This window comes from Epinephelus lanceolatus, chromosome 5 (genome assembly GCF_041903045.1).
Source record: "Epinephelus lanceolatus isolate andai-2023 chromosome 5, ASM4190304v1, whole genome shotgun sequence".
NCBI classification, from domain to species: domain Eukaryota; kingdom Metazoa; phylum Chordata; class Actinopteri; order Perciformes; family Serranidae; genus Epinephelus; species Epinephelus lanceolatus.
In genome coordinates, this window is record NC_135738.1 from 7724945 (window position 1) to 7968737 (window position 243793).

Here is a 243793-nt window from a genome sequence, read left to right on the forward strand (position 1 = left end):
GTATGTTTCTGAAAACAGGTATTTATCTTTGCGTTTGCACCTATCATTTACACGTAACTGGCATTTTTCTCGACGAAAACGGAGATTTTCTAAAACGGCTTCCAAAGTGAAAGTTTTTAAAAATATCTGTGTCTATGGAGACATGTAAACAGGATAGGAGATTTTGGAAAACGATGATGTTGCAACCCAGGTCACGCATGCCCATTAGGCGCCCAGGAATCACAACAACAATGGCTGATATATGCCAGGTTGTTTTCGTTTTGTTAGCACTTTTGGGACTACTTACGAGCTTACAAATGAACTTAGCACTGCTGCATCAACATCACCATTACATCGGCAGACCAAGACATCTGCTGTGCCCAGTATTAATAAGTGCATAGCAGCTAACTATGCTATATAAGGTTAAAATGTAGTTTATCATTGTTTTATCCCTAGTGCCAAGAGGAAAACAAATCACTGTGCATGTGCAGAACGTTCTTCTATGTTGTTTGATATATGGGGTATCACCACCTACTGGCCTGGCATGCTAATTGACCTAGGGCTAAGTACTGCCCTCAAACGTGATGAGCCAATCAGAGTGTGTATAACCATTCGCATGGGAACTGCCCATTGGTCCGACATCCCATTGTTCCAACCATATTAGACCCATTGTTCCGAAGTCCGTTCCAAAATCATCATGATGACCTGTGGTTAAGGTCTGGTTAGGTTCAGGCACAAAAACCACTTGGTTAGGGTCAGGAAAAGATCATGGTGTGGGTTAAAATGAGCCTGCTTCGCCTCAAGCCTTTCCCAGCTGACCCAGAGCCAGTCACAGCGCACCATCAAGGTAGAAATACGCCCGCTGGGAGCCGTTCAGCACCACGGACCGTCGGACTAATGGGATGTCAGACCAATGACATGGACCCATCCCCATACACTTGGACATTCTCTGCCTGGACATTCATTGAAATGCATTACAAAAAGTCAGTTTTGTTCGGTTTTATGAGCTTTTTCGGAGATTTGAAGTTTAAAAATGGTCAAACAGTGTGCATGGGGTACATGCAACTCTGACACAAGGTATCCTGAGAGGCTGGGCGACGAGGTGTATTTTTTACACTTTAAACCACATCTCAACCGAGAAAAGTGTCTCCTTTGGATAAAGTTGTGTGGTAACGTTAGACCACAACATCAACTCAACGTGAATAAGATTAACAATGATGTCTACATCTGTTCTAAGGTAAGTCAACATTGTGTTTGAGGCAACATATTGTCACTTTGCTGGAAAGAAATATAAAGTTATCTTTAACATCTCAAGCTCACGTTAGCTAAAGTTAGCCTAACGTTAGCTCCTAGCTGCGTTGATCATCATGTTACCTTGTTTGCTGGGAGTTCATTAGCCTATTTTGTTCTAGTTTTGTACTTTGGTGATCGTACATCATTGTTAGCTGTTGTCCAAAGGGCTCTAGTTAAGCTAACGTTAACTTCTGGAGCTTAGCTTCATTAACTTATCTGTAATGGCAGAGATAACAAAGATTGGCAAATGTTATGCTGAATGATTCAGTGTAAATACTGTAGCACCAAACTAACGGAGAGACACTCTTGGTAAAGATGGTAAAAAGGCCGTTATCCTTTTCTCATATTCTGAGCCAAAAACCTTAACTTCAGTGGCACTTTAACTTGTTGTCTTTGATGGTGACGGCGTACACTGTGACCTGTAAATTTTGGCTTGTAATTTAAGCTTTTCATCGACCTTCTCAACAATAAAATGATGAATATATCCCTCCAATGCGTAGTTTAGGCCCTTTTGGTTACTTCTCAATGACATCTGATCGTTATGTCCCCAAAAATCATCAGTTGCCTCCCGTGAAATGCCGTGTACTGTGACACCTGCCATAGCGCCGGTCACTGAATGTTGATAGTTTATCCGAGTGAGTGGAGGGGGGCGTGGCTTAGCCATAGGTCAATTGCAGCAAAACGCCACCATTTTTGCGTTTTCGTGTAAACAGGGATATTGATTTCACAACTGATCATGTAAACCCGGATTTTTTTTTTAATATGAGATGAATAAAAATCCATTTTTATTTGTATCGGTAAGGCCTTAGATTCACCAATTAACCTGCATGTCTTTGGACTGTGGGAGGAAGCCAGAGATCCTGGAGAAAACCCACGCTGACACAGGGAGAACATGCAACCCACAGGGAAGGGCTCCTGCACCTTGGGATTTGAACCGGGAGCCGTCTTGCTGTGAAGCGACAATGCTAACCACTGTACCACTGTGCCGCCGAAAGATATCTGCACATGCATGCAACGATTTCAGAGGAGTTCTGGTTTCCGTTTGTAGTCTATTTGTAGTCCAAGTAATATCACCAATCATGTTTGAACAGCATGTAAACAGTCCATGTGGAGAGGCAGAACATGTTGGCCAAAATGCAATCTCAGGTCCCATCAGCTGTCGTCTGACGTCAAGTTGGCTTCATAACTTTTTCTAATTTATATGCATTCATATGCAAATGTATGTTTGTAGAGTTTAGCTGAAATGTCCAGCACATGGAAGAGAAAGCCTTGGCTTGAATATCTGCAGCTATATCACTTTGCTGCCACTTTGATTTAATTAACAAATAATTAAATACTTGCAGCAGATGCACAGTGATAACACAAACTACTTAAGAAATAAACAATTTTAATTAATCATTCTCCAACAGGCAGATGTGTTAATTCTGCATGAACAATTAAGATTTAATTCTACAGCTGGGTTGCAGGTAAATCAGCTGCACCGATCTACAAATTAATATGAGTGTGTTTCTTACAGTGTGTCTGTTGTCCACAGCTGCTTTTTATTATATGAAATACTTCTCCTTCAGTTCATTAATTGCCTGCAGACCTCTGAAGGCAGCAGGTCACACGTGTTGATAAATTAGGTGCCACACCACAGTGCAGTGACATGTCCCTCATTAGATCACTTGCCACAGACAGCAGGTTGCTACAGAACAACGTTGACACACATCGTACTGTTACGTTATGCAGGATATGCCGGTTTACAGCAGCTCATGAGACATGTGTGTCATGACTTCCACCTCTCCAAAGTGCAAGCCCTACTTTGTCATCTTATGTTGTGCTGTTGATGGACTTCTTCAGGTTTCCTGTTTGAAATGACAACATTGCATCATTCTCACCTGGACAAACTGCTGAGGTGAAAAATACTTCAGAGTTAAGTGAAAGCACCTCACATCCTACAGTCACAGTTTCAGCTGAAGCTCACTCAGAGTTGGGGATGAGGCATGTTTTTGCATCTCTCCAACAGGAAGTGAACATTTGAGAAGCTGCAGCCGACTGTAAACACTCCTCCCTTTGTTGTGTCACTGCTGTCGCCTCCTCTCTTTCTCTTCTGTTGTTTTCTCCAAAGCAGCTGAACTCCCGACAGTTTTATGTCCTCTTAACTCGTATCTCACTGCTCCAGAGTTTTCTCTTTCTGTTGGCACAAGTCATTCTCACACATTATCTTCTCTTACCATCGTCTCCTCGGTGAACCCAGTCTGATGAAATAAACAGCCAATCCTGCTGGTTTAAAGTTAGCCTGTGTTCGACTGACTCTGGTGCAAACCCAAAACATATGATCATACACAACAGAGAAGAACTGGGAGTCATATTTCAGAAGCAGGAACTTTCACTTATTTATTAGCTTTAATTTTGATTGAAACAATTAATCGCTTCAGCTTTTTTTGGAGCCAAATTTCACAATTTTATTCAAGCATTTTGGAGACTGGAGGTTAAGCTTTTATGTGGACCAATAGTCATCATTTAGGGCCATTAGTCGACTAGTCGCCTGCAAGTTTACGATATTAATTCAGTTATTAAATGATATATTTTGGGTGGGGCAACACAATGGTTTGAGTTGAAGGTGTGAGAAAGAATAGTATCAGTAACATTGTTAACACTGTGCTACATTACAGAGAAATACAAAACCGTACTAATGAACCTTCATTAATATAGGTCTATATTTTATCTACGAGTGCACGTCACACACTGAGCGAGCCGCCTGTTAATGACGCTGTGGGCTAATGGGCATGTAGCTACTTCCATGTTTCAGATGATACGTCATGTTTGTAGTCGACCAATGAAGATGAGTTTACATATCACCTTGGGTTCGTCCTTCACCTTCTCAAAATGATCCCACACTTTGGATTTCCTGCCCGACATGTTATTAACTAGCCTGTGGAATAACTGCAGGTACCAGCCCTGGAAATTAACCTGACTCCTGTCTGACTGCTGAGCGTGGACACTTCCTGTTTCTGTCCTTTCAAATTAAAGTCACACATGGTCCAGTCATATAGGTTTTCATTTATTTTGACAAGGCACAGCTCCTACCATAACCAAGGTATTATGGAAGGATGCGATCATGTGACCAATGCGCTGACAGGAGTAAAGAAGCAAGCTGTCCTGAGCAATTTACTTAGCATGCAGGTTGAGGTGGTGGATGGGTCGCAAAACCAGGGACCATCTTAAGAAGACCTGTGTTCAGAACCATGTGAACTTTGATTGAACTATGAGTCAATTTAAGGTACATCCACTACTCACCATGTTTTTTTCCCTAAACCTAACCGCAGTAAGTTTACGTTAATTACACAACCTTACATTAAGGATGTTAAAGTCATTTGTTTGGGTGCTCATTCATAAGATATCGACGATACATTGAATCTTTGTATCCGATATTTAAATCCAATGTTTATATCGACTGCAGTGCGTTTACATAACCTACTTCCAGTGAAGAAGAAGAAGGAGGGCAGGGCAGATATACTGGATTAAAATGTTGTTTTTTCTCCTTATAGATGTTTAATCAGTCTCAGCAGACACTAAAATACCTTTGAAGATAAAACCTGCTGCTGGATAACAATTAAAAACACACCCAGAGATTATTATCTGATTAAAATGAGTAATTTGCAGAGTGGTGAGATCCCAAATGAAGCTAAGTAAGCTCTTGAACTAGAATGCTTTGCTTTAATTATCCCTCAATTATTTGACTTAATACTGTGTGACCCATACTGAACTCCATCTTCTGTGAAACTGTATCAGATTTTACTGTGAAAAACTTCTTTTTTTCTGGCTGCAGCGCTTCTAGCGAAATTGTCATTGAAGTGTTTTGTTTTTTTTTTTTTTTCCAGTTTCAAAGATTTTTCACACCTTAATTAAACCTTGAGTTTTTGGAGCTGCCACTTTTTAAAATCTGGATTGTGTGAAAAAAAAATGTTTGAACTCTGCTTTCTAGTATTGACTCACCTCGTGTGGAACTTCCGACTGAGATGGTACCATATATATGAATATGCAAAATGGCAAAGTCATCCACAGGCAAGCATGTAATTCAATATGAAGTACTGTATATATGAGATGTTAAGGAGCAGGTCTTGAGAACTTAAGTGCAGACACAGAGGCAGAGGCTTTGGTTAGCAGGCAGAGAATTAGTGAGACACAGGCAGAAATCAGACCGGGTGAATGTGCAAAGCATAATCTACAATCTGGCGGCGTGCTGGAGTTTAAGCCTGGTATCTGAAGCGGAGAGGATTGAAGATGATTGTAGCTCTCCAACACCTGCACGCCTGATCCTACTCCAGTAGTCAAAGAAATTAAAATACATTCAATCATTTTCTATGACTGCTTATCCTGTTAGGAGTCATGGGAGACTGGAGCCTATCCCAGTTGACACTGGGCGAAAGACAGGGTACACCACTGACAGGTCGCCAGACTATCACAGGGCTAATACAAAAGTCCCATTTCCACCAAACACTTTCGGTATAGTACCTCTGGAACTCACTCACATTCACACCTACGGCTTCATTAGAGTCACCAATTAACCTGCATGTGTTTGGACTGTGGGAGGAAGCCGGAGTACCCAGAACCCACAGAAGAACATGCAAACTCCACACATAGGGGCTCCTCTACCCTGGAGTTCGAACCAGAAACCCTCTTGCTGTGACACGACAATGCTTACCACTGCATGACCATGCCGCCAATGAAATATACTATATATATACTTTGGGTTTAAATGGAGCAGTTATTTTGCCAACTGAACACAACAGGATGTCTTGGGAAAAAAATAAAATAAAGTGGAAAGAATCTACTCTCCCTGATATCACTGGTTTTGTGTTTCGACACAGCCACTCAAAGAACATAATCTGTATCCACTCATGCGTCTTTCTGTTTGATTTACCAAGAGGGTTTGAACAATACTTGGCTGAACAACATGAGAGCTGGACCCAAAGAGTTTCAAATTGCCGAAGCTCTGCTGTTATTTCAGTTCTTTCAACACTTGAACAAAGACTGAGGTCTTGAAATAAATTACAAAAGCTCTCACCTCATCTGAAGTGCTGAATCGTGATGTAATTACTGAATTCAGTCCCTCTGCTCTAAACAGTTGAGGCCTTACACAATTCTCATGAAAGAACAGACTTTATCTTTCATTTCTTATATCTGTACTTTGCAGACAGGATGAAAGAGGTTTCACTGAGAACCAAAGGACTGAAGAATCGAAATGTAAAACATTATTTCATGTTCATGTGCTCAAAGCTTTCAAAGCTGCTGTGCATGAATAAAAGATGTTTCCTCCACGACTGCACTTTGATCACATATTTGGTGACATTCCCATCAGATTCCTACAATGACACTTCACTTGTGATATGTTATCGGCAACACTGAATTGAGTGGCACTGCCCCTTACGACAAAAACACCATTTCAGAGCTTTCACAGACTGCTGAAGACGCAATAACTCAGACATTATGATACGAAACGTCCTGCTTTCCACTTTAGAAAAGTTCTTTCTTACTACTATAAAGTACTTTGTGTCCCCTGAAGCAGCATCAAATCCAAAGACTATTTCCTGCATCTGTGGAGATGATCCAAAGATCCAAATGTGGTTTAAACTTTTCTGTTCCATCAAAAATTACATTGTGGAAGAAACAACAAAAACACTTTTTGCTCTTAAAGTAAAAAGAGAAAGTAGATCCATCATGGCTGCTCAATCCTCTAAATGTGCGCTGTGGCAATATAAAGTTTTTCACAGGTCTAAGTCTGAAGGAAAAAACATTAATGTTAAAAAAGAGTGCAGTGATTAATGAGAAAATAGTGGAGAAACCAAGCAGCGATATTAAAAAATTAGGCTGGTAGTAATTCATCCATCCGTTTCATCTGCTTATACGAAGCCGGGTTGTGGGGGCAGCAGGCTGAGCAAAGCATTCCAGACGTCCCTCTCTCCAGCAGCACTTTCCAGCTCCTCCTGGGGGACCCCAAGGCGTTCCCAGGCCAGATGAGTTATGTAATCCCTCCACCGTGTTCTGGGTCTACCTCTAACAGGAGGCGCCCAGGAGGATCCTGATCAGATGCTCGAACCACCTCAACTGACCCCTTTTGACGCAAAGGAGCAGCAGTTCCACTCTGAGCTCCCTCCGGATGTCAGAGCACCTCATCCTTTCTCTAACCCCCAAATTCCACCAGATGCGTGTTGGTTGCGTCTGCGCTTCGGAACAGATGCGCAGCAATTCAGCATGGAGCAGATCGTGCGGGGCAGGAAGTCGTGCACAGAAACAAAATAAAACATCTGGTTAATTTTCAAAATAAAATACACAGTGTTCACGGCGGATCGTATTTCCCTGCACTACACCTTGAAAACGTCATAATGGGCGGAGGCAGGCCTGAAGTCAACAGGTCAGAGGTTTTCAGACGTCATTTCACCCCGTTGACACCATGGATGAGGGGATGTTAATCATGGAGGTGCACCAAGATGTCTTTCTACTACTCCTCTGGTTTTGTGGTTCTGTTTATAGAAACTACATCTTGTTATATCGCGCGATTATGCGTGAATTCGCGAGATCTCGTGGGTCCTCCTGACTCCCGCTGTCCGGCGGAGCTGCACCGCTCCGCACAGCAAACGCAGCCGGTGGGTGTTGACAGACGGCGGAGCACGCAGTGCATAACCAGCACTGCCGTTCCGCAACGGACACGCGTCCAGTGGAATTCCAGCATAAGGCTGAGCCCAGCCATCACACGAGGGAAACTCATTTTGATAGCTTGTGTCCGTGCATTTTTATTGTTTTCAGACTCAAACCATCAACATGTTCTCTACTTTCTGCGGAGCCTGTCTGACTCCCAGGGTGTCAAAGCACTCTGCTTTGGCAGTGTCCCAGGTATGTAATGCATTGGGCTTTTAACAAACTCCTACATAAACCCATTCACGCCATCATTAGACATTCAGAACAACAGGGAATGAGAGAATCCGCTTATGGTGGGTTGGGGGGGAGATGGATGGGCCTAACAAACAGGAATTTGACCCAGAGGACCAGTGTTGGTGTCTGGTATGAAACTATTTTGTCATGGGAGACAACCATGATGTTTAGTAACCCCGACCAAGTCAACCAAACTTAACTGCCAACCCCGTCTTAGTCATGTGGGTCTACTAATGTGATGTAGCTACCACTGACCTGTACTCATCAAGATACAGAGCATAACGGCCAGTTCAGACAAAGATTTGGGATAAGACAAAACTATTTTAGGACGTTGCAGAGAAAAGTTGCAGCAGTATGAACTAGCCGTCTGAGCTCAACTCAAGCCGGCTGCAACTCAGCTGGTCAAATCGCCGGCGACTGGTTTTAGAACGTAAAGCTTGTCACCTGTCTCTACAGTCAATCTGCTTGTAGTGAAGTCCGCTGGTCAAGTCAAAATAACCGCAGACAGTGTGTTCACCTGCTGTGGCGCCGAACCCTCTGTTTCCATCCTCACAGTGTGCAGTGTCCGACAGTGGGTTGCTGCTGCTGCTCGCTGTACGTGCTAATGCCCCGCCCACACACATTCTCATTGACTGATTAATTGGCACTGCTTACTTATATTATTGTGGCGTATTGATTATGAATACAGTCCATCTGATGCTGGTTTTGTTTCATCACTGTAGCCAGTATCTCACTATCACTATCCTCATTCGTAGTTTAAGAAGCTACAAATTATATTCAGCCACAAAATAAACCCGAAAATCTGCAAATCAGAACAGAAGTACAGAGAGTTGTTGCATAGAGATGATACACCGTCTCATCTAGTTGCATTGGTGTGAACCTGCAGGTTTTTAGAACGTTGCAGAACGGCACATTGCAATTTGATGTATGTTTCAACACATCTTGTTGCGAATCTTTGGTCTGACCTGGACTTAAGGCTGCCTGACGCCAGTGGCTTCTGCTCAAGGGTTAAAACATGACCAACTGGGATGAGGTCACATTGGTATGTGGCTTTTGGTTCCAAGCCAGCTTGTTTCTACTGAAGACGTAAAGACGAGCACATTTCAACACAAATCGACTGAGTGCTGGCGAGGCGAGGCTCTTTGATCAAACTGGTTCAACAAAAATTTAATATGATTTGATGCTTTTCTTTCTTGGTATGACAGTAAATTAGACTGCAACGTTTATTAATCTGCAGCCAATTTTCCCAAATACTAGTTAAATGTTTTGTCTATAAAATGTCTGTAAATTGTGGTAAAAATAAGTTACAATTCTAAACATTTTTCACTACTTTCTGGCAATTTCTAACAAAATGATTGATGAATTGATTGAGAAAATACTGTGCTTCATGTAGCAGAAGTTTCAGTCTGTCTGTGTAAAAATGAGCACCTGGAGAGGTTTATATTTCCTGCACATTCCGTCAGAAAGTAGCTTCGCTTCTGCACATTCAGTTTGAGCCGAATCATCACAACAGCAGATTCAGAGGAGGAAAAATGTCTCCGTGCTGTTTTCACAGCAGATTAGTTGGAGGCAGCATTTGTTTTTATTGAATATTGTTTATTTTGTTCTGGCCTGTGTTTTTCCCTCGGAGCATCTTGGATTTATTCAGCTGACATCACCTGGTGTTATTTGAGTTTATGTGGTCTTTTTATAGGTGCAGTGTAACAATCTTTGTCTTCTCCAGAGGTTTTACACACAAAAGACAAAAGCTCCTTTTTTATATGATATTGTTATTTTATTGTTTAAGACATTTTGTCTGCTCAGGTTTTTGTCCATGATGCACCATCACATTTCTATGAACGGACAACCTGAAACTGCATTTTCAGTGTTTTTACCGGATTAACTCATCTGGTCTGTTTGTTTTGAAAAGAAAGGAGACCTTTGTGGATACTTCAGCTCCAGATAAAAAACTGCTGAACGTCTGGATCTTAACATATCAGAGAATTTATTTAAATCACTTTTGGTTTCCTTTATAGATACTACTATGTTTTCTAACAGACAACTATTGTATTTGCGTCTTTAATACAAAAATAAGCTCATTTTGTTCTAGTGTCTTTTTTGGAGAATATTATCTGTGAGTTGGTGAAGATAGATCTCTGACTCATCCTCACAAGCTGGACACTAATCGGAGATATTTTGCTCTGTATTTTCGTGTGGAGCTGTAACATGGTTTGGGTTCACGCAGGTTGTCCCCTGTGCTTAAAACCCTGTAAACATCCATTCCACACCATTATCCACCACCCTAATGCACCATAATGACACACAGGTTAGTGCTGTGTCCTCAGAGTGGAGGCGGGTTAGCTGACAATTTCTGACAGAGGGTTTGAAGAGATTTTCTAGGTATGGGAACAAAAGGACTGCACCAAACAGCTGATGTGACCATTTTACACACACACACACACACACACACACACAGAGTTGTAAGCTTAAGTGAAGATCATTAGCTGAACCGTTCAGGCTACAGAGTGCTGCAGGAGATCAACCTTGAGATTTGACCTCCAATTTAACTGTTCTGTTTCTGGGGGTGAGAAAGTTCTTCTGCCTACATGGTGTTTAACTTAGCACAGTGGGAGGATGTGTAGCTCAGCTGTACACAGATCTGATGGTTATACAGAGAATATGAATTAGAGAGGAGGTGAACACAAGAGGAATATCTGATGCAATGAGTCAGAGGTCCTGAGCAATAAAAACGCCATGCAGGTCGTTTTGTCTCATCCTCACCTGTGGAGATGGGAATTTAAGTGTCCATGTTACTCTGGACAGCCTGGTCTCACTCTCAGGGGGTCAAAATACATCGCCTGGGCACTGTCCGCTGTGTTGGACTGGGCAAAGGCAAGGCAACTTAATTGGCAGTGTTTGCTTCTGCCTCCCCAGCAGTGGGAGAGATGTGTGTAACATGCAGCAGAGAGCCATGATCATCATCTGCACAGCACATCATCATGAACCGCCGTGCCCAAGGGGCGCAGCCCGCCAAACCTGTTGTGCATGAGATGACAGGTTATTGAAAGAACAGAAGAAAGAGAAGAAGGAGAAGCGGTGAAACACGTCAGCCCTGAGCTTGTAATAAATGTTTGCTTTGCCCAAATCTGCAGCCGTGGGTCAGGCTCGTGTCCAGCTTGGACAGAAACTGTGCTTGTTCATCTAGGGTCAGATGGGATTTTTTGGAGCCAATCAGAGCTCTAATTAGGCTTGGGCACAAAAATGACCTGTTTATGGATGGGGAAAAATCATGTTTTGGCTTAAAATACCTGGTTTTGGAGGCACAATCCCCACTGGAAAAGCAGCGATGTCTTCCCAGCTGGGAACACAGTGATGAGTCATAAAAGCCTCATTTTCACCTTTTGGTAACACTATTCACATGTTTGCTTTTCTATAATTGTGAGGACCCTCACTGACATAATGCATTCACTATAACCACTAAACCTAATGCCTAACCTTAACTTAAACCTTATTCTAAACCTGAACCGAAAAAATCATATCCTTCAAACTGTCCTTTGAAGTAGAAGTGACAGCACAAAAGCCCTTTTTCCACCAAACAATTTTGATATTGTAACATTGGAACCAAAACTAAACCTTCAGACATGGTACGTAGACCCTAGCATTTCTATCGCAAACAGTCCTCTTAGATGTGGGTGGGGTTGTTTTCACTCACTGCTCTGTCCAGCACTCACTGTATTTCCTCATCACCAGTGACACAAATGGAAGTCTGCACCTTGTTAATCGTCCACAGAAAGAGGCAGAACGAGGCAGCATGTCTTAGAAGATGTTTCACCTCTTATCCAAGAGGCGTTATCAGTTCATGCTTGTCTGACTTCATCCTTGCCCAGGAGATTTAACAGCTTAACCTCTAAAAACAATGGTCGTTCACAAATGGCCTCATGTGACTCTCACGACTCCAACGACTACCGTTGCAGCAGTTTCAACAACCGTTGTTGACACACCTTTGGAGCACTAACGAACCAGTGACATCATTGGCCTTGTGAAGACCTCCTCAGAGGTTAAATACCTGGGTTTTTCCACACCAGTTTGTCAGACTAGTTCCAGCCTAGTCAGACAAGCATGAACTGATGAAGCCTCTTGGATAAGAGGTGAAACGTCTTCTAAGACAAAACCAAGTCCAGTTGCGTTAGATTCAATTGCCTTGAGATAACTATGACCTGGATGAATGAGAATATCCACAGGCATGCAGTTCATATAATCCAGTTGAAATGAATATATATATTTTCAAACCCTTGAAGATCCACCCATCACTAAAAGTGTCTGTCATATAAAAACTAAAGTAATGGTCAAAGTTGTCACAGTGAAACTTTAGGTTTGCTGATGGATTCATGTCATCAGCTCATGCATTGAGTAACATTACAAGTTAATGTTCTACCTTAAAAGTCACTGGCAGTCGGCCCAGTGAATGAAGTTATTTTTCTCAGACTCCAGCTGCTGTGACAGGCAGCAAAACATCCTTTCATTTTATACAGTTTACTAATAAAACTCTCCACAGTATGAACAGTGGTTACATGAGCCTAAAACCAGACACAACTCAGCCCTGAGCAGAGTGACCGTCCTCTACTGACCAATCAGACTGCAGTGTTCACAGCTCCACCTTTTAGTACCAGATCTGTGTGCTAGGTACCCCAACAGAGGGGGGACCAAACATGGGGATGGTACAGAACGGTTCTGTTGGTACCATCCACAACTTTTCAAAATAGAAATGGAAAAAAAGTGTACTGAACTGAACTGAACTGGTCAGACCATTGGGTGAAAACGAGGCGTAAAAAACACCCACGTTTGGTGGCTAAAAAGCTGCTGGAAGTGCTCTGATTACTCACTCAAAAATCAACTGTTTTGTGGTTTTAAACAATGGTCTGAAGTTTGGCTGCCTAACTAGGGAGCCTCCAGCTCCTGATAACAAAGTCAGCTTACGATAATACCTAAGAACCATTGAAATGATACATATGCCAACATTTTCCTCTTGTGATTGGGCTGCAGCCACAAAGTGTCCATCAGCACATATCTGTTCCTCTGGGAGAGACTAATTTTGTATTTAAACAGAGAATATTACTGTGTTAATTCACATGCTGCTGTATTTGATATGTAGTCACAAAGAGATCATTTACTTACTATGGACCTACCTGAGGAATCCAATCAACGGGTACCAAACAACACTGTGGTGCTTTGCTGCTGCTGCAGTTCGATAAACACCTTCAGCTGTAAGCCAACAGGAAGTGAAATGAACTAAAACATTCCATGTATAAATGATTTATTGGCTTCACCTGATTGCTTTGTTCTGAGAAATCTCAACAGAGCGGCAAAGTCTTGAAGTCTTGAATCCTCCATCACAGCTAAATGAAATTGATTCTGTAAACACAGATGGAGTCTCCAAATACAGACTCTTTAAAACTTTGGCAGATTATTGTAAGTAATTAACTTGCAGCAGCTCTGAGAGACGGAGCAGAGCATTACTTTTTGTTTCTCATGCTCGTGAGTTATTTGTATTTGATAAATGAATGTTGACATTCAGCTTGGGTTTAATTGAGTACAATTTTTAGCCATGTTAGCAGCGTAGCTTTCTCATTTCATGATGACTCACCTGTCCATGGCACTGAGCCTCTTCAGACAGGTTTCAACTGGAACGTTCTGTTATCTGAAATAACTACACCTGTCATCCAGTCAATCCACCACCTGTGCTCACGGCTGGATGAGAGGTGGTGAGGCCATTTAAACCCGAACACATCATTTTAACCTGACTTAATGAAGTGCTGTATGCAGAGCAGGGACCAGGTGTGCCAGGGACAAAAGCTGACAGTCACAGCTAAATGAATACAACGGATGAAGAGCTCCTGGTGTGTGAAATGGGATTGAAACAATGGAGAGTGACAGATCAGAGAGTTTCTAAATTTTAGAGGCAGCGCTTTGTTTGTGTTGTGTTAAAGGAGCAGTTCAGGAAGAGTCTAACACACTCTAATGGTTTCCAGCCTATTTGAGCTCAAGAAAGAAACTATCCATATTTTTAAATTACATCCATTTTTAGACGGCTTATTTTTTGTAGACTTGCAACTTTTTTTTTACAGATGCATCTGAGTTGTAGGCAAAGCAGGCAGCCATTACTACAGTTGCACCTTACTTGTAAATAAAATTATCAAATGCCATTAAGACAAAGTTTTAAATCAGAGAAAACACAACTAACGCCAAAGAAGTCTGTAAGCGCTGCTCAAGGCTGCTGTGTTCATCACATTCAGCACCAAATCAAACAAAGTCATCCCCATCAGCATGAATGTGTTCAGGAGATTTCACAGTAATCTTCCCATGTGATGATGAGATGACTTGGGGCAGCAGTAGCTCAGCGCATAGGGACTTGGGTTGGGAACCGGAGGGTCGCCGTTCAAGTCTCCATCTGGACCAAATATGGAGTGCAGACTGGTAGCTGTAGAGGTGGATGTTAGGATTGCACCTGTTTTTTTCCTTTCCCCCTTCTGTCAGTGTGAGTGTGAGCAGGTGAGGCAAGGTGCTGCAATCATCTCCACACCTGCAATCATTCAGCAATCAACCCGGAGTATATGAGACCGGCTCTTCTCTTCAGTCGTCGCCAATATATTGCATACCCTAGTGTGGTAAAGTTCTTGGCTCCTGTCTTGCACCAGTTTTGTGCGTGTTTGGGCTTTGCCGTTTTTACCTTGCTCCTGACTCCAGTTTCCTCTGTTTCCAGCCGACATCTCTCAGGGACTTCTGCTGCTGACCTGCCTTGCCTGCCACTGCTTTTTGCTCGCTGCTGTTAAGCCTCAAGCTGCATCCTCCTCTGCCTGCTCCGTTCCTCAGTTCGGCAGTGTCTTCGTCTTCCATGCAAAGGACCCGAGTTCAAATCCTACTCTGGCCTATAAGGATAACTCACTTGATTGTGAACTGAGCTCAGCTGTTGTCTGCATTTTTGAGTCCACCTGTCGTTCTTAATTTAACAGAGGATGCTGGATGGCATCAGGTTGAAACTCTGCAGGTAATTATGTGATATAAGAAGGTGGAAAGTCCCTATAGGATGGGTAGAAGAGGTAGTGGATGGGTCCAGCAAATTCTGGACTTTCACCCGGGAGCCAGGTGTTTGCTTCCTGTACAAATGTTGAGCCAAACCATAATGATTTTTCCAAACCTAACCATGTGCTTTTGTTGCCTAAACCTAGTCAACAAAAGCAGCTTCCCGGATCATCAACAGCAGAATCAGGAGGATACCTAGCGCATAATATGTGGACGTGAAAGGCCGCAGACAGTGTGGTGATATGTGACAACTTGGGATGAGAATGTGTTGAAATTCTTGACCCACAAAATTTGTAATTCAGCTAGAGAAAGCAGTGTCTGAAGAAAGTGCAGTGCGAATGCTGAATGTTAAAAAGCTGATGCCACACTGCCCTGCTGGCTTTAATCTGTGTGAGGAAGCAGAGGAGTGGTTTTGACAAGTAAGAAAGGGTCTTACCAGTATGGATGTTGTCTGACTCACCGGGTATCGACTATGGCTATAAAGCCTGCTTTTTGGCCGCTGATTTTGGCCGTTATTCTCCCTTCCTTTGTTTCCATTTCCAAATCCCCTTCGCTACGCAAACAACAATCCCTGAGCAGACAACCTTCACTCTGAAGCCTAGACTCTGACTCGGAGGACTCTCATGCCCGATGTTGATCCGTTTCCTGATACAGCCAGTCAGAGTTAATTTGCCACATCTTATAATGGTGGCAGCAGCATGAGTCAGTAACAGTGACGCCACCAAATGTACCGATCCGTTCCACTGCACATGAGCTTCTGTAATAATTGTCTGTGGTCTTAACAGGTCCAGTGATCTCCTCATGACCTAAAGTACAGTCAGGCTTCACCTTTAGGGTGTCGATTATCAAATTAGGTTGAATCACACAGTGACATACGACTGTTGATGTCCTTTATGGTGTTTTCTAGTGCTAAACCATTTTAATGACAGTGCTGGCCTTCCCCCATGCTGCTCCCGGGCTTAGTGCCACCCAAGACAACTATGATTGGTTAAAGAAACAAAAACAAGCTGGAGCATCTTTATGACCTGTAGCAGAAAGATAATCAGTGATTCCACACCTTTTTCTAGTGCTGACACAACGTGGAGACAGGTTGGATTACACAAGATTAGCATGAATTTAAGATACACAGGGTAATTGATATATAAAAGGTCATTTTATGGGTGAAGCACTGCTTTCACGCCACACTGAATTCCACAATCGAAGCGTTTTGTACCCAAATGACTGAACCAAGGCTCCGAAATCCATTATTCAAATCGTCTCCTCTGCTCACCTCACAATGACAATGATCGACCTGCAGCAGCCTGGTGGAAGAATGTTTCCGGCATGTGAGCGAACAAAGCTGTTCTGGTCTGAACAGATCAGCAGCCTGTCATGTCTCCGTCGCTTCAGGCTGAACAAAAGTGCCAATATCTCAACAAAACCTCTAATTCTTTTCAACATGAATCAGACAATGCAACATAGAGAAAGGCCATTTCAGACTCTGAGTTAAGCGAGGATGCGATGACTCATAACAATCTACTGGTCAATATACAGAACATTGTTCCAAAATACCTCTTCCAAACTAAATCCGCTGGAAGCTCCACTGAGAAAGAGAGCATTTCTCTTGTCAAGACTTTTAAAATGAACATTCAATAAAATCCACAACATATCCTCATGAGGGCAGCCCTCCGTGCCCCCTCGCTTTGGCCTTATGCCCCTCAAAATACGATATGCCCCGCAGATCACACTGCCTTAATTCATTGTTTTCTCCTCTGCCTCTCTCCCGTCAATACAGCGTTTACACACCAGTATTTTTGTTGAGATTCTGAATAATTATTAAGCAACTTCAAGTGAAACACTGCGCACGTAACCAGTGGTAGGGTTGGTTTTGAGCCTGGTGTGAGCTGCTGGAAAACAGAACTATTTATAACGATACACAAGACATAATTTCCCTCTTCATAAAATGTTGCTTGTGAGACAAAACCATTTCATTTACATTAGACTGTTTAAAAAAATCATGTTGATTGTACATATAATTTGTCAGTTACTGTAATACCAACTTATTGTGTAATGTTAAGTCATTTAATCACGTCTAGGGTACCTGACTGTTCGCTGTAACTTCAACTTGATTTCTTAAAGGATAACTTTGGTATTTTTCAACCTGGGCCCTATTTCCCCATGTGTATGTGTGCGTATGATTCATAGGTACAACTCGTTTTAAAATTGGTTCAGTATTGAGGGAGGCAGATGCAGCCGGCAGCCGCGAGGTAGATATGGGGGCAAATGCGTCCCATATAAGTTTGCACATTAAAAGTGCTTTTTTTCGCCACTGACCAGTTCAGATCGCCAGCGCTATCTCTGTAAATAGCATACTAAGTGTTTCCCTTACCCTTCACTTCCTGTTGGCTGTGTGACGTCATCTCGCGAGAGCTTTGCTCCACTGTGTCTGTAGCTCTCTCTACTTGTGGGACAGCTGTTTTCTTGAGGAAAGTGGTGTTTCGGGATTGGATGTCTTCTCTTCTTCGGCTGGCGGTAGTCATCTTGGGAGAAGTGAGCACTGCAGACCCGATGGTCTGAAAGGCGCAGTGTCTGCACAGGAGTGTTAGCATCCATTTGTAGCACAACTAGCCACAACTTCAGCAACTTCGCCATCCGACAAAGGCAGCCTATGGAAGCTGTACGGGGTGTTGCGCAACATCCTGTTCTTGCAATTCGGATAAGCACAAACACGAACCATTGTTTACAGTCGATGCAGTAAAACTCTCAACTGTACTCCGGGACAACCAGCGCCACTCTGAGCGGCGCTCTGCATGGCTCCTCTGTTTTCTTCCGGCAACAAGCAAAGCTCTCGCGAGAAGACGTCACACAGCCAGCAGGAAGTGAAGGGTAAGGGAAACGCTTAGTATGCTATTTACAGAGATAACACTGGCGATCTGAACCGGTCAGTGGCGGAAAAAAAACACTTTTAATGCTCAAACTTATACGGGACGCATTTGCCCCCGTTATCATTTTAGCTCATTTCGCGGCTCCCGGCTGCATCCGCCTCCCTCAATACTGACCCAATTTTAAAATGAGTTGTACCTATGAATCATACGCACACATACACATGGGGAAATAAAAAAAATACCGAAGTTATCCTTTAATCGAATATTTTTAAAAGGTATAGTGCAACTTTCATTGTGTTATAAGCACAAAAACACATTCCTTTCACAAACATAACTTTTATTTGGTGAAAGAATACAACATTGACATTCACTCAGAGCCTAAATTCAATACATTCCAATTACAGAGCAGTTTAAACAAGTTTTTGGAGTTTTGGTGAAATAAACAAAGGATGGAGGACAGATTAAGTTTGACACAAATCGAGCACCGAGTCAAACTATCAAGGACCAAAACATGGAGATGAAAGAGGAAGAGGAAAGGCAGGACGAAACTATGATGGTAGCACTCGTACTTTGTAAATACCAATAAACTATTTTCTTAAATAAACAGCTTTATTTATTTGTCATTTGGATATTATATGGATAAAATAAAGAAGAGTGTGAACGATTAAAGCCTAGTTCACATTACACGATTTTCACCGCGATTTTTACGTCGCAGAGGATCTTGAGAGCCACCTTGGGTCGGAGGTGAGTCGGCAGATAGTCTGCCATGACGAGTCCTCGTGTGGGAACAAGCCTACGAGCAAGTCACCCCCTCATCTGTGACTGGGACTGGATATCTGGCGTGCCAGAAAACTGGAGAAGTCTGACATGACTGACAAAGAGCATCAGCCAATGAGAGGCGGGGTATGTCCCACGTCAGCACGCAGGAGGACGGAAGAAATGTAGGAGGACAAGCCGCAGGGTTGCCAGGTCCACTTACTAGCCGCAAATTTGGGCTTGTTTCTAAAGTGGAGTTGCTTATTTGGGCTTGCTCTACAAATGTCACCTTTCTCTATATATATCTGTCTAATAGGTTATTTAAACGCATGATAATATGTCGGACTACAGTCGCTTCTTTTGGGCTTGTTTCCATAGCCCTGGTTGTTTGTTTCTCTCCCAAGATCTGGCAACGCTGACAAGCCAGCCGGCAAGCAACAACAACAATGGCGGCGCCCACAGGATCACAGGGTGCTCATTGTGTTTGGACCCAGGATAATAAAGAATATCCATGCCTTTACAATGTGTCGTTTCCAAGTACGGTGACGTCACCGCGTTATCTGGGGCTCTGTCAGCGAGGGCTCGGGGGAGAAATCCTGTGGTGTGCACACACAGATCGTAACGCAGATTACAATAGTCTCAGCAACACAAAATCAGGGGGAAAATCGTGTAATGTGAACTAGGCTTTAGGGGGTTATGCAGATTACAACCAGCTGAAACTTCTCCTGGTTAGAATTCCTTCAGTGTTCATTGTTCAGGAGGTTTTTATCGGGAGTTCCATTAGATCTTCACCCACCTTCACTACTTTTCCAATAAAGACGTCAGAGTTCAAAATGACATAAGTTACCGTGAGTGCTCAAAGGTAACCACCAGGCTCAACTGTTTCAAAATTACAATCACTTTACGCTTTTTACCTGCCAACCTGATATGGCAGAGCTAATTCGTATCTTCAGGTTATTATACTCTAAAAAACATACTTATTATATTCTATTCCATTTCTGCCAACATATCCCCCTAAATCCTACACACTGGACCTTTAAGATAAATTCATTATTTTGTTGGATTTAAAATCGTTGTTTATGTGATGGCATTGCTGCCCTGACTTTTGGCCAAGTGGCCTTCCCCTAAAATGATAAAATCTCAAATATATACACTGTAATCTAATATATTATCAAACAGAATCCTGCACAGGTCCATTGCTTTTAAAACCTGCACCCAACCGTATCCATGAAGCTCTGTACCAGAACTGACCTGTTGCCTGTCATCTTGTCAAAGTCAAATCAGCACGTTAATAAAAGTGCCACAACCCGACGTGTACTCGTTAATAAACACACACAGGCTGCAGTCACTCACATTAAGATGGGTTCTTTGGTCTTGAATTACAAATCCAGCAGAGGAGACATCTCTTTCACTGGCTGCGCTCAATGTCGGGATGGTGAAAACATTCAATCACTGCCAGGTTAGGAAACATTTTAGCATGCTCCTTCCACCACCATAAAACCTCAAAAGAATCCTCCTTGGGTGTCTTGAACTCTGTGCAGGCTGCCACCTCATCCTCGGGCTGCAAAGTTTTTTATCGCTGGAGTCTTCCACGTCGGTGAAGAATGTAACCACAGGATCAAGATTTGACTTGTGCCACTGACTTTCAAAATAAAAGGAACTGCAGCTTGATAATAGTGATTTAAATGTCAAAATATTACACACATACTGCAGATCTATTTAATTTGTTTTACTCTGAATATAAAAAATATATTTTTGTTCTCACTGGCTGTCCACCCGTGTGAAGTTCACATATACATACAGTACATTTATATATATATACATATTTTTACCCATTACACAGCTTTTCGCAGGTACCAACCCAGTGCAGGACACTGTTGTCATACAGTTGTTTTTTGGTGTTTGTTTTAATTTGTCCAACACTTGGGTTTATCCAACAGTTACATCCCAACATTACAGCCTCACAGAGCTTCTAACTCGGCTGCAGATGTTCAGTGTTTGTGTGCATACAGCAGAGAGGAAGAGGAGGGAGAAAAGAGAGAAATTAAATAAGAGAAAATTGAGGTAAAACTTTGGCTTTGTGTTTGGAAGGGACTCAGCTGTCGGGACTTTTGTTTGAGTGAAGGACTGAATTTTCTGCTGTACTGCCAACTTAAAATGGCACCTACCTCTAGCACATTCACCGTGGCCTTGCCAGATCACAGTTTTGTGTCTCTGACTCAGGGCTGGCTGAGCCATAATGACCAAAACATGAAAATAAAGCCAAAGCCAAAAGTGCCCCTCTCCCCCACTCCCCTCACTCCCCTCGCTCCCCTTCCTTTTGTGACATTCAAAAAGAAAAATTGAGCATGAGGGAAAAATGATCCAGCGATGTCCTGCTAATGGTCAGTCTGTAGAAGGGTAACTACCTCTGGTCCTGGATATGCAGTTCACCTTGATGTGTTTATCAGTGAGCAATTATCACAGCCAGGGCACTGGTGGGAATGATGGAGTGGAGTGTGTGTGGAGAGCATTAGAGACAAAAAAAAAAAAAAAAAAATTAAAATGTAAAAGCCATCTGCGGCACAGAACAAAATTTGAAAATTTGCTCACACCATATTCTTTCATTTTTTTTAAATTTATTTATTATTATTTTTTGTTAGCTAGGTTGTTTATTTATGCTGATTTCCTCCGAGCTCTTGTTCAGGTGTGTAATAAGTATATGTGCCAGGGGAAGCTTGCTTAGGGTGCCAGATGTGCTCGGTACAGCAAGTGAATGTTAACTAGTTCAAAGTGAAAATAAATTTGAGAACAGGCTGTGTTCAAGGCATCAGGAACTACTAAGATCTAACTTCAGGCTCAGGGTGACACCTGCTTCTGAACGCCGCATTTCCTTCACAAGAGACAAGATCACTGTCAGCAGCAGATGCGGCCTGTCAGGCCTCATTAACACACAGTGAGTTCAGATCAATCTTCAAGCTTTGACAGCTTTGACCTCACTGAAGGACTTTGACCAATCAGAGGACATTTCCGCAGACACAGGGAAGATCTTTAACTGGCAAGCTGTCACCCCCACTCTGTCAGCAACGCCACCCGAGCAGCTGAAGTCAAAGAAGCCTTCGACCCTGTCTACATGTATGCACAAGTAGGACATGCCCCTGGATCTACACCCCACATTGTGTTCCCGGACCAACATTGCAATCAACCAATCAAAAGCCCTCTGCACATTCCTGTGCTCCTTTCAAAATTCCTTTGTGCTTCTTCAGAGCTGAGCTAATTTTCCAAAGTGAAGTTGTTACAATTGAACAAAATCCTCAATAACACTGAACAAAAACCTTGTAAACTACTGCAGGGTTAGCACGTTAGCTTGTTATGCTAACATGTAAGCTTGTCAATAGGCTAAAATATTGTTCACTAATGTTAAGAGTACAGATGACGTCATTTTGCAGTTGCAAAGACCTGTAAAAGACACATTTTCCCTCCTTTTTCATAGCCTATTCAAAACTTTTTATTTGCAGTGCTCATGTTGATCCAGGATAATCTGTCTGTTGATCCGGGACAATCATCCTCATCTTCATCCTGCATAATCTGTTTAGGTTGATCAAGGAACATCATTTTCATGTTGATCCTTAATAATTTGTTTATGCTAATAGTGTTGTTATTTTACACTCTGATTCCATTGGAATTAGCATGCTAAACTGCTAATATTCTATCCTATTGGCAAATTTACTGTTAGCATCACCTACGTAGTTAGCAACATAACTTACTAACCTTAGCTTATAAGGTTTGTGTTCAATGTTACTGCGGATTTTGCTCTTTTGTACTAACTTCAATTTGGAAAACTAGCTTAGCTCTGAGGAAGCACAAAGGAGCAGCGCACTGATGATGTCAGAGGGCTTTGATTGGTTGATTGCAATGCTGATCCAGGAACGCTGAGAGTAGGTGTTTCTGTGATGATCCGGAGAATGCAAGGATGAGGCCAATCACGGAGTTCTTTCTTAATGCACGTTTATTACGAGCTCGGATCAACAATGGCTACATGCAGAAGCTATGTGTGATGTGTGATGAAGTGAACAGAGGTAGGATGGTGTCAGGTACAAACTGTTACCTAAATGGTGCTTTACCAAATTTAACTTGGCCTTGGGCCAACTAAAATTAGTCTAACTTGTCCATCTAGCACTTCTGAACATGATCCTCAGGGGTTCTTGACCTAGTATCCACTGGTCAGTGAAGATGTAAAAATACATACTAACAAACGCAATGTGGGATGTCGATCCAGGAGCATGTCCTACTTAGCAAAATCACATTGTGCCTACACGTATACAGATTTGAAAATGGATATTTGCCTCCACGTTTTGGCCTCTGATCCCCGCACAAACACTTTTAGGTCATTAAAATCAACTTCATCAATCATCACTTTGTGCATTCCCTTTGTTGCTTTTATGAACCAGAAACAACAACATCAATGGCAGGACTACTGGTTTATTTACGTTTAGTTTGCACTGCTTGTTGTCATGACTTCTTAAAATTTTAACTTTGTGCTGCTGCACCGCTTCACAGAACAACAGAGGTGTCTGTCATGCCCAATGTTCCTTGGTCCATGTCAACAGTGTAATGTCCAACATCGATGCTTTGGGATCATCCCTCGCTGATATTTGACAAATCATTGATGTAGCCTCTATCACCACCTACAGGCTTGGTGAGTGTTTGGACTATTTTCTGCATTCTAGTGTGGATGGAGGTATTTTGTAAATAAAGGCAATTTTGTAACCTGAGGGAGAAAATATCTGTGTTGCTGTCAGGACGGTGTGTTTTCCTGTTTGGCTGCTGAGAGTCAGAGGCCCTCAGTTGACAGAAATGAGGATAAATAACTGGATGTCATTAGTGTCACCAGAGGACCTCAGCAAGATATTTCCCTGCTGCACACTGGTTATTTCAGTCAGCCATCCAGATGAAGAAATAATTTCCTGAGGGACTGGGATACAAGAAAAACCTCAGTCGCCTGCACTGCAGCAGAACGGATCAGGACCCCAAACACAAGAGGATCTGATTCACTTGAAAGCCTCAGCGTTCATCTCTCTATTTCCTTGGGCATATCTCATTCTATCTGTCTCTGTCTGTCTGTTATTTTTAGGCCATCATACTTGTTGTTTTCATCAACATGATTCTATCTGATAATATTAATTTTATATTATGAGGACGTCCCAGGCAGCACCCTCCGAGGCTGAGAAATGACACCAATGCCAATGCTCAACTTTACAGCAGAAATAAACATGTGCACAGACTGGTTGTGTGTCACAGTATCTACGTCTGTTATTATATTCAGTCTACGTGCAGCCTATTTTTGTGACCTCGCAGACTCGCAAACACGCCGACTGCACATGCTCCAATCTCTTGGTCCAAACTGCACTCCAGTTCAAAATACTGCAGTTCAGCCAACCACAACCACTGCACCACAGTGAAGTTATTTTCAGTTGAATATCTGACGGACATTTACGCCAGGCCCAGCAGCATCTTCTTACGCCCCGTTCAGACCAAAGATTAGCGATGAGACAAAATCATTTTAGAACACTGCAGAGAAAAGTTGCAGCGGTGTGAACTGGCCGGTCTGAGCTCGACTCAATCTGGCTGATGGTGTCACCTGCAACTCAACTGGTTTTAGATCATAAAGCTCGTCACCTGTTTCTACAGCCGATCAGCTTAAAGTGAAGTCCGCTGGTAAAGTCAAAATGACCACAGCCAGCGTGTAAAAATTCAGCCATGACTACTCCAAACAGAGTAACTCCTCGCAGTTGTAAGGTCACTCCAGCGGTAACTTCCTGCAACAACTCAAGTCTTGCGAGACGTGAGATTTCAGAGCCAGACTTTCACTCTCTGAGTGAGTGTTTTGACATGATGACCGCGGAATACACAGACGTACATGAACGCAGAGTTCATTGAAACTGAAGAGCGGACGAGGAGAGAGAGGGAGCAGCAACAGGCAGAGGAACATGTCTGAATCCAGCTAAAGGTAAACACAGACGTTCATTTCTCCTTTCCGTTATGTTGTCGGATAATTATACTAACAATCTGAGCCTATCTGTGTGAAAAAAAAGCACTTTTAGTGGACGTATGTTGACGTTGTTTGACGCGGTCTGAGTGCCCTATTATTTAATATAGCGCACGCTCACGGGCTGCAGGCAGGTCAGCTCTAGCTTCGTACTGGAGAAATGTCAAATATTGAACATCCTATCACTCATTTAGACAAAAGTAGATCAGAAAACAGGGCCCAGGTTGAAAAAAACATTAGTTCCCCTTTAATGCAGAAAATATGTCGGAGCCTTAACATGTCATAAGCATTATATTATTCATGACTGTTGATCGTTGGTCCTAAAACTACCTTATAAAGTTATTACCACCATCAACTGGTCCGGTGGGGAGCAGTAGACTGATGTGAACTGTGGGATAGATTCACCACTTTGAAGAGGTGTTAGAATAAAAGTGCAGTGTGAGTTAAGTGTACTGCAGTTGTCACACCTGCATGTTAACGTGCATGGATAAATGTAACTAAGTACATTTACTCAAGTACTGTATTTAAGTACAAATTAAGGGACTTGTACTTTTCTTGAGCATTTCTATTTTATGCTCTTCATAGTTCTGCTCCACTACATCTCAAAGGGTACATTTCAGTTGGATCTCCTTCAAATGTGCATCTCAGAAAATCTGTTATTCTTCCAAATTTTATCAGACATTAAGAAACAGTAGAAAGTACATAAATCATTACTGGTCCCTCCTGTTCTTGTGGACAAAGTAATTGTTGTACAGCAGCACTCAGAATCATCGAAACTTTGTAAAACGATTGCAGTGTCAAAATTTACTTCCAAACCATTTCATCAGAGACTCAAACTGTAAACTGTAATTAACCTGTTTTCATGCCAAGTTTCACTCTTTCATTAAAGTTTTTGAACAAAACTTTTTGTGCTGATTCACAAACCTCCAACACTCAAAACCTGACCTTAATTAACACTCAATTTGTCGGGTGCGACCACACACCTGTCAGACTCTCAGGTTGAATAACACAGGGCCACATCAGGGTGCATTCAACATCCTGCACCCACTGGAAGTGTTTGTTTTTCTGGTTAAATGATGTGTTTCCTCCCAGCGGTGCGTCAGCCACAAGAGTGTTCACTCTCACTGATGGAGGTGATGGAGGTGAAAACCAGCAGAGTGGCACCATGGAGACATGCTGTACTTAACAGTCCACCATGGAGCTTTTTGGAAAACCCAATCACCATTTTATCAGAACACAGGTATGTTGTATGTTATTATGTAGCGGATATTAGATTTCTTGTGTTTCAACAGTGCTGTGGTGTTCAGGCACCAAAAAATCCTTGCTTGTAGTCCAGGAAAAGTTCATGTTTTGGCTTAAAACACCAGCTTTTAGTGGCACCATCACGGCTGGAAGTGTCACCCATGGCTCGCTAACACACAACCAGGTTTGTTTGTTGCTCTTGAAATGTGGTCTGCAGATTGGCAGCTATCTCGCCAACTTACCATGCTGTCAATCATCCCCTCCACTTCCTAATGACAAGTCAGCTCCTATCAAAACAAGTCACTTTAGAAAAACGTTGCTATGATATGTATGAAATGTACAAATGTAACGTGTTTGGTAAGGAACTCTGAAAGATGCAATCCTGCATAATGAGTACTTTTACTTGTTTAAATATAATTGATTTACTTTAGAATACATAATGTTTTGAATGCAGGACTTCAAGTATTGAGTTCACCTGAAAAAAAAGACGATAAACAATTTTAAAATCTTAAACAAGATGAAACTGTTCCAGCAGGAACATTCAGTCTGTACTGCAGCAAACAACTATGTATTTCACAAAGAGAGTTGACTGGGTTGATTTTGAAGTATTCACATTTACAGATTAATGTTTACAGGATTTCAGCACAGTAACACAGTCCATCCACTGAATACACTGATTTGCTACTGTTTGTCATTAATAATGATCATTTCATTTTAGGATGAATAAAATTAGTGGCAGACATGTTTAGCGTATTGCTCTCTGAACGTGATACATGATGCATTACTGTTTTTATTTTGCATGCCATGTGGAATTTTGAGGCCAAAATGAGAAGCATAAAGTTTTGTTTGAAGGCAGGCTTTTATTTACACCAACCTCAGCAGTTGCTTTACGTAAAAATTGTATCCTGCTCACATCACACTTCATCTTAGGGTAATTTGTTATAGAAACTATTGCTGTGAATAAAATAAGTGCCCATTTTTCGCACTTTTGACTCCTGAAATGAACTAATGACCCATGATGTGACAAAATGCATAATATATTCTTTTTGATGTATTAAAAGTACATCTCATTTAATGAAAATGAACTTTTCCATGTCTGAAGCAAAGATATGTGCGAACCAACTCTACATCAAAGTGCTCAATGAAAAAAAATAGTTTCATACATATTTGTCCAACAAGTGTTTGATTTGCACAAAGTATTTCCTGCCTAAAGCCTCCTACAGACTGTGAGATGTTAGTGCAGCTACACTGTCCGACATGGATCTAATAAACTTGGGTACAACATCAAGTCTGATGTATGCAGACTGTACAATAATAGCGCCTACTGAATCACAGACTAGAACGTACGATGCAACAGCTTCCCATTCTGAGCGCACAAGGATGCTGCTCTGGTTATTACTTCCCCAACACTGAAGCACAACATATTAAATAACCTGAAGTTTTTTGGGCACTACAGTATGTACTGCAGTGTGTCCGTGTGTTGGTGTGTGTGTTTGCTAGCTGCTACGTTGCTCACCTGGCAGCTTTACCCGATCATGGTCAGAGCTGGAGGACACATCATACAGACAAGGCTTCTGCTGCCACAACTCTGCAAGGTTTTCCTCTTTGCTGGAATCCCACACATTTCTTTTAGCGTGTTTTGCCTCCATGGTGAGCTGCTGTCTGTCTGTCTGTCTGTCTGTTTGTTTGGGTTTAGCGCTGATCAGTACGTCATTTCATGCTGCATTTCTATTCGTTGGTTAGTAAATGTAGGTTGCAACTTGTAACTGCAACAAGTGTGATTTGACCCCAAATGCAGCACTCCAGAAGTCAGTGACAGTTGGTAATGACCTCTATTCATACAGAGAGTAAATAGGAACTTGAGCTGTCAGAGATATTCAGGTAACAGTTTGTTCTTCAGGCTCAGAGCCCACACACAGTCTCTGGGTTCAGGGGCCAGGGAACAGACTGGGCCGAACCCAGTAGGATGGTATGTATGGCAGGTGAAAAGTGTCCACTGTGACGAGTAACAGCAGTCACACTGTGAGATGGTCATAGGACATACGACACAGGACCACTGTTTTAGTGCCACAACCAAAGATATCACCATGTTTCTTTGACGCTGGTCATCTATCGCCTGGGACAGCCCAAAATCGTGTTAAAAAATCCTCACAGTGATGTTTCACAGGTGATTTTTCCTAGAAATAAAGTTCTCTATGGTGCCTATTCTATTTTACTTCTGTTTCTAACAGTATCACGACTCTTGCAGTTTCAGAGTTGTACCAATGTGCTGTGTGTGCAGGAGTCTGCAGAAGCAGTATGATAAGAAAATCCACACTAAGCAAATTTACAGCTGCGCTGAAAACTGTATATTAATGCCCTGCACATACAGATACTTGCTAAACGCTGCTGTAAGCTCGTGCAGTGAATAAAGAAAAGGACATTTTTACATGTCACAGCAGGAAAAGCACAAGTGGAACAAATAACATTAATGATGGCTCAGTCCCATGTCTGTGTGCCAGGGAGTCATAACAACAGAGCTGCGTTCAGAGCGTCACATCTCTGCACCAGACACAGTTAACCCTATGGGCCCTAGGCGTTTTGGAGTATTTTTACTGCCTTTACTTCTAAGCTCATATCACAGTCATTATAAAGGCTACATACACATGCTATATCTTGTTTTTTTCAGGACAATCTGGGCTAACCAGATTTCATGGCCTTCTATGTGCCTGTATTTTATATTAATTTTTATATCAATGAAAAAAACAAATCTGTGTGCCTAAATTCTTACATTTTGACATGTATCTCACCATAGCAAGTTGGAAAATGACATATTCTGCCATATCTGAAGAGGGGAGACTCTCTGGAATCTGGCAATATAAGAACCATGATGGTGGGACATTCTGTCACTTCACAGCTGTCCAAAACATGTGGTTTGTGCCAGGCGGACATGTTTGCCAGTATTTTTTCATTATTGCAGGAAATTCCATTGACTCATTCACAAGTCAAAAATGTGTTTTATCTGAAAGAAACATGCAGTATTTACATCTAAGATAAAATGGTCAACCAAGTGCAATGATGTCCTCCAAGATAATATTTGCCACTTTGTTTGCAGTAAACAAAGTTTGTTGTTGCTTTTCAGTTTCAGTTATATATTGGGAGGGCATTTTGGGCATTGGGGGGAACACATGTCCCCCTCAATGTATATGGTGACTACGGCCCTGTCAGCATGCATAATTAGGCTGCAGTTGTCTGGGTGGCAAAGGTGAAGTGTGCTGGTCTTGTCATACAAAGTTTGATGGAGTGTCAACTGGACAATATGGAGATATTTGCATCTTGAAAGCCGGACTACAAATGTGGATAGACAGGGAGAAACACATGCAAGCCTAAGACGTGTTAAGATACGATATCCCTCACTATATGAAGTGACTGATAACAAGATCTGTATAATGGATTGTAAAGAAATTCATCAGGTTTTTGTTTTGTAGACAATTGATCTGGATTTATAGCGTGATGGGACGACAGCACAATGATGTGTGTGGTATCACTGGAAAGCTCTGCTCCTGCGCTTTCATGTGATATGCGTGGCATTTCTGTGCGAGCCTGCATTCGCGAGAAATTCATCCAAGAGTATGTGTGTGCAGAGCTGTATGAAAGCTCTGATACATAATTTTAGTGTAACTTTATCATTTTTTTTTCACTGTGAAAACACTGGACTACAATTCCGCTGTTTCACGTGATATGCGTGGCTTCTCGCTATGACGCACGGTCGCGGAGAAAATCCAGAGAGAAGAACGGGTGTGAATTTGGACGCACTATGCGTCGTTCGGGCCCAAAGGGTTAAACAGCATGCAGCCAGTGTTAATGCTGTTAGTTCCACCTGTGTTGTTCCTGCTGTGACATGTAAAACATCTGAAGCTGCGTTTTAATTTCTCAACACACCAACGGGACCTGGTATGTTACTGCATATATTAAAACACTGCAAGAAATCCATGTGGCTTCTTTACCTTTTTGTACTGACTGGGAATTTCAGATTTCATATTGATTTATTTTTGTTTTTTGAGATGTTCTTTGGCTGTTCCTCCATTATTAACACTTAGTGAAATGTTCTTCTTCATTGCCTTTCTTGCCCTCTGGTTCTCTGGGTGGTGATGTGCCCATTGATGGATATTTCCACTTGTAATTTACCAATCAGAGCTTTGGAGGCAGGTAGATGTATTAAAAGAACTAGATAAATTTCATTCCAGTGGAGTTGCCTGCTACCCTGGAAATCCAGAGTTCTCATGAGAACACAATTTGAATTTGCTCAGCGAGTCACTCTGGCAATCAGTAATGATGCTCATTACCAGAGATGGGGACTCGAGTCATTGTGACTTGGACTCGAGTCAATTCGAGTCGCTGTTTTGATGACTTGTGACTTGACTTGACAAAAAAATAAAAGACTTGAGACTTGACTCGGACTTGGAAGTTAAAGACTCAGGACTTGACTTGACTTGAGACATGATGACTTGAATGACTTGAGTGTTATTCACATCATGTTTTCGGTTAGAATATAAAATTAATAAATTAATTTAAAAATTAATGTCGATTACCCGGCAGGAGCGCAGGCTGAGAATGGCGTTGTCATGACTGGATCACTACCCTGTCAATCAGTCATGCCCTCGCTACTTACCTTACGTGTTTATTGGAGAAACATGCCCTCTTACATCAGATAGGCATCAACATGTCAGCGGGAGGGGTACCGAGAGTCATCGTGTTCGGCTTTCGGAATTACCATTATGACGGCAAAAGACGAACAGCACAGTGCAAGACATGCGGCATAAACATCTCGGACAGCCAGGCGACAACTTCAAACTTTGTTCGTCATTTGAAGAGCCATTCTGTCCAGTAAGTGCTTGTCAATTAGCTAATATTATCTGGTTAGTCGGTAGTTAGCTAACGTTAGCTTGATACGATACGGGGGTGGGCGGGTGGGTCGGTTTGGTGGAACTTGTTTTTTAATTTATTTGCTAACATTAACCCCAGAAAACGTGAGCGAACATTCCGACCGGTTCATCACAAGACCGGCTGTACGTTTTATGAACGAGCAACACAGGGTTAAATGAGCTAAATGGGTGATTGTGGCCGCTGCCTTGGTTAGTGTGTGTGTGTGTGTGTGTGTGTGTGTATGTGTGTGTGTGCGCGCAAAGTAAACATTGCAGCGTTGAAGTCTGAAACACAGACAGATGTTTCTGATGCTCTATAATAGGTTTATTCTTTAAAATTTTTTTATGTTTTCCTTTTTTTTCTTGGCAACTAAAATATTTCAAACACTGTTGGCAGAAGTGATCTTGTTTAGATTGAAAGCCATCAATAAATAATTTTATGAAGTTATTTCTGTTTTGTTTGATTCCATGATATATTTTACTGAATATCAGTAATTACAATGCAAATCCAAATTATTGTCATATTTTTTAAACAGGTTGGACACACTGGCCAATGATGTTTACTGACAGTTACTTATATCTTGTCTTTTCACTTTATTAAGATCAGATTCTGCAGGTAAAATCACAATAATAAGGTGACTTGACTTGGACTTGACCTTTTACAGGACTTGACTTGACATAACCTGTGACTTGACTTTACTTGACTTGCCCAAGAAAAAATGACTTGGGACTTACTTGAGACTTGAAGGTTAAGACTTGAGACTTACTTGAGACTTGCACGTGTGACTTGGTCCCATCTCTGCTCATTACCCATGCCTTTGGAGCCGAGCTGCACCAGTCACATCGGTGTATCTGATATAGGTGGGCCAGAGGCGAGCTAAACAGATGACGACAGCGCTGTGACGACGAAGTCCGGAATCAGTCAGTAAACACTGCAAGATGGCTACAGATGAACACCAGTTGTTTGAAACGTCTTTGGCCGCTACAATGAACGCGTTAGACTTGGCTTTTTCTCTAAAAGAGGAACAGAAGACGGTGCTCGAATCTTTCCTTTGCAAGAAGGACGTTTTTGCTGTTTTGCCGACCGGATACGGCAAGAGTCTAATCTACCAGTTAGCTCCGCTGGTGGCGCTCTGGATACGTCACCCCGTGTATTGTTCTGATTGGTCGTAGTGTTATCCAATTGCGTGCAGTGATATTTTCAAATGCATGCTTGGTGCCGCCCCTACAGTTGGGCCGTTTGCATTACTCATAGCCAGACCCTAAATCTTTCTAGATTTGGGTCTGGATTTCCAGGCTAGTTGCCTGCATGATGCATATGCAAAAAAGTTTCTAGCTTCTGGGTTTACTTCCGCGGTATGCAGCCCACTGAACATGCACACTGTTTCTCCTGCTGTGCCCACCCATCAGTTCCCGATCTGCCCGTGGCCTATAGATTGTGATGACCTCACAGATTCTTATGCCAATTAAGACCAAAGATTTGCGTCAATATGAAACCATTTTCGAAGTTGCAGCAGTGTGAACTGGCCGTCTGAGCTCAACTCAAGCCCGCTGATGGTGACAACTCAGCTGGTCAAAACGCCGCCTTCTGGTTTTCGAACATAAGGCTTGTCACATGTTTCTACAGCCAATCAGCTTGCAGTGAAGTCTGTCGGTCAAGTCAAAATGACTGCAGACTGCAAATTAATAATATTCTTTTTCTAATCATTTGCCCTCTCTCTCTACAGGCCCCTCGACCCATTGCACCTGCACTGCTTACACTGTCGACATTTACGCCCTTGAATGGAACTTAATCAATTAGAATCTGCATTTTACATCAACAGGGTTTCGACAAAGCTGTCTGTCTCTACTTTTGTGAAGCTGCATGATGTTTCAGGAGCTCAGCAGACAAAGCTGTGTCGCTGTTTGTCACAGTGTGAGTTTCCTCCAGGCTGCTCTGATCTTCAGCTGCCTCGGCACAACACCACCACCCAGAAGACAGCTCTGCCGGGGCAAGAGAAGAACTCATTAACCTTTTATATATATTTATTTATTTATTGAATTAATCACTTATCAATAATGTATTACTGCCCAACACTCAACACAGAGCAGCTGAGGATCAGAGCAGCCTGGAGGAAACTCACACTGTGTCAAACAGTGACTGCTCAGCAGCTGACACACCGCGCAGCATCACAAAAGTAGAGACACACAGTCATGTTGAAACACTGGAGTTGATCAAAAATGCAGGTTGTAATCGATTAGGTTCCTTCTCTGCTGTCTCTGCAGATAAGAGCTGAACTCATTAATAAATCAGAACAAGCACCACACCACCACCAAGAAGACAGCTTTCACATTTATTTATTAATCCAGTCACTCAGGGACATATTCTGCAGAATAGAAGGAGTCATGGCTCAAGCTTAAATTTTATCACACACCAGCCGCCACTGCCCGTCAACAAAAACAAAGACAGCTATGGTTAAATGTGATAAGCCCAAAGGACTGGACAGAGGCCATCATCATAAATGCTCAGTGTGCAGCACACACTTCATATTAGGTCAGGGAAAAAGTATTTCCTCTTGTAGGGATGAATAATGTTATGTGTATTAAGGGTTATCATGTCCACCTCATCAGAAACTGGGGAGGTATTAAAGGGATAGTGCACCCAAAAATGCAAATTCAGCCATTATCTACTCACCCATATGCCGAGGGAGGCTCAGGTGAAGTTTCAGAGTCCTCACAACACTTGCGGAGATCCAAGGGGAGAGGAGGTAGCAACACAACTCCACCTAATGGAGGCTGACGGCACCCCAGATTCAAACATCCAAAAACACATAATTGAAAACATAAAATATCTCCATACTGCTCGTCCGTAGTGATCCAAGTGTCCTGAAGCCCCGACATAAATAGTTGTTTGGAAAAACGTCATTTGAACTCTATCTTTAGCCTCATTGTAGCCTGTAGCTCTAACTGCCTATGTGTTTTTGGACGTTTGAATCTGGGGCGCCGTCAGCCTCCATTAGGTGGAGTTGTGTTGCTACCCCCTCTCCCCTGGGATCTCCACAAGTGATGTGAGGACTCTAAAAAACTTCACCTGAGCCTCCATCGTCATATGGGTGAGTAGATAATGGCTGAATTTTCATTTTTGGGTGCACTATCCCTTTAAGAGGAATATTGGATTTCTCTGTAACGCAAACTTTTTAGCACATTAGCTAACGTTTCGCTTAGATAGCAAAAACAAACTGGAGGAAACTGTTCAAGTGTCGTCCTCCTTCGTCGTCACCTGAGTGAGAGCATACAGGTCGGCCAGTCTGGTCCCGTTGGTCAGTGTTTACTTATTCAAGTAACACTGGTGGTCCTGGAGAGTGAGTGACCTGAAATGGTGCGTTTCTAAATTCAGTCTGATGCTCTACATTAAAATGAGAGCCCTGTTCAAAGAAACTAGTATCATCTTCCTCCATTGTCAAAGAAAAGCCAATAGAACTTGCTAGGTCGGGCTAACTAATGTCTGTGGAGAATTATTTTGCCTCCAGCTAAGCCCCGCAACTTTTCATGGTGTCAGAAAAACGGCCTATTTTCAGCTTTGTGATGATGCATTTTCCAGCTGATCCAAGAGGGTTTTTAAAGAGTCTATTCAGTAGAAGATTTTTCTCATGTCAACACATCATACTTGGTTTTCACTGGACAGGAAGGGGATGAAACACTGTTTTCTGAAAAGTGTCTAAAGCTGTCAGATAAATGCAGTGCAGTAAAAACATACAGAAAAAAGGGAGTTTATACAGCCGGAAAGCTCAAAAAGAAAACAACCGAGGTTCCAACAGCAGCAGGTTTCATGTGAACATGTCTCTGTGAGTATGTCTGTCAGTTTGCAGCCCGAGGCTCAGATCTGGTGATAAAATACAAGAGCGGTGGAAGACGGCCAGTTAAGACTGTGATATGATCAGCTTTGTTAAAGAAATCTGATGCAGTGTCTCTCCAGTGGTGTCTGAGAAAACAGAAATTTGTTTTTCAAGTACACTGAAACTGTTGAACAGTGCCTGAAACTGTTCCTATGGCAGAATAGTGGAGTGGAGACTAACTATTGTTTGGTGCACAGGTTACAGCAGAGCTCATGTTAACACAAGGTCATTTCGCTTTCTTACAGCACCATCTGGAAGGTTGCAGATCCCCATAAACAATCTTCTCACATTTTTCCTTTTGTCTAGAAGCCTCTGTCGGTCTCAGGGTCTCTTCATTGTTCCTGAACAATCAAAACAAAGCAATGGTAAGCCGTGCTTCCTATAGCCTACTTCCACCTATTCATTGGAAAACATCTTGGCCTTGAACGTTTCTGCAAACCACAGGTATGTAACATTTCTACATTATCTTCCTATTTAATGACGAAAACTGTCTGTGGGTGTGTGGGTGTGTGTCTGTGTGTCTGTGTGTCTGTTCCATGTTTTTCTCCTCACTGACTTGGTCAATCCATGTGAAATTTGGCACAGTGGTAGAGGGTCATGGGAGGATGCCAATGAAGCAATATTACATCAATTGGCCAAAGGGGGGCGCTATAGCAACCGATTGAAATTGCAAACTTTGAATGGGCATATCTCATGCCCCGTATGTCGTAGAGACATGAAACTTGCACAGAGATGCCTCTCCTCATGAGGAACAAATTTGCCACAAGAACCCATAACTTCCGCTTATTTAGATTTTCCGCCATTTTGAATTTTTTAAAAACACTTCAAATGGATCTCTTCCTAGGAAGTTTGAGTGATCTGCATGAAACTGGGTGAACATAATCTAGGGACCAATATCTAAAGTTCCCTCTTGGCAAAAGTTGGAAAACTTACTAAAACTGAGCTTCTATAAGGCAATGAATATTGCGGAGGGCGTGGCTCATCACATAAAGGTGTATAAGATCTCAAGGGTTTCACCCATCACCACGCAACTTTGTAGGCATATGACCACACATCATCTGAGGGGACCCCTCCATTATTGACCCCATCAAACAAAATGGGGGCGCTAGAGAGCTAATTTCTTATCTAGGCCTAACCGCCATATTGATTTTTACTAAACTTGGTAGATATGTAGAACAGGACGCCTCAAGGTGACTGGAGAAATTTAACTCTAATTGGCAACTGGGTGGTGCTATAACAACAGAAAAATGCTTCAAAATGGCTAAAATGCGACCGATCGCTGTGGCTCCCCCTGTGGACCAATGTTTTGGGGTTTGTTTGTTTTTTCTAATTTTTGGTATGACTAAGTCATGGTATGGTATTCTGTAATATAATCACGGAAACTGTCAGTGTGTCATTCTGTCAGTCAGTCATTCTGTCTGTCCCACGTTTTTCTACTCACTGATGTGGTCAATCTATGTGAAACTGCACATAGGCATTGAGGACTGGCATAGGTAGAAGGTGACAAAGCTACCAATGGGTATGGACTAGTTATAGCAGATACAATAAAACTTTAAGTTCCTTTACATTTCAAAAACACTGGTTAGTGTATGCTTAGATTTAGGCACAAAAACTGGTCATAGTTAGGAAAAGATGTTTTGGCTAAAAATACCTGGCTTTGATGGCACTATCCTGGCAGAAAAACGCAGCACCGTCTTACTAAAAAACAGTTTTTCTTGCTTGTTGTCTTGAACAGTGGTCTGCAACTTGGCAGGTGTCTCACCATCCACCATTCCCTCCACCTACCGAAAACAAAGTCAGCTCATATACTACGTCACTTTAGAAACATTGATATGAAATCTACAAACGTAACATATCCTTTGTTTGCATAAATGTACAGTATCAACATTCTCCTCTGGTGACTGGGCTGCCTACTGAGCTCTGTAACTGTTTGCAGTACACACAGGTCACACAGCCAGTTCTTAAAATGAAGACAGCAGGTGTTGAGGTAGCGTTGGTTCCCAGGTACCTGCCAGTCACAAAACCTGATGAGTCATGATTTCAGCCCACCTCACTGCTGCCAGAGAGAAGTCAAACCTTTAAAAAACATTCAGTGCTGTGTTTTAGACACAGCAACATAGCTCGGTTAAACAAACTGAACATAGAGGATATGAGTCATAAATACCAAACATGTCATGGACAAAATACTTAAAATAAGAATCATTGTGTTCTTGTTACCTTAGAATGAGCTGTTTATATACATAGGGAGCAGGTCCTCGTTTATGGAGATCACTATGTTGCAACGTCATGGTTCTACAGAAGCCCAGAACGGGCAAACCAAACGCTGGTTCTAGATGGGAACATTTGCATTTTCATGTCTGTCACTGAAGTTCAGCAGGAGAGAACAGGTGAATTAAATAAAGATTAATACAGGTTGGAGGTATACAGATTAAGAGACGAGGTGATGAATATGAACTGACAGAAAGTCTTTGCCGCTTGGAGTCCCGGGGGAGATTTGCAATTGAGCAGCTTCTGAGCAGCAGCAAAATAAATCCCCCAGACCAAACTGGTCTTACTCTGAAGTTGTCAAAATCCAGCACTTGGTCAGGGACTTCTGGCATCAGACACCAATGACAGAAGCTGTCCTTTCATGTCAGCATGATACTGGGCCGGTCGCTGTTATAGTTTATAGGCGCCCAGCGGCATTACCCTAGCTGCACAACCTAACGCATTGACGGATTGACGCTGCCCAGAAATCATTCATTCTAATGGAGGTGAAAATGACAGATAGTGACGGACTAGCCTGCAGCATGGCAGCGGTTCCGTTGACCATCGGACCGCAGAGGCGTTGGATTTTTCCTGCTCAGGCGTTGACAACATGGGAGAAATGGAGCGTTATGGTGCCGGAAGTAGGAAATAAATTGCAATTGCAATTGCAAACAAACAATATCTCATTTATTTATGCAAAAGAAAAATAAGCATAAGCTTTTTTTTCCACTATTAAAAGTGATTCATTAGGGGGAAACACGGCGGGACAACAACAACAGTTAAGGCAGCGGAAGTCTGAGTAGAGTGGGTGGAAGGGTTGGTGGATTGGTTCAACAACCACAGACCTTCCCTCGGGAGGCTGTTGTTCACTTCACGTAAGATCGTAAAGCCAAATTCTGTTATTTCTTTCTAAACCTAACCACATGCTTTTCTTGCCTAAACCCAACCACATATGTTTGTTGTTGAAGGAAAAAAAACGTCAATTTGCAGTGTTGTATCGACGTACAATGCGTTTATTTTGAAAGAGACTGTATGCAAACAGTACATTTCCTGTGAAATGAGAAGTTTATTTTAAAAACAGACAATGCATGTGACACAGCATTCAACGACGTCAACAACCAATGCACTCAGGGTACCTTGCACGTTGTATCTCGATGTGGAAAGTCCATGACCAAACATAAATATGTGACGAGGTTGGAGTGAGAATGTGTGTACGACACTGGTGGTCATGGAGGATAATGACTCCAAGACTGAAGGCTGATGACACTGATGAGGCTGATGAATCTGCAAAGACTCTGTGGCGATGGGGTGGTGGAGGGTGCACCCAAGAACTACAAGCAGAAAGAGATCCATGTCTAACACAAGAAGCAGTAAGATGATAGGCTAACAAATAAGGTGCGTCGCTGTGCTCGTGGTTACCTGTGATCAGCTGACAGAACAGCTGATGTCTCAGTTGATAGCCCTTGATAATGACCAAAAGAAATGAGTGAGCATGTACGCAAGGAGCGAATGGTAGATGTTACGAGAAATAATTTAAGGACCTGAGCATGCAAAAGTACAGTCACCCTGACTGAACTTTTGCTAGAGCTTCATTTAGCAGCCCCTCTGTGACTAGCAGCATTCATAAAACACTAATTTTTAAACATTAACCTTCTTTATTCAGTGTTTTTACCAGTTTAAATCACCTAGTCCATAGAGACACATGCATCAGAGATTGTATTTCCCTTGTTTATCCGACAGTATGTGATGGCAGAAACCAGAGCTTTATTAACACTGTAATGAGTCTGATTGAGGAAAGGCTTTGCTCAAGCATAACACAAGACATGTACAAAAAAATATGTTACCATTTTGTAGCCTAAACCTAATAAAAGGGACGAATGACTTCCTGTCAGACAGTTTCGCCTCCGTCACTGACGGATGCACTGTGACAAAAAAGAATCCCAACAACACAGAGTGTGTGGTTATTGAAGGGTGTGAATCACAGTCTGATGCTGCTTTGTGCTTTTCACACACTCCTCAAAGCAGCTCTCTGTAATTTGGTCTCCATCAGATGTCTGTTATCAAAAATAAAAAAATACATTTCTGACAGTTCAGGGAAGGATAATAATAGGAGAGGAGGTTTGAATAATAGAGCATTCAGACCATTGCTGATGTTGTTAACTGAGCATTGCAGAGGCTTTAATGCAGCTCAAATAAAATACACTGAAAAGCTTCAGCATGGATCAGATGCAATGACGCTGCAGTCTAATGGAAAAGTTTCAGAGCAAAATAGAAATGTAATCATGTTTTTCCTGAGTTCTTTTATCTTTTCTGAGTTTGTGGACCAGCTGAGGTGTCCTTATTTCTGCTGTCCTGACCCCTTAACTCAACACTTTATCCTAGCTTCATCACCCACAGCGGCTCCAAGGGGCCACAACGACGAGCAGCAGCTTTTAAACGCCACCTTGGACTATGCGTGGATACTGATATGTCTGTAAAGCAGGAAGTTTGCACGAAACATCTCAGTCTATGAATCTGAATTCAAATTACTTTTACAACTCATTTGGGAAGTCTTTCCAATAAACATTAATTAATTGTGCCCAGAGCTCTCAGTGTACATAATACACATATATAATCAAGAACATGAGCTGCATGTACATGAACTGTTTTATAAAGACACAAGACTCTAGCAACATGTTGTTGGTGGACTCAAGACTGAGCGCTTCTTCATTTTTTGGAGTTGACTGATGTTGTAGCTTTATGAGCACCACCTGTTTGTCTTCTTAGTCCCTAAAAATTGAACACAGTGTTAGTTCAGGCAGGACATGATGTCAAGCTCAGCTCACATCCCAGCTACATCAGCTGATCTCAAACAGCCCAATCAACTGATGGAGCATCTGATAACACTGTACCTACTCAGGAAGTGAAATCTTTTGTGGGTTAACAAGGACCTTCTCACCACATTCTGTTATGCTTTCACTGAAAAAGTAATAACTTTTTCTTTCACCCTGCAGAACAGAAACCGCCTGCTGAACATTGTCAGAGTCTGCTCAAAAATCATTGCCCTCTCACTGCCCTATGTGATCAACAGACTGTAAAATCAGCCCGCAGGATTTTACAGGACCCGGACCATATTCTGTGTCCTGAGATTGAATGGCTCCCCTCGGGACGCAGACTACGCTTTACCAGGCTGCAGGACACAGAGGAACACAACCTTTGTCCCCAGGGCTGTCCAGCTCCTCAACACTGAACATTGAAGCACTACTTACACTTTAACACTTTTCAATCTATGCACTTTATAAATTATTATACTCTGATTGATAGAAAGGAGTCAGCTGATAGATCACATGATTCCTTTCTATGCAACCAACTGGCGAATCTCATTCAGGGTGCCCCCTATTTAAACTGCTCTGGCCTGCCTACTGTTGCTACTCCCTCTGCAAGCTGCTTTGCAACCTGCCTCCACCCAAGCTCCTCCTTTTCATGCTGTGTCTGACTTATCAATGTCATTTCTGTTTGTCATTGATGCTGCTTTGTTCTGTTCCCAGGGGGTCTTTGCTGCTGCTCTCCCTGCCTCAGGGTTTCCATGTAGGCACATGGAAGGGCAGGAAGGTTTGCTCTCTCTGCCTCAGGCTTTCCTCATTTGTACGTGGAGGACAGAGAGGTGTGCTCTTTGCGTAGGCCTGGGAAAAGCAAAGAGGCCCCAGGACAGAGCCATACCACCAAATATAATACTACAAATGGAAATAAAGTTTCCTTTGAATAAAGTGGTCCTGACTGAACTGAATTGCATACTGCATACTGCAAAGGTATAATACACACCACACTGCAGCAGGGAACTACCAGAGTATAAACAGCGAGAAGGTCTGTATAGAGCAGGTGAGGGTTGGGGTGGATGGATCAAACAAATTCGACTCATACCTGGAAGCCAGCTGTTCATTTTCCATGTGAAGCCAACAGTAAATGGGGTTATTTAATGAGAATCTAGTGTGTAAGAATGTGTAGCATGCTACGCTAGTAACATATGTCACATTATGGGTGTCACATAATGTGACATTACATGACATTGGACAAACTGTACTTATTTAAAGCCAAACTACATGTTTCTTATAATAAATCTAACCACAGACTTTTCTTGCCTAAACCTAAGGAAGTAAACTTAAAAACAAAATGTTTTACATTCTAAGTTAATTTTGAAAAGACTGTATGCATTTAATGGGCAAAAACTGTACATTTCCTGTGAAAACAGAAGTTTACTTTGAAAAGTCACAATGCATTTAACAAGCGTTGACGGACACACCCTCCCTGAACATCCAAAACTGATGCAGGAGGGTACCTAGTGCATCATATTTTGGTGTGTAGGTCCACTGACAAAGCGGCAGTATATCATGAGTTGGAATGTCAATCTACATCCCAACCCTCACCTATGGTCATGAACTCTGGGTGGTGACTGAAAGAATGAGTTTGTGGTTGCTAGTGGCCGAAAAGAGTTTCTTCTGTGGGGTGGCTGGGCTCAACCTTAGAGATAGGGTAAGGAGATCAGACATCTGGAGGGAGCCGCTGCTTCTTTACGTCGAAAGGGGTCAGTTGAGGTGGTTTGGGCAACTGATCAGGATGCCTCCAGTTAGAGGTGTTCAGGGCACATCCCAACGGTAGGAGGCCCCGGGGCAGACCCAGAACCAGGGGCGTCATTTCAGCAATAGCTAAGGTATGGCAATATGACATGACGTCACAGAGCTACTGATGATGGAGTTTCAAAAATATGAACTTATATAAAACTTCACTTTGGTCAGAAGCACATACTAAGTTACTGAAAACTGTTTCAAAGGACATGAAGCTGTTTCTCACATTCATAATACCTCATGTCTGCATGTAATGCACGACTTGGTGAGAGTAGTGAAAACATCAGATCTATTTCGGCGCATATTTCAGCACCATGGACAGCAAGCGGACGTTTAATTATCATTAGTCATGTGTTTAACGTCACAGAAAATAAAGAAAATAAATTAATTACAAGCTCATTTCTAGAAGATAACCAAGGGGTCCGGTGTATGAAACACAGTAAAACAAAGGCCAATTTGTACAATACTGTATAGGCGAATTTATTGGAGTGTCTCCAGAGACCGAAAATACAAGCTTAACATGCCGACATGAAGAAAAAAACCCCACATACAATCAGACAGGCTTCAAGACATAATTTAGACAGGCTGTCTACAGCAGCAGAGCAAAATGCTTTTACAACACAGATAACTCACATAACTCATAACTCGCGGAGGAGCGAAGTGGCGAACAATTTGATTCAGTAACACTCGTATTCACTGATGAGCATATTATTGACCTATTTAAGTGCAATACAGTGAAAACCAGCCAGTGCACCTCGGACTATCTAACATATCACATCTGATCACTTGCAACAAATATGAAGGACACTCGCAAGTAAGATGACTACAGAACCTCTCTCTTTTTTGTTCCTCCCAATTCCAAGGTATGGCAGCTGCCATACCTCGCCATACCTAAATGACGCCTATGCCCAGAACACACTGGAGGGATTACATATCTCATCTGGCCTGGTGACACCTTCGGGTCCCCCAGGAAGAGCTGGAAAGCATTGCTGGGGAGAGGGACGTCTGGGGTGCTTTGCTTGGCTTGCTGCCCCCACAACCTGGCTCCAGATAATGGGATGAAAATGGATGGATGGATGGATGGATGGATGGAGACCGCTGAAGACCGCAAACCACCGCAGACAGGAAAAAAAAAATGTACTCACCTTGCTGAGGTCACATTGGTGCACTCTTGTAATTATTGTTCCCAGATGAATCAGATTTAAAGAATTTTTCCACAAAAGACATTTTCACTTGTCACAGATAAGGAACGAATACCATTGACAGTTCAGTTCCAGCAATTACTGTGAAGCAATGCAGATATTAATAATGTTATTAGTTACAGCTGTGCAATTTTCCCTCAGTGAAAAAAGGCTGACTCCACATGACTGTGACCATACATACGAGCTGCATGCTGATGTCAGGTTTGTATTCTAATTATAAATTCAAGTAAGGACAACTGAGGGTCACTGAGTTTGTTCTGTTATTCATCAAAGTGAAGATCAAAAGTACAAGTTTACATGTCGACCTTGTTGGCTCGACAAAATATTCTGAAATCAAAGCACGCTTCACCCCCTAAAGTTGAGAGAGTGGATCAGGGAGACAATAAAATACGTCCGGCTGGAGAAAATAAGATTATTCAATAAGACTCCTCTCAGGGCTCCCTTTCATATAGCCTGGAAGCTCTTTGTGGATCCAATACAGTCCTTTACACTGGTGCCTGATGCTGAGGAGGCAGACAGCTCTGCAACTGCTGCTCCCAAAGATTGAGAAAAAACACAACATAAAAACACAACGAATAAAAATCTGGACATTTTGACTTTCAGTGTAGTCGAGTAATTCTTGTTACTAACTTTAACAAACTTCCTCTTTTGGGAGCAGAACTCTGTTGGTTATTATCCAGAGTAAAGCAGAGACTATGGGGCAAAGGGGCGACTTAATGAGCTGACTGAAGTCACTTTTAAAGATTCTGACTGCAGCAGGATTACGTGATCAGATCCCACTGGGGCCAACTATACCAAAAGTACACTGTCAGTGCAGTTTAAAGTTTGCTCTGAGCTGCACGCACAGTGGTGATGACCGCCAGTGTGTGACTGAGTGCTTGTACAAGTTCAGATTTTTGCTTCCATGTGAGCGGATTTGATGCTCTATGACGAGTGTGAGCAGAAAGACACAGCATGGAGTCATGTTATCAGGTGTGAACCACACAGACAGGTCTGCGCCTGAGGCTGAGGGTGTAAACGTTCACATAACTCTTGGTTTGATGGGCTACATTATAGTGATGCCATGATTTAATAGATGTTCTAATCAGCTGAGATTCTACCTTAGAAAATATCAATCTTATGTCACTTTAAATGAAGGGATATTTTATTATGTCTAAGAACCATTAGTTTTGTTTTTATCTTCAGTCCTCCTGAACAGTAATTCAGAATTAATAAAAATCTTGTTTCACTTTCAGTAGAATCATATTTTTACGCTACTAGTCCATACCCATTGGTATCTTTGTCACCTTCTACTTATGCCAGTCCTCAATGCCTATGTGCAGTTTCACATAGATTGACCACGTCAGTGAGTAGAAAAACGTGGGACAGACAGAATGACACACTGACAGTTTCCGTGATTATGTACAGCATACCATACCATGACTTAGTCATACCAAAAATTAGAAAACAACAACAACATTGGTCCACAGGGGGAGCCACAGCGATCAGTCGCATTTTAGCCATTTTGAAGCATTTTTCTGTTGTTATAGCGCCACCCAGTTGCCAATTAGAGTTAAATTTCTCCAGTCACCTTGAGGCGTCCTGTTCTACATATCTACCAAGTTTAGTAAAAATCCATATGGCGGTTAGGCCTAGATAAGAAATGAGCTCTCTAGCGCCCCCATTTTGTTTGATGGGGTCAATAATGGAGGGGTCCCCTCAGATTATGTGTGGTCATATGCCTACAAAGTTGCGTGGTGATGGGTGAAACCCTTGAGATGTTATACACCTTTATGTGATGAGCCACGCCCTCCGCAATATTCATTTCCTTATAGAAGCTCAGTTTTAGTAAGTTTTCCAACTTTTGCCAAGAGGGAACTTTAGATATTGGTCCCTAGATTATGTTCACCCAGTTTCATGCAGATCGCTCAAACTTCCTAGGAAGAGATCCATTTGAAGTGTTTTTCAAAAAATTCAAAATGGCGGAAAATCTATATAACCAGAAGTTATGGGTTCTGAGGCAAATTTGTTCCTCATGAGGAGAGGCATCTCTGTGCAAAGTTTCATGTCTCTACGACATACGGGGCATGAGATATGCCCATTCAAAGTTTGCAATTTCAATTGGTTGCTATAGCGCCCCCCTTTGGCCAATTGATGTAATATTGCTTCATTCACATCCTCCCATGACCCTCTACCACTGTGCCAAATTTCACATGGATTGACCAAGTCAGTGAGGAGAAAAACGTGGAACAGACACACACAGAGTTTTCGTCATTATATAGTAAGATAAGATACATCTTGTTTTACACAATCCTGTTCTCTGAATTAATGATGCATTGTTGTTAAAAACTCACAAGAGAATGAAGGGGTTTTTTTACACTAGTGTGTGATATAATACCTAACAGCTGAACACACTAATACACATAAACATGCACTGAATTAAAGGTGCTGGTACTTTAAAGCAACAATTCAATCCAATATCACAAATCACAGTTTGTATCAGAGGGCTTAACAGCACACGACATCTCTCTGTCCTTGGACTCTCACAGCAGATACGGAACAACTCCCCCCAAAAAAACCTTTAACGAGGGGAAGAAACAGTAGAAACCTCAGAAGGGGATATATATAAAGACAGAGACAGAGAGAGATGCACAGTACCAACAATATTAACATAACAACTACAACAACATGCCAGAGGAGCCACCTCCAGATCAATGCAAGAAAAACTAAAGAGCTGGTGGTGGACACCCATAGGTGCAAACATTCTCCCCCTGTCCCTTGAGATGGTGAAATCTTACAAGTACCTGGGTGCTCACCTGAATATTAAACTGGACTGGACAGACAACACTAATGCACTGTGTAAAGCCCCATTTGGATGGGATTAGTTTAACATGGAGACGTGAGGTAAAGTAATTATTACCAGGGATTTTCGTCTTGTCCAAACACACCATGTCTGTAATCATTACGGATAATGTAAGTAAAAATTAGCCGACTTTTACCTGCTGTAAAACGGTCCAAAGAAAATACCTCGGGTAATATTAATCCTGTGCGAACACGATCCTCTGTAAAAATGTATGTAAATATTTCGTCACGTCCTGTTTACAACTAGTTTTCCACGTGTTTTCGATGATGGAGGTGCTTGAAGAAGCTTTCGGTGTTGGCGGCAGTCGTGATAGTGGACATTCTTCTAATGATCACATAGCCCTACTTGGGAGATCAATCAAAAAGGTCGAGAAGAAAGCACTTTTCAGAGCCACGAGACTTCTGGTTGTGTTAGGTAGGCCTAATATGAATCCATATTGCTAATTGTTGTGTACACACAATCCTGATCATGGGCAATATTTCATATAAACATAACACATACAGGAAGCAGCGTAGCACGCACATGCCGACAGGGACAAGATTTCTTGTCCCATGCGAAACGGACATTTATATTACAGACATCCTGTGGTAAACTGACATTAGTCCACATCCCTGTGTAAAACTAATCCCATCCAAATAGTACTTATACGAATAGAGAGGACAGAGCAGACTCTATCCCCTGAGGAGACTCAGGTCCTTTGGAGAACAGGGGGCACTCCTGAGGACCTTCGATGACTCTGATGGCATCGGCCATCTTCTATGGAGTGGTTTGCTGGGGCAGCAGCATCTCGACAGCCAGAAAGAGACTCAAGAGACTGATTAAGAGGCCCAGCTCTGTCCTGGCATGCTCCCTTGACCCGGTGGAGGTGGTGGGAGAAAGGAGAATAATAGCCAAGCTATCGTCCCTTATGGACAACATGTGCTGCCTCATGCAGGACACTTTGACAGCACAGGGCAGCTCCTTCAGTGACAGGCTGCTTCACCTGCAGTGTCTGAAGGAGAGATACCACAGCTCCTTCTTTCCTGCTGCTGTCAGACTATACAACCAATGCTTCCCCCAGTAGACCACACATACGGACACTATGGATCAATCATCACTCATGTGCAATATCTGTTCATACCAGCTTATCTACACACAAAATATGCAATAATGTTATTCAGCCTGTCTGTTAATTCTATCTAGCTTTTATTTTTCACTCACATACATGTGTGTGTATATGATATCAAGTTCAGTCAGGAAGACTCTCTTTACACTCTTATTTCATTCATTCACAATTTTCTCTGCTCCTCTCCAGCTTCTACTCTATCACATGACTTTGGGCGTCACCCTGAATTAATTCAACCACATTTTGCCAGCTCCTGAAGCCAATCATGCTGTCGCTGTCAGGTTTTTAAAAACTGTCCTCCTCTTTGCTGCTGTCAGTTGTTCGTGTAGGTTGAACAGATGCGACCCTCCTCCTCCTCCTCCTCCTCCACCCCATCCACTTGCAGTCTTCAGCTCATCAATGCTCAGTCCTACTCCTCATCCCATTATCCTCATCCTTCAGTCATCCCTCTCTTCACCTTTACGACCAGTGTCTAGACTCTTGGGGGAATTTTCCTAAGTCTATCATGGCTTCTTTACAATGGGGTCTAATCACCCAAGAACTCTTCATATTCACCTTATAGTGCATTTTGTATTAAAGTATTGTTTACTCTAAACTTAATCTCTTCTTATTTAAATAATAATAGTAGGAGGCATCAGGTAGGTCCATGGCTACGGCACACCATGACCCACAGTCCAGGCACAACCACGATCCTAGGTAACTTGCGAGACAAGGGAGCACAAAGGCTCAGGGGGAGAAGCCGAGTTAGTGACAGGCATTAATGGTACATGAAGGAGAGTGAAGCTCCCTGGCAGACTAGGCCTAAGTCAGCCTAACTAGGGGCTGGTACAAGGCAAGCCTGAGCCAGCCCTAACTATAAGCTTTATCAAAGAGGAAAGTCTTAAGTCTAGTCTTAAATGTGGAGACGGTGTCTGCCTCCCGGACCAAAACTGGAGGATGGCTCCACAGAACAGGAGCCTGATAGCTGAAGGCTCTGGCTCGTGTTCAACTTTTGGTAACTTTAGGAACCAGAAGTAATCCTGCATTCACAGAGCGCAGTGTTCTGGTGGGATAATATGGCACTATGAGCTCTCTAAGATATGACGGAGCCCAACCATTTACAGCTTTGTGAGTCAGGAGAAAGATTTTAAATTCAATCCTGGGTTTTACAGGGAGCCAGTGCAGAGGAGTTAAAACAGGAGAAATATGATTATTTTTCTTAATCCTCCCACAGACTGTGAGATTTTAGCAATCTTATAAGTTTAGTGCAGCTACACTGCGACATGGATCTGATAAACTCGGGAAAGACATCAGATTTGTGTTTTGCAGACTGTACGATGACAGTGGCAACTGAATCACAGGCCGTGACGTATGATGCAATAAATTCCCATAGTGAGTGCACAAGAATGCTGCTCTGCTTATTACTTCTCCAACTGTGAAGCACAACATAGAGGGTTACATTATTAAATAACCTAAAGTTTTGTGGGACTTTATACTGCAGTGTGTCTGTGTGACTTGTTGGAGCAACCTACTAATAAGGCATTGAAATAATCCAACAAATGTGTGAGCTAGTTTTTCTGCATCTTTTTTGAGGCAGGACATGCCAAGTCCAAGTACTTAAACAAGTTAAAGAAGGCAGTCTTTGAAGTTTGTTTGATGTGGGAGAAAAAGGGCATATTTGATCAAAGATTACTCTGAGATTCCTTAAAGCAGGTCTTACCTTTCTTGCATTTCACAGAGCACTTAGAAAAAATTTGAACACCCACAGCTCCGGCCTCCCTCCACAGGCCTACTCCCCCTCCTCCATTACATCCTCATTATGTCTATGATAGACGTAGTCGTTGGCATGGTAACGTTAGATACACGGAAGAGGAGGGTGAGTGTAACGTTACAAATGCAACCCCGGAGTTTTAAAACTCAACCGGAGTCAGTGATGACTGATGAGTTTTAGAATAAGGTTACAGTGCTAACGTTAGATGGTAGCGTTGATGTTACTAGTAAGTGGAAACACACAAGGAAGATAATGTAAATGTTTCAGAGGCTACAGTAGGCTAACCTTAGCCATTAGCAACTAGATGCTGTGTTGTCATATATAACATTATGAACTGAACTGAACTTTTTTTTTTTAACTTATTTGCGCAACACAAAAACGAAATGACATTTGGCATACCCCAAGCAAAAAGAAACACAAACAAACAAACAAAACAAAACATTTAAAAACAATTTGTGCAACATATAAGAAAGAACATGTAGTGCAATAGTAAGATGAAAAGGGTCGACATGTCACAGTCAAAAACTCCACATCCTGAGAGCAGAACTGGGAGATCCTCTTCACATCACAGCACCATGAATTGTTTGTGTATGTTGCCGGACCACCACCATGGAGCTTACCAGATGATGCAGCCTCCCTGTCTGCTCTATGTAGTGTTAGCCTCCTTAGCTCAACACCCGAGTCTGATATGTTACCATTCATCCATGTCTCAGTAAACACAAGGACGCAGCAGTCCCTCACTCCTTGGTGAGTGGATCTCCACAGTTGGATGTAATCCATTTTTGTGTCCAACGAGCAGCCAGAAGGCTGCTGGGAACAGCTGGTTTGATGGGGTTAGCTCTTAGCCTAAAGCTAGAGTTACGAAGCTAGAGTTTGAAGTGTTCTTAGAATATGAGAATGGTATAATTATGAGTTTTTATCTCTGATTGATAGCATTTTAACTTAAACAAAGAAAAGTGTAAAATTTCCAGAAAGGTAAGTGTTGCTTTAAGGTACCTTATGGTTCAACACATTCTCACTCCGACCTCGACACATATTGACGTTTGGCCACGTCCACATACAACGTGCAAGGTACCCTGGGTGCATTTGTTGTTGACGTTCTGGGACACCGTGTCAAGTTCTGCCTGTTACATACATTGTCTTCTTAAAGATACACTTATGTTTTCACAGGAAATTCAACATTTACATACAGTCTCTTTCAAAATAAACACATTATGTTGGTACAACACTGTGAATTGACATTTTGGTGGGTTTTTTTTCTTCTTCAACAACAAACACACGTGGTTACGTTTAGGAAAAAGAACAGGGTTTGGCTTTAGAATCTTACAGGACGCGAACACCGCTCTCTCGGGTGAAAGTCAGTCTTTGTTGGACTCATCCACCAAATGTTGTCCTTGTCCTGCCACATTTCCCCCTGATGTCGCTGGGTGCTGTTAAACTATAACGGCAACCGGCCATGTATCACGCCAACATTAAAGGACGCCTTTTTTGGTTGGTTTATGACGCCGCAAGTCACTGCCTGAGCGTCGGATTTCAATGACTTCAGAGTGAGACCGGACTCTACAGTGCAGCAGCCTGCACAGAATGAACATGCTTCCACTGAGGATACAAATGATGTCCAATGATTATTAATATTAGAACATATATGAGTCATTTGTAATATGAAACAGTAACTCATGTCAAAGATTATTAAAACATGTACCTCTGCAGAATAAAGTAGGTTTACAAATTAGTGTGAATTAACCTTTGGTATATTTATGGTGCGACTATGATCATTTATTGTAGTTGAAATGCGTCTCTTGCAGTCTGAGTGTCTTTCCTCTGTGTAAATGGGGCATGGAGGGGCTTTTATGTGTTTCAAAATCCCACTGTCTCATAATCTGTCCCTAATAACAAGAGACAGTTTAACTGCTTCCTACATTTTGATGAAGACAGGCACCAGAGGAAAGAACATAATCTCACCTAAAATCATAATGAAACCGCCTTCACTCTTCAACCAATCAGTGGCACTCTGACCACGAACTCTCCAGCACATCATTTAGATTTAATTGTGAAGCAGCTTCCTATCAGTAATGAGCGCTGATTGCTGCGTGTTAATTGTGTTAAAAATGTCTTGCAGCGTGATTGGTTGAGTGGCCTGTGGCGGCCATATTCCGTCTCCACAGCCTCCGGGAACCCACAGCAACGTGATAGTGACTTTATATAGACTCAGTGTAATCACAGAAAGTATTCCTCCTGTGACCTCTCGCTGATCAGCTGTTTAGACAAAGGATGGATTTCAGCACATTATGATAGAGCAGTCTTTAATAATGAATTCATGCTTCAGTTCAGTCACATAGACCTTCATCAAACCTCATTTACTTCTGCTTTTCAATTCTCTTATTACCATAATATACGCAATTTAATAAATGCTGTCCTTTTCACTGTTACTGATTACACTTCCAACAGTCTGTATTCTCCATATTCATTTATTATAATAGCTTCTTTTATTATTTCTTCATTCATAAGAACAAAACCATCTAATGGCTATTTAACATGGTCAAACACAACTGGATAGAACCATACAGTTCATAGCTTTCAGTGTTTGATTCATGTTTTATTTATACTACCTCAGATTTATATTCCTCTTGTGTCACAAAGGGTGCATTCGGAAATACTCTTTCCAAATGACAGAGCGCACTCTGGCACAAACTGGACCGCTCGTGAATTTGGAATAAACTGTTTGTTTATTCAGAGCCCCGCACTCTCAGAGTAGCGGAGTGTACTCTGTGCTCTGTCTCAGGAGATGGAGCAGCAGAGTGCCAAGTGAAGTGAGTATGTGATTAACATAAGTCATGTAGAAATGATACGCTCTGTTTCTTCAAACAACAGGCTCTCATGTAAATGTAGAGGGTCAAATCACCCTAAATTCTCTATCTCTGTGTGAATTACATATTTTTTTGCCGCAGCGACGACTTCATATTCGTGCTGGAAAAGTTTAATCTTGTTTTAGCTTTTTAAAGTTGTTTTTTTTTTTCAGGTGAAAAAGTAGGGAATAGGAAAACTATTTATTTTAAAGTACAGCAAATATACTTAAGGATCAAAAGTGAAAATACTCATTACGTAGAATTACAACTTTCAGAGTACCTTGTCAGTCCAGTCGCCAAAAGAAAATATTGGCAAAGTTCGTTTCTGCAAACTACAGATACGTTACATTTGTACGTTTTATACGCGTTATATCAAAGTTAGTAAAGTGATGTTGTGTATGAGGTGACTTTGCCTTCAGGAGGTAAAGAGGAGGAAGATGGTTTAACACCCACAGTGGGTGAGACGCCTGGCAAGCTGCAGCTCACTGTTTGAAACCAACAAACAACACAGCTGTTTTCTGGCAGCCCTTTGTGGCGTTTCCTAAAACTTCCATTTCTCTAATGGCCACCTGAGGCTGGCTCCAAAACAGTCAGTCCCCACAGACACTCATGTTCAAATGCCCAACTTCACAGCAGAAACAAACATGCTTACAGCCTGGTACAAAAAAAAAGATTGATTTAATGTTCATGACAGCTGTACAGTGGGTGAATTTTTGAGGAAGGGTGTTGAAGAAATAAATGAGGAAGGCTGAGTTCACACAGGCCAACGAGTCCAGCACCAGTAGGAAACTGAAAAAATCTGTTTTGATGCGAAGAAGCAAGCCGTTCCAACCGCTTCACTTTTCCATATTTTAATGTAATAAATGTCCGATGAGGGCAAATTTATCAGAGAATGCACGGCTGCATGCAAACAGGAATATTCAATATAATCAGAATTTTGTGCATGTATACAGTCAGTGATCGTGACAATGCCAGGGACCTGAAATCAAAGCAGCTCTGGAATTCAGCCATTAAACATTTTATTATTTACATCTGTGCATTTCCTGTTCTAACAAGTGAAAGGCGACAAGTCATATGGAAAAAACAAAGTGCTATTTCAGCTGCAGCCTCTCCCTCCTGCCCTGCATTAACCCTCTTTTTCCATTAATCCATATCACCTGACCTCTCGGCCCACCTGCACACCTGTTCCCACTTTCCCTCATCAGCCCTGCAGCATATACACACCAGCCCATTCACTCTTTACCAGACTGTCTGTTCTTCTGCTTTAACTCTCCAGCTTTGATGATCTCCTGCCTGCCTCTCAGTTCTCTGCTCCTCAGTCTGACCCTTTTGGATCAGTTTGCCTGTTGTCAGCCTGTTTTGACTTCTGTCTGTTTTTACAGTAAACACAAACTCCCCTCCTGTTTGTCTTTGAGGCTGTTTCTAAACCGGTTTCCCTGCTGAGCCATTACAATATGTCTATGCACTGGGGGAAAAAAGAAATGTTTTTAAAAATGTTTTTAGAAAATTTGCAAAACTTTTCATCTTCAGTCTACAACATGTGGATCTGCTGTGTGAAAAATGACACACCACCTCTCCTGACTGAGGAAACATAAAGAACAGACAGCTGAAAGAAAATCCCTTCGTAGCGTCCTCTGTAACCAAAATTTAGGGAAACAACCATCAGTGTGCAACAATAAACAAATGATGTCCCTCGCTGTTATCAAAACCTTCTTCTGTGTTTCCTTGTTGTCCTCCTGAGGGTCTCTGTATCTCAGGAGTCTTATTAAATGCATTAATCAGACAGTTCTGCTGCTCTGCCATGTCATCCCTCTGGCTGTAGGAACACAGCTCTCATCCAACTACACAAAAATAGTTTGCTAATTATGTTTTCCTTCAGCCTCATCAACGTCCGGAGTCCAAACACTCTGCGGCTGGATGGATGGACGGCTCTGCCATTGCTATAAATAATTTGAAATCTGGGTAACAAGAACGTTCAAGTCAATATCTGCTCATGCTCCACAGGAGAGGATAACAGAATTAACTATATATGATTCATTCTGTAATTTCTGATGCAGAAAATCTTCTCGTCTCTCCCAGCCCAACTTTCTCATCACTTATCTGTACAAATGCCATCTGGGTTAGTGTGTGACAATTAGAGTAACGAGAGGAAGTTACAATCAACAATCAGCATATAGTTACCAACATAAAAATAAAAAAATAAACACATTACAACACATAGTCACCCAGTTAGCCTCGGTGCATCAAATTAAATACATAATATATGCATCAGACACACTCCTCATTAATCAACTTGACTGAAACTGGAATAAACGAGTTCTTGTACCTGTTATACCTGCAGCGTGGTACTCTGTACCTTCTTCCCAAATGCAATAACTCATATTCAGGATTCAGTACATGGTCATGATCAGATACGATTTTACGAGCTTGTCTTATCACTGATTGTTCAAAAATAGCTTGAGGAGTGATCAGAGGTGTGGACTCACAAGTTAGTCTTTAGACGCTTTGCTTAACTAAAGACTGATGACTTTCTCCCTGATTTTGTGTTTAGATGGGCAGATACAATTTCATAGTTTAAAAAAACTCCCTAGGTTGCAGAACCAATAGTAAATCCGCAGGGCGGTCCTTCGGTGGCTCGCTGAACTCTTGTGCTCGTAAACATAGTCCGACTAGAAACACGTGTAGCAGTACAAAATGGCTCAAGTTGCTGTAAGTCCTTCATGTCCACAATCTTGTGGATTAAACGGAGTTAAATCTCTCGGCATCCATTTTCAAGCTCTCTGTGTGTTTGTTTCCTTGCGGACGAGAAAAGGAGGAGCGCACATTTCCGGGAGGGCGTGTCCTTTTCAAAAATGCAAGAGGCGTTGCTTTGTTGCCGGCCGTTTTCGCCGGTGTGTTAAACACACTTTAGAAAGGAGTGTCCCCAGACTATCAGAAGGCGGAGATCTCTGATTGTCTGGTGGCGAGACTATCAGGGGTGTGGACACACCCATTATCTTCCCTGCCATATTAATCAACCTAGCAATTTGGGATTTAAATTTCAGTCAGGTTTCCAAACCAGCTGGACATACCATATCTTAACACAGACAGAATACTAGCATTGTAAAAAATCATCATTATGTTTCTATTGACCCCAAACAGTCTTAATCTCCATAGGAAGTGCAGGCGCTGATGTATCTTTGCACAGACATTTTGCACATGTGAGTGTCAGCTCATATCCCTATCGATCTGTGCTCCTAGATATTTATAGGAGACGACTTGCTGAATTGTTTGGTTATGTATGGAGATTGCAGTGTGGTCTCCTATGGACTTGGGATCCACTACAATCTCTTCAGTTTTCCCAACATTAATTTGCAGGTGGTGTTCGTCACACCACTCGACAAACCTAACCACCCCCAGTGTGTGGATGCTAACATCAGAGATATTTGTGAGCAAGCTAAGGATGACAGTGTCATCTGAAAACTCAATAACAAATTGATTGGGTTGTGAGCTGACACAGTTGTTAGTATAAATCATGAACAGAAGGGAAGAGCTGACTGTTCCTTGAGGCACGCCCGTGCTACATACTATTTCCTTGGAGAATACTGAGTTGAATTTTACCCTTTGTGACCTTTTTACTAAGAAGGAGAAGTACCACTTAATAATACAGGAATTTACATTTAACTGAGATAGCTTACGAAGCAGAATATCGGGATGAATCGAATTAAAGGCTGAACTAAAATCAATGAAAAGCAGCCTGACGTATGCTATAGGACTTTCTAAATGCTTCAAAATAAGATGTGTTACTGTGGAAATTGCATCACTCGTATCACGGTTCTCTGAGTAGGCAAATTGATATTGATCTAAGTGTTGCTTTGTTTCTCTCCTAAGTTCCTCTCTCTCCATTGACTTGACCACGTTTGAAGTCAAGGCTACTGGCCTGTAATCGTTAGTTTCTTGCGGGCATGTCTTTTTAGGAACTGCCAGCTCTCTGGCACTGTATGTAAGTCTAAGGACAGTTGGAATAGACGATACCAGGCTGGTGATAGTTCCTCGGCACATGTTTTTAATAAAAAAGCAGACATGCCGTCTGGTCCAGTCGCTCTATTTATACGTATGGTTTTAAATACTCTGATGACAGAACCCAGATCTAGCACCATCCTATCATCATCATCATTACAGGACAGGGAATTAATAATACCACAGCATTCATTAAAGGTGTCAGTTTCGAAACATGCAAAAAAAAGCATTCAGTTCATTAGCTTTTGCCCCTTCGCCCTGGGCCACTATCGGCTTCCTTTCAGATTTCATATTAGTCATTTTTCTAATTGAGTCCCCTAGTCTCTTTGTGTTTGAGTTTTGTAAGTCCTGCTCCGCACGCTCTTTGTGCTGCCTTCTGGATTCACTCAGTTGTTGATTCAGTTCCTTCACTGCAGCCTTTAATGCTAATGTGTCACCTGATTTAAAGTTTAAAGTTCCTCTAATGACCACTTGAGGGTGGCTCCAAGAGCGAGTCAGTCCCCACAGACCTCCATGTTGAATGCCCAGCTTTACTGCAGAAACAAACATGTTTTCAGCCTGGTGCAAAAAACGGTGTTGGTCTGTATGGCTGACTGTCCCAGTCATAACAACTGTACGGGGGGTGAATTCAGTGCCGGTTCTAGCCTAAATGGCGCCCTGGACGACACCCTCCTATGGCAGCAGCACTTTCTAAACAAGTAGGCTACAGACAGGGGCATCTGCATAACACAGGGGGCGCCAATTCCCCGTCACAGTCACACAAGAAAAGCGGCGCTTCCTTTCTGTTTTCTTTTTTTTTTTCAGGGGGCTCCTGTGCTCCTGCCGCCCCCCCAAACGTCATGACAACGTGCCACCCTGGGCAAACGCCCAATCGGCCCATATCAGGATCCACCACTGGGTGAATTTTTTGAATAACTCATCTGTTTAAATATTATGAAGGCTTAAAGCTTTGCATGATTAATAATGTGGCCTCTTCAAGTGACAGATGGGTGCCGTTTATTGATAAGTCACTACAACCATGACAATGTTACCTACATATCATAGGTTTTGAGCAGCATGTAGGTTTACAATACCAAAGGCTTATGACAAAATCACTTAACGACACGACTCCCGTGTGCGCACGGCGAGAGAGGAGAGGGAGAGACGCTGTGCTGCTGCCAGAGGAGCCGCTGAATGAGTTCCCTCTGAGCGGTAAGTCACTAAAAGAGTCTGAGAAGTAAAACATTCAGGACGCCACAGTTTATTCCACACTACTGAAGCTGCTCCTCTTTTTGGAACCACCGAAGAGTCTGTAAGAATTTCGCTTTCAGCCATGTTTGTTGTTGCCGTGGGTAACAGTGTGTCGTCAATATGTCAACAAGTTAAAATATCACAAGTATCACTGTATGAATTTTCCAGACGATATTAAAATTCTACCAGTATTATTGTGAACAAGATGATATGGCACACCCTACTCGTGGCGTCACTCGAGATCGAGCCTTTTGACTTGATTAAAAAGTATTATTTAATAGTGTGCCACAAATCTATTAAATTCATTTCATTCATTTGAATCGACTTAAATGAATGCTGGTCATTCCAGCAAGTCTTACTTGTGACTTGCAAAATAATGACACGGTCCCACCTCTGCTAACTAAGCTAGCAGCTAGCAGCTAGCAGCTAGCACTAGCATAAGCTCCATCCTCTCGTCCAAATGTGGTCACTTCTGGCTCCAACAGACCGAGAGAGCTGATCCAAACCCGAGGCTTCAAAACGGCAGTCTAATGAGAAGTCTGACAACATTTTTCTTCTTTATTGAATGTTATTATGTACAAATATATATATTTATGTAGAAAAAAAGCTGTAGTTTGATCTCATGAATAATCAGTGTCCTGTGTGGGGTTTTGGATTGAAGTACTCAAAATATATTAGCAAGGTGGGAATTACACACATGGTTGTTTTGTGTCTATATGTAGTTGTATGGATCTCTTTGATGTAATTGTGCATCTTACTAAAGTCATTTTGTGTCTGTCTGAGGTAATTTTATGTCTCTTTGTGGTTGTTACGTGTTGTGTCGTAGTCGTTTTGTGTCTCTTTGTGGTTGTTTTGTGTCTCTGTGCGGTCATTTGGATTCTCTTCCTGGTCGATACATGTTAATTCAAGTGACATTTTGAAGGTGAAGGCCAGGGATCTGTGCCTGGTCGGCCCGTTCAGTAATCCATTTATGATCATGCAGTAATACAACATGACATAAAAACATGTCTTAGTGGACAAGGTTTGGTTTCTGTTTCTCTTTGCTCTTTTCTTGCACTGAAAAGTTTCAAGTAAGAAAAATAATATATTTAATGGAGCCTGAGCTGTCGCTTTAAGTGTCCTTGACATGTTGAGCTTCTGAGAGCTCAGCTTGTGTCCAGCATGTCCTCTGTGCGACTGGATGAGGTCTGCAGGTTAAATGTCCCTCTGAGGTACAAAACACCCATCATCAGTACTTGCTGCATTTGGACTCGACAGAGGGAAGCACTTAATGCCGCAGCCACTTGAGTCTGACAGCTGGAGTCACAGCAGTGGGCACTAATGTGTTTTCTCCACACGATGCTGCACCTTAAAGTCACACTGGCTGCTTATTACTGACTGTCAGAGCGTTTTATCGCCCCCCGAGGAAACTGAGGCAGCGTCTCCTCTGCACAGCGCGGCGCACTAACACGTCTCCTGAGAGATTTATCTGTGATTTAAAATAAAGAGGGTTCAAGTAGGTGAGCTGAGTGCAGGTCAGATAAACAAAATAAACACAAGAAACATTCCTATGTCTAAGTTTAAAAGATAAGTTCTTAAGTTTGTTAAACCTGCAAAGAATTATCATTTGTGTATCAATTACTCACTGCATGTAACCTTGAACTGAAAACTTGATGTGTGAGAGTTTGTAAAGACAAGTCGTCTTTTTGAATTCAAGGTAAGATGTGATGAGTAATTGATATTTGAATGTGAAATTTTGCAGGTCAAGTATTCCTTTAACTGACAAACCAGCAGACTTGTAATGTCTCCATAAATATCACTAAAAACCTCTGAAAGACATGTTCAATAAATTAATCTACAAAAAAGTCAAACTGAAGATAAATTGTGTTTATTCATGTGTTTGCACAATAAACGATAAAAACAAATAAGTCCAGGTAAAAACTCAAGATGTGCAGATAAACAACAATTAATTTAAACTAGTCCATACCCATTGGTATCTTTGTCACCTTCTACCTATGCCAGTCCTCAATGCCTATGTGCAGTTTCACATAGATTGACCACGTCAGTGAGTAGAAAAATGTGGGACAGACAGAATGACTGACTGACAGAATGACACACTGACAGTTTCCGTGATTATGTACAGAATACCATACCATGACTTAGTCATACCAAAAATTAGAAGAAAAAACAACCCAAACATTGGTCCACAGGGGGAGCCACAGCGATCGGTCGCATTTTAGCCATTTTGAAGCATTTTTCTGTTGTTATAGCGCCACCCAGTTGCCAATTAGAGTTAAATTTCTCCAGTCACCTTGAGGCGTCCTGTTCTACATATCTACCAAGTTTAGTAAAAATCCATGTGGCGGTTAGGCCTAGATAAGAAATTAGCTCTCTAGCGCCCCCATTTTGTTTGATGGGGTCAATAATGGAGGGGTCCCCTCAGATTATGTGTGGTCATATGCCTACAAAGTTGCGTGGTGATGGGTGAAACCCTTGAGATGTTATACACCTTTTATGTGATGAGCCATGCCCTCCGCAATATTCATTGCCTTATAGAAACTCAGTTTTAGTAAGTTTTCCAACTTTTGCCAAGAGGGAACTTTAGATATTGGTCCCTAGATTATGTTCACCCAGTTTCATGCAGATTGCTCAAACTTCCTAGGAAGAGATCCATTTGAAGTGTTTTTCAAAAAATTCTAAATGGTGGAAAATCTATATAAGCGGAAGTTATGGGTTATTGTAGACTCACAAGTCAGTCTTTAGACGCTTTGCTTAACTAAAGACTGATGACTTTCTCTCTGATTTTGTGTTTAGATGGGCAGATACAATTTCAGAGTTTAAAAAAACTCCCTACGTTGCAGAACCAGTAGTAAATCTGCAGGGCGGTCCTTCGGTGGCTTGCTGAACTCTTGTGCTTGTAAACATAGTCCCACTAGAAACACGTGTAGCGGTACAAAATGGCTCAGCCGTGCTCGCAGAAAACGCCGTCAAAGTTCAGTGGATGTTTGTCGCGTTTGCGGCGACACATTCTCGCCAACTAAAAGAAACAAACATAATCTTTTACAAGGCCATGACTCATCCGTCTGACCAGACTATAACGTTAGAGGGAATCACCTTGTTGTTTACAAATACTTCCGGGTAGAAAACCAGCAGAGCTTTTAGCTATATATATAGCCTATATATCACATTTTTCACATCACTGTATCACCGTTTGGACTAATCCGATGTTTGTAAAGTCTATAAACACAATGATTGAACAAACATTACTATTTCTGTGTGCATGTTTAGCTGGGCTTACCGTTAGCTGTTAGCCCTGTTAGCCATTAGCGGTGTCTGTAATAGGTAATAACTCATTAAACGGTCCGTGAAAAAAAAATCTTTTCCAGCGGATATCTTAGTTACAACGTGATTGAGCTAGCAAAGCAGTTTTGTGTTGCTATGTGTGGTATTTATTCAGTTTTAGGAAATCACGATGTCTAGAAAGCATCAGTGGCTGCAGCTGACAGGGACAGCTAACAGCAGCAGCAAAGCTAACATCAGGACGTCATCTGTTAAAAGCCTCTCGTTGTCGGATACGACATGAAACTACTCCAGTTAGCTCAATAATGTTGTAACTAAGACATCCGTTGGAAAAAATATTTTCTTCACGGATGAGCACACGTTTGATAAAACGGAGTTAAATCTCTCGGCATCCATTTTCAAGCTCTCTGTGTGTTTGTTTCCTTGCGGACGAGAAAAGGAGGAGCACACATTTCCGAGAAGGCGTGTCCTTTTCAAAAATGCAAGAGGCGTTGCTTTGTTGCCGGCCGTTTTCGCCAGTGTGTTAAACACACTTTAGAAAGGAGTGTCCCCAGACTATCAGAAGGCGGAGATCTCTGATTGTCTGGTGGTGAGACTAGGGTTATTGAGGCAAATTTGTTCCTCATGAGGAGAAGCATCTCTGTGCAAAGTTTCATGTCTCTACGACATACGGGGCATGAGATATGCCCATTCAAAGTTTGCAATTTCAATCGGTTGCTATAGCGCCCCCCTTTGGCCAATTGATGTAATATTGTTTCATTGGCATCCTCCCATGACCCTCTACCACTGTGCCAAATTTCACATGGATTGACCAAGTCAGTGAGGAGAAAAATGTGGAACAGACACACACACACAGAAAGAGTTTTCGTCATTATATAGTAAGATAATATTGTTCAGTCTTCAGGGTTAAACTGATGAGTTAGTTGATTTAAATGTCGTGTGAGGCATCTGCACATGTTGCATCATGATAAATATAAAATATATATAAATATTTTTTAATGTGGTTTTCTTGCTAAACTCATTGATGCCTGCCATGCATTTGTGAATTCAGGCTGTTGTCATGCACTGTTCGTAAGTTTTCCTACAAAACAAATGCACCAAAATTTGTACATAATCACGAGCCAGTAATTGGGTGTATAAGACATGTATTTTGGAGGGCTGCCATCACGTGACTAATGAAGCTCTAGTAAAATAAATACTTTTTATGTTCAGGCTATAGGTCTCACCCTGCCATTCACTCCTTGCACACATGCTCACTCACTATCTCTAGGTGTCATTGTCTGGGTTTGCCAATTGAGTCATCAGCTGTTTTCAGTTGATTTACATTCAACCAATAGCACAGCAATACTCCTTCTCCGTCAGTGTATCATCTCTCATTGCTCCTTATTTTAAATATGGTTCTTTCTCTGCCATAGAACTTTCTTGCTGCTGTCGTGCAGGCCTCCACCTCCCCATCACCACCCAGTCCTGACGGATTCATCATCCTCATACGCCTCAGCAGTCAGCAGCCTCCACCTTCACCAGTGTCTGGGCTCCATGGGGGGATTTCTCCTGCTGCCGCTCAAATGTATCATATTAGAGAAAGAAAAGGCTGTGGCAGCAAAACCAGTGGATTGAATCATGCAACACTGAGTTTTATTACTTGCAAGTGATTGTGTTTGTTGAAAGGAACATTGTGTTATTCTGTCATATTAATCTGTCACCTGACTTAATGCAAAAACTAACTGTTCAGAGTTTGTTACAACTCTGGTTCTCATATCAGACTGGTTTCTACTCTTCAGTATCAACTGTCAATGGCTATTTTGAGCCATCTGCTAAATCTGAAAGACATAATTTCACAGATTTCTCCTTTAGGCCAAAGGTATACTTTTTATATCTTTTCACCACACATTAGCATAGACAGCTTGCTGCCTTGTACTTGCCTATGTACCAGGGGCGGAAATCCCGGGGGGGACAGGGGGGACATGACTCCCCCTTCAGTAAAGCTGTCCCCCCCTAGAATCATTTGAGACACAATTAATAATTTCTGAACAATGCAGTAGTATTTATTAAAAACACAATGTAAGCGGTGCTCATTATAATCTCGCAATAATGTGCTATTTAAATTTTAAAAGATTTAGTCCCGCGCGACTATTACGCACGGTTGTGAGGTGCGCAGCGGCAGATCTCACAGCACACTGTTTATAAACCAGTTTACCAGTTTAATTGCAGGAAATGTTTTGTTTTAGTTTAGTTAGTATAGACATTCACTCTGCCTGTTGGAGAGATAGAGAGAAGATTAAAGCGTCAAATTGCAGTAAAAGATGCTGTATAAAAGACAGGCTACAACTTTTTTTCCTTGTCCCCCCCTGGAATTATTCTCTAAAATTTTACTGTTTATTGTCCCCCCCCAACTATGAAATGGGATTTTCGCCCCTGCTATGTACTACACGTCTTACTGGAGGATTCTGCTGGAGGGCATGCAAGAAAACTCAGCCCATATAGAGCTAGCAGACTGGCCAATCATAACGTAGCATTGGGCCAGCTCAGACCAGGGTCCGACAACAACACAGCTGTGCTCCATTGACTCTAACTGTATGTTCAAACCAGGAGCTTCTAAAGAGGCAAAGTCTCTCGCGGACGCCCAAGAAGCACGACTGTCAAAAATATTTGTGGCAGCTTTGGTCGCGCTAGTCACTCATCACATGAATCATTCAAAGGTTCGATCGTGCTTGTCAATTTAAAGGAGTCGCAAAGTGGACTACTGGCTTGAAAGCAGCGTAGTTGTTGCTTGCTGTTGTCCAGTCAAAAAGCTCATAGTTAGCCAACAGAAAGTTCTGTTTGGTCAGTGAAAACAGAAAACGTTTGTCATCCCATCCAAACCAAGCAAGGAAGACTTGCATGCGACGTCACAACATTAGCCTGCAATTCTCTCCTCTATTAGTAACATTACATACTTTAAAACTCACCAGACCAACCAACTACCTCCACGACACGGTCCCAAGCCTCATTCTTTTTATTTTGGTCTCTGTAACTGAACAGCGACACATTATAACACAAGTAATAAACTTCTTGATATCCATTGTCGGAACAAGTGAGCTGTAGGAACCAAAGTTACATGGCTTGTTTTCTGGGACCCATTTCATCGAAGCACATCAGCATTCTGACTGGTTGTTGCTGAACTGCGTCAGAGCTCATTACCATAAAGTAAACCGACTTTTAACTCCCCTCCGGACCTGCTCTGGGCGCTTTGGTCGCCCAAGACGCGCAGCTGACGACCAGGTCGCCCAAGTTGCCTAATTCGCTGGGCTCTCATTGGAAATGTATGACTTCCGCCATTTTGGAAGCTCTGGTCGCTGTTGGTTTGAAAGTACAGTAAGGCAGTACCTGGAGAGGTTGGAAAAAGATATACGTTTCTTCTGCCACTGAGCATCTTTCATAGGAATGAACGAGTACCTGCCTCCAACGCTGTACCCAGTTCTCTTTATACATCCATGATGTCACCACATCATCACCATACTGTTCCTACACTGCCCCGATTGTTTATGCATGTATTGCATCTTACAGCCACTTCTTGTTAGTTTATGAGAACATGCATAACCAATGCTCCAAACAAATGCAGAAGATGTGAGGCAGCCATCATGCAAAGCAAAGTTTAAAGCAAGTGTTGCTTGCTACAACTTGTAGCTCTACTGTTTCCTCAGAGTTTAAATGTGTTGGTTGTTTCCAGCAGACTCTGTGTATCTGTGTGTTTAGTCTTCAGGTCACGCACAAAGAAACAAGCTAATGATAAGCCCATGTTGTTGTCTGCTGACATTTAGTGACCTTTGATCCAATCACGTCTCTGCAGTCATGTGACACAGGCTGCCGCTTTATTGTTTTATCACTTCATCTGTTTATAACTTTTGTCTGAGTGGTCCTACGAAGACTATAAAGAAAGTTTTGCTCTCAGTAAACATCATGTTTGACTAGGAAAGAAAACAAACTAGATTAATGAATGAACACTATTAAGGTTTCATTAAAGGACAATTCGGACATTAATCATGTTGACGGGCAGCAGTGAAGTAAACACACTTTAACAAGGGTGGAAAACAAAAACTCTGATCCAGACACGTCAGGTTATTGGGGCCCAGCCAACCAGCAGGATGTAGCAACAAGGACATGATCCCTCTTCAGCTTCCCACTTTGGCATTTTGTTTTTAAAGGGAGGTTCTGATACTTAAAAAAAAAAACAAAAAAAAAAAACTAAACACTAAACCTTTTTTTTTTTTACTCTAATCCAGAGGTTTGATGTCATTAATATCACATTATGATCATCAATAATTCAGCAGACATATTTTAAACCATTTTAATCCATCTCTTTATCTGTGCACACCTCTTTATATAAATCCAGGTCCTTTAAATTGTTGAATTTTTAATGTCTCCCTACTTTGTAATCAGTGTTGGGCACGAACACATTACTAGTAACGTGTTACAGAAACAATATTACTTTCCCCAGTAACTATTCATTACAATGTTACTTTTGTTATCACGTCACTGCTGACTTCAAATACAACAATCACATCAGCTGATTCAATTTCGTAATCGTCGCACTGCGCAGGTACAACACAAAGCAGCAAGCTAACTATGAAGATGGAAACGCTCCTACTGCTAATGCTGTTACTTTGGTTTTGTCAAGAGGAAAGATGAGTAGAACACTGCAGCAGGTGGTCATGGTAAAATTCTTTCTACCGTGAAAACACATCCTCACTTCTGGGCCCGTATTCACAAAGATTCTCAGAGTCCTCTCAGAGAGCTCCTAACTTAGCCTAAAAATTCCTAGCAAGGAATCTTAGCTTAAGAGTGATTTAGGAAGTTTCTGAGAACAATTCTGAGCAAGGAGGGCACAGAAACTTTTATCTTGGTGAGGAAGTGTGGTTGACCCTGTTGCTAGGTGTGACGCAGTCTTCTAAAAGGTGATTGGTTGTTACAAAAAGGAAAAAAGAAAAGAAAAGAAAACCAAATGCACTCCTAGTAATGAATGGACAGTGAAATCAACCATCATAGAACTTAGACTGTATTAAGAAATGTGTAATCATGAAAATAATTTTATGTCATGATGATGAAACTCAGCAAAATTAAATTAATTGTTACACAGCTTCAAAATGTTTGAACGTACCTCATTCACATACCCATTATTATATTGATTTGCTTATTGTTATGTTTACTCGCCATGCTGGTAATTTTACTACTTAATCTATTTGATATTAATGGTGGACGCAGACTCAGCTGTCAGCAATTACTGTGATTGCTGGCCTCCTCGTAAAAAGCGGTCTGATTTGGCAGAATGACCAAAACAACGAACAAAATGGAGAAAAAAAGAACGAGAAAGCCGAACTGGACAGAAGAGCAGTGCCTGCTGTTGGCACAGCTCGTGGAGGAGAACAAGGGAGTTTTAAGAGGGAAATTCGGTCCCGGGATGGGTCCATGTCATTGGTCCGACAGCCCATTAGTCCGACTGTCCGCGGTGCTGAACGGCTCCCAGTGGGCGTATTTCTGCCTTGATGGTGGGTCAGCTGGGAAAGGCTTGAGGCAGAGCAGGCTCACGGCTTATATGTTTGTCACTTTCTTTTTCATTTTAACCCACACCATGATCTTTTCCTAACCCTAACCCTAACCAAGTGGTTTTTGTGCCTAAATCTAACCAGACCTTAACCACAGGGCATCATGATGATTTCGGAACGGACTTCGGAACAATGGGTTTAATATGGTCGGAACAATGGGATGTCAAACCAATGGGCTGTCGGACCAATGGGCAGTTCCCCCCGGGATCACGGCACAAGGGAAGAGGCAGACTTGGGAGCGCATTGCCCGACAAATCAATCCATCGTTCCCTTTCCTGTTACGCACAGGCGATGAGTGTGAGAAGCGCTGGTACGTGCTGCAATCCAAAGCGGGTGTTATTGCGTTACTACGCTGGGTGGGAAAAGTAAGCTCATCCCTGATGAGGTCAACCACAAACATTATCCCTGCACGATCAAGCCGGTAGCGTCTTATTAAATCACTGTCGTTCAATATACGTAGAATATCTCTCCTTCCTCTCTGTCTTTCCGCCATCTTCTCTGTTTAAGACACTCTTAGGCTTCTTAAAAGTCCTCCTCCCTCCTCTTAACAGTTTTTCACCTTAGGAGCTCTCTTAAGGCTTAAGATGCTTTGTGAATAACTTTTACCTTACCAAGGGAAAATCTTAGAATTCCTCGAATTCTAAGATTTTTCTTAGAATGACGTCACTAAGATCTACTTTTACTCTTAGGATGTACTTTTACTCTTGTGGATGAAATGTCACACCAAGAGTGACCAAGGAGAATAAAGCAACACTTCAGACTTGTCTTTCACATGTTCAGGATAACATTCGGTTATTTTATTCCTCATATAATGTTATAATGTCGGATGTTCATATTAAACGAAGCAAGGTTTCAACTAATGAGGTAAAGGTATGTAAAATGAATCCCTATGAGTAAAAGCTCTCTGAATTAGAGCTTAGATTCTCTGCCCGAGTCCGAGCCCGGCCTGACCTGGCCCATGGGCCTCCCTCTGACGGGCCCAGGCCGGGCCCTGTCAGATATGACTTTTTTTTTTTTTTTTTTTTTTTTAAAGCTATGATTTGATAATGTTATAGGCTATGTATTGTAGCGACCCTGCATTAAATGTTCTGTTATAATGTCAATGTTCTGTGAGTTAATGGCATGTTTGGGATTGAATGAGGTGCGGGGTGCGAGTGTGACGGGGATGAGGAGGGCTGTGTGAGTGCACGTGCTGGTGTGTGTATGAACGAGCTGGAGGAGAGAGCAGGAGTGCACAGATGGAGTTACACCTAAGTTGTTGTTTGTTGGTTGTTTTGGCGTGGTTACAGCCAACAGTAACCTGTACTGTTCAGTAATAAATGGTGGTTTAATTTGTGAATAACTGTGTCATCCTTTCCACACGTCCAATGTTGCAACATTGTGCACGCACAGCCCTTCATCACCTGGATCCTAAAATAAACAGCTGTTTTATTACATAATCATGCTTCCGTGTTGCGCCATTCATTAAGATCCTATATTTCTGTCATTCAAATAACAAGAATTGTGGTTTAATACTGCCAACTTATTGAAAAATGTCGGGTTTAAATCGGGCTCGGGCCCATAATTACAGTTAATTGGACTGGCCGGGCCGATCCGGACATAACGTGCACGGGCTCGGGCCGGGTCGGGTTGGATTTTTTGGGCCTGATCTAAGCTCTACTCTGAACACTCTGTTTCCAATGAGACAAGCTGACGTTAGCTCGTGACAGATTTCTTTACATGCTCATCTCCAGGAACACTACTGCAAGTGTTTACATTACATACACTGCTACATGTAGCAACATGCTAACGTCAGGGAAACGTGATCTGTTGATTTCAGTTCATATTCCTCCAACAGCTGAGTTTAAAGGCTTTTACTGGTGATTCTTCAGGGTATAGTGTCGCTATCCTTCACTACAGTCATTCCCCAGCTGCAAAGACAGTGCAGCAAGTACGCCAGGATACAGAAGGCCTGACAACACTGACCAATCAGGGCAGGCTGGACTTTTTCAGGAGTGGGGGGCTTAAAGAGACAGGTGCAAAAATGGAACGTCTCAGACAGAGGGTAAATACAGGTTTACCGGCACAGACAGGATGAAGAAAGTAAAGCATTTTTGGACTATTAGAGCATGTAAACATGTTCTGGTAGAAAACCGAAATACAAGTATGAATTTGGAAGCCGAATAGGTCCTCACTAAAGTTACTTTTTGTTGTCCTAAGTACAAAATGTTGAAAAGGTTTAAACGTGTAGAAAACTTGGACTGTGCTCCCTCAGGTCGTGTTTCAGGTACAGTTTCACCCACTGTAAAGGTGCAAAGAGACAGGCAGCAATAACCTTTGTTGTTGTTTGGTTTGATGTTCAGTTCTGGCTGCTGATGACAGAAATAAATGGCTCCAGACAGGATTTGTCACATTCTCATAACTCCAGCAGATGAAGCTCCCCGAGGGACGAAAAGATCAGGACCTGTGGAGGATGGTTCACTGAGGGACATCAACCTGCCACACACACCATCTGTGATGTCTCTTTGGCTAAATTTCTATCATTTGATGCATTCATCTGGGTCCAAACTATAGACAGAGTGATCATGTCAACAAAGGAAAATAAGCCCTACCATCTGCTGAACTTCACTGCTGAACCAAAGGCAGAAAAAGACAGATGAAGCCCCTGCTGGGAAGTCATCTCTGCTGACCAAACTGCATTTCACAGCTCTGGACACTGACTGAGATGTTGTGACGCCTCTGGGCTGAGAGAAGAAACAAAACCCATCTGAGACAAATTCCTCAGCAGCAACTAATTCTGAACACATTGCTGGAAAGAAAATAAACTGGGAACATAAATAAAATGGATTTGACTGACTTGACTGCTTCATTAGTTGATCAAAGTGAAACTACACTGTGAATGTGCTGTGAAACTGAAATTATGAGCTTCAGGGAAACTTCTGTATTTTTCAACCTGGGAACTATTTTCCCATTTTTTTGTTTCTAGGTGACTAATGGGAACAATAAACTTTTGAAACTGGTTCAGTATTGAGTTACATAGCAACAGCCAGGCTGCTATGTAACCACTCTGGGCGTGTTTGTGCCATTTACGTCCATTAAAGTGTTTGTTTTTGTCACTGAGAGCCTCAAGTTGTTATTCTAAGTGTCTAACAGCATTAAGGATCCCTACAGAGATAGACCTTATTGCTAAAGAGTAAGATCCTTTTTGTTTAACCAGAAACAACCCTGAAATCACCGTCGCCAGCCTCACCAGACTTCATTCAAATAAACAGTAATTGAAGCGTGTATATAGACGGCATATTTTCACATCTAACTGGATGAATTAAGGGTTTATTTAAACCAAACCAGAGCTGGCGATTGTTGGAACAGTGGAAAGACGAACAAAGACAGTTTTTGTAAGTTTCATTTTGTTGCTGTTGACTTTGAATGAAGTGTGTTTTGAAAGGCAATAAAATTACTGTTTATTTAAATGGCGTCTGGTGGGTTTGACGATAGCAGTTTTGAGGCTGCTTCTGGTCAAACAAAAAGATCTTACTCACAATATTTCAGGGTATTTTTGTGATAACAATATTCTTGGCGATATGACAGTTAAGTTTTAAAAAATATTATTAATTTAAGAATATAAAATTGCAACAAAAATAAGTGACATAGTTTTACAGTTTGCTTCAAATATTCAGTAACAACTAAACAAAAATGATCTCTCTTTAGTTTGTGAACAACAACAGTAACTCAGAGTGAGACTCAGATTCTGTCACAATATTAATAGTTCAACAAAATAAAATCTAACACAAATTACACATTTAAATAGCTATACAAAAAATGACCCCTGGGATCTATACCTATATATATATATATATATATATATATATATATATATATATATATATATATATATATATATATATATATATACAGTACAGGCCAAAAGTTTGGACACACCTTCTCATTCAATGCGTTTTCTTTATTTTCATGACTATTTACATTGTAGATTCTCACTGAAGGCATCAAAACTATGAATGAACACATGTGGAGTTATGTACTTAACAAAAAAAGGTGAAATAACTGAAAACATGTTTTATATTCTAGTTTCTTCAAAATAGCCACCCTTTGCTCTGATTACTGCTTTGCACACTCTTGGCATTCTCTCCATGAGCTTCAAGAGGTAGTCACCTGAAATGGTTTTCCAACAGTCTTGAAGGAGTTCCCAGAGGTGTTTAGCACTTGTTGGCCCCTTTGCCTTCACTCTGTGGTCCAGCTCACCCCAAACCATCTCGATTGGGTTCAGGTCCGGTGACTGTGGAGGCCAGGTCATCTGCCGCAGCACTCCATCACTCGCCTTCTTGGTCAAATAGCCCTTACACAGCCTGGAGGTGTGTTTGGGGTCATTGTCCTGTTGAAAAATAAATGATCGTCCAACTAAACGCAAACCGGATGGGATGGCATGTCACTGCAGGATGCTGTGGTAGCCATGCTGGTTCAGTGTGCCTTCAATTTTGAATAAATCCCCAACAGTATCACCAGCAAAACACCCCCACACCATCACACCTCCTCCTCCATGCTTCACAATGGGAACCAGGCATGTGGAATCCATCCGTTCACCTTTTCTGTGTCTCACAAAGACACGGCGGTTGGAACCAAAGATCTCAAATTTGGACTCATCAGACCAAAGCACAGATTTCCACTGGTCTAATGTCCATTCCTTGTGTTTCTTGGCCCAAACAAATCTCTTCTGCTTGTTGCCTCTCCTTAGCAGTGGTTTCCTAGCAGCTATTTGACCATGAAGGCCTGATTGGCGCAGTCTCCTCTTAACAGTTGTTCTAGAGATGGGTCTGCTGCTAGAACTCTGTGTGGCATTCATCTGGTCTCTGATCTGAGCTGCTGTTAACTTGCCATTTCTGAGGCTGGTGACTCGGATGAACTTATCCTCAGAAGCAGAGGTGACTCTTGGTCTTCCTTTCCTGGGTCGGTCCTCATGTGTGCCAGTTTCGTTGTAGCGCTTGATGGTTTTTGCGACTCCACTTGGGGACACATTTAAAGTTTTTGCAATTTTCCGGACTGACTGACCTTCATTTCTTAAAGTAATGATGGCCACTGGTTTTTCTTTAGTTAGCTGATTGGTTCTTGCCATAATATGAATTTTAACAGTTGTCCAATAGGGCTGTCGGCTGTGTATTAACCTGACTTCTGCACAACACAACTGATGGTCCCATCCCCATTGATAAAGCAAGAAATTCCACTAATTAACCCTGATAAGGCACACCTGTGAAGTGGAAACCATTTCAGGTGACTACCTCTTGAAGCTCATCGAGAGAATGCCAAGAGTGTGCAAAGCAGTAATCAGAGCAAAGGGTGGCTGTTTTGAAGAAACTAGAATATAAAACATGTTTTCAGTTATTTCACCTTTTTTTGTTAAGTACATAACTCCACATGTGTTCATTCATAGTTTTGATGCCTTCAGTGAGAATCTACAATGTAAATAGTCATGAAAATAAAGAAAACGCATTGAATGAGAAGGTGTGTCCAAACTTTTGGCCTGTACTGTATATATATATATATATATATATATATATATATATATATATATATATATATATATATATATATATATATATATATATATAATCAACAGGTTATTTCCTTCTTTCAGTAAAATCCTAAATGATTGAGTTGGGGTTTTTTTTCACCTGGACCTTTATGCTCTGCCAATTCTCCTCCTCTTGTCTTAGAAGACGTTTCACCTCTTATCCAAGAGGCTTCATCAGTTCATGGTTGTCTGACTAGGCTGGAACTAGTCTGACAAACTGGTGTGGAAGCACCCAGGTATTTAACCTCTGGGGAGGTCTTCACAAGGCCAATGATGTCATTGGTTTGTTAGTGCTCCAATGGTGTGTCAACGACAGTCGTTGAAACTCCTGCTGCACCGGTGGTCGTTGGAGTCGTTAGAGTCACATGAGGCCATTTGTGAACGACCATTGTTTTTAGAGGTTAAGCTGTTAAATCTCCTGGGCAAGGATGAAAGGACAGCATTATAGATGGGGGATAGGTGGTGTCGCAGACCTCCTCCTCTATTGAGAGATGGCTTTTCCAATTTCACATAGATGGCTTCTTTTACACCTCTTTCAAACCATCTGTCTTCCCTGTCCAAAATGTGCACATTGCTGTCTTCAAAGGAGTGTACTTTCTCCTTGAGGTGTAAATAGACAGCTGAGTCTTGCCCTGACGACTTAGCCCTTCTATGTTGGGCCATGCCTTTGTTCTAACAAACGCGTTTGATTCAATTGCCTTGAGATAACTATGACCTGGATAAATGAGAATATCCACAGGCGCTTGATGACACCAACTCTTGTGTGCACATGGCGAGAGAGGAGAGGGAGAGACGCTGTACTGCTGCCAGAGGAGCTGCTGGATGAGTTCCCTCTGAGCGGTAAGTCACTAAAAAAGTCTGAGAAGTCCGGGGCTGTTCATAAAACATTCAGACATTATTCCACACTATTCAAGCTGCTCCTCTTCTTGGAACCACCACGGAATCGGTAATAATTCCGCTTTCAGCCATGCTTGTTGTTGCCGTGGGTAACAGCATGACGTCACTAGGCCCGTTTCCACTGAAGAAGTTCCTGGTACTATTTGGGGGGCAGGAACTACTACAGGAACGTCCTCTCGCTCAGCCCTCTCAACCACTGTGTCTCCACTGAGAGAGTGGAGTAGGAGGAAGGTTCCTGTAAAGTTACCGGGCTCGTTACCAGGCTCGTTGCGTGACCATTTTGACCAGGGCGACGTAGGGGCATAGGGACACCGTTAGCCGTTAGCGGTGTCTGTAATAACTCCGGTCACGGTGTGACATTTTTCTCCAGCAGATGTCTTAGTTACAACATGATTGAGCTAACTGGAGTAGTTTCATGTCGTATCCGACAACAGGAGGCTTTTAACAGATGACGTCCTGATGTTAGCTTTGCTGCTGCTGTTAGCTGTCCCTGTCAGCTGCAGCCACTGATGCTTTCTAGACATTGTGATTTCCCAAAACTGAATAAATACCACACATAGCAACACGAAACTGCTTTGCTAGCTCAGTCATGTTGTAACTAAGATATCTGCTGGAAAAAATATTTTTTTCACGGACCATTTATTGAGTTATTACAGACACCGCTAACAGCTAACGGTTAGCCCAGCTAATCTATGATAACCATGTTGTTATCTACAAAACGTCACATCCCGCCTTGAGTATATCCAGTCAGCACCAAGTAATCCCCTAGCCCCAGCCAGGAGTTTGTCAGGGCCGTTCTGAGTACCTACTTCGAGGCAGGGACTTGTTTAGCCCCTGTAAAAGTTCCGGAACTCTGTTGTAAGACACTTAGAATAACAATCTGAGCCTGTCAGTGTCAAAAACAAACACATTACGTGGACGTAAATTGGCGGTGTGAACGGGCCCCTAGTTGTTACATTGCAGCCTGTTTCGCTGCTGTGGGCTGCAGCGCTCTCTCTCAATACTGGAAAATAGGGTCCACATTGTAAAATGCAGAAATGACCCCTCAAAGGGGGAAAAAGCTCTGCAGAGATGCAAAGTTGTTGATAATTCTCTGTATGTTTTTCTCCATGAGTGGCACCTTTCTCTTAAACAGAGTCATTAATGCTGTGTTAATATTTAATATTCTAAAAGTATTATGTATTTACTGTTGACCCGTGTGGGAGACATCACCTCCCACACAGGGTGATTTTAAATGCATAAAGCCAGTGGAGGTGAGCATCAATATGCTTCGTGTAAAAATCTCTGATGATAAATTAGAAACTGAATAATTTAAACCTGTTGTGAACCTGCAGTGGAAATATGAACCCTGTAAATCAATTTCAAGCACAAGACACGTACACTGAAATACTACATATGGGCACCCTGGGCACAGTTATGTAAAAGGCCCCACCACCTCTCTGACATTAGAGCAAGACATGCCAACTTTGCTTTGCCTCTTTTTGTTGTTTTGCATCTCTTTGTAGTTGAGGTACTTTTGTCTCTTTTGTAGTCGTTTTGTAGTTCCTTTGCATGTCTGTGTTGTTGTTTTGTGTGTCTAAGATCAATTTGTGTCACTTTGTTGTTCCTTTGCAAATCTTTGTGTTCATTTTGTGTGTCTTTGTGGTTGTTCTGTGCCTCTTTGTAGTACTTTTGCTCTGTTGTTGTTTTGTGTTTCTTTAAAGGTCACTTTGAGCTATATTTGTTTCCTTTTTTTGTCTCTTTGTAGTTCCTTTGCATCTCTTTGTTGTCATGTCATTTGTGTCTTTTCTAATCATTTTGTGTCTCTTCGTAGTCGTTTTGTGTCTCTTTGTAGATCCTTTGCATGTCTTTGTTGTTGTTGTTGTTGTGTGTCTCTTTAAAGGTCAATTTGTGTCTCTTAGACCTATCTTTGTTTCTTTTTTGGTCCCCCTGTGTCTCTTTGTAGCTCCTTAGCATCTATTCATTGTCATTTTGTGTCTCTTTGTAGTTGTTCTGTGTCCCTTTGTAGTTCCTTTGCATGTCTTTGTTGTTGTTTTGTGTCTCTTTAAAGGTCCATTTGTGTCTCTTGGACGTATGTTTCTTTTTTGGTCGTTCTGTATTTCTTTGTAGTTCCTTTGCATCCATTTGTCATGTCATTTCACTTTAAAGGTCAATTTGTGTCTCTTTGAAGTTTATTTGTGTCTTCTCTGGCAACTTTGTGTCTCTTTGTTGTTCCTTTTGCATATTTTTGTTGTTGTTTTGTGTCTCAAAGGTCAATGTTTGTTGCTTTGAGGTAAAGTTGTTTCTTTTTTTGGTCATTTTGTGTCTCTTCATAGTTGTTCTATGTCTCTTTGTTGTTCCTTTACATGTCTTTGTTTTTGTGTCTCTAGGGTCAGTTTATGTTGCTTTGAGGTATAGTTATTTATTTTTTGGTCCTTTTCTGTCTCTTTGTAGTTCCTTTGCATCTCTTTGTCATCACATAATTTTCTTTAAAGGTCAATTTGTGTCTCTTTGTTGTTCCTTTGCATGTCTTTGTTGTTGTTGTTGTTGTGTCTCTAACGTCAGTTTGTGTTGCTTTGAGGTGTAATTGTTTCTCTTTTGGTCCTTTTGTGTCTCTTTGCATCTCTTTGTGATCATTTTTTGTCTCTTTGTAGTTGTTCTGCATCTCTTTGTAGTTCCTCTGCTTGTCTTTGTTGTTTTTTGTGTCTCTTTGAGGTATATTTGGTTCTTTTTTGTCATTTTGTGTCTATTCGTAGTTCCTTTGCATCTTTTTGTGGTCATTTTGAGTCTCTACGTAGGTCAGTAGCTTACGTATCAGTTCAGATGACATTTTGCAGGAGAGGGCGGGATGCCTGACACTTTGGGCCCCTGGGACGGTGCTCAGTAGGGCCCATCTGGTAATCTTTCCATGTTCCCAATAACCCAATAAAATATAGTCCCAATAACACAATTTACCTGACCTCAAAAGCATAAGCTAGAAATGTATAAAGTTTTTCTCTGACAAGAAATAGATAAGCACTTTCTTTGCTTCTCCATATAAAGTGGGCAACTGCCTTGAGGGCCCCAAAAACCCCAGGTTCACCGGATGTAAATTGGTTTTATGCGTGGGAGGATTGTGAGACAGTGGGCCCCTGGGCACACAGATGCAAAAAGACCCACCAACTCTCCTACATGTGAGAAACACACACAGACTTTGTGGTGTTTTGCCTCTTTTTTTGTTGTCTTCTGCCTTTGTTGACGTTATGCTTTTTGTGGTTTTTGTCTCCTTGAGGTTGTTTTGTGTCTCTTTGTTGCCGTTCTGTGTCTTTTTGCAGCTCCTTTGCATCTCTCTGTGGCCTTTTGACGTCTCTCTGTCATCATGTAGAGTTTCTTCCCAGTTGGTAAGCATTGATTTAAGTGACATTTCGCAGGTGAAGGCAGGAGGGCCGCTGACACTTTGAGCCCCTGGACCTGTGCCTGGCAGGGCCATTCAGTCATCCACCCATGCATACTTGAATATACATTGGTAAAGGCTTTCCTTCACTTCTACAAGGTTTAGCTTTATGAATGGAGTAGTAACAAAAGGAAACAAATAATAAGTAATAGTAAAAAAGAAAATGCACGTGTCCTCCAGGGGTGGAGACACGCTGAAAAGAACACTGCATGTTCCTTCCTCTCGTCTTTAAAAAAGTCCTATGGTAGTGACTTGCACAATACAAAGACATGTTGTTGTTGCTGCCTGCTGCGTGTTAAATGTGGGCGACGTTCCTCTGCTCCCAGCCCAGTGTTCCCTGCAGACAGTGAAAGCTGTGGAGGAGATCAGTGAAGCCTGCTGGCACCAACCAGCTGGATCACAGACAAGGATGATGGGAAAATGCTGCCGTGGGCCATCTGGCTGCTGGATTGTCGTCTCTGTGTGGATTCATGAACTGACTGAACCTGCGTCAGGTAAATAATTCACTTACTCACTTCCTGAGGTTTGTTGTTTATATCCGTCTACAGAACATTCTGACAGAAAGACCTATATTAAGAAAACCATGATTAAAAAGGAAAATGATTTTATAACGACACCGCACATTTTTTCATCCCCCTCCTGACCTACCAAAGATTTTTAATTATCATATGCTACTGTACATTAAGCCCTCAGCTCGTCTTCATTATTTGATGTAATGAAACTGAAACTGTGCGCCAATTGCTTTTTGTTTCAATAATTGATGTTAACAACCAATCAGAAGAAGAAACCAAACACCTGAGATGATTAGACCTTCATCAGATAATATTCAAATTATATTTAATTCGTTACTGAGATTTTAAAGATGTACTTTGTAGGATTTACGGGGATTTATTAACACAGCTGGAATACGATCTTTTCTTTAGCGTTTAATCACCTGAAACTAAGAATCACAGTGTTTTTGTTACCTTAAAATGAGCTGCTTATATCTACATGTGTGGGTTCTCGTCTGTGGAGGTCAACATGTTGCATTGCCATGTTTCTACAGTAACCCAAAACGGACAAACCAACAGTGACTCTGGATAGGGACATTAGTGTTTTCGCATTTTCGCATCAGCCACCGTTAAACCCCTGCTTTATTCAGTGTTTTTAAATCTTAAATCACCTGCTCTGTTTGTTTTGGAGAGGAAGAGACCTCTGCGGATAATCTGACTCCCACTAAAAACCTCCCGAATGTCTGGATCTCAAGTTATCAGGGAAAAAAGGTGAGCACAGGCTAGCAGCTGTTTCTGAGGTGCCAAATAGTGTCAGAGAGACCTTAACGTTTTTATGTGCTTTATTCTGTGTTTTCACTGGTTTACATCAGCCTGGGTTGCATTTATAAACAGTGCACTTCCCATGCAAAAGTTGTGACCTATAAAAACAGACTTGATGGGAGAAACTGTGACTCATGCTTACCAACATTTACCAACACTGAGGTAGAAGCCTGATTGTATAAATTGTCTAATGTTTTTTGGCACACGTCAGTTTTGGCTTTTGTCCATATGTACATTTTCTATTGTTTTAGAAATGAGACCCCAGGTGTGTTTGTGTTGGAGAGGAGGAGACCTCTGTGGATAATTTGCCTCCAAAAAAACCTCCTGAACAGTGAAGGAATTCTAATCGGGAGCAGTTTCAGCTGGTTGAAATCTGCAGTCCTCACTAAATCCTCTTAAATCTTACACACTGGTCCTTTAATAAAAGTTTGTTTACTCAGTATCTTTACAAACAGGTGGGAAATATTTTCAGTATAAACCAGCTGTATTTAAATGTTCTAAACACGTTGATTTGTTCTTTAAATGATTTTCAGGGGGTAAAACTTGTGTTATTTTTCATTTTTAATGCATTTATGTTGCTTTTTAGGTCACTGAACACACCACATCTCCACTGCAGGTTGAGTCACTTCTTCGGACACTGTTAGATTTACAGGTTTAAACAGGTGACTTATTCTGCTGTTAGATACTCAGGGTCAGGTGGAGGTGGAGGGTGGGCCCTTCGTGGACCCTCCCTAGCTTCAGCTCTCGTCCTCTGCTTTACTTTAATCTTGAAATGACACGCCTGTACCCCCCGTCGGGCACGCGCCTCCTCCTCGGGCACCAGCAGAGCATAAAGGGAGCTGTGCGCGCGCGGGGCTCAGCAGTGAACCAGTAACCGGCGGCAGTGAGAGCAGCTCCGGTTAGTTCAGACCGCCCTTTGAGGGCAGAAGAGAAAACACACCGCGGGGTTAACATGAGCTGCGGGAACTCTGCGCACCTGACCGCGCAGGAAGCTTCTTTTCTCCAGGTGCGCACGAGGTGATGCGCTCTGCCGGACTCGGCTCGGGTGTGTTACCGGAGAGGATGGCGGAGCTGTGGAACACCACGTCCTCCTGGAACAGGTCCGCTACGGGACAGGACCGGTTCAGCAGCCTGGATGACATCGACTTACCGGCGGACGGCTCTCCGACGCTGCGCATCCTCATCTCCATCGTGTACTCGGTGGTGTGCGCCGCCGGGCTGGTCGGGAACCTGCTGGTGTTCTTCCTGATGAAAGTGCGACGGGGCAGGAAAAAACGCTCCAGCATCAACCTGTTCATCCTCAACTTGGCCGTCACGGACTTTCAGTTCGTGCTGACGCTGCCGTTCTGGGCGGTGGACACGGCTCTGGACTTCAGCTGGCCGTTTGGAAACGCCATGTGCAAGATCATTCTCTCAGTGACGGTGATGAACATGTACGCCAGCGTGTTCTTCCTCACCGCCATGAGCGTCACCAGGTACTGGTCGGTAGCTTCAGCACTGAAGGACCGGACGCGGCGGCGGGTGTGCCCGGTGCGCTGGGTGATCGCTGGGCTCTGGGTCTCCGCCACCGTGGCCTCTTTGCCAACTGCAGTTTTCTCCACGGTGAAAAGTGTGGCCGGGGAGAGACTGTGCCTGCTGGGCTTCCCGGACGGCCAGTCGTGGCTGGCTCTTTATCACCTCCAGAAGATCCTGGTGGCCTTCGTGTTCCCCATGCTGATTGTGACCGTGTGCTACCTGCTGCTGCTGCGCTTCGTCCGCCTGCGCAGCATGAACAACAACCAGGTGAAGCGGAGGTCCAGGGTGACCCGCTCCGTCACCATCGTCGTCCTCTCCTTCTTCATCTGCTGGATGCCCAACCACGCCATCACCTTCTGGGGCGTCCTGGTGAAATTCAACGTGGTCAACTGGGATAGGACCTACTACATGGTGCACACCTACATCCACCCGGTGACGGTGTGCCTGGCGCACACCAACAGCTGCCTGAACCCGGTGCTGTACTGCCTCATGCGCCGGGAGTTCAGGAAGAAGATGAAGGATCTGTTCTGGAGGATTTCCTCGCCCACCGGGACGAACCCCTGCCACCTGAGGCCGTTCTCTGGGACGGTGAGAGCGGAGCCGGACGACACGCAGATCGTTATCCCGCTGAATAACGTGGAGACGGAGAACTGCAGACTGTCTGTTTTAACGGACCAGTGCGACACGGACGCGCTGAACAAATAAAGCAAACTTTTAATTAAAGGACAAAATGTTTTAAACCCGCTGACATCCGCCTCTGAATGATATTTGAAATGATTCGCCTCAAACTAACCACTCAGATGAACACTGTGACTGTGTCACCCTTTGTCACAATAAAGTTATTTATACTGCAAGTGTTGCTGGAGTTTTTACCTCTCTTGTTTAACGGAACCAGTTGGGCTCATTATTTTTGGAGAGCGCTTGTGCCAAATCCAACACCGGACCGGACAAATCATTGCAGCTATACGTGGCTTATTATATGTGTCTGTCTTTGTATCAAAGGGATGTATATATTTTATCACAATTTAAAGGTGTGAAGTATAAAAGGAGTGAAAATAACAAACGCGTGTAAATTGCGCACCGGTGCGTAAAACCACCGAGCTGCGTTTCTGCTTCACTTGACTGCATTGAGTCTCACTGGGATCTGACACCACAGTGATGCTAAGATGCTTTGGGGAAGCTGACTCTTTGTTGTTTCTGTCCTATAAATGGAGTGCAGGCTCGGTGTCTCATGCTGCTTTGTTCTCTAAAATGCTCTCTGTGCAGACTTTATGCTCCGAGGAGTCACAGTCTGATCATTGTGCTGCTGCAGGGAGATTCCAGCTGCTGCTGCTGCTGCTGCTGCTGCTGCCTCAAACATCATCCAGTGGAATATTGTTGACGTTTGTTGTGGCTGGTGTGTAAAATGTTCCAACTTGAGTCAGTGAATGTAAAAAAAAAAGTGCCAATGCAACCTTAAAAACAATGTTTGGAGAATAAAATATTTAATTTGTGTTGACGTTGACTGGAGTGTTTGTGCTGTTTAAGGTATCTGTTGAGATGTGGGCAGCAGGCTGTGATGCTGTCAGGGGCTTCAGTCTGTGTGGATTAGATTTACTCAAGTGTTTACATGCCAGCGGCCTCAGGGCTGCTCAGTCTGAATCGACTCCCTGTGCTGTAAAGATAATCCTAACAGGGATGAGTTTTATTTAGGAGGATGAAGATAAATGTTTCAAATGTTTACACATGTTTCTGGAGGCACAGAGCACTTACAGGAGCCTCTTATAGGGAATGTAAATGTTACTTTAAAGATCAAAGGTGTTTAGTTGAAACATGTTAAAGGTTACATTCTGTTGAGTCTAAATTAAGGTATTTTCCAAAACATGTTCTTTTTTAATGCGTCACAGCTGAGCTACGCCCTGATTGGCTCCGTCCAGTTAAGCCAGTTCGCAGCATTTTAAAGATTAAATCATCCAATCAGACTTGAGCTGCTACTCTCAACCAATTAGAGCCCTTTAAATATTGATATTAATCATCCCAATCTCTTGTAACTAAGTTATAATAATTGGAACACGTCATAGCCTAAGTGTATTGTTCATATCATTAGCATCAGTTAAATAAAGTTACTTCTCGACTCATGGTTTGGTCCAGGACATCATAAAATTTGTGAAAATGTTTGTGATAATTTCCTAAAACCTCAGTCGATGCCTGGCTCCTCTGTTTCACCCCCAAATATATTCAGTTTTCTGTCAAGTAAGACAAACAAAACTAGCAAATTCTCACATCTAAGAGGCAGGAATCAGTGAATATTTGGTATTTTTGCTGATGATTCTTCAATAATTCATTGCCCGTCAACATAATTACCAAAATTTACAAGTTTACCTCTAAAACTGACACATGAGACGTGTGGTTCTTTTACTCTGAAAAGTTAGGGCCCATTTTTTAAATTACTACTGAAGTATTTTCTTCTAATGAGAGCAAAAATGCTGCGGTATTTTAATTTTAGTTCATATTTAGGGCGAAAACCTCAGCAAAATTAATTGGACTTTGGGCGGTAATTTTATATTCTCTACTAAAATTTGCACAAACAAGCAAAAGTATCCCCTGAGGACATTTTAATGTGATATTGGGCTTTATAAATGAACTTAAACTGAAGAATGGTGGACATGTTTGCAGTAATCAGCTGCAGAGAGCTGTGTCTTCAGATGTGTTGAAGGAGATTAAGAAAAAATAAGTTAAGACCAAAGTTATTTTCTTATTAACGTCTACTGGTATTACATGGTTGAATCTGTTAATATCTTTGAGGTAGAAATATCATTAGTAGTTAATATCTTTGAGGAGCTTTTAACCAATCAGGGTTCAGTCTGATAAACAGGCCTGCTCTTAAAGTTTGTGCCAAAACTCACTTTAAACCAAGCAACATTACTTTGCACAACATTTTTCATATTGTGAAACATATTAAAACAAAATAATAAATAATTGCATGGTCACACTGTTCTTTTTATAATGGCCATATTTTGTAAATAGTATTTTTAGTCGAATGGCACAAACATGCTGCCAAATTGTTCCCAGCTGTGGTTCGTTTTATGGGGATGTAACATTTCAACATTAATGTAAAACTAACTGGAGAGAGGGAGGTCATGATTTAGCTTTCATAACTGAAAAACAAATGAACAAATAAGCACAAATGTTTCCTGAAATGAGTTTAATGGTGGAAATGTTTGCAGTAATCGGCTGCAGAGAGTCATTTTCTCCAGATCTGCTGAAGGAGATGAAGATGAAATAAGTCATGTGACTGCTGTGAGTAGATTTCTTATTACCTTCTACTTGAATTGTGTGTGTGTGTGTGTGTGTGTGTGTGTGTGTGTGTGTGTGTGTGTGTTTTGTTTTATGCACTCTCACTGGATCTGTTCATTTGTGTCCAGTCACACCAGCTTTTTGCAGCATTTGAAGCAGAAAGCCTCCAATCTGCAGGAGCTGCTGCTGTCGGCCAATCAGGCTTTAGTGCCATAAATGGGCCTGGTCTCCGGGTTCATGCCAAAAATTCACTTTTACCTAAATTACCCTGATCTTGAGATATGTAAAAGCACAAAATGCTGCTGCGTTGTTCTCAGTCTGGGTTCGTTTGGGGATATAAATTCAAGTAAAACTGACGAGGGTGGTCGTGATTCTGCTTTCTTTGCTACAAAAGTACAATATGTACAGATAAGCACATGAAGCTCAGCGGTAGAAATGCAAATGAAGAGGCTGCAGAGTCATTTTCTCCACATCTGCTGAAATATATGAAGATAAAAATAGCTTGTGACTTTCTGTCTTGAGGTTCAGAGTTTTGTTCAACTTCTGCGGGTTGACTGTGACCTGAATCAGATAAAATTACCTTGAAAAAAGTTGTTGCAATGAGCTTCACATAAATCAGGAGGAGATGGATAAAAGCAGGACAGAACAAAGAGCAGTGTGTTATGTAAAGACGGTCCAGCCTATAAAAACTCGGAGGTGGACTTTGCTCCTCCCTTACGAGCCTGAAGAGGCGGCTCCATGTTTCATCACATAAAGCTGCAAACAGCCCTGAAAACACACACACACACACACACACACACACACACACACACACAGTAGGTTTAATGAGGTCAGTGGTGCTTTCAGTGTAAATGTACTCAGATTTAACGCACAGAGTCTGAACACACGCTCTGACTTTGAAGAGTTACAGTCCACTTACTTCTCTCTTGTTTTCATTTACTGCCTCTCCTCACCTCACAGTTCATACAGATGGAATTAGACTCGTTCACATTAACCTTCTTAAATCCTTAATCCTAAGGGCTATATCGTAGGCAGCTGGGTTTCTTGAACCTTTAATCCTAAATGTTCAAAGGAAAAGCAAGTAAGCTGCTGTTGAGACCTCTCAAAGAAAACTAAAGGTCTAAAAGTCTCCTCGAGGCTGTGATTCCACCTCCCACAAGTGGTGAACAGGACAAATAGCATAATGGCAGTTTTATTTGTAGAGTCTGACTAGTCCTGCAGCTGAATGTTAAGTTTGCACTGAAGGGAGAATAGAGGAGCAAATGTCAGAGCTGGGCCAGGATGGTAATGGTTCTTTTCCTCCAGAGGAATCACAACCAACTCTGGTTCACACATACCCAACAAGTTTGGTATCCAGCAAGTTGCGATGACCCTGAACTGCAGTGATACTACACATTTCTGTTTTGGTCAAATAATGAAATATTTATTAGTCATTTGGTTCATGTCAGGAGCAGTTTATTGGAGTTACTGTGCCCTTGGTAAAGTTGAGGTTAAGTTTCTGTTTACAGCCTGTAGCCTCTTTAATACTGCCTGTGAAGGCGGGAATTTCACACTGTTTTTGCACCTCTCCGTTCTTTATAAAAGGTACGATCACAGATGTGGTGACAGAGTTGTCTCACCTTTAAAGCAAGGTTTATGCTTCTGCGCACCTACGACGCAGAGGGCTTTGCGGGGGCGTTGCATTCCTCTGCAACCAACGGAGAGACGCAACATGCACCTCCAAAAAATTGTAACCATGTGTCGAGACAACACAGACCCAACGCAGACCACAAGAGCTATGATTGGTCCTTCAAACTACATCATTTCCAGCATCTCGCAAGGTTTCACCTCCTGCTGCAGTACAACACTGCCTCCAGCCATCCAATGGGCATACAGACCATCGGCGCAGTCGCCTCTCTCTTCGTCGTCATTGTAACATTTGTAATAAGAATTTGTTGTTCAATGTCAATCAGCTCCAGCAACAGTCTTTCTCTCTCAGTCGCCATCTTCACTGTGACTAGAGCAAAGCCGGAGGATAAACAAACAATGAACGAGCAACGACCATAGACGTCACAGAGTCTTGGTAGGTATATAAAAGAACACCGCGCCCCCAAGCGCTTTGGCGGGGAATTGCATAGCGACATAGACCAACAGGACGCAGAACTATGATAAGCACACAGCAACTGCGGAGCAGCTGCGTGCACGTTGCATCGATTGTACGTGGAAGCATAAAGAACCTTTAAGTCGGCAGTGGAGGAGGTAAGAGCCCCGAATCATAAAAGGAACATATTGTGTGTAAAAGGGAAAGCTGGACCGCTGACGAAACGGGTGTGACATTTTAATGTCATGCTATGTGTGCGACCCACCGCTGGAGATTTAAAAAGTAGCTGATAGCAGTTAGCAGCAAACTCGAAGAAGTAGAGCAGCCAAAAATGTCCACGAAACGAGGAGACAATAAGGTCTAAGCTCTTTACCCAGGACGAGATCTGCCGCCACATAACAGAGATGGTAAAGGATTGTTATTGCAATGTTAATGCCATTGTTACTGCTTATAAAGTGCTGCCATTGCATATGTTATGTCACACTAAAGGCCGAGGCTGTTGTGTAACATGTTATGCCTGTTCATGCCTGTTTTGTCCCTGCAATACCGGCATGCTGTCCTATGGCGCGATCTCTGTGTAAAAAGGGTAAGTGTTTCTCACTATGTGAATCCTAACAGCTTCAACAAACTTGTTGAAAGCATTTCCCTCCAGTGTCGCCAACTCTCTTCCAACGAAAGTAGCTAGCATTAGCTCCACAAGTTGCTAAAAGTTGCCAGATGATGACATGCACCCATTTGCATGCATGGTGCATAATCGCTCATTTATTTGCATATAGGATAATGGAAGTATTCAACAAAAAAAATCTCGACCCAACAATTGCATAGCATGAGAGCTATGGCACTAATACGTGCACCACTTACACTTTTAATCTGAACTTTGACCTCTGCAGAGAGCAGCATCTCCTCTCCTCCTGCCTGTCACACACCCACTGCAAGGAGCAGGAGGAGAGAGGAGGAGAGACTCCGTGGACTGCATTTACTGTGAGCTGCATGTATGGGAATGAATAACAATTCAATATACTTTCAGTGATGGTTTCAATAAGCTACGTAACCTCAAACAGTGGTTAGCATGATAATGATAATGATAATGATTCACAATTAACATGAAGTTGCAGAAGAAGAAACATGGTGACAATGTACCTTGAATGAATTAAAGTTTACTCAAAGTTCACATAGTTCCAAACACCAGTTTCCAGAGGAGTGTCTTGGGTGAAAGTCCTGTGTTGTGTGACCTATATGCAGCCTCTCTCCTTATGAACCTTCTTCACTCCTGTCAGCACACTGGTCCAAAACTGCAGGTGTCAGACTTTTCTAAATACTCTGTTTCCAACAAGACACGCTGACATCAGCTGGTGACAGATATCTTCATGTGGTCATCCTCTCCGGGAACATTAGTGCAAGTGTTTATATTACATACACTGCTACATGTAGCTACATGCTAACGTTCGGGAAACATGTAATCTTGTTGCTGATGGTGAGTTCTGATTATATTCCTGCTGGAACATGTCCGCTTGTGTTTACAAGATTTTATTGGTGATTTGTCACTGTTTTCAAATACAGTCATTCCCTGGCTGCAGTGATGGTGCAGAGACCAGAAATCTGGAAGCGCTGACCAATCAGAGCAGACTGGACTCTTTCAGGAGGCAGGCTTAAAGAGACAGACGCTAAAACGAAGCATCCCAGACAGAGGGTGATTACAGGTGTTCCAGCACAGACAGGACGAGGAAAATAAAGTCTTTTTGAACATTAAAATATGTAAACACATTTTACTAGAAACCTGAAATACAAATATGAATCTGACTATGAGCAGATGTTTTCTTTATATGTCCATTGCTTTGATTTATGACCAAATACCTGCAGAACTATTGACATTCCCATCTGCCTCAGGTGCACTCTGTGTTTACTGATAATTTGCTGTTGTAGTGTAAATAAAATGACAAACAGAGTTCAGTATTTTACACATGCTCCGTACCTGATATTTCACTGAACTGGCTGCAGGTTGAATTTTGTGGCATCATCTGATGACGCAGCAGGATGGATGACATTTATCTCCATACAACAGCTCTGGGATTACAGCTGAATTATGAAACTGTGTTTCCCCAAAGATTTCTCAGTCACTGAGCAAACCCAGATAATGTAATGAGTGCCCTCCAGTGACAAGTTATATCGGAACGATTCGACTGTAAATCCAAATGTATCACGCTCGGATTAACTCTGTTTGTGGGTGAAGTGCCTCTGTGGACGTCTGTTGATGATCCACATTAATGAGAGGAAACATCATCAGGCTGCTGAGGCCCTGAGGTGACTCAAAGTTATTCACTCCCCGTCCTCAAAACAAGAGCTTGTGACTCTGTGTGAAGTGTGAGCGCGCACTTCACAGCTGGATGCAGACACAGCTGTTCCTCATGCAGAAGTGTCCTTGACTGCTGGACTCAGGACTCACACGGATAGACTAATATTATGGTGAGACATGAAAGGCGAGTGTGGGAGCCAAGAGCACTTTTATAATAATGACTTAATTATCTAATTAATATGAGATGAAAAACATAACTGTCTGTTCTGTTTCTGTTTTTGTCATGCTTAAATAATTGTTTATCCCAAGGTAACAATTTAATTACCTGGTTATGTTGGAATATATTAATCTCAACTTTATTATCTCACTTTGTGTCACACTTTTTGTGAGGACAATTTATTTGTCATTTATTTATTTAAAGGAGAAGTCCGGTATTTTGCACTTTGAGCCCCATCTCTGGGTTGTTTATGATGAAATAGAGCAGTTAAGACCAAAATAGTGACGATTGCTCATTTTCGGAGTATTCGCCTGGCTTAACGCTCCTGCCTATGGCCATGTGTGAACCTGTCCTAAAACCACCCTAAATGTTTGTTTTCAAAGCCATGAAACTCACCGAGTGGTCAGTAGTGTTCGTTGATATTCTGACATAAAAATCGTAGCAAACTGTGGTTTCCATCCGTGTTTTCGCTGTTCATCTGGATTGTGGAACTGTTTTTTCAGCTGCCTCACACCCGTGTGTAAACTTCCGCTTGATTGTTTGTTTGACCCTGAAGCATTTTACACTCCAGCCCACTTGATGGCGATAATGCTCCTTTACGTGGGTGTCGCCAACCGGCAGGAAACCATTGCAATGTAATGGGACACAGAAAAGAAGCAGAAGAAGTATTGTGTTCAAAGGCATCGTACTGCGAAGGTTGTTTACAAGCGAGTAATCCATTGTGCAGGTGTTTAAACTTATTACAAAATGTTTTCGTTTGTTCTCGTTCTTCCTCCAGGAGCACGCACAGCACTGTCGAGCCGGCACTTTCGCTGAGCTAAAAGACTACAATGACTACAACCTTGTCATAAACAACCCCCTTTTTGTTTCCGGTGACGGATTACTACCAACGGACAATGAGGCTTCTATAGAAAACCAATGGATTAGACAAAATGTCAAATAAATCATCATGGAAACCACAGTTTGCTACGATTTTTGTGTCAGAACATCAACGAACACCACTGACCACTCGGTGAGTTTCATGGCTGGGGAAATCCAAACTCTCAGAAAATGAGCAATCGTCACTATTTTGGTCTTAACCACTCTATTTCATCAAACAACCCAGAAATGGGGCTCACTGTGCAAAATTTTTTGCGCCAACGATTTCAACTGCAAACGGTAAACTTTAGTTCCATTTTGGCTGATCGTTTACACAACAGCGGCGTTCTGGGTGCCTGAAAACGCAACGTTTTGAAAACGGGTTCCAGAGTGCAATTTTTTGGAAATGGCAGCGTCTCCGATGTCATGTAAACTTGCAATATGCAGTCCCTCTGAAAACGGAGACTTTTCACACATGCGCATTACGGTTCCAGTCACTAGGCATGCGCGAGAAAGTCGACCATCACAACAACAATGCCGAGCTCTGTTTGTGCTGCTCACCCTGTTGATTTTACTTCTCCAGCAAATTGTAGATCTACTGTGGCAACTCCACCTCATCGCGGTCCTCTCTGCTCTTCTCACCCACACTGGCTGACACTGTGTATCCCAGAACGAGTGCTCAAGTGTGGATGAGAGGAGCGGAGAGATCCGACAATGGTAATGTATAGTTACCTGGGCTTCATCAATCAAATTGCACGTTCCTGCCCAACACTGATTATAACTATTTAATAAGAAAGTAGTATTTGGGTATAGCAAAAGAATAAAAAATAAACTTCAGGTTGCAGCCTCCGCTCGGAAAATTGAATGGTCCTAAAACTGCGGTACTGAAACTGCAGCCTCCGGTACTGCAGCTTTACCTTACTTGATTTTGCTGCTCTGTGTCAACGGAGATCGTTTCAATAACGTCGTCATATAAACGCAGAAGTTTTCTGAAACGCAAAGGACAGACTTTTCCATTCCTTTTTTTTCCATCTGTATTATATAACAACTTAACCTTAAGCTCAGAGAGACACAATTACACAACCAGGCAAGCAACAGGAGGAAATTTTACACTACCTAGAGCAAGAACCAATGCAATAAAACGGACAATAATGTACCGTGCAATACAAGAATGGAACTCTATACCAAGTCATATCAAGCAAGAGAACAGCAAAATCAGGTTTAAATTTTTATTAAAACAGTATCTTTTAACAAAGAATACTTCATAAATAATTTTAATAGTTTATGGTAAACTGCTGGGTAGTGAAAGCTTGTGTTTGACTTGCCATTGATATGTATGAGTGTGAGAGTGCAGGATGCATGCAATGGTATGGGATTTCTTGCCTTTGAGATAAGGACTGGTGTTGGCTGTATGCATGTGCAAAAGTGAGCAAATGTCATATCAATGGGAATCAAGTGGAAAATTATTGTGTCTTTCATGAGGGAATATGGGATGTCACCTGTCTTACCTTTCTGTGGACAGTAAAGACATTTTGTAGATTATGTATTGGCTATGTACATTATTATATCTGTCATGAAGTGAAACTCAAACTTGGCAGCTTGTCCTGTCTGTATTTTGTGGTCTGATGTTTGTTTGCTTATTTGTAATCGTTTTCTTTTGTTTCTGTGGCGTCATGTGATGTTATGTTGTATGTTGTATGTGCACTAACAAAAATGTATATGTGTGATGGCTGTGGACCACAGGAAGAATAGCTACGGTTTCCGTGCTAATGGGGATCCAAATTAAACCTTAAACCTTAAACTACAACAGCAAACAGAGCTGCTAGCATCCCAAAGAAAACTTAGCCTACACAACAACGTGCATCTATGTATTCAGCTAGAGAATAGTATTAATGATTAATAATAAAATCTAGATAAAATAGTGTTTTTTATGCTGTTGTACTGTTTTTTACAATTCTGAGAATATGAATCACAGCTTAATAATCTTATTACATCTCGATATAATAAAGTTACATTTCATTATTTTTTCATTATCTTCAAGAGATAACTATCTTTTTGTGGTGATAACGAAACATGTTTTTGTGCTGCTTATATTAGCTCTAAACTACAATGATGATGAAAATGATCTACTTGATCAGCTTCATCTCATTATCTGGAGACACAAACATTATGTGGGTTTAATTACCTTAATTTATTCTCTGCTGCCTCGTGGGACGTCTCTCTCTCTCTGAGTAATGACGCACGACAAAACAGACTCAGAGATACAACGAAGCTCAAGATAATGAGACTGTTGTTGTCAATGTGAAAAAAACGTGTCTTATAAATGAAATAATTTGGATAATTAAGATGATTCCATAATTACATCATTATCTCTGGATAGTTTGGCTGATGAAAAAAATAAAGTGAAATAAAAAGGCTGTTTGTTTTATTGTGATAGAGATAATTAAGTAATTATCTGCAGACTCCAAAAATAGTAACCATTTGTTGTTTGTCCACAGAGCCGGAGGACGATGTGTCTGCAGTGACAGTATTTGTGTCATTGAAGCTGTGATGCGAGTTTCTCTCTCAGCAGTAAAAACACAGTCAGTGTTTATGTCCTCTGCAGGCGGAGTGCCCACAGTCGCCCCCAGCTGTTTGTATTCACAGGTCGTGCACTCTGAAAAATCCTTCAGGGCGTCGTCGCATCATTTCAGCTGACTAACAAGGTTCCACACAGCAAGAGGAATGACTCTATGTGTCATGTAGGGTAGTGACGATTACTGCCGAGCCAGTGCACCGGCCAGCTCAGGGCTCGATTCATCTGAAAATAATGATGTGATGACACACAGCGTGCAGAACATCAACCCTGTTAACACTCCGTAAACTCCAGAAAGAGACTCATAATGCACTTCTACATTCACAACATGGAGTCAAGGCAGGTCCTCCATCTTGTTTGTGATTTACAAACACCAGCACCCCATCACACTGAGGTCACACATGAAACTCACGCTCTCATTCATCACTGAAACAAATCGCCCACATTTGAGTTCATCTCTCATCCTGAAGTGTTTTCAGCTGCTCAGACTGTGACACCAGATGAATTACTGAGTCCTGTGTGTAGAATAATGTCACAGACACATGCAGAAGATGATGGAGAGGTCCGTCTGGTAACTCTGTCAAGTGACTGCAAATGACCAGTTCTAACAGTTCCAGTTGTCCAACAATGTACCCAACATTTGTTTACATTCATTCATTCATTTTCTGTAACCGCTTGTCCTGTTAGGGGTCGCAGGGGGGTGGAGCCTGTTCCAGCTGACACTGAGCGAGAGGTGGGGTACACCCTGGACAGGTTACCAGACTATCACAGGGCTGACAGACAACCATTCACACCTACGGACAATTTTAGTCACCAGTTAATCTGCATGTCTTTGGACTGTGGGAGGAAGCTGGAGCACCTGGAGGAAACCCATGCTGACACAGGGAGAACATGCAAACTCCACACAGGAGGGCTCCCTGACAGGCGACAGTGCTAACCACTGCACCCACATTTGGTTACTATGGTTTTTAAAAGTCAAAAGTAATCAAAGATGGTGATTGATGACAATATCCAAGTCTGAATATCAAAAAACAGCTCCTATGTATCTGTGCATAAAGATGTTCAGACTGTCTAGTAGGGTATAAATAAGTGCTTCAATTTAAAATAAAAAATATGAAAAGTTTTAGATACCACCTCGTACTGAAATAAATAAATAAAAGTAACTGATCTAATCTTACAAATCTCTTGTATTATGAATACTTTAGGGGATGGGGAGTACCACCAGTTGGTCCAGGAGCTTCTCCTCCATGATGGCCATTTCCAGGCATATTTCAGGACTGTATAGCTTTATAGCTCTGGGTATCCAGCAACCGCTACCACCAGTTTCTCCCCCATTGTTTACCAACTGTAAACTTGTCTGTGTGATCGGGGCCTAAGATTTCTTCTTTTTACCAGGTGCTAGCTGTTGCTATCAAAGGCTTGGGTTTAATTTAATGCATCAGGTGTATCGATAGCAGGGGCGATTGCTCTGAGACAACAAGGAAGGCTGAACTTCCCCTAAAATTTCAGAGAGGATCATGGGAGGATGCCAATGAAGCAATATTACATCAATTAGCCAAAGGGGGGCGCTATAGCAACCGATTGAAATTGCAAACTTTGAACGGGCATATCTCATGCCCCGTACGTCGTAGAGACATGAAACTTTGCACAGAGATGCCTCTCCTCATGAGGAACACATTTTCCTCAAGAACCCATAACTTCCGCTTATATAGATTTTCCGCCATTTTGAATTTTTTCCACGTAACTTTGTAGGCATATGACCACACATAATCTGAGGGGACCCCTCCATTATTGACCCCATTAAACAAAATGGGGGTGCTAGAGAGCTAATTTCTTATCTAGGCCTAACCGCCATATGGATTTTTACTAAACTTGGTAGATATGTAGAACAGGACGCCTCAAGGTGACTGGAGAAATTTAACTCTAATTGGCAACTGGGTGGCGCTATAACAACAGAAAAATGCTTCAAAATGGCTAAAATGCGACCGATCGCTGTGGCTCCCCCTGTGGACCAATGTTTTTTCTAATTTTTGGTATGACTAAGTCATGGTATGGTATGCTGTACATAATCACAGAAACTGTCAGTCAGTCATTCTGTCAGTCCCACTGACGTGGTCAATCTATGTGAAACTGCACATAGAGGATTAGGCATAGGTAGAAGGTGACAAAGCCACCAATGGGTATGGACTAGTTGGATAAATGCAACAAAATCGTCACTTCCAGGGAGGCTCACTTTCCCTGGGACCTAATGGAGCGGTAGGCGGGAGAGGACGCTCGGTGTCTGCATGATGATTGGAGGAATTGTCTGAAAGGCTGAACCCCTTTATGATGACAGCGCTTTGGAAATACACACCAGCATCATTGCATTTTGAGCTCAGTCCCATGCGGATATTTGCAAGTGGAGTCTTCTGCCGTCTGGAGTTCCGGTGTTTAAACACATCGGAAAATCTCTGAGGTGTGTTTTGCTGTGGTTCTATGGTATGAGTGTGGTTGAAAAACAGCTTCAATTAAATGTTCCTTTTATGAGTTACTGCCTCGCTACAATATGACACATTTATGATGTAAACTTAAAGTGAGCTTCCCCTGTTTGACAGACCAGCAGCTGCCACTGACTGATAGCCTTTATTCTGTAATGGCTCAGAAGAGACTCTTCTTTAAAGAAATGTCCTCCCTAGTTATGTTACATTCTGTTACGCTCGATCACTGACGTTGTCAGCATTAATTAAACTGTCACTTAGAAAAGCTTCTGCCTCGTCAGCCGGAGAAAAGAGATCCTTGAGCTCAATTACTTTTAACTATAGTCTCTTGCAAATGTTGAAAGCTGAACTTCATTTCAATCGACAAGACATCTGAAAGGATTCAGATTCAATTAGAGGATATGATGCTGGATTTGAATTGATTTCACCTTTCGTCAAATATTTGCATATCTTCATTTATTGTAATTAAAGACAAACAGCAAACAGTTGTGGATTATTACGCACTACTCAGATGTTCCAGTAGTGTGTATCTGACTCAGTGATTAAATTTGCATTATTTTACAAAAGGCTGCCCTTCACTGAGTTCACTATGAGACACAGTCAGAATGAACACAGCGTACAGTCTGCCGCAGTGACGCCTGGATGAACTCAGTTTATAGGTCGATAATCAGCATTAATGAGGTCAAAGACAACATGCTGCTGGAGCCCCGAGGTGACTGGAAGCCGTCAAAGTTATTCAGCAAAGTTTGTGATTAATTGTGAATAATAATAAAAGTGCTCCTGAAGGCTCAAAGAGAGAAAAGACATTAAAAAAACAGAAAGAAAAGGAAAGTTTCATCATTCGACCGTCCCTCAGAAACAGGCTCAAACCAGCTCCAGAGGATTGTGACAGAGAAACATATTTATGAATCTATGTCCTTTTCAAGCAGCTACAGAGATGTCACTGTGAATTACCAGAGGAGGGTTCCAGTGTTTTGTGTCCTCACTACATCCAAGTCAAAACCCAGCTGATGGATTTTCCATGCGTGAAGCTTTACTAACAGGAATTGACAGGCTGGGTTACAGAGAAATAATCTTCCCTTCATAAAATGTTCCAAACAGTGTTTGCAGAGTAAATATGTCATCACGCAGACAGAGAAGATGTTTTTAAAGAGTCAGCTCTCTGAAACTCCGCAGGGATGTTGCATCTTATAAACAGCTACAGGCCTGAGGGGAAATAATTACCTCCTTTAGAAAATATCTCCTCTAATGAGTGTCTGTTAAATGTGCCACAACATTTAAGGTAGATGCTTCAAAATGTCATCTAATCTACCCTTTAAGGAGCCCTGACCTCCGGCTGCTCCCCCTGTCAAGCTTCCCATTCTAAAACAACACACATGTAGTAAACAATAATGAAGACCCCGCTCTAAACTCTTTGTAATATATAAACAATGGTTCCCCAATTTTAGGCTGCTCTCATAAACTGTTTGTACGTTTTTCTACGAAAAGAAAAAATAGTATATATCTGACATAATTATGAGCCAAATGTATAACCCAGATATTTCTGAAGGCTGCAATCACATGACCAACGCACTGATCCAACTAACTCCACAGACTTTTAACATAGTACATCCTCACCATAGCTGTGTCTCAGTTCAGGGGCTGTAGCCTTCGAAGGCTGCATTTGAAGACTGATTGCGTCGGGCATGCCCAAAGCTGTCTCATTTCGAAGGCTCCGAGAAATGCAGCCTTCTTTCCCAGAACTTGGAGGATGCAACAGATGAATCATTTGTGGCTCAGTCAGTCCCATGATGCATTGCGCGCTGGTGACAATTATACTTGTATGATTATACACCAGAGTATTACGTTAACTAACAGTTATTAACTACCTAACGGTTCACTGCTGTTAACATAACTGTTAGCTAAAAGCACACAGCGTAAACAATCCTAATTTAATAAGTTTATCTGAAAATGGTCCATCAGCCTGAATATATTAGGCTGACCAAACGTTCTCTTTTGCCCGGACATGTCCACTTTTCACGTCCCGTCCGGGGCGTCCGGGGCGTCCGGGGGGGTTTTATAAACTGATGATAATGTCCGGTTTTCCGTGTGTTTGTGTTTGTGTGTGTGTGTGTTAGAGTGCGGCACGGGCAGCATATTTCTGCCCGAACCCGAACCGAGCCCGACATTATTTAATGACCAAAGCACTGAGTTTGTGTCACACAGTTGCTAGGTTACAGGCTATTTAACAGGCCGGGCGTGCGGAGAGGGAGACCTCCGTGTTTGAGACGGGAGCAGGAGGCGGGAGGTCCGACACTTCCAGCGAGAGGAGAGGGAGAAATAAAACAAAATAAGATAAAACAGGAAAAACCTGTCTCCCTCTTTTATTTTATTTTCAGCGTTTAATCAAGGCGGAGGCGGGCGGCTGGAGGTCCGAGACTTCCAGCGAGGAGAGAGGTAGAAACAAACAGCCAATGTGTGTCTGTGTGTGTTATGTTCAGGTGTTGTCACGTAAATAACAGTGCCCAAGCAATAAACAGGACAGACAATAGGATTTGATTTATTTTTACACTACATTTTCACTGAAAGCTGACCGAATCCGACCTGAGCCAGAATACAATTTATATAGCTATAACGGGTCGGGCCGGGTTTGGTCAAAAATGTAGCTCTACATTTTTGACCAAACCCAGCCCGACCCATCGGGTACCATCGGGCTTGGATCGTCCCACTCTAGTGTGTGTATGTGTCCCCTATAGAGGCCTATCTGAATTTCTGTCTTTGAGAGATATTATTTTGTAATAAAACTGAATTTTCTATCCATACATATAAATTTTAAATATATTAAAAGGATAAGGCATCTTTGAGTAAGCTGCGAGTATCATTTAAGTAGTCGTGGCCGGCCAAGTGTCCTCTTTTTTGGAAATCAAAATATGGTCACCCTAGAATACGTCAAACGACGGTGTCTCATCTCCTCAAGTAATAAATAACAATCTCTGGGTCCATGATTTAGGGCAAACTAACTTACTAGCTTACTTGTTCTTTCGTCATGTGCAGCTCGTTGCTAGGTTACAGTAACCCCAACGGGTTGAGGTGAGAACAACTGGTGATGCAACCAAGAAATCCTCTGCAGACCAGACTGTCCCATTTTGGAGACCGTTCAGTTTGGCTGATCTTCAAAGGACATGGCCGACATCGACCGTGAAGGCCGCGTCCTTCAAAGGCTGCAGCCCCTGAATTGGGACACAGCTCATGTTACCTAAACCTGAACACAGTAACTTTACTTGCCAAAACCTACCTCCGTAACTTTAAGTTGATTATGTAACTTTACATTAAGGATGTAATGTCATTCGTAGGGCACTAATTCGTAGGATATCATATGAACCATTCTATGAGGATACATTGTTGATTTAAGAAACACATTCTCACTCCCAAATCGTCAGATGTGGCGACTTGGTCAGTAGCCCTTCACCTCAAACTGTGACCCTGCATGTACCCCTCAAGCATCCGTTTTGGATTTGTCAGTTGCCACTTCTTACATGCTTCAGTGTCTTTTATAATTAATTAATGTTGTTACAGGAAACGTAGGTTTCATCACCAGAACTACTTTGGGTTTAGGCCACAAAACTGTTTGGTTTCGTTTAGAAAAAGATCATGATTTGTGTTAAAATAACAACATTTATAAGTTAATATGAGGGTGTATCTGTTCAGCCAGCTAAATTATCTGTATCTGTACTTGGAATGGGCGGAGGTTGAACAGGAAGCTTTACCTGGAAATGAGTGGAACCGAATCAGAAGTTACTATAAACCTTATATTGATATGGTGTGATCACAGGTTGCTGTATGTATCACTTATCAGAAAACTAAAATTTATTTATATAGCGCTTTGGCAGAAAAATACAGAAGTTCCCCAAACACCTGTCTACACAAGTGTGTCTTTAGCTGGCTTTTAAAAGAAACCACAGAGTCAGCAGATTGTAAGGAAGCAGGCAGAGCGTTCCAAAATTTAGTGCTACAGCTGCAAAATCTCGGTCACCACGTGTCTCAAGGAGAGTTCAAGTTGCTCAGCTACAAAAGAGGGAGCCTGACTGTTTAATGCTCTTTTAATAAGAGCAAGCATTTTGACATAGTCCCTTCCTGGGAGCTGTTTCCCCCAAAATACCATTATAAACATCAATATATAATTTGAAGTAATATAACAATATGCACTGAAAGCACTTGTACTAATTAAAGATGCAAAATAGTGTGTTTTTAAGTTGCAGAGTCTGTTCTCTGTCATTATTTCACTTGTTTAAAAAAGGTTTTCCTCATCATAAAACAGCTTGCCAATGTTTTCAGGGATGCCATCTGCTCCTCTCTTTATTTAGAGACTGATTATTGTTCTTTTGATTGTGTCTAGCCTGAAGGTTTACTCTTTTTTTCACCTACTTATTTAGTTTGTTGTGCCATATAAGACTGATTGTTTGGGACCCCCTTAAAAAAACTAAAAATATCACAAAAAAGACAAACAGTAACTGGATGTAACTTCGGTTCTAAGAGTGGGGCAGCACCATAGATTTATAATAACGTAGCAGTCCCTCATTATTTGGTACTTGCTTTTAGCTGGATGTCACGAGTCCCCTGATTTGATTGGAGGGTAATTCAGGTCACCTGCTGTGCAGGGTGTTGGCACTGATTCCTAATTAGCAATTGAGAGCAGCTTGGTGCAGTTCCCCCTCTGAGTCAATCAGGGTGTGATGACGTCCTTTCTTTGGGCTTGAGAGAGCTGAGGAACTGCACACCCAGGACATTCTGATCCTTCCTCAAATTAATACAGACGTCATGTTAGCAAATATTGTCTGTCAGAAACTTTTGAGAAATCAATGCTGTATTTCGCTGTGCTGTTTGAGGGGGTTTTGTGCATTTAAAACTTAAGTGGTGGGACTACAAAAGAACCCTTAACACAAGTTCACCTGTATCTGAGCTGTTCAGTGTTTTCATGTGAGTGGTTTGCTTGCCAAATGATCACTGAACGCCTGCAGGTTATATATAATCATTTTGTTTATTGGTTTATTTCGCTGAGACCCAATATAACCCTCACCTCCATATATAAACACCTTTGTTTATTATTGCAAACACTTTCTTCTTAATGATGAGGTATTTCTTCATTACCAAAGAGACATTTCTTTAATTATGTTATGGAGGCATTTCCGTTGTGAAGGCTCTGGTGAGATTTGTTTCCACAAGTGAAAATTCTTTTTATTATGTGCTTGGGAAGTCGTTCTCACACCTCAGCACAACCACAATAGTACCAAGGTACCAGATGACAACATGGAGCCTATTCATGCCAGTGGAGCTGCTTGCCTGGTGCATATGCCCAAAAAAGTTTCTAGCTTCCAGGTATACATCATGGGGGAGCAGTGTCTGAGGTACAAACATTATTAAACTAAACTTACAGTAACTGACTTCTGTCACTTCATGTCATAAAATCTAAAGTGTTGAGTAGCAGCTCAGTGATGATGATGTTTGTGACGTCAGCGCTTCGCAGAGGAGCAAGACACCGCTTTGGCAAACTGCTCACAGTGGACCCGCCCATCAGGTCCAACTCCCGCCTCCTTCAGCAGCTCGTCCACTGACAACAGAAACACAACTGTCAGTCAAAGTCTGTTTAATGGAACTGTAGCATTTCAAGAGGAGCCACTTCAGTGACATGCACTGAATAGTTTCAATTCTCATCAGTTTGTCATTCAAAGCAGTTAAATATAGATTTATTGAATATAATTTTATATTATTAACTCAGAGCATTTTTAAACTCCACTCAGCCAACTCTCAAACACTGCATTCTTCCCACCTCCTGCATCATCACCCCTTATGATGCAAGTGCAGCATTAATTATGTGACTAATTTATGCTATTGCTATTGATCACTTTGTGTTAAATGAAATAAACACAGATTAACAGACAATTCAGTGATAACACTCAGTGGGCTTTCTTGTTAAATGAAAAACATCTTTTACAGAACAAAGCAAACTGCAGCACTCTGCCACATCATTTAAAGGCCTCCTATTTTAGTTGGCTCTGGCTGTTGCTTCCAACGGTTTAGGTTAAAATTAAAATCAGGTGTCTCTGCTGCAATGGATAAAAAAGAATTTATCTCACTGATCATGATGCAATAATTTCAAGTGAACTGTTCAGTTAAACTTAAATTCACAGGTTTCCTTGGTTTGGGATGCATACACACATAATCATCACAGAGTAACTCAAAGTCAATCAAACTCCTGGGATATCAACCTCTCCAGTCAGGACGCAACACTGATTGTGAATCAACCTGCTGCTGTGCAAATTGGACAGACCAGGATGAAATCCTCAGACCCACTGTCAGACCGTATGCTGGTGCAGTGGGCCCTGGGTTCCTTTTAATGCATGACCATGCCTGGCCTCATGTGGCTGGAGTGTGTCATCAGTTCCTGGATGACAAAGGCATTGATGCTATTGATTGCGCCCAGACGTTGTAGGGAATGAATACAGGCACGTGGAGGCCATACACACTACTGAGCCACATTATGAGTTGTCCTGAGGAAATTCACAGAAGTTGGATCAGCCTGTGATCAGATTTTTCCACTTTGATTTTGGGTATGATTCTGAATCCAGTCCTAAATGACAATACAGATAAAGACAGTTACAATAAAGATTTTCATCTGAAATATTTCATTCATCGAGGTCTGGGATGTGTGATTTAAGTGTTCCCTTTATTTTTTTGAGCAGTGTATTTTAAGCTCAATGTCTTATACACATGCTTCATTTTCTGCACCCTCAAAGTCATTGTTTTTAATGTAGACGTGCAGCAGACACGCTCAAATGCCAGAGCAATGCCATTGTGGCATGCATGCATTCCCAGGCGCCCATTTTTCAGGGCACAATGGCTGCATCCTGAGATGATCACAGTTAATTTTTTGGAATGCTTCAATGCACACCGCATTTCAACCATCACAGCCGACAGGCATCTTTCCCTTCATCCATAAATATCAGTCTGTGATAAATATGGAGGAGAATTTGTTCATGTTAGTGCAGAGCTAATCTCTCAAGACAGATTCTGCAATTTACATTGTAGAATTGCTTTGAGTTTGAACAATGCTGCGCTTTAGCCAATCACAATGGAGGAGGCGTGGCCGAGATGTGCAGGTGCCCCCAGGAAATGTGTACCTACAGAAACAGCAAGCTCCGGGTCCATAGCGACCGCTCCACGCCATCTCGTCAATGTGAAAAAAAAAAAAATTTCCAGCAGATGTCTTAGTTACAACATGATTGAGCTAACTGGAGTAATTTCATGTCGTATCCGACAACAGGAGGCTTTTAACAGATGACATCCTGATGTTAGCTTTGCTGCTGCTGTTAGCTGTCCCTGTCAGCTGCAGCCACTGATGCTTTCTAGACATCGTGATTTCCCAAAACTGAATAAATACCACACATAGCAACACAAAACTGCTTTGCTAGCTCAATCATGTTGTAACTAAGATATCCGCTGGAAAAAATATTTTATTCACGGACCGTTTATTGAGTTATTACCTTATTTTTATACAGTCTATGGTTATTACAGACACCGCTAACGGCTAACGCTCACAGCTAACGGTTAGCCCAGCTAATTTACGATAACCATGTTATTAATTACAAAATGTGCACACAGAAATAGTAATGTTTGTTCAATCATTGTGTTTATAGAGTTAACAAACATCAGATTATCTACACGGTGATATAGTGTCATGAAAAATGTGATATATAGCTAAACTTTGCTGGTTTTCTACCCGAAGTATTTGAAAACAACACAGTGATTCCCTGGGGGCACCACCGAAAGTGAAGGGCGTGAGCAATCGCAATTTTTTTTTTGATGGATTTTCAGATTGGTGCAGAGCTGCCAGAGCGTTTCATCTGTCCTATGGACAATAGTGCTACACACAAACAGCTCCTGGAAGAAGATCAGCTCTGCACTCAGGATTGCAGGTAAATAGGCTATGATACAGTGAAGGTTATGGTTGCTTAGCAACCTCAGATGCAACCTGCTGCTGCGCTCTTGAAAGCTGGCCCAGAAAAAGGCTCAAGAGCAGCACCAAACGCCCGACCTTCTGTTTTCCAGGTATTTACAGTCCATCTGTTTTTTCAGTGTGATGCATTCCATATCTTGAGACAACCCAGTTGCTGGAAAAGATCATGTTTTGGCTTAAAGTACCCAGTTTTTGAGGCACCATCTCTGTTGGAGTAACATCAACAGGTGCCTAAAAAAACATACCCACATTTGGTTGCTTAAAAAGCTGCTAAAAACACAGTGTTGACTCAGTTTTGTTGTTTGTCGGTCTTGAACAGTGGTCTGCAGCTTGATAGGCGTCTCGCCCATGAAACCTACAAATGTAACTTATTGATGGTTTACAGAAATGTGCAATGCCAACATTTTTTTTCTTACGACTGGGCTGCTGGATCTCATTTTAAACTTAAAACTCAAAATTAATTAAACCATCAATTCAAACTGTCTCTGCCTTCTCAGCTAAAAAAAAGTTTAGTTACTTATACCTTTAGTTACTTGCAAATATTGAAAGCTGAACTTCATTTCATTCAACAAGAGATCTGAACCCATTCAGATTCAATAAGATGATTTGATAGTGGATTCAAACTGACCCCGACCTCCCTCAAATATTTACATCAGAATATCTTAAGTTGCTGTACTGAAAGATAGAAAGCAAACTCATATTTCAGTTGTGGATTATTACTTCAACTGAAGTTTTTCCAATAGTATTTATCTGACTCAGTGGGTAAATTCGCATAATTTCAAAGGCTGCCCTTCAATGACTTCAGTATGAGACACAGCGTTCAGTCTGCCGCTGTGACGCCTGAATGAACTCAGTCTATGGGTGAATGTGAGTCGATTATTAGCATAAGTGAAGTCAAAGACAACATGCTACTGAAGCCCTGAGGTGACTGTAAGCAGTCAGCCATTTAGAAAGGTTTGTGATTCACTGTGAAAAATAATGAAAGTGCTCCTGAAGGCTCAAAGAGAGAAAAGACACAGAGGACTAGAAATAAAAGTTTCATCAGCCGAACTAATGAAAGAAACAGTTTTAAGCAGCTCCAGAGGACTCTTGGTGCAAAAGATTACGCTCATTATTATTAGTGATCTGTGAGCTGATGTAATGCCAGTGTCGCCACATTTCCACATTTCATGGTTTTCTCCTTGTCTTGAACCTAAGTTAGACTGTTGCACAAAATACCTTAGCAACCAAAGCAAAGTTAAAAAGAAAAAAACATTGAGGTACCTCTGACTTTATCTTAACTGCAACATGACCGGGTTTATGGTGATAAATGAAAAAACTAACGTGCCCAGAGAAAAGTGTTCTGTAACCAGGAAAGCACAATAGATACACTTTACACGTAAGACGTGACAGAATCAATTTTTGTTGCATTTTCTTCCTGTAGTCATTTTCTGTTTTCTGGTATTTAGGGATTTGATTGAAAAGTTCATCTGCCAGAGAGAGGTGGTAACACTGAAGCAATACTTAGCAGAAGACAAGTGTTCTGGATATTTAATCTGCAAACTCACAAAGGTTTAAATGATGAAATACCAAGGCATGTCATGCTGTAATGGATTTGGGATCTCAAAAAGACCAGTTTATGATACATGGCATAAGAATATACAGTGTTGAACATTTTGAATGATTTATGAAAACTGCAAGGCTGATGTGTTCATTCATAAGATGCACATTTTTGTAAACAATTTTGTAAATAGCCTTTATTATGTAAGGAGCCCAGGGTTTTTAGGTATTCCCTTTGTTTTTCTTGTTCCCTTGTTTTTTCGTTTGTGGGATATGTGACATATGGTGCACAGGCTGTTGTCAGTTATTGAGAAACACACCCACAGCTGATTAATTCCCTCACACCTGTCCACAACTGCGAAATGGTGGGACAGTTTCTATTTAAGCTCAGTGTTGGAAATAATGGTGTTGAGCACTCTTGACGAAGGTCCAGGAGGACTGAAACGTTAGTGTAAAGAGCAGTGTGTGGGGTTTTTTGTTCAAAGACTGAACTGATATTTTCCAACGCACCTGCACCTGAGACAGTTGGCTGTGCGAATACCTTTCTTCAAACATATTGCCTGGTATTTGGGGATCAAATTTACTTTGTAGTTTGTGCATTATATAATTTTTTTCCTCCAAAAGTATAATTTTTTCCTCCTCTGACCAGTTTGGTTTTCTTGTCCTCTTTTCTTCTTTCTTTTTCACTATCAAACTCTAAGGCAACTTTGTGAGACAATAACAGGCATCCCAAACCAAGGAAACTTTTTAAGGGATTCTGTGCAAGTCCCTCAGCAAAGGAGAAATCAAGCCTTAAGTGTCATACTTCAGGAAAAAACTTTGTTGTTGTGTTTTTTGTGTGCAACCGGTCCCAGCACCCTATGTAGACATAAACCGCTCATTCCAAGGTTATAAAAACACCATAAGTCTTATTTTCAGGTGATGATACATTAAAGAAAAGAAAATATAACATATACCATATTCAGTTTCTGTCAGTATATACCCCTAAATCCTACACACTGACTTAAATCCTTTAAGTAAAATCCCCTAACCTCGTAAATTTTGTAGATGTCCAAGGAGCTTCACATAACACGATTAAAATAAAGGAACAGAAAAAAAGTACAATAAAAGAACAATAGCATGTGTGTAGTAACAACAGCAACATAACAGGAGAGTAAAAACTGACAGAAACTCAAAATTAATACCACATGACATATTCTGCTGGATGTAAAAGATAAAACATGTGTGTTTAGGTGTTCATCAATTCACCGCTCTCACCCTCTTGATCAGTCAGCTTCTCTCCCAGCCCGGTGAGTTTGGCTCTCAGCTCGGAGGCGAGGATGAAGCCTTTCTGCTCCTTGTCAGCCATCCTCATGGCCTCCAGGATCTCCTCCTCGGGCGCCTCCTGCTGGAGCTGCCGGTGCATGATGCTCAGGAAGATGGAGAAATCCAGCTCTCCGCCCCAATCTGCAGGAAGATATTTACTTTTACTGGACAGGTCCAATTTCTGTAATGTTGCCCGTGGAAAGATAAGATGACTTTATTGATCTCTGCAGGAGAAACGAGGACAGGGAAGAAGGAGAAGTAAGAAGAGTGTGTGTGGGAGGAAAAGATAATAACCCAGTGAAAATGAATTAAGATGTTCAAACACTGCAGTAATATAACAATGTAAGGAGCGGTGCTGCTCGATAAGCTGCTGACAGTTTAAACATGTTAAATAAACTGCATGAGTGGAAACTGAGCTTGTTAATTACAGCAACTACAGACAGAATTTCCCCTCAGACTTACTTAAATATGGATGAAACAAAGATAACACAAGAGAAAGTCGGATATAAGCAGCCTTTATGTTTACAGGCAGAAATATTAAAGCCATAATAAAAAATAAGCATTGCTGCTGTCATGGGAACGCTGTAATGTTTCAGCACAACCTTCAGGCGTTCTTCACTTTTTCTTCTTACTGTTGTCTGTTAGAAAAACAAAGATGGTAAAACAGACAGCAAAGAGGCAAATTTGTTCCAGTAAGTTAAGATCAAGTTTTTTTAAGCAGTGTTAATTTTGACAAGAATTTAGTTTTAGTCTTAGATTCTTGATGGAATTTGTAATTGGTTAAAAGTCATTCTTAGTCAGTTTTTAAAATCAAGAATTAAACAGTTTAAGTTTTTGTCTAATTTCTAATTAGACTAATTTCAATTTCAAATCCTACTTAGAGGACAACTATGAGCTGACAAAAATGACATGCGGAAGTCCCCAAGGCTCCATTCTGGAACCTCTTCTGTTTAACATCAACATGCTTCCATTGGCTCAGATTATGGAAAATAACAAAATATTTTACCATAATTATGCAGACGATACACAAATTTACATAACCATATTACCAGGGGACTACAGTCCAATACATGCTCCGACTGAGTGCACTGAACAAATCAATGATTGGCTGTGCCACAAAAAACAACTCTCAGCTTCAGTCAGCAATGTTAAAAACCACAGTCCAAGCCAAAAATCTTGATATAGTTATGGACTTAGACATGAATTTTAATAGCCGAGAAAGAAAGACTGAGGATGTTCTGAGGTCTTGACACTGACTTCTCGTCTCTCAGAGAATCAAGTTTGAAATATTACTGTTGGTTTATAAAGCACTGAATGGTTTAGGGCCAAAATACATTTCTGAACTTCTGCTACAGTATAAACCATCCAAACCTCTCAGATCGTCTGGTTCAGGTCTGGTTTGTGACCCCAGAGTCAACACTAAACACGGAGGAGCTGTGTTTACTTTTTATTCACCACATATCTGGAGAAAACTCCCAGAAAACTGCAGGTCTGCTTCAACTAAATTATTTAAATCAAGGCTGAAGACTTTTCAGTTTGTCACTGCCTTTAATTAGTTTGAATATTTGTTCATTTCTTACACTGCACTATAACTTTTATTGTTGTTTTTAATTTTACTTTGTATTCTCTGGCTCTTTAATGGTGATATTATGTTTTTCTTTTGCACTTTATCTTGATGTTATTCATATTTTATGTAAAGGCCTCTTAATTGCTGTTTTGCCAAAATGTGCTGTATAAATAAACTCGCCTTGCCTCGCCTATCCAGAAATGCACGACAGCAATAATGATGCTCACAGCAGAGTGCAAGTTAATATCCTCACAGTATAATTTCATAACTTAGTTAGACGGGGTGCCAAATGCAAGACACTGGCAGAGAGTGGCGACAGCCAGCGAGGCACTTCTAGTGGAGAGACTCAAGTGAGCAGATGTGTCTTAAAATTTTGTCTCATATTGGAAATTTTCCAACACGCTCTCATCACAAGTCATCACATAATGCTGCCTTGTCAGTGGCCTTTCATGTCTTGGTATGGTATTTGGGAAGTGAACAACAGGCTCCCGGGTAAAAGTCCAGTGTTTGTTGGACCCGCCCACCCTAAAGGGACTTTCAGCTCGTTATATTATGTAGTTATCAACAGCATTTCAACCTGTTCCAGCGGTGTGCCAGGTGCAGTCTGGCTCACCAAAAGTGTATCATAACAATGCAAAGGGTTACTTCCTGTAACGTTGCATACTGCCACCACCTAACCATGTTTCACACTGCTATGAAAGGTGGCTTTTGGTGTCAGATGTCTGATGCCAAAATCACTGACAAAGTGGTGGTATTCAAAGACTTTGGAATGGGAACAGGTTGAAATTTTCACAAGGAATAAAAGAATAAAACGCATCGGACTCAGCGCGCAAGGTTTCTGTGTGTGACGATTTTTATCCGATGACAGATATAAACAACGCGTACGAAAAATACAGACTTGGTGTTCAAAGGCCTGAACTCATTGTTGGTTTAGGTTTGCAAATGATATTTGTTGATAAGATGAGAAATATATAAACTCATCAGCCTCATCCTTTAACAGTTAAAGACACATTTAGAGAACTGGCAGAAGTTGTGTAGTGTGTTTTTGCTTTTTGTGATATTTAAAATTTGAGTTGCTTCTGTCATGATCCTACAGAAGACAGTGTGCGCCGAGACATTACGATGATGACGATAATGATGATGACGATAATGATGATGATGATTATGATGATGTAAAAAGCTGAAATAAGGTCAGATTGAAGCTGTATTCAGCCAACCAGCAGCAGTCACTGTTGCAGCTCTGTGCTCACACTGTGTGTTATGTTTGATTATCATTTGCTTTATGTGTAATTCAGTCTTGTTATGCACCCCCGCAGTGACCCACAAGAGTCATTAGTTTCGGTTCATGTATCATGTGAGGTGATGACATGCACTGTGATGCAGAACCGTGGACATGCAGCGCTTTCACAGAATCACTCTGTGCTCAGTTATGTTCATATTGGTGCTAAAAATATTCGTTGAAAAATCAAACACCTACAGTTTGAGCTGTTGATCAGGCAGAGAATGTTCTGTTTCCAGGATTTTTTTTTCAGTTGAATGTTTTTGGGTTTAAATTATGAAACAGATGAACAAGCATCTTGTTGATATCATCTGTCAGTGGAAAATTGCAAATTTTTTCTTCAACATTCACAAACTAAATGATTCATCAAGTTGCAGCCCAAGTTTATGTCTCAGAAGTACACACAGAAGTAATAAACTGGTATGAGTGAAACAACCAAAGACCACGACACACTGAGATAACAGATCTGGCAGGTTTATTGCATTTCACACTGTGTGAAATGGGTCCGATAAATCTTATCTCTGTCAGACCATAAAAATTTTTTTAAGACAAGTCAGTGCAGTTGTCCAAGAAATGTCTGAGTCATAGTGCTGGACTTAAAAATATAAATACAAGCAGAGACACATCATAAACTCAAAACAACCAAAACAGGAAACAGACTTTGGTCATCAAGCTGTTGTTTTTGTTTTGTTGTTTTTTTTAAATCCTTAATGGTCAGATTGGTTGGTTTGTAGAGGTCATTGTCTTCGATCTTCAAAATTCGAAATCAGCTATAAATTGATATGTCTCGCAGTGAGATGTAGGACAGATTTTTGATTGACAACCATTAGATTTCTTTCACAATGTCGACTTTTGTCTCAGACAACCCAAATTCACACTGTGTAAATGAGACAGCAGTTGTAGTTGATAGTCATAAAGTTGCAAAGTGAAGTAAAAGGTCCCATTAATTTCCCTTAAACAATGTTAGGTGGCTGACAGTTGGAGAACTGGTATAGCTTGGATCTGCATGAAAGTCTCCTGCAGACAACCTGCAGACATGAAGACTGAAGGAAAGAAGTCAACTCTGGATTCCAGGGTGCATTTCAGCAAGAAACATCCAGCTGACACTATAATAACTTCACCTGACTTCCTCCTTTTCTCTTGTCATAATTAGCACGGCCACCAGAGGGTGCTGTGACTTGAACATAGACAGATAATTTTGGGGCATTTGTTCAAACAACTTAGTCTCCTATAAACTTTTTCAGTATGTTATCTTCTTTGCAACTGCATAGAATTCAATTAAGGATCAATTTATAAGACACAAAGCAGATGTGTTGCTATTTTTACCAAAAAACATATTTCACTGTGTGGGCTGAGAGAAAAAAATTGACAGTCAGACAGGTGAGATGGTCACAGGTGTGAGGTGGTCATGGGTGTACCTATGGTGTGGCTCATCAGGTGTCGATGGACTTCGGAGGGAGTGGGGTTTGACCCGAGACATCGCATCACTGTGATCAGCTCCCGGGCTTCAATCTTCCCTTTCCGCTGGCGGTCATACAGAGAGAAACACTCCTTAAACTCTGCAACACACACAGTCATTTTCCATCACTTCAGAGGACATTACATTAACTTACCTTCATCCCTGGAGAGTTACCCCAAAAGTTAAGCAAGTCCCCACAACGTGACTATGAAAACAGGTTTATGTCCCCACAACATTAGTAAAACACACACAGAGTCATGTTTTCTTCACATCAGGGGCCATTACTTTGACTTACCTTAATTTTTTGGAGACTTACCTAATCCTTTACCTGAACCTTACCCCACCCTTAGCCTAAGATTATTTACCTTATGGGGACTTGCGTTTTGTCCCCAAAAGGAAAGTGAGTCCTCACAATGTTACTATATAAACAGATTTATGTCCCCACAAAACCAAGGTTTGTAAAGCAAAGCAGCAAATGTTTATATATTTTTTCCAATGCATTATCATGAGATGCTGGATGAACAAGTCCTGAAACTTCAGAGAAGATTAGAAACACACAGAGTGAAGCTCCTTTCTTCATTTTTTTTTAATTTAAAAATGGCCAAATAAACTAAGTATCAAGGAAGTTCTCATCCTGTTTGTAGACAATTCGTTTTTGAAAAATTTGAATTAAAAGTAAAATTAATATCATGAAGACATAAGGAGATCCTGCACCAGGAATGAGAGAAAGAAGATTAAAACAAACAAACAAACAAACAAAAAGATTTTAGCCTTTTTTTTTAGCTAGCTCTGGTTTTATGCACATTTCTGGTTTGGTTTAGTCTAAGTGTTTTCTGAAAACCCCACTGCACATATGCTCAAAGGCAGACAGATACGTTTAGAGAACAGCTGGTGAACTTAAAGGAGCATTTAGCAGCTAAAAAGACAAATATTTCCTTAAGGAGTTGGAGACCAAAAACAGAGCTAAAAGAGTGATTACTGGACTGACATGCATCAGGTGGAACATGCTAACATGCTAAACTAAGATGGTGGTCAATATTATATGTGCTGAACATCAGCATGTTAGCATTTAGCTCATTATAGGCCTTTTATAACCCCTGTAAAGGATTTTAAAGGTCCAGTGTGTGATTTAGGAGGATATATTGGTAGAAATGGTATATAATATTCATAACTATATTTTCATTAGTTTATTATAACCGGACACTACGAGTCATTGTGTTTTCCTTATCTTTGAATGAGCTGATTAAATCACATATAGAGTGGGTCCTCTTCAAGCAGCAACCTCTGCAGCTGAAAAATGAAGCCAACGTGACGGTCCTCTAATGGCCACTAGAGGCTGGCTCCAGAAGCCAGTCAATCCTCATAGACCCTCATGTTAAAATGCCCAACTTTACAGCAGAAATACATGTTTAGAGCCTGGTATAAAAAGGGTTTTGATCTCCAGAGCCATTTCCCTGTTCATGACAACTGCACAGGGAGTGAATTTAAGGCCATGACCACTTTCAGTGTCTATCGATAGTGTCGTTGGCTTCTCGGTCAGATCCACCCCTCGCTTCTCCACAGCTCCAGCTTGTGTTCACATCTGGCTCCAAAAAGACAAGATGGCGACAGCTGAAATGCCAAACTCAAGTCTTCAAAACGGGAGTCCACAAACCAGTGGGTGACATCATGGTAGCTACAGTCTATGCATGGGTGCAGATCCTGGGGGGGACGGGGGGGACATGTCCCCCCCAAATTCTGAAAAACACAAATTGTCCCCCCCAATTCTAAATAGCTTAAATGACTGAAATTGAACAAATGTATACAGTAGTCCTATATACTGGGAGAGAGGGAAGATAATGAGTAGAAATGGGAATCCGTGAGAGGCGAGAGATGAAAACGTGAGTGGACATAACATGCCTGAGACCCTGAAACTAGAAGTAGCATTAACTAACAGCGAAGCAGTGAAAAGGAGGGTGATGGCTGGTTCCATGTACTACTGGCTGTTTAAGAGAAATAAACAGTAAAGGTAAGCATATGATTCTCTTTGTAGTGCTTTTTGAATGACTTGGTGATGGTGATGAGCTTCTATGAAATCGTGAAATATGCTGGCAATCTCAAGCGCTCTGTGGGCATGATTTGCATGCGTGCAATTAAAAAAAAATCACAACTGATTGTGTCCCCCCCAAACTTGTCATCAGATCTGCACCCATGAGTCTATGGTCCTTTCCTATAGAGTTGCCATGTTGTTTGTACAGTAGCCCAAAAAGGACAAGCCAAACACTGGCTCTGAAAAGGGCCATTTCCTTTTTCAACGCCACCTTAGTTCTTGGCACATGCCAAGAATTTGCCTTTATGAACAAACTTTCATTGTAAATTAAATATCTTTGACATTTGGACAGTTGGTTAAACAAAACAAGACATTTGAGGATGTCACCTTGAGAAATGTGGAAAATTGTGATATGTATCTTTGCCTATTTTCTGACATTTAGCAGATTAAATGATGAATCTATTGGTCTGAATAAAAATCAGCAACGAAAATAATCATTAGTTGCAGCAGCCCTAAATACCTTCAAACTGATACAGTCACTGATAACATGTTAACCTGTGAACACAAAAACATCTTAGCTGCTGAACTAGATACAATACACAGAAACAAAGCCTCAATAACTGCTCTGCTTCCAAATAGAGAGAATAATATGAATGAATGCCTCTTCATTAGGCTAAAAACTGTTCAGAGAGAAAACCTTTGTATTTAATCACATTAGCAGGTCGAGGAAGTCGGCCAACAGATCGCTGTGTGAATCTGCTCAGCGTGAACAGGGACAAGTGCTGCTTTGTTCTGAAAACTCTGCTGTCTGATTAAATAACATCACTGCTGATCTGTTTGACTGTGACAGAGGAATAATCTCATGAAATTACTGCATTTGCTCCCTGTGCTGCCGAAAGAGCATAGAGCAGTTTATTCACTTCAACGCTTGTGTCATCACTCATTTCAGCTGTAATGTGAAATGTGTGAGAGTCTTACCGTTAATCTGATCCTGGGTCAGGAACTTCGCCTGTGAAGAAACCAGGAAAACATGAGTGAAGGGTGAAAAACCAGTAAGTAGGTTGCAGGTGAAATCTGGGTGACAGCGTGAAGCTACAAAGAGAACTCAGTAATTATCTCACCATTGTGGCTGTGTGTGTGAGAGAGTGTGTGTGAGCCTGTCTGAACTCTGCCGGCTGTTACTTAGCTCAGGAAACTGATCCAGGCAGCTGTAAGATGAGGAACGTAATGGAATTGGATGGAGGATCCTGGCTAGGTATCCATGAGGAGGGAAGGCACTGAGGGGCAGGACAGGGACAGGACACCCCTCCAGCTCAGTGTGTCACGTTCACTTTTCATTTTGTATTCAGACTGTTTTTTATCTTTCATTCATGCATTAAAATTGAACTCAGTTCGGGTGTCGGGGTGTTCTACTGCACATGTTTAAAAATAGAACAACACCAGAGGGAGTTGGATAAATGTCCTCAAGTGATATCACTTGAGTCGGCATCAAGTTTAAAAAGTAAATAATCTGGAGTTGTGGAGGGAGGAAGACAAGAGCTTACCAGAGCTCTGCAGCCAGCTGGTCATTTCTGCTGAAGGCTCGAGTCTCCGGGAAACATCAGCTGCTGCTAGCATACCACACCATGACCTAACTCCCAACTGTCAGAGGGAGAGACGCATTATGGGTTATGTTGGCAGCAAGTTTGGATGAGGAAAAAGATTTTTTTTTTAAAGTAAGTCCAACAGGAACCTGAGTATACTGATTAGGCTTTCACTTCCCACAATGCAATCCCTAGAGTAGAGATTTAAGTTTTTTGCATTCAACTTAGCGTTAAAAACATGTGCAAAACAAAACTTACCAACCCGGTCTTATCCCGAAGTCATCAAATACCAGCGCTTGGTTGGTGACTTTCAGCGTCTGCCACCGATGAAAAAAGATGTCCTGTCACATCAGCATGAATCGTGGCTGGTTGCCGTTATTGTTAAACAGCGCTTGGCAGCATTGGAGGGAAATGTGGCTGGACAACAGCGTAAATTAAGTGGCCAGAAGTCCAAGTCCATGAGCAGGAGGGGTGGTGGATAGGTCCAACAACCACGACTTTCACCCAGGAGGTAGGTGTTCTCTTCCCGAAATATTGTAAAGCCAGACCCTGTTTTTTTTTTCTGTGTGTTGTCGAAGGAAAGAAAATGTCAATCCACAGTTGTACCAATTTACTCCTTTTATTTTGAAAGAGACTGTATGCAAACTGTACATTTCCTGTGAAAACTGAGTGTATTTTGAAAACAGACAATGGATGTAACAGGCTGAACTTGACACGGCCTCCCAGAACATCAACAACCAACACACCCAGGGTACCTTCAGGGCCGCACCTCCCTAAATGCAGAACACGCGCTGTGCGTAGGGCCTCATCTTCCATGGGGGGCCACATTTTGCGCAAGGGGACGCATTTGTGCATATGCGCAATGGATGCGCACATGCGCTACCGTGAGGCGCGCGTAGAATCAGCTCGAGGAAGGAGAGAAGAGACCTGACCGCCCATGCGTCGCTGCAATGATTGACAGCACTCGACATCTGAACAATAAGAGGGGTGCGCTGGCAGGCACTTGCAGAGCTGCAGGGGGGGGGAGACCCGAGCCTCGGGGGTATGTGCGGGGCCAGGAGGTCGGATGCTCCCAGAGAGGGCAGAGGGAGAAATATAGCTAAATAAGACGAAAATAGAAAAGAATGTCTCTGTATTTTATTTCAGTGTTTAATTAAGGTGGGAGAGGCGGAGGGCTGAGGGAGATCGGACGCCTCCAGAGAGGGGAGAGGGAGAAATATAACAAAATAAGATTAAATAGGAAAAACCTGTCTCCCTCTTTTATTTTATTTTCAGTGTTTAATCAAGGGTGGGGGGTTGATGTGGTGGAAGTTACTTTCTTTTGATGAGTAATTGATGGCTATTTATGACTCAGATTTGTTTATTTATTTATTTCAGTTTGAAGTTATTTTTATTTAATATTTATTTATTTATTTCAGGTTGAATTTTTTATTTTATTTGACTCATACGGCCAAACTACTGTATCTACAGTACATTTGTTATTGCCAATAAAGGTTGTCAAGTTAAATGGCAAGTTGTTGTACGGTCATTTTGTACATGATACATTTGGGATGGGGGTCTCCAAATAAAATTTCTCTTAGGGCCCCAGTTTGGTCAGGGGCAGCCCTGGGTACCTTTCACATTATATCTCAGTGTGGAAAGTCCATGACCAAACGTCGATATGTGGCCAGGTCGGAGTGAGAATGTGATGAACTTAGAAGCAGCTGAATGGGAAACACTACAGAAAACCAGAGGCATCAACAGGCCTGCGAGTCAAAATGAAGAAAAGGCCTCTAATTGAAATAAAATATAATTATCTGTCTAAGAGCAACAATGTGTCCTAGAAATTATGTTTCTGTGTTGTTAAATTATTGTTTGTCCAATTACGCTGCAAGTGTGTGACACCAGACTCCCGTCTGTGGTTTAGGAAAAACAAATACTTCAGCTTAAGGTTTGAGAAAAATTGGTATTTTGGTTAAAACATTGTGCCTCATGCTTCAAGCCGCTGCTGACTTTTCTGTGTCTATCCTCTGGTTATGTTTGTGCACTCACAGCACTTTAGGTTACAGTCAGGGAAAGATCAGTCGAGAGTCAAAATGTCGAGACATTTAAATTGACATTTTAATTAACACTGAAACACAACCATTATCCTTCTGTAACCTTGCATTGTTTTTGTTGTGCTGGGGAGAAATGTGCCCTGTCAGATGTTTTGTCTCATGCCCTCAGTCAGATCGTGCCCTGACACGTGTGACACACCTCTGCTCTTCATTGTTGTAATCAGGTGAACCCCAAACCACAGGAACAGTAATCAAAAGTAACCCTGGGAGAGACTTTATTAGATTTTTCCATTCAGAGAAAAAGTTACAGCTGATGTCTCCCACTCTGAACCCTCCCTCCCCATTCCCACCTCCACTCCCTTGCAGAGTCAACATACAAGAGCACACTGACGCTGTCACAGGAGTGTGTTTTTCAGCTCCACTCTGCCTAACCCCACTGATTGAGATTTTCTGGCTGCAACAGCTGACAGGCACAACAGCAAACTATTTTTCTTTCTCTTCCATGTCATCAGGATGTTGTGCATGCTTGCTAAACCAGCTCCTGAACATCTCGTGTCAAATACAAAGCTTACTTCACTTTGTTTTGTGTCCACTGCAAGAATTTTTTTGTTGTACCTTCATCTAGATAATCTCTGAGTCCAGGAATGTTTCTAGAATTAGGTGTTATTTACTCAAGTCTGCTGTATTCTCTCTTTTTGGAACAGTCATCGTGAAACAAATAGGGTTTGAGCTATGCACTGTAGATGGAGAGGACAACAGTAGTAAAAGTTGTTGTATCCTTCCTCCACATCACCACACACTGCTCTATTTTCTGCTCCTGTGGGTGTAGAGATCTCACTGTACATGCTTAAAGCTGTATTCTACTGACATAGTATTGAGTACAGTAATGAATAGATGCTGCACGGCTGAATTGGATCAACCTAAATGTTCCATATGTGATTCCCTCCAACATGTGAATGACTCATTTTCCACACGCCTCCACAGAAAAAAGCAGCTTCATTCACCATCAAGAAAACAGCAAACAGGGTAAACACAAATATCAGCAGGAGCCAGAGGGTAAATGAAACAAACTACAGCTGAACTTCACACACGCTTCAGTTAATGAGTTCAGTTTTATTGAGACCAGCGATGCCTTGTGGACATGCAGTAAAACAAAAATACATTGCAGTTTAAACAGACCTGCGGGAGAGCTGCAGGATAAAATCCACAAATATTCATGAGTGGGCCGAACATGTGGAATTTCAGCAGTTTTAATTTGGTCTGTTGTGCTGCAGGAAAAGATCTGCTGGAGGATTTGCTGTTCAAATTTCATTAATATTTTATATCTTTAGCAATTTTCTCAAAGCAGACTTTTGCTTTTCAGGAAATAGGATGAAAACATCAGAAAATCATCAGAAATGTCTGAGTTATTCAACCAGTCAACAAACAAACAAACAAAGACATATGTTGATGCTATTTAAATGTGCTAATCACACAAAGTAAAATAATTAATCCTGCCATCCAGCATCATTAGAAATATGCCTAAATTGTATTATTAATACTAGTCCATACCCATTGGTAGCTTTGTCACCTTCTACCTATGCCAATCCTCAATGCCTATGTGCAGTTTCACATAGATTGACCACGTCAGTGAGTAGAAAAACGTGGGACAGACAGAATGACACACTGACAGTTTCCGTGATTATGTACAGCATACCATACCATGACTTAGTCATACCAAAAATTAGGAAAAACCCAAACATTGGTCCACAGGGGGAGCCACAGCGATCGGTCGCATTTTAGCCATTTTGAAGCATTTTTCTGTTGTTATAGCGCCACCCAGTTGCCAATTAGAGTTAAATTTCTCCAGTCACCTTGAGGCGTCCTGTTCTACATATCTACCAAGTTTAGTAAAAATCCATATGGTGGTTAGGCCTAGATAAGAAATCAGCTCTCTAGTGCCCCCATTTTGTTTGATGGGGTCAATAATGGAGGGGTCCCCTCAGATTATGTGTGGTCATATGCCTACAAAGTTGCGTGGTGATGGGTGAAACCCTTGAGATGTTATACACCTTTATGTGATGAGCCACGCCCTCCGCAATATTCATTGCCTTATAGAAGCTCAGTTTTAGTAAGTTTTCCAACTTTTGCCAAGAGGGAACTTTAGATATTGGTCCCTAGATTATGTTCACCCAGTTTCATGCAGATCGCTCAAACTTCCTAGGAAGAGATCGATTTGAAGTGTTTTTCAAAAAATTCTAAATGGTGGAAAATCTATATAACCGGAAGTTATGGGTTCTTGAGGCAAATGTGTTCCTCATGACTCTGTGCAAAGTTTCATGTCTCTACGACATACAGGGCATGAGATATGCCCATTCAAAGTTTGACATTTCAATCGGTTGCTATAGCGCCCCCCTTTGGCCAATTGATGTAATATTGCTTCATTGGCATCCTCCCATGACCCTCTACCACTGTGCCAAATTTCACATGGATTGACCAAGTCAGTGAGGAGAAAAATGTGGAACAGACACACAGACAGACAGAGTTTTCGTCATTTTGTAGTAAGATTACCCCGGAAAATTATATTTGGCCTGATTTAAAGATTCAGTGTGTAAGATTTAGGAGATTTAGTGGCATCTAATGGTGATGATTGCAGATACAACCAGCTGAAACTTCTCCTGGTTAGAATTCCTTCAGTGTTCATTGTTCAAAGTTTTTACCTTGAGCTGAATTATCCACAGAGGTCTCTTCTTCTCTGAAGCAAAGGAAACAGGTGATTTAAACTTGTACAAACAGTGAATAAAGCAGTTTCATGTTTTAAAAAATGATGTTTTTCCTACGCTGTTTGGTATGTATGAGGTGGGCTGCTCACCCAACGACTGCTAACCTGTGCTCACCTTTTTTCTTTGATAACTTAACTAAAATAAATGTGTTTTTCCTGACACAAAAATAAACACAAATGTAACTACCTAGAGCCAGTGTTTGGTTTATCCGAGCTATTGTAGAAACATGGCAGTACATCATCGCGATCTCTGCAGACAAGGACCCGAATGACTCATTTTAAGGTACCAAGAAAGAATGAGAATGCATGTGTGCGTGTGAAAAGATGGATATGTAAAGAGTTAAATTTTAATTGCCTTGTGTAAAACTGAATTGTGTGGACTGACAAAGAATCTTTCTTTTCCAGCTCACTGCAGTTTGGCCGCTTTGAATGCTGGTGTGGGCAAGCTTTAATATTGAGCTGTGAGCACATGTTAACAAATAAAGGTGTTTCAACATGTTTATATAAAGTCCTCAAAAGAAACTATGGCCTTGAAAATATTCAAAAGAAAAGAACAGACAATAAACACATTTGGAATAGATGAACTGAATAGAAAGAGAAAAGAGAGGAGGTGAGTAGAAAGGGTCAAAATCACAAACAACAGAAATATTTTGTAGAAGCTGATGTTAGCAAGTGAAGAAGTGAAGAACTTGAAAAGTTGATTTGAAATACCGACATTTAAACCTTTACAACCATCATGGGAGAAACTTGTATGCTGTTAATCACAGACAGTTCACCCCTCAAGGCTTTTACTTTCATCAAGGGTCAGTTGGAGCTCCACACCCTGCTCCAATAAAACAGACTGTTTGCGGTTCATTAACACAACACTGAGTGGGTGTGAGTGTTCCTGACCCCTCCTGTAACGTTAGTGTCCATATCTATCAGGGCATTGTCTCAGTGGGACAATAAGTTCTGAACTGAACTTTGGCTTATACCACTTTTTTAAGATGTCATCATGTCACACAAAACTTTGTCAGATTAAAGGTGGTCAAAGTAAAAAGGAGTAAAAACCTCAGGTGTCTGAACTGTCCTGAATCCTCTGTTTTTCTATGTCAGATCATGATGGATTTCTTTATATGTCCATCTGCAAGTGTTTACAGTACATATATTGCTACATGTAGCTACATGCTAACATCAGGGAAACATGGTCGCTGATGATTTTGGATCATATTCCTGCTGGAACATGTCCGGTTGTGTTTAGAAGCTTTTATTGGTGATTTTGCAGTAGAAAGTGCTGCTGTCCTTTGTTACAGTCATTCTCTGGCTGCAATGACAGTGTAGAGACTCTAGGCTTTGTTATACAGGCTTTGCTATAGAGCAGCTATGGAGTCCCTTCTTCATGACACCTTTGCATTTTAACACAGAACCAAACGCAGTGGTGTACGGTAGCCAGGATGGGCCCCAGCACCAGATTTTGCGTCGAAACAGCTAACCCTATGTTTTACAGTATTGACACATACAGACTTGATGTTGGACAACATCAGTATACATATTACTGAGCAATCATCACTACGAATCTATATATGACAAAAATACCAAATAAAATGAGAAATTATTCATTAAATTAGGTTTATTTATAGTTTTTATAGTTTCTGTAAAAGGGGCCATAAACTTTTGTTATAGATTGCCACTGACTATTTCACAAAAGATAAAAAGAGACATTGATGGAGATGCGTTTGCCTTTCTCGAGGGCATATATAGCAGATGACAGCATTTTTATTTTAATGTGAGTTCTTCTGTAAACACAGGTGTATTTCTGAGGTGGCGAATTGAATCACTAGCAAGGGCCCATTCTCTGCTCTAGAGAGAGTGGGCCCTCCAACAACACTCTCTATGGACCCCCTACCTAATGGGCCCCTGCAACATCATTCTGGATCCTGTGTGTGATTACAGACTGCATCTTGGCATTGCATAATGAAAAGGGGCGCGATGGGCATGACGTGTAATTCAGCAGTGTCGGCCTCTAGGGAACTGCCCATTGGTCCGACAGCCCATTGTTCCGACAGCCCGTTGTTCCGACCATATTAAACCCATTCTTCTGAAGTGCGTTCCGAAATCATCATGATGCCCTGTGGTTAAGGTCTGGTTTGGTTTAGGCACAAAAACCACTTGGTTAGGGTCAGGAAAAGATCATGGTGTGGGTTAAAATGAAAAAGAAAGTGACAAACACATAAGCCGTGAGCCTGCTCCGCCTCAAGCCTTTCCCAGCTGACCCAGAGCCGGTCGCGGCGCACCATCAAGGCAGAAATACACCCGCCGGGAGCCGTTCAGCACCGTGGACAGTCAGACTAATGGGATGTCGGACCAACGGGCTGTCGGACCAATGACATGGACCCGGCCTCTAGTGCAACAGCTGCTTGTTTTAAACAACAACATCAGCATAAGATGACAATAACAACCATTTACTGTCTCTGTTATATGACAGCTGATCTCGTCCCCTGCTCAGAGGGTAAGGAGCTCCTGGACTTCATTGTTTTCAATTTGTGGCCGCTGTTGTTCGTCTTTGAGTTAGCTGCTAACTGCTACCACCTACTCTTTAAATCTCCCATGGTTGGTCACACACATGATCCGTCATGAAAACACTACACCTGTGCAGCCCATGATCCCGTCCTGCTGGCTGTCCCATTTATACAGACATCATTTTGGCATTGTTACTACCTCTGTTCACGGCTCAGAGGCCAGACAACTCTGTCCTCCATTCCCTGATCATACCTTATATACAGAACGGCGAGGTGGCATTATGGTTTGATATTCCCACTTTGAAGAGACAGTGTAAAAGGGGCTACTTAGATGTGGGAGACCCAGAAACACTGACCAATCAGAGCAGATTATTTTGTTTTGGGTTTTTTTTTTATTCAGGAGGGGTTCTGAAAGAGACAGGTGCTAAAACAAAGAATCTCAGACAGAAGGTGAATACAGGTGTTCCAACACAAACACATTGACAAAAACACAGTGTTATTTGGCATAAACATATTCTAGAAATACCCAAAATAAAAGTGTGAACTTGAAATTGAGCATAATAGGTCCTCTTGAATTAAAATCATTGTTAGTAAAATCCACCCTGAGACTGAGACTCACTTCACATTTTACTTTTTTTTTTTTTTTACTAAGTTTTTCTAAGCTTGGCATAAAAGTTTGAAAATGTTTAAGTTACACTCGGACAGCCTCGAGTGGTCTGAGACATTTCTGTCCTTCTCTGATCACAACCTTAATGTTTTTTTTTTGCCATTACAACATTTGAAAGTTTCAACCAGAGCAGAGGAAATCCATTATCTGTCCCCTCAAAACTTGGTAGCTACAGAACAGAGCGTCTGGTTCCACCTGCATGTGGTCAGATTAAAGTGACACATTGACTCACTGACAGAGCGAAGGTTGAATGTCTGTTGGAGAAAGTGTTTTTTTTAAAATGAGCACTTCTGTTACGTCTGGGTGCCCTGACGGATGTGGAGTGTGTATACGGCACGAGGCTGTGGGATGTAGATAAGCCCGGGGTGCTTCTTCCTCAGGACACCGTCGCTCCACAGACAGGCCACCCAGAGCGCCACCAGGAAAAGAGCTGCAGAGAAACTATCCACCACAGAAACACAACTTTACTTCAGACTTTGTACACCTGCTGGAGTGCAGAGTCACCGTGCAGCTTTAAATATGAATCAAAAAGTTAGATGCAGTCAGAATGTTCCAGAGATACAGTATAACATCATCAGGGCAGCCGGTGCACCTGTTCCAGCGTACCTGTAGAGCATGAAGAGGCCGTTGCCGTCGGGAACCATGCCCCGCCTCCTCTGGTGCATCACTGTGGCGGTCATGGCGAAGAAGGTGAAGATGAAGAGGATGAAGGTCTGTCCCTCGGTGATCAGGTACCTGATGTGAGAAACAAGGAGGATTGGAGTAATTTTGTTCCAAAGTTGTATAATTGCCTAGAGTTGGTTCGTGTTCTCACGGGCGCATTTACAAGCAGACCAGATCAAATGCCTTGTGTGAGAAAGCTGCTCTTGATTGGTCAGAATTTACATGTGGGAAAAATCCAGGAAGTAAAGTAAACGCTGAAGAAGAGTACACTGGCAAGATAAATGTGACACTTTCTAATGTCACAATGGAGGGACAACTACGCAGGTTGATTTTAGCGCTGCTCATCGTGGACTATATTGCTGTCATTGTTCATTTTAGTCAAACCATACAGTTTGAAAACGAGGCGCGGCTCCAACTACAAAACAATGTTTTGATGCATGTTTAACCCAAACAATGTGACAATGTGACAGCAGTTGGTTCAGATCCAGGTCGGAACACTTTCTCACCACAAACAAACCGCACCAGACTTCGTTTGTAACCGGACCAAGTCCACCTCTTCAAGTAGGTCTCTGTCTGGTTGTTTTGGTGCACACCTGAGTGTGATTGCTGTGTTCACACCTGCCCAAACAAACCTCACTTAGGGGGCAAATGAACTTGAGTTCGATTGAACCGAACCAAACAGGGCAGGTGTGAAAGCACCCTCAGAGTAATAATGGTTTCATGTTTCAGGTGTTCACCAGAACCCCGTGTTGGTTCTGTTGTTGCAGGACTTCCTTGAATGCACCAAGAAACATTTTCAAAAGAGTCCATCATGTTTTCTTCCAGCTGGTTTTCTGTCTTTTGAGCTTTGACTAAAGCTGTTTCAATCCCCTCTTTTTCTTCTTCTGTGGTGCTTTAATGGCTCCAGCTGGAGAATTAGCTCCACCAGACTGGTACTAAGGCAACCAGCCTACCCACAGACTTCGACTGGCACCTGTTTGCCTACAGACAGGGCAGATCTACAGAAGACACCATCACCATAGCTCTTCACTCAGCACTCAGCCATCTGGAACACAGTGGGAGCTATGTGGGAATGCTCTCTGCTCTGCATTCAACATAATCATCCTGAGTACGCTGATCAGCAAGCTGTCTGTCAAGCTCGGACCCCATCTCTCCTCCACCATCACGCTGTACACTTACAACTGTACACCTGCTCACCCAACAAATACTATCATAAAATTTGCAGACGGCACAACAGTGGTTGGCATGATATCACAGGGAGATGAGTCAGCGTTCAGGGGCGAGATCCAGAGGCTGGTGAGGCGGAGCTCAGCCGACAGTCTGACGATAAACATACAAAACTCATCAATGATTTCAGAAGCGCAGCACAGACCCTCTCCCGCTTATAGATGGTGACCATGTGGAAAGGGTTGCAAGCTTTAAATATCTGGGTATCCACATCACTGATAACCTCACCTGGTCTGTTAACACCTCAGCTGCTGTCAGAAAAGCTCAGCAACGCATGCACTTCCTGAGGCTACTGAAAAGAAACTATCTGAATGACCAGCTGCTGGTAACATTCTGTCGTGCCTCCACTGAAAGTATCCTGGTGTACTGCATTACAGTACGCTGGCTGTACAGCAGCAGACAAAAAGGCTCTGCAGAGGGTCATAAACACAGCCCAAAAAATTATCGGCTGTCCTCTCCCTTCCCTGAAAGTGGATGCTGCCCTCTGGAAAGCACTACAGATCATTCAGAACACAGACAAACACAGTCAAACACAGCTTTCTCCCCACAGCAACAAGGACAACGAATTCAAATACAAAGGATGAACAGATGTACTATGTGTACTTTTTACATAGTACACTTATTTATTGTTTATTATATATTAAGGTGAGGATTAGATGGTTATTATACTAATAGTCACTCAACAGGGGGGGATGGAAACGAGCATTCATTCATGTTTTATTTTGATAAATTTCTGAAAACGCCTCATGGTGAAATTAGATTTTTTTTAAAGATATTGTAAAGAATATTTCGAAAAATACAAAAAACAAGGAAGGTGATAGCCTATAGCTGCCTAAATATATACATATACAGTACAGGCCAAAAGTTTGGACACACCTTCTCATTCAATGCATTTTCTTTATTTTCATGACTATTTACATTGTAGATTCTCACTGAAGGCATCAAAACTATGAATGAACACATGTGGAGTTATGTACTTAACAAAAAAAGGTGAAATAACTGAAAACATGTTTTATATTCTAGTTTCTTCAAAATAGCCACCCTTTGCTCTGATTACTGCTTTGCACACTCTTGGCATTCTCTCCATGAGCTTCAAGAGGTAGTCACCTGAAATGGTTTTCCAACAGTCTTGAAGGAGTTCCCAGAGGTGTTTAGCACTTGTTGGCCCCTTTGCCTTCACTCTGCGGTCCAGCTCACCCCAAACCATCTCGATTGGGTTCAGGTCCGGTGACTGTGGAGGCCAGGTCATCTGCCGCAGCACTCCATCACTCTCCTTCTTGGTCAAATAGCCCTTACACAGCCTGGAGGTGTGTTTGGGGTCATTGTCCTGTTGAAAAATAAATGATCGTCCAACTAAACGCAAACCGGATGGGATGGCATGTCGCTGCAGGATGCTGTGGTAGCCATGCTGGTTCAGTGTGCCTTCAATTTTGAATAAATCCCCAACAGTGTCACCAGCAAAACACCCCCACACCATCACACCTCCTCCTCCATGCTTCACAGTGGGAACCAGGCATGTGGAATCCATCCGTTCACCTTTTCTGCGTCTCACAAAGACACGGCGGTTGGAACCAAAGATCTCAAATTTGGACTCATCAGACCAAAGCACAGATTTCCACTGGTCTAATGTCCATTCCTTGTGTTTCTTGGCCCAAACAAATCTCTTCTGCTTGTTGCCTCTCCTTAGCAGTGGTTTCCTAGCAGCTATTTGACCATAAAGGCCTGATTCGCACAGTCTCCTCTTAACAGTTGTTCTAGAGATGGGTCTGCTGCTAGAACTCTGTGTGGCATTCATCTGGTCTCTGATCTGAGCTGCTGTTAACTTGCCATTTCTGAGGCTGGTGACTCGGATGAACTTATCCTCAGAAGCAGAGGTGACTCTTGGTCTTCCTTTCCTGGGTCGGTCCTCATGTGTGCCAGTTTCGTTGTAGCGCTTGATGGTTTTTGCGACTCCACTTGGGGACACATTTAAAGTTTTTGCAATTTTCCGGACTGACTGACCTTCATTTCTTAAAGTAATGATGGCCACTCGTTTTTCTTTAGTTAGCTGATTGGTTCTTGCCATAATATGAATTTTAACAGTTGTCCAATAGGGCTGTCGGCTGTGTATTAACCTGACTTCTGCACAACACAACTGATGGTCCCAACCCCATTGATAAAGCAAGAAATTCCACTAATTAACCCTGATAAGGCACACCTGTGAAGTGGAAACCATTTCAGGTGACTACCTCTTGAAGCTCATCGAGAGAATGCCAAGAGTGTGCAAAGCAGTAATCAGAGCAAAGGGTGGCTATTTTGAAGAAACTAGAATATAAAACATGTTTTCAGTTATTTCACCTTTTTTTGTTAAGTACATAACTCCACATGTGTTCATTCATAGTTTTGATGCCTTCAGTGAGAATCTACAATGTAAATAGTCATGAAAATAAAGAAAACGCATTGAATGAGAAGGTGTGTCCAAACTTTTGGCCTGTACTGTATATATATATATATATATATATATATATACATACATATATGTTTCTAAGACTTTAAAGTTTTAGAAACTACACTTAGCAGTGATGTGAGGGATAAACTGTTTGTATTCAAAGGACAAAACTACTTAAAAAAAAAACCAGACATGGTTCTTGAACGCTGCTTTCATCTCTAAGTGCTGTCCTCATTGAGTAAAGTAATTAGTTAGCAACACCTGAGAACTACCTGATCAATTATTACTAACACCTGGAGGCACTCACACACACACACACACACACACACACAGAGCCTCAGATGTATTGTTAATCAGACACTAGTTACAGTTTCAGTTCAACTGCTATCTGTCAGACTACAGCACAGCAACACCCACCACAGGGCCCACAGGCTGACCTAGCACACCTAATACCAACGCACTTGTGAAGGAGCTCAGGCTGTTTATCATCATTTTGTAAAAGGAAGGATGAATGTTTTCAGAATGTACACTTTACACATTTGAAAGTGTTGTTATTTATAGGTTAGGGTTCTACAATGACTTTACAGATCCGGCCCACTTGAGATCACATTGGGCTGTGTGCTGCCCATGAACTAAAAGGAGTGTGACACCCTGCAGTAAATAGCATATACTCCTAATTTAGTAATCCAAGTGTGATTTATTTGTACAGGCCTGTACATTACACCCCGGAAACACTTACACAAAATAGTTTGAAAACAATTTGTATTAGCTGGGTAACTTCAATCCCACTCACTGGCTTCGATGCAGTCCAGATTTTAAAGGGATAGTGCACCCAAAAATGAAAATTCAGCCATTATCTACTCACCCATATGCCGAGGGAGGCTCTGGTGAAGTTTTAGAGTCCTCACAACACTTATGGAGATCCGAGGGGAGAGTGGGTAGCAGCACAACTGCACACCTAATGGCTGACGGCGACCCAGAATAAAACGTCCAAGAACAAAGAATTGAAACCAGAAAATATCTCCATACTGCTCATCCGTAGTGATCCAAGTGTCCTGAAGCCCCGACATAAAAGTTGTTTGGAAAAATGTCACCTGAGCCTCCCTCGGCATTTGGGTGAGTAGATAATGGCTGAATTTTCATTTTGTGGGTGCACTATCCCTTTAAAGTTCAGAATTTGTATTGATCACTAATCAGGTCAGTTAATATGTTTGAATAACACAAATCATGGTTCTCCAACGTTTCCTCTTCACTTGGCTGTATTCGGTGCACCTCGTGCATCCGGGCAGTTTATGTAGAGCGCACAATGAACGGGAGCTGAGTCAGCGCAGACAGAGGAAATTCTTCACATAGTTAAAATACATGGAAAAAATTATTTGAGTCTTTTTTTGATGCACACTAACAAATATTTAGATCTACTCACACCTGCAAAACACTAAAATAAATTACATATAATAATTAAATAATAATTTTGTCACTAATACTTTGAAATGTTCCTGTCTCTTTGTGACATCTTTTGCGTCATCAATCTAGTCGCCAGTAGTGGTACATTTCTGGTATATGGAATATGTGCAAATCACAAATATGTAACATTTGTTAGTTTCATACATATCATTTCAGTTTTTCTAATATGACAAAGTATGAGTCAGCCTTGTCGTCAGGAGGTGGAGGGGATGTTGGATGGTGTGACACCTCGGCGAGATGCCTGTCAAGCTGCAGACCATGCACTGCTCAAGGCCAACAAACAACAAAACCAGATGTTTCTTAATTCAGCAGAGATTGTACCACCAAATTCAAGTATTTTAAGCCCAAACATGATGGTTTTTGTCCCTAAACCTAACCACACAATGACTACAGTGTTGCGGAAACAGAAAATTTCAATGTATCCACTATATAATAACGCATAAATGTATCGTGTCCAGAAATGTACAATGTCAGCATTTATTCTGGTGATTGTATTGCTTCCTGATGACAAAGTCAGCTCATATACATGTAATCAAAACTATGTAACTTTAGAAACGTTGATATGATACATATGAAACATGCAAATGTAACATGTTCGTGGTTTGCAGCGATGTACCATGCCAACACTTTCCTCTGGTGACTGGGCTGATCTATCAGTCGCTGATGTGTCCTGTGGAAGTGTCTTTGAGCAAGTTACTGAAGATCACTGACTTTGTGTCGACTCTGTAGGTTTATATATGCTGTCTTCAACTTCATCTCACCAGAGGAACATTCACCAAACAGCTTGTCTTTGTGGTGAAACTCTCATAGTGACAAACAGATGGAGACACTGAAGAAAATCTGGAGATGGTGATTAGATTCACTGGCAGGTGGCAGGAGCATCAATCTACATTGAGTTTGTGCTAACAGCTTTGTGTGAAGAGAAAAACTAATCTGGCATTCTTCACTTGACTTTGGTACATTTACATGCAGAGACGCTCTCATCCAGACACTGACGTCCAGTTGGGACAGAAGTAAGAGATTAAATTGCTTCTCCGTCAATAAAAACACAATGTGAGGAGCTCTGGGGTTGATCGGCTCCCCGCTGAGACAACAGCAGCAAAAGCAGGAAAACACACAAGGACATCAAAGTAGAAGTACTTAAAGAGATTATCCCAGAGAGTCAACAGCAAGCTGTGAAGTTATCAGAAAACAACATGCAGGCTAATCAGCATGAAGGGAAGCATTTCTATCATGATTAAACAGATAGAGTGGATTACACAGTGGAGGGATCTTTGAGGTCATGTGCTTTTATTTGGATGTATACATATTACACACCAACTTTGCACAGTATGTACTATGTAATCTTTATTGTATATTGCTTTTGAAGTGCATATTCAAGAAATGTATACCAGCAGTAAATATGCACCATCGGATATCAATCACAGTACGATACCAGCCTATCGCCAGAAAAAATGGTGACATTGTATGTTTCTGCAAACCACGGATATGTTGAATTTGTACGTTATTATGTAGTGAACACGTTGAAATTTCTGTTTCAACAATGCTGTGGTCATTGTGTGGTAAGGTTTAGAAACAAAATCCACTTGATAATGGTCATTCGGACCGAATGCAATGATTGGCCTAGCGTCCTGTCTGTCTTCCCCACGTGGAGGCCTGCGACTGATCTAACGGCTCGCGTAACATCTCCCCCTCTCACCCCCGCATCCCAGTCTGTGAGACAACAAATAGGTTAGTAACAGGGACGCTTGTGGATATGGTCGCAGAGTTTCTGCTGGACAGGTATTTTTAGCTGGCCTCTAATGTAACATAGGCTATAACGTTATATATGACAACACAGCATCCAGTTGCTAATGGCTAACGTTAGCCTACTGTAGTGTAGCCTCTCTTATCTTCCTTGCGTTTCCACTTACTAGTAACGTTAACGCTACTATCTAATGTTAGCACTGTAACCTTATTCTAAAACTCACTTCAGTTGAGTTTTAATACACCGGGGTTGTGTCTGACTGTCTTGGTTGTAACGTTACACTTGCTCTCCTCTTCCGTGTATCTAACTTTACCTTGCCAACGCCTACGTCTAGACGTAATGAGGATGTAATGGAGGAGGGGGGAGTAGACCTTTGGAGGGAGGTGGAGTTGCAGGAGGAGGGGGATGGGATTTTGAAGGGAGGCGGGAGTTGTGGATGTTCACATTTTTTCTAAGTGCTGTGTGAAATGCAAGAAGAGTAGCTTTAATTGGAAGTGTAATTTTCTCAGCATTATGGGTTCCTCAAAACATGTTTGCTTTTTTATATTAGTTGTATGTATTGTAAGAGACAAGGCTGGGATTGAACCTGTGACTGCTCAGTTACAGGACAGACAGACTCTCTGTGGGATCTAATAGTAAAGCAATCTCACCAGTAGTAGGCGGCACTGGGGACCAGTAGCATCCACCCTGCCGGCGGCATCTTCTCCTCCTGTCTCCTGTGACTGAAACAACCACTGAAGAAGAGGAAGAGGACAAGGAAGAGGGGAACAAACCTGGAGGAGACAGATAGAGGAGAGAAGGAATGATCATAGCTGAGACGCTCTGCTCCCTTATTGAGAGACCTGTGAAACATCATCCGTCACAGCACAAATACTTTTCCAAATGTCCTGAAGTGCATTTTTGTCCACGATTGTCCAGCATTGGTAGCTCACTTTGTGAACTTTCAAATCAAATCAAATTTATTTCTAAAGCATTTTTAAGGTCAATCAGAGTTGACCAAAGTGCTGTACAATAAAATAAGTAAAATGACATAACATGGTAACAGCAAAATGTAAGAGAAATAATGTAACAAACCCAAAAACATGCACAAATAGCAAGTATGTAAGTAAGAGAGGACATTAGAGCATTTATGACTATCTTTAGGTCAATAAACGAGAGGCTCAGTCTGTTTGGCGATATTTCTAAGTTGTAAAAAGCAAACTTTCAGAACAGTGTCAATTTGTTTGTCAAATTTTAAAACTGAATGAAAGATGACTCCAAGATTTCTGGCCTGGGTATGAAGGTTAGGCGTCAGGGGCCCTAGGTGGTTTGCTATACCCTGGATAGAGCTGGAGGGGCCAAATAAGACAATTTCTGTCTTACTATCATTTATTTCAAGACAGTTTTTTGCCATCCAAGATTTCACATCTTGGAGGCAGTTGAGGAGGGACCTAACTGCGTTGTTATTGTTATCACCCAGTTCACTCGGTTATCATCTGCACAGAAGTGGTAGGAGAATATTGTATTTATGGAAGCCTAACGGGATCATATACAGGGCTAATAAGAGGGGTCCCAAGATGGAGCCTTGGCGTACACCACAGATGATGGGAGCAGAGGAGGAGAACAGGTTTCCAGTTTTGTAGTATTCCTCCTGTTTGCTTGATTAAACTACAGGACATTTTAAAAAAACTAAATGAAACTATATTTTTGTTTTTAAAAACATTAACTTCTTCAGTAAGAACCAATGGGCTTGGAGCTGAGAGCCAGAGACAAGAAGTCAGACAATACTGACAGACGGACAAACATAAATATCAACAAACTTTTCTTTAAATCTTTTTCTGACATGAGAATCTGATATTTACAGGTATTGTAACGTTACAGTTGATTTCATGGTGTGTTGGTGTGGCTCTATACTGAATGAATGCTGGTAGTCAAACAGTTTTGAGACTTCTTACCACATCAGATGACCAAGGGTGTCGTCAAAGTAAAACAGGAGCTCAAAGGCATCGATCTGCGAAATAAAATAATGTTCATTAGTTTAATAGACTTGAGCCCTTATTAGTGATAGATTCAACAGAGCCGTTATCCTCCTGTATTGTGTCTTTGAAGAACTATTGTAGCTTAAAAATGCTTTTTGCAGTTGTGGGTCTGTTGTGTTCTACACATGCTTGTGCTGTGTTCTGTTCTTATTCCTGCCATGTCTTCACATGAAGGTCACCTCATATTCTCCACAAATTTAATTTCACCTTGTTAATTTCCCTCATGGCAGATGGAGGTTGTATCAGAAACATGTTTATAGTTGTAATTTTGAGACAGTTATGAATAAATTGCAATGTGACTTTGCTTCTTAGCTGAAGGATGTACTCTGAAGGAAATGAATTACAGTCTACTAAATATGGTAATATCAAGACAAATGCCATGTCTTTTGATAATAATTACAGTTTAAGATCATTTTTCTGCACTTGGGGAATAAAGTCCTACATTACATCGCATTATAAATACTTCAAACATTCATACAGACATTTCTCTCCTCTGGGTGAAAATTGTAACCATTAAAAGATCCTGTCAACAACCAGTCTGTTTCTCAGCCCTTGACATTCTATGTATCCCATCTCCATATAGATTTCACTGTTTTCAGTTAAATGCTGTATACTTTTGATTACTTACTTCAAAAGAATAGGTTTACTTTGACTCAGATAAATAAAGAATAATATTGTCTAACTAGTGTTATTGTTCTCTGCTTGTCTTGTCTGCATGCTATTTCATCACTCTGTGTGGGGCAACACTTTTTAAGTCGAGTTAACTGCTATTGTTTTAATTTCTCAGCTGTTTTTCCTGCTAAAAGATTAGAAATTAAAAATTAAAAAAATAAATCAGGCTGCAACTACTGATTATTTTTATTATCGATTAGTTGACCGTTATTTTCTCAATTAGGGATCTGACCAAAAAAAAAAATAGAAAATGGTGAAAACTACCTGTCACAATATCTTTGAGCACAATGTAACATCCTTAAGTGTCATGTTTTGTCACCCAACAGTTCAAAACCCAAATATATTTGATGAAGCAGCAAATTCTAACCTTTGGGAACCTGGAACAATCTCCTGTTTGACAATTTTGCTTGAAAAATATCTTAAAACATAAATTAGTTATCAAAGCAGTTGCTGATTAATTTTCTAATTATCAACTAATTTTCTTGCATCAACTAAAAGAATACATGACTAATTTTTGCAGCTCTGAAATTAAAATGAAATTAATTTGCTGATGAAAATCATGTGACATAGGTGAAAGTTTGAATCTACAGATATGTTACAACTCACAGTTAAAAGCGGGGCTGCATCTGACCCTTATTAGGGACCCTTTTTGGAAAAAACAACTGTTAGAATACCCATCAATCTAATTAAGTTTCCAGAGAAGCTGCAGAAAAATCTAATACGTTGACATTGACTGAAGATTTTACTTTATCAAGAGCAATCTTTGGTAATTAAATCATTAGGGTAATTAAAATATAATAAGCATATTCATTGGTTGACTATTTGATTAATTAACCAGTTGTTTCACATGTAGCTGAAAGCATAACAGTCAAACCTAATTTGAGATGGTTGATCAAAGGCATTCTGGAAAATGTAGGAGATCACTAACTGAAGAAGAAGACACACCCTGTGTAGTTGTGATGTCACAATGACTACATACCACTCTACATCCCTGCTGGGTGTGGTCACAAGTACAACAGACTGCACCCAGCTGTTTTGTTTGTTTAAAACAAACAAAACAAAACAAAACACAGACGTCACAACATGTATGACAGAATAATAAAATACATGTAAATGTGTTCAGATTCAGAGGAACGTGCCAGAGACGACGGTTTGAGGTTCCTCATGATTGGATTCTCTCTGACTGACAGGTGCAGCTGGTAGCCAATCACCAAGAGCCGTCGGGTGATGGAGTCGGCCGCCAGGTGGAGGCTGGTTCCCATGACGAGGGCAATGATGCCGAGATGGACAGCAGGCCGGGGCAACGTCCTGGGGCTGCGTTCAAGCATCTGTAAGAACACATGTTTGACCGTGATGTGAATGACTACACAGACATTTTTGTATATAGGTGTATTACTGCGTGTGTGTAGCAGCATGTTGTGTCTCTCAGGTACTTTGAGCAGGATGAGCGGTGTGGTGATGTTATACAGTATGTGGAGGTATTCTGCAGCGCCAGGACGGTTCAGAGGAAACCAGTCTGCTGGAAGGACAAGCTGCAAAAGATTCGGGCAACAAGAAAATACAGATTCAAGTTTTATTTCTCTCCCAAAAGCTTAAAATAATGGTTGTACTTTAAAAACAGGCCGAACTAAGTGCAGCTTCTCTCAGAAATACTTTTACCATGAGCTGTCTGTCAAGGCTGTGCAAGATGATCTTTAGAGTGTTTTTTAAACCAGAAAGAAAGTTTTTAAAGATTTATTTCTAATACTATTGCTGGGGATTAAGCGGTTTAAATCTAAAATTTAAAAAAGGGACATTTTGATATTGACAAAATCTTAAATCTCCTCATAACACTTTAAGTATTAATTTAATTTAAATTAAGTATAAATAAATAAAAATATACTGTATGGAAATGTTCATTTTATTTTCTGGCTGAAATTATCTTCCATAAATGAGCACAGTTAATCATAAAAATTGAAATTTGTCTTGCAGGAATGGAGACCAGTTAATCATCCTATTACCATGACAACAGGCCGGCCCACATCCAGGATCCAGTTGTGGACGGTGAAGCCGAGCCAGAGGTCCAAATGGAACCGAGGCTTTGACAGAACTGCCTCCATCTCCACAGAACTGGCCGCCCGGCTGCAGAACACACGACATGTCACAGACAGATTAATGTGCAGAGAGGTTAATTTTATTTAATTCAACTGGCGTCTGGTTCACTAAAGCAGCAGGTAATTATGTAGCTGGCCACTCTGGTTGCATTCTAGACACGTTGTGGAGTAAATTAATGTTGTAATGCATGATGGGATTTGTCTGAGATCAGCGGCTCAGAAAATAAACCAAAATGTAGCGACGCTGAAATAGAAACATTTACCGAAACACCACATATCTACAAGTGGGAGAAATACAAACGTGAAACAAATAATAAACTGCAAATAAATATGATAATATGAAGCCACTAAAATGTGAAAATGTTGTGAATCACCACAGAGCATCAGCAGCTCAGTGAGTTTTACTTCCTGGCTGAAGGACACATTCATGTTCCCCAGAGGATGAATCCCACTCACTTTGGTGACAACACAGTCACCAGAAGAAATGTTGGAATTGTATGTTTCTGCAAACCTCTGATACATTTGCATGATGTAGCAGATACATTAAAGCTGAATGTTTCAACATGCTGTGGTTAACATGTGGCTAGGTTAAGACACACACACAAAAAAAGTTCAAATGTGTAAGATTTAGGGGGATTTAGTGGTATCTAGTGGTGACAACTGCAGATTGCAACCAGCTGAAACTTCTCCTGGTTAGAATTCCTTCAATATTCATTGTTTAGGAGGTTTTTACCAGGAGCTTAATTATCCACAGAGATCTCTTCCTCTTTAAAACAAACAGACCAGGTGATTAAAATCAGTAAAAACACTGAATAAAGCAGCCTCACATTACAGAACAAATCTGTTTCAGCATGATAGAGATGGGCTGCTCACTCACCACATGCTAATGTGTGTTCACCCTTTTCCAGATGTTTGGGAGGCTTTTACCAGGAGCCAACTTATCCGCAGAGCTCTCTTCCTTCGCTAAAATCACTGAGTAAAGCAGTTTTGTATTTAAAAAAATCTGTATTTTTTGACTCGGCTGTCACAGACGGGCTTCTAACGATGGTGGCTGATGTTAAAAAACGCAGAAGAAAACATACTTCATTCATTCATTCATTTTCTGTAACTGCTTATCCTGTTGGGGGTCACGGGGGGGGTGGAGCCTATCCCAGCTGACATTGGGTGAGAGGCAGGGTTCACCCTGGACAGGTCATCAGACTATCACAGGGCTGACACATAGAGACAGACAACCATTCACACTCACATTCACACCTACAGCCAGTTTAGAGTCACCTATTAACCTGCATGTCTTTGGACTGTGGGAGGAAGCCAGAGCACTTGGAGGAAACCCACGCTGACACGGGGAGAACATGCAAACTCCACACAAAGGGGCTCCCCTACCCTGGAGTTCGAACCAGGAACCCTCTTGCTGTGAGGTGACAATGCTAACCACTGCACCAACGTGCTGCTGAAAAAACATACTTATTATATTCCATTTCTGCCAATATGTCCCCTTAAATCCTACACACTGGACCTTTAAAACCTCAAGTACTCATTTTTTTTGTTTTGTTTGTTATTACAATTACACTTACCAGTTTTGGTGGCACAATCCTGGAGGAAAAGCTGTGACGTTTTGCTAAAAACACAGCTGGTTTTGGGTTTGTTGTTTTGGCATCTTGCCATCCCCTCCACCTCCTGATGACAAAGTCAGCTTATATACTACATCACTTTATCAACATTGATATAATATGTATGAAACAAATGTAATGTATTCATGGTTTGCAGAAATATACAATACCAACATTTTCTTGAGGTTCACATTTGTATTTTTAGTGAAAATGTTGACCTGATGATGGCACTAGATAAAAGTTAGAGGATCACAAAAGTTATTACAGTTCATCGTGAGGGGAACATGAATAATGAACCACATTTTATCACAATCCATTCAGCAGTTGTTGAGATATTTAAGTTTGAACCAGAGTGGTGGACCGTTATTGCCATCCACAGAGCCACACTGCTACAGCAGCATGACTAAAAAGATATAACATGAATGTACGAGCTGACAGAGGAGGTATTTTTAAAAGATGAAAAAAGCAAAGAGCACTGAATGGTCCTGAATCCAGAGGCAGTCGTGACCTGACGTATGCTCTCCTTCCAAAATCCCCAAACTGTGAGAAAGTGGATTTTCTCCAGCTCTAATCTCATCTGTTCCTCTGTCACACATCCAGCAGAGGATAGGCTAATGTCCTGATGCTTTCATTTGGATTCAGCATTCATTATATAATCAGGTTGGTCCCAGTGACACCCACAGCCCCATTCTCAGAGAGGAGCTGGTCACAAGCACAGCAGCAGGGTGGAATTTAAAGATGGAAACCAGCAGCACAGGACAGAACTCTTCAGCCATTTCACATCCATATGTAAACAAACCATGATGATCGAGGGATCCAAATCAAACTCTAGACTGACTCCAGGATACACACCCAGCTGGGCATGGATAGTATTGTACTGCAGAGTATTGGGAACACTAAAAAAAGAGATTACAAGAATAAAGTTTCACTTTTTCTTGGTAAAATTATACTTTTGTCCTTCGAGTTCAAGTTTATTGTCATTTCTTCTTGAATAAAATACAATGAAATGCTAAATGAAACATTTTTTTCTCTCTGACAGGGTAGAAAACATTCAAAGTGTAAATGCAATAAAAGATTTTCTTGTAATATTTGACTTTTTTCTCTAAATATTCTAACGATACTCTCAAAAATCTTCTTTCCCAGAGAGCAGTCACTTGTCATGCTGAAGTCTAATCCCATCAGGAGAGACTGAAATCCATCCAGTCAAACCACTTTGCAGCTTTTCAACTGCAAAGCATCAACTAAGGAGTTTCACCTCATCTGAATAAAACCAAGAGATGGACAGTTTTGTTTGAGCTAAGAGAACCTTTTGTGATTCGGGTGCCTTAACAAAACCAGGAGGTGCACCTTTAAAACATCACAGAGCTGTGTGGATAACTAGACTCTGCATTTTTTGTGCATATCTGAACACTCCAAGAATACTCAGACCCCTCTGAAGTGAACCATCCTCAGACCACCTCCCAAGGTGAACACAAAGTGCTCCAGGTCCAGCTTTGCTCTTTGTCATTGTATTTAGCCCTCTAGATCACATGCTGTTGCACTGGGACGCCTGAAAACACAAATGAAACCACGTCGGCCTGTAACGCTTGCAAGGACGCAAGACGAGGAGTAGTTCGGTCGACCTGGGGAGACAGCTTAAATTCCCAGAGAACATCGCAGAGACCACACTCAGGCCAGATATGGTGCTGGTGTCAGAAACATCAAGATAAGTGGTCCTGCTGGAGTTGACTGTTCCCTGGGAAGACCAGATGGAGGAGGCCTTTGAAAAGAAGAGGGCCAAATATGAGGAGCTGGCAGACGAGTACTGAAGCAGGGGATGGCGGACCCAATGCAACCCTATCGAGGTTGGACGCAGAGGATTCGTCGGCCAGTCTCTCATTAGGGTACTCAAGATGCTGGGAGTGAAGGGACTGCATACAAGGAGAGCCATCAAGAACATCACTGATGCTGCAGAAAAGATGTCAAGATGGCTGTGGATCAAGCGGGGGATCCATGGACAACTAAAGCCACTTAGACACAAGCCAGGGCTTGATCAACCCCGACTGGGTCGCCTGGGCGAGAGTGTATGATGTTGAAAGACCCGAAATACCCAATGACCCCAGGAAACATCACCGAAGATGTGTCTGAGTTGCACCAAGAGGTGTTTGCTAGAACGGTCCATGGAAGATACTGCACGTCTCCAGATGTGGAATGCAGAATACATCAAACAGCAACTGTTTACAGCACAGAGGTTTTACTCCAAATTTAAGTTCATCTGAAGGTGAGAGTCTTCATAACTGCACTACAGTGCCACGTCAAAGTAAAACCAAACCTACATCATTAATATCATCTATAGGCTATAGTGTGAACAGAAGGAGGTTTGAGGCCTCATCAGAGCTGAAGTTGACCACAAAGAGAACTGAGTCCCTTTTCTGTTGGTTTACTTTTTGGTGCACTTTCTGAGGACTGAGTTTGGTTTGTTTCAAAAGGACGATATGTGAAAACATCCAAAGGCAGAACTAATTATAAAAAATTAATTTTACAAACCTGCACAAGAGAGTTGCTGCATGCAGAGCGGAGTTCTGTCTCTTCCGGTTGGATGGCTGCATCTCTCTTTTCCAGCTCACCATCTGTTTGTTATTCTAAAACTATGTCTTTTATATTAAAATACAGCTCATCAAACTGACGCAGGCCTCCTCAGTTATACACTGTATGTTATCAGGCCTGTGATATTGTTGTTAAGTCTCAGTCAGAGATAGTTAGGTCAGCAGTCGTGATAATCCTGATGCTGTCAGCTCCAAAACTCTTCCGTCATTTAAGGTGAGTAGCTTTCACATGTAAATCTTCCTCAGCGCTGCTTCCTTGACTTTTCTTCCTCATTGTTTCATCTCTTGACTTCTCTCTTCTCTTGTCGGTGCTGAAGCTTCACACGGCTCCTCACAACTGCCCTTGAACTGAAACAAAGCCTCGTACGGAACAAATCGTTTGTTGATCAAATACAGCAGCCTCTGAGTTAAACTGCAGGTTGATCTGCCAGCACATAAGCCTGTAATCTGTATAAACCTCCACCCAATTTTTCATTAGACAGCATTAATCTGTTTTCAGATGAACACAGTTCACTGCGCAGATCATGAATACCTCAAAATGTGACTGAAAGAAAAGTGGAGCTGAATGAAGACAGTTAACATACATCAGCTATGGTAAGAAAAGTATTTAAGAGGCCACACAGTTACTTTTAACACTCAAGGTCAAAGTAATTTTGAAAATATGAACTCACCAGTAGGTAAGTAATCTTCCTTTGCAACTCAAATAATATATGGAATAGAACATTAGGCTGGTGCAGAGTCACAAAAATGCATCAAAGCTGTTAGCAGCAATAGATTCACTCTCATACCCTGCACCTCGGGGATACTGGCGGGACACCTGTCAGTGTGGCTTTTGCATTTTAGACACTGCACGCAGGACTTAGATGGCATTTCCTGCTTGGAATGAGCGCTGCTGATTTGACTTATTGCAAATTTTATACCACATCCTGTTTCTACTAACTAAGTTCATGTAAATTGGATTTGTCACATAAGCTGACTTCCTGTTGTCAATAGGTGGCGCTATGACTCTTAGTCAATATGGCATGTATAGTCATCACGCCTGGACTGGTAGGCGTGTGTATTTGGGAAAGATTGTGAAATGCAAAGTTGGGCACACCCTTCCACACAAACAGGAAGCCTTGCAATTAGGCATCATGAAGGTCTTGAGATTCTGCTGCCAAACTGTGAGCTGGATCAGTTAAATCCTCCGGGGGAGTTTTATAAAGTTCCATATCTCTAAAGTGACTAAATGCATAACTTTAAGCCTTAATTAAATGTAAACAGGTGAGATATATAAAAATTCACCCCCGTACAGTTGTTATGTACATTGAAATTAGCTTTAGAGACCAAAACTGTTTTTGTACCAGGCTGTAAACATGATTATATCTGCTGTAAAGTTGAGCATTGTAACATGGGGGTCTGTGGGGAGTGACTCTTGCTGTGTCTCAAATCGCATACTTCTGTACATGCACCTAATATTTTGAGTGCATAAGTGCAATCAGACTGAGAAGTATGGAACAATGCAGTGCACTATGAGTACCCGGATGATGCACTCAAAACGGTCAAGAAGTTGAGTGTGGAACTATGGAAACTTCTCGCCCTCAATGGTCGCCATCTTAGCGGAAGAGGGACCACTTTTCAAACTGGAAATAGCGGCCGAGGACTGAGCAACCGTGAACATCGCTGCATTGTACAAGTAAATATGTTCTTTGCACTAAGCACCACTTTACTGTTGTGGGGTATAAGCCAGCAGTATGTTTATTTGGTCAATTTAGCAGTCTGTAATGATTTGGTACCGCAAATGATAACGTGAATGCTAATGCTAGTTTGTCAACTAGCTAATGTGCAGTCGTCATTTCCGGTGAGTGCACAACAGCAGTGTTCGGTTTGAGACAACACTACCCTGTTGAAATTTGCGCACTATGCCAATGAGTACATAGTGCACATAGTATACTACATGGAAGTGTACTAACAGAAGTATGTGATTTGAGACACGACATCTGTTTTGGAGCCAGCCTCAAGTGGCCGTTACAGGAACTGCAGTTTTTGGAACTTCAGTGTTGGCTTCATGTTTCAACCCTGGAGGTTGCTGCTTGGCTCTGAAGTGCATGCCATTTTTAGGGAGTTTTCATCATAAAGCAAATGCTTAACAGAAAAAAAAAAACAAATCTCTACAAAGACAATGGGCTCCTCACACCAAAGATGTTACAATGACAAGAGGCGACACTCCACTGGGTCGTCAATACAATGTCTGTGTGCAGCCACAGAGATTAGTTACAGGCATTTTGGACTAAACAAAAGGCTCTCATTAACAATGGAGATTCATGATATCTGCCATCCATACTTAGAGGGGATTAATCTGTTTAATACTGCGAGTAAACAAAGAGTTTGAACTTGGCAAGCCCAAGTTCAAACTCCAGTAGTAGTTGAAACAGCAGCATTTTCAGACCAGCTCAGGTCAGCTGCAGTGATCACATCTCTTTAACAAAATACTTCAATGCTAAGGTCCACAAACAGGCTGCCTTGGAAGAAAAACAGAGTATGCAGTCGTAAAAGTTCTGTGAGGCTGTACTGAGTTCAATGCTTTAGTTCCTATTTGTTGATTTTTGTAAATCCAAAATTTGTTGTCAACAATATAATATCACAAATTCAGCTGAGTGGGTGTTTGGGATCTTTCGGCCATTTTCACCTATGACCCAGATGGAGTCTGTCCAGTTGTCTTGGAGTTGATGTAGATATTCAAATTTTCATTTTTCTGGGCACAATCCAAACTGTCTGGAGTTATTTATATACTGTACGTGTCTGTGTAACTATTTCCTCATGTGCAGGCTAGTTTTAAAACTGTCAACAAGTTTTTCATTTTTTGAAGTACACTAAAGTTAGACTCATCAGCAAGGTTGCATATAGTGTTATGCATCCCATGCATTTTTCACATTTAAGTTATTTGGGAAATCATCTCAAGCAGCTCCTCCTCAGAGTGCAGATATGGGACATTATAAGGCAGCCTTTCATAAGACCTCCTTTGAACAAACAGGTTTCACTACATATGAAACTCTTCACCACAAATCCAAATGAATCATTTAACTGAGAGATTTTCACTTACAGATTTTAAATCTACAGCAAGTCAGATGTGAATGTAAGTGAAGGCGATCAGGACTTTCCTGCAAGAGAGGAAATCCAAAGTATACTACAAGTTACATTAAGTTACACGCTGTACAGCATCTTTGTGGTGTGCTGTTTTATCTTTGTAGTTCTTCATTTATGAATAGCAAAAATCATTAATATGAATGACAGTTAATATCATGAATAATTGTTTTGTCATGAGTAATTGTATTGTTATGAGATAATGATCTGCAGACGAGATAGAAAATATTATGAAGTCAGAAAATGTGGTGGACATGAGAACAGATCAGAAACAAAACAGACAACACACACAATGTACAATAAATGTCAATATAATCTTTGATGGTTTTTATTTATTTATTTATTTATTCATTTATTTATCTTTCATAAATTCAAGCTGAACACAGGATTCAGTCCTTTTAACTTAAGTTCAAATTTCTCCTGTCGTCCTTTTCTCGACTGTCAACAGGCTGATTATCTTTCACATTCTCTTTTCAAAACATCTTTTAAAATGATTCCTTTAACTGGTTTTACAATATAACAATGTTTTTATTCTTTCTTTTTATGCTGTTTAAAGATTGTCAATATATATGTATTTATTACTTTGTTACTGACATTGTGGAATAAGCTGTTTCGTTTCTTCTTATTTTTCAGGAGGAAGTCTGCGGGGTGGACCATATATCAACTGGAGAAAGTTCCAGTCGGAGGTATTTTTACGTTGAACCGCAACTTCCGGCGAGTGACTAGGTAGCAGAAGGTGAAAGTGCTTGTGTCAGTGTTTGAACTATTTGACGCGTTGTCGGCTTTTAAATTAAAATATCACCAGGAGATTGTTTTTTTTAATACCGGATAAGGAGGTACCAGAGAAACTGAATCAACACCGGAGCTAAAAAAGCGGCGGTTCGTTGACCAGCTCGCTAACGTTAGCATGTTAGCTAGCGTTAACCGGCTAGCTCACTCAGCTGACGCCTGATACTCGGAAACAGAAACCCGGGAGCTGGACGCTCAGTATCGGACACTTACCTGGTACAACTCCACCAGCCGGGATCCGTAACGTTTCCCTTGTGGCCATAACGGAGAAGATACATTTTTCATGTGTGCACTTGGGCTGGTTTCAACATTTTAATGGGAGGCGGCTCGCTTTGGACGAGTGGACATTGCGGGCGCCTGTTGCGAAGAAGAAAGCGGGGGTCCTGGCTACCTGTCGGGCTCAGATGGAGTCTCTGGCCAGCTACGTGTACAAGGCAGCCAGCGAGGGCCGAGTCTTGACCCTGGCCGCGCTGCTGCACAACCACTCCGAGGCAGAGACCCGGTATCTGCTGAGCTATGTGACCCAGGTCGCCGGGCAGAGGTCCACTCCTCTGATCATCGCAGCACGGAACGGACACGACAAAGTTGTCCGGTTGCTCGTGGACCATTACCGAGTGGACACCGAACAGACTGGCACGGTTCGGTTTGACGGGTAAGAGCTGCCATGTTCACCTTTTCTCTACATTGGCAGAGTTAAAGGTTAACTTCACCTGTTGTTTTCACACCTACAGTGGGGGAAGAGATACTCAAATCGTCTACTTAAGTAAAAGTAATATTACCAAAGTGTAGAAATACTCCCTGTATTCAGGTACACAGGTAGTGACAGCAGCTATCAGGTATAGTGTGTGTTGTGTGACTACAGTTTCTATGTTACTTTTTCTCTCCCCAGTATTCTCTATTATCTGTAATGTTCCGCATATCCTGTTTACTCTGTTTCTTAAAATGTCCCCTTGTGTACCCATCACTCATTTAGGTTTCTATTTTTATTTTGTTTTATTTATTTGTCTGTTGTGTTGGGACAAGATGGTGGGGATACTTTTTTAAGATTAAAAACTTGAGTAAATTGTCTAAAGAAAACTAGCTGCATCAAAATATACTATATATATAGCTGAATTATAATTATTGATTGATGCATTAATGCAGGGTTCAACGCTAAGGTTTTTTTTCCACTTGCCCGGTTGGGCAAGTTGGTCAGAGCCCTATAAAAATTGTTTAATGTAAGCGGCTATCAAATAACAAAGATTGCGTTTTTTTATGTTATGTAATCTTTATTTACACTGTATTTATTAATTAAAACAACATATGTCATGTATTGTAGCTTAATTCCTACACAAATATGACAGTGTCAGGGCTTAAAGTGAAAAATTTGTCAATCGTTCTCCGTCTATAATTTTGCGCCCTACTTGAGCCATGCCCACCTCTATTTATTTTTCACCCCTCTCTCCAGTTCTGCTGTATTAACACCGGGTTTAATATATTTTGCTTCCATCTCTGTGCCCTGCTCTACTCTACTTCAACGCTACTTAGCTCTCTCTCTACTCTACCAGTAGACTACCACCTGTTGCACAAAATGCACACAGCAGTGTTTCCCCTAGGATGGAGTTGTAGCAGCGGAGGTGAAGCACACGCATGAAAAATAATTTTCACATGCGTGAAACTTTTTTGTATGCTTGCAAAGCACAGCCTGCTGCGATGTTTCTATGTAGGCCTATCTACTGGCACCAGAAGGGCTCTTTAGGACTAAGTACATACAGTACATGTGTGCACAGTAATGAGCAGGTGAAATGTCTGTCTAGCTTACATATGAGGTGTCTCAAGATTTAGGAACATACAGTTTTATTGAATATAATAAAGTAAAAAGTCACTTGACATGCTGCTGTTTTGTGCTATGACCTATTTAAGTGTTGGAAGTTGTTATTTACGTGACAACACCTGAACGCAACACAAGCTCATGAGCAGCGTGTTTGTCTGTGTGTAACAGCAGTCTGTTGGTTATTTACACACTGTCCATTCAGGTTTGGTCAGGAAAATGCGGCCCGAGCCGCTCTAGCGTGATCACCTGTGTGTGTGGCAGAACTCCGCCGTGCGCGATACAGAGAGCAGAGGAGAATTGTTAACGTGTGACCATGTAGAGACAGAAATGACACGATGGCATAACACCATAAATAGTATATTGTTATGTTATTATGTGAAGCGTCTGTCGTGCAAAATAATATCAATGGGGGCTGTGGGCAGGACATTGTTACACAGCTGTGCCTGTGACTTCAGGCAGAGAAAATACATTTATTTTATCAATTAGTTATTAACTTTTACTATTTTTAGCAACTTGCCCGATCGGGCAAGTGAGTTGTTAGTTTACATGCCCGACCGTGAGTTTTACTTGCCCCGGGCAATCGGGCAATCCTTATTGTTGAGCCCTGATTAATGTGTTCACTTGATTAGTTTTTTTTACTCATTATACTGTCATGTAGTTTCTGAATGTTATCAAGGGATCAATTATGTCTTAATTTAACCTGGTAATACAGAATATAGTCCGTAATTAAGTTAGGATGTAATATTAGTATAGTCTGAATATGCAAAGTAACTGAAGGTACCAAGTGAATGTGAATGTGTAGTGGAGTACAAAATATTGTATTTGTCTTCAAGTAGCACTATGAAATAGCAAAATGGAAACACTCAGAGTACAAGAGCCTCAAAATTGTTCTCAAGTACTCAAAATGATCTTCATCCACAGAGCTCACTGTGAACAGGTTTCAGTAAAAAAACACTGTCTTCCAGACGCTGCTGACAGTATGTTCTTCGGATCATCCAGACTAACGGATATTGTTTCTCAAAAGAGTGACACTGATCAATAGGCATCCTCAAAAGTACAGATTAGGGCTGAATACCAGATCTTTCTACTTCTTTGGTACTGACCAAATTTGATCAAACAGTGCCTGAGTAAAATCTTAATTTCTTGTTTTTCAGCAACATTTAACATTTGAGACCTTCTGGTTTCTTCTGTGAAATGCAAAAAGTGTTTGTCAGAAAACCACAGAAACAAAATGAGTAGAAAGGACATTGAATTGTTTGCTGTAATCATTTGACTAGTCCCAAAGAAAATGGCGATTATTGTTAGATGTCATACTGACAACAAACATCAGTGGGGCCGTAAAGTGTGTCGCAGTCACTAGCTTGAGAACACTGTTATAGCATATTTTCCTTATTAAACAGAAAAATACAATCGTACACCAATCAAAGTTTCTGTCTTTCACTGAAGTAAGATAGCTAGGGTTGAAGCAATGTACCGCTTTCAAGATATATACCATGGTAGAAAAGTTCACGGCTATCATACCATGTACATTTACTATCTAGGGATAAGCAGATGTTGATGTTGAATCTCCTCTTTATTTTAGTTATTTTCTAAGGGAAGTCTTTTTACACATACTTCCATTAACAAAATGGTTTTTAGTTTGAACTGCAGTAATAAAATCTTTGTTCAACCAACAGTAACCCTACCATTTTATCCTTTTTAAGGGTCATTCTGACTGATGATAATAAAAATTCTGCCATACCATGAAACCGTGACATGTTCTGAAACGGTTATCGTACAGTGACAATGTCATACTGTTGCAACCCTATAACTTACATTAGCTTAATTGCCTTGATAAGTCATCATAAACACACTCATTTGATTTCTGAGGAAACATTTATATTCCTTAAAGTTTCAGCTGTCAGCACTGAAACTTGGTAATCTCAGCCCACCACAGAAACCTGCTCTTGCTCTGCTCACTGAGAGCTGAAAGCTTCAGCCTGTTTGTCCAGATGACCACACCCACGCAGTGATGTCACAGCAGACGTCTTGACACAGTTTTCCAAGTAAATCTTGGTGTGACTGGTGTAGTGATGACACAGCTTTTTCTTTTTTTCTTTTTTTTTTTCAAATTTAAAAGTTATTTGGGTGGTTCACCAGTGAAATGTGAAATGTCTTTGTGTTTATCTTCTACTTTCAGTTGTTGTGAACTGATCCAAAACTCTGTTTGTATAGTATATTCAAGTTCTTCCTAATCAGACGTCAGCTTGTGATACAGTTTTGTTTTTTCCCAAGTGTTTGAGTTCTGAGCTGAGCAGCGTCGACCTGCAGGAAGCTCTGTGATAATAAAGATAATACTTGTTTTTTTATCCAGCGTTAAAGATTAAATGGATTTTTTTAAAGTAGTTAATGTGTCGAGGTCAAAACAGAATAGGTTTGTGACTGAGCTCAGGGCCCTCTGCACCTGACAACCAGACCCTGAATATTTAAGGTGAAACTGGTAACAGCTGAGTGTCTTCTGTCTGTCCTGCAGCTACGTCATCGACGGGGCCACAGCGCTGTGGTGTGCAGCTGGAGCGGGGCACTTTGAGGTGGTGCGCCTTCTGTTGAGTCACCATGCCAACGTTAACCACACCACCATCACCAACTCCACGCCCCTGCGGGCCGCCTGTTTCGACGGGCGACTGGACATTGTCCGCTACCTGGTGGAACACAACGCCGACATTAGGATCACTAACAAGTACAACAACACCTGTCTGATGATCGCCGCCTATAAGGGCCACACGGACGTTGTGAAGTTCCTGCTGGAGCAGGGGGCGGACCCCAACGCCAAGGCCCACTGCGGGGCCACTGCCTTGCACTTTGCAGCAGAGGCGGGACATCTGGAGATTGTCAAAGAGCTGGTGCGCTGTAAGGCAGGCATGGTGGTGAACGGACACGGCATGACGCCGCTGAAAGTCGCTGCAGAGAGCTGCAAAGCAGATGTGGTGGAGCTGCTGCTGGCGCATGCTGACTGTGACCCACACAGCCGCATCGAGGCCCTGGAGCTACTAGGCGCCTCGTTCGCCAACGACCGGGAGAACTATGACATCCAGAGGACGTACCACTACCTGCACATGGCCATGATGGAGCGCTACCGCGACCCAGAGAACATCATCACCAAGGAGCTGCTGCCAGCCATTGAGGCTTACGGGGGGCGTACTGAGTCCCGGACGCTTAGAGACCTGGAGGCCATCCAGGTGGACCGGGACGCTCTGCACATGGAGGGGCTGATGATCCGGGAGCGTGTCCTGGGCTCGGACAATATTGATGTTTCACACCCGATCATCTATCGTGGTGCCGTCTATGCTGATAACATGGAGTTTGAACAGTGCATCAAATTGTGGCTTCATGCGCTCCGTCTGCGGCAGAAAGGCAACCGGAACACGCACAAGGACCTGCTGCGCTTCGCCCAGGTGTTCTCTCAGATGGTCCACCTGAAGGAGCAGGTGTTGGCCACCGCAGTCGAGCAGGTGTTGAGCTGCAGCGTGTTGGAGATCCAGCGAAGCATGGCTCGAGTGGAGTCGGCTGTCGAATCTGAGCTGCCGCAAGCCATGGACAATTACGAGTCAAATGTTTTTACTTTTCTTTACCTGGCCTGCATCTCAACCAAGACCACCTGCAGCGACGAGGAGCGCGCTCGCATCAACAAGCACATCTATGACCTGATCCAGCTGGACCCGCGGTCCCGTGATGGCGCCTCTCTGCTCCACCTGGCCATCAGCTCCAGCACGCCGGTGGACGACTTCCACACCAACGATGTCTGCAGCTTCCCCAGCGCCCAGGTCACCAAGCTACTGTTGGACTGTGGCGCGCAGGTCAACGCCGTCGACAACGAGGGCAACACCCCGCTGCACGTCATCGTCCAGTACAACCGGCCCATCAGCGACTTTCTCACACTGCACGCCATCATCATCAACCTGGTGGAGGCCGGCGCCCACACGGACATGACCAACAAGCAGAAGAAGACTCCACTGGACAAGAGCACCACCGGCGTGTCGGAGATCCTGCTGAAGACGCAGATGAAGATGAGCCTCAAGTGCCTGGCGGCGCGCGCCGTCCGGCAGCACCAGATCACCTACCGCAACCAGATCCCCAAAACACTGGAGGAGTTTGTAGAGTTCCACTGAGACGGACCTGAGAGGACAGACTTTGTTCTTTTTAAAGAATTTCTTATCATTTTCTAATAAATCCAAACAGTGCTGAGGGTGATGGTTCAGTACTAAACGTTTTTGAGCATTTTTATAAAAAAAAAAGTGGGTTTTTTTTTTTTTTTCTATTTTAAGTATTAATTGCAAAGTACCAGCAGCCATAGATGGCAGTCTGTCTGTCTGTCTGTCTGTCTGTTCACCGTGAGACATCAGAGGAAGCATGTTTGTGCTGCGAGAGCAGAGAGAGGACAGCAGGCACATCACCACGCTGCTTCTTGTTTTGCCTTATTTCCATGCCGGGGAGCCGCCATGTAAACCATGTTACTGTGATTCTGCAGTCTGTGTGAATGAGCGAGTGTGACGGGGAGATGATCAGAGACCGAATGAATGAACGAGTGTGTGTAGAGACGACCGACCTCACCTGCTTTACATGCATTCACCCCACAGATGAGGCCTCACACATGATTATGTTTTATGATGAATTAGTTTTCAGTGGGTTCAGTTTTTACTGGAACAACAGCGATGAGCCGGTGACGAGACAGAATGAAGTCACATGATCTGACTGCTGGGCAGAATATCTACTAACAATCAGGCTTTTAGTTCATAATGTTTTAATAAATGGTTTGCTGGTAACCTGTTATTTGTGAAAATCGTTTTTCTCCTGGCCTGTTTCACTAAAACTGCACTGTATGGCCAAAAGTATACGGACACCCCCGTCCACATGCTTCTGTGTATCAGCTCTAATGAAGGGAAATCTAAAGCTACAGCACAAGATGATAATCAGACCACTGGTCCCTTTTTGACTTCTATAAAGTGACACTTTTCCTCTTAAACTGTTTAATTTTAATCATTTTTAAAGGCCCAACATTGTAAAAACTATCTAATATTTCACCATAGAGGTGATTATTAGAGAATTGTCAGAAAGACATATAATTTAGAGTGTTTTGACATACTGTTAGTCATCTTGTGACTTTATTTATTTAGATTTTATTTATTTAGCAGTTGGAAACCTGTATTAGACAATAATGTTCTTCCAGCTGTAAGAAATCAATTTGGTTTTGTCCCTTTTCTGTTGCACCACAACAGTGCACAGCTGTTCCCTCGTGGTTTGAGGAAATTCTTCGTAGAGGTCTTAAACTTAAATTGATTAGAAGATTGAAAAATGCATCGTCCAGCTCAGCTGCTAAAAGAAAATGTTGGCGTTGTACGTTTCTGCAGACCACATTTGTATCATATCAGCATTTATAAATTGAGGTAGTATTGAGGTAGTTTTCCACCGGGGATAATTGAAAAGTGTGTGTGTTTTACCATGATACTGACAGCTTCTCCAGCTGTGATTGTGCCTCCAAAACCTTTTTTCCCAAGCCCAGACATGATCTTTTCCTAACATTAATCAAGTGGTGTCTGTGCCTAAACATAACTACACGTGAACCACACCGTCGTGGTTTTGCAGAAATGCCAACATCTTGTCTGCCGATTGATTTGAATGCTCACTCTGGATTTCTTGGAGAGACACGGTTTTGGAGGCTGTTATAGTGTGTTAAGTCAGGGTGTCCACATACTTTTGGTCATGTAGTGTACTTCTTGGTTAAGAAGTGGTTAACAATACAAACCAAATATTCCCTGAACATGGTGCCGTCTTGATTCAAACCTTATAGAGCCTGGTACATGAGCTTTTATTTTGAAAACTGTATCAGAGGACGCAGGCGCAGAAACAGTGAATGTTTTCCAGGAGGGAAGAAACCCCCACATAAATTTCTTTTAAGTTTTTTAAATAAAAAGTCAACTCAAGCTTGATGTCACCTTCGCTGTCTTGGTTGTTTTGACTTAGGGACAAAACAGGAGATATTTAAATGTTCAGATATCAGCTCTGATCGCAAAATGTTGATTTGCTGGTGCAGGAGGTGAAAATTAGACGTTCCATAATTTCTGTGAATTGGTCTTTTGGAGCATTAAGAACTTGAGACTTTACATTGATTATTTATTAATTTGTTGGCACATCATGCTGCTGCTGCCATGTCCACATGTCCCCTTTGGATTTCTTTAGGTTCAGCGTGAATCTGCTTCAGTTCATGTTGGACATGGACTTTTTTAATGTCATATCCTCTCTCCATTTTTGCCGTGGTGTTCCTGCTGTTTGTGCCTCATGTATCTCCAGAGCTAACCATCTGATTTTTCAAAATATTTCTAATTGCTGAACTTTGTAAAGCTCAGAAAGAAATACACATTTTATTTGCAGCATAATAAAAAAAGATTTTTAACAAATTTCGCAGCTGTTTCCTGACGCAAACAAATACGGCAGCTGGAAATGAGACATTTGTACGATGTGAAACAAAACTAGAGTTAGGTCGAGTGTCCATAAAGCCAGGCAGGGTGCTTGAGACACCAGGGTCTTTCTCTAAAGTTGACTAGACGTGCACAAAAAACAGTATCATTTCCAGCTGCATGCAAACTGAGAAACATGTTCAAAATCTTTTTATGTTGCCGCACACAAAGTATTGTTTCATCCAGATGGTTAGAGGAGTCTCGTCAGTGCAGCACAAAGTGTTGCTATACAGCCCTTTACACATGAGAAGCACAAGAACAGACAGTAACGTGGACTCATTTGAATATTCAGTCGGTGCATTTTTTGTTTCTGTGAGATGGTGTTCAGGCGATGCTGATCCAAAAATTCTTTCTGCCAAACAACAAAATGTAAAACATGTTTTGAAAATCTACGAGACATGTTGGGGATTATTCCTGTGTGTGTGTCGGACAGTTTGGATGCAGAGACTCAGTGTTCAGTGATTGTAGAGACAGAAAAAGTGAGCAGACTGCTGCTCTGTGAAGAAGCCTCGTTAACTCCACACTTGTCAGGGTCGACTTTGAAGGATTAGAAACTTGTCTGAGGGCTGATTAATCTTTACAAAGCCCTTTAAAACACCCGGCCGATCGTGCTTAAAACCTGGAGCAGTGCAGTTTAAAAGAATCAAAGCTGTTTGCTTGATCTTTCCTGCGTGTACCTGTGGAAACCTGCGGGGAGGAAAGATGCTGCTTCTTGGCAGGTTCATTAGCTGTGCACCAAACAGACGCTCTGATCACTGGAGGTGCACGGATAGCTTTCTGTTTCTCTCCAGAACACAGCGGTGCACCTCTGCTCTCAGTCAGTCACATCCACAGAGGGAACATGTCGATTAGTTTTTGAGGTTTTCACAGCAGCAGCTCGACCACAGAGGGTGAGTTCATCAGTTGAACAAGCTGCTGCAGTGACTCAGTGAGAGGATACATTTCCATCGACATGCAGGGAAAGTCTGGAAAACATCCACACAACACATCAGGACCACTCAGCATGACTATGTGACTCTCTAAACTTTCTAACGTATATTTAAACTGTTTCCTGTAGATGCAGAATTAACTGTTGGGGTTGTTTCTCAGCAGCTGGTGTTGCTGGTGTTCTGATTGTCTAATCGTGCGTAGGAAAAGTTGCAAGGCAAACGACGCCCACGTTGGTTTTGTATTTTTGTCAGGGTTTGATGTTGCATGTGAATGCAACACTGAAACAAACAAAGTCTTGCATGTCAGACTTTTCCGTTAACATGCAAACGCAGCATCTGTCCCTCTCACAGTAACTGTCCAGCAGAGCTCAGGGTTTTTATGAACCGTGTGATCGGGGCATTACAGGAGATCAGAGGGGATTTCTGCCTGGAGGTTTTAAGGCTTTGAAGAGATGAGTATGTGCCATTCAGAATGCTAATTTTATTTTTAACTCCGAGTTTTTATTTAACACTGCAGGGGCGTGTTCACGTCCTGATGGAGCTGGAAACATTGTTGAGTTTTTAAACTGCGGCTGAAGTGAAGCCAAAGATTCTCCACGTGTGGATGGGGGAACTTTGAAAGATGTCAGCTGTGGTGGACTTCCTGCAGAATGAATGCTGTCAAATTAAAAGTCTTCTGTTTGCATTCGACATTGTTGTCCTGTTGTTTATTTACCCAAGTTTTCGTGATTGTGATTAATAGTCAATTCATTGTGCAGCCCTAATAGAAGTCTGACTTTTTAAAATATGGGACCTTTAAATGGCAGCTAAGAAATACCAGTAAATAATGCTAATATTAAAAATACTCATAAGCCTCTCAGTGATAAGTATCTATTGGTTTTTCCTGCAGAAAATTGTTGTTTGTTACAGAATCAGCTCTTTATTTTGACAAGCGGCTAAAATACCATTTGGAACATCTTTTATTAATTTTAGTAATGGCGGAGCATCCATTTTAAACGTCAGTATCGCAGTCGATCTCGCTCATTTAATTGTGGGAAGCCAAAATTGTGATTCATTGTGATTCATTGTGCAGCTCTAATGGAAATCTGACTTTTGACAATATGGCACCTTTAAATGGCAGCTAAAAAATACTGGTAAATAATGCTAATACTAATCATAGCTAACGGCCTATTGGTTTTTCCTGCAGAAGATTATTGCTCATCTTATTTTTGACAAACGCCTAAAATACCATTTGGAACATCTTTTATTACTTTAAGTACTTTTATTACTATGTTGCTAGGCAGCAACTGGGGTCCACATTTTCCTTCTGTCAGCTGATGTCATTCACATACACTTCACAATCCAACAGGAAATACAAAGCAACCCATTCAGGGTTTGTGCTCCATGTTTCAGACAGTCTATACAGTGAAGTTGTGACATCACAATGTCACGTCAGTCCTGACGGCTCATTCAAACAGCATGTTTAGAGCCAGCTGTGTGAATTAAGTGTTTATTTCAACTAAACCAAAGTTGGTGATTGTTCGAACAGTGGGGAAATGGATCAAGATGGCTCTTGTGAGTTTTATTTTGTTTCTGTCAATTTTGAATAAAGTGTGATTTAAAAGAATAAAATTACTCTTTATTGAAATGGGGTCTGGTGGCCTTGACTACAGCAATTTCTGGACTGTTTTTGGTTAAACAAAAAGATCTATCTCTGTAGGGATCCTTCCCATATTGTTGTCAGACATTTAGAATAACAATGTGATCCTTCCAGTGTAGAAAACAAGCACTTTTAGTGGACATACATCGACAATAGCCTGTTTCGCCGCTGTCGGCTGCAGCTCTCTCTCAATAGCTACTGGACAAGTTTCAAAAGTTGTTGTTCCCATTAATAATTGAGAAAGAAAAAACATGGTAAAACAGAGTCCAGAGGTCTGTACTATGAAGCCAGTTCAACTCACATTGGATATCTTTTCATTATCTGGCTTTACTAACCCTAACATTGGCCGTCTGGATAACAGGTACTACAAAACTGGTTATCAACTAGTTCAGTCAAATCTAGGTTTTCCTGTCCAGCCATGAGCGTGTTCATGTGAAAGAGGCAAAGTGTTAGTTGCTAGCAACATCATTACAACAATGAATGAAGGAAGCTGCAGTGTCTGCGACTGTGAGACAGTAAAATGCCACTGCCATGGGATGTAAACGATGTTCTGTAATCTTATAACGGAAGATGTAGAAACATTGAAAATACTATCCAACAATTTACTGTCGGCCGAGACTCAAATTACGTGCAGGTATCTCTGAGCTATATGTGACATTAGTACAGTTTTTGCTGTTTAGTTGGATGATGATCAAACTCCTCTGAATATGTCACATAAACACTTTAAAGTAACACCAGACTGTTTCTGCTGCTGAAGGAAAAAGTGGAAAAGTCTGTCTGACCGTAATGTTCTCATCACACAGGTGTCTCATGTTATCTTGAGCTGCAGTGATGAGTCAGAGTGTAAAATATCAACACTGTCACTGCGGACTAAAATAAACTTTGCAGAAGTTAAAATCCTGATAAAACCATGTGTTTAGTCTGTAAACGATCTCTGTGTTTGTTAGAAGCTCTGTATTAAAACCAGTGGAAATGGAGCCCTGAAACAATGAAATGATTCTACTGACCTGTAACAACATAGAGGCTCCTCTTTTTTACCTGAGACTTTTGTCCACGGATACTTTTTTCCTCAGTGATATGATTGGTCAGATGTCAGTGTTAACAGGCTGTGATTCTATACTTCTATATTTACCCCAGTAAAAAGAGAGCCAGCTTCTTAGTACTGAAAACCCTGCAGTTACATCGCTAACTCCAAATTTGGTTCGTAGCACAGGTCTCAGGTTGGAAAATAACACACTCTAACTCCAAGACAATCAAAAAGCCCGAGCTCACATCACAGGCAGAAGAAAAGAACTTATAAATATGAATACCCAGCAAAAGCTGATAAATACAGAAATAGAAAACCGGACCAAATAAAACAACTTCCAGTTTGATCACCTCGTGATTCCCAGCTTTGCTTCAAATACCTTCCACCTGAGCAGAGATCTAATCAGCCACATGAGATGGAAAACACCTGTGAAATTGTTCAGGGCTTTAAAAAGCTCAATCACTGTTGTGTTTCTCTCTAAGGATGAGCACATTCTTCAACAGTTGATTCTTAAGTTAGAAAAATATCTGTATCACTACTGTGTGGAAACAATTTATCCCAAGGAGAGTTTAGTGTTGATTAAATGTTCCTCTTAAAAGGACATCTTCAACTTTCTGGGCAGATTTATGTCTAAGTGTTTTTTATTCACTTCGTTAACTTGAGTCTCTCAAGCTCAAGTTGATTTTGATTTAATTCTAATTATAATCAGACTGTGCTCTTTACTATGCAGCCTCCGTTTCTCTCCACTCACACACTCAGCTCACATCTTTAAGTGACAAAATCTACTCTTCTCTGTGTCCTCGAATTAATTAGGCAAAAAATTAAACTCAAAGTAAACGAGACAGACTGATGGAGGACAAGTTCCCTGTGAGAATATGTTTGTATATGAAGCACAACATAAGACACAACTTGTACATGTCTTTATTCAAATATTAACACAAATAGTGAAACATATCAAACATGCGTGGACGGAGTTCGTCCACAGGCGGAGCGGCATCGCACATCAGTACAAACTGCTGAAACAACAGCTTCATATCAAACTTAATGCCACAATCCTTATTAATAATTCATACACGTGTTTATTTACAAAAACAGTTCAAGTTTGACTTTATACAACAAAAGTGCATCAGATATAAATTTGGATTTAATATACAAGGTGTGTTCATAAGATGCATTTACAGTTTCCATTAGTATAAAAAAAGAATAAGGTAAAATCAGCCATGTTAGGTAGTCTTGTGTTGTCTCATCTCTTTCTTTTATTCATAGGCTCTCGCTTTTAAATATAATCAGCTGGGTTTATTTCATTTTTTGTCTGTTAATAAAATAAACTGGAAATAATTTTATTTTTACAGCCTGGCAGATTTAATTTTATGATTTGTTTCATCACTCCTCCTCTGTCTGCAACTCACCAGCTTCATCGTGGAGATTTGAAAACTCAGCATATCTTCAAATATTTTGATATCATCATAAGGCATCGTGTGACGTGTGGTCGAATGGGTTTCTCCGGTTGTGCCACATTAAACAACTTATAAGGAAGTTGAAAAGGTCTTTCTTTGTTTTCAAGTCTTTGTTCAACTTTGACCTGCTCACAGTTTTTCACTGCAGCACATGATTTTAACTTTTGGGTACATTTATCAAAATGCAATAAAAGCACCGGGGTTAGCTTTAAGCTAACTCGTATCTATGGTAATTTTGGAGAATGGACAATCAGTGCTGTACAAAACATCGTCATTTACATGGTGCTACGCTGCACATTCATACTTCTTTTTAAAGATAAAAAGTTTGGTGAGTTTCAATTTTTGGAGACTGAACGAAAATACATGTGAAATATGAATAAAATTGCACAGTAACTGAAGCTGTAGTGTCTTTCTCTCTACCTTTCTATAGATCAGAATAAGTATCGTACATTATCAGGTAAACTGGGGATTTATTTCAGACTTGAATGATATGAAATCAGTGTTAGTTCAGAGTGCTGACGTCTGCCTCAGCTGACTGGCACCACCTGCTTCATTCATGCTTCATCAGTGGCTCGTTTCATCAGCTGTGTGGCTACCAGCTGACCAGTACATTCAGTCATATTAATGCAGTGCGTCCATTAAAACCTGAAACTTCTCACCATTAAAGCACGGTCACACATGAGCAAACTTAACACTGGCGAATATTCGTCTCTTATTTACTTCCATTCAGTGTGAGCAAAGGGGCAAATGAAACATCTGCTTCCAGTGGCAAAGCAAACGCACTAAACTTTGGTGAATTTGCAGCTTCATCTAATAGCAAAGAAGTATGTGTGGCTTGACTGTCATTGGATGTAGTTCTAACAAGCTAACAAATACAACCATCACTGCCCACATTTAGCACGAATATCACTCAGCAGGTGATCGTCACTCGCCAGCTCTCGCTCATGTGTGACTGTACCCATGCTCTGCTGATATTATCATGACAATACTGTGTGCTTCTTGTCTTGTGGTAGATGCCAGTGAGCTGTTTGCTTGTTTGCTGACCGGAGCTGAAGCTGGTCGTCTGACTTACTGATTCATAAATGAGTTTATAGTAAACTAGAGGAGTGGACATATTTTGTTTAGCATCTGACAGGAGGCAAAGTGCTACAAGCTGTTCACAGAGCCTATTGATTAAGTGGAATACGGGGCATGTTCAGTCTGAAAACAGTGTGCACCCATCTAGGGTTTCCAGACTGAATGACGTGTTTAACAGTCAGCAGTGACATGTGAACAATGGCTACAACTGAAGTCTTACAGCACTCATCTGCAACATTCAGTGTCTGGCCGATCTGCCCCACACACACATGCTTTCCTGCTTTTGTTGGGATAGTTTCTGACTGACACATCATACAGCTCGGGATAGACAGCAGCTAAAGGAGCGACAGTGCAGGACGACACCAGCGCCTTTCTGAAAAGTTTAGAGATTTTCGACTAGAGGCACTCAGAGTGGCCAAACAAAAACCCAGAGCACCCTGACAAAGATGCTGGGCACGGCACTCTTTCTCTGCATGCCACCATATGCTTTCTCCTCATTGGGAACAATTGAAAAAGGACGCTGGCGCTCAGAAAAAATGCTATGAAGAAGTATTATATAGTAAAGAATAAGCCGTCATCTCAGCTGCCATAGTTGCAATGCTTGTGTGACCCAACAGGTTGTCCTACACACCACCATTTCTGTTTAAATAAACATTTGCTACGTTTTGTCAGGACTGGACGCAGCCCTGGTTATATGTTCCGGGGCGTGGCTGATTGGCTGATTGGCTGATTGGGGCATCAGGGTCCCTGAGTGACAGGTGGAGGCTCCTAATGCATTCAGGTGATCCTCAACAACTCATAAAACCAGTGCTCACCACCAGAAATTACACGCTAGACCACAGTTAATGGTAAAATCTACATGTTCTCTGTCTTACTGTCTGGAAGAGGCTCCATGTAGTGATTCTGTTAACAACAAACAGAATCTGTATTATAAGTCTTGACAAGTTGACGAGGACCGACCGAACACAGCATCGTTGTCACCTACACATTATAGCTCCTCTGCTGCCTTCCCATTGGCTACAGGCTGCTCCTCCTCTTCCTGTCTCCTCCGTCTGTTGAAGAAGCCGAGCTGAGCAGGAACAGACACATTCATGGTTTGAAATCAATCTGCACACTTCAAGTGACACATGAATAAACTTTGAGTGTGTGCGTCGGTGCGACCACGAGGACATTTCACTGGTATTCACACCAACCTTGTGAGGACACCTCTGACTTATGAGGACATGGATACTGTCCTCACAAGTCAGAGGTGTCCTCACAAGGTACAGTCAAACACTGCAGAAGCACTTATCAAGTCGTATGTCCCCATAACTCCATTATTGGGTGTGTGTGTGTGTGTGTGTGTGTGTGTGTACCTTCCACAGGGCCAGGACCAGTAGGGCCAGTAGCAGCAGGCCTCCCAGTGAGCTCCCCAGTATAATCCAGACGGGGACGGTGTAATCCTCGTCCTTCCTCAACTCCAGGATTATCTGCACACAGAAAAACATTCACATCATCCACCACAGACTGGATTTAATTTATTCTCCTTTGCCCTTCTGAGCTTTCAATATGTTGGAATAAATTATCTGATTGGGAGGAAATAAATAAATAAAACAAACATCAGGAGGTGAAACCCACCTTATTATTCAAACACCTTGTTTCTATCCATAATTTATGATCTCAGTCTATATTAGACATCACGTCATGTTGTATCAGACCAGTGGAAGTTTTTAACTTTTAACAGTGAAAAAATATTAAGGTGCTTTTCTTATCATGCATTTACTGAAGTAGTATAAACTGAAATCTATGGGGAGTCAGCATTTTGCCACTATAGCCCTCGTCCCTGTAACAGTCATAAGACAAATCATTTTAGCTTGAATTAAACTTCAGGTGCTTAAGTCTTATATTTGGTCTCCATGATTGAATGAAAGGTGCTTTATAAATTATAGCTGCTGCGCAGCGATGGGTCGGGTCCGGGCATTTTTAGGCAATTCTGAGCAACAAGCAGAAGAATTGGAAGACATTTAGCAACACAATCTGCCTTTTGCATCAGCTGAGACTTGAACTCACAACCTCTGAGACTAAGAATCAATTTCTATCTCACTGAGCTAATTAGTCAGTGACAATTCATGTGTAGCTTCACAAATTGACTAAGCCAGACGTGCAGGTTTAGCAGCCGTCCATGCATGGAAAAGCAGATTTCAAACCACTGTAAAAAATTCAGTTATCGAAACAAAAATCTTAAAATACACATATTGCATCTAGACAGCATGGAGATGTTGGTAATTTGTTTGTAACAATGATTGATTTGCTCCATAAGTGAAAAACTGATGTTTAAAAATGCCATTTTTACATTGACTCCAATTGTTCACATTAGAGCAAAATTCAAAATGCTGTAAAAAATTCAGTTTTTGAGATAAAATTCTGAAATTTGCCACACATCATCTACCATGACTCTAGAATTTTGTCATTTTGTTTCATGAACATTGAAGATTTATTTAGCAAGAATTTCCAAGTATATGTTTACAGTACCGTTTACAGTCAAACATTTTGATGCACTGTAGGCTCAGTTTTTGATAAATCAAAAATCTGAGAAACATAGTTTTTGTAGGACAGTCTGAAGATGCTCTGTAGCAAGTTTGGTGTCAATTGAGCAAAAATTGTTGGAGGAGATAGGTTTAAGAAGTTTTACAGTTTTTGAAAAAAAAAACAGTGATGAACTTCATAATTTGCAATAGGTTTAAATGTACAAAAGTTTCTTCAGTATTGGGGCTACAGTTTGATGAAAGTTGTGAAGTTGTAGCACGTATGGTTGATTTGTTATGAATTTTCAAAGTTTTGAACTTTAGACGCTTGCTGTAGCGCCACCATCAAGACTATTGGCTTGAGTTTACAGCTGAGGATATCTGGCATGAGACTGAAGAAGAAGAAGAAGAAGAAGAAGAAGAATATCTAGGATTACAATAGTGTCCTGGCAGCTTAGCTGCCCTGACCCTAATAAAGGTACCTTGACCTTAATGCAGCTGATTATTGTTTGTGTTGGAGTCATTGTTTACCACTTTATCATCATTACGTATGCACAAAACAACAAGAACACAACAGGTCGTAAGTCATTTACATACAGTTAAACTTTTCAAAGACTTAAAAAAGAAGAATTAAAGGCAAAAATTTACATAAGAAAGATGGAAAAAATCTAGTGTTCCACATTACATTTTTTTTTAAAAAGAAAGAACATAAGGCAGATACATATGAGACTAAACTGAAATAAAGAAATAAAAAAACATATTTAAAGGCCTCCACAAAGGAAGAACTTATTGTAGAGACCTAATGTTGGATGACTTTATATTGTCAGATGTTTCTCTTTTTTTGTCCACCCCTTCTTACACCCACTCAGTGGGTGAGTAACTGAAATGTCATTGTTCATGTTGAATATCTCCAGTTTTTATTATTGTAATAACAATGTCTGACAGCAGATGGCAGCAAAGCTCCATATTTATTACAGTGTACATGTAGACGTTACAGCACTGTGTATGTGCAGTTAGAAATATGTTAGTTAATGAATAATTAATTAAATGAGTAAGAAAGAAACTCACTGAGTCAAAATGGTTTGTTTATTTGTTAATGAACAGTTAATTATGTTCATTAGTTGTTCAGTTGATGAGTCAGAATCACTGTCAGTTAATCATTAAGGGAAATAAAAAAAGACATTTCTGAATGTATGTGTCAGTTATTATCAGTGGTCATCAAACTGTTTAACTCCTCTCTTGAGTCAACTAACTTATTTACTATGTATAGTTTCAATTGTGCAGTAATCAGTTAACTGTACAAAGGTTTATGCATAAATTCCACCGTGCAATACTCTGATATTAATACTGTGTTAAACTTTATATGTTTACATTAATATTTTTATTTAATTCTCATTTATAATATACCTGCATTTGTATTTAACACACCTAGATCCCATTTCTCATCACTTTATAGTTGCATGCAAAAGTCTGGGCACCTCTGGTCACAATTTCATTTACTGTAAGTAGTTAAGTAAGTAGGGGATGACCTCATTTCCAAAGGGCATTAAGCTAGAGATAACACATTTCTTTAATATTTTACGCAAGATTATTTTTTTAATTCAATTTTTTACAGTTTCAAAATAACAGAAAAGGAAAAGGGCCTGAAGCAACCTGCACGGTTAGTGCTTAGTAGCGCCCCCTTTGATGCATCACAGCTTCAAAACACTTTTTGTAACCAACTAAGAGTCGTTCAGTTCCTGTTTGTTTGCTCTTCGATGCAAAAGGCTTCTAGCTTTGTGCGATTCATCTTCATCCGCTGCTCTTTTGAGGTCTATCCACGGATTTTTAATCATGTTTAGGTCGTGGGAATTCTTTCTATATATTGTGTTGTATATTGTAACAAATTGCACTTATTTTTACATGCTTCTCATTTTTTTCTATTGTCTATTTTTCATATAATTTGAATATTTTATATAAGAGCAGCTGTAGCGTGACTCAGTTTCCTTCTCAGGGATTAATAAGTATTTCTGATTCCGATTTGGTTGCAGCAGGTGTTTCTTTGTTCCTCTAAATGTCCGTTTGGTGTATTTATGGTGCACTTCCTGTGGATTAGTGGCATCTCAACCAAAGTATACATTTCCTCATTAGATAGCAATTACACCTGGACAACAAAACAATAACATTATATTCTAAGAATTATTTTTCTAATTTAAGTTTTTAACATAAAATATTGATAGAAATCAATGCTTGGTTGAAATAAATGTGTAACTAAAGTAAGTAAGAAGTAGACGAGGTGTGCATTTTTTATTTTTAGCCTTGTTGCCCTTTGTCACAGAATTAACTTAATATTCTTAATACTTCATATTTTCTGTTTAATGACAAAAGTGATGCAATGGCTGATTTTTTAATGTGTTTGTAGCTGTGAATTGGCATTTGAAGAAATACACTCCTATGAAATCACAGCCCTTAAGTTGTAAGTTTGTTCATTCATTCCTTAGTGTATTTGTTCACTGGTTGATGAAAGTGGAGAGCACAGTCATACCTCTCTGACAGGTCTTTCCTCCTGCAGGAACATGTGGCTGGATGCTTCCAGCTGGATGGAGGCCTCAGTCAGTAACTCCAACGACCTGAAGTTCACCTGGAACAGGAAGTCAGTGAGTCAGTCAGTGGGAAGACTTCAAATGTTAAGTATCAAGGAAAGCCACAGAAAACACATTAAACACGTGTGTTTCCTTACAGGAAAAAAACATGCAGAGCTTTTGAAAAACAAGTTTCCTTAGAGAGAGTCGACTCACAGTGAGCAGAGCAGGGATTTGAAGTTGTCCGCTGAGCGTGACTTTCAGCTCTCTGGAGGCCGGAAGGTTCAGTCTGCACTGGACCGTCACACTCACACTGTTACTGTGGTTCTACACAGACAGACACACAGAGGAACATAGCTGTCTTTAACAAAGTCTGACTTCTGAAATGAACTCTTTATGAAATAATCACCAGTCTTACCAGCTGTGACAGGTGCGACAGGTCCTCAGCTGTAACCTGATTGGTTGATCTGGGTTGAGGCAGCACACAGTCAGACCCAGCTACCTGCAGAGAGGAGGAGGAGGAGGAGGAGGAGGAGGAGGATGATAATGTGTGACTGTATTATATTATCTTATTTATAAAGTCTGTGTAAACTGATAGACATGACTCAACCTGTTTTTTCTTATGCACAAATGATTTTATTTTAAAGTTTCCCATCATACCTGCTCGATGCTGTACTGTACTGCTGTGATGTTAACCAGCTGGTTCCCCTGCCTGGTCACAGCCCAGACATCAGCCCTGAACAGGACGTCCTGCACAGAGAACATGCCCAGGTTCTGGATCTGCACACAAAGTTAAAGATGTCAATAAAAACAACATTAGAAAACTCTTAAACCTAAAAGTGATGTTCAACTATTCCCTGCAATTATATTGTTATAATTTATATAACAATTGTTTCCTACATTTCCCAGTATTCCTTTCAAAAACCCCAAAATGTTATTGTGTTTGATGGAGTAAACAACATTTGTTATTGTCACAGAATGTCATGTTTGTCCTGAGTGCTGATTTTCATGAAGGATCCATTATGTTGTTTTGGAAGATGAATGTAATGAGTAACTTACGCAATATTTTATTTTATTTTATCTATTTTTGTGATCAAAGTTCTGTTCTAATCTTTCTCAGCAGAACAAAGTGCAATCAAAAGAATGTACAAACGTCATCCCTTCTCTCCCCACTCCCATAACTCCCATCCCAGGACCAGCAGGGCTACATATAGGCTATATTTTACTCACAAAGGTTCAACAAGTACATAAAAAATATGAGAGATTCAACAGTGCACATTATAATTCAGTAACAGTTGGATACACAAGGATCTTCACTGCTTCTGCTGCTGTGAGCCACATGTTCAATTTGTCCTCTCGAGCCCCATCTATCCAGGCTGTTGACGTTTCCATGTGAAGAACATCCAGAGAAACATCAGTAATAGTTATAAGATAAGAAAATATTTGATGTTCAAGGTGACAGTTTGACCCAAGGAAAGCTGGAGTTCATCTCTATAACTGTGTTCAGGAAAATTAATGCCCATCTGAACACTGAATTTTGATATTTCATTGTTTAAGGGGGAGTTTAGGCCTGATGTTGACCGCAGAGGAAAGGTTAGGAGGGTCAGCAACATCTCTCAGATTCATCCACAGCACATTTCATCTCAGTCAGGACAGGGGTTTTTGGGATTACTTGTTACAGACGAAAGCACTGGTTCTCAAATTTTTTTGCAACTTTTTTGTTTTTTTTGCAATAAACGTTTTATTTATTTATTCAGTTTGCAACATTTCAATAGTTACATTCATTTCAATAATTGTATTCATTTCAATAATTGCATTGGTTCTCAAACTTTTGTTAATAATGAAATATTTTGTCAGTTTAGGACATTTGGAGCAGCATGGAAAAACTTACTGTAGAAAGACGCAGTGAGCAAAGGTGAATGTGATTGCTGCAACTGACAGTTTAAAAATATGAATATCAAATATAAAAAGTGTTTAGTTAAACTTACATTTGCATTTATATTGAACTTATTTTAGTATAATTATTTTAGGAATCATGCATTACTTATACTTTTTAAATTAAAATTAAAAAATAAAATCTCTCATTCCCCCTGCAGTACTCCAAAGTACCTCTAGGGGTGCCTGTACCCTCATTTCAGAAACACTGGACTAAAGTATAATCCTTTTTCACAAAAATATTTTGACTAGTCAGAGTAGGAAAAGCAGAGGTGTTAGTAATATCATTAGCAGCATTTTTCTCTTCAGCGTCCCAGTAAACCATGACAACATGCACAACACCAGGACCCAAAAACTGAAGCAGTAATTTTATCATTTACAAAACTAAAATGAAACAAAATGTGTTCAGTGGAAAAGGCCTGATATGGGGCGTCGGTAGTTTAGTGGATAGTGCCGGCGCCCCATGTATAGAGGTGATGCTTCGCTGCAACGGTCCGGCTTGCAACCCTTTGCTGCATGTCATCCCCCCCTCACTCTCTCTCTCCCCATTTCATAATCTTAACTCTGTCCTGTTCATTAAAGGCAAAAAAGCCCCAACAAATAATCTTTTTTAAAAAAAAAGGAAAAGGCCTGATGTTGGACAGACAACAAACACACCAAAAAAACTAGAAAAGTTGATTCACACATTGATTCACACACATGCGATTTCTCGTGTGGACACTCTACAGTGTGTCCCATCTGACCGTGAGACTGCACTTCCTGTGAGTGTCCTAAACAAAGTGATTGTGTTTGTGTAACTCACATGATAAGTGAGGTTGAAGTTGGGGGACCTGCTGTCTGTGTGGTCCCAGGAGGAAGAGGAGGAGGACGAAGAGGAGCTGTCGGCTCTGATTTCAAAGCGAGGAGGGTTTGGGTCTCTGACGGGAGGAAAGAGGAAGAGTTTGCTTTAACTTTAATGAAACATGTCTATGCCTGTAATTTGCATGCTCAGAAAATACTAAATCATTAGTATACACGTGCACATAATATATTTCTTTGTTGGATCCTATTAATTTCTTGCCATGACAACAGTTTTACAAGGAGGAACAATACAGTGACACTGATGTGACTCACCTGGTGAAGAGGAGGTCAGTTTGGTACTTCAGAGGGAGGAAGATGTCACTGATGTTGTCGTCTGGGTATCCCTCCTCCCCCTCACTGGTTAACACACACACACACACACACAGAAAGACATGTGAGAACATTTTATTGACCTAAATTCACTCCTAAATCAAAAACAAAAGTCTGGACCCTAAACTTAACAGTTCACCTTGTGGGGACCGTGTGTTTGTCCCCACAAGGGAGCTGAGTCCCCACAATGTAGGTGTGAGAACAGATATTTATCTCCACAGTGTGATTAATATGCCCACACAAAAACACACGTGTAGCCTATATCTTTACTCGTGAGGAAGCCTAAACTTAATCCTGTCATTTTATTCCTTAATAACCTTTTGAAGAGGTGAGAACTGATTTTTCCAAAACTTTCCGACTTTCAAGATCTTGCTATTTTGTTTGACTTGCTGCTCATATAAAATTAAGCATTTTTTATTACAAATCAAAACTAATATTAAACTTTCAAGTCCTCTTAAAATAATATTTATTTCTTTTTATGTCGAAATTTACATCCATGTCTAAAATCTCAGCAAAATTAATTAAATGATGGCCAAAAATGTGTCTAAAGAATCTTGTTTCTTTCCCCGTCTTCAATGGTAATCTCTTTTTGTATCACAGGTGAGAATAATAGACATATAATGTAATCATCACATATTTTTAAACAGTGTTTCCCCCACAATCCTCCTTAATGAGACCCCCTCTCAACATCCCGTTTCAACAGGAAATACATCACTTTAATAAAAACAGTCAAACTGGATTTTAATGTGGACTTTACTGTCACAGCTCATGATTCCTAGGTTATGTTTTTTATTTCATTCATGTTGTTTCCTGTTTTACTTTGAAACTCACACCTCCTCTCGTGTCAGATCACTTCACTTCCTGCCCCTGTGTTTTCCCTCCCTTTTGATGGCCTCACCTGTGTCTGATTGTCTGTCCTGCCCTGATTAGCCTCACCTGTGTCTCGTTATCCTTCCCTTCATCAGAGTATTTAGTGTGTGTATTGTTTTCTCTCAGTGCCAGTTCGTCTTAGCTCCTTGTGTGTCTAGTGTTCCAACCTTTTGTTTCCCTGTGTCATTTTCTTGGGTTTTGGATTTAGCCTGTTGATTGACTCGACCTCTGCCTCATCCCTATTGGATTTGTTTGCCTTCTCTGATAGTTCCTCTGTGTACTGAACCTACATTTTGACCAGTAAAGACGTAAAGACTCACACCTGGTGAACCAGGTGTGAGTCCACTCTCACCTGGTTCACCAGTTGTTACATTTATTAGTTAATCACATAACTTTGTCTTACTCACTTCCTGCGCCCAAATAAACACTGATATAAATCAAACAAATATCAAAGTGACATCAGCTATCTCACCTGCTGGCCGTCATGATGACTTGGACGTGATCCAGGAAGACAGTGCGGCTGAATTCAAACTCCAGACGGAAAGATACCTGCACAGGAAGAGAAAACAGGTCTCTGGGCTTTAAAACAATTTTCACTGACTACATAACAACATTTAGTAACTGAATTTATTTGTACATTATAGGACAGTATAACCTATCTAAAAACTTTCAAATCTTTACTGGACATCACGCCACTGACTCTCTTTTACTACCAGGTCTCATCAGTTTATTCTGGATGTTGTAACACGCCAACACGTAAAACTTTTTGTTTGTGAGTTAACAGATCCTCCAGCGTCTGAAGCTGTGCCTCATGTGTTTCCCTCCGGCTGCGGCTCTCCTGATCCAGGAGCCGCAGCCTCGTTAAGAGGATTCCAACAATAATCTGCACCACAGTCTGGACCAATAAACTGGACTTTATTCAGACAGGCATCTGTACAGCGGGCCCTCGGGGGCCTTATAGCGCAGGGCGGGGCCGCGATCATGTTTACAGGACGGTCATTAGGCTAATGAAGGATTTCAGTCGATGGCTGTCCGTCGAAACATATTCCTGTTCTGTTTAATCACTATCATTAGTCTGACTGTGTAACAGCTGTATGAACAACACCTGTTTTACTGTCTGTGCTCACAATTAAAGTAAACTCACATTTGTATTATCTGTGAAGGCCAATGTTTTCTGTCTTTTATGTTAGGTGAAAGTATATTAATAATCACCTCCTACAGAAAATAAATATTAGATCACTGACTATAAAGTTGAAGGACTCACAAGCGACAGTTACAAAAAAACATCTGTGCAGTAGAGGTTGAAATTTACTGACTTTTACTTCCTAATTTTGGTCAACCACTGGATCTTACATTTGCAATAATGCAACTTGGTTGTCACACCTCCAGTTTGTGATGCAGGCTGTGAATCTGAAAGTTTTATCAACCATGACATGAGCTTCAAACTTAATTCACCCCCCTATGCAAATTTCTAAAGAAATTTTGTTGGTTTTTTTCTATTATTTTTCTTTTCTTTTTCTTTTTTAATTTTCTTTTTTTTATTTAATTTCTTTTCTATATTTATCTATTTATGATTAAAAAAAATCAGGAAATTACACATATACAACCACAACAGTTACTTGATGGACTTTGGGGAAAGATAGTTTTGTCAACAAGCCTGTGATGGTCACATTTTCACTCAGTAGTGTAATAAGCACTCGAGTCAGAGAACTTACTCCTACCGAAACAAAAAATAAGTGGTAAAATAGTATTTGTAAAAGTGTTGCATTGTTGATATAATGTTTAATATGACACTGTATCCTCCCCAGCACCTCTCCCATGTGGAGTCCCTCAGGGTTCTGTTCTCGGGCCAGCTCTATTCTGCCTCTACCTGCTTCTCTTAGGATCTATTTTTAGGAAATATGGCATGTCTTTCCATTGTTATGCCGACGACACTCAAATTTACTTGCCCTTGAACCAGAAAAATTCTTCTTCTTCTAATTCGCTAAAACCATTATTGAACTGCCTGCAGGATATTAAATCCTGGATGGCCCTGAATTTTTTAAGCTTCAATGAAGCCAAAACTGAACTTTTGTTATTTGGACCCAGTGGTGCCCGTGGTGTATCACATATCGACTTGGGCTCCCTGGAAGAATACATAAAACCTACTGCAAAAAAATTGGGTGTGGTATTTGACAATGATTTTAAATTTGAAAAACAGGTAAATTCGGTTGTCGAATCCAGCTTCTTCCAACTGAGGCTTTTATCTAAAGTCAGGTCCTTCTTATCTTTTAGAGATTTGGAAAAGGTTATACATGCTTTTATTTCATCTTGGCTTGACTATTGTAATGGCCTTTATGCTGGTATTAACCAGGCCTCCCTCTCATGCCTGCAGCTCTTCCAGAATGCTGCAGCTCGTCTGTTAACAGGAGCATGCGAGCGTGAGCATATCACTCCCATATTGGCCTCACTCCACTGGCTTCCTATGTTTTAGAATTGATTTTAAAATTTTATTATTTACCTACAAATCTCTAAACGGGCTAGCTCCACCCTATCTCTCTGACCTCTTACAGCAACATGTCCCCTCAAGGTCACTCAGGCCTGCTGACCAGTTGCTTCTGAAGGTCCCACGATCAAGGCTGAAGCACAGGGGAGACCGTGCATATTAGGCTGGCCCCCTCGTTACCTGTTTTTAAATCACAACTTAAAACACACTTTTATTCCTTGGCTTTTAACTCGGTGTGAGAGCTGCATTCCTCTGTAACACGTGGTCTTTGTTGTAGTGTGTCATTTCTTGTTGTGTCTTAGTCTGACTGTAAAGCACTTTGGTCAACTGCTGTTGTTTTTAAATGTGCTCTATAAATAAATTTTGATTGATTAATTTGATTGATACAAGTGTCAGTGTTTATGAACTCAAAGGTATATCAAAGGTTAGATCAGCAGTGTATAATCTGTCATGGTAAACATCAGCACAGGTGTAACACAGGTGCAGCACCTACCTGAGCCAAGGACTTCATGAATGGAGCGCTGATGTTACAGTTCCTCTGATTGGCCAGTCTGTCCTCAGTGTAACACTCAATCTGAATATCTGATTGGTCCTGTGGGGAAGGGGAGGAGCCTGATGAGTCATAAGTAGATAGGCTGCAGTCGGTATTAACGTCAGCAGACGTTGCCAGCTGGAGCTGATTCAGAATGGACGACTATTGCAATTAAAGACACTGATCCAAAACTCCGAAGCTGGAACACATTTCCCCATGTTTGCCTTTTTATTGTTGCCAGGCAAACACATCACCTCCATTCACTAACCCTGGTTTTTTTCCCCTAGTAATCAGTATCTAGTTCCTAAAATGTTGAGGCAGAGGGTACTTGCTGTAGCTCTGGTTGAGGGTGAGAGTCTGTCAGCAAATAGTTTGTTGGGCAGAGGGGAATGGAGATCTGTGTGGGTACATGACACCCTACAAAAGAAGATCGGTCATGGGGAGCACCACCAGTTGGTCCAGGAGCTTCCCCTCCATGATAGACGTTTCCAGGCATATTTTAGGACGACTCAGGGGCAGTTTGACAACCTGCTGTCTATCGTTGGTCCGTATAGCTCTGGGTATCCAGCAACCACTACCACCAGTTTCTCCTCCATTGTTGCTGCCTCCAGCTGCTAAAATGTTTTCTGTATGAATGTGTAGACAACCCTGTGTCTCATCTTTGCACACCAGTCACTTGTGATCCTATCATCCTACCACCCTCCAGCAGGCATTTGACCAAACCAGTAAGAGCCATCAACATGATCCCTCACTTCCCACCCACTACCAGTTGCATTTTCTCAAGCACATGACTGAGCTGAGGTAGGATTTTTAAGAAATAGGCAGAAGTGGTGGGGAAGTGTGTGGCCCATGTGCCACCTGGCCCCCAAAAATTTAAGGAGCGACAAATCTGGAGTCAATAACTGTTGGTGCAATTGAGTTTTTTCAGCTATCCAAGTGTTAGAAACACTGCAAGTTACCTAAAAGTATTGCCTATGAGATTAATTAATACGTCTTCCCAGTAAAGAGCCATTAGACTGAATATATTCAGAACAACAAATAGAAAGTTTTGATGAGCTGAATGTAGGTTGGATCATTATTGTGTGTTTACTATCAGACAGAGAGGAGGAACAAACTCAACACCTTAACAATGAGACTGGAGAAAAGGAGGTTGGAGGAGGTGGAGATGTGGATGGCGGCGCCATACGCGTTCTCTCCCTGATTCTCCAGTCGAGCAAACACCACCATCCTCCTCCGCCCAGCCTCCATCACGTACACCGAGCCCTCTGATGCCCTCTGGTGGCTGCAGATTGACCAGACGGCCCGCTCCCTCGAGCTGCAGAACTGCCTTCAGGTGAAACACAGAATATTAATTATCTGGGCTCTCTAATAAATATTAATGCTAACAGGTGTGTTTATGAGGATCAGGTATTACTCACTGAACATCCAGGAGGTCAGTGTGACTGTAGAGGATGAGGTCGGGAACACAGGTATCTTCCTGCTCGCAGCCGTTCCAGAAAGGAAGCTATGGCAAGAGACAAGGATTATTTTACTATTACTATTTTAGTTACTTTAGCAGACAGATATACAGACTATATTCACACATTCAAATAACATTATGCCCATTAGAACTTGTTATCTAAATATTTTCTATGGAATTAAAAAAAAAATCTGTATACCTCAAACCTTAAATATGAAAATGGCTAAATGAATTAATCTTTTTGTGAAACTGTGAAAGATATAGGGTTCCTTTATTTTGGCTACATGTTAGCGCAGACTGGCGACCTAATTATTTTTGTATTCACCGAAGTGATTCCCAAAGAGCTCTGGACGTTACAAGATGCCTTGCAGTAATTATTGTAAAGGATTGTCAGTGCTGTCCACTACAGGAAAGTACATTATCTGCTTTTAACAATAAAAAGTTGGCTGCACTCAAATTTGTACATATCTGAGATCACAAGGCTGATCAATGTGCTGATGGCAGTAAACAAGGAAGCAGTCCCACGTGCTTGTAAAGAGGCAGGTTGGGGTGGTGGATGGGTCACAAAAAAATGGACTTTTGCCCAGGACTTTGCCCTGGAGTCGCATGTTTGGATCAGTGTGAACTTTGAGTCATTTCAAGGTACTTCCTCACCATGTTTCTTTTCCTCAGCCTAACCAAAGTAACTTTACTTGCCTAAATGTAACCTCCGTAACTTTACATTAATTATGTAAATGTACATTAAGGATGTATGATGTCATTCCTAAGGCACAAATTTGTAGGATATTGTAAGAACTGTTCTATGAGAATCCGTTTCTGTTATATATATAAAAGGTTCAGTTGTGGAATGGGAGGAAAGAGTTGTCTTGCCTTTAAGCCAGCAGCGGAGGTTGTAAAAGCACCCTTATTAACATCTGTGTAAAAGGGACAGGTGTAACGTTTTGATGACATGTTACATGCGCTACCCACTGTGGGAGATTTAAAAAGCAGCTAGAAGCAGTTAGCGGCTAACTCAAAGATGAAGAACAGCAGCGGAAAATGTCCGCATATTGGAAAGACAATGAGGTCTGAGAACTCCTTACTCTAAAGCAGACGACAAGATCAGCCGCCATATAAGGGACGGTAAATGATTGTCATTGCCATGTTTTGTCATTGTTATTGTCTATGAAGCCCTGCCTGACCCAAATGTTACATGTCACACTAGAGGCCAACGCTGCCGTGTTACACGTCACGCCCAGAACGGCTCTTTTGCTGCCGGGTCTATAGCGCCATCCCTGTGTAAAAAGGGCCGGTGTTAGGTGGATGAATGACTCGGTGTATTAGCAAAGTGGTTGGTGCTTAAGCAAAACTACAACTGCCTGGTTGGGATATTTACATCTGGAGGTCATGAAAAACTCAACAACAGGCTCTGAGAGGCAGATGTGACATCACCTGTGTGTAACTACAAGCTCTCACCTCGGCCCTCAGGACGCTCGGCCAGTCAGGGTCCAACACCGGCCCCTCATCTAGACTCTTCAACCCCGTCTCCAGGACAACCGCGATGGGACGTCCATAATCAGTCGTCTCCTGTTCAGAGAAACGGTCCGCAACAGTGTGAGTGACATTTGCGTGTTCACTCTGAGAGGAACTTTTTGGATTCTTGTGTTTTATACTTGGGTTGATATTCTGACCTGAATGGAGAAGCCGAGGCGCTGGCAGCTCTGACCTCCAACCTGTAGAGACAGACTCCTGGGCTGCTGTCGACCTGATTCGTCCAGAACAGCTCGGGGGGGAAACCGCCTCTCATCCAGCACCAGGCTGTACCACACAGCTGAGAGAGCGACGACAACGAGGAGAGAAGACGAGAAGGAGAGAGGGGGCTTTAAAGAGGCTCATATGCAGCACAATGAGATTGTAAATACAGCGAGAGCGGACTTTACAGGTCTGTCAGGTGATATGAAAGAAGGTGATGTCACCTGGAGTGCTGCTCATTAGTGCAAACTGAGCTCATTATGTTTCCAAATGTTGAGTTTTAATGGAATTTCTGAAAAGTAAACTGTGCATATCTAAATGTTTCCATTGACTATTGTTGTGTGATTGTACTCAAGAGGACTTAACAAGATTACGTAACCAAGAACCAGTCACTCTGATACATGATTTTTCCCTCTGCTGCCAACTTTTTTAGATTTGACTGAATGGAGTTGATAGTTTTTAAAGGGGTTGGCATGCGAGCAAAGTCCCTGGTTGGACGCACTCTGGAGAAAATCTCTCTTAAATTTTCTCACTGAGAAAATCATGACCGCTTATGCAAAAACAAGAACACACACACACACACACACACACACACACACACACACACACACACACACACCAATGTGTATTACAGTAAAATAATCTAAGCCAAACCAGTGCATCCATTTTTTTTGGGCTCCTTTTGTTGTATGTTTTGTTTGTTTGTTCGTTTTTGTTCGTATTGTTGTTTGTCACTTGTATTGTACTACAATATGTCTATATAATATAAAATGATATAATATATGTGTAGCTCCTGTGAGACTTCTAGATCCAGACTGACAAACTGGTGATGGCTAACCCTAACAAGGAGCCCGAAAAAAAACTACTGTGCAACAGTGGTGTGAGTGGTAATCAGAGCACTCAGTGCGGTGACCCCAAAACAAGACATACCACCGCCAGAACAAAATCCACAGTCCTCTGTCTGTGAAACAATGTGTTCTAAAGTTTTGCCAAAGTGAATATGAGGTTTCGGAAGTCTGAGTCGGACAATAATGGGTCTTTTTACGTCCAGTTTCATGCCTTGTATTTCTATCCTGCCGGAAACACTGTCTGTGGAAACACATTGAAGGAATTTGGTGATAACTTCAGAAGACTCCCACTTGACTTGTCTAATTCAGCTTTAAATGTACCTCTGCTGAACTTTGGAATTTCCTTTTACACACAACGAGGGCTGTGGATTTTGTCCACTATATTTTGCAACAAATCAATCAATCAATTAATGTACATACACCATGTGAGTATAGCTTTCTGACAAACTTGAAAAATCTGAATCTGTCCTTTAACAGCATGAATAGCTGAAGTCTAAGTGCACAGTCACATGCACCCACTGTGCGTGTGTGCATGTGTGTGATTTCATCCTCATCATGTCCAACAGCTGTCTGTAGATGTGGCGGTGCAGTTACTGTGTTGATGATCAACAGAGAAACTTCATGGCAGGATATCAGTAAAATCAGCTGTTTAATGCCACATCAGCACCAATGTGTTTTCAGTTTGAAACAGCATATTAAAAGTTCAAGACAGTGTGCAGGGTTTAGGAGGATGTATCAGCAGAAATGTAATATAATATAATGATAATGTTCTGTTTGGTTTATAATCACCTGAAAATAAGAGTCATTGCATTTTCGTTACCTTAGAATGAGCCGTTTATATCTCTATAGGGAGCAGGTCCACAGAGATCACCATGGTACACAGCCATGTTTCTACAGTAGCCCAGAATGGACAAACCAGACACCAGCTCTAGATAGTTCTGCAATCTAACCACTAAGTGCCACTAAATCCTACACACTTTACCTTTAAAATGCTCTCTGTGCACATGTGCATTTTAGCACTGTTTCAGGAATAATCTCCGTCCATGCGTCATGTACGTTGGCCATGCAGGTGCCAACATAAACAGGAAGCAGATTGTCTATTCTGGGGTTGACTGCTCAGTTAGAAAATGCTACAGAGATGGTGAGAAGTAAGACCAGAGTTTTCTTTGCTTGGACTGACAACAAGGTGGGACTGTTACTAAGAGAAACACATGAGTATAAGGCTGTCAAGGTGGCAGAAAACAGATTGGGGGCCGTTGTTAGCAAATACAGCGACATATCATGGCAGTACAGGGAGCATTAGCGGAGGAAGCCATGACAACATGAAGTAAGTAACCACACAAGAAGGATAAACTCACAAAAGGGATGTCGACCCAGCTATGATGTTTTGGTCTGGCACATCGTGACTGGTAAGACACAATCAAGAAGCAAAGGTGAGTGTCTGCTGTGTTTGGGCAGTGACTTCCGGTGTCAGACACTGATGAATTAAGCCGTCCTTTCACGACAGCATTGTACATGGAAGGTGGTCGTTATTGTGTCACTGCGCCTGGCAGTGGCGGGGGGAAACGCGGTGGGACAACAACGTAAGTTAAGGGGACGAGAAGTCCAAGTGGGGTGGTTGGAAGTGTTGGGGTGGTGGATGACACATCCTAAGACACAATCGAGAAGCAAAAGTGGATGGCTGCATCATCATTTTGTTCATTTATTTCTTTCATATTCGCTTTGTTTTCTTAAAGCTTACAGATACAAATGAAACAGAGCAGTAATCCCAGAGATCGTTGGAGGAATCTAGCATAGTTCAAGTGAGATACGACCGTAGGAGACGACAAAGACATTTTAAAAAATGGTTAAACAAAACGACTGGGTTATATAGTGAAAATAATTTTCCATCTCCATGTTGCGATGTATTTAACTGGCCTCACAAACCACTGTTGGCTGCAACACTGGCTCCATTAAAAGGTCCATTATTACGACCTCCTCCGCCATCACCTTGTTTGTTGCTGTGTGAATTTTTTTACTCTGCCCTCTAGTGCCATCTATTAGCTGCATCTGTGCCAACATTATGGACACGTGGGAGTAAGAGGGCAGTGATGTTTACAACATTTGAAACGGACATAGCTATTTCCATACTTAGAGTATAACTGCGCCCTTAGGGGTTCCAAAACATAGGAGTAATGTGGATGTTTGGCATGAATGAAGCATTATTTGTGCATGTAAAACAAATGCCTATTTATGTGGATGTAGCCTCAGTCCAAATAAAATGCACACACCACACCAGATATGCTGCACATGTAATTTATACATTTATGCTCCTAATTACTTTTTAACTGGGGCAGTAACTTCTTCTTCTCCTTTGTTATTGATTAATAAAGTGATGCATTTCCTGCTCCTCATTAGCTGTTGGATGCAGTTGCCCTGAGTGTGACTGCAGAGCTCATTCTCATCTGTTTAACAACTGAAGCTGGGTTTTGATTTATGAGAGCACAGAGAGCTGAGGTAAGCTGCTGCCGTCCAGCACAGCTCATATTAGAAACGCCACGTCTGCACTGAGATCAATAAACTCGACTAACTCTTAAAACAAAGGTTCATGTTTGGTCAACCGTCGCTCCTGTCTTCTAACTGTCCACTGACGTGCGTTTGGTTGGTACCATGTGGCGTGTTGGCGTGTGTCCATGCATGCATCTCTGTTTGTGTGAGAGTGTAAATGTGCGTGTGTCTAATCCGAACCAGATGATTCTGAGGGAAGATGAGGAGAAAGAAAGACGAGCGGAAGGTATGAAGGTATGAAGTGATGGAGGGAGGAGGAGTGACACAGTTTAACGGCGGCTGGCTGGTGTTAGCATGTTAGCGAGGTTTCCATGCAGCCGGCCCGCACATCTGCAGCCAATTACACAGAGACACGACAACACAAAGCACTGTGGGGAATCTGCTGCGAGGAAAAGACCACGGCAAGACTTTCCACACACTGACGGTCAAACACCAAACATCTGGATGGGTCCGACACAAATGTCCACACAGCTGGAAGAGTGGACAGCTGTTAGATTCTGTACAATTAATCTTTTCCTGTCATTCATTCACCTCCATTCTCCTCTAGGAAGCTGCTGGGTACGACCGCAACCTGCTACTGAGCAGCTGGGAGTGAAAGTCAAAGGCACGTGGGAGGGACTGTAAGAGCTCAGGTCAAACCATGACTAGCCAAATGAAATCAAGTCCAACATGATCTCATGATGAACCGTAACAGGATGAGTAAACACCCTCTTGAACACAGATTAGATTTTGTCACTGTGAACTTTGTGCCTCCTTCCTTCACACTGATTTCATTTATGCAAGTTAATTCACTCCATTGGTCTGCTTTGACACTTCATGTTTTAATCTGGGCTAGATTTATGTCACGGTTTCATCATCAAAGCTCAGCTGTTTACCAGCATCACCAGGAGACGAGGAAGGTGCATGCAGGCGGAGTCACGAGAGCACAACTCAAGGAAGTGCAACGATCCATGAGGGTCACACAGAGGTGAAAAACAAGCGCTATTCTTCCATTACTCCACGAGGATAAAACATGTGGCACAAACATGAACCGATTAACTCACAAGAGGTCAACGATAAACTATTGGGCCCCTGATACCCTGTTCAATAAGGCCCCTGGCTTTGCCACTGGACGAAAACTTGCTATAATCTGGCTTTTTTGTTTAATGGGAAAAGTTTTCATTCTCGGGAAAAATGACTATAGTCAAGGGTTTTCATTGGCTTCAGCTCCAATTGCCAGTGATGGAAATATGACACCCAGGTGGATGCATTCATTTTCACCTCATCACAATGCAGCAATGCATCACCAACATTTCCATCCTTCTCCGTCCAAGCACTGCTCAAACATTGTTCTAATTTAGTCAGCAGTAAGTTTGAAAGACAGTCTGAATAAGTAAGAGATATAAAAAAAGAAGAAACCACAATAGCTTTTTCACTGGCGTCCATGCTGCTTTCTACTGTTTACTAACCTGTTTCCAGTGTGTTTATGAGGTCGACTGTGACACACCAGTAAAAAAACAGAAAGGCGTCTACTGGCAATGGAAAAAGAGTCTATCACCTATTTTAAGTGGTTTTCTGCGATTCAAATAAACATGAAAACATGCCAATTTTGATGAAAAAGGTATAAGAGAGAGTAGCTCATCGACTATGCAGCTCTTGTCCACTTTGTATTCCCTCTTTGAGCATCAAGTGGGACTACGAATGTTAGTCTCTGTTATTCAGTGAGTCAGTGGCACAAAAAAAGACCAAGACATTGTTGATGTATTCTCTGAGTTGACCATTTTAAACTGTGAAAATTTTAGCTGTTTTGGTTGATTTGATGCAGAAACAGCTCAATTCATTCAGCTGGAAGCAAATATTAAAACACCATTAAAAAGAAATGATGACAAAAACACAACTTGACAAACATCCACAAATCTTAACTCAGTGGCAAAGTCCTAAAACTGAATTTTAGAGGTTAGTTTTTACTGTGTGTTCAGACAGAATATTGAAGCTATTTCAGACATGACGTGATTGCATAAAAGGTCAACCAAAATATGCAATTAGATGTAAATTTACCCAAGGCAGCGTGAAATGAGTCAAAGACGTGTTCGTGCAGATTGAAAATCTTTTAACTTCAGTGAAAAACGTGTGTATCTCTTTAACCTTATGAGTCTGCTTAAGAGGAGACAGAAGATCTGAGTTCTGAGATCAGTCAGAGACTCAGATGAACACATGAACACACACAGACATGGCTTGTTAGTTAGCTCACAGTTTACAGTCAAATTTGCAAGAATGAAATAAAGAGATCTAATTATTGGATGGATAGTCAGCAAGCCTTAACCTCCTCTTTATTTTATTGATTAAAGTTATACTCAGTAGTAATATTTAATGTTTAAAGGTGGCACAAGCGATTCTTGAGAAAGATTGTTGACGATGTGTTGTGGAGTTTCGTGTGTTAGCGTGTGCCAGATTTACCGTCCCTCTCACTTCCACTGCCCCTCTCTTTATACAATTATGTTCGCAAACACTGGTTTGGTTGGAATAATGTTGTGTAGCTCAGTGCGAGCCACTTCATTTGTTCCCCATTATTGAGCCCGGGTTGTGTAAGATCACCAGTTTTTCTTTTTACAGTGCATACATAAAAACGGACAGTGAGTGGCCCATGAGGAGATATTCACTGAATTTGCAAAGCAGTCTCACTTCAAAGTCGTTGAGTATTGGTGCTTGGTCAGCATCAGACACCAATGACAAAAGCCATCCTGCCACCTCAGCATGATACACGGCTGGTTCGTCGTTATTGTGTAACTTATTGTGTAATGGTGCCCGGCAACACTGGGGGGAAACACAGCAGGACAACAACGTAAGGGAAGGGGACAAAAAGTCCAAGTGGTGGTGAATGGGTCCAACTCTCACTGCCTTTCACCTGGGAGGCTGATGTTGCTTCCTGTGAGATTGGAAAACCAAATCCTGTTCTTTTTTCCGTAACCCAACAATGTGCATGTTGGCTAAACGTAACCACGTGTGTTTGTTGTTGAAGTAAAAAACACCATTTCAGAAGAGACTGTATGCATTTCCTGTGAAAATTGAAGTGTATTTTGAAAACAGACAATACATGTAACAGGCTGGAGTTGAGACGGCATCCCCAAATGTCGACAACTAACACTCCCAGGGTACCTTACACATAGTATGTGGACGTGGAAAGTCTATGACCAAACGTCGATGTGACAAAGTCGGAGTGAGAATGTGTTGGTATTTGACAAAAAACTAACTAACTTGATCTCGTCACAATTGTCTAAATCTTTAGTTACCATGACAACGTGTGCCTCCCACCTACCGACATCCGTCCTGGACTTTGTCTTGCTCTTCGTCCTGGACTCCAGACTCAGACAGACGATAACGGACATGCAGGTGACCTCCTTCCCTCCTCGCAGACAGTCTTTGTTAAAGATGTTGACCTTCTCCGGTTCAAAGGTCAGCTTGGCCTGAATCCGCACCACACCACGAGACCTGTGGGTAGGAAGAACGCCATCATCAGGACGTTGCGTTTGTCACTTGTATTACTGACTGTGTGGAGAGTCAGTTATCAATTTAGGAAGAAAAAGACTGCCTACTTTAAAGCTCATCATGACATTTCAGTGGGAAGACTTTTCTTCTTGGATTAAGATTAAAAGTGACTCCAGGAAATTAGGTTTAAAGTACTTACATTTTAGAGTAAGTCTCTTTAACCACAAATGTCAGTCTATGGTGGCAGTAGAGATAGTGTTAGAGGATCATTAAAGTTATTAGAATTTATCCTCTAGGAACCTTTAATATGTCTATCAAATGTTATGGCAATAAATCCAATAGTTGTCAAGATTTTTCCGTCGGAATCATGAATATAAACCTTATGGTGGCGCTAGAGGAAAAGTCAGAGGGCCACCAAAGTCAGCAGGGTTCATCCTCTGGGGAACGTGAACATCTATAAAACTTTAAATGGAAATCCATCTCGCAGTTGTCGAGATATTTCAGTCAAGAACAAAGTGGTGGAGCCATCACTTTGGTCAAGACTGAAATATCTCAACAAAGCATGGCTACAAAACACGTTTGCTAGCGTGTGTGTGTGTGTGTGTGAGATGCTCTGACCAGACAATGACAGCAGCTCCCAGTGCTCCCACTGCGAGGTCGACAAGCCCGTCTGCATTGACATCCAGAACACCGTGAAGACTTTGACCGAAATACTTCAGACCAGCAGAGAAACCGGCTGCAGACAGACGCTGCAGAGACAGAATGAACACAGAAGTTACGTATGTCTCCTGCTCAGGTTCCATGTATTGTTTGAACTGGTTCAGGATCTGTTACCTGTCTGTACTGGCGTTGGATGGTTTTGTCCTGGCCGTAATATACGTACACCGCCCCCTGGTGGTCGTCCTCCAGTGGTGCTCCTACCACCAACTCCTTGAACCCGTCCCCGTTCATGTCGGGTATCTGGGCCATCGCTGATCCCAACCGGGAGTTCTGAGAGCGGTCAGAGACCTCTAGCGCCCCCTGCAGGATCAATGATGTCTGGACAGAGAGTGTTTAGTTTAGTGTGTGTGTTTTCATGCTCCCTGAAGTGTCCAGTACAAGTTGTTGTACCTTTGTTTAGCTGCTCAGAGCCTCCAAACAGTTTGGGTCAACCTTATGTAGTGTACCTGTGGTGTGACAGTGTAGATGTAGACCCTCCCTCTTTCCCAGCCTTGACTGCAGAACATGGGTGCTGCCACGAGCAGTATGTCTGTCTGTCCGTCACTGTCTACGTCCATTGATAACAACTCGCTGCCAAAATATGAGCCGATCTGGAAAAGAAGAAAACAAAACATGTTAGAAAAGAAAACAACAGCAACATCATATATACTGTACCCTGTACTGTGTAGCTCTGTGCAAACACCAGTTTCAGGTCAGTTGTACAACAAGCATCAATAACAGCCAGAGGAAACAGCTGGGCTCATCATGGAAACAACCATATGTTGCATATGTAATATCTACATGCTTCTATGTGTGTGTGTGCATGTGTGTGACCTGTTCTCCCAGCAGGGCCTGCAGGATGGTCAGGTTTCCAGTGTTCTTCAGGGTGAACACGATGACCTTCCCTGTGTGGTTGAACCTTGGAGCCCCGGACACGTAGAGCTGAGAGCCGCGAGATGAAATGAGCGAACCCACCGAGTAACCTGAGGCCAGAGAAGACACAAAAACAAACCAACTAGAGTCAAGACCTTTTACTCTTTTGTTCTTTTCCCTTTTGTTTCCCAGGAAGCACAGACTAAGGATAGTGATGGAATGAACTGTGTCTCATGAAAACTGATCAGAACATTCATCATCCGCAACCAAATGTATTCTTATTCATTACCCAGATAGGCTCCATGGTTCTTCAGCTCGTCTGGAAACTCATCCTTATAGGAGAACTTTGGTGGAACAACTTTCCCGTGTTTAGTCTCTTTCAGCACAGCACCGTTCCAGTCATAGGCTCCCACCGCCCCGAGCAGAATGCCGTCCTGAAGGGAGAATGTAGATTTTAATGGAGACACTGTAACACAGCCAGGACAACAGGATGATATCCCAGTAAAACCTGGAAGTGTTGAATGACTCCATCAGTAGAGTCATTGACCCACTTCTGCACAACGTGATTCCAAGTTGAGATGTTTCGGTGCTTCTGTTCTCACATATGCTGACCGGAGATGTTTTTCCCATCGTGCAGCTCCAGTAACAGGATGCAGAAAGGTTCCAGCTACACAGTTCCTGAATGATTTTACCATCTGAGAGCTGAGCTTAATTTTTAAGGCATCACAAACCCTCTGAGGTGACTATTGATCTGTTGGGGCACTGAAGTTTTGTTATAAATCCTTGAAAGGCTGTATCAGTATATTTATCATGTTATTTGTCCGTTTGTGAATGTGGGTCATCAGCAGGAAGTCAGCTGAGTCTACTGCTCTAAGGACCCAAAAACACAGAAGCCCGAGGACAGTGATGAAGAAAGTACACAGACCCTTAACTTAAGTAAAAGTAGTGTGAAAACACTTTATTACGAGTGCAATCTCTGCCTTCAAACGTAAAAGTATTAACAGCAAAAAATAAGTTTATGTATCAAAAGTAGAAGCACTGATTATGCAGAAAATTGTAAGTGTTTCATCCTGGTACTGATCCTGGCTCTGACATGGAGGTCTGTGCAACCCTCCAAGGACATGCCTCCCAAGACCATTACTGACCCACCGCCAAACCAGTCATGCTGGATGATGTTACAGGCAGCAGAACGTTCACCACGGAATCTCCAGACTCTTTCACGCTTGTCACATGTGCTCAGTATGAACCTGCTCTCATCTGTGAAGAGAACAGGGCGCCAGTGGTGGACTTGCCAATTCTGGTGAATGCCAATCAAGCTGCATGGTGCTGGGCTGTGAGTACAGGTCACACTAGAGGACGTCGGGCCCTCATGCCACCCTCATGGAGTCTGTTTCTGACAGTGTGGTCAGAAACATGCACACCAGTAGCCTGCTGGAGATCATTTTGTAGGGCTGTGGCAGTGCTCCTCCTGTTCCTCCTCACACAAAGGAGCAGATACCGGTCCTGCTGCTGGGTTGATGCCCTTCTACGGCCCTGTCCAGCTCTCCTCGTGTAATGGCCGGTCTCCTGGTATCTCCTCCATGCTCTTGAGACTGTGCTGGGAGACACAGCAAACCTTCTTGCTACCACACGTATGGATGTGTCATCCTGGAGGAGCTGGACTACCTGTGCAACCTGATTGGGCTGCAGGTGCCACCTCATGCTACCAGCAGTGACAAAGACGCTAGCAGAAGACCAAACTAGAGAAGAATCAGTCAGGAAGGATAAGGAGAGAGCAACTGTCTGTGGACACCACATATAAAACCATTCCCTTTTGGGGGCTGTCTTGCTTTTGCCTCTCTGTTGCACCTGTTGTCACTTTGATTTGCACCAACACAGCTGAAGCTGATTCACAATCACTGGTGCTCCCTAAATGGACACATAGATATCCCTCAAGTTAAATTGATTTGATGGTAGACTGTGACCATTAAGTGTTCTCTTTTATTGTTGGCAGCAGACTCTTTCGATGCTGCTGGGCACGATATTCAGGATTATCCCAGTAATACAATTCACCACAATTAACTTATTGTGAGTGCTTTTTCACAGCAGATCTGTGATAAAGTCTTATACTGTCGCATCCCTAGCTTTGAGACAATTAATTTCCAGATAATCACATATGTTTTAAATGGTTTGCTTAGCTCAAGATAAATGACAGTTTTGTCATCCAAATCCACAAAAAAGTATTTATTTCTGCGGTATAAAGTGGCATTAAATGAGAATACTCAAGTAAAGTAAGAGTACCTCATATCTGTACTTGATTAGAGACCTTAAAGGCGCTGTATGTAAGAATGTGGCCAAAACGGTTACTGCACTCAAATTCAAAATACTGATACAGATTTGAGGTTGCTGGACAGCAGCACACTGGAGACTGATTTGTTTGCCCACAGGCGGCTGCCGTGGCAGGGCCGTGTCGCCGCGTCCTCGATCTTCGGTTTTCCAGCGGACCATTTGAGCAAGTCCGGCTTCTCTGCTGCTAACGCTGCTGCCGGGATACAGCTGAGGAGGAGCCGGCTGCTAATGCTATGTACTGGGACACTGCTAATGCTGCTTGCCGTGCTGCTGTAGCTCAGTCGTAACTGTAACTGATGCTGAGACTCTACTGACTGCGTGACTGGTAGACGGCAGTGGGTGGCGCAACAGGCCAAAACACAAATTCAAAACATAAACATGATTTGCAGACTGCAAAAATGTTTTTTAAATGCGAATATTCTGGCTGTACTATTGTTGTCACCAAAACAGTCTTGAAACACAGCATCCAGTTCAGTTGATATACTCAAAGTAAAAACTAACACTGAATTATAAATCGAATTAAGTGTTCAGCTGGAGCGTCGTACACCATGACACAGGTCCAAAACTTGACATTCAAGGCCAAAGTCAGTGTTCTTTGAATCTCAGATCATAAACAAGTCAGTAGACATAAAATAAAAGTCCCATGATTAAAAGCCTCAGCAGTGAAGTACTGAATCTGAACTTTGCAACCAACAGCCTCAGAGGCTGAGTGGATTTATCACTGCACACGTTCAGCGTGACCTGCTGGCTGAATATTCTGCCACTGAGCAGGAGAGCCAGTCTCACAAGCCAAGAAACTCAAGTCCAACTGAAGTCTCAAATCACTGGGGTTAAAAAGTCAAAGTTTTAACTGGTTAGTTTACTTTATATTATCAGATGACACTTTTTCTCTTTGAGGACAATAACACCAGTGCCAGTGTAATGTTTTGAGAGTTTCGATTTTTATTTGGCATTATGAGCCGAGCTCAGGCAGAAAGGAACAAGTCGACTGGTTAGTTTCGCTTATACTCTGCTTCAGAGCCTGGTTCAGGTCTCAGTTTGATACTGTAGAACCTTGAGTCTCTGTCTGCACCTCATGACCGAGGGTGGGGGAGGAGAACGCAGTAAAAGTTCTTCTAATTTTATCTGCACTTTTGTTCAAAAGAAGATCATTTCTGCATTTCATCAGCAGCTTCAGTATCGTCCTCAAAGCCCTCGCAACACGTGTGTGCAGTCACTCACACGCTCAGATGAACTCTGGCGCTTGTGAAAGTCCAGATATGAAAGTTATTATAGCGTTGAGTCATCGTCTCTACGGGCCACTGAGTCAGTCAAGGACCACAGTGAATGAGCGTATCCTTGGCGACAGCAGCGCCACAAAGCATCCTGTCTGCACCGGACCGACTCTGGATCTGCATATTCACTGGTAAATGTCAAAAGGCTGTTGTTGTAATCGTGTAGGAGGGAGAGGAGGACGATGCCTCGGTCAGAGATGATTGTGTCGTCTGTTTTCCACATCAGTCTGACTTCCACCTGATCTCACATACTTACCTTTTAATCTCAGTGAGCAGGAAACACTCTGCATATTTGTCTGTGTATGCGATGGTGTGCATCATTATTAATCAATGCGTGTGTGTGTGTGTGTGTGTGTGTGTGTGTGTGTGTGTGTGTTCAGTTGGCAGCTTTACGTTCAGGAGAACCATCTGCTCTGTGTTACACATAGAAACTTTCCACGACACCATTTTCACTCCCTGACGTTGGAATTCAGTGGAGTATGATTTTTCCCTGGACGAGAAACAACAGAAATATTTCTCGAAGCTTCTTATTCTGCAGCTTCAGACTTCTGTCAGCACCAGAACCAAACCAGCACTTAATGTTTGAGGATGATACTGATCCCAACATTTAAGAGTTTGATCTTCTGTTTCTGTTGGAATCAGAATTAACTCTGCTCCTGTTGTCTCTTGTTTATATTGGATTATGATTTGCTTTACTGGAGAAAACTGGAGGAAACTCTGTGACTGTTACATCGAGTTGAAACTCCTGCCAAATCCCTAATTTCTACAAATTAAAGTATAGATCAGGATGTTATTCAGCAGTGATTTGAGGGAAATTATAACAATTCTTCATCCAGTACGGACAGATGTAAAAAAAAAAAACAAACAACTAATCTGCAGACTTAAAATCTGCACACAGAGAAACTTAAGAGTCAAATCCAAAATAATGTTGAGTGAGAAAGCTGGAGTCATCAGCGCTTCACTAACACCAACACACAAGAATCTGTAAAATTCCAATTACAGGAGTGTAAACTGAACTAACAGAGCTCTGTATAAGACCATAAATGTGAATGTGAGCTACTCACTTTGACTAAATGTGAGGAGAAACCAGCCTGAGCCATCTGCAGACCAAACCCTCGACCCTGACTGCTGGTTCCTGCAAAACAGAAACAACACACAACATCATCCTGTTACTTTCACATTTCAAACGAATACGTCACCCACACAATGACCATCTGTACATCAGTTACTCACCACATGTTGTGCAGAATTTGGAAAGAAAACTTTTTGTCTCACATGCCTCCATTGTGAACAGAGAATTAATAAATGGCAAATCAGAGATCCCAAAATTTCTCGATGAATTGGAGTAAGCAGGGGTCGCGTTTAACAGCAGCTAAACTGTATCAAAACATCCGTTTACAAACTCTCACACAACTCATGCAGTATAAAACAAGTCTCATTTATCCAGTCGTATGCTCAGTTCTTCCAAAACACATGCATTGTCACTAAAACACTTCTGCATAAACAGTCTCTTGAGTAGCACACCTGAGCAAGTGCATGTGTTTGAACTCTGCTCATGCATTCAGTTAAGTAAATGGATGTTTTGATATAGTCTAGCTGTTGTTGAATCCGGTCCCCATTTTCTTCAGTTCATGAAGAATCAATTTGCTTCTTTTGGTTTCGTTCACTGTGGAGGCATGACAGAAAAAGTTCTCTTCATGAATTTGAGGTAACATGAGGTGAGTAATTGAAATACAAGTGATCATTTAGGAGGTGAAGCATTCCTTTATTAAAGCTCTTACAAGTATTCCACATAGTGCCAGTGGTGCTGATCTTACTGAGAATCAACAGGCCACATCACAGCTCTCTGCAGCCGTTAGTTTTCTCTTTTGGTTTGTGCATCCTACAGCTGAGCCATATGAATGCGAAAGCAGCCACTTGCAGTATAAAAGTTCACATAAGCAGCTTGTCCCTACATAACTTAACATGGAGGAGAAAAGAAAGTGGACTGAGTCTGAGAACTAATTTCATAAATCTTCATAAATACATTTTTTGGTAACATAACATATTGTCACATCATAAAGTCCATATGGTGAACCAACCCAGTCGTAGGGCTGCACGATTCTGGAAAAAATGAGAATCACGATTTTTTGGCTTATAATTGAGATCACGATTCTCTCATGATTTTTTTCAACATAAAGATATATTGTGCTTATTTCCTGATACAAAAGGAAAAGTAACAAAAAATTATAAATAAATAATAAAAAAATATATCATTAAATAGCAAAGCCTATGATTGTGCCTGATACAAGAGACACAAGGCACATAAACTCTGGTCAGCAGAGAGGGAACACTCCTGTTTTAGCTTTAGTCTCTTGTCTTCTCTTACAGGTTTTAAACAATTTTAACAATAATATCAATGTTGAACAACATTTTTCTGAGGTAGGTATTCCAGGCCTGGAATTAAGTCAAAATTAAACATTTCAACACCATGCATTTGACAGGAGTATTCACCTAACATAGCCTACATATCTTTAATTATATAATTATTTATATGTCTCTAGGTATATTTTTACATAAATCCCCAATATTTTATTTGCCTTTAAAAAATCCTCTTCCTTTATTTAATTTGACAATGTTTATCATATTGTATTATATGTATTAATTCTCTACAGGATCTTGTATGTTCTTTCACTCTAAAAGTCCACTAAACTCAATTATCCCACCCTTCCCTCCAGTCCTAGAAAAAACATCTAGAGCACATGACCCCGGGTGGTTTTCTTCTCTCCCCATCCCTGTCATTGTGAACCTTAGACCACGCTCCCTGCGGGTGTCCAGCAGGCGTTACAGGGGGGCGAACACCTGTTACCTACGCCCGTTGTCGGCCGCCTCTACCGTTGTCACTGATGGCGCGTCTTCACCAGTCAGGATGGCTCTCCTTAATGCCCGCTCCGTGTCCAATAAGACGTCTCTCCTTAATGACTTATTCACTAGCGAAGATATGGATTTTCTGTTTTTAACCGAAACATGGTAGCGGGTTTCTGAATATGTCCATCTTAATGAGCTCTGCCCAGCAGCCTGTAGTTACATCAGGTCAACATGACTGTCAGGCTGCGGTGGTGGACTTGCCACGGTGTTCAAAGACTGTTTTGGTTGCCAGCTGGTCAGCACTGACACTTTCCCCTCTTTTGAACTGCAAATGACAAAAGTTGGACGTATAAACCCATTCTATTGTATTTTAATTTATCGTCTTCCAGGCCCCTCTGGTCCTTTTTTGTCTGAGTTTAATGAGTTTTTATCCTCTGTTATAAAACTAGATAAAGTTTTAATGTTTGGTGATTTTAACCTGCACATCGATGATGCTACTTCACAGGCTGCCTCTAATTTTCTTGACATTACAGAGTCTTTTAATTTTAAGCAGCATGTCTCTGGCCCTACACACAGAGCTGGTCATACCCTGGACTTAGTCTTTTCTTATGGTCTTTGTATTAATAGTATTCGCTTAGAGGACCTCCATTTTAGTGATCACAAATGTGTTTTATTTAACGTCTCTTTTGATCTGGATCTTTTGCCCAGTAAACATTTCTCCCGCCATGCATCATCAACCAGAGCACAGTGGAAAATTTCTCAGCCTTATTTAACCCTGACGTACTTTTTAACTGTAGTGAGGTAGAGACTTTTGTTGAGTTATTTAATGAGCAGTGCTCAAATATACTTGACAGAGTGTCCCCCTTTAAATCCAGACTTGTGTCTACTGTTAAATCCTCTCCCTGGATTGATAACCACATTCGTAGTGTTAGGCGGGATTGTAGGAAATATGAACGTCTATGGAAAGCCCCCAAACTTGACATCCATCGACAACATCTTAAAGAACTCTTAGTGCATTTTAATGAAATGGTGAGAGATGCTAGGTCTGCATACTTCGCCAAAATTATTGAATCTAGCAAGGGAAATTCTAGTGTCCTTTTTGACACCATCAATTCTATTGTATCTCCTGTACTGCCACCTCCTCCTGTTTTCTCAGACACTGACTGTAATTCTTTTCTTAAGTATTTTGTTGATAAAGTCAACACTGTCAGAGCAAGCATCTCCCCATCCTCCAATCATCTGCCCGTTGGTAACCCCAGCCCCACAATTTTGAACTCCTTCTCACCTATATCTATAGATGACCTCTCAAATTTGGTGTCGAAAATCAAGCCATCATCCACCCCTTTCAACATTCTACCTCCATCTCTGTTTCTTAAAGTCTTTAATTCCATTGGCCCATCTATCGTATCCATGATCAATCTCTGCCTGTCAACTGGCTCATTTCCTTCCCAATTGAAACATGCTGTTGTGCAGCCACTGCTGAAAAAAACAAATCTTGACTCTTCCCTCCTGAATAACTACAGGCCTATCTCCAAGCTACCTCTTCTGTCCAAACTCCTGGAAAAAACTGTTGCTGGGCAGCTCTCTTCAGTGATAAATTCACATATGTTGTATGACACCTTTCAGTCCGGTTTTCGGAAGCTGCGCTCCACTGAAACGGCCTTGGTTAAAGTTACTAATGATATGCTGATGGCGGCGGATGATGGGAAATGCTCTCTCCTCGTACTAGATCTCAGCTCAGCTTTTGATACAGTTGATCACAAGATCCTCTTGAGCAGGTTGTACCATTATGGTATCTCTGGGTCTGCATTAGACTTTTTAAAATCATATCTGACTGATAGGAGTTTTTCTGTGTCTGTGGGTCAGTTCATGTCTGACCCGGCACCTTTGTCATGTGGTGTCCCGCAGGGTTCTGTCCTCGGTCCTATGTTATTTGCCCTCTATATGTTGCCTCTAGGTCGCATTATTGACAGATTCGAAGGCATTTCCTATCATTTCTATGCAGATGACATTCAACTGTACTGTTCATTTTTACCTGAAGAGGTTCACAAACTATCTAGTTTACTTGATTGTCTAGAGGCCATAAAAATCTGGATGTCGGACAACTTCTTCCAACTTAATAATGAAAAGACAGAAACTCTAATTGTTGCCCCAGACATTGTAATCTCAAACGTGAAGTCTTGTATCGGGTCTTTAACCAATTGTGTCCAATGCAAACTTCGTAATTTAGGTGTCATATTCGACCAAGCCCTATCATTTGATAATCACGTCAGCCTACTCACCCGATCTTGTTTCTCACAACTTAGGAACATTGCCAAATTAAGGTCAGTTGTGTCCAAAGCTGAATTGGAAATGATCATTCATGCTTTTATTAGCTCTCGCTTAGACTATGCCAATACTCTTTTTACCTGTTTGAATAAATCCTCTCTGGCCCGTCTCCAAACTATCCAAAATGCTGCTGCTCGGCTTTTAACCTGTAGCAATAAGAGGGCTCATATCACTCCAATCCTGTCCTCCTTGCACTGGCTTCCAGTAGAATTCCGAATCAACTTTAAAGTATTGCTCTTGACTTTTAAAGCCCTACATGGTCTAGCCCCTGCATACATCACAGACCTCCTTCAACCTTACACTCCTTGTCGCACTCAAAATCCTCGGATCAGCTCCTACTGTCAGTTCCACGTACTCGTTTCGTCACTCGTGGAGACCGAGCATTTCAAGCGGTTGCTCCCAAACTTTGAAATGCCCTCCCCTTTTCGTTGCGATCCGCAGTGTCATGTGACACTTTTAAAAAACAACTGAAAACACTGCTCTTTAGCCAGGCCTTTGGTTAACTAACTCCTTTTACCCCATCAATCTCTTACTATTTTTCTTTTATCTAATGTTTAATTTACATTTTGCACTTTGCAGACACCTTTTGCCTTGCTTTGCTTTTAATGCTTTGTTTTGTGCTCTGTTTAATGTTGTGTTATATTGTTGTACTTGTTTTGTCTACTGGAAAGCACTTTGTGATCTAGTATCTGTAAAAGGTGCTATATAAATAAACTTTATTTACTTACTTACTTACTTTAATGTGTGTTCAATTTATTAAAAGAAAAAACAAAAAAACGTTTTGGTGAACCCTGTAGCAAAGTGAGCCCTTTTCCTCAGAGAGGATCTTTGCCTCCCACTTTGTTCCTGGCGGCAGAGCAGAGTGATCCGCACCAAGTGCACTCCTTGATCGCCTGAGCGGATCCTGCGCTTTTTATCTAGCGCCCCTGCTGTCAACCTCCAGCATCGCAGCTCAAGTTACACTGCGCATGTGCAATCCCCCCATATTTGATCCCGTGTCTCAGCTTTCTCTTGAAAAGCCTTGCCGGCTGTCACTCTGCATCACGTGGTATAACGCTGCGTCGTTGGGAGCGCTTGTTTTCATGCAGATGATGTCCCGACTCCCGGCACGGGCGGAATCGCCATCATTGAAAAATTAGATTGCATATGCATATGAATCGAGATCACGATTTTATTGCGATTAATCATGCAGCCCTACCCAGTCTCACTCCAAAGTCATCAAAATCTGACGCTTGATAGGTGACTTTTGACATCAGACACTGATGAAAAAGCCATCCTTTAACGTTGGCATGATACGTGGCTGGTTGCTGGTATAGTTGAATGACGTGCAGCGGCATCAGCGGGAAACACGGCGAGACACAAACAAAAGTTAAGGCGACAAAGGTCCAAATAGGGTGGGCAGGAGGGGTGGTGGATGGGTCCAACAAACACCGACCTTCACCCAGGTGAGCAGTGTTTAACTGTAAAGCCAGACCCTGTTCTTTTTTCTTAAGCCCGGCCACGTGCATTGAAGGCCAATAAAGTCAATTTGTGATGTTTTACTAACGTAGTGCGTTTATTTTGAAAGAGAAAATTTCGGTAAATTCCCTGTGAAAACAGAAGTGTATTTTGAAAGAAGACAATGCATGTAACAGGCAGAACTTGACACGGTGTCCCAGAACGTCAACAACCAACGCACCCAGGGTACCTTTCATGTTGTATCTGGACGTGGAAAGTCCATGACCAAATGTCAATATGTGACAAGGTCGGAGTGAGAGAACATTATGATTCATCACGAGTCTTTGCGTTTGTGTCAGTTGATGAATGTCAGTCCAATATTCTCTCTCTGTTAGCTCTATTTTTGGTCTCCATCAACTGCTGCTCTTTAGCTGCTAAATGCTCCACTACGTTCACCATCTCGTCTTTAACTATCTCTGTCCGCTGTTTGCTGCTGAGCAGGTGTACAGTGGCAAAGTATCAAAGCTTGTTTGCTGATGCTACTGCCTGAAGATGAGTGGGCTAAAGACAGAGCCAAAGTTGTTGGTCCTAAAAAAAACAAAATAATGAGCTGAAAAATGCCAAAAGGCCCACAGTACATTATACATTTGATCCATTGATAAAATAACCCATGTTACAGTGGTGACTCTTTAGACTTAAAAACCTTATAAGTTTTTGTACAATCACAAGATGCAGCTTCAGATTTAAGAAGACTTAACAGGCTGAGGCTCAGCTGACCTTCCAGAGAGAAAATCCTCTCTCCCAGCGCGTCCACGATGTCCTTCAGTGCCGACTCATCTGACACGTTGAAGAAGTGCTTCTCATCTGGGTCACTCGCTATGAACTTGATTTCCTTCAGAAAGGCTTCAGGGTTGATTCCCCGACGGTTGTAATAACCCAGAACCTGTATGAGACACAGTCTTTGAAGTCCAGAGGTAGAACACAACAAAGTAGTTTTGGCGCAGGTGCTCAGAGACAAATGGTAAGGAAGAAGAAGGAAGGAAGTTCTCTGGAACAGAAACCTGACAGGAAGTCAGAGAGGAATTCAGACAGGAAGTCAGCAGGGTATTCTGGGTTTAAAGGTAGAGAGGGACGGACTCACAGCGATGGCGTACATGGTGATGTTGTCTTTCTCGCTGTCTGCGACGGCCTGCACTAGCTGTGGACTGTCATGAGATTCTCCATCTGTGATCACGATCATCACCTTCTTAGCACCAGGACGACCGCCGCGATTGAACGCCTCAGACCTGCACAGCAAAGAAAAGTAAAGCATCACTGAACCTGGTATGTTGCTGTAAGGTACAGTGACTTTATCATTCATAAGGTGTCCTACCGCGCCACGTTGATGCCCAGTGCCGTCCTCGTCTCCTCGCCACCCCGCTGGTCGATGCCTCTGGCGGCCTCCACCACCTCGTCTACCGTCTGGTACTCACCCAAACCGAACTCGTGGACCACCGTTGAGCCGTACTGAACCACACCCACCTGCAACAAAACACAGCTTAGTCCACACCTGAACACTGTACCTGAAGGCATCACCACTTCACTGCTGCAACATCTAGCTCAGTGGTTACACCAGAAGTCTATTGTTGTCAGCTGTAGATAAGAAGATAACTGTGGAGGAAGTGAAACCTTTGATCAGAGCAGCCACTCATGACTTTCTCACTCACACTGGGCTCACTTCTAAATAGTGAAAATGAAAAATTCACCATTTTTGGGGACCCCCTGGAACTCCCTCAAGAAACCTTCGGGGTCTGTGGACCCCTTGTTGAGAACTACTGACCTAAATAACTTAACACCTGATCAGAGTCCTCTGTTAGCCTGCAGGTCAGCTCCCAGTAAAACCAGTCTGCTACTGGTGGCCACTCAACTGCAGCAGATAATTTCTCGTCTGGACAAGATGAACATCACCCACTGTCTCCAATACTTTTGCAGGTTTCCCAGTTCTCAGTTGCATGCTGGAACATAACTTGACACAAAGGCTTCTTCCAGACCGAGAGTCGTCTCCTTTGGTCTGAATTAGGGACTCATGTTCTTCCAAAGTTGTATAATTGCCTAGAGTTGGTTCGTGTTCTCACGGCAGCATTTACAAGAGGACCAGATCAAATGCCTTGTGTGAGAAAGCTGCTCTTGATTGGTCAGAATTTCCATGTGGGAAAAATCCAGGAAGTAAAGCAAACGTTGAAGAAGAGTACACTTGCAAGATAAATGTGACACTTTCTAATGTCACAATGGAGGGACAACTACGCAGGTTGATTTTAGCGCTGCTCATCGTGGACTATATTGCTGTCATTGTTCAGTTTAGTCAAACCATACAGTTTGAAAACGAGGCGCGGCTCCAACTAGAAAACAATGTTTTGATGCATTGGATGTGCTGAATGTGCATATTAAGGCAGTACAGGAGGAGGTGCACATTAATAATCCTCCAGGACTGTAACATGCTCATGTTTAACCCAAACAATGTGTCATGTGACTGCAGTTGGTTCACATCCAGGTCGGAACACCTTCTCACCACAAACGAGTTCGCTGTGTTCACACCTGCCCAAACGAACCGCACTGAGGGGGCAAGCGAACCAAACAAGGCAGGTGTGAAAGCACCCTTAAATCCAGCTCATAAACAAAGTTTTAAGCCTGAAGAAGATACGGAGTCAACTAGGCCTGGCAGATATTTGTCAGACCAGTCAGTAATCTACAGGGAGTGTTTCGCTGTATTGTGACGAGACCGGCTCAATCACCAGAATAAATGCTGTGACAATGCTGTGGTTAACTTTTGGTTAGGTTTAGGTACAAAACCCACTTGGTCATGGTGAGGAAAAGATCATGTTTTGGCTTAAAATACCCACTTTCGTTGCAATGAGCACAGCTGGAAATGTCCAGACAGCATGTTAAAAATACCAGCTTTTGTTGTTTGTTGGTCTGAGACGGTGGCAGCTGTCTTGCCTAGGTGTCACACCATCCATCATCCACCATCCCCTCTACTTCAGAAACTCAGCTTATATACATGCAATCAGAACTACGTCACTTTAAAATGTTGGCATTATACATAAAAATTGTTCAAAAGCAACATATCTGTGGTTTGCAGAAACACACAATGCCAACATTTTTTTCCGGTCACTGGGCTGGACAAGACTCACTGCCTCTGGAAACCCCAACTCCATTCCAATTTTTACAGAATGATTTGTATTTTTTGTCATGTATGAAAGCATGGCTCTAAAGATCACAAGGTTGGTCCACCATTGTGACCATGACTGTTTAACTGCCAGTTTCTGTCTGTAGTCTGTGAAGACCACAGAAACAAAGACCACAGTCAGAGAGACAAAACGTATATGCTTCCACATGAGGTCAGGTTTTAACGAGGTCAGCAGGTCAGGGGCTGTAAATGGAAAGAGATGTGAAAATATTAAAGACATGACCTTCGTCTTTCATTAGCAGTAACAGTCCTGGTTTCATGTGAACTGTTGTGAGGGAAATTCTACCAGAGCTGAACGCTGCCAGTAGCTGAGAGTTTGTGGTTATATTTAATATCTTGACATTTTGTAGCATCTTGCCAAAGAATTCGGAGTATTCCCTCTGAATGTATCAGAGGAAAAGCCTCTGACACAGCAATCAGAGCATGAAGAGGCACTAAAACTACAGTTTATTCAGAATCTATGTATTTAAAAAGAACCAACGAACAATGGGCTACAGACAGGACAGGACTCTGTAGGCTGTTAGGGGGAATATCATATCAGAGGTGGATGATATCATATTTATTTACCTTCTATATCCATGGTATTGAAACATCCTGAGAATTTGAGACAAATCTTATTTGAACAGTTTTGAATCCCACCAGACTTTTTAAGATTCAGTGATGAACCGACCTGCGTCTGACCTGGGCCGATGTAGAACTTCTGCAGGATGGTGATGAGGAAGTCCTGGACCTCGTACCATGGGTAGATGGAGTTAGAACCATCCAGAACAATCACAATGTCCATGAGGGTCTCACACCCTGCAGGATAAAAACAAACAGGATGGATACAGGACAGGCAGACAGATGGAGAGACAGAGGGATGGATGGATGGGTAAATGCATGGTGATTACTCTGCAGGGCGGGTGCGATGGTGTGGGACAGTTTGAAGTTTCGGCTGACTTTGGAGCAGATTCCTGTGCTGTACAGGGAGCTTCCACATTCATGAGACCAGAGTGGACCACAGGTCTGAGGACACATTCACACACAGCAGGACAAAACAACACTTGCGTTAATAAGTCAGATCCTCCAGGATGTCACCATGGCAACAGTTAATGCAAATGCAACCATTCCCTGTGAATTCTGCACGATCTTGTAATTTTGTCTGATCACCGCAACTTTACCGTAAATTTGACCAGTCTCCATAGTTTCCCAACAATCATACTGTCACCACACCCACTTCATTGTTTCTGGTGGTGAAATTGCAGAAATGGGCAACACATTTGTGTCACGTTCACCAACAAAATTACTGCTAAAAACCAAAGCAATTCCCTGATTTTTTGCACAAAAGCGGGACTAAACTGTTTTGCACCGTGTGCAATGTTGTGGTCCTCGATTGACAATTTTCTACCACAAAAAACACTCAGAGAATGACTGAAACACATGGACAAGGTTACTGAGAGCACTCAGAACAGTGCAGTTTTGTTCTCACTGGAACAAGTTGCCTTTGATTTTTAATTAAATATGAAAAAAAGCAACTGTTTCACTGCCTAAAAACATCACAACAGAAAAACTGCTGTGAATCAGGCATTTTTGGTTTCAATAACCCCCCCCAAAAAACCTGCAAAAATTGAAGGGACTTCTTAATCATTTAGATTTTTTAAAATTTCAGATTATTCTGTTTGTCAGATCTGTTAATTAGGTGAAATGAACACTGCAATTCTCATGTATCCATAAAAGTATGACCACACCAGCTACAGTTTAGAGCAGGGTTTTAAAAACCTGGAGCCACAAAATATAAGTGAGCTTAATATGAAGGTAACACAGCCTAAAGTCTAAATTGGCCTATGAACATTATTAATAGTTCAAACTGAGCATTCATTAATATGTTTTACCACAAGACGGCTACTCACTACTCTGCAGCGGGCTCGTCATGATTGTTCAGTACTTTAACTTTAGCAATAAAAAGCAAACAAACATGTCCACATTCTATTAGATATTCAATTTTCCTCCAAGACTTTTATTTTTTCAGAATCGGACACTGTAGCCAGCCTAGCTAGGGAGACTGAAGACGAGCTACTGCTACTGAGGTTTGGCAAAACTAAGAGAAAAAGGTGAGAGGCCAGAGATGTGTGACGCACATTTTAGTTGATAAAATGTTAAAACGTTTTTTTTTATTTAGTTCATAGGCTGCACATTTTTACAGTTGGAGCATGTAAGAAGTTCTTAAGGTTTACTATGATGATACAAATTTTTGTCAAAGCCACAGGGAGACAGGTCAAAGAGCTGCGTGAGGCTCTAGAGCCGCAGGTTGTCTACCACTTCTTTAGATGACAGTAGGAAGTACAAGGACTTGGTTTCACCGTGTCGGTCATTTGAAGTGAAGCTGAGCCAATACAGAGAAAGTCTCAGTGTGTCATGTGACTCACCACAAAGCTGTTGTCTTTTGGGTTGGAGGTCAGCGTCATTCCCAGCCTCATGTTGTCTTTTCTCTCAGACACGTTGTCCAGAGAAAGTTTCCCTGTTTCAAACACATCACATAACTTTACACAGTGGAGCTTCAGTCTGTGTTACATGTTTGTCACAATAATTTCTGATACTTCTTTCATGTCATTTTAGTGAAAATTTTAAACACAGCTCTGGGTTCATAGACAGCAGGTGCATTTAGTTTAAATCTTCCCTTTACTGACTCAGACAGCCTTTCATTCCACACAGGAAAGGCTTGTTTGGAGACACATGGACAGACAATAACTGCATCTGCTCTGTCGGGATTTACATGAGTAATAATGATAAAGGTGTCGCATACCCTGAAATAAATCCAACAGCAGAAGTTTAAAAAATTATTAGAAAATTATTATCAATTCATGTTGTTGAACAAGAAAACTGCAGGACTTTTAGTTGTAACAGAACATTTTTACACTGTAGGAGGCCTGTTGCTACTTCAGAAAGACAGCGTGAAAACTGGAAATGGGATTTGAACCGATGCCGTCATGTTTCAGTGCGCAGCTGCCAGCATCTGTTTTACTGTAAATACTTTGTAATACTTCAACTTGTTTACTGTCACCTGCTGTGATTTTAATGAACATGTGAAGTATCAACATGTTGCTCACCCAGGTTGAGTCTGGTGCAGTTTGCAGAGCTTCTGGTGTCGAGAGGACACTTGAACACATCACCAGTCTGCTGCTTCCCTGTGGATTCAAAGGGAGCGCCAACCAGCAACCTGAAACACACACACACACACACACACACACACACACCTGAGGCTGAGACAGTGCAGGAAGCAGCACACAGAGATGAGTTAACCCTTCCCTGCTGGGACTCAGATGAAGCAGCCAGATCAGAATTAACAGAAGATGTAGTTAACTCTCAGTCTGGTGCTAAACTCGCTCTGATTTAAGTTTAATGCGTCTGATAAATAAAGAGCAGACGGTGCACATAGAAACATTTTGGATAAAACAACTAATAAATATGTTAAATGTATGCATGAGGTGTAAGAGACATCCTTTGTGCATTCTGGGTGATATTTTATTAAATAAAAGAGACAAGAAACAATTTGTACTTTAAATTAAACAAACTCAGAGATCACAATACTCACACAAATGAACATCGATTAACCTCATCATTACAGTGTTCAGCCTCTCTGGATATTTTCCTCCATAACTCAAGAATACCTCAAAATAAAGCTGAGACACTCATTAAAAAGTAACTGGAATAAGTAACTTTTTTGCACTGCATCAACTTTTCAAAATGTCTGGTGTTAACTGTAGAATTTGTAAGATGGTTGTGTTGTTAAATGTTGTTTTGCATTTTTGTACTTAAATGTATTTATGTGAGACAGCTGGGACGAAAGACAAATTGCAGATTTTTTTCTGACAATTGAATTAAATCAAATCAAAATATATCTACAATAATCAATGTGAGGAATCTAGTAAATATTGTGTTGTGAGGGTGGGAACTGTATGAATTATTAAACATGTTGGATTGAGGAATAAATGCATAATATATATTTCTTTCATTCATTTACACTGTTAAACCACTTTATTTATGAATTTTGACTTTTGATTCATTTTCACGCCTATCTTTGGACAAGCATTCCTATAAATCTCTGCTTCTCTTTTTTCCCGCCAAAGGCCGCAGAAATAATTATTCACATCAGCATTTAGTCAGAAACACTGGATCGTATCTGTCAACAGGCTCAGTATAAATTCTCAAGCATACAGCTGCTGCGTCGCTGCTCCTCATCATCACCTGAGCCTCAGATGTACCTGCACACCTGCTTCCTGTTTTGTCATTAACACCCTCAGTATATAAACCTGCAGCCTCAGAACTGACAGTGTGATGAAGAGGTTCAACCTGCTGCAGTCTGTCACACGTCTCTGTTCATTTGGACTTGTCTGCCTGCTAGTTAACAAACTTCAGTTTTCTTTTTATCAGTTTGACCTGAGAGTTGCTGTTTAGGTTGAGTCCAAGTGCTGCAGGGATGACGTTTTTTGTAGGCTGACCTAAAAGTTAACATCATCCTGGTTCCCTCTACAAAACGCCAATTTATATAATTTGGGATTACTGCAGAAAATATGCTCTGTGGCAAACAAAGGTTTCTGTTCAGCAAGATAATTTTCACAATCAAACACCTCTTTTATAATTAAAAGCCTAAATTCAATTGTCAGAAGTGAAAGCACATTAGGCATTAACATTAGGCTATAAACAAACCACACCATGGTCACGTCACTTCTCATTTCCAGGTTGTAGGACTCATTCTCACGCCATTCTATACTCTACATAAAACCTTTTATTTTTGGAATTAAAACATGCTTGAAAGATGCTTCTATTAAGATTATAGTTTTGTCCTTTTATGCCCCACATATACTGAGTGTTTTCCAACAGTCATATTTTTGTCAAAGCGCCAAATTCAAGTCATTTTGATGAAGCCAAACATCGGCAGAAAACTGAGAGAGATATCCTTCACTGTTTATTTGACATTTTATAGGAATAATCTGCAGATGATTCATCCAATGCTCCAAGTCACTAACGACAACTTCCAACAGGTAACAGTGCTGGCAACAATAAGAACATGTGTATTAAATCATATTTTGGCACAGATAAGTGTTTATACTGAGCAGCTGGGTGACAGGAAAGTGAAGTACTCTGCAGAACTGAGACGTTCCTGAGGACAATGTCATGTTTCCTCTGTCACTGAGACTCTGAGTCACTGAAATTCATCGTAACTTCTGTGAATCCAGAAGCTTTTCAGAGCACTTCTCAAGCCTCTGGTTTGATACTGAAAACACAGACGTCTGTGGTAGTAATTCTTGGTGTCCTGGGTTGGACTCTGTCACAGTACCCTGACATGTGGTGACTGCTGTCACGTGTCGACAGAAACTAATAAATTGTCTGATTTATTTTCAGATGTAGTTTGGTGGTGATTAATTTTCCCCTCCTACGCTCAGAGGTCACATCCTGCTGCCGCAGTGTCACACAGCGAGCAGGTCGTTAGTATTAACCGGAGTAAACACCTCCACATGCGGTCTGGACAGCGGTTCTGGGAAGACGGCTGAGTCACATACCAGAGGAGATGCCATAGTAGAGCGCTAACCCTCAATCTGCTAATGTGTCTGCCGTCCACATCAAACGGACGGAGAGCAGCGCTGACAAACCACAGAGGCCACATCCTGCAGCCTGCAGCAGCAGACACAATCCAGCCTCTCATCCTCTGACATCACTCCATCATTTCCTCAACAGGTGCTGTCATTTAGCCTTCAGGTGAAACTTCAGACCTTTACCTGCCCTCTCCTACTACTGCTTTATTGGACTATTTGTTATTTAATTGCTGATTTCCTGCAGCTCCCGCAGAGCCTTTCATCACCCCTGTGCAGTGTGTGGACCTGCTTTATTCTGCAGGGGGCTTGGGTATAATGGTGAAGAGAACAATATTGAGAAAAGGGAAAATAATCTTCTTAAATCCTCTCTAATAAAGAGAGGTGCATATTTCCTGCTCCTGCTGGTTTTAGACTCTGATCTCTGTTTCTTATTCTCTGATGGAGCTCATCAAACTATCAATACGGTAGACACAGTGGGCCTTATTTCACATCCAGTGCAACTGGCAACTGTCATTGCTAGTTTTGAAATTTCACAACCAGAGCCCATGTTGGTCGCAAATGTACTGAGCTCACTTCGGCACCCATGGGGTGTAGGTGTTAAAATGAGGTGTGGTCAGGCGCCTTGTTGGTGTGTTGCTGTTTTGAGGCAGCAGAAAGTGAGTCCGTCATTGACCAACAAAAAGCTAGTCAGAATGGCACAGTATTTTCTTGCTTTTTAAAGGGTGCATTATTCAGATAAATAAGAGATGAGGGAGCTAAGCCTGAATGCAAAGTTTTTGATTTACTGGCCCATCTACGTCCCAACCCTCACTTATGGTCATGAGCTCTGGGTAGTGACCGAAAGAATGAGATCGCAGATACAAGCAGCCAAAATGAGTTTCCTCCGTGGGGTGTCTGGGCTCAGCCTTAGAGATAGGGTGAGGAGCTCAGACATCCAAACAGAGCTCGGAGTAGAGTCGCTGCTCCTTCAAATTTAAAGGGGTCAGTTGAGGTGGTTCAGGCATCTGATCAGGATGCCTCATGTGTGCCTCCCAATAAAGGTGTTCTGGGCATGTCCCACTGGTAGGAGGCCCAGGGTAAACCCAGAATACACTGGAGGGATTACATATCTTGTCTGGCCAGGGGACGCCTTCGGATCCCCCAGGAAGAGCTGGAAAGCGTTGCTTGGGAGAAGGGTATCTGGAATACTTTGCTCAGCCTGCTTCTTCTTGTGACCCAGCTTTGGATAAGTGATGGATGGATGGATGGATGGATGGATTGATTATTCAGACAGTAAGATGCACATAGGCGGGTTCACAATGCACTCTGCTTGTTACACACACAATGACGTGTGGAAGGGTTTCTGGTGGGTGAAATAACACATCATTAATGCTGAAAATATTAATGACAGTCTGTAAAATGTGAACGTAGCAGAGATCAGAGCAGAGCTGCAGAACTGCTCTCTGACTCCCCATTACGAGAGATACTGTGCACAATTACCACAAGAAGCAGCGTAGCTTCACAGATTATTTCAGAAGCTAAAATTTTAGTTCTGTTCTCTGTCAAGTTTTAACTATGGTTTTTAGTTTTGCTGCTTAAATGTCCAACGATCCTTTAAGTCCCATCTGATAGAGCATTTTATTCCCCCTTGTGATCCAGCCCCCTCACAGATTTGGTGTGAATAAGGTGGTGTGTTTCACATTTAAATACAGCTCCAAAAAAAGTTCTCACTCTTCACAACCTGAAGATTAATGTAAATGTTTTAGACATTTTTATGCTTTCAAGCTCCGCTGCTGCTGCTGCTGGAAAGATTTGGAAATGATTTAAATCTTGTCTTTTCTTTAGGTTTCTTTGAGTTATGACAGTTACGAGTCAATTAAAAAGACACTAAACTATTAAATGAATCAAGAAATGCAAGATAAATCAACAGCTTATCAGCCATGCCAGCAGTTTAGCTTAAGCTGTGGCAGTTCTGTTTGGTTGAGCGTGCTTGTTAAGTGAAAGGAGAAAAACCCAAACTAAAGCAGACACAAACACACACAGATCCTACATAGAGGCTGCCAGATGACATAAACACTCGTCTCTGTAAACACGTACCGCCAGAGGTTTGACCTCAGAGGTCGACACAGGTCAACGGTTCGACCTCTAACAGACACAACAACATCCTCAACAAACAAACACACACGGCCCCACATGCAGCTCTGCCTCGGTTTTATTAAAGTTTTCACCAGTTCATTTATTTTCTCTTAACGTGGCCGCTGTCCAGCGCTGAGAGACGTTAAGTGTAACTCAGGGGACCGTAAATAAAACTGATTTGATTTGCAGCTCACACGTTTAGCTGCAGTGGCTCCAGCAGGAAAAATTCACACATAGTTTAAAATGTCAGCGTTCATTTCCATTTGCATTCAGCAACTCTCTCTCTCTCTCTCTCTCTCTCTCTCTCTCTCTCTCTCTCTCTCTCTCTCTCTCTCTCTCTCACTCACTCACTCACTCACTCACTCACTCACTCACTCTCTCTCTCTCTCTCTCTCTCTCTCTCTCTCTCTCTCTCTCTCTCTCTCTCTCACTCACTCACTCACTCACTCACTCACTCACTCACTCACTCACTCACTCACTCACTCACTCACACACACACTCACTCACTCACTCACTCACTCACACACACACACACACACACACACACACACACCACTCCTGCAGCTTGTATAACAATACACTCTTTTCTTGTTGGTGACTGCTGAAGCAGTTTCCCTCTGGATAAATAAAGTTTTTAGTGCTCAGTTATTTTTGTACCTGCAGCTGTGATGGAGTTTAACTGTTTAAATCACTGATGCTCATTTCTTCTGACGGCTGAGAGTTTTAACTTGGTTTAGGGTTAAGTTAGGATAAAGGTTGTCAGGTGTTAGTCAAGAGCAAGTCAAGAACACAGACTGTAAAAATGACAGACGTAGCTACCATGATGACACCCACAGGTTTGTGCATCAAATAGCCATCAATTAATTTTCTATAAATTGCCCAATAGATTAATGGACGGTAGGTTGAACGATGCTGCGCTTTAGCCAATCACAATGGAAGGGGCGGGGCCAAGACGTGCAGGTGTCCCCAGGAAATGTGTACCTACAGATACAGCAAGCTCCACGTCAATGGCGACTGCTCCACCCAAAACGCCGTCTCGTCAACGTGAAAAACATGGACAACAACACAGCTTACAAGTGTTGTGCATCCACCAGCACACCTTCCACTCCTCATGACAGGAAAAAAAGGGCATTAGTGGCAACGTTTTTATACTCCGAAAGAAGTCCAGTCAAGACATGTCTGCAGTTCGAAATGGTAAGTCAAGCTAAGCTCACTGTAACGTTAGACAATACAGCATTTTGGGAAATATGTAAATGTTATACATCCATGGAAAGGCAGTACTGTATTTATATTTTTACACTGGCTGACGAATGTTAACGTTAAATTAACGGTGACGTTAAACTTGACTTACCATTGGACGACAGTATGAACCTCATCCACTGCCAGTCCTATCAATCTCTTCCAATATATTTCGTTCTGGAGCACTTTCCGCCATTTGTCACTGGCAACAAAGGTCTCCGGAGATCCAAACACAATGGACACCCTGCCCTTCGTGATGTCCTCATCCGTGTTTGTGTTTTTTCCAGTATAAGCTGCAGGTATGCCATGCTCGGTCAACAGCCGTACCTGCTCCTCCATAATTGATACCAGTGGGCTGATGACCAAAACAATATTGTCCTCGGGCCATTTTTCAGGGTAAATATTTGCTAACAGCGAGCATGCAGTTGGCCAAACTTGATAAATCAAGCTTTTCCCAAAGCCAGTTGGCAGACATGCCAAAACATCGCATTCCTCTAATAAATACCTTAAACAAAGGCGCTGCAGAGGTTTTAAATTTGCAACTTTATGTAGAGTTGCAACTTCCGCGAAAAGGTTGTCGAACTGTTCTTCTGAAAGATCCATGTTGTTTACCGCCGTCTGGTTCGAGTTGCAGGTAGGAGTGTAACACTGGGGGCACCGCCTGAAGTGAAGGGGGTGAGCGATCCCCGAGGCCCCTGCACTTTTTTTATTTTTTTACCGATGGATTTCCAGACTGATAGTTAGCAGCCCCTGATCTACACTGCTTTCACACCACAAATGAGCCAGTTTGACTGACACCTTTCACATCAATTCATTTGAACTGTTAATGGTGAAACCTCCCTGCAATGTATTTGTGGTATGATCCAATCAAATCCAGGGATCCTGTATCTTTAGTGTCATTTTAAAGTCTGTTGGTGCCGCTGGAAAAAATCAGGAGAAATTAAATGAGATACAAAATGTGATTAAAAGTGAAAAAGTGAGATTCTTCATGCTGTTGTTGTCCCGTCTGCAGTTGCAGGTGAAATTGTGCAACATTCCTGCTTCTCTGTACCGTCCCCCTTTTTTTTGTCTTATCTGGAAGCATTCGAGCCATGATGAATACCTCACAGTCTTCCAGGATTACAGAATCTCTCCCTTTGAAGTCGCAGGTAAATAAGTGGAAAGTATTTGCGTTTGTCTCACGACCGGCTTCTCCTGCGTCCTGCAGGCAGAGCGGCGGATCTGGAAACTATGTGTTGCGGTTTGTTATTCCCCAGCCTCCCTCTGGGAAGCCCATCACTCTGCTGTGTGTGTGTGTGTGTGTGTGTGTGTGTGTGTGTGTTTTTTTAAAGGAGGGGATCGTTATTCTACAGAGTTGTTTTTGCTACACAGCCTGGTGACATTTAACATTTCAGGTGTTGTTATCCAGACAGACTCACCGTAGTGGAATAATCCACTAATAAAAGTCTGCTTGTCTCTTTCATCCAGGATAGTTCTCAGGGATATTATTTGTACCTGTAAACCTTCAGGGTCCTGTGACCTCTGACACCCGTACTCCTCACATTTTTGTAGACGTGATGACTTTTAACCAGCGGTTTGTGTGTTTAAGTGACTAATTTTTATGTCACATTTCACTGTTTCTCAAGAATGTGCCGCTTCCAACAAAACCCACGTAAATACGGTCCTTTGGGTGTGAGCAGGTTCATTAACGGGAGCTAATGACTAACATTAAAGCCAGGCCAGAGGTCATGTCCACTCCAGGTTCAAGTAGTTGGCTGTTTAGAGTCAAAACCTTCAACCACTTAACGAAACCTGAAATGAGCAGATGCCGTAGATACTGTGGTTAAACAGTTATGCTATCTGTGTAAAATATTCTGTCATAAAGATCTATTATTGTTCCAGTTCCCAAACACTTACTGAGTGTTCTTAAAAGAAGGTCATATGGCATTAGTACCTTTACATACAGTCAGGTCCATAATTATTTGGACAATGATACAGTTGTCGTCATTTTGGCTCTGTACACCACCACAATGGGTTTTAAATGAAACAATCAATACCTGCTTAAAGTGCAGACTCTCAGCTTTCATTTAAGACTTTTTTCAAAAATGTAGTATGAACAGTGTAGGAATTACAACCATTTCTTCACACAGTCCCCCGACTTTAAGGGCTCATAAGTATTTGGACAAATTAACATAACCATCAATTAAACAGTCAGTTTTAATACTTGGTTGCAAATCCTTTGCGGTCAATGACTGCCTGAAGTGTTGGACACATAGACATCATCAGATGCTGGGCTTCTTCCCTGGTGATGCTCTGCCAGCCCTTTACTGTAGCCGTCTGCACTTCCTGCTTGTGTTTTGGGTGTTTTGCCCTCAGTTTTGGCTTCAGCAAGAGAAACGCATGCTCAGTTGGATTCAGGTCAGATGATATGACTTGGCCATTGCACAACATTCCACTTCTTTGTCTTAAAAATGTTTTTGGTTGCTTTTGCAATATGCTTCAGGTCAATGTCTATCTGCATTGTGAAGCATCGTCCAATGAGTTTTGAAGCATTTGGTTGAATCTGAGCAGATAATGGTGCCCCAAACACTTCAGCTTTCATCCTGCTGCTCTTGTAAGCAAGACAAGACTTCACTAGAATAAATACAGAGGGTTTATCACAAGATGCAAACCATTGGTTAGCCTTGAAAATGGAAGGCCAGATTAGAGTTTATCAAAAACCATCTAAAAAGCCTGTACAGTTGTGGAACAGCATACTATGGACAGATAAAACAAAGATCAACTACCAGAATGATGGGAAGAGAAGAGAAGGAAGAAGGGAAGGAGCTGCTCATGATCCAAAGCACACCACCTCATCAGTGAAGCATGGTGGAGGTACTGTTATGTCATGGCCATGTATGGCTGCCAGTGGAACTGGTTCTCTTGTATTTATTGATGATGTGACTGCTGACAAGAGCAGCAGGATGAAAGCTGAAGTGTTTGGGGCACCATTATCTGCTCAGATTCAACCAAATGCTTCAAAACTCATTGGACGATGCTTCACAGTGCAGTTGGACAATGACCTGAAGCATATTGCAAAAGCAACCAAAGACATTTTTAAGACAAAGAAAAGGAATGTTCTGTGATGGTCAAGTCATATCATCTGACCTGAATCCAACTGAGCATGCGTTTCTCTTGCTGAAGCCAAAACTGAGGGCAAAACACACAAGCAGGAAGTGCAGACGGCTACAGTAAAGGGCTGGCAGAGCATCACCAGGGAAGAAACCCAGCATCTGATGATGCCTATGTGTCCAACACTTCAGGCAGTCATTGACTGCAAAGGATTTGCAACCAAGTATTAAAACTGACTGTTTAATTGATGATTATGTTAATTTGTCCAAATACTTATGAGCCCTTAAAGTCGGGGGACTGTGTGAAGAAATGGTTGTAATTCCTACACTGTTCATACTACATTTTTGAAAAAAGCCTTAAATGAAAGCTGAGAGTCTGCACTTTAAGCAGGTATTCATTGTTTCATTTAAAACCCACTGTGGTGGTGTACAGAGCCAAAATGATGACAACTGTATCATTGTCCAAATAATTATGGACCTGACTGTAAATAAGAGATCTGAATGGTTCCTCCATCACTGATGAGATTTAATGAGACTCGAGATGACATCTGAAGAGTTTAAATAGAGAGAAACCAAACTATGAGATCTCATAGTTGCTGCAGACAGAAGCAGCTGGAGGCTGAAATGTGTCTCCTGGTGTTTGAGAATCCAGCAGCAGGTTGGAAACATAAAGATGAAGGATGAGACGAGGCAAACACTAACAGCAGACTGATGGGGAGCCAAGGACAAACTGTACAGGGACAGAATAATAATAATCTATGTGGCCATAGCATCACGACGAGATTATGCAAGAGAGGATGATAAATCACCTGCTCCAGTGATCAGACACTTCGATGGAAAACGTGTCGTCCCAACATGAGCCTGACTTCTTAAAATGATTCACTGACAAGACAAAAAACAGCAACCAACTTTCCTGGAAACGACTCAAAGTTGAAAGTTTTTCGACTCACTTTCCCAGGACACATCTGACAGATCCACAGTGTCCATTAAATCCTGAAACTTAACAGACAGACAGACAGACAGACAGACAGACAGACATGATCCACTCTGTCTCTACCTGAAGAGACTTGGAGAGGAGACAAACTGAGACGTCCAACTACTGTCTAACAAAACGTGATCCTTGTGAACACCTTGAAGCTTTGTTGATAATGGAGTGGATATCTATATTGTGATTTATCTTAAAGGGGCAGCTCACCCAAAGTTCACTACATATTTATCCTCTTACCTATAGTGCTATTTATCAGTCGAGATGTGTTGGAGATATCGGCTGTAGAGATGTCTGCCTTCTCTCCTATATAACAGAAGTAGATGGCACTCGGCTTGTGGTGCTCAAAGCTCCCAAAAATACATCTGAAGGACTCAACAGGAATGTCTCTTCACAGAAATCATGACCTGGTTACTCAAGATAATCCACAGACCTTGTTGTGAGCAGTTTCATGTAGGAACTATTTTCTTTCCACAGAACTACACCTGCCAACCAGATCACCACACAGGAGGAAGCATGCATCTCCTGCTAGCTCACCTCGTACCACTGAGGGTACCGTGCCATTGTTCAGATGGCCCAAAATTCTAAAGCCACATTAGTCCGAAAAATGTCCCATTGCACCAAAAGCCCACTTCTTCTATGGCCTGTTATCCCAAAAAACAATGCCCATCGCTCCCAAGTCCCGTTTCTCCGAAAATTCACACTCCTTGTAGTAAGTTTCAGTTCAGGATCAGCCATCAACACTGGGTATTATTACCGACCATTTGCGGTGTTTCCCAGCTGTGTTTGAGCCACCAATCCCAGGGGCTTTCACCAACCCTTTGCCGCGTTTCCCATCAGCGTGTGAGCCACCAATCCTGGGTGTTGTAACTCCCCCTTTGTGCCGTTCCCCAATTATATTAATGGCACCAGCGCTGGGTACTTTTTTCAGACCACCCATGGCATTTCCCAGCAGTATTTGACCTTGATGGTCAATGGCTAATCAAGGTCAGTGGCTTCACAGGGTTTGTCAGCACTGTCTGAGCCACCAATCCTGGGTGGTTTTACTGACCCTTCACAGTGGTTCCCAGCAGTGTCCGAGCCACAAATCCTGGGTATTATTACCAACCCTTTGCAATGTTTCACAGCAGCATTTGGGCCAGCAATCCCGGATGTTTTTTACCAGCCCTTCGTGGCCTTTCTCAGCAGTGTTTGAACCACGATCCCGGGTGTTTTTACTGACCCTTTGCTGTGTTCTCCAGTGGCATTTTTAAGTTTTAGTTTTTAAGTGCTCTTCACAGGGTTTCTCAGTGGTGTTTGTGCCATCAATCTTGGTTGTTTTTGCTGACCCTTCAAGGGGATTCCTAGTACCATGTGAGCCACTGATCCCAGGTGTTTTTACAATCCCTTCATGGGCTTCTAGAGGCATTTGAGCCACTAATTTTTACTCATTTTGACCAACCCTTCATTGCATTTCCCAATGGTGTTAGAGCCTACAATCCCTGGTGTTTTTCATCGCCCCATGTCTGCTTTAACAGTGGCTTTTGTGCTACCAAAGGTGGGTATTTTAGACCAACATCTGATCTTTTCTTAACTATAACCAAGTGGTTTTTGTGCCTAAATCTAACCACATGTTCACCACAGCATTGTTGAGAAAAGTTTTAATGTATCCACTGCAAAACCTTGTACGAATGCACCATATCCGTGGTTTACAGAAACTTAAACATTTTTTCTTGAAATTGTGTTGTCTTACTTTTGAAGAAATGGGACTTAAGAGCACTGAGCATTTGTTTCGCGGAGAAGAAGCTGTCAGAGAAATGGGCTTTTGGTTAGATGGGATAGGCCTAATGGGAACAATGGGAAGTCCCTCCACTAAGCTAGCTAACGTTACAGCTCAGTTGAGGAGGACACCATCAGTCTCACGCTGTCACAAGCCTCTCGTCCCCGAATAGATGCACACTTGTGTCTGTGTGATGATACAGTTTCTACAGACTGGTTTCTGGCAGTGGTGGATGAATAGTAAACTAGGATTCTTACCACTGGCGTCCTCCCACCTCGTGCTGCTGGACTGTGTAACCAAACTGGTTTTCTTTAGACCCATAGAAGATCTTGAAGTTCTTTGTGTCAAAGTTGAAGCAGAGCTGAAGATCTGAAACACAGAAAAGACACTCAGCTGACACAACATCATTTGCCCAGTATAACCAGCCCACATAGATAACTGGCCTGTGGATTTCCAGCAGAGTCATTTCTACTCCTACACGAGCAGATTAAAATCACTCCTTCTTGGAAAAACTGTCTCACTGCCATCACTCCATCAATATCACTCTGTCCACCGACTCTTTAAACCCACCGCTAAATGCACAAGGTTTATGTCCCTTTTTCGGAGCTCTGTAGGAAAGTCTCTAATTGAGGAGGACTTTGAGGGAAAATGGCTTCCACAAAACGTAAATTACACTTCATCACTGAAAGATCTTCTGGAATCAGAGTTTCCTCTAAGAGCCCCTCTGGCCTGGAATCAGATTCTGTTCCTGCTCCACGTTCCCACAGAAAGAAAAGGACCAAAATACTAAATCACACACAGGTGTTCTTTACCCACAGGTATGTGGAGGGAACAAATACTGAGAGCACCTTCCAACAGGGCGGAACCAACACTATAAATAATAATCATTATAATAACAACAAAGTCTCAAAGTGCTTCACCTCGTTGAACCAGGATTAAAATACTTGTTCATAAAATGAGACACAAATGTTAAGAAATATTCAGTTGTTGAGGAAAGTTTTACTGGCATGATTGTTTGTTTGTTTGTTTTCTTTTTATTTCTTAGAGACAATAAAAAGCAGTGCTGGAATGTATTCATCTGACAGCTTTAGTTACTTTACAGAAGCAGATTATTAATACAAAATATAATCAATAATCAATGATGATGTGTTATTATAGATTAAACCAAACCAGCAGTATATGAAGTCATTAAAATAAGCTCCAAGTGATGAACACATTAATGCATCAATAATCATAATCCAACAGAATAATATACACTCACCAGCCACTTTATTAGGTACACCTGTTCAACTGCTCATTATCACAAACAGCTAATCAGCCAATCACGTGGCAGCAACTCAATACATTTAGTCATGTAGACATGGGCAAGACGAGCTGCTGAAGTTCAAACTGAGCAATAGAATGGAGACAAAAGGTGATTTAAGTGACTTTGAACGTGGCATGGTTGTTGGTGCCAGACGGGCTGGTCTGAGTATTTACTGGGATTTTCACACACAACCATCTCTAGGGTTTACAGAGGATGGTCCCAAAAAGAGAAAATATCCAGTGAGCCAAAATGCCTTGTTGATGCCAGAGGTCAGAGGAGAATGGCCAGACTGGTTCAAGATGGTAGAAAGGCAACAGGAAGTCAAATAACCACTGGTTCCAACCAAGGTCTGCAGAAGACCATCTCTGAACCAACAACACATCCAACCTTGAAGCAGATGGGCTACATCAGCAGAAGACCACACCAGGTGCCACTCCTGTCAGCTAACAACAGGAAACTGAGGCTACAGTTCACACAGACTCACCAAAACTGGACAATAGAAGATTGGAAAAACACTGCCTGGTCTGATGAGTCTGGATTTCTGCTGCCACATTCAGATGGTAGGGTCAGAATTTGGTGTAAACAACATGAAAGCATGGATCCATCCTGCCTTGTATCAATGGTTCAGGCTGCTGCTGCTGGTGTAATGGTGTGGGGGAGATTTTCCTAGTACCAACTGAGCATGGTTTAAACACCACAGCCTACCTGAGTATTGTTGCTGACCGTGTCCATCCCTTTATGACCACAGTGTACCCATCTTCTGATGGCTACTTCCAGCAGGATAACACACCATGTCACAAAGCTCACATCATCTCAAACATGACAATGAGTTCACTGTACTCCAATGGCCTCCACAGTCACCAGACCTCAGTCCAATAGAGCACCTTTGGGATGTGGTGGAACAGGAGATTCTCATCATGGATGTGCAGCCGACAAATCTGCATCAACTGTGTGATGTCATCATGTCAATATGGACAGAAATCTTTGAGGAATGTTTCCAGCACCTTGTTGAATCTATGACACCAAGAAATAAGGCAGTTCTGACTCTTTAGAAACGTATCCATGGTTTGCAGAATCATACAACACCAAAATTTTCCTCTGGCGACTGGGTTGCCTGTAGGCCTACATTTACCCAAGTTAAATTTTATTATAGTATTTCCACACTGTATTGTTAGGCCTACTACTTTTACTAAAGTGACCGTACTCTGAGCTGAGCACAGAAACAAAGTATGAAAGATCTAGACTTCTGTTATTTGGGTCAGATGACAGTTTAATATCAATTTCTGCACCTTCATGTTTGGATCCATCTGTACTGTAACTTCAGCCTGTTTTCTCAGTTTGATTTAATTTAATACTATGAAATTTGCTACTGAAATCTGTCCCGCAGTAGACAGAACCTGACGGAGCCTCCTCACTGTTATCACAAACCCTTCGCCTCCCTCCTCTTCCTCCTGCACCAACTGAATCTGGACCTTCCTCTGGTTTCAATTAAAATCTCTATTATCGGGAAGGCCAGCTGACAGAAGGAGCGAGGGGGGACTGGAAGGCCTCATAATGCTGCCAAGTCTGACAAAAAGACAGATAATAAAGGATGATGAAAATGACGTCACTGCTCTTTTTACTTTCCACGACAGGAAAGTGAGAGCAGGCTGGAAAAAGGAGGGAAGAGATGATTTCATACAGAAGTCCAATCTGTATCATCCAAATAAAGGATAAAAACTGTATGATAAATTATGTGTAAAGACAATCCAAGGCATTCTTCCTCAGTCAGATCATCACAGTGACTTTATTTGTGTGGAATACCAGGAGAGAAATAATAAAAACAGATTCTGATAGAAGTTTTAATTTTTCCTTCCTCATGGTTTTGTGCTCAGAGCTCCGGTGACCTTCCAACTATTCCAGCTTTTTTCTTCTCAGCTCTCCAGAAACTGTGTCACCACTCTGGAATATAGGAGCAGCTTATAGAGCAGAGACAGACGTTTATATATCATAGAAATCTATATGCTGTTTTTCACATTTTATTTCTGGTCTAAATCTCATCCAGGGATTATATTCATCCATCTGACTTTAGGAGCAGTAAGAAAGCCATAAAGATTTCTACTGTAAATTCAAAGTGTCAGTCTCTATAATTAACAACTGCTTCTGCTCCAGTGTCCTTGCGCCAGGCACTAATTTGGTGACCCTTGGACCCCGCCATGACCCTGTGACCTCTGTGCTAAAGTATTTCCTCTGCACACTCCGCTTCGTCTCCTCCAGCTGTGTAAATGAGCTCAACGCTCGGAAAACTTGGCGAGCTGTGGAAACGTTTGCCAGCGGTGATGAATTTGGCTGCTGAGGACAAAAACAAAAGACACTGGGAAAGAAGGGAATGATGGGTAAATTGTCTCTCCCTTTAAGGTGCATTTGTTTCCTCGCAGCTGAGAAAAATCTACTCCTGTCTGAGGCGAGCCAAAGACCTGCTCGATTTATCGGAGCTGCTGGCGAAAGACGGAGAGAGACTTGGCAGAGCAGAGGCACGAGATCCAGATCCAAGTCTGACGGTCTCCTATCGCTGCTGCTGGATGGTCTGACTGATTTCGATGATCCTCTCTGGCACCCGTGACACATTTTTTTAATTCTTTACACAATGAAGGATCTTTGTGACTTGTTTGTGTGTGTTCATACTTAGGTGATTTTTCCAGATGTGTCTTAGCTGCTGTAATAATTGACAACAGATTAATATCCAGCTGCAGCTACTGCTGCAGCGACGGAGAGGATACTTTTGTTTGAAGAGAAACAAAGTCTGCTGTTTTTGCAAAATCTCCAGTTTTTAAATCAGATGCAGCAGCGGGAAATAAGTCTAATCAGGTCAAAGATGGGAGTGATTTAGTGAACGGAGCTCGCTGTCAGGCAGCTCGCAGCCGTCTGTGTCACTTCCTCCAGCAGGCAGGCAGACGGCTCCATTGGCTCAGCATCACTGTAGCCTGATGATCATGTTGACCGGCAGGATGAGCCTCCACCTCTCTGACGAGCAGCACAAGTCAGAGGTCACGACCCCGACAGCCTGTGGGATATTTTGTGTGTCAACATCTGGTCAACAACATCACGTGCCAAAAAAAAAACCTAGCATTTTAAACAATTTTGCTGATCAACCAGTTTACAAGGTGCATGTGAAACAATTTGATGATCTCAAGCAGCATTGTATAATCACTGTTTTAGCCACATTCATGAGCTAATTCCCAGATTGTGGCCACTGATAGCACCATGAATTGTGCATCACTATCTGCTCTCTGCCCCGTCTCAAGGCTCGATTCATAAAAGATATTTCTCTCATGGTATTACAGCACAGACACGCCCATAAAGTTTTGCAGCTGAGTGCAATTTGCCCTTTTTTGCAGCTGATTGCAATTATCCATGCAGCAAAGTATAAATGTTGCCTTTTATGCCAAGAACAGAAGGCAGAACAATGGCAGAGAGAAAAGGAAAAGTGACACTGTCAGACAGCACGCTGCAGGTCCTGACTGATGAGGTGCAGAGGAAGTCATCAAAACCTCAGGCAAGAAATTTGCCCCTCATGAATGAGCTTCAGTTGCTACCAACTCCCTGAAGATGCTAATAATGTCACTGTAACTGTGTGTAGCTAGTGACACTGATCTTTGTCAGTTGGACTGTTTAAACACAGATTTGCATAGAAAGGGGCCAATTTTGTACCCTGGAAATCCAGAGTTCTCAGGAGAGCACAATTTGAATTTGCTCAGCGAGTCACTCTGACAATCAGTAATGATGCTCATTACCCATGCCCTTGTAGCCAAGCTGCTCCAATCACATCAGTGTATCTGATATAGGCGGGCCAGAGGCGAGCTAAACAGATGACGACAGTGCTGCAACGACGAAGTCCGGAATCACTCAGTAAACATTGCAAGATGGCAACGGATGAACACCAGCTGTTTGAAACGGCTTTGGCCGCTACAATGAACGCGTTAGACTTGGCTTTTTCTCTAAAAGAGGAACAGAAGACGCCGCTCGAATCTTTCCTTTGCAAGAAGGAGGTTTTTGCTGTTTTGTCGACCTCATAGCCAGACCCTAAATCTTTCTAGATTTGGGTCTGGATTTCCAGGCTATTTTGTGCCAAATGTTTGCATATTACCTCATTAGATTTGTGTAAATAGCACAGGAGCGCCAGGACACTATTTGCTTGGCAGGACAGTTAATGGTGCATTTCACCCTTTGTTGGAACTTGAACTGAGAATTACATGATTTCTCTTGTCTTTTTGTCTTTGTCCTTTGTTGCAACCCAGCTGCCAAAAAATGACGTACATTTTTGCAAACCACAATTCCTCACATTTGTACGTTATTATATTGAGGATACATTAAAACTTTACGTTTCAGCAACGCTGTGATAAACATGTTGTTCAACCAACGGCAAAGTCATCGAAATCCGGCGCTTGGGCAGTAACTTCCGGCGTCAGACACCTTTAACCTCAGCACGATACTTGGCCAGTCGCCATTATAGTTTAATGGCGGCAGGCAGCATCAGGGAGAAACGCAATGGGACAAGAACAAACATTAAGGTGGCAAGAGTCTGAGTAGGATGGACGGGGAGGGTAGTGGATGGGTCCAACAAACACTGACTTTCACCTCGGAGGGTGGTGTTCGTGTCCAGTAAGATTGTAAAGCCAGACCCTGTTCTTTTTTCCTAAACCCAACTATGTGCATTAGTTGTTCAAGAAAAAAAAACTCATTTTGCAGTTTTGTACAAACATAGTGTGTTTATTTTGAAAGAGACTGTATCTAAATGTTAAATTTCCTGTGAAAACAGAAGTGTGTTTTTAAAGAAGACAATACATGCAACAGGCAGAACTTGACACGGTGTGCCAGGACATCAACAACCAACACACCCAGGGTACCTTGCAAGTCGTGTCTAGACACTGAAAGTCCATGACTAAACGTAGGTATGTAACGAGGTCGGAGTGAGAATGTGTTGCGTCGTTAGGTTTAGGCACAAAAGCCACTTGTTTATGTTCAGGAAAAGATCATGTTTGGGCTTAAAATACCTGGTTTAGGGGCACAATAATCCCTGTGGTAAAACTCTGACTCCTAAAAATTACGTTTTTGTGTTACCCTACTGCTTTCCTTGCTGTGGCAACATCTCGATTATGTTCAGAGACATTTCTGTCAGGTAACGAAACATTACTTTTTGAACCGTGTATAGGCCTATGAAGAAGGTGGATGGGGAGGATGACAGGCATAGAAAAGTGCAGGACTTTGACGCCAGAACTTCAGGCTCGCATCCAGACTGTTGTCTTTAGGTTAAGGCAACAAAAGCAATCATCATTCAATGAAAAGGGTCATTGAAATTATAATGCTGTAGTCACTATTAGTGGAAACTGTGTTGCAAAATTGCCTCTTGGCATAATACAACTGAGATATGTTGTCAATGAACATTTTGCTGATGCATTCAGTATCAACGTTTTTTGTGACTTGCCAGATATGCTAATTAGCAGCATTTCCTCATTATCTTAATAGAAAACATAATTTACTCAGCATTACATTTTCTTCACAACGTTTTGGCTGTTTTAGATTACTGTAGTTGTGTATAATTTCCAGGGGACAGGGCTGCTTGGTAAAAAGCTTTTCATGGCACTATCCTCTCTGGAAAAACAGCAACAGGTTGCACATTTGGTGCCTGAAACATGGCTGTTTGTCAGACCACTGTTGCTTGAACAGTGGTCTGACGATGAGCAGGGGTCTCACCTAGATGTCATGCCTTCCACCATCCCGTCCACCTCCTGAGGACAAAGTCAGCTCATGTACTACGTCACTACAAACCCTGGTACGTACGAAACATGCAAATGTAGCTAATTCATGGTTTGCAGAAATGCACAATGCCAACGTTTTCTCCTGGTGACTGAACTGTTGTGCACTTTCTCCTCTCAGTGTTAGTGATCAGAAGCTCCAGAGCAGCCACTAAATGGACCTTGTGTTGAGATTGTTTTGTAAATGATGCAAGAATCAACTTGCATATTCATTGTTGCATCTTCTTTGTATATCACAGTCAAGTTTTCATGTTAACGCTGCTACTTGGTGGATGATATATGAGCTGAATGTAAATGTGACTCAAGCTGTTTTAGAAAACGTGTTGAGTGACACACTGCAGTGTGAATATCTCTTCCAGTGAGTAAGGACACTTTAAATTCAGAATTTTTTGAATGAAGTTTGGTGTGAAACTTTCCTCTTACATAAGATGACACGTATCAGGGATTGACTTGATCGTCCTCCAGCGTACACTCAGTACTGGCAGAAAAATTAAGGAGGCATTTTATTTTCTTTAGTTATATAAAACTTTTTTTATGCACAGACAAATTTATCGGACTGTTCTGTCCCTGAAGCAGAGTCTTCGTTACAGACAAAATAAAACCACCGTGCGTGTCTGTGGTTACTATGAATTGCAGCTGTGGTGCCAAGCAGGCAGCGGGACTCAGCCAAGTTATATTTCTATTATGGTTTGTTTTGTAGAAGCGCAGTGCCACATGGGTGGAGATTGATACAAGAGAGAGCGCACCGAGTGTCAGAGAGATTCAACAGCTCACAGGACAGTTTGGGAGTCTAGTTAAAGACAATTTGCTGAGATTCAGAACCTGCCAGGACACATCTGTTTCCAGAGGTGACAAACCACACCCATCTGGGACATCAAGGAGGTTAAATCGACTTCAGACGGTTACTGGATAATAGTGTAAGAGTGATTGAAGCCGGTGTGTTTTGAAGGAGGCAGGTGGTGACTGATGGCTTCCTGTGTGGTGTTACCAACCGCAGACTGACAAGCAGCAGCAACAACAACAACATCATGACGGATGTGTTGCTGCACAAGTTTAACGATCCACCTAAAAGCCACAACTTGCCATAAAAACCATCTCACCCTCGCAGTTCCTGGAGGAAAAACCCATCACCTCCCAGCGAGAGCTCACTGACCTGCAGGCTGACACTCGAGGGAAACATCCGCAGCCTCACAGCCATCGCGCCAAAATCTACCCAAATCCAATTTAGAGGCCAGTGGGATCATGATGCTGCAGTTTTAATGTATGGAAACACAATTTAATCAGAGTGAAACAGGAAAGTGGGCTCTGACTTCATCCACTGGGACTCAAGTGTTGTCTTCGGTAAATTTGTTCTGACAGCAGCAGTAGTGCCTAAAGACTGGGAGGTCAGTCAGTCCATATTTGCCAGATTGCCGTTAGATTTTGCACAGCTCCAGGAAGGTGATTTCTGACCTTATCTCTCACCACCATCATTCATCATTTCAGAACATTTCCCCTAGACTGTATGAAGAAAGCACGGCCAAACCTAAACATGAAATTTAGTGTGACTCTAAAGCCCCGTTTCTACCAAACACTTTCGGCATGGTACCTTTGAAACCTGCGCTGGCATATGACCCCGAAATAGACAAGACATGCTATTGTTGTAGCCCTCCAACAGCATACGGCATTCTTGTCTGCCTCTCGAAATCACCATGACCACGAGGGATCGCGTGCACCTTATCTGCACAATCAGTAACACGTACATTACGTACGAGATGAACAAAACTGTACGATTATCCATCTTGCTGTTGTTCGCAAATGCCGGTCTGCCGCCTGACTCCAGTTGTTTATTATTAAGTGACGTAATAGGTCAACCAGAAAGGGGGCCGTATTAACCTGCTGAAACGATTTTCTCAGTCGCATGTAAACTGGGACAAGGACAGAAGGCCGATTAGATGCCAAAATCGAATTTTGAGCATAGCTTGATTAAGCTGTGCATGTAAACGTACTGACTGTATTTCGTCATCAGCAGTGACACAGATGGAAGTCTGCGCCTCGTTTATCATCCACAGAACGAGGCTGCATGCCAACATTTTCATCACAAAATAGAACAGTCTGCAGTGAGAGTCTCTCTCCATGGGATATTTAAAAATAGCAGCTTTGTGCATTTAGTCCTTCTCAGCCAAGCTCAGGGGTTTAGTGTTGCTGTAGCCCACAGGAACAACCCTCCATGGTGCTTTTTTTTCTCAGAGTGAGGATTGAATATATGCAGTTCACATAATTTGGTTAAGATGAATACACATTTTTAAACACCTGAAGATCCACTCATTACTAAAAATGTATGTCATCCAAGAAAGACAATAAAAAATGAATGGAATGGTCAAACTTGTCACATTGAAATTTAAGGTGTGTTAATGGATTCATGTTGTGATCTCATGCATTGAGTAACATTACAAGTAAACATTCCCCCTTAAAAGTTGCCGGCTGTCGACCCCTGTGAATTATTTTGTTTTCAGACTACAATTGCGGCGAGAGGCAGCAAAATATCCTTTCATTTATCAGTTACTGTTTGCTAATATGTGTAAAACTCTCCACGGTATGAGCAGAAGTTACATAAGCCTCAAAACCAGCCACAGCTCAGGCCAGGAGGATCCTGATCAGAGCGCTCGAACCACCTCAACTGACCCGTTTCAATGTGAAAGAGCAGCAGCTGTACTCCAAGCTCCCTCCAGATGTCTGAGCGTCTCACCCTATCTCTAAGGCTGAGCCCAGACACCCCATGTAGGAAACTCTTTTCAGCCACTTGTATCCATGATCTCATTCTTTTGGTCACTACCCAGAGCTCATGACCACAGGTGAGGGTTGGGACATAGATGGACCAGTAAATTGAAAGCTTCGCCTTGCGGCGCAGGCAGGAAGGCAACCGATATCTACTGTAGGTAATACACTGACTGTGGATAGGTACCTTAAAAAATCTGAACCATCCCTTTACAAACTCAAACTGAACTGAATCGCTGGCTGTTAGCAGTGGAGCTCCTCAATGCTTCCCCTGACTGACTTAATTCAAAGTACTTCCTCTTCAAAAAACAGGAAAAGCCACACAAGTGTGCACTGCACTGTTCTTCCTCTTTGCACTAATAATTGCATGTCATCCCTCTTCTCTGTGATGGCTTTTCACACTGCCTTCAAGCATGACTATTTGAAACAGCTACAAACACTTCTGCCTTTAGACATGATGAAATTATACTTGTTTGTTTTGAGCATACTGAAATCGCTTACTCAACACATTCATGCTCCCCAGAGGATGAACATGTTACAAACTTTTCTTTACCACTATGTTAAGCTGTTGGCTTCATGCACAATATTAGAGCTGCCCTCTAATAGTCGACCAGAAAGGTAATTAGTCGGCAAGACAAACAAACAAACATGAAACTCTATTAGGAGCTGCGCCTTGTCAGAATAAACCAAAACATATATGATGGGACCATGTAGGAATTTAATTTGAAAGGACAGAAACAGGAAGTGTCCACGCTCAGCAGTCAGACAGGAGTCTTGTAATTCCCAGGGCTGGTACCTGCAGTTATTCCACAGGCTAGTTAATAACATGTCGGGCAGGAAATCCAAAGTGTGGGATCATTTTGAGAAGGTGAAGGACGAACCCAAGGTGATATGTAAACTCATCTTCATTGGTCGACTACAAACATGACGTATCATCTGAAACATGGAAGTAGCTACATGCCCATTAGCCCACAGCGTCATTAACAGGCGGCTCGCTCAGTGTGTGACGTGCACTTGTAGATAAAATATAGGCCTATATTAATGAAGGTTCATTAGTACGGTTTTGTATTTCTCTGTAATGTAGCACAGTGTTAACAATGTTACTGATACTATTCTTTCTCACACCTTCAACTCAAACCACCAAAATATATAATTTAATAATTGAATTTATATTGCAAACATGCGGGCAACCAGTCGACTAATGGGCCTAAATGACGACTATTGGTCGACTAGGAAAATTCTTAATAAAATATGAATGTCAGAATGAATATGAATATCAGTGGCAGATGGTCTGAGGGGCAGGGACAAAAGAAATCAAATGGGCACCAGCATGAAATAGTTGCCTAGGATGTATGGCAGCCATGTTTCCTTGCACACTGGACCACCACAGAGACACTTGATCATACTTTATCTATATATACCCCTCTTCCGCCAACATGGATCTGGTTCTGTTCCAGTTTCTCCACTTGATTTTGAACCGTACAGACCATTTCAATCAAAAATAAATTGGTTCGGAACCCAACAAGTTGTGTTATGACCAAAAAATAGCGGGTTTTGCTTTGCCTAAGGTGCGAACTGTGATGACATCAGTGGGTGTGTCATATTCTACAGGTTGGAGAGAGGATGGAGAAGGCAAGAATCAAGAAATTAGGTGAGAAATCATCAGTGGTCCCATTAAGAGTTGGCCCATGCTTGTTTTTTGATACAAACAAACATTTGCAGGTAATCAATGCAATCTGCTGTCTTGCTGCTACTGTTTGCTTCTGTTGTGCACCGTGCAACACCCACCATTGATGACACATCCTTGATTACAATGTTTCTGATCAAAACTGGTTCACTACATAGCACCAAGGTTCCAAGAGTCCTGAATGGAATCAGGTCAAGAACCAGCGCTAGTTTGGTGGGAAAGGGGTTACGGAGCTATTTAAAGCCCAGTACAGACGAAAGAGTGATGATGAGACGAGTTGAAAGAGTCAACTTGCAATGTGCTGCTCTGCAACATTCTAAAAACCTGAAAGTTCACCCCATTGCAGTTAGATGATGGGTGTATCATCTCTACGTGTACTTTCGTTCTGATTTGCAGCTTTTCAGGTTTATTTTGTGGCTGACTGTAATTTCTTAAAATATGAATGAGGACAGTGATAGTGAGATACTGGCTACAGTTGCCTAAAACAAGCATCAGATGGACTAAATTCATAATAAATACACCATAACCAGCACTAATTAATCAGTCAATGAAAATGTGTGTGTGGGCGGGGCATAAGCACATACAGCTAGCGGCAGCAGCTAGAGGGCTCGGCGGGGACAGAGCACCTGCTACAGCAAGCAAACACGCCATCTGTGGTCATTTTGACTTGACCAGCGGACTTCACTACAAGCTGATTGGCTGTTAAAACAGGTGACATGCTTTAAGTTCTAAAACCAGCCTCCGGCGATTTGACCAGCTGAGTTGCAGGTGACATCATCAGCCGGCTTGAGTCGAGCTCAGTTGACACTCCTGCAGCTTTTCTCTGCAATGTTCCAAAACTCGTCACAAATCTTTGGTCTGAACTGGTTTTACGAGGGCATCATGGCGCACATCACCAGTTATGACCATCACCTTCCTTCTATCACCACCCATCAGGACAAGCTTTACACCTTTAGGCACACAGGTGCAGCTCTCATCAATCTCAACTCAAGCTCCAGAACAAGTAAGTGGACCTTGAGTTGAGGATGAAGATATTATTGTGTGTATAGATAGTGAAGTCTTGAGGAAATGCTCTCAGGGCTTTAAGTGATATTTATAACACCCTGACAGATCTTAATATCCATTCCGAGTGTGAAGGAAACCAATTTGACTCAACAGTTCTTTCACTTCCTCATCCGCTCTAAACCGCCAACCACCCAAAAACCCACTTTATCACTGCACTACAAGTGACAGTTACTCAGAAAGTTGGAAATCAGAGTTGGACTTAAAGTCTCACTACAAAGACTTTCAGAGGCTCAGAAGGACTTCATAAAGTCTCAAAGAGGCTAATAAATCTCATAAAGGGTTAAGATGGCTTTGAATGAACCCACGTGCTCTGCTTCTAAGATCCATCAGGAGAAAATAAAAACATGTGTGCAGATAAAAACACTCAGATTTCACATTCACTGTCAGAGCACGCTAGATTGAGGTGTTTAAACGCTTCTTAGTGAAGCTGTGAGCGCTCAGAATAAGCCAATCTAATGGACTTTTGATTCATGCACCAGATGAATGACATGACATGAAGGCAGAGGGTGTGACTGGAAACATCCTGCCAACAACCAGTTTGCAGTTTGAAACAGAAACAGCTTAAAATCTAACGAAAATAAAGTTTGAAATAAAGTTCTGTCTTTAGGCTTGATGCTTCTTCAAGTGTTAATAAAAAGGTAAAATACCTTTGAACACCTCAATCACCTCCCTGTGCTGTGATTAATCGGTCGCCATGGCAACGGGTGAGTTCCAATGAGTAGGTGCAACTTTGAGGCTCAAAACTCACTCGCATGGAGTCAACGATCCATCAGCAACACCTGTCTCTCTGTCTCTGATCTGTGCTGTGTGATGCTCACTCACTCACCTGGCAGGAAGCTGCAGGTCGACAGCAGCAGAAGAAGAAGATGATAATAATCCATGAGTGTGTTTGAAAGCAAAAGAAACCGAGTGTGTGTGTGAGTGTCTGTGGGTTGATTCTTAACTCTGCTGCTCTGATGTGTGAAGGAGGAGAGAGGGAGAGGGAGAGAGAGGAGGAGCACTGTAAACACACCTCCTCTCTCTCACACACACACACACCCACACACAGAGCGATCTCTTTAACTTCACCTTCTCCTGTCAGAACAGGAGCTTTAATGTCTCGATCGGTGCACAAACAGGAAATGCCTTCATTTGTGTCTGTGGCCAGATGTGAACATCTGTCCAGGAATCCCAGAGAGAAAGTTACTGAGGAGCACCGAGGATCCTGGGTAATATTTTACATTAACTACCAACATGAAGCATTTAAAGTGATGTTTTAAAGGGGAACACCACCTAAAATAAGAATTACAATAAGTAATTTCCATAGCCTGTGAAAGTTCAATCAGTATTTGTGAACATGAGCTGCTCTCTCAAAGCCAGAAACCAAAGTCCTAAACATGTGATGTCATAGGGTGTAAAGTGTGGCTACTCCTTAGTGGACCCACATATGTTTGTTTTCCTTCTTGTACTAAACATTTTCATATTGTAGTGTTCTCAGTTGTGAAACAGAAAATGTGCCCATGTACTCAGAACATTCCCCTGGGTGCTCTCAAGCTGAAAACAGTGCGGCACATCATGTGACACATGTCAAGCGCCGCCGCTAGCACACACAGGATGCGTCACACTGCAGCTCATTAACAAACGACCACACAAAGTTATTACTACCTTTACTGAAAGATCTGTACCTATTCCACCTCTGCGTTAGCCTCTACTTAAACCTGATTACTCACCTGAAGAGCCAATCTCCAGAGCTACGATTCAAAAGGAAGTATCTTTTTGGCCATTGTCTTTATAATAACAGGATTGTGGGTAGTTTAGCTCGGGATATTTCTCAACCTCAACAAGTCTCTCATAATCCAGTCTGTCACACATGAGGCAGCAACAGAGCTTTCTTCATGCATCAGTGGGGAGGAGAGGAGTCAAGCTGCCACAGGAGCAGAGAAGAAGAGCTGCTAAGGGAGCTGGTATGTACGAGTGGGGGGAAAATGCATTTGATTCTGGGGGTGGCGAGGCTGGAAATCGGACAGTGGCACAGAGCGCCGAAGCGTGTCTAGCCACTGCTGGTATGGGGTTGTACTTTGAAAATAATAGGGGCGTATTGTTTGATGCAAGACATTCGCCGCCTGTGTGTTTTGGCGTTCTGTGTCATCTGGAACATCTTTCACCAGTCATCTGTGGAGCAACTACACCCTATGACATCACAAATTAGAGTCTAAGCACTCTGGTTTTTGGGTTTAGAAGACAGATGCTCATATTTAGTTGTGTTTTCTGGACTGTAACAGACAATAGGAATACCATTTATGAATTTCAAAATTGGCAGAATCCCCCCTTAAAAGTTGGTAAATATAACTTTCTAACACAGTGAGTGTAGCTGTAAATGCATTCAGAGATATCTCATTTTTATTCATATATTGCTAAATAATTGTAAACTTTTTTATAAGTAGTGTATGAATAACTTCACTGTGATTCCTGCTGTGTTTTTCTCATTTTGTGTTTCCATCAAAAATATATATTTTCTTTTTCCTGAACACAAATTCAGGACTCTTCTGGGTAATATAAAGGTGTGTTGTGAAGTAAATTTTCACCTTGCATTACTCGCATGAAAATGGCCGCCTCAAGTGATTTGGAGTATTTCAAACCCGTTCCTATTCTGAAGTCGTCAAATACTGCTGCTATGTCAGTGATTTCCATGTCAGACACCTGTAATGCAGCCAGGTGGAAACTTTCACCGTGTTAAGATACGCTGCTGGTCTGGCCAAATGGCTCTTTTTGCGGTAGTATGATACACAAACATACGGCGTTAGTTCATAACACAGCCGGACAGCACCTGTCATTGCAGTATGATAGGCTGCTGGATGGTGTCACTTTGAAATGCTGCCTATCAAGACGTGATATTACTAGGAAAGTCCCTTCAGGTGGGTGGGAGGGGAGGTGGATGGGTCCAAAAAACCCTGGACTTTCACCCTGGAGCCTGGCGTTTGCTTCCAGTGTAGAGCCAAACCATGTTTTTGTTGACATTCCAGCGTTGGTTGGCTGTCAACAGTAGACACGGAAGGATACCTAGCACATAATATGTGCAATATGTGACAACTTGAGATGAGACCAAGTTTCACAACTCGCGAATATTCACCCTGAGCAGCCAACGCTAATGTCAGTGCTAATTATGTTCATAGTAAAGTACAACCAATAGTTGGAATCAAGTGATGTGAACACAGAGGCTTCATACTGTCATACTGTTTACCTTCCAGAATTAAAGAACAATCTAAATTACTCGCAGCAGTTTACATAAGTCAGTTGCTCTCTGGATCTTGGACACAGATAAAAATTGGGTTCATGTGGAAGCTGAGTCTTGTCATCCCTCATCCATAAAAGCCCCGGTGTTTAGCAGCCCTCCATTTAAACCTGGACAGAAGCACTCCTCTAAACCCAAAGTTATTACTGCTTTGAAAATCTGGCAACAAATTAGGGAGCACTTTGGCTGGACTCTTCTGCCCCTAACTACACCTATCTGTAACAATCAGTTCTTTCAGCCAGCCAAGATTGATTCAAGATTTGCCTCCCAACACAGACGAGGTGTATCCTCCCTGGGTGACCTTAATGCTGATGATCATCAGCTTTCTGATCTGTTTAGGTATTTCTAGATATGTAACTTTGCTAAACCCAACACCTTTGCATTTCCTCAGGCCTAACTTGTCTCTGGCACTGACTTGCAGTAACCAAACTGTCAAGAGGCCATGTTTCTTTTAAACACAATCTTTTATCAGCAGCAACTCCCCCTGCTCTACATAAGATCAAGACAAGTTGGGAAGCTGAATTAGGTTTCACATTGTCAGATAAATGGTGGGATGATGCATTCAAAGGAGTAAATTTATCCTCCTCTTGTGCGAGGCTTCAAAGTTCTTCACAGGAGCTGTTTAAGCAAAGCTAGATTTTCAGTGATTTATCTAAATCTCTCTGATATCTGTGACAGAGGCTCTGCAGCGCCTCGGTCGCTGAATTCATCAAAAATAATAACAAAAATGAAAAGTAAATGGATTTAAGGAGTAAACTGTAAAGTCTGTTTTCTCAACAGTGAAATATTTCAGTTAGTTCAAGGCGCAGCAAACATCTTAAGCAATAATTGATCATTCATTCATTCACTTATCAACCACTTATCCTGTTGAGGTCATGGGGGGGCTGGAGCCTATCCCAGCTGACATTGGGTGAGAGGCGGGGTACATCCTGGACAGGTCACCAGACTATCACAGGGCTGACACATAGAGACAGACAACCATTCACACTCACATTCACACCTACAGACAATTTAGAGTCACCAGTTAACCTGCATGTCTTTGGACTGTGGAAGGAAGCTGGAGCACCTGGAGAAAACCCACATTGACACGGGGAGAACATGCAAACTCAACACAGAAGGGCTCCCGCACCCTGGGTCTGAGCCAATAACCCACTTCCTGTGAGGCAACAATGCTAACCACTGTCATGGGTTTAACTAAGATTATAGACAAGACCACTGAGATCACGAGCACTGCACAAAAACATACTCTAATAATTTTTTGTCACATTGCTTTGAATTGGCTGAAAGGCAAACCTGAGTAATTGTAACCAAAAACCAAGTCTGAACTATAAAAATTAATCTCACCACTGTGATTGTGTCAACACAGTTTGTTCCCACATTGTGAGTAATACACACACACACACACACACACACACATACACACACACGTGTCCCTCCCCGTCAATAAAAAGATAGAGCAGTGCAGTGAGCTGGATGGCAGCAGGCTGCTGGAAATAACAAGTGGAAACTGAGAGTCAAGGCAGCATTAAAGTGAAACAGACGGTAAAACTGCCTTGAAGTCAGCCCGAGGGTCAGTCAGTGAACGCAACACTGCTTTACTGTCCAACATCTGTACTGTACATACAAACATACATGCACACATACATACAGACGGACAGATGGACAGACAGGTGGGAGGAGACGTCTCCCTCTCACCTGCAACAGATTTGTGTCTTTTGCACAAAAAGACAAATTATGAGGGAAATTTGATAGCAGGAATTTTGACTTAAAGCTTCCAAGTATTCACAGATTCAGCATCACGGTATTACTGATTGTCCTGTTAAGCAGATAAATGCTGTTCACTTGAAGGAACATTTTAGGAAAAACTCTTATTGGCCTTCTTGCCTTGAGTTGGACAGAAGATCAATACCACTCTCAAATCTGTCCAGTAAATACACTACAACAAGTTAAAATGACAAACTATTCCTCTGAAAGTCAAATTATTCAGTGTCCGTGGGGGGAAAAATGAATAAAACATTAAACATTTCTGATTATAAATGTACAGGAAACGTAGTAAATATAAATTCCTGTCGTCTGTAACACTTTAAATCCAAAAACAGGAGAAAAGACCAAAACAACATGAACACGCAGAAAGTCGCTCAGACGCTCAGAGACAAACAGGGAAACAGACACAAATCCATCACAGCCAAGAGGAATAAAAACTGCTCTGAGATCATTTCAACCACAGAACAAATAACCAGACTGCAGACTAAAAATACTGCCGTAACGAACGTCTGAGCAGGGTACTTTAATTTCCTGACACTCCACAAGCTCCACTAAATATTGGAAAAATAACATTTTGAAACACGTTGATCACAGAGGACAGAGAATCACTTGTTTCATTTCACTAATCCTTCCTGACTGAGTCTTCTCTAGTTTGGTCTTCTGCTAGCGTCCTTGTCACTACTGGTAGCATGAGGCGGCACCTGCAGCCCAATCAGGTTGCACAGGTAGTCCAGCTCCTCCAAGATGGCACATCTACGTACCATCGCAAGAAGTTTTGCTGTGTCTCCCAGCGCAGTTACAAGAGCATGGAACAGATACCAGAAGACCAGCTGATACACGAGGAGAGCTGGACAGGGCCGTAGAAGGGCATCAACCCAGCAGCAGGACCGGTATCTGCTCCTTTGTGTGAGGAGGAACAGGAGGAGCACTACCAGAGCCCTACAAAATGACCTCCAGCAGGCGACTGGTGTCCATGTTTCTGACCACACTGTCAGAAACAGACTCCATGAGGGTGGCATGAGGCTTTGAAGTTGGGCTTTTTAACATGGGGCTCAATGGGGATTGACTGGCATCTGGAGACAGCCTCTAGTGGTCATTAGAAGAACTGCAGTTCTTGGCACATCAGTGTTGACTTCATTTTTCAGCTCAGGAGGTTGCCGTTTGCTGGGGACCCTGAGTATTAATCAGTGTCTTCAGTAGCAGGGCAGAAACCTCAAACTTCATCACCACAGCCACAGAGACCAGGATGGACCGGAGCCTAAACAAAGAGACAAAGGAAGCATTAAAAAGGACCAGCTGACAGCAAGTTATGAAACAGACAGAAGAAAAATAACCTGATTAATAATGGAAAGCAGTTAAAGATGGAAGATGAAGTGCTGGGTGAATATTACTTTCCTACAGAAATCAGAGCTGTTGGCTTTAAATCTGTTTCCTGGACTGAGGCGTGTGACAAAGCACAGCGAGGACTCGTCTCCACCGGCAGCTGTCAGTAACAGATAACCTGCATCAAAACACTCAGTGGTAAAGGTCGACCTCACTACAAACTGCTGCTGAAAGTCACTGATAAAAGAACTTTATCTTTATGTGCTGCAACATGACAGAAACAATATTCTGTCTTCATCAGGATCAAATATATCACAATTCAACTTCCCATTGCGATCCGTCACTGACAGGTGTTTCTTAACATGAGGTCAGTACATTTTCAGCTATGATTGTAAAGACAAAAGTGGGTATTTTTAAATGACAGATCAGGACAGTTCCAACTGTGTTTCTGGCAACAAAAGCGGGTATTTTTTAACAAGATGTCTGGATATTTCCAGCTGTGTTTGTACCGACAAAAGTAGGTAATTTTTCAGAAGTGGTCAGTACATTTCCTGCCTTGTTTTTGTAGCAACAAAAGTGGGTAGCTTAAATGAAAAGTCAGGACATTTCCAGCTGTGTTTGTAGTGACCAAAGCGGGGTTTTTTTATGAGAAGCTGGGACATTTCCAGACGTGTTTTTATAGCAACAAAAGAGGGTATTTTTTATGAGCAGTCAGGACATTTGCAATTTTGTTTGTAGTGACCAAAGCCATTATTTTTCAACAAGCTATCAGGACATTTCCAGCTGTGTTTGCAGTGACAAAAGTGGGTATTTTTTATGAGAAGTTAGGACATTTCCAGCCGTGATTGTAGAGGCAAAAGCAGTTATTTCTTAACAAGATATCAGGACATTTCCAGCTGTGTTTGCAGCGACAAAAGTGGGTATTTTTATGTTTTTCACGACCAAAGCAGGTATTTTAAGCCAAAAAGAGATCTTTTCCTAACCATGACCAAGTGGCTGTTGTGCCCAAAGCTAACCATGTGTTATCAACAGCACTGTCACAACATAAAATTGAAAACTAAAGAAACATAAAGTTTCCAGATATCCGCTACCCACAAAACGTACAAATGAACATATCTGTGATTTTCAGAAATGCCAACATGTATTCTGCTGATTGGGTTAAACAAATATAGTATAACATCAGTTATTTGTGTTGTGTATATACACACAGTCTGGTGATCCCTGAAACACCTGTGGTACATTTTAAACTGCTGTACCAGGCAATGATACTCACTGCTTTGCTCCTCTTCTGTAATAATGGGTGTGCCGAGTATTTTCTCCTCTTTTGAGCCAAAAGATGATGAATTACAACTTGAACATCATCACCATCAATCGAGGATTGTGCTGCGTTGCAAACCTTTTAATTTTCAGTGGAATGGACAGAACACAAACATCCAAGTTGGTGTTAGTATAAAGGGTTTGAACCTGAAAAACAACAAATATTCTGTATTTCATTTCACTTTTCATCCTGATGTGTAACAGCCATTACTTTGCCAACAACAAAGCTGCAAAAGTCACATTCTGCTGCATCTCTTCCACTTTCCCCTCAAAGTTTGTCTTCCCAGATCCCCACAATTAACTTGGTGAGAAAACATGCTGTTATACTGGTAGAAACGATCGATGAAACTACAAAAATACAATAAAATAAATGACATCAGGTAAAATTTTACCTCCCAAATTCACATGTAAAATAACTGACAACCACAGAAATAGATTTAAAATAAATGTGTAGTTTCAAACATGCAGCTGACATAACATTATTATTAGATCCTGTAGAGAGATATTCCTCCCAGTTTGTGTTCAGAATGAAGCTTGTTATTGTTGTTAGCGTATTGTTCCTTTGTACTTCAGTGTGTTGGCACTAATAAAGCTGGTGGAGCAGGTCTGTGTGCTGCTCCCTCTGATCTTAATAAAGTGAAACGTAGTAAAACAGGGAAGGACGACTGCTCTCCTATAAACCAATAACACTGTTGTCTGTATGTTTTAAAGGACACATGGAACAGATGCAAGCGTTACATACAGTATATACATATCTGCATGTGTGGTGACAGAGCTCTTTCATATATCACAAGTTAATCTATGGAAGAGAAAGAAGTAGAATAATAGTTGTTAGTACAGCATTTGGTTTGGTGCCGGGGGAGCTGCTCTGGTTTACAGTTACAGACGCTGGTTAACTGTTCCCAGATGGTCGGTGTCCTGGCCCGAGGACACTTCCAGTGAGGCTCAGCATCAGGACAGACTGACGTGGTTAAAGGGCTTTTCCACTGCACACATATTTACTCTCTCACACTAGCAGCACCCACTACTTTCTGATTTAATGAGATTTAAGACGAGACATGATTCATTAAATTTTCTGCAATTAGTGGCTCTGTTTTCTTGTAAAGAGTCGTCACAGTGAAACAGCATTTTGAACACATTTGAGTGGGACACAATGTGGGAAGTGACTCATGTTTGTTACCGACTGGAATTTTATATTTACATCTTCTGGTTCATCTTGTAGTGACTACAAAATATATCGCATGCTTAAATTAAGCAGTGAGAAAAACTTAAGCATTGATTTGAGTCATATTAGTCACATTTTAACTACTTATCTTAAACAGTATAAACATAAGGGACGTAGCCACCATGACTTCACCCATCATTTTTTTATTTTTTCCTTTTTAGTTGGAATATGACAAAACTGCTCTGAATATGTCACATAAAATACTTTAAAGTGACACCAGACTGTTTCTGCTACTAAAGTAAAGAGTGGAAAAGTACCCTAGTTAATAACTATAATAAAAGGCCCTCTTTTTGTGTCAGTCTGAATCTCTGCAGATTGCTCATTTTCTCAGCCTCTTGTGTTTAATGAGATTCTGATAATAGAAACCAAACGAACTGAAGGACTCTTCTCGTTTGGAAGTACAGACACACTCTTCTGCTCCTGTAAGAGCTGACATTAATCTCCGCTGTCTCCCTCCGTCTCAGTCACCACTTCAACACTTCATTTACCAGAGGACAAAAACATGGAGTTACTGCCACCTTGTGGACAAACAGCAGAGCAGAGGAGAGCTGACATGAGGAGCATGTCTGAAATTGTCTTGTATGTTCATTGCAAAAATATATTCAGTAGGTTTGAAATCATTTCTGTGTTCTTTAAAAGAGACTACAAAAGTACACCATGCGCAGAGTTAAATGAGAACTGTGAATTTAAGAATTAAAGGGAGCGATATTCCACATCCTGTTTTATTTTAAAAAAGTGTTCTCATTCTGTTTAGTGTTCTTTTATGGTGTGTTCGTTTTGTACTCGGAGGTCGGAAATTCCCAGTTCCCAGTCAGAAGTTTAAACTCGAACGCACCCTGAGATTGGATTTCCAACTTGAAAACTTGGAGCAACCGCATCAACCCCCATTTATGAATTCAAGATGGCTGCCGGTCACATACATAGTGAGTAAACACTCTGCTAATTCTTATTAGTTTTACATTAGGTCAGTCTCATCTGCAGCGTTCATCAGTTGGAGTGCATGATGGTTTTGAAGCTGTACTGTACACAACAAAGGCTTTCTTGCGGGCATCCATGTTTTTTACCGACTTGTCCACCAAAAACTGTTGTCAGCTCGGAGGTGACGTCATTCCCACTTCCCCGACCTCCAAGTACAAAACGAACACACCATTACCTCCTCAGTTTTCTCGCCTTTGCTAATTTCCTCATGTGTGTCACCTGTGTCTTGTTCCACTCACCAATGTGTAGTTAGTAATTAGCACTTGTGTATTTAAAGCCCATTTTCCACCATTCAGTCGCCAGATTGTCATTGTCACCTTAATGTGTTCATGTTCTCCAGCCTTTTCTTTATGTTTGATTCCTTGCTTTTTGACTCTGCTTGGATTTATGGACTTTGCTTTTTGTGTGATTTCCCTGAATGGGCCTTTCTGCCTTCGCTGACTGCCTTCACATGTTTGACCCCTGACCTCCTGAGTAAAGTTTTGGAATTGATTTAAGGAGTTGTTCAAGGAGTTTTGTGTTCTTCTCTGCAACTGAGTCCCAGTTTTGTACAAGATCATTATAAAGGGGCTAGGAAATTGACCGATCACTCTCTAATCCTAAGATTATAAGACAAGATTCATGTTTGGAAAGGAAAAATAGTAATTATAATAACTTTTTTATGTAGCACTTTTCAAAACAGCAGTTCCAAAGTCTCCATAAACGAGGATCAGCTCCCTATGTAGAAATAAACATCTCATTCTAAGGTAACAAACACACCACAACTCTTATTTTTAGGTGATTACACACTAAATAAAACACACTTATTATATAATATTGCATTTCTTCCCATTTATCACCCTAAATCCTACACACTGGACCCTTGATAAAATAAAAGCATAGCAGTGCAAAACATAACAGAAAAAGATACTCAACAAGAGTAGACCCCTCTGTGAGTGACAGTACAAGTGGTGAGAGCAATAACAAAGTGGCCCCAAAAACCAGAATGTGATAAAAGTTTTATTCAGAGTCAGTAATCCAGGAGCTTTTTATTGGGTTTCAATAAACATAAAACGAGACACAAGAGACAAAACTCAAGACTACAAGACACAAAACATTACAGCATGCTTCATCCAAAATAGTTCGATAGATTAAAAATTGAAGAGATGTCTTTTCTCTTCTTAAATCTTTAAAACTAGTGGTGCAAAAACCTGCAAAGTTTAGATATGTTAGAGAACTTTAGGTTTTTTAAAATAGTTAGCAAAGAAATTAAGAGCCTACAGGCATCTGTGAGACAAACCAACACTTATTCTTTTTAAGAAAGCTCAAGAGTTTTGATGTAGTCAAGAAAATAAAAACGTTCTATTCTGCTTTTATCGAGTCTGTTCTTTCTTTTAACACTGTCTGCTGGAATCAAGAACAAGTTGGGAAAAGTGGTCAAGTTCTGCTGTAAGATCACTGGTGTTACGTTTAATAACCTACAGCATCCATATGAAGAGAGAGCAACCTCTCGAGCTCGGTCAGTTGTCCCAGACTCTCAACATCCCTTCCATATTCAGTTTCAGATGCTTCCATCGGGGCAGAGGTTTAGCCTCCCTAAATGCAGCATAAAGTGTTACAGATACTTTGTCCAGTCAGCTATCACCTATCTTAAGCAGCAGCGACCATTAATGTCCATGATTTACCCCTGACAGTGTGATACTGGATACTGTGTGTTATGTATTATACTGTCTGTTTTGGTACACCCAAGACTACTTGCTGTATCTCAAATGGCCCCTCAGGGACATCAAAGTTTATCTTACCTTACATCCCCTCATCTCCTCACCTCACCTCACCCTACCTTACCTTGCCATACCAGTGGTGCTTTAGGCTAAATGCTAACATTAGCATGCCTACATTAGCTAATTATCAGTAAACACAGCAAAGACTGATGTGAATTTCTTTAGTTCTGCAGGTATTTGGTCATAAACCAAAGTATTGGACACATTAAACTACGACCTGATGATGGCACTAAATAAAAGGTCAGAGGATTATTAAAGTTATTAAAGTTCATCCTGAGGGGAACATGAATGAGTTGTTGAGACATCTCATTAGAAAACACAAATATCAACCTCATGGTTTTGCTAGAGGAAAAGTCAGAGGATCTCCAAAGTCCGTAGGATCCATCCTCAGGGGAACATGCACGTTTGAACAAAATTTTATAATAATTTTACAATCAATCTGATAGATGTTGAGACAGTCTGCACCAAACAGGCGGGCAGAGGGCGAAGACTGAGCAAAGAGCATAAGAGAGACGCAAGGTGGTAAAATACGAGCCTGGTCTCACTCCGAAGTCATTGAAATCCGGCGCTTGGGCAGCATCAGAAACCAAGGAAAAAAGGTGTCCTTTAATGTCGGCATGACACACAGCTGCTTGCTATTACAGTTAACGGCACCCGGCGGTGTCAGGGGGAAACGCAACAGGACAAGGACAAAAGTTGAGGTGGCGAAAGTCCGAATGGGGCAGGCGGGTAGGAAGCGTGGCGATGGGTCCAACAAACACAGACCTTCACTCAAGAGTGCGGTGTTCGCATTCTGTAAGATTCTAAAGCCAAACCCTGTTCATTTTTCCTAACCCTAACCATGGGCGTTAGTTGTTGGAGGAAAAAGAATGTTGATTTGCGTTGTTGTACTGATGTAGTGCTTTTATTTTGAAAAAGACTGTATGTAAACGTTAAATTTCCTGTGAAAACAGAAGTGTATTTTGAAAGAAGAGAATACATGTAACAGGCAGAACTTCACACGGCGTCCTAGAACATCAACACCCAACACACCCAGGGTACCTTTCATGTCATATCTGGAAGTGGAGGGTCCATGACCAAACGTCAATATGTGGCGAACGTGTTGATAAAACATTAAGATAACAGCGTCTTAACATGCTGATAGTATGTAGAGAACAGATTTACACATAATGTTGAAGCATGTTTGCATTTTAACATGTTTGAATGGTAACGTACTGTTATAACCATGCTCCTAACTGATGCCACAGTCCAGAGAGGGAAAATCATGTGTCATGGAGAGCCGACAGTCCACTCATTAGCACTCCATGACACATGTTTGACCACCCTTGAAGTAGTTGTTTTTTTCATGCCAAATTTAGGGTCATTCTTGATTAAAGCAGTGAGCTGAGGATAGTTTGTCGGTTTGTTGTGTGTTTGTGTCTCAGGTTTCTCTTTCGGTCCTGTCGGTGTCGGTGTTGCTGCAGCTCGTCGTCCGCTCGCTGCCCTCCACGGCCGCAAACTTCACCTTCCTGTGAGACCTCTGCGGACACAAAAATGCAACACATGATTACACTGAGATAACAAGCAGCTCCGTGTCCATTAGCGTTGACACACAACAATCAGGCTGCAGGAGGAGCGCTGTGGACAGAGATCGATTCACTGCGTTTATTACTCGAAAGGCTTTTTGTGAATCAGTGGGAGCCACTTCAGCATCCACTCAGTCCAGCGGGCGTCTCTCATCTCAGTTACAGCTCATCTTTTAAAAGTATCTCTCGCTGCTTCCTGACACTGTGTGGTGCATTTTGTTGAGAAGAAAAACTGAGCAGGAGGAGAACCAGTTTTATGAATTATGAAATCAGTTTTCATAATTTAAATCTTAGTCAGTAGATTATGTTTTACTGGAGATTTAGAAAACGGTTTACCCCTCATGTATCTCTACAAAGTTAGATTTTTAGGTCTAATGTTTGTGTCTTCCTGTTTGGACTCACCTGTTTCTCACCGAGCCCTTGGGGGTATCGGGATATGTCGTTCCGCCGGCGCTCCGCCCTCTCCCACTCGTCCAACCACAGCTGGCGGCGGTACTCTGACTGGCGAGACGTGATTCGCTGGTAGATGGCCTGATTCTGACGGCTCACCTGTAGAAGCTCCTCCCTCCTCTTCTCTGCATTCAGACTGAGAAAGAAAGGAAGAGGAAGTAGAGGAGGAAGGGAAATGGACGACCAAATTGACACATGCATTTACCTGAAATGCACTTTGATGGAAACCCAAAATGTCTTCCCCCCAAAATATAACCACATAGATCATTTATATAAGCAGATTATTCCAACCCATATTAACTTTTGTTAGGCAGTGACCTCTAGTGGCCGTAGTAATTATGACGGGAGCAAAGAAGGAAGTCAGATGATGAAGTATAAACAAAATAAAAACAAACACAGGACTTAGACCCAGGAGACAGCTGTGTGTGTTTATACTAAACCAAAAGTCAGCTTTACCAACTAATTTACTTGAACGTAGAATAACTTACGTTACACACTTAATTTATGTTATGTACGTAACTTAAGTTCTATAACAAACGTTCTTATTTTAACTACGATCTTTTCTTAAACCTACCAAAGTAGTTTTGATGCCTAAACCTGACCAAGTTTCACACTGTTAACTATGTGTTTAAAATGCTACTGTTAATGGTCACATATGTCCTATTGTCAACACTGCTAGTTGAAGTCCTGCTGCTGTAACTCATTGTGGAGTCTTGCAGGTGTCTTTGTTTTGTCCTCTAGCACAGTGACAGGAAGTCAATATGCTTTACAGCTACTATTATACTAAATGTAGCTAGCTGTCATAGTAAAAAAAATTAAGGGCATTAGCATGTTTATTCACTGTACTTTCATGCTAAAAGTTTTAAAGAAAACAAGGGAAGTTCATTTAATGAAGCCTTGGAGGGCAGGAGAGGATGAACCTAGTTAAAGAGTAACTGTCTGTAGGGGACGCTCTAACGGCCAGAAAACATGGGGTACAGACGTGGCTGTATATCCACACCTCATTTCCACTTATGTATGTGCCTGGTGTCCATAGATCTGTAAATATACAGATGATGGCTCTAGTGTCCAACGCAAGGAAGTGCATTTCTTTATGGATGGATAGAAATCTAATAGAAACTACCTGTAGCTGTGGGGGAGAGGCTAACTTTCCTCAGCATCTAGTTGTTTGGAATATTCGCTTGGAACATTACCGGGACAGAAACAGGACCTGCCAGGTACGTGACATGTTTTATGAAATATTTAATTAAAAAGACATATGAACAGCTGAACAAGTCATAATAACGATCTGACTGTATTTAATGTAGAACCATTTTTTAGCAGAAAAAAATTATGCAGATTCACAGTGTGTTAAAACTAGATGAACAAGTTCTTTTTAATCAGAGAAATGATCAACATAGGGACTGATTTATTAGTAGCATAAAAACACACGTTGCTCTGCTGCATTACCTTGCCTCTGGTACAGTTCATTTTTATCATTTTTAAACAGATTCTGCTAATTTTTTACAAAGTTCTGTATAGTTTTTATCTGTTGGAAGGCTGCAGACGAGGTAAAATAGACCAGCTGCGCAAAAATAGAGTTGAGTAGCTGGGTGCCCACATGGGCAGGTGTGGCTTCTGTGTTCAGTGTTGCAGCTTCAGTTGATTAAAATGGTCACAGTCTATTGCCGTGCTGAGGCTGATGTGTCACACCGTGCCCATGTCCCGTGTATTTTGGCCATAAGACATAAACGCACCCGCAACAAGGCAAAGATCATTTCATGGGTCAACACTACACCTGACATTCTGTTGGTTGGGGGATTTTGACAAGGTTGTTGTACAAAAAAATCCAAGAGCAGAGCAGATCATTCGCAGGCACGCAGAAGAAGCTTCAGAGTGATGAGTAGAGTTCAAGCTGGAGCGCAGGAAATCCATAAAAACAACAATATAGCTGAGTGAAAGCATAAAGTTTGAGCAGATGCAGAGCAACTTTAAGTAAAAGCAGGGGTTATTTGAGTGCAAGGGAAGGGTTTTTAGGGAAAGAAAACAAAGTCTGCAAGTGAAATCAATAAATCTTGCTCTCAAATTGAAAAAACATGCTCTTGAATAAAGACAGGAATAAAACTCCATATGAATTTGGCAGCTAAAGACACAGACATTGTCCTCAGGAGATGGTGGAGGCCAAAAACAGAGCTAAAAGAGAGACATTATTGGACTCATATTAATCAGGCGACACAAACACTGATTAATCATCAGGTTGATCTTGAACTGCAGATGTTCAAATCTGTTAAATAACAAGTTCAAGATAACAACTTTAAACGTGATGATCACTTGTCTTATTGTCCAACAACCAATCCAACACTTTCTTTTACTAATTAGAAGTGACTGCTTTGTTCCTGGCCGTCAAAGTGGATTTATAGTCACTTCCCGTCTCTCTGAGTCCCAGAATAAAAGGTTTCAGAGAAGCTTTACAGCTCCTGTCAAGATTAAAGATTTTACAGCCCAGTCAGTGTGAGGGCACATAAATACCAGAGACTGTCACCGCCGTCACACATTTACATCCAGATCAATAATTCAACAGCGTAACAGAGCAGGACTGGTCATATCCATTATTTAAAAGGTCCAACAAGGTGCACTGGCATCATCACGGCAATGTTAAAGACCTCAGTGGAGGAAAACACTGTGAGGGAAGGTCACCATGGCAGCATACAAACAAGGGGTGCAGGTTGTTTTTTTACATTTGGGGGGACACATTTTCAGAGGGGGTCTGGGGGCCTGCCTCCAAGCAATGTTGTGCATTAAACACATTATTTGTTCTTTGATTTTTTTTTTATTACCAGTTTATGAGACTGAGACAAGGTTGTATTTTCTGTCTGATTTATGGCAGATTGCAACCATTGCTTTTGAGCTTGCATACTGCCACCATACTTTACCTCTCTTAAAAAAGCCTAATCTGGATGCCTCAGTAATAAATAAATACAGGCCCATATCAAACCTACCATTTTTAGGAAAGATCATTGAAAAGGTTGTTTTTCAGCAACTTAACACCTTCTTGGAGCAAAACAATTCCTTTGATGCCTTTCAGTCTGGATTTTGAGCACATCACAGCACTGAGACTGCACTTGTAAAAGTTTTAAATGACATTCATCTGAGCAGTGATGCATCAAAGATTTCGGTTCTGGTATTACTGGACCTCAGTGCTGCATTCGACACAGTTGACCATAAGATACTGCTCGACAGACTAGAAAAGTTTGTGGGACTTTCTGGCACTGTGCTAAATTGGTTTAAATCTTATTTACAAGACAGGGATTTCTTTGTGTCACTTGGCAATTATGAATCTGTGAGAACAAAAATTATTAACATATGGAGTTCCTCAAGGGTCCATTCTTGGGCCTCTTCTGTTCAACATCTATATGCTCCCTCTTGCTCAGATTATGGAATATCATAACATCTCCTACCATACTTATGCAGATGACACACAACTTTACCTAACAGTGTCACCAGATGACTACAGTCCCCTACATCTGCTAAATAAGTGCATTGACAAAATCAATACGTGGATGTGCCAGAATTTTCTACAACTAAACACAGACAAAACTGAGATAGTTGTTTTTGGCCCCAAAGAGCAAAGATCAATAGTCAGCGCTCACCTTGACGCCATGACACTAAAACCTACAAATCAAGCCAGAAATCTTGGTGTAGTTCTGGACTCAGACCTAAATTTCAATAGTCACATTAAGACAATTACTAAATCAGCCTACTACCACCTTAAAAACATAGCAAGAATAAAAGAATTTTTGTCTAAACAAGATACAGAAAAACTTGTTCATGCTTTCATTTTCAGCAGGCTGGACTATTGTAACGGTGTCTTCACAGGCCTGAGTAAAAAATCAATCAGACAACTGCAGCTCGTCCAGAACGCTGCTGCCAGAGTCCTCACCAACACCAAGAGAGTGGAGCACATTACACCAGTGCTTAAGTCACTGCACTGGCTTCCTGTGTGTCAAAGGATAGACTTTAAAATCTTGTTACTTGTCTATAAAGCACTAAATGGTCTCGGGCCTAAATACATCTCTGATTTACTTGTACGTTATGAAGCATCCAGACCCCTCAGATCATCTGGAACAGGTTTACTCAGTGTTCCCAGGATCAAAACCAAACAAAGTGAAGCAGCCTTTAGTTTCTATGCTCCCCGTCTGTGGAACAAACTTCCAGAATATCTGAGGTTGGCTGAAACTGTCAGCTCATTTAAATCAGGGCTTAAAACACTACTATTTACTGCAGCTTACCAGTGAACTAGATATGTAACTTATTGTTAGGATAATCTGTAGCTATTGTTTTTATATTTGTCTGCTGTTGCTTTTGCTTTATGTTTGCTTTTTAAATGCATTTTCTGCACTGTTTTTAACTATTTATTGTCTTGATTGATTGACAGCACTCGATATCTGACCAATCAGAGGGGTACGCCAGCAGGCACTTGCAGAGCTGCAGCAGGTGAAGAGTTGTCGACATGTTGTCCAAAAGACATCACGAGTCAGGAGCGAGCAAGAGGGAAAAGAAGGCAAAACAAGAGGAAGCTCGTGCTTCACTTGAAGGTGGGTATGTTGTTGAAATAAAACTTTGTGGCACAAACACCTAAGCTGCTACTCATTAGATAGGAATCTCTGTCTAGACTGGAGAAATTTTTTTTTTTCCAGCGGCCCTGATTAACATTTATTGAATGTCTTGTTAACGCCCTATGCATTCACCTTTGATGAAAAGGAGTGGTAAAATGACCAGTTGGTTGATAGGCTATAAACTTTAGCCAATATATATTAGCTAAAGTTTATAGCCTATCAATTTATATTGTTAATTTAAGTTTTCGACGATTTATATGGAGGTAAATGTCGCCATCTGTTGATGAATTTGATTTATAACAGTCAGCTTTTGAGAAGACAGGGAAATACTGATTGAAATGAGTGTGTAACTGATGCATTTGTTGACAGAGGGAACTAAACTTGACTGTAAAGTTTGAAATATCAGTCTGTTTGATCCTGAATTAGTATGTTTTCTTAGGACTGTAGTCTGTACATAATAATAATAATAATAATAATAATAATAATAATAATAATACAACAATAATGATAATAATAATAATAATAATAATAATAATAATAATAATAATAATAATAATGTAATAATAGATAGCAATAGTAGTAGTTTTTTGTTAATATTAGTAGAAGTAGTAGTAGTGCTACCAGACCAGTACTAATAGCGGTAGCAGTAGTACATTTGTTATTGCTAATAAAGGTTGTCAAGTTAAATGGCATGTTGTTGTACGGTCATTTTGTACCTATGATACATTTGGGATGGGGAGAGGTGGGGGGGGGGGCCTCCAAATAAAATTTCGCTTAGGGCCCTAGTTTGGTCAGGGGCAGCTCTGGTGACAAACCATGACATGAGCATGTTGTGTGTTCTGTGTCAGCAGGCTCTCACCTCCTCAGGTGGTACTGGTTGTGATGGTCCACCAGTCCTTTAGAGCAAACAATGTTGGCCAGTTTGGAGGCCAGGAGACGGTTGTCTCTGTCGATGATGGACAGCCGCTCGTCCTGCAGCTGAATCACAGAAACAAATAGTTAAAACAGACTGAACCCTCTCTCTGTCAGTCAAACATCTTCGACACTGCTCTGATTATAAACTGGTGGACTACGGGACATACGGTTAAAAGGCAACTTTTGAATGTGTGTGTGTGTGTGTCCACTGACCTGTAGTTTTTTGAGCTTGAGGTGGATGTGAGCTGGCGTCCTCATTCCTTTGTTGTCCACCACTGGCAGAGCGGAGCACACCTGGACAGGTAAACACAGGTCAGTGTAGCGAGGATTTGGAGCGACTCAAACCTCAAAGTAAAATTACAGATAATATGTACACTCTGCTTTTTATTTTACTGTTTTTTCAATGAACTTCAGTTGCCAGTTTGGACATACCCAACACTATTCTAATATGTTCAAATCTGACCACGGGACTGTTTGTGTCATTTATGGTAGGTTACTCATCACAAAATACCAGAAGCTCTAACCTCAGACCTCATGTCAGGGGACCCCAGGTGTTACAAAAATTCAACTATTTTTCACTTAGCTCAAGAGGCTAATGGGATTCTCTGTGAAATAAAAATCTAACAAAGCAACACCATGAATGTTGAGATGGTGCTAGACAGATAGAACTTCATCTTCTGTCTTTAATGACAATATTCAAAACTAATATCAGCACTTTGATTTCAGGCCAAACTTGATGCCAACATGTTGGTCTCTGTAACTGCTGGAGGTTTAAGTAAGAAAGTGTTTGCCAACATGTTTACCACAACATTATTATTGTTATTATTAGTAGTAAGAGGAGGAGTAGGAGTAATAGTTATAAAGTGATATTATGTCAAATATTGTGTTTAATTTGTGTCGCTGCCCCCAAGTGGCCAAAAAACAATTTAATAAGCTTGACGAATTACTAGAACAAGTATACTGTGTATTTTCCGTTTCTTTGTTCTGTACTTCCTGTGATTACATTAAGAATTAGATATTGGATCATCCAATACACACTTTTTTGTAAATTTAACCCTCTAAACCATCAACTCTTCAGCTCTCCTCCTCCAATCCAACATTGTGTCTATTTTAACCCACTGGTCCATTACCATAACCAACCAGTCTCCCACCACTAATCCATCTGCAGCCTGCCGTACACTCATCGACCAATCCTCTATCTAAAACACACCACTCTTACACTGCAACTTCATTTCCAACCCACAAGTCCGATACTATAACTAACAACCTCCAACCACCGCTTCACCAGCTGTTCATCTCCAACCATCTGCTCCTTCATCAGTTCTTCCAACTCAACACTCTTTTTCTAATGGAAGATGAGTCTTTGACTACTGACACATGAGTCTGCAGGACCAGCTGTCCTCCACCAACCACTCCTCCTACCTTCCTCTCCATCCTCCACCTTCATCTCCATCCTCCTACCTTCCTGCGGTGGTTGTCGTAGTTGTTTTGGTCCCATCTCTGCTGCAGGTAGCGGTTGGTGACAGGCTTTAGCGGCTGGTAGGACCTGTGCATGCTGCGCCTCTGATGATAACTTTACACTCACTCATTCATACACTCAGTCTAACACCCAGCACGAAATGTGTGTGTGTGTGTGTTTAGGCCTGGGGGGTTGTCGCCATGGAGATGTTCCCCTCTTTATCTCAGCCAGATAAAGTTCCTTTGAATTATTACTGAGCTGAGCTTTTTAAGGCACACACACACACACACACACACACACACACACACACACACCTGAGGTTGATCTACTTACATATACAGCAGTATTATATCATTAAACATCACATGCGACATTCATCTTTTTCATCGGTTTATTTTTTTTATCTAAATATTTGAATAAGAATAACATTGCATTTTGCAGTAACAGTTTTTCAGACTGTAGTTTTTTTAAAAAAAAAAAAAAAAGTTTAATTAAATGTCTAAATTAAATGCCGTCAGAGTTTTCACAACACTGGACACTGACTGCCTGACAGTTCACTTTCTCCAATTTAAACAATGGAGAGCTGCTAAGTTAAGTTCTTCCAGGTTAAAGAGTGAAAACTGATTTAGGGCACGTTCTCGCCCAATGTCAGCTGGGATAGGCTCCAAGATAAGCATTTACGGAAAATCAGTGAATGAACTTAATAACACTCTAACAGTCAATGTAAAGCTATATTAAAATGTCCCATTTACTGGTTTTAAGATAAGAGCATTATTGTTCAGAGTGATAATGAACCCTGTTTTAACTAACATGTAACTCATACAGAAAAACATTTTCGACATGTTCATCTTCTAATGATGAGACTTGTTCTATTTTATTTCTCTCTAGCTTTTGTAATCAGAGTGTATGACATGCCATCAGCTGTAAAACAATCGTCACCTTGGTATTTTCAGCCTGTGTTTTTACAACCTGTCTCATCGCCTCTCCTGCAGTTCCATGTTGAGCTGTAAGAGGGCGCCGTGCGGCTGCTTTGCACTGATGTGACCTGCAGAGGGATTTAAACCAGCAACCTGACACGGACAGTTATTCCTCTCTCTCAGTATCACTGTCAGCTGGTTTGACATGTGAATAAAAAGCAACACATAAACAAAGGAAAGTGAGGACTAAAAATGACAATACAGAGGGATTTCAAAACAATAGCAACACTCAAATTAGGACCAAATGTTGATCAACATACATTTACAATCCATACTTAGCTTTTTTTGTGCCTTAAAATATATGAATATATTCATATGTGGAACAGCTATATATATTTTCTGTCTCATATTTGTCTATATATCCTATGTGTATATATTTTGCATGTCTCTCTCTGTCATTCATTTGAACCAATTTAAAGAACAATATTAGCAGGATGACAGTTTCCTCACATAACCTCAGCTGTGGCATCTAGAAGGAAACCCAAAAATATAAAGACACAAAACATGAATAATAAATCTTGTGCTCTATAAATAGGATCAGCACTTGAACTCAACGCAGGAAATTCTTCCAGCAGTGGTGAAAGAAGTAGTCAAACCTTTTACTTCAGGAAAAGTACAATTTAAAAACACTCTGTTACATACAAAAGTACATTATTAGATTATTATCAATGTTAGATCCATCCATCCATTTTCATCTGCTTATCCGGGGCCGGTTCGTGGGGGCAGCAGGCCAAGCAAATCACCCTAGACGTCCCTCTCCCCAGCAACAATTTCCACCTCCTCCCGGGGGACCTCAAGGCGTTGCCAGGCCAGATGAGATATGTAATCCCTCCAGCATGTCCTGGGTCTGCCCCGGGGCCTCCTACCAGTGGGATGTGCCCGGAACACCTCGAATGAGAGGCACCCAGGGGACAGCCTAATCAGATGCCCAAACAACCTCAACTGACCCCTTTCGACGCGAAGGAACAGCAGCTCTACTCCAAGCTCCCTCTGGATGTCTGTGCTCCTTACCCTATCTCTAAGGCTGAGCCCAGTCACCCCACAGAGGGAACTCTTTGCTGCTTCGATACTAGAGTCAAGACAATTTTACTTAAATAGAGTTATCTCAGGACACTTTAAATTACTTTACATACAGTCAGCTATTTTTGTCTACTCCAGTGGTTCCCAATAGAGGGGTCAGGCGCCTCCAAAGGGTCACCAGATAAAGCTGAGGGGTTATCACATGATTAATGGGAGAGGAAAGAAGATTAATATCACTTGTCCACCAAAATAAGCATGTGTGTCCACTAAAAATAGGCAATAGACTCATTTCCCATTGCCACCAGACCAGAGCAGAGTACACCGCTCTGTACACCGGTTTTTGGTTTATTTTTTCTTCTGGTGTGTCACATTTATTGTTGGCCGGAAAACTGGTGAGTAAACAGTAGAAAGCAGCATGGAGGCCTGTGAAAATGTTTTTGCCGTTACTTCTTTCATATATCTGTTACATATTCAGTCTCTTTCTCAAATTTGGTGCAGACTAATTAGGATGGATGTTCAAGTGCTGCTTCGACAGAGGGATGGTATTTTCAACCCAGTTTCACTCTGAAGGCGTTGAAAACCGGCACTTGGTCAGTGACTTCAAGCGTTAGACATCAACGAAAAAAGCTGTCCTTTCACGTTGGCGTGACAGACGGCTGGTCGCCCATTATTGTTTAACGGAAATATGGCGGGACAACAACAACAGTTAAGGCAGCGAACGTCCGAGTAAATTGGGCAGGAGAGGTGGTGGATGGGTCCCACAACCACCTACTTTCACCCGGGAAACTGGTGTTCACTTCCTGTAAGATAGTAAAGCCAAACCCTGTTTTTTTCCTCAACCCAACCACTTGTGTTGGCAAAATGTAACCACGTGTGTTTGTTGTTTAAGAAAAAAAAAAATTCAATTTGCAGTGCTGACGTAGTGCTTTTATTTTGAAAGAGACTGTATGCAAACAGTGTATTTGTATAAGTGTATTTTGAAAACAGACAATGCATGTAACAGGCAGAACTTGACATGGTGTCCCAGAACGTCAACAACCAACACACCCAGGGTACCTTGCACATCATATATATCGTCATGTAAAGTCCATGACCAAACGTTAATATGTGACGAGGTCATGCGAGAATGTGTTAGTATTTTCATTGCACTGCCAAATGTTGTAGCATTTCCATCACTGCCAATTGATCCATCACAGCCTACCCAAGCTGGAGTAGATAAATACCCATGACTGCAACAGAGTCATTTGACCCAGAGTGAATGCCAATTGTAACCTTTCCCATTATATACAAAAGCCAGATGTTAGTGGGTATTAGTGGGGATTGTGCGCAGTGGGAAAGGAGCTTAAGTGCTGATACACAAACCTGTTTTCACTTTCTGGATTTTTAGTGAAATATTGATCTTTTGAACAGTCACTGAGATAAAACAATGTGAAGTTGGAGAAATGTCTTTCGGTGGAACTGATAACAACTCATTGACATCTAAGACATTAGAAAGGAAACATGTTTTTTGTAAATAACCCAAAAAGTTAATTTAATGTTTTTATGCGTAACTTAATAAAACAAAAAGTAACCAGTACAGCTGTGAAATAAATGTAGTGAGGCAAGAGTACAATATTTCCTCCTGAAATGCAGTGGAGTCAAAATATAAGTACAGTAGTAGCTACAGTACTTGAGTAAATATTTTACACCAGTGACATCTTATGACATCTATCATTTTAGATCAGTGGTTCCCAGCTGGTCCTGCCATGGGGTCCAGATTTCTCCTCAGTCATTAGTTCAAGGTCCATATAGTTTAATATATACCGCATAATTATAGTGTAGAGCGTCAGACTGAATTTATGAAAACACCATGTCAGGTCACTCACTGGACGCGAGTGTTACTTGAATAAGTAAACACTGACCAACGGGACCAGACTGGCCGACCCGTATGCTCTCACTCAGCGGATGGATGATGTCACAGGAAGCCAATCTTACAAAGGAGGACGACACTTGAACCGTTTCCTCCAGTTTGTTTTGCTATCGAAGCTAACGCTGGCTAATGTGATAAAAAGTTAGCGTTACGGAGAAATCCAACATTCCTAATACCTCGCCAGTTTCTGATGAGGTGGACATGATAACCCTTAATACACATAACGTTATTCATCCCTACAACAGGAAATACTTTTTCCCTAACCTGATATGAAGTGTGCGCTGCACATGTGAGCATTTTTGATGATGGCCTCCGTCCAGTTCTTTCATCTTATCACATTTAGGTCCCATTTATACGACAACGATTTCAACTGAAAATGGTAAACTTAAGTTGCATTTTGGCCGATCGTTTACAGACAGCAGTGTTTTGAGTGCCTGAAAACGCAACGTTTTGAAAACGGGTTTCAGAGTGCAATTTTTTGGAAACAGCACCGTCTCCGTTGTCATGTAAACTTGCTATAAGCAGTTCCTCTGAAAAAGGAGACTCTTTGCACATGCGCATTACGCTTCCAGTGACTAGGCATGCACGAGAAAGTTGACCAACAACAATGGCGGACTCCCAAGCTCGGTTTTTGCTGCTTACCCTATTGAATGTATCAAGGTTTCCCCATCAAAGTGTAGATTTACTATAGCAACTCCACCTCGTCGTCCACCCAGACAAACGTGCGGTTGCCATTTTGTTTGTTTATACATCACCGCTCTGTAGAAGGAAGTGTACGTGCCCAGGTGCGTGTTGTTTCATTGCAAAGTCACACCGTCAACTACTGGCCTGGCATGTATACTACACTTTACATTTTGGCGGATCCGTGTGCACAGCGATTGTTATCAAAACATTGTCGTCTAAACACGGAACTTTTTCAAAACGAAAATGAGAAATGATTCTGTTTTCAGTGGGTCGTTTTCGTGTAAACATGGCCTTAACCATAGTTGTCTTTGTTTTTGTTGATGGGCAGTGGCAGCTGGTTTTGAGCCATGACTCCTTCTATTCTGGCTCCATATAACATAACAAAACAACATTTAAGACTGCTATGTAGCCTACAGCCCTGTGGTGGAGAGCCGTGTTTTGCCT

General features: G+C 41.7%; 6 protein-coding genes across 7 annotated transcripts; 2 read left to right on the forward strand and 4 right to left on the reverse strand.

Moving 5' to 3' along the window:
- Positions 1-75364: 75364 nt before the first annotated feature.
- Positions 75365-79801, forward strand: rxfp3.3b (relaxin family peptide receptor 3.3b). Its single transcript, XM_033634468.2, has one exon. It carries the CDS (start codon positions 77807-77809, stop codon positions 79004-79006), a length of 1200 nt encoding a protein of 399 aa, XP_033490359.1. The 5' UTR covers positions 75365-77806; the 3' UTR covers positions 79007-79801.
- Positions 79802-97265: 17464 nt separating this feature from the next.
- Positions 97266-110500, reverse strand: calml4b (calmodulin-like 4b). Of its 2 annotated transcripts, none has more exons than XM_033634583.2 (5): positions 110370-110500; positions 110227-110257; positions 107179-107319; positions 102867-103055; positions 97266-97664 (listed from the first exon to the last, which is right to left on the reverse strand). In XM_033634583.2, the coding sequence occupies exons 1-5, from the start codon at positions 110370-110372 to the stop codon at positions 97567-97569; spliced, it is 462 nt and encodes a 153-aa protein (XP_033490474.2). In that variant the 5' UTR covers positions 110373-110500; the 3' UTR covers positions 97266-97566. The 2 variants fall into 2 exon arrangements, with proteins under 2 accessions (XP_033490474.2, XP_078023776.1); XM_078167650.1 differs by having other exon boundaries at positions 107179-107284; positions 110370-110459.
- Positions 110501-118412: 7912 nt separating this feature from the next.
- cln6b (CLN6 transmembrane ER protein b) lies at positions 118413-131143 on the reverse strand. Its single transcript, XM_033635887.2, has 7 exons — positions 131013-131143; positions 130446-130544; positions 130152-130340; positions 128257-128312; positions 126973-127095; positions 119400-119528; positions 118413-119234 (listed from the first exon to the last, which is right to left on the reverse strand). The coding sequence occupies exons 1-7, from the start codon at positions 131109-131111 to the stop codon at positions 119087-119089; spliced, it is 843 nt and encodes a 280-aa protein (XP_033491778.2). The 5' UTR covers positions 131112-131143; the 3' UTR covers positions 118413-119086.
- Positions 131144-139125: 7982 nt separating this feature from the next.
- fem1b (fem-1 homolog b) lies at positions 139126-149138 on the forward strand. The gene is made up of 2 exons (XM_033635463.2): positions 139126-139864; positions 143538-149138. Exons 1-2 carry the CDS (start codon positions 139617-139619, stop codon positions 145171-145173), a joined length of 1884 nt encoding a protein of 627 aa, XP_033491354.2. The 5' UTR covers positions 139126-139616; the 3' UTR covers positions 145174-149138.
- Positions 149139-152019: 2881 nt separating this feature from the next.
- itga11b (integrin, alpha 11b) lies at positions 152020-219059 on the reverse strand. Its single transcript, XM_033634543.2, has 30 exons — positions 218964-219059; positions 205785-205896; positions 193854-193963; positions 193173-193264; positions 191658-191772; positions 191438-191565; positions 188914-189062; positions 188683-188827; positions 188319-188484; positions 181994-182064; positions 177617-177761; positions 177289-177437; positions 176922-177065; positions 176590-176793; positions 176374-176504; positions 175586-175758; positions 168835-168974; positions 168620-168730; positions 167124-167209; positions 166828-167032; positions 165667-165765; positions 163161-163237; positions 161762-161845; positions 161451-161565; positions 159374-159493; positions 159132-159215; positions 158930-159040; positions 158677-158772; positions 155004-155117; positions 152020-154717 (listed from the first exon to the last, which is right to left on the reverse strand). Exons 1-30 carry the CDS (start codon positions 219016-219018, stop codon positions 154637-154639), a joined length of 3612 nt encoding a protein of 1203 aa, XP_033490434.2. The 5' UTR covers positions 219019-219059; the 3' UTR covers positions 152020-154636.
- A 10034-nt stretch (positions 219060-229093) lies between these two features.
- LOC117262811 (sperm axonemal maintenance protein CFAP97D1) lies at positions 229094-238879 on the reverse strand. The gene is made up of 5 exons (XM_033635959.2): positions 238762-238879; positions 237514-237594; positions 237245-237363; positions 231743-231926; positions 229094-231294 (listed from the first exon to the last, which is right to left on the reverse strand). The coding sequence occupies exons 1-5, from the start codon at positions 238852-238854 to the stop codon at positions 231196-231198; spliced, it is 576 nt and encodes a 191-aa protein (XP_033491850.1). The 5' UTR covers positions 238855-238879; the 3' UTR covers positions 229094-231195.
- Positions 238880-243793: the final 4914 nt, after the last annotated feature.

Bases quoted from the DNA above. Each gene is read 5' to 3' on its own strand.
- itga11b (XM_033634543.2), bottom strand. From the start codon at position 219,018: ATGGATTATTATCATCTTCTTCTTCTGCTGCTGTCGACCTGCAGCTTC. The intron at 177,438-177,616 runs GTAATGAATAAG...CTCTGGCCTCAG, and splicing joins GAACCATGGAGCCTATCTGG to GTTACTCGGTGGGTTCGCTC. The intron at 176,505-176,589 runs GTAACAGATCCT...CTGTCTCTGCAG, and splicing joins TCCAACGCCAGTACAGACAG to CGTCTGTCTGCAGCCGGTTT.
- cln6b (XM_033635887.2), bottom strand. From the start codon at position 131,111: ATGGAGGCAGTTCTGTCAAAGCCTCGGTTCCATTTGGACCTCTGGCTC. The intron at 130,341-130,445 runs GTACCTGAGAGA...GTGTTCTTACAG, and splicing joins CACCGCTCATCCTGCTCAAA to ATGCTTGAACGCAGCCCCAG. The intron at 119,235-119,399 runs GTACGCTGGAAC...TGTGGTGGATAG, and splicing joins GGCCTCTTCATGCTCTACAG to TTTCTCTGCAGCTCTTTTCC.
- fem1b (XM_033635463.2), top strand. From the start codon at position 139,617: ATGGAGTCTCTGGCCAGCTACGTGTACAAGGCAGCCAGCGAGGGCCGA. The intron at 139,865-143,537 runs GTAAGAGCTGCC...TCTGTCCTGCAG, and splicing joins GGCACGGTTCGGTTTGACGG to CTACGTCATCGACGGGGCCA.
- LOC117262811 (XM_033635959.2), bottom strand. From the start codon at position 238,854: ATGCACAGGTCCTACCAGCCGCTAAAGCCTGTCACCAACCGCTACCTG. The intron at 237,595-238,761 runs GTAGGAGGATGG...TTACCTGTCCAG, and splicing joins ACGACAACCACCGCAGGAAG to GTGTGCTCCGCTCTGCCAGT. The intron at 231,927-237,244 runs GTGAGAGCCTGC...TTTCTTTCTCAG, and splicing joins AACCAGTACCACCTGAGGAG to TCTGAATGCAGAGAAGAGGA.
- rxfp3.3b (XM_033634468.2), top strand. From the start codon at position 77,807: ATGCGCTCTGCCGGACTCGGCTCGGGTGTGTTACCGGAGAGGATGGCG.
- calml4b (XM_033634583.2), bottom strand. The intron at 103,056-107,178 runs GTACACCCATGA...ATCTTCCTGCAG, and splicing joins CCTGATGAGCCACACCATAG to ATTGGGGCGGAGAGCTGGAT. The intron at 97,665-102,866 runs GTGAGAGCGGTG...TTCTGTTGTCAG, and splicing joins GAAGCTGACTGATCAAGAGG to TGGACGAGCTGCTGAAGGAG.